Raw genomic sequence first — 252,066 nt, forward strand, 5'->3', positions numbered from 1 at the left:
ACAGTCCTTCGTTCATAGTACACGCGATGACAAAATTATTCACGCCTCCACGATGTTCGGTTTACTTCGTAGATTTGTGCGCTTCCAAGATGGCTGCAGACAGTCTTTGCACGACCAATCTGGGCTCTCATACAGCGTTTGCAGACTGTGTTTTGTATGGAGAACCTTGACCGCCCCTTTTGTTCGAAGCCTCCCCCCTCCCTCACTTCTACGGTGAGCACACTTTGTACAGCAAATCAGCTTCGGCAAAACAGATATGCTTAGAAACCTATTAGGAACCAGGTCGTATATTCTTCCGAATGGCTGATTAACGCGAATTTACGTGATAACATTATTTTGCGCGTTTTAAAACGTTGGAAAATTACCTCGTGGTTCCTTTTAAGTACAGTCCTTCGTTCATAGTACACGCGATGACAAAATTATTCACGCCTCCACGATGTTCGGTTTACTTCGTAGATTTGTGCGCTTCCAAGATGGCTGCAGACAGTCTTTGCACGACCAATCTGGGCTCTCATACAGCGTTTGCAGACTGTGTTTTGTATGGAGAACCTTGACCGCCCCTTTTGTTCGAAGCCTCCCCCCTCCCTCACTTCTACGGTGAGCACACTTTGTACAGCAAATCAGCTTCGGCAAAACAGATATGCTTAGAGACCTACTAGGAACCAGGTCGTATATTCTTCCGAATGGCTGATTAACGCGAATTTACGTGATAACATTATTTTGCGCGTTTTAAAACGTTGGAAAATTACCTCGTGGTTCCTTTTAAGTACAGTCCTTCGTTCATAGTACACGCGATGACAAAATTATTCACGCCTCCACGATGTTCGGTTTACTTCGTAGATTTGTGCGCTTCCAAGATGGCTGCAGACAGTCTTTGCACGACCAATCTGGGCTCTCATACAGCGTTTGCAGACTGTGTTTTGTATGGAGAACCTTGACCGCCCCTTTTGTTCGAAGCCTCCCCCCTCCCTCACTTCTACGGTGAGCACACTTTGTACAGCAAATCAGCTTCGGCAAAACAGATATGCTTAGAGACCTACTAGGAACCAGGTCGTATATTCTTCCGAATGGCTGATTAACGCGAATTGACTTGATAACATTATTTTGCGCGTTCTAAAACGTTGGAAAATTACCTTGTGGTTCCTTTTAAGTACAGTCCTTCGTTCATAGTACACGCGATGACAAAATTATTCACGCCTCCACGATGTTCGGTTTACTTCGTTGATTTGTGCGCTTCCAAGATGGCTGCAGACAGTCTTTGCACGACCAATCTGGGCTCTCATACAGCGTTTGCAGACTGTGTTTTGTATGGAGAACCTTGACCGCCCCTTTTGTTCGAAGCCTCCCCCCTCCCTCACTTCTACGGTGAGCACACTTTGTACAGCAAATCAGCTTCGGCAAAACAGATATGCTTAGAGACCTACTAGGAACCAGGTCGTATATTCTTCCGAATGGCTGATTAACGCGAATTGACTTGATAACATTATTTTGCGCGTTTTAAAACGTTGGAAAATTACCTCGTGGTTCCTTTTAAGTACAGTCCTTCGTTCATAGTACACGCGATGACAAAATTATTCACGCCTCCACGATGTTCGGTTTACTTCGTAGATTTGTGCGCTTCCAAGATGGCTGCAGACAGTCTTTGCACGACCAATCTGGGCTCTCATACAGCGTTTGCAGACTGTGTTTTGTATGGAGAACCTTGACCGCCCCTTTTGTTCGAAGCCTCCCCCCTCCCTCACTTCTACGGTGAGCACACTTTGTACAGCAAATCAGCTTCGGCAAAACAGATATGCTTAGAAACCTATTAGGAACCAGGTCGTATATTCTTCCGAATGGCTGATTAACGCGAATTTACGTGATAACATTATTTTGCGCGTTCTAAAACGTTGGAAAATTACCTTGTGGTTCCTTTTAAGTACAGTCCTTCGTTCATAGTACACGCGATGACAAAATTATCCACGCCTCCACGATGTTCGGTTTACTTCGTTGATTTGTGCGCTTCCAAGATGGCTGCAGACAGTCTTTGCACGACCAGTCTGGGCTCTCATACAGCGTTTGCAGACTGCGTTTTGTACGGAGAACCTTGACCGCCCCTTTTGTTCGAAGCCTCCCCCCTCGTTCACGTCTGCGGGGAGCACACTTTGTACAGCAAATCAGCTTCGGCAAAACAGATATGCTTAGAAACCTATTAGGAACCAGGTCGTATATTCTTCCGAATGGCTGATTAACGCGAATTTACGTGATAACATTATTTTGCGCGTTCTAAAACGTTGGAATATTACCTTGTGGTTCCTTTTAAGTACAGTCCTTCGTTCATAGTACACGCGATGACAAAATTATCCACGCCTCCACGATGTTCGGTTTACTTCGTTGATTTGTGCGCTTCCAAGATGGCTGCAGACAGTCTTTGCACGACCAGTCTGGGCTCTCATACAGCGTTTGCAGACTGCGTTTTGTACGGAGAACCTTGACCGCCCCTTTTGTTCGAAGCCTCCCCCCTCGTTCACGTCTGCGGGGAGCACACTTTGTACAGCAAATCAGCTTCGGCAAAACAGATATGCTTAGAAACCTATTAGGAACCAGGTCGTATATTCTTCCGAATGGCTGATTAACGCGAATTTACGTGATAACATTATTTTGCGCGTTCTAAAACGTTGGAAAATTACCTTGTGGTTCCTTTTAAGTACAGTCCTTCGTTCATAGTACACGCGATGACAAAATTATCCACGCCTCCACGATGTTCGGTTTACTTCGTTGATTTGTGCGCTTCCAAGATGGCTGCAGACAGTCTTTGCACGACCAGTCTGGGCTCTCATACAGCGTTTGCAGACTGCGTTTTGTATGGAGAACCTTGACCGCCCCTTTTGTTCGAAGCCTCCCCCCTCGTTCACGTCTGCGGGGAGCACACTTTGTACAGCAAATCAGCTTCGGCAAAACAGATATGCTTAGAAACCTATTAGGAACCAGGTCGTATATTCTTCCGAATGGCTGATTAACGCGAATTTACGTGATAACATTATTTTGCGCGTTCTAAAACGTTGGAATATTACCTTGTGGTTCCTTTTAAGTACAGTCCTTCGTTCATAGTACACGCGATGACAAAATTATCCACGCCTCCACGATGTTCGGTTTACTTCGTTCATTTGTGCGCTTCCAAGATGGCTGCAGACAGTCTTTGCACGACCAATCTGGGCTCTCATACAGCGTTTGCAGACTGCGTTTTGTACGGAGAACCTTGACCGCCCCTTTTGTTCGAAGCCTCCCCCCTCGTTCACGTCTGCGGGGAGCACACTTTGTACAGCAAATCAGCTTCGGCAAAACAGATATGCTTAGAAACCTATTAGGAACCAGGTCGTATATTCTTCCGAATGGCTGATTAACGCGAATTTACGTGATAACATTATTTTGCGCGTTCTAAAACGTTGGAATATTACCTTGTGGTTCCTTTTAAGTACAGTCCTTCGTTCATAGTACACGCGATGACAAAATTATCCACGCCTCCACGATGTTCGGTTTACTTCGTTCATTTGTGCGCTTCCAAGATGGCTGCAGACAGTCTTTGCACGACCAATCTGGGCTCTCATACAGCGTTTGCAGACTGCGTTTTGTATGGAGAACCTTGACCGCCCCTTTTGTTCGAAGCCTCCCCCCTCGTTCACGTCTGCGGGGAGCACACTTTGTACAGCAAATCAGCTTCGGCAAAACAGATATGCTTAGAAACCTATTAGGAACCAGGTCGTATATTCTTCCGAATGGCTGATTAACGCGAATTTACGTGATAACATTATTTTGCGCGTTCTAAAACGTTGGAAAATTACCTTGTGGTTCCTTTTAAGTACAGTCCTTCGTTCATAGTACACGCGATGACAAAATTATCCACGCCTCCACGATGTTCGGTTTACTTCGTTGATTTGTGCGCTTCCAAGATGGCTGCAGACAGTCTTTGCACGACCAGTCTGGGCTCTCATACAGCGTTTGCAGACTGCGTTTTGTATGGAGAACCTTGACCGCCCCTTTTGTTCGAAGCCTCCCCCCTCGTTCACGTCTGCGGGGAGCACACTTTGTACAGCAAATCAGCTTCGGCAAAACAGATATGCTTAGAAACCTATTAGGAACCAGGTCGTATATTCTTCCGAATGGCTGATTAACGCGAATTTACGTGATAACATTATTTTGCGCGTTCTAAAACGTTGGAATATTACCTTGTGGTTCCTTTTAAGTACAGTCCTTCGTTCATAGTACACGCGATGACAAAATTATCCACGCCTCCACGATGTTCGGTTTACTTCGTTCATTTGTGCGCTTCCAAGATGGCTGCAGACAGTCTTTGCACGACCAATCTGGGCTCTCATACAGCGTTTGCAGACTGCGTTTTGTACGGAGAACCTTGACCGCCCCTTTTGTTCGAAGCCTCCCCCCTCGTTCACGTCTGCGGGGAGCACACTTTGTACAGCAAATCAGCTTCGGCAAAACAGATATGCTTAGAAACCTATTAGGAACCAGGTCGTATATTCTTCCGAATGGCTGATTAACGCGAATTTACGTGATAACATTATTTTGCGCGTTCTAAAACGTTGGAATATTACCTTGTGGTTCCTTTTAAGTACAGTCCTTCGTTCATAGTACACGCGATGACAAAATTATCCACGCCTCCACGATGTTCGGTTTACTTCGTTCATTTGTGCGCTTCCAAGATGGCTGCAGACAGTCTTTGCACGACCAATCTGGGCTCTCATACAGCGTTTGCAGACTGCGTTTTGTACGGAGAACCTTGACCGCCCCTTTTGTTCGAAGCCTCCCCCCTCGTTCACGTCTGCGGGGAGCACACTTTGTACAGCAAATCAGCTTCGGCAAAACAGATATGCTTAGAAACCTATTAGGAACCAGGTCGTATATTCTTCCGAATGGCTGATTAACGCGAATTTACGTGATAACATTATTTTGCGCGTTCTAAAACGTTGGAATATTACCTTGTGGTTCCTTTTAAGTACAGTCCTTCGTTCATAGTACACGCGATGACAAAATTATCCACGCCTCCACGATGTTCGGTTTACTTCGTTCATTTGTGCGCTTCCAAGATGGCTGCAGACAGTCTTTGCACGACCAGTCTGGGCTCTCATACAGCGTTTGCAGACTGCGTTTTGTATGGAGAACCTTGACCGCCCCTTTTGTTCGAAGCCTCCCCCCTCGTTCACGTCTGCGGGGAGCACACTTTGTACAGCAAATCAGCTTCGGCAAAACAGATATGCTTAGAAACCTATTAGGAACCAGGTCGTATATTCTTCCGAATGGCTGATTAACGCGAATTTACGTGATAACATTATTTTGCGCGTTCTAAAACGTTGGAATATTACCTTGTGGTTCCTTTTAAGTACAGTCCTTCGTTCATAGTACACGCGATGACAAAATTATCCACGCCTCCACGATGTTCGGTTTACTTCGTTCATTTGTGCGCTTCCAAGATGGCTGCAGACAGTCTTTGCACGACCAATCTGGGCTCTCATACAGCGTTTGCAGACTGCGTTTTGTATGGAGAACCTTGACCGCCCCTTTTGTTCGAAGCCTCCCCCCTCGTTCACGTCTGCGGGGAGCACACTTTGTACAGCAAATCAGCTTCGGCAAAACAGATATGCTTAGAAACCTATTAGGAACCAGGTCGTATATTCTTCCGAATGGCTGATTAACGCGAATTTACGTGATAACATTATTTTGCGCGTTCTAAAACGTTGGAATATTACCTTGTGGTTCCTTTTAAGTACAGTCCTTCGTTCATAGTACACGCGATGACAAAATTATTCACGCCTCCATGATGTTCGGTTTACTTCGTAGATTTGTGCGCTTCCAAGATGGCTGCAGACAGTCTTTGCACGACCAGTCTGGGCTCTCATACAGCGTTTGCAGACTGCGTTTTGTACGGAGAACCTTGACCGCCCCTTTTGTTCGAAGCCTCCCCCCTCGTTCACGTCTGCGGGGAGCACACTTTGTACAGCAAATCAGCTTCGGCAAAACAGATATGCTTAGAAACCTATTAGGAACCAGGTCGTATATTCTTCCGAATGGCTGATTAACGCGAATTTACGTGATAACATTATTTTGCGCGTTCTAAAACGTTGGAATATTACCTTGTGGTTCCTTTTAAGTACAGTCCTTCGTTCATAGTACACGCGATGACAAAATTATCCACGCCTCCACGATGTTCGGTTTACTTCGTTCATTTGTGCGCTTCCAAGATGGCTGCAGACAGTCTTTGCACGACCAATCTGGGCTCTCATACAGCGTTTGCAGACTGCGTTTTGTACGGAGAACCTTGACCGCCCCTTTTGTTCGAAGCCTCCCCCCTCGTTCACGTCTGCGGGGAGCACACTTTGTACAGCAAATCAGCTTCGGCAAAACAGATATGCTTAGAAACCTATTAGGAACCAGGTCGTATATTCTTCCGAATGGCTGATTAACGCGAATTTACGTGATAACATTATTTTGCGCGTTCTAAAACGTTGGAATATTACCTTGTGGTTCCTTTTAAGTACAGTCCTTCGTTCATAGTACACGCGATGACAAAATTATTCACGCCTCCATGATGTTCGGTTTACTTCGTAGATTTGTGCGCTTCCAAGATGGCTGCAGACAGTCTTTGCACGACCAGTCTGGGCTCTCATACAGCGTTTGCAGACTGCGTTTTGTACGGAGAACCTTGACCGCCCCTTTTGTTCGAAGCCTCCCCCCTCGTTCACGTCTGCGGGGAGCACACTTTGTACAGCAAATCAGCTTCGGCAAAACAGATATGCTTAGAAACCTATTAGGAACCAGGTCGTATATTCTTCCGAATGGCTGATTAACGCGAATTTACGCGATAACATTATTTTGCGCGTTCTAAAACGTTGGAATATTACCTTGTGGTTCCTTTTAAGTACAGTCCTTCGTTCATAGTACACGCGATGACAAAATTATTCACGCCTCCATGATGTTCGGTTTACTTCGTAGATTTGTGCGCTTCCAAGATGGCTGCAGACAGTCTTTGCACGACCAGTCTGGGCTCTCATACAGCGTTTGCAGACTGCGTTTTGTACGGAGAACCTTGACCGCCCCTTTTGTTCGAAGCCTCCCCCCTCGTTCACGTCTGCGGGGAGCACACTTTGTACAGCAAATCAGCTTCGGCAAAACAGATATGCTTAGAAACCTATTAGGAACCAGGTCGTATATTCTTCCGAATGGCTGATTAACGCGAATTTACGTGATAACATTATTTTGCGCGTTCTAAAACGTTGGAATATTACCTTGTGGTTCCTTTTAAGTACAGTCCTTCGTTCATAGTACACGCGATGACAAAATTATTCACGCCTCCATGATGTTCGGTTTACTTCGTAGATTTGTGCGCTTCCAAGATGGCTGCAGACAGTCTTTGCACGACCAATCTGGGCTCTCATACAGCGTTTGCAGACTGCGTTTTGTATGGAGAACCTTGACCGCCCCTTTTATTCGAAGCCTCCCCCCTCGTTCACGTCTGCGGGGAGCACACTTTGTACAGCAAATCAGCTTGGGCAAAACAGATATGCTTAGAAACCTATTAGGAACCAGGTCGTATATTCTTCCGAATGGCTGATTAACGCGAATTTACGCGATAACATTATTTTGCGCGTTCTAAAACGTTGGAATATTACCTTGTGGTTCCTTTTAAGTACAGTCCTTCGTTCATAGTACACGCGATGACAAAATTATTCACGCCTCCATGATGTTCGGTTTACTTCGTAGATTTGTGCGCTTCCAAGATGGCTGCAGACAGTCTTTGCACGACCAATCTGGGCTCTCATACAGCGTTTGCAGACTGCGTTTTGTATGGAGAACCTTGACCGCCCCTTTTGTTCGAAGCCTCCCCCCTCGTTCACGTCTGCGGGGAGCACACTTTGTACAGCAAATCAGCTTGGGCAAAACAGATATGCTTAGAAACCTATTAGGAACCAGGTCGTATATTCTTCCGAATGGCTGATTAACGCGAATTGACTGGATAACATTATTTTGCGCGTTCTAAAACGTTGGAATATTACCTTGTGGTTCCTTTTAAGTACAGTCCTTCGTTCATAGTACACGCGATGACAAAATTATTCACGCCTCCATGATGTTCGGTTTACTTCGTAGATTTGTGCGCTTCCAAGATGGCTGCAGACAGTCTTTGCACGACCAATCTGGGCTCTCATACAGCGTTTGCAGACTGCGTTTTGTATGGAGAACCTTGACCGCCCCTTTTATTCGAAGCCTCCCCCCTCGTTCACGTCTGCGGGGAGCACACTTTGTACAGCAAATCAGCTTGGGCAAAACAGATATGCTTAGAAACCTATTAGGAACCAGGTCGTATATTCTTCCGAATGGCTGATTAACGCGAATTTACGTGATAACATTATTTTGCGCGTTCTAAAACGTTGGAATATTACCTTGTGGTTCCTTTTAAGTACAGTCCTTCGTTCATAGTACACGCGATGACAAAATTATTCACGCCTCCATGATGTTCGGTTTACTTCGTAGATTTGTGCGCTTCCAAGATGGCTGCAGACAGTCTTTGCACGACCAATCTGGGCTCTCATACAGCGTTTGCAGACTGCGTTTTGTATGGAGAACCTTGACCGCCCCTTTTATTCGAAGCCTCCCCCCTCGTTCACGTCTGCGGGGAGCACACTTTGTACAGCAAATCAGCTTGGGCAAAACAGATATGCTTAGAAACCTATTAGGAACCAGGTCGTATATTCTTCCGAATGGCTGATTAACGCGAATTTACGTGATAACATTATTTTGCGCGTTCTAAAACGTTGGAATATTACCTTGTGGTTCCTTTTAAGTACAGTCCTTCGTTCATAGTACACGCGATGACAAAATTATTCACGCCTCCATGATGTTCGGTTTACTTCGTAGATTTGTGCGCTTCCAAGATGGCTGCAGACAGTCTTTGCACGACCAATCTGGGCTCTCATACAGCGTTTGCAGACTGCGTTTTGTATGGAGAACCTTGACCGCCCCTTTTATTCGAAGCCTCCCCCCTCGTTCACGTCTGCGGGGAGCACACTTTGTACAGCAAATCAGCTTGGGCAAAACAGATATGCTTAGAAACCTATTAGGAACCAGGTCGTATATTCTTCCGAATGGCTGATTAACGCGAATTGACTGGATAACATTATTTTGCGCGTTCTAAAACGTTGTTGGAATATTACCTCGTGGTTCCTTTTAAGTACAGTCCTTCGTTCATAGTACACGCGATGACAAAATTATTCACGCCTCCATGATGTTCGGTTTACTTCGTAGATTTGTGCGCTTCCAAGATGGCTGCAGACAGTCTTTGCACGACCAATCTGGGCTCTCATACAGCGTTTGCAGACTGCGTTTTGTATGGAGAACCTTGACCGCCCCTTTTATTCGAAGCCTCCCCCCTCGTTCACGTCTGCGGTGAGCACACTTTGTACAGCAAATCAGCTTGGGCAAAACAGATATGCTTAGAAACCTATTAGGAACCAGGTCGTATATTCTTCCGAATGGCTGATTAACGCGAATTGACTGGATAACATTATTTTGCGCGTTCTAAAACGTTGGAATATTACCTCGTGGTTCCTTTTAAGTACAGTCCTTCGTTCATAGTACACGCGATGACAAAATTATTCACGCCTCCATGATGTTCGGTTTACTTCGTAGATTTGTGCGCTTCCAAGATGGCTGCAGACAGTCTTTGCACGACCAATCTGGGCTCTCATACAGCGTTTGCAGACTGCGTTTTGTATGGAGAACCTTGACCGCCCCTTTTATTCGTAGCCTCCCCCCTCGTTCACGTCTGCGGGGAGCACACTTTGTACAGCAAATCAGCTTCGGCAAAACAGATATGCTTAGAAACCTATTAGGAACCAGGTCGTATATTCTTCCGAATGGCTGATTAACGCGAATTTACGTGATAACATTATTTTGCGCGTTCTAAAACGTTAGAAAATTACCTCGTGGTTCTTTTTAAGTACAGTCCTTCGTTCATAGTACACGCGATGACGAAATTATCCACGCCTCCATGATGTTCGGTTTACTTCGTTGATTTGTGCGCTTCCAAGATGGCTGCAGACAGTCTTTGCACGACCAATCAGGGCTCTCATACAGCGTTTGCAGACTGCGTTTTGTATGGAGAACCTTGACCGCCCCTTTTGTTCGTAGCCTCCCCCCTCCCTCACGTCTACGGTGAGCACACTTTGTACAGCAAATCAGCTTCGGCAAAACAGATATGCTTAGACACCTATTAGGAACCAGGTCGTATATTCTTCCGAAGGGCTGATTAACGCGAATTGACTTGATAACATTATTTTGCGCGTTCTAAAACGTTGGAAAATTACCTCGTGGTTCTTTTTAAGTACAGTCCTTCGTTCATAGTACACGCGATGACGAAATTATCCACGCCTCCATGATGTTCGGTTTACTTCGTTGATTTGTGCGCTTCCAAGATGGCTGCAGACAGTCTTTGCACGACCAATCTGGGCTCTCATACAGCGTTTGCAGACTGCGTTTTGTATGGAGAACCTTGACCGCCCCTTTTGTTCGTAGCCTCCCCCCTCCCTCACGTCTACGGTGAGCACACTTTGTACAGCAAATCAGCTTCGGCAAAACAGGTATGCTTAGAAACCTATTAGGAACCAGGTCGTATATTCTTCCGAAGGGCTGATTAACGCGAATTGACTTGATAACATTATTTTGCGCGTTCTAAAACGTTGGAAAATTACCTCGTGGTTCTTTTTAAGTACAGTCCTTCGTTCATAGTACACGCGATGACGAAATTATCCACGCCTCCATGATGTTCGGTTTACTTCGTTGATTTGTGCGCTTCCAAGATGGCTGCAGACAGTCTTTGCACGACCAATCAGGGCTCTCATACAGCGTTTGCAGACTGCGTTTTGTATGGAGAACCTTGACCGCCCCTTTTGTTCGTAGCCTCCCCCCTCCCTCACGTCTACGGTGAGCACACTTTGTACAGCAAATCAGCTTCGGCAAAACAGATATGCTTAGACACCTATTAGGAACCAGGTCGTATATTCTTCCGAAGGGCTGATTAACGCGAATTGACTTGATAACATTATTTTGCGCGTTCTAAAACGTTGGAAAATTACCTCGTGGTTCTTTTTAAGTACAGTCCTTCGTTCATAGTACACGCGATGACGAAATTATCCACGCCTCCATGATGTTCGGTTTACTTCGTTGATTTGTGCGCTTCCAAGATGGCTGCAGACAGTCTTTGCACGACCAATCTGGGCTCTCATACAGCGTTTGCAGACTGCGTTTTGTACGGAGAACCTTGACCGCCCCTTTTGTTCGTAGCCTCCCCCCTCCCTCACGTCTACGGTGAGCACACTTTGTACAGCAAATCAGCTTCGGCAAAACAGGTATGCTTAGAAACCTATTAGGAACCAGGTCGTATATTCTTCCGAATGGCTGATTAACGCGAATTTACGTGATAACATTATTTTGCGCGTTCTAAAACGTTAGAAAATTACCTCGTGGTTCCTTTTAAGTACAGTCCTTCGTTCATAGTACACGCGATGACAAAATTATTCACGCCTCCATGATGTTCGGTTTACTTCGTTGATTTGTGCGCTTCCAAGATGGCTGCAGACAGTCTTTGCACGACCAATCAGGGCTCTCATACAGCGTTTGCAGACTGCGTTTTGTATGGAGAACCTTGACCGCCCCTTTTGTTCGTAGCCTCCCCCCTCCCTCACGTCTACGGTGAGCACACTTTGTACAGCAAATCAGCTTCGGCAAAACAGATATGCTTAGACACCTATTAGGAACCAGGTCGTATATTCTTCCGAAGGGCTGATTAACGCGAATTGACTTGATAACATTATTTTGCGCGTTCTAAAACGTTGGAAAATTACCTCGTGGTTCTTTTTAAGTACAGTCCTTCGTTCATAGTACACGCGATGACGAAATTATCCACGCCTCCATGATGTTCGGTTTACTTCGTTGATTTGTGCGCTTCCAAGATGGCTGCAGACAGTCTTTGCACGACCAATCTGGGCTCTCATACAGCGTTTGCAGACTGCGTTTTGTATGGAGAACCTTGACCGCCCCTTTTGTTCGTAGCCTCCCCCCTCCCTCACGTCTACGGTGAGCACACTTTGTACAGCAAATCAGCTTCGGCAAAACAGGTATGCTTAGAAACCTATTAGGAACCAGGTCGTATATTCTTCCGAAGGGCTGATTAACGCGAATTGACTTGATAACATTATTTTGCGCGTTCTAAAACGTTGGAAAATTACCTCGTGGTTCTTTTTAAGTACAGTCCTTCGTTCATAGTACACGCGATGACGAAATTATCCACGCCTCCATGATGTTCGGTTTACTTCGTTGATTTGTGCGCTTCCAAGATGGCTGCAGACAGTCTTTGCACGACCAATCTGGGCTCTCATACAGCGTTTGCAGACTGCGTTTTGTATGGAGAACCTTGACCGCCCCTTTTGTTCGTAGCCTCCCCCCTCCCTCACGTCTACGGTGAGCACACTTTGTACAGCAAATCAGCTTCGGCAAAACAGATATGCTTAGACACCTATTAGGAACCAGGTCGTATATTCTTCCGAAGGGCTGATTAACGCGAATTGACTTGATAACATTATTTTGCGCGTTCTAAAACGTTGGAAAATTACCTCGTGGTTCTTTTTAAGTACAGTCCTTCGTTCATAGTACACGCGATGACGAAATTATCCACGCCTCCATGATGTTCGGTTTACTTCGTTGATTTGTGCGCTTCCAAGATGGCTGCAGACAGTCTTTGCACGACCAATCTGGGCTCTCATACAGCGTTTGCAGACTGCGTTTTGTACGGAGAACCTTGACCGCCCCTTTTGTTCGTAGCCTCCCCCCTCCCTCACGTCTACGGTGAGCACACTTTGTACAGCAAATCAGCTTCGGCAAAACAGGTATGCTTAGAAACCTATTAGGAACCAGGTCGTATATTCTTCCGAATGGCTGATTAACGCGAATTTACGTGATAACATTATTTTGCGCGTTCTAAAACGTTAGAAAATTACCTCGTGGTTCCTTTTAAGTACAGTCCTTCGTTCATAGTACACGCGATGACAAAATTATTCACGCCTCCATGATGTTCGGTTTACTTCGTTGATTTGTGCGCTTCCAAGATGGCTGCAGACAGTCTTTGCACGACCAATCAGGGCTCTCATACAGCGTTTGCAGACTGCGTTTTGTATGGAGAACCTTGACCGCCCCTTTTGTTCGTAGCCTCCCCCCTCCCTCACGTCTACGGTGAGCACACTTTGTACAGCAAATCAGCTTCGGCAAAACAGATATGCTTAGACACCTATTAGGAACCAGGTCGTATATTCTTCCGAAGGGCTGATTAACGCGAATTGACTTGATAACATTATTTTGCGCGTTCTAAAACGTTGGAAAATTACCTCGTGGTTCTTTTTAAGTACAGTCCTTCGTTCATAGTACACGCGATGACGAAATTATCCACGCCTCCATGATGTTCGGTTTACTTCGTTGATTTGTGCGCTTCCAAGATGGCTGCAGACAGTCTTTGCACGACCAATCTGGGCTCTCATACAGCGTTTGCAGACTGCGTTTTGTATGGAGAACCTTGACCGCCCCTTTTGTTCGTAGCCTCCCCCCTCCCTCACGTCTACGGTGAGCACACTTTGTACAGCAAATCAGCTTCGGCAAAACAGATATGCTTAGACACCTATTAGGAACCAGGTCGTATATTCTTCCGAAGGGCTGATTAACGCGAATTGACTTGATAACATTATTTTGCGCGTTCTAAAACGTTAGAAAATTACCTCGTGGTTCCTTTTAAGTACAGTCCTTCGTTCATAGTACACGCGATGACAAAATTATTCACGCCTCCATGATGTTCGGTTTACTTCGTAGATTTGTGCGCTTCCAAGATGGCTGCAGACAGTCTTTGCACGACCAATCTGGGCTCTCATACAGCGTTTGCAGACTGTGTTTTGTATGGAGAACCTTGACCGCCCCTTTTGTTCGAAGCCTCCCCCCCTCCCTCACGTCTACGGTGAGCACACTTTGTACAGCAAATCAGCTTCGGCAAAACAGATATGCTTAGAAACCTATTAGGAACCAGGTCGTATATTCTTCCGAATGGCTGATTAACGCGAATTGACTTGATAACATTATTTTGCGCGTTCTAAAACGTTGGAAAATTACCTTGTGGTTCTTTTTAAGTACAGTCCTTCGTTCATAGTACACGCGATGACAAAATTATTCACGCCTCCATGATGTTCGGTTTACTTCGTAGATTTGTGCGCTTCCAAGATGGCTGCAGACAGTCTTTGCACGACCAATCTGGGCTCTCATACAGCGTTTGCAGACTGCGTTTTGTACGGAGAACCTTGACCGCCCCTTTTGTTCGAAGCCTCCCCCCCTCCCTCACGTCTACGGTGAGCACACTTTGTACAGCAAATCAGCTTCGGCAAAACAGATATGCTTAGACACCTATTAGGAACCAGGTCGTATATTCTTCCGAATGGCTGATTAACGCGAATTGACTTGATAACATTATTTTGCGCGTTCTAAAACGTTGGAAAATTACCTTGTGGTTCTTTTTAAGTACAGTCCTTCGTTCATAGTACACGCGATGACAAAATTATTCACGCCTCCATGATGTTCGGTTTACTTCGTAGATTTGTGCGCTTCCAAGATGGCTGCAGACAGTCTTTGCACGACCAATCTGGGCTCTCATACAGCGTTTGCAGACTGTGTTTTGTATGGAGAACCTTGACCGCCCCTTTTGTTCGTAGCCTCCCCCCTCCCTCACGTCTACGGTGAGCACACTTTGTACAGCAAATCAGCTTCGGCAAAACAGATATGCTTAGACACCTATTAGGAACCAGGTCGTATATTCTTCCGAATGGCTGATTAACGCGAATTGACTTGATAACATTATTTTGCGCGTTCTAAAACGTTGGAAAATTACCTTGTGGTTCTTTTTAAGTACAGTCCTTCGTTCATAGTACACGCGATGACAAAATTATTCACGCCTCCATGATGTTCGGTTTACTTCGTAGATTTGTGCGCTTCCAAGATGGCTGCAGACAGTCTTTGCACGACCAATCTGGGCTCTCATACAGCGTTTGCAGACTGCGTTTTGTACGGAGAACCTTGACCGCCCCTTTTGTTCGAAGCCTCCCCCCCTCCCTCACGTCTACGGTGAGCACACTTTGTACAGCAAATCAGCTTCGGCAAAACAGATATGCTTAGACACCTATTAGGAACCAGGTCGTATATTCTTCCGAATGGCTGATTAACGCGAATTGACTTGATAACATTATTTTGCGCGTTCTAAAACGTTGGAAAATTACCTTGTGGTTCTTTTTAAGTACAGTCCTTCGTTCATAGTACACGCGATGACAAAATTATTCACGCCTCCATGATGTTCGGTTTACTTCGTAGATTTGTGCGCTTCCAAGATGGCTGCAGACAGTCTTTGCACGACCAATCTGGGCTCTCATACAGCGTTTGCAGACTGTGTTTTGTATGGAGAACCTTGACCGCCCCTTTTGTTCGTAGCCTCCCCCCTCCCTCACGTCTACGGTGAGCACACTTTGTACAGCAAATCAGCTTCGGCAAAACAGATATGCTTAGACACCTATTAGGAACCAGGTCGTATATTCTTCCGAATGGCTGATTAACGCGAATTGACTTGATAACATTATTTTGCGCGTTCTAAAACGTTGGAAAATTACCTTGTGGTTCTTTTTAAGTACAGTCCTTCGTTCATAGTACACGCGATGACAAAATTATTCACGCCTCCATGATGTTCGGTTTACTTCGTAGATTTGTGCGCTTCCAAGATGGCTGCAGACAGTCTTTGCACGACCAATCTGGGCTCTCATACAGCGTTTGCAGACTGTGTTTTGTATGGAGAACCTTGACCGCCCCTTTTGTTCGTAGCCTCCCCCCTCCCTCACGTCTACGGTGAGCACACTTTGTACAGCAAATCAGCTTCGGCAAAACAGATATGCTTAGACACCTATTAGGAACCAGGTCGTATATTCTTCCGAATGGCTGATTAACGCGAATTGACTTGATAACATTATTTTGCGCGTTCTAAAACGTTGGAAAATTACCTTGTGGTTCTTTTTAAGTACAGTCCTTCGTTCATAGTACACGCGATGACAAAATTATTCACGCCTCCATGATGTTCGGTTTACTTCGTAGATTTGTGCGCTTCCAAGATGGCTGCAGACAGTCTTTGCACGACCAATCTGGGCTCTCATACAGCGTTTGCAGACTGCGTTTTGTACGGAGAACCTTGACCGCCCCTTTTGTTCGAAGCCTCCCCCCCTCCCTCACGTCTACGGTGAGCACACTTTGTACAGCAAATCAGCTTCGGCAAAACAGATATGCTTAGACACCTATTAGGAACCAGGTCGTATATTCTTCCGAATGGCTGATTAACGCGAATTGACTTGATAACATTATTTTGCGCGTTCTAAAACGTTGGAAAATTACCTTGTGGTTCTTTTTAAGTACAGTCCTTCGTTCATAGTACACGCGATGACAAAATTATTCACGCCTCCATGATGTTCGGTTTACTTCGTAGATTTGTGCGCTTCCAAGATGGCTGCAGACAGTCTTTGCACGACCAATCTGGGCTCTCATACAGCGTTTGCAGACTGCGTTTTGTATGGAGAACCTTGACCGCCCCTTTTGTTCGAAGCCTCCCCCCCTCCCTCACGTCTACGGTGAGCACACTTTGTACAGCAAATCAGCTTCGGCAAAACAGATATGCTTAGACACCTATTAGGAACCAGGTCGTATATTCTTCCGAAGGGCTGATTAACGCGAATTGACTTGATAACATTATTTTGCGCGTTCTAAAACGTTAGAAAATTACCTCGTGGTTCCTTTTAAGTACAGTCCTTCGTTCATAGTACACGCGATGACAAAATTATTCACGCCTCCATGATGTTCGGTTTACTTCGTAGATTTGTGCGCTTCCAAGATGGCTGCAGACAGTCTTTGCACGACCAATCTGGGCTCTCATACAGCGTTTGCAGACTGCGTTTTGTATGGAGAACCTTGACCGCCCCTTTTGTTCGAAGCCTCCCCCCTCCCTCACGTCTACGGTGAGCACACTTTGTACAGCAAATCAGCTTCGGCAAAACAGATATGCTTAGAAACCTATTAGGAACCAGGTCGTATATTCTTCCGAATGGCTGATTAACGCGAATTCACTTGATAACATTATTTTGCGCGTTCTAAAACGTTGGAAAATTACCTTGTGGTTCCTTTTAAGTGCAGTCCTTCGTTCATAGTACACGCGATGACAAAATTATTCACGCCTCCATGATGTTCGGTTTACTTCGTAGATTTGTGCGCTTCCAAGATGGCTGCAGACAGTCTTTGCACGACCAATCTGGGCTCTCATACAGCGTTTGCAGACTGCGTTTTGTATGGAGAACCTTGACCGCCCCTTTTGTTCGAAGCCTCCCCCCTCCCTCGCGTCTACGGTGAGCACACTTTGTACAGCAAATCAGCTTCGGCAAAACAGATATGCTTAGAAACCTATTAGGAACCAGGTCGTATATTCTTCCGAATGGCTGATTAACGCGAATTCACTTGATAAGGATTCGAAGTCGGTTGCGTTTTTGAGCCTCGCTCTTCTGGATCAACATTTTAATATTATAAGACGGCCTAAAACATTCGAACTTCATTCGAACGTTGCCTCCTCCTGTCCACGGTGAGGTCTGCCGCACTGGGGCTTGCCCTGGTGCCCGTGAATCGACCATGGCCATGTCTACTGGGCCCACGCCACCTTCGCCACATTCCAGTCATCGCGCCTCCACTGACCAGTACAGTCTGCCTTCGTCCGTCTGTGGCAGCTCAATCGCTGAATCACAACAGGACACACCCATGAATAGCGCAGAGGACATCACTCCAGGTCAGCAATGCGCTACAACCTCTTCGCGGCGAGTCATTGTGCCATCCAGTGACATAGAACTCTCCGATTTTGACGACTTGGATTGGACTGATGTCACCAGGAAAAAGCGAAAAAAGAGCAGCCCTAATTCCAGCCCAAGCGCTGAAACAGTCCGCAGTACTGCAGTAGTACCTGAAGGACTTACTGTTATATTTACGCCAGTCGAACAGGACCAAGTTATTACGTCGCTGAGCAGCCTGAGACTCTCCAATACTCTGGCGAAGACGTTCCCGGAATGCATCCTGGAGATCAGGTACAACAGCCGCCTCAATCTCGTTGCCGTGGACGTGAGAAACGGACAGACAACACGAGGATTGCTACGCTGCACAGAGCTCTGCGGAATCAAAGTCAGAGCATACGAGCCTCTCCCCAGACACTGCGCCACAGGTGTAATCAAAGATGTGGACACTACGTTGACTGACGAGGAGATCACCAACAACTTAAGATCTCCTGAAAACAGAGTTGCACGTTTGCGACGGCTAGGTAAAAGTTCGGCAATTAAGATCTCTTTCTGCGGATCTTCGCTGCCAAGCTTCGTCTACCTTGGTCTTGTTCGGCATCCAGTTACTCCATTCCAAGAGAAACCTGTCCAGTGCCGCAAGTGCTGCCGCTACGGACACCGTGAGGCCTCCTGCAAGCATAGTCCCGTGTGCAAGCGCTGCGGTAACACGCACGAGGACAGGGACTCCTGCACTGCTCAAGAGAAGTGCGTAAACTGCGGAGCCGCTCACTCTGCTACATCAACATCCTGTTCTAAATGGCAGCAAGAAAAAAAGACGAGGAATTATGCCAAGGAACATGCAGTCGATTATTATAGTGCCAAAGCTGCAGTTCAAGCATCCGACTGGCCCGAGTTGCCCAGAAAAAGTGAAGGGTCTTCTTCAACAACGCAAGACACCTTGACTAGCAAAACTGAAAACCAGCGGCCTGAGAGACCGACCTATGCTACACTAATCAAGCTTCCCAGAAAGGACAAACCAAAGGCACCTCTGACTAAAGAAGGGCCCAGTTCAAACGGAGCAAATCCACTCGAGGATCCGAAAACTACAGGGAGCGCGCCCACCGATCCAAGACAGCGCAGAACAACAAAACGGAGGACTCTGTCCGTTTCAACAGACACAGCTCCAAGCAAGGGGTGGGTCTTGAACCTTCAAGCAGCAGCAAACTTCGCCTGCAGGTTCTTGGAATCTGTTGATGCAGAATGGGCCCGTAGCATTCTTACACTTCTTCAACTGGCCCTTCCCCTTATTCGATCCTTGTAAATGGCGACCTGTAGTACCCCTGCATCCACCACACCACGGTCTTCTTCAGACCTCACGGTATGGCAGTGGAATTGCCGAAGTTTCCGAAAAAAACGCTGCAGTCTCATCCAGTATATCCAATCGCACACTCCCCCACCCGACATCATCTTTCTACAAGAGCCTCGTACCCTTCCCAATCTTCCTGGATATGTCACATATGTGGCACATAATGATCCTGATAAAGACCACCTTGTGGCAACCCTAGTCAAGCGCGTTCATACCGCCGTCGACTTAACCTTCGACAGCCAGGCCGTTCCACATGTATTGCTTGAACTCCTTCCTGCAAATCCACGCACGCGTAACACCCAATCCCTCCGTCTACTCAATGTCTACAGCCTCCCTCAAGATCGTCATGCACGGTTTGACAAGTTGTTTGAAGCCGCGCGCTGCAAGGGTTGCTCCACATTCATTGGAGGCGATTTTAACGCTCCACATCCAACTTGGGGTTACCCTCGCGACACACCTAAAGGCCGAAAGCTCCATACTCTGATTCACCAACAGAATCTCACTTTACTTACTGATTCATCGACACCCACACGTCTTGGAACCAGCGTTGCACGAGACACGTGCCCAGACCTTACCATGTACCGTGGCACTAAACCCTGCACCTGGCAGAACCTTGAGGAACAACTCGGCAGTGACCATTCGATTCTTGAAACCCGTATCCACACTAAAGACTTCTCAGGGGAAGCACGCCACATTCGTATCACAGACTGGCCTGCCTTTCGCGCATCGTCCTCCTCTTATACCTCCTCCGACACACTCATCGATTGGGTGCAAGCACTGCAAACCCGGCTAAACCGACACACGCGCACCCTTACTACCACTCCAGATGCACCAGATATAGACTCCCACCTACTCCATCTGTGGGAAGCACGTCGTAGCCTAACCAAACGGTGGCGACGTCAACGCCGCAACAAGAAGCTAAAACTACGTATTGCCCAACTCACTGTTGATGCTGCAGACTATGCTGCCAACCTTACTGGTGAAAACTGGCACGCGCTATGTGACAATCTCAATGGCACGCTCGATACCGCACGAACGTGGTCCCTACTCCGTCACCTCATACAGCCCGGTCAAGCCAAATCGGACAGGGCCAAGGGCATTCATAAACTTCTACGCGCCACTAACCTAACAGACGCCCAATGCCTCACTCAGCTACGACAACGCTACCTTCCCCCTCCTGACGCTCCACGTTACGCGGACTACATGGGTCCCCCCAACACACTCCCTTATCTTAACGCACCGATCGCAGCAATTGAGATTCGCGCTGCACTGACCGACATACGCCGCAACACATCCCCTGGTCCTGACCAGGTCCGCTACTCTCTTCTCTACAACCTCTCTGATTCGGACACCACGCAGCTTACTACCTACTTGAACGAGGTGTGGGAGTCGGGTACCCTTCCCAAGGAGTGGAAAGAAGCAACAGTGGTTTTGATTCCCAAGCCTGGCAAACCCCTCTCCTTGGAGAATTTGCGCCCGATTTCTCTTACCTCGTGTCTGGGCAAACTGCTTGAGAAGGTTGTACAGCTTCGCCTCCACAAATTTCTTGCGGACACATCAGCTCTTCCTGACACCCTTTATGGCTACCGTAGTGGCATTTCTACCCAGGACGTACTGCTCCGTCTCCAACATGATGTTTTAGACTCGCCGAGCACTGCCCAATATCGCGCCGTCCTTGCCGCAGATCTTAAAGGGGCTTTCGACAACCTCTCCCACGACCTTGTCCTTGAACAGTTGGCAGCCACAGGCTGCGGAGTGAAAGTGTACAATTACGTCCGCAATTTCCTCCGTGACCGATCTGCCAGCCTCGTCCTTGGTCATCTTCGCTCTCCTTCCGCGCCAGTGGCAAACCGTGGCACACCGCAAGGCTCTGTACTTTCTCCGCTCCTGTTTAACCTTGCCATGCGAGGTCTTCCTCCCCTTCTGGATCAGATCTCGGATGTCAGACATGCAATTTATGCAGATGACATTACTGTCTGGGTAACGAAAGGCTCCCTCGGACACATAGAGACTCAGCTACAAGAAGCCGCTACTACCATCGAGCACTACGCCCGGCGTGGAGGCCTCACCTGTTCCCCCACGAAGTCAGAATTACTAATCGTGACCAAACACGCTCGCGGACAGACCGACCTCCCCATTACCATCACATTAGACGACAAACCCGTCCCGCGTAAATCGGCCATACGGGTGCTTGGCTTTGTGTTACAATCCAACGCCAAAGCAACTCAAACCCTCCATCAACTCACCACCCAGTGCAACCAAATTATGCACATGCTTTGTCGCGTCTCAAATCGTCGACATGGCCTTAAAGAGGCGGATGCCCTACGCCTTGTCCAGGCCTTGATACACACTCGCTTAACCTACCACCTTCCTTACCACAACCTCACCCAGACCGAACACACTCGTATGTCTGTATTGCTGCGGAAGGCGCAGAAACTTGCTCTCGGCCTCCCTGTTCGCACAGCCACCGTTTGCCTCGAGAGGCTTGGGGTGACCAACACTCTGGAGGAGCTCATGGAAGCTCATCGGGCTGCCCAGTTGACGCGCTTGCGCTGCACGGCGCAGGGGCGGGCACTCCTTGCCACCCTTGGTTTTCCACCCTGTCCCGCTACCCTCGCAGCTGAGGGTCTCTCCCCCGCTGCGCGTGCCAGACTCACTGTGGCTCCCATCCCCCGTCATATGAATCCTACCCGCCACTCGGCTCGGCGCGACCATCGCTCGCGCTACCTCCGACGCGCGTATCCGGTGGGTTGCGATACCGTTCGTGCCCTCTTCACGGACGCCAGCCCACAGGGTGTGCGTGGGGGTATTACAGTTGTCGTGGACTCTGATCTCAGGACAGTCCACGCGGCAACTGAGCGTGGTCTTACCGACGTCTCCATCCTGGAAGAACGAGCGGTCGCCAGGGCAATACTTTCTACCTCCTTTCTCTCCTCCTCCATGCCCATTCACATTCTCACTGATTCGCAGACGGCCTGTCGGCACTTCCTATATAACACCTTACATCCTACCACTGCATCTTTACTCGACCCGTTCCTATCCTCCACCTCTCACAATTTCCGGCTGATATGGGTGCCTGGGCACGCAGCCGTCCCCGGTAATGAGCGCGCTCATGCGCTCGCCCGAGACCTCTCACACCGGGCGCCAGGGGAAGACTTTGTCAGCATCCAACCAGCCCTTTACTCCTACAGCGCTCACCTTGCAGAGCTACGCCTCGCTCGGCAGCATTATCCGCCTCCTCACCCTTCCCTTACTCGCAGAGACGCCGTCATATGGCGACAACTACAAACTAACACTTTCCCGACCCCCCTCTTCTACTCCTACCTCCACCCGTCACTCAGCCCGCCTCAGTGCCCGCACTGCGGCGACCGTCCCAACCTTTTTCACATGGTCTGGCAGTGCCAGCTCATTCCCGCCGTCCCACCCAATTCCAATCCCACCCCCACCTCCTGGGAGGAGCGGCTGACCGATGACACGGCCACTGGCCAGCAATCGCTGGTGGACCGCGCCAAGGCGGTCGCCGCCACATATGGGGCCCCGGACTAGGGGCTCCACCCGAGAGTTTGTCACACGTCGCTACAATAAAAGTTTATTCACTCACTCACTCACTTGATAACATTATTTTGCGCGTTCTAAAACGTTGGAAAATTACCTTGTGGTTCCTTTTAAGTGCAGTCCTTCGTTCATAGTACACGCGATGACAAAATTATTCACGCCTCCACGATGTTCGGTTTACTTCGTAGATTTGTGCGCTTCCAAGATGGCTGCAGACAGTCTTTGCACGACCAATCTGGGCTCTCATACAGCGTTTGCAGACTGCGTTTTGTATGGAGAACCTTGACCGCCCCTTTTGTTCGAAGCCTTCCCCCTCCCTCACGTCTGCGGTGAGCACACTTTGTACAGCAAATCAGCTTCGGCAAAACAGATATGCTTAGAAACCTATTAGGAACCAGGTCGTATATTCTTCCGAATGGCTGATTAACGCGAATTCACTTGATAACATTATTTTGCGCGTTCTAAAACGTTGGAAAATTACCTTGTGGTTCCTTTTAAGTGCAGTCCTTCGTTCATAGTACACGCGATGACAAAATTATTCACGCCTCCATGATGTTCGGTTTACTTCGTAGATTTGTGCGCTTCCAAGATGGCTGCAGACAGTCTTTGCACGACCAATCTGGGCTCTCATACAGCGTTTGCAGACTGCGTTTTGTATGGAGAACCTTGACCGCCCCTTTTGTTCGAAGCCTTCCCCCTCCCTCACGTCTGCGGTGAGCACACTTTGTACAGCAAATCAGCTTCGGCAAAACAGATATGCTTAGAAACCTATTAGGAACCAGGTCGTATATTCTTCCGAATGGCTGATTAACGCGAATTCACTTGATAACATTATTTTGCGCGTTCTAAAACGTTGGAAAATTACCTTGTGGTTCCTTTTAAGTGCAGTCCTTCGTTCATAGTACACGCGATGACAAAATTATTCACGCCTCCACGATGTTCGGTTTACTTCGTAGATTTGTGCGCTTCCAAGATGGCTGCAGACAGTCTTTGCACGACCAATCTGGGCTCTCATACAGCGTTTGCAGACTGCGTTTTGTATGGAGAACCTTGACCGCCCCTTTTGTTCGAAGCCTTCCCCCTCCCTCACGTCTGCGGTGAGCACACTTTGTACAGCAAATCAGCTTCGGCAAAACAGATATGCTTAGAAACCTATTAGGAACCAGGTCGTATATTCTTCCGAATGGCTGATTAACGCGAATTCACTTGATAACATTATTTTGCGCGTTCTAAAACGTTGGAAAATTACCTTGTGGTTCCTTTTAAGTGCAGTCCTTCGTTCATAGTACACGCGATGACAAAATTATTCACGCCTCCACGATGTTCGGTTTACTTCGTAGATTTGTGCGCTTCCAAGATGGCTGCAGACAGTCTTTGCACGACCAATCTGGGCTCTCATACAGCGTTTGCAGACTGCGTTTTGTATGGAGAACCTTGACCGCCCCTTTTGTTCGAAGCCTTCCCCCTCCCTCACGTCTGCGGTGAGCACACTTTGTACAGCAAATCAGCTTCGGCAAAACAGATATGCTTAGAAACCTATTAGGAACCAGGTCGTATATTCTTCCGAATGGCTGATTAACGCGAATTCACTTGATAACATTATTTTGCGCGTTCTAAAACGTTGGAAAATTACCTTGTGGTTCCTTTTAAGTGCAGTCCTTCGTTCATAGTACACGCGATGACAAAATTATTCACGCCTCCATGATGTTCGGTTTACTTCGTAGATTTGTGCGCTTCCAAGATGGCTGCAGACAGTCTTTGCACGACCAATCTGGGCTCTCATACAGCGTTTGCAGACTGCGTTTTGTATGGAGAACCTTGACCGCCCCTTTTGTTCGAAGCCTTCCCCCTCCCTCACGTCTGCGGTGAGCACACTTTGTACAGCAAATCAGCTTCGGCAAAACAGATATGCTTAGAAACCTATTAGGAACCAGGTCGTATATTCTTCCGAATGGCTGATTAACGCGAATTCACTTGATAACATTATTTTGCGCGTTCTAAAACGTTGGAAAATTACCTTGTGGTTCCTTTTAAGTGCAGTCCTTCGTTCATAGTACACGCGATGACAAAATTATTCACGCCTCCATGATGTTCGGTTTACTTCGTAGATTTGTGCGCTTCCAAGATGGCTGCAGACAGTCTTTGCACGACCAATCTGGGCTCTCATACAGCGTTTGCAGACTGCGTTTTGTATGGAGAACCTTGACCGCCCCTTTTGTTCGTAGCCTCACCCCCTCCCTCACGTCTACGGTGAGCACACTTTGTACAGCAAATCAGCTTCGGCAAAACAGATATGCTTAGAAACCTATTAGGAACCAGGTCGTATATTCTTCCGAATGGCTGATTAACGCCAATTGACTTGATAACATTATTTTGCGCGTTCTAAAACGTTGGAAAATTACCTTGTGGTTCCTTTTAAGTACAGTCCTTCGTTCATAGTACACGCGATGACAAAATTATTCACGCCTCCACGATGTTCGGTTTACTTCGTAGATTTGTGCGCTTCCAAGATGGCTGCAGACAGTCTTTGCACGACCAATCTGGGCTCTCATACAGCGTTTGCAGACTGCGTTTTGTATGGAGAACCTTGACCGCCCCTTTTGTTCGTAGCCTCACCCCCTCCCTCACGTCTACGGTGAGCACACTTTGTACAGCAAATCAGCTTCGGCAAAACAGATATGCTTAGAAACCTATTAGGAACCAGGTCGTATATTCTTCCGAAGGGCTGATTAACGCCAATTGACTTGATAACATTATTTTGCGCGTTCTAAAACGTTGGAATATTACCTCGTGGTTCTTTTTAAGTACAGTCCTTCGTTCATAGTACACGCGATGACAAAATTATTCACGCCTCCACGATGTTCGGTTTACTTCGTAGATTTGTGCGCTTCCAAGATGGCTGCAGACAGTCTTTGCACGACCAATCTGGGCTCTCATACAGCGTTTGCAGACTGCGTTTTGTATGGAGAACCTTGACCGCCCCTTTTGTTCGAAGCCTCCCCCCTCCCTCACGTCTGCGGTGAGCACACTTTGTACAGCAAATCAGCTTCGGCAAAACAGATATGCTTAGAAACCTATTAGGAACCAGGTCGTATATTCTTCCGAATGGCTGATTAACGCGAATTGACTTGATAACATTATTTTGCGCGTTCTAAAACGTTGGAAAATTACCTTGTGGTTCCTTTTAAGTACAGTCCTTCGTTCATAGTACACGCGATGACAAAATTATTCACGCCTCCACGATGTTCGGTTTACTTCGTAGATTTGTGCGCTTCCAAGATGGCTGCAGACAGTCTTTGCACGACCAATCTGGGCTCTCATACAGCGTTTGCAGACTGCGTTTTGTATGGAGAACCTTGACCGCCCCTTTTGTTCGAAGCCTCCCCCCTCCCTCACGTCTGCGGTGAGCACACTTTGTACAGCAAATCAGCTTCGGCAAAACAGATATGCTTAGAAACCTATTAGGAACCAGGTCGTATATTCTTCCGAATGGCTGATTAACGCCAATTGACTTGATAACATTATTTTGCGCGTTCTAAAACGTTGGAATATTACCTCGTGGTTCTTTTTAAGTACAGTCCTTCGTTCATAGTACACGCGATGACAAAATTATTCACGCCTCCACGATGTTCGGTTTACTTCGTTGATTTGTGCGCTTCCAAGATGGCTGCAGACAGACTTTGCACGACCAATCTGGGCTCTCATACAGCGTTTGCAGACTGCGTTTTGTATGGAGAACCTTGACCGCCCCTTTTGTTCGAAGCCTCCCCCCTCCCTCACGTCTGCGGTGAGCACACTTTGTACAGCAAATCAGCTTCGGCAAAACAGATATGCTTAGAAACCTATTAGGAACCAGGTCGTATATTCTTCCGAAGGGCTGATTAACGCCAATTGACTTGATAACATTATTTTGCGCGTTCTAAAACGTTGGAATATTACCTCGTGGTTCTTTTTAAGTACAGTCCTTCGTTCATAGTACACGCGATGACAAAATTATTCACGCCTCCACGATGTTCGGTTTACTTCGTTGATTTGTGCGCTTCCAAGATGGCTGCAGACAGACTTTGCACGACCAATCTGGGCTCTCATACAGCGTTTGCAGACTGCGTTTTGTATGGAGAACCTTGACCGCCCCTTTTGTTCGAAGCCTCCCCCCCTCCCTCACGTCTGCGGTGAGCACACTTTGTACAGCAAATCAGCTTCGGCAAAACAGATATGCTTAGAAACCTATTAGGAACCAGGTCGTATATTCTTCCGAATGGCTGATTAACGCGAATTGACTTGATAACATTATTTTGCGCGTTCTAAAACGTTGGAAAATTACCTTGTGGTTCCTTTTAAGTACAGTCCTTCGTTCATAGTACACGCGATGACAAAATTATTCACGCCTCCACGATGTTCGGTTTACTTCGTAGATTTGTGCGCTTCCAAGATGGCTGCAGACAGTCTTTGCACGACCAATCTGGGCTCTCATACAGCGTTTGCAGACTGCGTTTTGTATGGAGAACCTTGACCGCCCCTTTTGTTCGAAGCCTCCCCCCTCCCTCACGTCTGCGGTGAGCACACTTTGTACAGCAAATCAGCTTCGGCAAAACAGATATGCTTAGAAACCTATTAGGAACCAGGTCGTATATTCTTCCGAATGGCTGATTAACGCCAATTGACTTGATAACATTATTTTGCGCGTTCTAAAACGTTGGAATATTACCTCGTGGTTCTTTTTAAGTACAGTCCTTCGTTCATAGTACACGCGATGACAAAATTATTCACGCCTCCACGATGTTCGGTTTACTTCGTTGATTTGTGCGCTTCCAAGATGGCTGCAGACAGACTTTGCACGACCAATCTGGGCTCTCATACAGCGTTTGCAGACTGCGTTTTGTATGGAGAACCTTGACCGCCCCTTTTGTTCGAAGCCTCCCCCCCTCCCTCACGTCTACGGTGAGCACACTTTGTACAGCAAATCAGCTTCGGCAAAACAGATATGCTTAGAAACCTATTAGGAACCAGGTCGTATATTCTTCCGAAGGGCTGATTAACGCGAATTTACTTGATAACATTATTTTGCGCGTTCTAAAACGTTGGAATATTACCTCGTGGTTCTTTTTAAGTACAGTCCTTCGTTCATAGTACACGCGATGACAAAATTATTCACGCCTCCACGATGTTCGGTTTACTTCGTTGATTTGTGCGCTTCCAAGATGGCTGCAGACAGACTTTGCACGACCAATCTGGGCTCTCATACAGCGTTTGCAGACTGCGTTTTGTATGGAGAACCTTGACCGCCCCTTTTGTTCGAAGCCTCACCCCCTCCCTCACGTCTACGGTGAGCACACTTTGTACAGCAAATCAGCTTCGGCAAAACAGATATGCTTAGAAACCTATTAGGAACCAGGTCGTATATTCTTCCGAAGGGCTGATTAACGCGAATTTACTTGATAACATTATTTTGCGCGTTCTAAAACGTTGGAATATTACCTCGTGGTTCTTTTTAAGTACAGTCCTTCGTTCATAGTACACGCGATGACAAAATTATTCACGCCTCCACGATGTTCGGTTTACTTCGTAGATTTGTGCGCTTCCAAGATGGCTGCAGACAGACTTTGCACGACCAATCTGGGCTCTCATACAGCGTTTGCAGACTGCGTTTTGTATGGAGAACCTTGACCGCCCCTTTTGTTCGAAGCCTCACCCCCTCCCTCACGTCTACGGTGAGCACACTTTGTACAGCAAATCAGCTTCGGCAAAACAGATATGCTTAAAAACCTATTAGGAACCAGGTCGTATATTCTTCCGAAGGGCTGATTAACGCGAATTTACTTGATAACATTATTTTGCGCGTTCTAAAACGTTGGAATATTACCTCGTGGTTCTTTTTAAGTACAGTCCTTCGTTCATAGTACACGCGATGACAAAATTATTCACGCCTCCACGATGTTCGGTTTACTTCGTTGATTTGTGCGCTTCCAAGATGGCTGCAGACAGACTTTGCACGACCAATCTGGGCTCTCATACAGCGTTTGCAGACTGCGTTTTGTATGGAGAACCTTGACCGCCCCTTTTGTTCGAAGCCTCCCCCCCTCCCTCACGTCTACGGTGAGCACACTTTGTACAGCAAATCAGCTTCGGCAAAACAGATATGCTTAGAAACCTATTAGGAACCAGGTCGTATATTCTTCCGAAGGGCTGATTAACGCGAATTTACTTGATAACATTATTTTGCGCGTTCTAAAACGTTGGAATATTACCTCGTGGTTCTTTTTAAGTACAGTCCTTCGTTCATAGTACACGCGATGACAAAATTATTCACGCCTCCACGATGTTCGGTTTACTTCGTTGATTTGTGCGCTTCCAAGATGGCTGCAGACAGACTTTGCACGACCAATCTGGGCTCTCATACAGCGTTTGCAGACTGCGTTTTGTATGGAGAACCTTGACCGCCCCTTTTGTTCGAAGCCTCACCCCTCCCTCACGTCTACGGTGAGCACACTTTGTACAGCAAATCAGCTTCGGCAAAACAGATATGCTTAGAAACCTATTAGGAACCAGGTCGTATATTCTTCCGAAGGGCTGATTAACGCGAATTTACTTGATAACATTATTTTGCGCGTTCTAAAACGTTGGAATATTACCTCGTGGTTCTTTTTAAGTACAGTCCTTCGTTCATAGTACACGCGATGACAAAATTATTCACGCCTCCACGATGTTCGGTTTACTTCGTTGATTTGTGCGCTTCCAAGATGGCTGCAGACAGACTTTGCACGACCAATCTGGGCTCTCATACAGCGTTTGCAGACTGCGTTTTGTATGGAGAACCTTGACCGCCCCTTTTGTTCGAAGCCTCCCCCCCTCCCTCACGTCTACGGTGAGCACACTTTGTACAGCAAATCAGCTTCGGCAAAACAGATATGCTTAGAAACCTATTAGGAACCAGGTCGTATATTCTTCCGAAGGGCTGATTAACGCGAATTTACTTGATAACATTATTTTGCGCGTTCTAAAACGTTGGAATATTACCTCGTGGTTCTTTTTAAGTACAGTCCTTCGTTCATAGTACACGCGATGACAAAATTATTCACGCCTCCACGATGTTCGGTTTACTTCGTTGATTTGTGCGCTTCCAAGATGGCTGCAGACAGTCTTTGCACGACCAATCTGGGCTCTCATACAGCGTTTGCAGACTGCGTTTTGTATGGAGAACCTTGACCGCCCCTTTTGTTCGAAGCCTCACCCCTCCCTCACGTCTACGGTGAGCACACTTTGTACAGCAAATCAGCTTCGGCAAAACAGATATGCTTAGAAACCTATTAGGAACCAGGTCGTATATTCTTCCGAAGGGCTGATTAACGCGAATTTACTTGATAACATTATTTTGCGCGTTCTAAAACGTTGGAATATTACCTCGTGGTTCTTTTTAAGTACAGTCCTTCGTTCATAGTACACGCGATGACAAAATTATTCACGCCTCCACGATGTTCGGTTTACTTCGTTGATTTGTGCGCTTCCAAGATGGCTGCAGACAGTCTTTGCACGACCAATCTGGGCTCTCATACAGCGTTTGCAGACTGCGTTTTGTATGGAGAACCTTAACCGCCCCTTTTGTTCGAAGCCTCCCCCCCTCCCTCACGTCTACGGTGAGCACACTTTGTACAGCAAATCAGCTTCGGCAAAACAGATATGCTTAGAAACCTATTAGGAACCAGGTCGTATATTCTTCCGAATGGCTGATTAACGCGAATTGACTTGATAACATTATTTTGCGCGTTCTAAAACGTTGGAAAATTACCTTCTGGTTCCTTTTAAGTACAGTCCTTCGTTCATAGTACACGCGATGACAAAATTATTCACGCCTCCACGATGTTCGGTTTACTTCGTAGATTTGTGCGCTTCCAAGATGGCTGCAGACAGTCTTTGCACGACCAATCTGGGCTCTCATACAGCGTTTGCAGACTGCGTTTTGTATGGAGAACCTAGACCGCCCCTTCTGTTCGTAGCCTCCCCCCCTCCCTCACGTCTACGGTGAGCACACTTTGTACAGCAAATCAGCTTCGGCAAAAGAGATATGCTTAGAAACCTATTAGGAACCAGGTCGTATATTCTTCCGAATGGCTGATTAACGCGAATTTACTTGATAACATTATTTTGCGCGTTCTAAAACGTTGGAAAATTACCTTCTGGTTCCTTTTAAGTACAGTCCTTCGTTCATAGTACACGCGATGACGAAATTATTCACGCCTCCACGATGTTCGGTTTACTTCGTAGATTTGTGCGCTTCCAAGATGGCTGCAGACAGTCTTTGCACGACCAATCTGGGCTCTCATACAGCGTTTGCAGACTGCGTTTTGTATGGAGAACCTTGACCGCCCCTTTTGTTCGTAGCCTCCCCCCCTCCCTCACGTCTACGGTGAGCACACTTTGTACAGCAAATCAGCTTCGGCAAAACAGATATGCTTAGAAACCTATTAGGAACCAGGTCGTATATTCTTCCGAAGGGCTGATTAACGCGAATTTACTTGATAACATTTTTTTGCGCGTTCTAAAACGTTGGAAAATTACCTTCTGGTTGCTTTTAAGTACAGTCCTTCGATCATAGTACACGCGATGACAAAATTATTCACGCCTCCATGATGTTCGGTTTACTTCGTTGATTTGTGCGCTTCCAAGATGGCTGCAGACAGTCTTTGCACGACCAATCTGGGCTCTCATACAGCGTTTGCAGACTGTGTTTTGTATGGAGAACCTTGACCGCCCCTTTTGTTCGTAGCCTCCCCCCCTCCCTCGCGTCTACGGTGAGCACACTTTGTACAGCAAATCAGCTTCGGCAAAACAGATATGCTTAGAAACCTATTAGGAACCAGGTCGTATATTCTTCCGAATGGCTGATTAACGCGAATTTACTTGATAACATTATTTTGCGCTTTCTAAAACGTTGGAAAATTACCTCGTGGTTCCTTTTAAGTACAGTCCTTCGTTCATAGTACACGCGATGACAAAATTATTCACGCCTCCATGATGTTCGGTTTACTTCGTTGATTTGTGCGCTTCCAAGATGGCTGCAGACAGTCTTTGCACGACCAATCTGGGCTCTCATACAGCGTTTGCAGACTGCGTTTTTTATGGAGAACCTTGACCGCCCCTTTTGTTCGAAGCCTCCCCCCCTCCCTCACGTCTACGGTGAGCACACTTTGTACAGCAAATCAGCTTCGGCAAAACGGATATGCTTAGAAACCTACTAGGAACCAGGTCGTATGTTCTTGCGAATGGCTGATTAACGCGAATTTACTTGATAACATTATTTTGCGCGCAAACCGTCCAATACAAAACTTGTAGGGCGCATTGAGAAACATCTCGTCGTGTCATTTTTATAAAAAATAAAAATCTAAAAAAAAAAGAAAGACGTGTACAAATCTCTGTAATGTGAAATTAGAGCGCAGCTTTTGAGGAGAAGGAGGGGAGGGTACGGAGGAAAAGGTATGCCCCCTCCTCCTCTCCGCCTCTTCCCTCCTCCCCTCCGCTTTCCCTTGCTTCCCTCCTGTCCCTCTCCTCCTGCTGCTGAAATTGTTCATTTGTGACGTGACACGAAGTCGTGACGTAATTTTAGCCGCCATATTTAGCGGGGAAACTGAATTGGTGTTGTGGTCACGTGGCGTCAATATCCCCCCTAAACTTAGCGGGGAAATTTGTTCGCTAAATGTAGCAGCAAAATTTCCGCGCTAACTTTAGCGGGATTATTTTCCCGCTTACTTTAGCGAGGAAACGTCCCATGATGCAACGGGCGCGGTTACGCCAACGCCGTTCAACCCGGAAACGGGCGCCTAAGAGCTACGCTCTAAAAAAGGGGAAGGAGAGAAAGGGGGAGGGGGAAGAGAGCGAAAGCAGCTTTGTGTAATACAACTTCAAAGAGCATCCACCGCCGTCGATTCACGCCCTGTTTACCGAAGCTCCAGTCTCGGAGCCCGACACGCGATTAGGGACACATGCCCTAATACGGAACACCGGAGTTAATCGGGCTACGACCCTAATTAATATAAACGGCGAAGAGGACACTGTCGCGCCGCTCACTTGGAGCCTCGGCGCTCGCAACGACCAAGTTTGGGGTCGCGGGAGATAGGCGTCCGCGCGGCACGAACATCGACAAACTTTCCCGCAGCGACATCGGGTACAGAGTTTGCGTAGGAGGGGAAGACCGCGCCTTTCGTTGATGTATGGTATTTCGAACGGGCGTTAAGTCGACGCTGTGTACAGCTTAAATGAGCTTAACTAGGTCGCGTGTTCGGGCCGCTTGTGTGTTGAACGCTGCGAATGTGCGTGTCGCGTTTGTCGCTTTAACGCCCCGCTGCGAACATTCTGGCGCGATGCCAGTGATAAATATTGGACTTCCGGGGTTATTTTGCTCGTCTTTAGGCGTGAATTAGGAGTTTTTTGTTCGTCAAGTTTGGTCGGCGAACGAGCTGTACGGGAACAAACTAGACACATCAGGGATAGGGCGCTGCGCGTCCGCCCCAGTAACCTAACAAAACGAGCAGAAGCCCAACATTAACACGCGATACTTGTGTCCAATGTGTGCAGGCGTTGCGTTCTAGTCCGATGTCGTCAAAATTCCGCTGCACAGGCCTTCATATATGCGAGGTCGGTTATAACGAACTCGGTTATAACGAAATAGCGGCTACAGCGAAGCGATCACGATTTCCCATTCCTTTTTGCACTTCGTTATAACCGAAGTCGGTTACGACGAAATAGCGGCTACAGCGAAGCGATCACGATTTCCTATTCACTTTTGCAGTTCGTTATAACCAAAGTCGGTTATAACGAAATAGCGGCTACAGCGAAGCGATCGCGATTTCCTATTCTCTTTTGCAGTTCGTTATAACCGAAGTCGGTTATTACTTTTAACGAAATAGCGGTTACAGCGAAGCGATCATGATTTCTCATTCCCTTTTGTACTTCGTTATAACCGAAGTCGGTTATAACGAAATAGCGGATATAGCGAAGTGATTTCCGATTCCCCTTTACTTTTGCGGGTCATTAAAACTGAAGTCGGTTATAACGGAATAGCGGCTACAGCGAAGCGATCGCAATTTCCCATTCCCTTTTGCTCTTCGTTACAACCGAAGTCTGTTACAACTTAAAACGAAATAGCGTTACAACGAAGCGATCACGATTTCCCATTCACTTTTGCACTTCGTTATAACCGAAGTTGGTTGTAACAAAATAGCGGCTACAGCGAAGCGATCACGATTTCCCATTCCCATTTTCACTTCGTTACAACCGAAGTCGGTTATAAATTATTACAAGATAGCGGCTACGGCGAAGCGATCACGATTTACCATTCCCTTTTGCAGTTCGTTATAATTGAAGTCGGTTATAACTTTTAACGAAATAGCGGCTACAGCGAAGCGATCACGATTTCTTATTCCCTTTTGCACTTCGTCATAACCGAAGTCGGTTATAACGAAATAGCAGATATAGCGAAGTGATTTTCGATTCCCGCTGACTTTTGCAGGTCGTTATAACCGAAGTCGGTTATAACGAAATAGCGGCTACAGCCGAAGCGATCACAATTTCCCATTTCCTTTTGTACTTCGTTACAACCGAAGTCGGTTATAACGGTTTTACCAAGTCGGTTATACATACTCTAACTTCACTAACCGTAAAAAGACATGTCTTCTTAAACTCAAACGTAAACACACACTGATTTAATAGGCGAGATGGTTAAACAAAGAAAGCTCGCAACGAGAAGTTAGCTTCCTAATAGCTGGATAATCACACAAATTAATCTGGACGCTTGTATACATTCGGATTCGGAGAACTAGAGAACAGCTTGTAAGTATAAGAGGTGACTTGTGCCTATTCCATGAACAAACTCCAAGACCAGCTTAGTTTTAATGCGAAAACATTAACTGTCCCAAGAAGCGAAGCCGGCGTTGTCTGTAGCAGCGAGAAACGGCCCCTAAATTCCCATTGCCTGAACGAAACGGCACCTAAATTCCAATTGGCTGCGACGCGTCATGCGGCTCCATAGCAACGGTGTCATTGTTGCTAAGGGGCCAGCCAAAGTGCTGGCGGAGCGGTGGGAGGAGGGGACGCGGGCATGCGCTGGCCTGACGTTAGGCCTAATGTTACGCTTGGAGGTCTAACGCCGTCAACCGGTACCCGTTGCTAGGGCGATGATGATGATGATGTGAGGACACTTTATTTCAGCACGCGCCGCGCCGAGCTTCGCACTCCCGCCGCTGGCTCACCCAGCGGCGCAGCAGGCACCAGCGAGCGAGGGCGGTCCGCGCGGCGCACCGCCGCACTCCCTGCCGGCGCTGCGGCCGCTTCTGGTCCACTCGGTGCCGAAGAACATGGCGGCGCCTGAAGCATCTGTTCTATATCGTCGGCGGCCGCAACGTCCGCAGTAGCGAAAGGTGGCTGGCCACGCCAGTACACCGCAGACGAACTAAGGGAGCGGAGGAACGCAGCAAGACGAGCGAAGAGGAAGCCATGGAAATCTACCATCGTTGTCAGAGTCAGATCTTTACGGCGTTGCACCCACTGGTGTTGCCTTGAGTGCCCCTTTGTGGGGTTGCGCTGGTGTCGTGCTCTGAGGGATCCTTTCTCCCTCTCAGTCTTTCCTGGGTTGTTTCTTGGTGTGGCCCAGTTTTTTCAAAGTACAGTTCCCAATTGGCTGTTAGGTGAAATTCCCACTTGATCCAAGGATTCAATTCGATTATATCGAAGTGGCTTTAAAATGGTTGTGCCCATTGAGGCGGTACCGATGGAGGCAATTTTTATTTTTTGATCTTTTTACAAACCGCACCTTATCAGATCTGTCCCCTGGTGGCCGATACGGGCAACGCACGTATGCCCTAGTTCCCTCCATTTTACGATTCTTTCGCTCCGATAAGAAACCGAAACCTAGAAACGCGTACAAATTGAGTTTTTTTGTTTGTTTTTTTGTTTTTAACGCCGTAATTTCATAACCTACTAAAACTAGTTTAATTGGTAGCTTTTGATGACACTTATCATGTTTTCCCTTTGAACCGTATGTTTCTTTTCACTCCTTAAAATGTTAATCGTTATATTTTAGATAATTATTCGGCTAATTAGCACGCTTTTTCTAATCTTTGACGTCCGCGTGGCTGGCATTTTGTACTCAAAAAGAATGCCTTTTTTTTTTTCTTAATCTTTTTAAGGATGTTTGAAAGCCTTTGCTGAAACACCCGGTAAATGCAAATCAAAAGTGAGCTACATCTCAATGTTTTGCCGCCGTGTAGTTTTTAGCCGCGTCTAGAACAGGACCGAGACACTTACCGCCGCATTCAAATCACATCCATTAGAATGGTCACGGCGTTCGATTGAAACCAACTTCCAGCCGCAGTAATACAGTTTATGCACACCACCGCCAAACTTGTTTCCAAGTAGAGCTTGAAATTCAGATGTGCACGGTCAAAGTTGTTCCTTAAGCATATAAATGAAGCAGTGAAGTTAGAACGGTAAACGCACCAACCGGAGACGCCTTCCATGCATCGTAACCATAGCCCGCTGCTGAGGGAAGTTTCTAATCTCACCTGAGACAGCCCGATATCGATCACTCTCTTGCGCACATTGGGGAAGTGCTTTTTCCTAGTCCCATGTAAACTTTTTCTTCTTTGCGTCTCTAGCTCTCTTTCTTTTTTTTTTTCTTTTTTTTTCGCTTCTGCTTTGTGTTTTGCTATCTTCGAACCCACACGCATGCGGATTTTCCGGGCCCATTTATGTTGCGTTTTCTGCGCTACCTGCTTTATGTTAAAGAATGTCCGTACTAGTTTCTCAAGGAACTTCGCGATGGAAAGCGTTAACGTTGGTTAGCCTATGGGCTCGCTTCTTATGCCTCTGTGGTGCCTGGCTGTGGTTTACAAACCAGAAGGGTGTTTCTAACTGGTGTTACTTTATTTATGCATATTTCTGAAAAATGGGCTGATATAAGCCTATAAATTGCCGGACTGCGGAGTGTCGAGTGCCCGTAGCGGTAGTCAGCTTCGTCTTCTGCTTTATCTTGCCTCATCTCAAAGTTTTGAGCTGCATGAGGTATCCAAAGTAAATTATTAAAGTTATATGAGCTTCAAATGCGTGTTATGCGCTTTACTTTACCATGAACAAGCGCGAGTGGATAGCTTTTGTATCTGTACAGGCTTGAAGTGCATCTCAGCTTGTTAACGTAGCAGCTTGGGCGAGTTGGTTGCACATGATTACACACACCACAGCGCACTATAGCAAACAACACTCACACCTTACACACGAAAAATAAAGCAAAATTCAAACAAACCGCGCTGACTGACAACTCTTTTTATATAACTTTTTCTGCTTCAACCTCTAGCACCACCGAATTTCCCAAATCACGCGCACCGATCCCCTAGATGCCTAAAAATGTTTTCTCTTTTTCTGTCAGGTGTAAAGATGGTGTACTTATACAGTTGTTATAGTTCCTTTATTACCTGGAAAGAAAAAACGTATCTACAGAAGAAAGGTGTTTGCATTGGGTCATGCATTGCCCCAGTGCTAAGTGATCTCTATCTCGTCCACCAAGACAGACTCTTGAACAATTGGCTTGACTCCACCAGAGTTGCTAGAGTATTTCGGTACGTCGATGATTATTTGATCATTCTTGACGCCGAAAACAGTATTGTTCCAACCACTATTGCCGGTGTTCTATCTACTTTTAAAAACTGCCTAAAACCACTGAAAATTACTTACGAGCTTCCGGAAGAAAGATCAATCCGATTCCTCGATCTCAGGCTCAATTTACAACACACTCATATATGCTGGAAATATGAGCCAAGGAGTAAAAAAACAATTCTTCCGTACAATTCGGCACATTCTAAGCTAGTAAAAAGAGGAATCGTCAAATTAGGTCTAAGTAACTCTCTTCAAAAATCTTGCGAGCATTCTATTTCAATAAGCTTCGGTACCCAAATTTCCTGATTAACATCCGCCGGATATCCCACGTCATTATTAACATCGATTGCTGAAAGCATCTTGAAAACAAAAAATACGAGATCATATATCACACCAAGAGCCAGAAAAAGATCTACGAGACCTGTCGTGCTTCCATACTTCCACAGGTTCTCCCATGGCATCAAGAAAATCGACAAGTTTAACATCAACGTCGTCTTCTTTGCTCCCAATAAGCTTGGCAACTTGTGTAAACAAGTCAACTCACCTGATTTCCACCGAACAGTATGCTGCACCAAAAACCATCAGAACCGGTTAGTTGAGTGTGCCGATGAAGTGGTGTACTCATTTCCCCTTTCGTGCGGGAAAGTGTATATTGGTCAGACCGGACGATGCCTTAATGATAGGCTCCGGGAACACAACAACAACAGCTCCAGAGCCAACTCAGGGCATCAAGCATACACTGCCGGGATTGTGGGTGCGACGTTCACTTGCCATCCTGTACAATTTTAGGCAGGAACAGACACCAATTAACTCGAGAAGTTATCGAAGCAGAACATATCGCCAGGAACTATAACAACTGTATAAGTACACCATCTTTACACCTGACAGAAAAAGAGAAAACATTTTTAGGCATCTAGGGGATCGGTGCGCGTGATTTGGGAAATTCGGTGGTGCTAGAGGTTGAAGAAGACAAAGTTATATAAAAAGAGTTGTCAGTCAGCGCGGTTTGTTTGAATTTTGCTTTATTTTTCGTGTGTAAGGTGTGAGTGTTGTTTGCTATAGTGCGTTGTGGTGTGTGTAATAAGCATCTCAGCTGTTGAGGCACTATAGGAAAAACAATCTATTGCTGTTAACGCTTGCAGCGCCTTCTTTGTACTAACAGGGTTAAGATGCAGAAAGGCATCTAACGCCAAATATTTAAAGATACAACAAAAGATTCAGCAAAAAAAAAAAACGCGAACAAATAAAATTTGAGCAAATTTCAATTGACCAATTGTCTAAATAATTTGTTTACAAAGTCAGCCGTCACTGGCAACCATAAATCAGGACTGTATTCTTTTCAAAACTAATAAAAAGAAAAAGAAATAGCTGAAATCTTAACCGTTAACTCAGAATCGTTTTTCTTTTTTCTTTTAATGTTTGCGATTAAGAATACGCATGAGAACAACACGACCATATATTACACTGTTGTATCTGCAAACCATTTTTCGGAATCTCCCTGACAAAGTTCCTCGCAAGATCTTTTCTCTGTTTCATCTCGACTCCTACAAGCATTGGAACAACATGACCATATATTACAGTGTTGTATCTGCGAACCTGTTTTCGAAATCCCCCCCGACAAAGTTTCTCGCAAGCTCATTACTCCATTTGGTCTCGACTCACGCAACGCTCGCAACGTAAATCACGCCTAGATGCTATAGAACAATAAGCGTCAACTACAATGGTGATTGTCTGGTCTCGCCCGAGGCGCCTGCTCGCTGGTGTACCACCGCCAGCCGGCGTTGCTTCACTGCTTCATTTCCATGCGTAAAGAGAGCAACTTTGATCGAGCACATCTGAATTCCAAGCTCTGCCCGAAAACAACAAGTTTGGCGGTGGTGTGCGCAAACTATATTACTGCGGCTGGAATTTAGTTTCAATCGAACGCCGTGATAATTCTAATGGATGGGATTTGAATGCGGCGGTAAGTGTCTCGGTCCTGTTCTAGGCGTGGTTAAAAACTCTACGGCGGCAAAACATTGAGATGTACCTCACTTTTGATTTTAATATACCGGGTGTTTTAGCAAAGGCTTTCAAACATCCCTAAAAAGATTTAGAAAAAAAAAGGCATTCTTTTTTAGTAGAAAATGCCAGCAGCGCGGGCGTCAAAGATTGGAAAAAGCGTGCTAATTAGCCGAATAATTTTCTAAAATTTAACGATTACTATTTTAAGGAGTAAAAAAATGGTTCAAAGGAAAAAGATGCTATTCGTAATTAAAAGCTACTAAAGGAACTCACTTTAGCAAGTCAAAAGGCGAAAAACAACACTTTACGGCGTTAAAAAAAAAAAAAAAACACGAAAAACAACACTTGGTTTGTACGCGTTTCTAGGTTTCGGTTTCTTATCGGAGCGAATCTTTGCGCTGGCCGTCCTGCTTTCCAGTGTCCGAGCCGCACAGCTAACGCCTAACATGCGCTTCGATAAGAAACCGTTAACATGCGCCTCGATAGGAAACCGAAACCTAGGAATACGTCAAAATTGAGCGGTTTTTTTTTTTCTGCAACGCCGCAAAGATCTGACTCTGTCTGATATATTTCTAAAAAGCGTCGCCTTAGTGGTTTTTGATGAGGCTTAGCAAGTTTTTAACTGAAACCATGTTTATTTTCAATATTTAGAAAAAGTTAATAAGTAAATGTTAGTAAAATGCTGAAAAAATTAGCTCTTCTCCTTGCAATTTTTGACGTTCGTTGTTGCTGGCAAGTTATTTATTCCCAGAAGGATTTTAGTTTTTCCACAGCCACCCTACTTTTAGGGATTTTCGAAAGCCTCCGCTGAAACACCCGGTGGATAAAAGTCACCGACGTGCATTGGAGCAGTCCTTACTTCGTAATGCACGTTAACTCACCGAAAATTACCATGAAAAATTCCGAGTACACCTAAGCACTTCTTCTGAGTTGTGAATGCGAAAGCATTACGTTCTGTCTCCTAGCGCGTTGCTCCGCTGGTCGTTCCGCACACCGTGTATTCGGAGGCTTGACAACGATAATTGGTTTCATTGCCTGCCTCTTCGCTCGTTTTGCTGCGTTCTTCCGCTCTCTTAGTTCGTCTGCGGTGTACTGGCGTGGACGGCCACCTTTCGCTACTGCGGAGGTTGCGGCCGTCGACGATATAGATGCTTCAGGCGCCGCCATGTTCCTCGGCAGTGAGTGGAGCGGAAGCGCCCGCAGCGCCGGCAGGGAGTGCGGCGGTCCGCCGCGCAGACCGCCCTGGCTCGCTGGTGCCTGCTGCGCTGCTGGGCGAGGCAGGGGCGGGAGTGCGAAGCTCGGCGCGGCGCGTGCTGAAATCACGTGTCCTCTCACATCATCATCATCGCCCTAGCTGCGGATACCAGTTGATGACGTTGGACCTCCAAGCATAACGTTAGGCCTAGCTTTAGGCCTAACTTCAGGCCAGCGCACACCCGCGTCCCCTCCTCCAGCTGCTCCGGCAAGAGTTCGGCTGGCTCCTTAGCAAGGATGACGCCGTTGCTATGGAGCCCCCCCCTTCACGTCAAAGAGCTGCGCGTACCGGCTGACAGTGTCAGACCCAGAGCGTAACGATAGGCCTAACGTTAGGCCTACCGTCAGGCCAGCGCATACCCGCGTCCCCTCCTCCCGCTACTGCGCCAGGAGTTCGGCTGGCTTCTTTGCATGATGCGTCGCAGCCAATGGGAATTTAGGTGCCGTTTCGCTCAGCCATTGGGAATTTAGTTACCGTTTTTCGCTGCTACAGACAACGCCGGCTTCGCTCCATGGAGAAGTTAAGGCTTTCGCATTAAAACTAAGCTGTTCTTGGTGTTCGTCACCGAAATAGGCACATGTCGCCTCTTATTCTTACTGGCTGTTCCGTAGTTCTCGAAATGTATACAAACAACAAGAATAATTTTTTGTCATCATCCCGCTATTAAGAGGCTAACCTCTCGTTGCGAGCTTTCTTTGCTTAACAATCTCGCTTAGTTTCGAGTTTGAGTAGCCATGTCTTTATACGGTTAGTGAAGTTGGAGTATGCACATTGTTGCATGAGAAGGAGTCAGTGTAAACATCAAGGAAAAGGGAAAGAGCAAGAAAGAAAGAAAGATGAATAGCGAGATACTATGTAATGAGCCTCTGCATTGGGAGTTAGAAGAACACAATTATTTCCTAACCGCCGCCAAAACCAAAGAAGTAGAACGCCCCACCTCCACGTGAATTATGTGTGTTTCGTCAGCAATCAGACTTAGGGGCGACGGTGTTGCGTCATCTAGACGAGGGACAATGGCAGCTACTCCCAGGAGTTTAATCAAACGTGATAGCGCAACCTCCGCTTGCCGCAGTACCTCGAAAGTGAATCCATACAAAGCGACAACAACAAAAAAAGAATTCCCAACTGATTTAAATGTGACAATTCTTTTTGTAGGGATTTTAGTTTGCGTTGATAAGCATGGTGGAAGGTCTTTCTGGCCCAACAGGTTCCCCAGAAATGTAATTTTATATCAAGTTTTTTTTTTTACACAAAATAGGCTTAGTACTAGGTTCCCATAGAGAAAAAACGTTTAACGCAGCATTCGCTGTATATACACCAATTAAATTGCTCCGCTATATTTAGCGGGAAAATCAAGCATAAAAAAAATTTACGTCATTCTGTGTGTACTTTACCTCTATTATAAAGGTCAAAGAGTCGAATTTATTTGTTCCAAAGCGCTTGTTTAGTTCTTGTTTTGAGCATGCGCCCATTTTTTCGCACAACATACGGTGTACTGAGTGACATGCGTCCAACGTCTTGAGAACAACTCAGATGGGAAACTGCCATAGAGCCTGCTCTGCAAAAGTGGCATTGATCCGTACTTGACAATCAGTCAGTCAGTCAGTCAGCAACTTTATTGAACCTTATTAAATGGGCTTATGCCCAAAACGAGGGTTCGTTAGGGAGGGGAATAGGGGAGGGATCTTCTTTCCGACAATCGGGTCTTTAACCGATGCTCTATTTCTAGTGTCCTTAGAATCACTGCCAACTGTGTTTCGTAGTCCTCTGAGGCCAGGAGCACACACCAGAGAAGATCTTCGTCTTGATCGTCCAGTCTGCTTTGGAGCGTGGCTGGTATCGGGTTGCTCGGGCACGTCCAATACGTGTGCGCCCAGCCACCGTCAACACTACCACATTCCTCGCACTTGTCGCTGAAGAGATCCGGCCAGATTCTGCTCAGCATGCGGGGAGTTAGGGTGTTATGTAGCTGAAGTCTTCTCCACGTCGATTCTTGGGTTCGCGAGAGTCGCTTATGAGGGGCGCCCATGAACTTGCGCTGCATTCGGATACTTCTTAGAATATCGTTGTACGCTCGAGGGCCTCTGTCGTATGGCGCGGCCCCGTAGCAGTGGTCTCCGTCCGTTGTGGCTCGGCAGCTCGTCGCCCGGATTTGTTGTGCACGGGTTACGAGTGCGTGGGCCTCTTCGTTTCCCGAGTGTCCAGAGTGTCCGGGCACCCAGGTTAACGAGAATCTGGATCCTGTCTGCGGTGTCTTCTTCTCAAGGATCATGCGGGCTGCCTTGCCAACCTTTCCATCACCAAAGTTCGAGATGGCCGTTCTCGAGTCTGAGGTGATTGTGGCTTGTTTGGTTCTGGATGCCGCCATGGTTAAGGCCAAGGCGACGGCTACTTCTTCTGCCTCGTCAATATTCTCCGCACAGACAGAGGCCGTAGTCTTGTCGTTGGTGCTGCAGACTGCTATCACGTACTTGTTCCATGTTCCTGGGCACGGGCCTGCGTCTGCGTGGTAAACATGTTCCCGGTCGCCGTGGAGCTTGTCCAGTGCTTTGGCTCTGGCTTCTCTCCTGTCCTTATTTCTCTCGGTGTCCATGTTTTTCGGTAGGGGCGGAACTCGTACCGAATCTTTCCATTCGTGGGATATTGCATTTCTGCTTGTGAGGACGTGTTGTTCACATTCCTTGATTCTCTGGAGAGTCCTGCGTCCCGTTTCCGTTCTAGAGAGCCGTAGTACTTGCGACTGCTTCTGTGCAGCTCTCATTTCCTCGAAGCTGTTGTATATTCCTAGTTGTTCCATCGCTTCTGTAGACGTGGATACTGGTATGCTCAGTGCTATCTTGAAAGCTTTCCTCACAATTAAGTTGAGTTGCTTGATCGAAGCCTCGGTCAGATCCATGTACGGCGCCGCGTACATTATCCTGCTGAGGACGAAGGCTTGGACTAGTCGGCATGTTCCATTCTCCTTCAATCCGTAGCTCTTTCGTGATACTCTTCTCACGAGTCTCGCTACGTTGTCGGCGTCTCTCTTGATGTCAGCGATGAGACTGCTCTGCTCCCTCTTGATGGTTACCGTCATGCCGAGAATTCGAACTTTTTCGGCTCTCGGTACGTCGATTTTTTGCAGCTTGAGGTAGAATTCCATCTCTTCTCTTAGAGCTCTCTGCGACGGTGGTCTGACTAGGAGCGCCGATTTTTCAGTTGCAAGCTCCAGACCCATCTTTGCAGCTTCTTCTTTGACAATTTCTACGCCGGCTTTCATCACTTTCCCCATGTATGGTGAGTGGTGCGCTGTCCAAATCGTGATGTCGTCAGCGTAGATTGCGTGCTGCAGCCCCGCGACTTGCTCAAGTTTCCGCGACATTGGCAGCATGGCAATGTTGAAGAGGAGCGGAGATATTACTGCTCCTTGAGGAGTTCCGCTGCCAACATTTACTGGGAAGGTTTCGGACGTGTCTCCTTCTAGCTGAATGTTTGCCGTCCTATCTGATAGGAACGAGCGAACATAGTTGTACGTTCGCTTCCCTAGTCCTAGCTCCGAGATTTGCCTGAGTATAGCCGCGTGTGATATGCGATCAAAGGCTTTCTTCAGATCAAGTGCTGCTAGGGCGGTCCATTTCTTATTGTCTTCTTCCTCTCTGAGCTGTATAAACACGTCCTGCGTCGACAGGTGTCTTCGAAATCCGAACATCTGGTGCGTAAACAGGTTGTTCTCCTCCATGTACTCTTGAACACGTACTTGAATAATGCGTTCAAGTAGCTTGCCCACGCAAGATGTGAGGGAAATCGGGCGCAAGTTCTCCAACATGAGTGGCTTGCCCGGTTTCGGTATAAAGCAGACCGTGGCGTGTCGGAAACTGCTTGGAAGGTTTCCGCTAGTCCATAGCTCGTTAAAGTATTCCGTGATTCGCTCCACGGAATTGTCGTCAACGTTTCGTAGCATGCGGTTCGTAATCTTGTCTTGGCCTGGTGCGGAAGTTGTTTTGACTCCAGCCATGGCCTTTCTGACTTCGCTTTCGGTGATGGGCGCGTCCAGCTTGTCGTTTATGGCCCTTTCGCATTCCGTTGGAATCTCAGTAGTAGATGGCGGAGATTCTAAGTATTGCGTCCTGAGTTTGTTATAGATTTCGTCATCCTTGAGGTCTCTGACGAGTTTCGCTAGGAGTTTGCGCTTCTCGAGTTTGGTATCTTCCGGCGCCAACATGCGCCTGAATAGGGTCCATGGACTCTTGGTGTGAAGCCTTCCCTGCAGTTCGTCACATATTTGCTGCCACTGTTCTTGATTTAATTTCTGAGCGTGTTCTTCAATCTCCTTACTGAGCTTGGCCGCTTTTTTCCTTAATTTACGGTACCGCTTTCCGGTGTTCCTCCATCGTCTGTATATGGAGCGGTAAGCTTCTAGCATATGCTGGAGTTTACTATCCATAGTCCGGGCTTGGGTAGGATTTTCTACTTCGGTCGTAACAGACTCGTGATCTTCGACTAGCTGTGCGCACCATTCTTCGATCGTGTGCAACGGCCTGTCTTTCCGTTTCTGCCTGAACTTGTCCCAGTCCGTGCATTTCTGCGTTGGGAATTTTGCGCTCTTGTATCCGGGCAGGGGGACCCTCGTCTCGATGACGTAGTGATCGCTGCCGAGATTTTCACGCGTGTTCAGCCACGTGTAGTCTTCGATGTTGATACCAAATGTGAGGTCCGGGTTCGTGTCTTTCTGAGCACTGTTTCCGATCCTGGTGTAGTCCGCAACTTCGTTGAGGAGAAAAGTTTCGTGCAACTCGGCTTGGTTGGCGATTTCCCTCCCCTTGGGTGTGTCTCTGCCGTAGCCCCATATGGTGTTGTGCGCATTGAAATCGCCCAGCACCAGTGTCGGATTTTCACCCGCTACGCGGCTCGTCTCCGCAAAGACCTTGGCGCATGCGCTTGTGGTGTCTTTGGGGTTCGAGTAAACGTTACAGATGAATAAGCTTTTGTGCTTCTTTTTCTTCGGTATAATTTCCGTGACTATTGCTTTCACCGATTCATCCAGGTCAACTTCGTGTTGCTTGACTGGGAGATGTCGTCTGACGAAAGTATGAATCGTTTTTCCGGTTGGCTGAACTTCTGCATCGAATCTTGCGTACCCTGGCAGGTTACATTTGTCTCCAGATTCTTGTACCGCTATAATGTCCGGAGGGGTTTCCGTATCCATGATCAACATCTTGAGCGAGTTGATCCGGGCGCAAAGTCCTCCGCTATTCCACTGCCACACGACGATGTTATTACTGTTGTCCATTGGCGCGCTGTTCGAGCCGCTCGAGCCGTTCGAATACGTTCTGGAATGCCTTGTCGTGGTTGTCCATTCTCTGTTTCATTTCGTTGAGCATAGCCTCAAGCCTAGCTAGTCCCGCCAGGATGGCGTTCTGGTTGGGCTCTTCTTTTCTTCTAACCTTCCCGGGCCTGCTGGTCTTGGTTTCGTCACTTGTCTGTACAGAATTGACGGTGCTCTCTGAGTCTGTGCGCTTACGCGGACGTACACTGGGCAGAGACGGAGGCGGTGCCATTTCCACTTCTTGGACTGTCGTCTGTTCATTAGGCGGTTCCGTAACCAGTGGGTTTGAGCCGTGCCTCTCCTTCTGTAGCTCCCGTAGGAGTTGCTGGTTGAGTCTTCTGAGCTCTTCCTGTTTTCGCAGGCTCTCCTCGTGCTTGCGTACGAGGTCTTCGTATTTCTTTTCGAGCTCCTTAATTCTAGGATTGGAGTCTTGCTTCTTCTTGCTTGCACCTTTCTTCTTGCGGAGGGTTTGAGCGTAGCTCAGCTCCTCTTCCGAGTCTTCTCCCGCTGTAGTGACGTTACTCAGTTCTGGAAAATTCTTCTTTCCCATGTCTATTTTCACCGTCTCCCGATCTTGTTCTGGAGTGCTCTTTTTCGGAGACCTCGGCTCGGGCAAAGGCTTGTATCTGTCCTTACATTCCTTTCCTCCGGTGTAGTGGCTGCCGCCGCAGATGACGCATCTGGGTTTGCACGTATACTCCGTGCGCATGCCTGGAATTTTCCTGGGGAAGTCGTGCTCCTCGCCGCAGTTGGGACAAATTTGGCTGAGTCCGTACGGGCAGGAGTCTGCTCGGTGTCCCATCTCTCGGCACGATGTGCACGCTTGCTTTTTCTCTTGGTATAGGTGGTACCTATTGGCACAGCAGTAGAATACTATAAATCCAGGAAGTTCCGTGGTGTCGAGGGTGACGAGAATCGAGGTGGTCCGGCCCATCCTCTTCGCGTCGGATATAGGTATCTTGGGGTTCTCCAGTTTGAGTTGCTCGTAGATCTCCTGGTCCGTGAACGGGATAGAAATTGGGAGGCATTTGGAGACCACTATTCTTACAGACTCCTTTCGGTTGGCCGTGTACGCTTGGGTTTCTACTTCTGCTCCCTGGTACTTGAGTGTGGTGATACCCAGGTACTTCTGCGCCCTTTGCTTGTCGTTTGTCCTGATGGTGATCGTGTTGTTCATGGTGTTCTTCGTCACGAGGTCCGTACCGATCATGTCTCGAGGCGATACTCCGGTCGCGGTGGCGATCGCGGCCGTGATTTCACCGATGACGATAGTCTTCAGGTCCAGTCCTTTCGTACGAATGATGATTCCGTATGCTCTGTCCTCGTCCTTTATGGTGGTCCGGAACTTCCTCGACAATTTGACTCGAAGCTTCTTTCCACCCACAGTCCTCCATTGCGACTTCTCTCTCGCCGCGTCTGTTTCCGGTGAGCTGGCTTGCTTCTCCTTTTCTTCATCGCGCGTGATGTAGTTCATGAGTGTGGCTAAGTTCCGCTGCTCCCTCGTTGCGACCGCCATGGCGCCTCGTGAGGGACGGAGCGTTAGGCCTAGCGCTAGGCCTAGCCGCCCGACTTGAAATTTCGTCCGAAATAGGCCTTTCTTGCGGAAGTTTCGTGTAAAACGACGATTCCGTGGCTTCGCTATGTCGTCCGCTGATCGAAAAGAGTTAAGACTCACCCCCAAGGGCCCAAGTTCCGCGGCGAAACGCCGAAAATCCAGGAGCGCAAGGGAGACGCGTCCGCACTGCTCGACGTCTCGAGAAAGTCCCGTACTTGACAACCGAACTAATGACGATCGCAACGCCGCCATTTCTCCGCAGCGGACGCTCGGTGAACTGCACGGCTGCTTGTACTGGTTTGGGAGTATCGCGTTCGATAGCGTCCACTATGACTGTTCTATTTCGGCTGTAATCGGCCATTTTCTGCACCGAAACATATAGGGTTGAAGAAGTTTTAGGGATGATAACCTTATCTCCCAAGTGGACGCGCCGCGAATTAGCACCGGTTAGGACGCAACCAGGTCGGGACGCGCCACCTGAATTCACCGGTAAGACATGGCTGTATAGAAAGAATATTAATCGTTCCACGGAACCCTGTAAACTAGAATTTTATGTAAACATCACGCTCCTGTCATTTTTTGCTAACTTTCAGTAATATTTGCTACAAAAAAAAAAGCTTCTTTTCCGTTTGTTTTTGCGCAAAACATGCTTTCTAAGAGCGCATGGTGACCACAGTAAATAAAAAAAAAAGTTTAAGCCGCCATCTTGGCACCTCGAGCCTGTGGGTTTCCGTACCCTGGGAACATTCAGTGACTCTAGCAGTGGCCACATAAAGCAACGTCCATGTTTCAAGTCATCTCTATAGGGTGGCGCTAGTATCGTATTTATCTAAGTCTCGGTGGACGCCAGCGGCGCAGGTCTCAAGGAAGACTCTCCCAAATAAATGTTCAGATAACGTTGCCGCCGTCTAACACTAACTCGAAAAAAAAAAAAAATCTCGACAGATTTTATTACGCTCGCGAGTCTTTGCATCCTCGCCTTCAGTCGCTTAGTGGCGCCGTCTCGAAAGCCGATCGGAAGACGGAAGAAGAAACCTCTTGATGCGCATGCCTCCACTGTTTCGAGCAAGCAAGGACAAAAGGTAACGCGTGCACGAGCAACACCACCCAGGAGACGAGGCCTGGGCAATACGTCACCGTTAGTGGACTGTTTCAGTATCGCTAACGACGCGCGGGCGGCGATACTGACGCAAGTTTGGCGGCTCTACCTGGACGCACTAAGAACGACGTTTGGGAGGGTATTGGCACAGGCCTTGTCTTCCATGTGCTATTGGCACGAGGCAGCACGAAACGAGAAGTACAAGAAACGGGACAGGTCACGTCACGGCGTATGCGAACAAAAAAAAAAAAATGATGGACACGGAAGAAAGAGATTCAAAGAAGCGAATTTGCATAATTGACGGCGAAGGACGTCGGCAGACGAGCTTAACGAATCTCAAGGACCACGTCTTCTGAACAACCCGCGAGTAAACCCCCCCCCCCCCCCCCCCCCCCCCCCCCCCGTTCCCGCGGGTTGTTCAGGAGCTCTTGATTTCCAGTAGGATTGAGCGCTTCGGATACTTTTGTTAGCTGGGTTTTGCAATGCGTATTAGAAGGGACGTTTTTATGTTTTTACGAGGTGGGTTTTTCTTTTTATGAGGGAGTAGAACCAACTCACCAATATTTATGAAATAAACATTTGGTGGGTTCGATCTGCTCACAATCTCCTCAAAGCAAACTGAAAAAAAAAAAAAAAAAAAAAAAAAAAAAACAGGCACAAGAATGGAGAATAACAGCTAACGGCCCGGGTTGAAGAGTTAAAAAATAAAAATATAACGACACCCAGGCTTTTATAATGTGTTGTATGGTCTCGCTGCAGATCGATTATTCGTTTAGGGCAGTGGAGTGGGTAAACAGTTTTTTTTATACGTGTAATTGCCTGAGAATACCCAGCATTACGTAGCGGCATTATACAGTAGGGTGGTATTGACGTGCAATGTTTGAAAAACGTGTAGAACCTTAGGAGAAGACATGTTACGTTTGAAACGAGTGACGAGAACTTACTATACGTTGCCATGCTGAAAAAAACATTTGATGCAAGGCAATATATTCGGCTAACGCACCCGATACTGCAATCTGATGGCGGCAATCAATTGCTTTCAAAGGATCCTTGTCGCGGCGCTCGTTGCCTTTGTGTTTTTTCTATCACCGGTTAGACAAACACGCACACAAAAAATGACTACATGCTTGGTCACTGTGCCAAATCTGTTTAAATGGAGTAGCTCTAAAGGGTGGGTGGTGCATAGGGTAAGATAATCCTTAGTCTATCTGTGCCTGGGAACTATAGTGCTCTTAGTGCAGGTGGTGCCTAGGGCAAGGTTTTGCTTGGAAACATACTACGTCACACCGTTGTCTTTTTGTTAAGCTGTGCGCGTTTCCCTTCGTCACCACCTGTACACGAAGCCTTTGCTCCGAAGTTTCTGGGTCACCGAGAGAGGGCAGGCCCGCTTTCCTGCTCATTCTACTCCTCTTCGCTCCGTGCGCTCTTTCTGCACCACCTGTTTCTGCTTCTCTCTTTCTTGCCCTTTTCTGCCCTCTTCGCTCCGCGTGATTTCTCACACCACCTGCTTCTGCTCCTCCTGTTCCTGCGTGCTGGGTTCGGAGCTTTCTTGAGGCGCACTCGGCTTTTACGCCGGTGACCGGGGTTCAATTCCTAACACCGGTTGCAGTTTTTCTTTTTCTTTTTTTCAAGATTGTTTAATCGTTACGGACTGACCGACGTACACATTTCTTCCTTACGAAGATCCTGAGGTTGGCTGGCCCCATAAGGCTACCGCTTTAAAACTCCGGATGACGAGACATTCACTGTACGTGATTGGTGTAGCCGGTCATAGCAAACGCATGAAAACGACGAGTACCGTGACGGTGCATTTTTTTTAGCATCTTGATTGGCTCCATAAGATTGCAGCATTGACTACGGTCGGACTTAGGTATACCGATTTTCTTTGGGACTGCAGTATCGCCCGTGTGTTGAAGTCTGTCCATCTTCGATTGCGTTCGGCGCACTTTACACCGCACTTTTAATTTTTATGCCAAAAATTGTAGGAGTCCAAGGCAAAATAAAGGCATGTTCCAGGGTATTTGTATAATAAAATATACATATAAGCACATTTTAAAGCATTGATTTTTGTGGGCTTTATGCTTGTGTGAGCACTTCTAATGACATCTTAACGCGTCGTCTGCGGAAAGTTTCGAAAAGTTTGATCCATTTAAACACATTTCCAGCAGTGGGAAACAAAAGAAAGGCTTCAAAACAACAGGAGTAAGGAGCCACCGCCTGTGTCGTCAAAAAGTGAGAGAACTCTTTGAAATTCGAATCGATATCTGCTAAATCCTGGATTTGTACGGCGCTAGTTCGTCATTTTGGACTTTGACATTGATTCAAAGCGTGAAAGTGCTGACGCGTCATTAAATAAAGATTGATAGAAATTGTATTTTGTTTCGGAAAGATAAGAAGTATACTGGTTTTTTTGCGTTTTGTTTTGTGCTGGCGTGGGGTGCCGCAACGTCACTTTGTATGCTTCACATAGTTGCGTCGTGATCTCAGAGTTATACTTTGAAGATTGCAGCCCTACTTTTTTTACTGTCTCGTTTGGATCCTTGAGGATGCGTTCAAAATATTGTCGAGACAAATGTGGTGCCGTAAAATACTTGGGCTGCCCGTTGGTCATGTCACTTTGGTCTGTCACTTTGTTTAGATTGTTTGTGACGGCAGTCGGTCGTCTTTGTGCCCTCCATACGTCGAAGTTCGTCCAAAAGCATCGCTTGATATTCCTTACCCGATTTTGCTGACCTCGATTCCATTTGTCTTCTTCGATATCCCACAAGTCGAGGTGGGGGGGGGGGGGGGGGATTGGAGCGACAATTTATGGGGGAGCAACTTTTAACAGCCCATAGAACGCTCAATAGAGCAGAATGTTGTAGTGTTTTATTTCGAGTCACAAATGAATGTGATATCTCTCTTTCAAGGTGAGGTTAGTTCAGGCTTGTACGTAGCGATTTACAAGTACCTAACCGATTGTTGTAATCAATTACAGTTTATTGTAACTTTATAACGATTCAATTACTTTCTGTGGGGTAACGCTCGCTGTAATTCAATTGCTTTTTTGTAACCAATTACAAGTTGTCAATTGCGTTTCCGAAAGAGATGAAATTTTTGAGTTGAGTTTCTTTACGTAAAAAATCGCTCTTACTGCCCGCGCGTCACTTGTCCATGTTGCACCAACGTTGGACACTTTTGTTTACCCTTAAACAACTAAAAAAAGATACGAAGATACAACAAGGATTAGAACGTCAACGCGCTCAGCAAAATTTTGACCGTCGAGCTGTCGAGAGTTCCTCGTTTCGTGTGTACGGGTTGTTGCTATCTGGGTTTGCTGAGCCGGCGCTGCCTGGTGCTGCTCTTCAGCGCAGATATCTTCACCAGGAAATGTGGGAAGATGACTGACGGCAGCTTTGAACAACTGCTGTTGAAGCTTAACAAGGTGTGAATGTTAAAAATAAACAAAATGTTACCAATTATGTCGTTGATGCCTGACGCTTAAGTGCAGAAAAGAAAAAAAAATTGAGTTGAAGCAACAGACTCAGAAGGGAACAGACTCAAAGTCGAAGGAACAGACTTAGACGGACACGTTCCCTTTTATGTCTGTACCCGACAGCGAGTTCTTCTTTTTTTTTCCTTTTCTGCAGCGCAGTTTTAGGTGTTAAACGACATGATTAGCTACCACCAGTTCGCCTGGGCACTTAGTCTTTAAAAAAATGTAACCACTTTGAACGCATACGTATGCATTTTTGATTTCCTCATAAAACGTTAGAAAACGGAACGTGAAAAGTAACCAATTACTTTCTAGTAATGGGTCAATTACTTTTTTATGTTGCAGTAATTGATTACTCTAATCAATTAGATTTTCTAATAAAGTAACTGTAATTTTAATCTTTTTTTTTTTGCAGTAACGCGTAAAAACCTGGACCACTTTTAGTCTGACGTAATTGCGAAGCAAAGAAAGAAATGTTTACCATATGAACTGTGGTTCACTGTCCACGTCATTTTTACAGGCACCTGTGATCGAATCAAGTATAGTGCTGTTTTAGAAAATCTATACTGCTGAACGTTTTTATTTTTTACTCCCGTGATGCGAACTTATACGCTACTTTTATCACTTATTTTGGTTCAACTTGCTCACGTTTTGAATAAAATTGGACAAACCCAAATTTTAATTGATGGGGGAGTTGAGGTAATGATTAACTAAATCAAATGTCGAAAATAAACATCAAACTCTTGGAAGATTGATTTTTTTTTCTTTTTTCAAAAACTGAGTTGAATTTCCGCTTAAAAATAACGTTTCGAAAGCGCTGGAAGCACTTGAACAATCAAAGGATTCCGAAATTGAGCCACAGTATTAACATAGGCAGGAATCTACGTCGCGGTGAATTACCTTCAATCAGATAATCTGAATTAATGAGTAGCTTTAGTGATTGTAAACCTAAATAGGTAATCCTCATGCAAAACAAAACTAAAAATTAACGGCCTTCAACTCTATTAAAAAAAATAGAAAACGCACGGATCGATTAGCTGAACACGTAGTAAATTAAGGTATGTTTAGAGTATATTGGGATTTCGTCACGTTTAGCGTATACAAAACGAAGCAAAAATACAACTCTGTAATAAGGTATTTTCAACTGCATTTAGACCGAAGGCCTTGGTGGACCTTCAAAGTCTGCATCGCGAGCTGAAACGCCATTTAACCAAATCCCTTCATGATGAGTGTTTTTTGTTTTTTTTAATGCCCTTGATACAGGGCTTTCAAAAGATAGACAGAGACGCTTTGACTTTACGTTTGCTTAGTGTCATGGGAAATTAAAGAAAGACGAAAACTAGCGCTTTCCAAGTCAGGCCCACTTTCGGGATTGAGGAGACAGTATTGCGATGTGCACGTGGGCAAAATAAAGGTGTATCTGTGCGCTGTGTCATCTTGTGGTGCAAGTTCCATCAGCATTTTTTTGTCTCAAATGCAGGCGAACCTCGCATTTGTGCTTCGGAGCACGGCACCCCCCTAAAGGGCGCAGGGCGTCATTTCAAACACTTCCTTTGCCCGTTAGAGACAGAACACAAAACAAACTACAACAGAAGTGCCTTAACCTACTTGGAAGTTGGTCTCGTATTGTTTTCAGATGACGCTACCGCGGCTAGGTCACGTAAACACAGCAATCGGAACTCTCCGATTGCTTTGCAACTTCAGAATTAGTCGGAACACTAGAAAACCGGCACAAAGTAGAAACGGCCGTCAGTCCCTTTCCGATTGCTGCTGTCTCCCGAAACAACATTAAGGGTCTCAGCAGCGTCGAGACACTTGAGCACTATGGCAATTTTAAAAATGGCAATTTGCAATGAAAAAGGAGCAGAGAAAACGCGCAAACAAGGGTAGGGTGTAAAAGTCGATTTTTACTCCGGCCTACAGTAGAAGATCCCAGTGTCCTACTTTTGCAACTGCGTGAGGAGCGAGATGTGCGCGTCGAAAGGGTTATTTGTGCAATTAGGGCTGGTCGGAAGTGACGGAGACGAGTATATAAGAATGTGGAAACGAAATTACAACAATGGACGCAGAAAAAAAACACTCCTTAATGGCTTTCCTAGAAATGACGCGGAAGGAGATAGAATATTGAGAAAAAAAAATACGACCGCAGCTGAAGAATTGTTTACGGAGTCCTGCCGGATGGCGGTGTTTTGTGCGCAAGAAGCGACTGCCCGTGTCTCGGAGTCTGGCAGATTCAAACGTGCACCCCCCCCCCCCTCTCCCGCCGTGCCGCCATCTCCGAGGCGCATATGTGGACAAGTCGCACGAGAGAGTCGCGCGAAATGCCCCGTGCCGCAGAGCACGCGAGCTCGGCGGCAGAGCGATGAGCGAAGATCGTGGAGTCACGGCTGCTGGCGGCGTTTCTCGACGTTGCTCTCCGACTGGAGCGCCTCAACGTTGAAGCGAGCAAACGAGCAAGCCAGCGGCTAAGAAAGGACGCGCGTGCGCACTGTGCGGTTCTTAGCAGCAGACGGCGATCTGTGTGACGTCACTCCCGTGACCAAGTTTTAGAGCGCAGCTCTTAGGGGCCCGTTTCCGGCTTGAGCGGCGTCGGCGTAACCGCGAGGTCACGTGACCCCCTGAGGTCACGTAACCCCCTCAGGTCACGTGACCCCCTGACGTCACACGACACCCCGAGGCCACGTGACCCCCCCCCTGAAGTCACGTGCCCCCTGAGGTCACGTGCCCCCTGAGTTCACGTGACCCCACCCAGAGGTCACGTGACCCTTCCTCAGGTCACGTGAGCCCCCTGACGTCACACGACCCCCGAGGTCATGTTACCCCTCTGAGGTCATGTGACCCCTCTGAGGTCACGTGACCCGCTGAGGTCACGTGTGTCACGTAACCTCCTCAGGTGACGTGACACCCCCTGACGCCAGACGACCTCCCCCTGAGGTCACGTGACCTCAAGGAGTCACCTATCCCTCAGTACCCTTCCATCCTTCTCCTCAAGAGCTGCGCTCTAATCCGGCGTTACAGGGAATTGTAAACGGCTTTCATTTTTTGTTGAAATCGACCTCCCAATGTTGCAACAAAATGGTGAGTTGGGCCAGTTGGTTCATAATGGGAAAAGACAAGCGCCGAAAGACTAGGACAAGGTAAGAAGACGACGACACAAGGCGCAATGCAATGTTGCACCTCCTTCCAGGCTCGGAGAAAGACGTAGTTCTACATCAAAACACGTTACCTTGCGTCTTCACCTCGCTAACGTCCCTCGTGTCTTTCTTCGACGATGTTGACGAAATACGTTTATTGCTTTTTATAATGAAAGCTCAGGCGATTTCTCCATGGCATGGCCTAAGAAAAAAAAAATTCTAAACGTTTTACTAAGGCCAGTTTTTTCCAGGTAGGAAACGACGAATCTCAGCAGCTGCAGTCTTCTTTCGGAATCCCCTGCTGCTTTAATCCATTCATTAAGGTTTTTCGGCTTGCAGTTCCACAGGTGGTGATCGATATTTGGTGGGGTCTTTTTTCTACAAAAGGTACACTCTGGTGGTTTCGGTATGAATTCCGGGTCTTGTCTCAACTTCGTTTGTCTCTCCAATTTCTTGAGGAGGTGCGGGGTTATCGTACTTCCTGTCTTTACCCTTCTCAAGAAAACTGTTTGGTATATTTTTGAGTTCAGAAGGTATGGGGTCCTGTTCTTTGGGATGCCTATTTCGTTGTTGCTGCTGTAGTTGTTTCTTTCGCTTATTCATGGTAGCTATAGGATCGTATTCTTTACTCAAATTTTTTAACACAGTAGGGTATGAGTGATCTTGCTGAGATTGGACGGGTCTGTCGGAAAGGAGGGAACGACTGTACTCATTCGTGACTTTGTTGGCAATCTCATTTCCCTATAGTATCGTTGCACTCTTCTTCTTTCGTGTTGTTCTTGCCGCCTTTAGGGTTTTCCGTATTGTCGGGCTTACCGCATGGTGTACCTTACGTACTGTAATAACCTCTTGTGAATCAGTACAAATGGTTATGCTTTTCTTTTTTATTTCATTGCTGCTTCTGTGCTCTACCGCAGTCAATACTGCTTGCGCATCGGCTTTTTTCCGGGGTTCCTGCGGCTGTTGGGTGTGCCCATGCGCCTATGTTTAGGAGGTGAAAGGCTATCGGTCTGTTATTGTTGCTGACCACCGCTTCCGTATAGTAGTATATCGCAACCTCGGGGTCATTGCGAATCTTTCTTGTCTTTCTTTGGGTCGAGTTACTGTTTCGGTCTCATCCACCTCGTAGATGTAATAAATCACAATAATTTGGTCGTAAATACAAGGAAGAGTGTGAACCAGCCTTTATATGCCAACACTTACACGCGCACAAAATCACGCGGACGATCGGGCGTTTGGAATAGGGTATGTTTTGTTGACGCCTATGGGTTCCTTTCACTATAGCATATTCTACTACGCATGATGGTGGTTATGGAGAATTTGTTTTTGCCAAAATGAACGCTATCAAACTAAAAATAAACCTTCTAGAGACAGCAGATTTATCTCATGCCTCCTACCCCGATTATAATTAACTTATTTTTATATTATTTAGACGTAATTTTATTCAATACATTAACTCTTTTATTGATGAGCTAATTTCTCGGTTTTGATTTACAGCTAACGCAGGCCGCACAAGAATTTAATAGTATACAGGTATAAAGAAACGTTTCCAGTATCTATCACAGCAACACATTGACGAGCCAGATGATTTAAGGAGGAGGAAGCTCACTTAATTAACCAAAAGTTAGCCAATAGACACATTTCAATGTCGAACTGGGCAGCACTGGTAGCCCCTATTTTTCAATTTCTAGGCTAGGTGTCGCAAGCTACCACCCCTTAAAAAGGGTACAGCCGTTCGCATCCATCTATCCATTCATTGGGCGTAGCTTTCTGTGTGAAGCGTGTAATTGGATCCAGATCTCGCAGAGCGCTGACGTAGCACTCGTGTCTAGTACACTCGGATTCGTGTCCGATGCATCCTCAAAGTGTATGACCAGAAAAATATGGCGGCCTCGGAGCTGCTGTGGAGGGCGCGCGCTACCGAAGAGAGTTTTTTTTTTTAGACTACACAATGGACCTTTTCCGAGAAGCGTTCTGCGCACGCGCGAGCGCCCGTTGCCAAGCGGTGGAAGTCGGCACAAAAAATCGAGGAAATTCGGAATGAGGCTGTAGATCGGCGAGTAGAACACGTAATTGCAGCATATATATAATTGTGTTACACAAAAAAAAGAAAGTGGACGGAAAGAAAAACACGACGTTTGGGTGGACGCTACGGATTTCCCTCTTTAAAGTCGCGTTGGGCACGCGACGCAGCTCAGACAGCGAAGCAACTGGTAGCGTAGCTCCCAGTATCGATTGGTAGCGCAGGTATGTGGAAAAGGTCCATTCACGGTCCCCTCTCGGTCACCGAGTTGGTCTGCATACATAACATACTTTTTTTAAGGTTGTCACAGTCACACCGAGCTAGAACGTCATGGGCCGTGTTATATAATTTACTCGATCTTACTCCAGGGTAAGGGTTTTGTAGCTTGGCTTTCCAAAACCTACCCGCTTTCAGAGTTTTCCAAGCTGTGTTGTCACATGACGCGACCCGCCGGAGTAACTCGGATTCATTTGGGTAAGATTTTGAACACAGCCACAGTCACACCGAGCTAGAACACCAGTATTCCAGGTTAGCGGAAAACAAATGTCGCAAGGACAAGGACAGAGTAGAAGGCGGTAGACACACACAGCGCTGACTTACAACTGAGCTTTATTGGCACTGACAACATGTATAAATACACAATTTGCCCGGCCCAAAAGCCAAGAAAAGAAACAACACAAGAGGAGGACTACACGTGTTCCTAGAGTCATCTGCAGGCGCCGTTGTTCTCCGATCTGAGTAGAAAAATAGAAGTAGACCAACTAGCCCAATCGTCAACACTACTGAACAGTATTCCAAGCGCTGCGGGCGACGCAGCTGGAGTGAGGGTTTGTGGTGACTCGTGACATGGAAGCTTAGCAGGACGCCACAACGCAGCTGGACGGAGGAGCGAAATCAACTTGGCAGCTGGCCAAATCTGCGGCAGCCGCCAATTTATAAATACTTTGTAGAATTTTTTTTTCTTCTTTTTTTACGTTGGAGGTTGAGGCGACTACAGCAAGAAGGCGAGACAAGCTTAAAAAAATCAGATTAAAAACTTCGCCAACTCTTCGGAATGCATTGAAGCTTTGGCAGTCTGATGCTTGTGTTGCGAGGCAGCTAGCTACCTTATAAACAAAAATATATTTCGCCACCAAAAAACAAAAATATTTTTTACCATCGACTTTTATAAAAGATTTCGCCTAACTTCATTTCCTCTTTTAGTATGATGGAGATGGCGTGTAAGATAGAGCGAGAAAGCGAGAAAGAAACGTAGAAAAAGAGAAAAAGAAAAGGACGCGGATCAAACTTTGGGGAGAAAAAGGATATCGGGTTTCGGAGGATGCAACCCGAAGCTGTTTCAGCCCACCGAAATATGGTAGCCCAATCTTGTTGTTTTGTTTATTTTGTTATTTGGACAGGGACATTTTTAGAAACGACGCCGTCCAGCTCTGGGACTAATCCGACAAATAGGTTTTTTTCCGAGCCAACCGCCTGTCCGGCGGTCTGATCCCCATCTCGAAATGCACCGAAAGAACGCGATTTTGATGGCAGGAGGCTGGTGCAGCCACCTTAGCCGCTGCCGCAATTTTGCAATCCGGGATAGCGGTCGAGACAATACCACTAAGTCTCGGATCTCGGCCCCGTTTCAAACTTTATCTTCCGTATTCGTCGTTGACAATGTATCTCCCCTTTTCTTTTGCTTCGTGGCTTTACCGCCACGCGTATGTGTTTCCTCGAGTATGTGATGGTCTGGGGCTGTGCAGCCCAAATGTGCTCTACATATTTGCGTTATTGTTTTGGTTTTCTGTTCGTTGTGCGTGTGCGTGCCTGTGCGACCGTATTCTGCGTGTGCTCGAGTATGTGCGTGAATCATGCGTGTAGGTGTGTGTGCGTTTTTGTGGCCACATTTGTTCGTATGAGTGCGCATGAGTCTGGGAAACTCCACGCGTTTGTTCGTTCATCCGTGCGTGTAATGTGCACAAGTGTTCGTACGTGTGTTGTGCACCAAGGACGAACGCATCGCGTATACGCGCGGTACGCGTTGTTTGCTTGCATTTATTTGCATGTGTTTGTGCTTACTGACTTGTATTTCTGAGTCAACGCTCGCCGATTTTATGGCTTCGCAAATTAATTGTTTCTTCAGTACGATCTGTGCATTGCTTTCTTTAACTCTTATATATAAACATTTGATAATGCGATTTGAGCGAATGTGGTTTTATTTGTAAGTACCATTCAAGAATTAGTGGTATCGTCCACCACCGAAGCTTTCAGCTTGCTTCTATAAGATTGCGCTCTCGATAAATAAGAACAGTACATATTACGTTATAAAATGACGTCCGCATTCATAATTTCACAACTTATCTAGTAGCTACTGACTGCTGTGAGGGTCGAACAAAACGACTAAACAATTTATCAAAAAGCGATTAAGACAAAATATATTCGTATTAATTTCAAAAACCGTAGTACAAAAAGGTGTACGCGAGGAATGTTACTAATTTGTCCCTTCATGTGTTGAATTAAGATATATGTATTTATTTAGCACTATGTTATTTAATTAGCTTTTATTAGCACGATCAATCAATCAATCAATCAATTTTATTTACATCATCAGATAGTGATGCGGGCTGCAGAGGCAAAAAGTCAAAACAATTTTGACTTGACAAGGCCTCTGCAGCCTTTCAATTGGCATACGGTAACAAAAAACAGCAGCCAGGGAAAAACAAGCAACAGTGACAGGGGATAAAAAAAAAAAAAACGTTATTTAGTCAAGACGCACATGTTTGAAACGCTGAAAGCATCGCTTCTTTCTTCAACAACCATATCTTGTGAAAACGTCTTTGCATAAGTACTACGCAAAGATTATTTTTTTATGTCATAACTTGCATAAAACCGCATTCATGCAGTGAAATTTCCTTGGGCGTGTTCAGTAGCGGATCCCTCAGTTCCTAATGGCGCAATTCAAGTCGAAGTTCTCGGAGCGCCTACAGAAAGGCAAAAAAGCGCTGCACTTTAGCTGCGTCTACGCAGTTTCCGCTCTTCATCTGTGGCGGACGGTCTCCGAATAAAATGAAAGCAGACGACGCCGAGTACGCTCGCTTTTATTTGACGCCGGTATTGAAGAGATCTCGACAAGGTCGTTAGAGAAAAAACGAGTGACTTTTCATCCACAAAAAGCGTGCAAACCACAAACCCACGCAGCAGCCGACGCAGCTTTTTCCACCATTTTTACATTCTCTTTCAGCACCGGAACTTCGTCAGCGATCCGGAAATACGTCACACTGCGCTCCTTTCAGCCCTCGGGGAAATTCCGAGGGCTCGTTGCACGAGAGCGCGACGCCTTTACTCCGGAATAACGTGCACCGGAAGTGGCAGTGTGCAAGAAGTGGAAGGAGCGCGAGCTCCTTGACTACCGGAACCGCTTCTGCAATCGGTTCGGGGCCGACGCTACCATCCGGTTGAGCCAGTAAAACCGCCTCGGACATGGCGCTCATTATTTGCGCGAGCTCGCCTTGACCGGTTAAGCGAATCAGGCAGAAACAAAAGGCCCACAACGCACGCACTCCACGTAATTGATTTAACCGGATACGCTAACACGCACAAAAAAAAAAAAAAGAACGAGCACCATGACGATGCATTTTTCCCGCTGCTTCATCGGCTCCACTGGATCATCGCGTGCCGTCGTCCTTCACGAAGCCGTCGGCTTTCGCCTGCTTCTTTAGGAGCGAGCGACGATGACTTGCTACTTGGTAGTCCCGTGCGATTTGAACGAGACGGCTGCTATCGCATTAGTCATCGAGACTATCGCCAGACGGGCTCAGCTTCTCCCTTGCTGAGCCATTCACTCGCGGGTGAGAAAAGGGTCGTAGCTATACTTGGCTTCACCTTAAGTACAGACGGAGCCCCTGATGGAACCAATCAGGCAACGTAAAAAGGGCACCATCATGGTGTTCCTCATCTTTTTGTAGGTATTATATCACCCCTGAATCGATCATAAGCAGGAAAGAACGAGTGTTTTTTGGCGAGGCCTGATTTGTCCCATGAGCTCGTAGCATCGTCTGCGTCTGAACTGAAGCGGAAATCCAGCATGGTTGCGAATCGTTTCGCTTTCTTTCATCTGTTTTGGCGAATACTTTCCATGAGGAGCATAAGCTAACTGAACTTTCATCAGAGTGGTGTGACCAGTTCCGATTCTCCGAGATGGTAAGCTTTGGAGTCGGTGAGTCAGCGTTCGGCGCTGCCTCGGCGCTCTCATTCGTGCGTCTCCTCATTGTTCGAAAAGCGAGAATAGAATAAAATTGAATAGGATAGAAGAGAAATTGTTCGCGCGAAATAGTATATATATGCAAATGGTGCTGGCTTACAAAAGAGCAACCTCTTTAACGCTTATCATTCGGGCCAAAAATCCCCAGTCAATGGATTGAGAACGCTTAAACTGCGTCTCATCTTCGTCGGAAAAGAACAACTGCTCGTGCTCAGAACGTGCTTCACGCCCCAGTAGAAGAAATATGGCAGCCCGCGTAAGGCGATTATACGGACAATCTATAATGAATATTTGTATTTGTTCCAGCTTACCAGTAGAAAATCCGTTTTATCGGCCGAATCCTACGAGAAAATCAAAACAAAAAGCCGTCACAAGGAACCGTCACATGACCACGTCGTGTGACCTTGAGTCAGCTGACGTCATTATTTTCCTCGGAGGAATTGACGTCACGAGATTACGTCGTGTGACCGGGTCCCATTATGTCATGTAACCTTGGAGCACATTAAGCGCTCCAAGGTCTTTGTCAGCGTCAAAACCCTATTGAAAATTCCATCAAGGTACGTAATTTGGGACACTGACTGCCAGTCAGCAGCCTTGGTGGAACGTGATGGACCATCAGACGTCATTTGATGGTCCATCAGATGACGTCTGACTGCCACTGCCAAGGGATTTTCATCAACAAGGGCAACATTTATAAAAGAGTAAAGCTATACGCACCTATAAATATCGCCAAATGCCTCGATAAAACAATATCTTCGGGAAAAAGAAGAAAAAAAACCAGGACGACCGCGGATCGAACCCGCGACCACTTGCATATAAATCGGACACCCTAACCCCTACGCTACGCCCTTCCTTAAGAAACTCGATTTCACCATTCGTTTTATACGAGATGCTTCGGTTGCAATGCAGTTAAGACTTCTGCATGTTATGCAAAGCACTCGTACATCAATCGCCGTACTTCAGTTCTACTCACCCGCCATGTAGAGCACACTCGCGCCGTAGAACGATCCTTTTGTTCGCGCGTCACCGGCCCAGTAGACCTGGTACACCTTGTCGTCTTCAACTACACCGCTAAAGTCCCTTACATCGTCGGAACTCACAACAGGCTGGGTCTTGTCGAGTAGAAATTCTACTAAAAAATAAGACATTGTAGAGCCCAGGCAGGATGGACAGGTTGGAGCAAGCGGGCAAACAAAACGAGTCGAGAGCGATCGTTCATGAAAGCTCGGCGAAGCCTCTATGGGCGAAGCGAAGTAGCGAAGTCGGGGAAGTCGCGAAGTTGCGTTTTCGGCGTTTCGGCGGGCTTCTGATCAAGGTTTTCGGTCGGCTGCGTGTCATATCTCTAACATCAGCGGTTTTATGGGCTCACGTTCCGAAATCGTTTTCTTGTGCATAGAATATTTTTCGTATTCATAGATTTGACGAAATAGTGGTGTCCGAACGAACTTTACGTCCTTTGACCGTACGTCTCTCTGCACGTCAAAGCTTTTTGACGTACAGTCAGAGCCAATCGATGTACAATCAGAATCACCACCAAGACATCTTGATGGCATTTCGCGGCGGCCGACTGCCACCAGGAAACCATCAGAAAGCCGACAAGTGGAGTCTGACTGGAGTTTCACTGTCGGTCAGAGTAACTTGTTGGCCAATCAGACATGTTTGACGTACAGTCAGGCACAGTCAGTGGTCCACTAGAAAACATTGACTGCCAAACAGGGTTACATTCATGGATTTTTCCTTCGGGAAGGCTCGTGTAAAAAACATTTCCTTAAAGAGCCATTGAAAAGAAAAGAAAAAAACTTTTGTTTTAACAGATTGGCTGGGACACGCTTGTCGAAAAAATAATTTTACACAAAAAAAGAAAAAAAATGTTTTTAGAGCAATATTGACGGCGCGATACGCGATTTAGTCGGTGGTGACCTCCTTTCCACTTGTTCTCTCTCTCGGCACTTCGGGCGCGTGGAAGAAAGGTGTATCGGCTTCGCCTTCAAGTTGAGGTCGAAAGAGCCAATGACCATCTCGTTTGAGGTCGAAGGAGCGAATGACCATTCCGTGACGTCATAGAGTTTGCTCGCAGAATTTCAAATAAATCTCTCCCCATCAATATTGGTCAACATTTTTATTTGTTCCGTAAATTTTTTTTTGACGATACGTGTGTCCATTTTACACTGTTTAAAACAAATATTTTTTTTTCTTTCCAGGGGCCTTTTATGTCGCAGTCAAGCTGCTAGTTCATCACGTGAAAGATCGTCTGTCTCAGGCGTTGCTTGGGCTCTGTCAAAGTTGTCAGAAAAAACTCTGCAGGCACGTTACAAGCTTCTACGTGCTTTGAACATTTTTAAGGCCGCCGAGAATTCTGTCATAATGTTTGGAAGCAGACCCTGTGTCTTTTGTATTATGTGTGCGCAGTTTGACTGCAACTTTAGCGGTGTTAGTGAGTTTTTGCTTAGGTGCTAGCAGCAGCAGGCCGCGTATATGATGTTTCAAAGCCCTTTCCGAAGTACCCGAACTACACATTTTGGCGCTCGTGCTCATTAGAAAGTCCAGCTCATTAGTACAAGTTCGCTTTCAACTGGGCTGTTTCAGATAGGCATCGCGTGTCAATGTCGGCTTCGTCTCATTTTATTTGAATTCGTCGCTTTTCCTCAGCTCGTTTAGCAAGCGTTTGCGTCGGATGTAAAGTGTGCGTTATTCGAAACTATGAAACCCCTTAATTATCATGCTCGCAAAACACTCTAAGAACGAGATAAACAAAAAAGGGGGCGACGAAGAAGAGGTCTCACGATGTTACGTTATTTTATTAAGTATCTACACTACTTTACACAACCCGAACAAACCATTGCCTGTTTTTTTGTTTTTTTTTTCCGTTTGTTTAGTATAACGGGTTGTCTCGAAAATTAGTATAGTATCAGAAAGTGCTCAGTTGGTGTATTAACCTAAGTGATACTTTTTCATGCCCGCCACTACTCTTTCTGACTAAAGTGGGAAAAGCGTGTTTACAGTAACTTTGTTGCGCGGTGTTTACACTTCAACTTGCTCAAAAACATTGATGCGCTTGAGAACGACGGTTCTTGCAGTTTTGCTTATCGAAACGTGTACCGAGAAAGGCCCCCAACAGCGACAAATGAGACGAAGCACACGATGAACAAGGAGCACGCACGGGGGCATATTGTGTGTGCACCTTATCCACTCTGTCCTATGTCTATTTCGTGCTATTTTCTCCCCTTGTTTTAAAACCTGTTCCACCGAGCTGCATCTAAACACTGCTAAACTTTAGCCCGAAAAATTTTGGCGTAGTTAACATTCTCGGACGTGACGAAACCGGGTGGGTGCCGTAACTCAAATGTGATTATTTCCCGCCCGGTCTGACGCCCTAAGTGACGAACGTATTGCCTGTTACATACCTAAGCTATAATTCTTTACTTTTACTCGAAATCAGGGGAACTCATTTTTGGAGTCAGTACCGCGATACCGGTTCATTTGTGTTTGAAACTGACCACTTAATTATCTCAGCCTATAAAAACTTAAACGAAACAAAAGAGAAATGCAATAATCTTGAAACGTAATAAAGGTACGCATAATTGGAATGGATCGCCGTCTTTGAAAGGTGACGTTCATGAAGATTGACGAGCTTGAGAGGGTTTAACACTGCTAGGGGTAGTTGGCATTGTTTCTCCTGCAAAACATGATCAGCCGAGTTGAGGGAAGAATGCTACTGGATAAACTAGGGTTAAAAATGGTGAGCTTGCTCGAAGTCATAGAAAGTTAAAATTGCGTTGTTACGTAAATTAAAAAAAAAAACACAAAAAACTAAAAGCTTTATTTTATCTTGCGCAAAATTAAAATGACAGAATCGAATGCATGAATACATCTAGGATTTATTTTGAAATCTTGGGAATCGGGGGATTAGTGCAACCTGCTACCCGTTCGCTTAATACAGGAGGATTATGGGATTAATGCTTATTGTTCACCATACCGGTATGAGGTATGGTGGCGAAACCAGGTAACGCCTTAGCTACATTTCTTGAAAGATAACTGGGGCGTTACTTTGTTAAGTAAAAAACAACTGCGTACAAGCAGCGCATTACTTCTAAGACATCACGTACAAGTATGGGTAACCAAACGTAAAGAATCGAGCGGGTATGAACCAGCAGAGAGAGGGAGACAGAGGATGACCGTAAGGCAGAGAGGTTAGCCTGAGTGCATGGCTCTAGCAGACTACTGTACACTGGGGCAAGGGAATTGGGAGCAAAAATAAGCAAGATTAAATTAGACGAGGAAGGGTGTGAACGACGATGAGGCAATCAGAGTGGCATTATCTCACACGTTAGAGGGTCAGTGCCAGCCCTGTATCTCGGAAAATGTGTAATCAATGCGGCTATTGCTTTTACGGACCGTTAAAGTGAGTCCTTGCCGCCAAGCAATTTTGTATCCGTAAATTGGCTTTCATCCGGGCTTGACAGTTTTCTCTCAAGCGCCCGACTCTTGGTGGTGTGAAGAGAGCATACAGTCAGGAGGTGTTCTATGGTTTCCGGTGTCGCACTCTGGTGGTTTTCTTAATTCAAGGAAAACTTTTTCTCGTGAAAGCCATTTCAAGACGTAATTTCTGGATTGGGATTGCTGTTCGACGAGAGAGACAGGCAACACAATAAAATACAATACAATTTATTTTCTTTTTTGGAAGAGATGACGACGAAAGAGATGAAAGAGACCAACGACACTACAAACGAGACCAACAAGCCATAGCCGGAAAATCAAGCTGGCGGAAACATCATCGACGAATCAAAGAAAGCATGGCCAACATAAAAAAAAGAAAACTAATAGACGTCGAGGAAGAAGTGAGCAGTCATCAGTATCCCGTCTGTCATGTTCTACAGTCATGCCTAGTATAGGAACCATCATGCTAGCCCTAACATCAGCTGTCCGCAATATCCTATAACGTCCTTCCTCAATCAATGCCACTACTCCCATTGAAATAATCGAGACATTTTCTCCACTACTTCAGGAACGTCTGGTTTGAGGGTACCATTTAATGTATACAGTTCTTCTTGCTGTACCTTTCTTATATCGCAATTAACAAAATTGTTTGAGACGCCACTATTTTATGACGTAATGCACCAGGCCTACAAAATCATCTTTCAAATTTCCGCCAATTCACGCGAAAGAGTTTTTTTTCCCGTTATTGTCATTTGCAAGTCTACCTGTTCATTGAATTCACTTCTCACTACAAAAAGTCTTAATCTGAAAGAAACTCTTCGTCCAACCGTGTTATGGTTGCTATCCGAAAATAGATCAGATATATTTCGCGCCAAATATTTCCACATCAATTTAATGAATACATTTGAGTTATAATCAAAGAGAACAAATATCAGTTTTTTTCTCGTTGTGGCATGTATACTACCGAAAACAACTTTAGATAAAAAAACGATTGGAACAAATTGTTAAATGTTGTTTACCGCCATATGCAATAACCGGTGATTTTAATGCCCATCACCCTAGTTGGGGAAGTTTTAGCACAATTTGTCGAGGAAGACTTTTAGCAGACCTTGCATAAAAGCCCAACATACAAATGTGGAGCCAGATACATGAGTCGTTTGGATATGAACTTCGTCTCATTGTTCTTCTTTTACCAAATTAATTGGTATTCGGACGTGGAAACACCAGGAGGTGAACACACTAACATATGTTGAGATTAATTTGTTCTCTACAACTTCGAGGAGTCACGCGGTCAAATGTACAAACCCAAAGACATTTGAAAGCTGGATTGAAAATGCACCAAAAACTACAAATGACATGGCCGCTTTATTCTAATTCTCTCTCTGATTGTCAACGGGGCTGAACCAATATGTTCAACATTCCTCACTACTGTGCTACAAACGAATTTGAGCATGAACGATTGCGAGCTGTTGGGCGACAGGCGGAGCGCCGTTACCGGAGAACTAAGGATGTTAGGGACCTACGCAATGCACGTAAAGCTCAATGGCTCATTCGACGACATTTTATGAAGCTTGAAAGGAAACGCTGGAGATCATTGACATCCTCATTAGATCCTAGAAAACCATTATGCATGATTTTGAGCATCTTTAGGGTGCTTAAAACTCTTCCTCAGCAGCGCATTCCGTTCAGACCACTTAGCTTATCACTGCAGTGCGATGAGATATCTGTGGCAGATTGCCTTTGCAACTTAGTAGCGAACGCTACTGTTACGCAAGCCATAATTTCAATTGAACAAAACAATTATGCTTCTTTGAGTGCTGATTACTGCTTTGATATGTCTCTATCTAACAATGTTTGAATGCCCCCCCCCCCCCCACCTAACCCCTTGTGTAATGCCCGTCAGGGCCTTTAAGCATTATTGAATGATGTTTACGATGATGACAATCTCTGCAAACAACCGCATGGATTTGCCACTTACTCCGTATGAACTTGATGCAGCATTGGCCTTACCCCTTAACCAATACATTTTCTCCAGGACCGGATGGGGTCACTACTTGACTCTAGTACACCTTGGCACCAAGGCTCGGACGAGACTGCTCTTGTTTTACAACTACACCTAGAAAACTAGGTGAGACTCTTCCTCGTTAAAAAACAAGTAGTATTATTCGCCCGATAAAACCAGGAAAGTGAAACTTGAGCTTACCATCATACAGACCAAATGCCTTTGCTAGCTTCATCGGTATAGTGATGGAGCGCATAATCCTTGTCCGTATGGAGTGGTACCTCGAAAGACGGGAATGTTATCACAACGGCACGCACAAGACGGAATCTACGGCTCCAGCGCTTATTGATGTTCATTGATCTCGGCGCGACACCGAGTGCAGGATGCGATACTCACGTCTCATCCTTTTCCAGGTGGTCGGCGTTTTCATCACTACCTTCGTGTCGGGGTCTTCGTTCACTGTCCCGGATCAACTCCTTCGAAACGACAACGACTTTTCGGCGTGCCCTGTGCGGCTCTGTGGACTGTACTGGCGCCGAACGGTGTTTTCATCGACATCAACAAAATGGCCATCTATCAGTTGGCAACGCCGTTCTTCATTCTGCGACAGGATCTCGGACGCCCACCACTTGGGGCGACACCGACTACAGAATACGGCACTCAAGTTTCATCGTTTCCCAGGTATGTCCTTCCTGGCCCTGTTCTTACCGTGACAATACTCTTTTTGTTTTCGCGGTGTCGTGCCCTTCATACGTGCCTGACCGCGTGGTATTTTTAAAACCTCTGATATCTGCATATCTAAAGAAACTGATGTTGTCATCGCGGGATGTAGAAACAAACCCGGGACTTGATGAAATTGATGTCCCCGCTGAATCCGTTGCTATAAATCAACTGATGCAGGTTTTGAATATCCTGTCAGAGGGTCAACAACAATTTCTAAACGAAATCGGGCAGTTACAAGAGAGGCACAACCAGACCCACGTTGCTCTTGAATCATTGAAATCTGAGATCGCTGATATAAAGGGAGAATTCGCTGGCCTCGTTAAGATGAAAATTCATGTTGTTATAATATCGGACACAATCCTTTTTAACGCAGCATCACTGCAGCGTCTTGCTGAAAAATGTGACACTCTAGAAAATCAGTCGTGAAGAATTAATATATTGATCTACGACATTCCAGACAATCCTAAAAAAAACATGACGGGAATACAAATAAAGTAATAGGTTTCTTTCACAGCAAGCTTGGTGTTTCCAAAATGCCACCCGGCATAGAGCGCGCGCACAGGCCTGGAATGCACCGTGGCGAAAGAGCTCCTGCGAGACCTACCATTGTCAGGTTTAACTCCTTTAAAAGTAAATAATTCCTACTATCAAAGGGACCGGCTTTAAAGCGAACTACCTTCCGAATTGGCAAGGACTTCTCTGCGAGCGTGTGTACGCACGGCAATTAAGACGGGCACTGTTGGTATTTGCAGAGGGCCAGAATCGCGGTTTTCGGTTACGGTAGGATAAGCTTTTCATCGGAAGTAATCGGTATGTTTACGACAAACACACAAGCCCCGTGAAAGTTGTTTTAGCGTAGCAACCACGGCCCCCCTAAAAAACGCACTATCACGCGAAATTGAACGATTCGTACTTGATTAAGCGTAGATACAGAGCGGGACATAGAGGAAGGGTAGTGTTTGTGTTGGTTAAAAACACACTAAACGTTTTTAAAACCGAAGTACTTCTAGGTTGTGAAGCACTAGGGGTTATAATAACGACGCTCTCTGCCTAAATAATAGTCATTGCTTAAGGTGAGGTGGCATAAGCCACCTCAGCTTCTTGGCTTATCCGTTTTTCAGAAATGCCTCCAATCACTTGTGTAGCTGTATCCTAAAGATGTATTCATATTGACCGGTGACTTTTTTGATCCCCAAAATGTGTAGCCCGTTGTACTTGCTCGTGTGTAGTTTCAGTTGTCGCATTGTCTTCCCGCTCAGGCGCGTTATTTTATTGACATGTGCGACGCGTACTCACTCCTCCAAATAATTAAAGAAACAACTTACAGATCTGCAACACTTGATTTCTTTCTTACTACAAACCCCATGTGTGTCTCCGCTGTTGAACTTCTAGAGCCACGCAGTGACCATTTGTCTACGAAAGTTCAATTAAACATATAGACTTCAGAGCCCTGTAATTAAGACAGTGTTCAGCTATCCGTGCGCTGCCCAACAAGCCATACTTCTTTACCTATCAAGTGTCATGCTGACCTTTTTTAAAGGCTTTGAAAATAGAACTGTGGACAAAACTTAAAATTTTATTAAGGCTGCGTTAATCGATGCATTGCATACATTAATTCCTAGAGTTCATATAATGTCAAGTACTAAGTGCCCTTGGTTTATTTCCCGTCTCAAACAGCTCCTGAGTAAAAAGCAAAGGCTTTACAATCGCGCAAGAATTAATAATGCTCCATCTGCCTAATCAAACTATCGGGAATGCGCTTCGACGTGTAAGTACGAAATTAAGAAGTCCAAGCGCAAGTTTTTTTTAATATAGATCTGTTTAACCTACTGAAAAGAAATTCCAAGAAATTATGGTCGGCTACAAAACCTAACATAAACATAAAATATCACCCCACATTGCCGACCCTGATGGAATTGAACTCTCTGAAAGTGGTGGCTGCAAAGTACCTAATTATTTTTGCGATGCATTTATTTAGAAATATTTTTCCTTGCCAGCTCACTTGCCTCACAATACTACCACTGTAAATATAAACCGTACTTCAATTGCGCCAGTTGGAATTGAGAAACATTGATAATCGCCCTAACAACTCTGCTCCAGGTAGAAGCAAGACATCAACAAAACTACTCAAATTTCCCAAAACTGTCACTAGCATACTTTTTGTAGGTTACTTAAACCGCCTATTGACACTGGTGACGAATCCTTAGATTGGAAACACGCAAGAGTTGCTCCGATACACAAGTGTGGCGACAAAAAATGTCTCATTAATGACAGGCCCCTTTCCCTGACCAGTGTTGCAAACAATTTGATGGCGGAAGTTGTTTAATCTAAAATTGTAAACTATATGGTTTATAACGGCTCACTTTTTGAAAACCAGCACGGTTTCCGTCGGTCTCTACATTGTGATACTCGGTGTTTTGAGTTTGCTACCGACATCCACTAAAACATTCATCTTCGTACAGAAACGCATGCCATCTTCATTGATTTTTAGAAGGTGTTTCATATGGTTTCTTACCAACGATTAATACTAAAGCTACGCTCCCTCCAAATCAACAAAACCCTAGTCAGTTGAATAGGTAATTTTTTTAAATAGAACAGAATACGCCACTTTAAACTATAGCTGATCGTCCTGAATAGCAGGGAAATCAGGAGTACCACAGGGAACCGTGTTGGGTCCTTTTTTATTTCTCATTTATGTTAATGATCCCTCGGCCCTCATCAAGCTAACATTTCGGCTGTATGCTGACGATTGTGTCTCGGACAAAAAGGTGACAAATCACTCAGTGTGAAAAACTCCAAGCAAAACTAATCCATATTGAATCCTTACTTGAAAGGTGTCAAATGCAAATCAAAGTAAGAAAAACCAAACATATGTGATTTACCAGAAAAAAAACACAATAGGCTTCTGCTATCACCTTCCCGGTAAAATCACAGTCAAAGTACCCACTTACAAGTATCTTTGGCTCCATCTAACAAGGAATCTCTCATGGGAATGCAACACAATTTACATTATCAGCAAGGCTAACCAGACACTCGATCTTCTGCGACGTAACCCTTTTCTGGCTTCGAATGAACCCCTGGCATACACCTCACTTGTTCGACTCCAGCTAGGGTACGCCTCATCCTCTTGGAATCCCCGTCAGATATTCTTAGAAGAGATGGTAGATGCTGTTCAAAACCGTGCCATACGAAATATTCGCCGGAACGATAACTCTACAACTAGTATCAGTGCACTTACAACTCAACTTGGCCTCCCCTTCTAAAAACACGCAGAACCGTATCCGCCCTAACCATACTACAGGAGCTTTACTACCACTTCTTTTTCTCGAAAAACTTCTGCTGCACTCCCGCATCGCACATCTCAGGTCGCCTAGATAATTTTTGCAAACTGCTTTCACTTATGCCTAAGACGAATACCTTTAAATTTCCGTTCTTCCAGCTTGCTATGAACGATTGAAACAAACTACCCGATTCAATGATAATATCTTATGTTTCAAAGCTTCGGAAAGTGCTTGCCACCTTGTACGGTTTTAGCCCATATTTTTATTGTTATTTTTTTGTATTGTCTTGCTTCTATTTGCCCAACGTGCCCTACCTATAAAAGCGTTATATGCCCCCCTTATGTAAAGCTCCACGTGGGTACATTCTGTAGAAGCGGATTGAGCAGCTTGAAGGTTTTAGAGACGTGTTAATACCTGCACTCCTAAATATTAAAGCAAAAAATTGAATGCTTCAGGGAGAGACAATTATAGGTGTCTCATCCAAACGAACACGTAGAATAGCCTAAGTCATTCTCAAAGTGAATTTACTTCAGGAGTTCAAAACCAACATCGGGAGCTCACGTAACTGCGCCCGGCACAATGTTTTGACGGCACTCGCACACAAATTGAGATCGTCAAAAATCCTCGATTAAAACGGCGACCGCAAAAGCTTTTCCCGCAACTGCAAAAGCGGGTCGGCGCACTTGAGACGTCGCCCAACGCGATCTGTCTCTTTTCCCTTCCGCCGTTGGAAATGAGTTGATTCGTTTTTCCGAGTACTTAGGTCTGCTTCAAACTTCCCCCGGAGGTTTGAAAACTCGTACCCCAGATTATTTACAATAGCCAAATACCATCTTTGCTGATCCCCATATTAATGACGCGTGTTCGTTCTTCGAAAACATATTATTTTAACCTTGTGGGTTCGATATCAAAGGTAGAAAAACGCCTGCTGGTGGCGAAACAACTTAAGCACCTACTCGCCGTTCTCTTGTATTTAACTGTGACTTTTTGTTGTGCTTTGGCTGCGAGCGCGCCCAGTCCAACTTCCGCTAAACTGCATAGAAAACGTTAAAAAAATGGTTATACACGAGATACAGGTACAGTGCTAATCACACTTGTCTATAACGCGCGAGCGAGCGGCTTTCTCCGGGGAGCGCTAGACTGGTGGCATTCGCGGAAGCTAAGCAAGTCACGTGGCGCAACGTGGAATGGCCCGCTCGAGGGGTGTCCTGCCCACTCTGTCAGCTTGATAAGCGATAAAAGTAAAGTGCTTTGTGATATATTTTTGTTTTTTGATGACGACATTGGTGATACGCCTTCAATCTTTAGTGTGTTTACTGTTCGAGCAATGATGTTTGTAAAGAGCGTGCGAGCAGCCCTCCGCATTCGCCGCCCGCTAATAGAGAGGGCAGGACACCCCTCGAGCGGGCCGTTCCATGTTGCGCCACGTGACTTGCTTAGTTTCCGCGAATGCCACCAGTCTAGCGCTCCCCGGAGAAAGCCGCACGCTCGCGTGTTATAGACAAGTGTGATTAGCACTGTACAACCTCCAGATTGCTTAACTATATCTCGCGCGAACACTGACCGGTTGGTAGATCAGCGCCTTATCGCGGTGGGAAACAGCAGGTCAGCGAGACTACGTGTGTGTGGAAGCAGCTACACTCCTAGCCTCGCTGACTTGCTCTTTCACGCCGTGATAAGGCGCTCATTTACTAACCGGTCGGTGTTCACGCGATATCGTTAAAATAATCTGGAGGTTATGCATATTGTAGCTGAATTTCTACATTATCACCGCACATATAAAGACAATTATTATGACGATGCGCAAGTTTTTGGTTTCACTCTTGAAAGAAAGCCTGTATTCTCAGCAATTTCATCACAAGTTGAACAGGACTCGACTCATCGCCATCACCAATGACGTTCTGCGAGAAGCTTGATGTCATCTACAAGCATTACAAGTCAATGGCGAGTGACGGCCTCCTTAACCCATGATGCAAGTTTTAAAAACCTCTAGCACGGCAAGCTTCCTCGAGGATGGCATACCAAGGCTCGTGCTACGTCATAATCAATTTCTTAGATTGTTCTATGATTATGTGTAGATATAGGTAGAGTATGCATCTACATTCTGCGCTCATTTATAATTACCTATTCACTCTTCAACGAGGCATGTAGTTGGGGTAGTTGGTGTATACTTGTTTGGTGGAAACAGCGCTAAAAGACCTAGGACCAGGGCAAGGAAACACAGACAGGGGGCTGACTTACAACTTGAAGTTTATTTCTGCGCGAAAACAGAAATAAACACACAAAGGGGAAAGGAAGAGAAAGAAAAAAGCAAACCAATAACATCTGGCATCAGCCACGCTTGCATACTGTCACACGAACCTGCCACACTTTTTAATGAAATCTACTTTCTCTCCAACAAGGGCAACAAAAGGAGCGCTCGCACACAAGTCCGATCCATCAGTCGCATTGCAGTATACTTCCTCTATATGTTTCGCAATCTTTGTTTTTTGTCGAGACAAAATCTCAAGGTCATGGAAAGACGGCGGGCAGCCACTCCTATTATAATTGACTGCTAGGTTCCCTGAGGGCGAAGACGCAAAGAAATGCTATGTTTTTTGTTCTTATATTTACACATCTGCCCATCTGACCAATAAACACTCCGCCACATGTCCGAGGAAGTTTGTACACAACCCGCGCTCAAGATTCTGTCTCAACACAGAAACAAGACTGCGAGAGAGATAGACGAAGCATATTTTATATCGACTCATGGATCGGACTCGCGCGTGAGTGCTCCTTCTGTCGCCCTTGTAGGTGACGAAGTAGATTTCATTAAAATGTATGACCGGTTCGTGTGACTTCATACAGGCGGGGTGATGCCGGATGCTATCGGTTTGCTTATTTTATTCTCTTCCCTTCAACCTTTCCGTGTTCATTTCTGTTATTGCGCAGCAACGAACTTTCAGTTGTAAGCCAGCGCCCTGGCTGTGTGTTTTCTCGTTCTGGTCCTACGTCTTGTACCGTTGTTCCCACCAAACAAGTTATTCACAAAGCGCGAAGTAAGAGTGCGTGAGTGAGGAAATCAGTGTCAGCATGACTGAATATAAGAGGCCCGCTACTATGAAAATATTATGGTAAGAAAGTTGGATAACATTCCAGTATGAGAGAGACAAAAAGAGAAAGCGAAAGAGAGAGAGGAAGAAAAAATGAAGTAAAGCGATAAAGCTAGCAGCCTTCTAAGAGCACCATTTTTATTTTAAATATCCCACCCCTTTTTTTAACGTGTTTTGTTTTGCCATATTTCTATCTCAAAAAAGGTGCCTAATTCATTCTACAGAAACATGCACAATCACAGGGTAACTTCATACTGATTTTTTTTAAAGCTAATGTGTGTGTGTTATTTTTCTTTAATGCTCTCAAGTCAAGTGATCTAAAACTTCGATGACATTTTACTTACAAATTGAAAGTCTGTGATATTGGATGGTAAGACAGATTGTGCGCCATGAAATAAATAAAGAATTAATATAATGCATTCATTGGTTTATTGTTCTACTTTTTGTGCTTATTAAGAGTTAATTTTTAATATTGGGACACCAAAAGCTCGTGAGAGACTATGCGAAAGAAACCCAGAAAGTACAAAATTTGGCCACGTTTAGCCGACATTCATTTCAATGTTAGGCAACGTCCTCTTACCCGACTGGACATATGCTGCCATGACCACGTTATGAAATCGGAACTCACAGCATACTAGAGGCTGAGGAGGAAAGACAAATATATTTACAAAAATAGTTAGAAAAGAAAAAGAAAAGAAAGAGAAAAAGACAGAAGGCAAGGTGAGCGGAAGTGTCGGAGGAACATTGTTGCAGGTGCTCTCGCTCTAGGTATTGTTCTGGAGATCGTGAACTTGATAAATTGCTAGCCTCACGATGAAAAATGGGACGCGGTGGCGTAATGCCGAGGTTTATTTGCGGTATCTGCCATCTATCCAGTTGTTTTATTTATAAGCAACGTTGGTTAGTTTTTGTGTTACATGAATGACTAGGCTCATAGACAAAAACATTAATGAAAACGAAACAGGAAAATGCTTTGTTTCAAAACCTTCGAAGATCTTCGTTTCTCTCTTCGGGTTTCTTTCGTTTATGTATGCGTTATTTTTTAAGAGAAGATAAATTATAGGGTAGCGGGTGAAAAATGATTTTCATATGGCAAGCTGCGAAGGATGTCGCAAACGATTTTTTAAATATATATGTACATAGATGTTTTTGGTCACGGAGGCTGATATTTTTCCAAACATTTTTTTTGTTTTTTCTGCAGGGACTTTGACATGTTTAACATTGTGAGAAAGAACGTTTATATTGCTACAAAGTTGGCTCGTTATTTAAGTACTTGACGAAAGAACGACAATCATTATGAGAACATAAACAAGAGAAGGAGCGTCTGAAAACAAAATTAAATTGAATATGAAGGGCCCTTTGCCACATTCAACTCCTTTGACTATAATATATAAGAATTATTTTTTTAAACATTGGCTTCATTCGTATACGCTAAAACGCTTTGATTTTAAGTTCAGTTGCAAACAAGTCGCAAGTAGCGATATGACTGAAGATGCCAACAAAGAAATGGTAATTGCTGAACTCAGTGAAGAAAGCGTAGTCCTATATTGAACACGGCAAAGCTCCCGTGTATTACATGCCTCTAGTTTTTATAATAATCACTATTGTCTCAAATTTGCAGACAAAAATTTTTCAGCTTGTTCCTTTCAACACAAGTTTTACTGAAATATTCTAAGAATACAGTAGATATAACGTTACTTCAAAATTTTTGAATATAATGCAATTAAATGCAAAGGTGCAAGCGAGCTGGACAAGAACGACGAAAATAATCCCTGGAGAAGGGGAACAAGGGGGACAAAGGACAAACATAAATCTCCAAACACAGCTAGGTGACTGGTGAGCGACCGAAAAAATCCGCCTGGTCCGGGTATTGAACCCGGGACCTCTCCATTACAAGTGGAGCGCTCTACCAACTGAGCTAACCAGGGGTTAGACGTCAGCTAACCAGGAGTTAGACGTCAGCTCAGTTGGTAGAGCGCTCCACTTGTAATGGAGAGGTCCCGGGTTCAATACCCGGACCAGGCGGATTTTTTCGGTCGCTCACCAGTCACCTAGCTGTGTTTGGAGATTTATGTTTGTCCTTTGTCCCTCTTGTTCCCCTTCTCCAGGGATTATTTTCGTCATTCTTGTCCAGCTCACTTGCACCTTTGCATTTAATTGCATTATAATCATAACATTGAATTGCAAGCTTTACCCTTGTTGGTGTACGACTGGTGGCAGCTGATAAAACCCGTTTGCTCTACTGACGTCTAACCCCTGGTTAGCTCAGTTGGTAGAGCGCTCCACTTGTAATGGAGAGGTCCCGGGTTCAATACGCGGACCAGGCGGATTTTTTCGGTCGCTCACCAGTCACCTAGCTGTGTTTGGAGATTTATGTTTGTCCTTTGTCCCCCTTGTTCCCCTTCTCCTGGGATTATTTTCGTCATTCAAAATTTTTGTTGGTTGTTATTTTTGTTATATTGTTGGTACCTCTCAAATTGCTGACTACTTTTAAAACTCAGACTAATCACTCCGCATGTACGCATAATATAATCTGTCTGACCCTCCATGTTTCTAAGGAGTATGCAGGTCAGTAGTGTTAACATAGCAAACCAATACATTTTCTATGAAATAAAATTTTATATTTTTAGTAGTGAAACCAATTAAGAAACGTATTGTTTTCATGTGCATTCTCCATCGTTACCACCAAAACACTTTGTGATAGGGCACCTCGTTTTAACCGTTAAGTTGCTTTCACTTGACTTCTGCTGTTATGAAGTTTGTCCTTATCGGCCCCATCATTGTAACAATTAAAAAAAAAAAAACACGCGTGTTTTTGAATAGATACCAATACATGAAAAGATAAAACATCAAGGACGTGGACGGAAACATAACTTTTCTAAAGAAGTTCTTTTTTGGTCCCCGTCCTCGATGTTTTCTCATTTCATGTATTCGCAACATTGTTATCGCATGAACCTTGAGCGACAACCAGTTTTCGTTACTTAAACAATGAGACGATGTTCCAGTAGAAAAAGTTGACAAGCTAAAATAATTGGGCGTGCATACTTCACAAAATTTATCCTGGAGCGCGCATGTAGATTTCATGGCGGTTAAAACCAACCGCGTGTTGCATTTAAAAAAAAAAAAGCATTATAGAGACTGTCTTTCCAGTGTAAAGAGCCACCCTGTGGTGTTTTTTTCTTCCTAATGTGAGGCCCATTCTAGAATACGCCCGAGTGGTCTAGGACCCTAAATGACGCTATTAAGAACAAAAACTGAAGCAAATACAAAGTAAAACAGCAAAGTTCGTTACCAAACATAACAAATTACAAGCAAAGCGTTAGTGCCCTTAAACTTCAGTTAGGCTGGGAACCATTAAACTCTTGAAGACATTGTCTTCGCCTAATGTTTTCGCACATAATATACCATGGTCAAACTGGACAGGATAAATCTAAATTCATCGAACCATCGCACTATATATCACACAGACTAGACCATTCTAAAAAAAACTTGAACTTTCAGCAAGGGCTAATGTATTCAAATTTAAATGTTTTTTCCAATACTGCATTAGACAATGAAAAAAACATGCCGGATGAAAATATTTTGATTTTATCTGCCCTTCTTATATAAACTATAACGTGATAGTTCAACAGAACAAAAGTAATTTTCTATCTTTAAAAGTGCGTTTTCAGGATGCTTGGTCTGCAACACTGTGTATGGGTCTGCTCTTTTTTTCAAAAACCCTGTAAATGCCATCATCGATAACATCAGGACCGAATACAAGTGCTTCTTAATTTTTTTTTCAATTGCGCAACAGAGCGATATGCACCCTGATACTTTCGCCGTTTCCGAAATTCACTTTTCTTGGTGACTCTATTTTGATATCAATGTGGATACCATTTGTTGAAGTGTTATGTTTTTAACGCGAAAGCGTTAAAGAGCTTTTGTCGCAGAAAAGCCGGCGTCGGTGGCGGGCGCTAAAATCCAGGATTGGTCGATAACTTCATGACGTCACAGCCACATGACCTGGCGCGGGAATTTCACACAACCCACAACGCTCACGCGAAACGTGACGTCACGCGGGGGAGGAAAGTGAATAAAGGACATCACATGTAATTGTAATTGAAGGTCGCCGCATATGTCAAATGATTTCACTTCATAAATGAATTCATTCGCCTTAAAGATACATTTGAAAAATTTTAGGCGGGATTTAAACCCATGACCTTTCGGTCGCGAGCCAGACAGGCCACTGACTAGTCCACGCAAAGCACGGTTGCGCGGCTTCTGAACGAGCGGGAGTTTATATTTTATATATTTCGCTATCGCGTTCCAATTTTGGAGGCGCAGCTTAAGCGCCCTCCCGTAATTTTGTAGCACAAGTTTGATGTGCGAACTTACTTTCTTCAGTGTGATTTTGATTAAGTGTATTTCTCGAGCCCGGGGGGGGGGGGGGGGGGGGGGGGGGGGGGGCTACAATAATGCCTCTTGCGGGGTATCATGTAAGAAATAAATAAATATAACAAAGCACTTCGCCACTTTTGTTTTGTCCCCGTGTGTGAGTGCGTGTTGTTTTTAGTATGCAATTTTGGATACAAGGATGCGTCAGAAGGGTACCCACTGGGAAATTTGCGTGAAGAGAATCAATGAATTTAGGACATTTTGAAAGGCGGCGCGCGAGGTGCACGGCAAATTATGCGTAGCTCGCACGGACGTCATTAGGTCAGACATAATAGATGAAAGGACGCGTGAGAGTGTTGCTTCCACTGCGTTAATGAGACACTTCTGGCCACTAGAAAGAAGGGGGAAGTGACGTCACGTATAAATCATGTATAGGGACGTCTTTACCCTCCGCGCCATCTATCCCCAGCATCTTCCACGTGACACTCAGAGCGAAAGATAGAGATGAATTTAGGGTAGGGCAGTGTAATTCATAATGCCTAGGTATTGAACGTCATCAACTAAGGGCCAGCACGCTGCGTCCGCGTTCGGTAGGAACCTGTGTTTTCACTGACTAAAGAGGAGTTGGAACCGAACGCTGCCCCACTCAAGTTTAGTCTTTGCCCCACGCTGGCCTTCAGTGTGTGACGAAAAACATTTAGCGCTTGAGCCTTTTTATCTTGGAAGTGTTGCGCAGTAGCTCGTCTGCCTTCGCGTGATTGTGAGCGTTTTCCTCCGTCGTTTTTCAGGCGGCCTCCGCCATCTGGTGTCGGTGGTTCTGTATAGTCACTTCTCAGCGTTTCTTTGGTGGAGCAGAGGGCACTGAACGCGTCGCGAAATGTCTATTCAGCGGTGACAGACTGTTCACTTTTTGTCGCGCATTATGCCAGACATGTAGGTTTTTTTTTTCTTTTGTAAAGATATTGCGAAAACCTAAGCCGTCTAGAGAAAGGAGGTCGCTCTCTGGCACGTGGACTAAAAAGATAGGTATCATTTCGCAACGACGCGGAGGTCTCCTCATTTTGTTGGAGTCGATCCTCTGGGGTTATGTGTGCCACTCTTATACAGCCGTTCGTTATCGACGGTGGTATAATCTGCTTAGAATCGACTGTGTCCGCCGTCGTGCCTTTCTCGCTTCTCTTTATACCGGTCTCCGTGTCTCCCTTGCTCTCGTTGTGACTCCTAATTGCATTATTCTCATTTTCGTCACTACAGCAACCCAACATGAAAGAAAACAAAAATGATGTCTTCGTTGCCAGTTTGATGTCATAATTTTGACGGCGATTTTATTGTTTTTTATCACAGGGTGGTCGGCTGGTAGGTTTTGTTGCCTTCGAGTATGATCTAGAGTTGTCTCTCGTCTCTTTCCACTATATTTTTTTTCTCTTTTTCTTTTTTTATTTCTCGTCTAAAAACACTAGACTTGTTTTTTTACTCTTTCTGAGCATCTCTTTTTCCGCACTCCCTTTATATATCTCTAAACTTAGCTTCATTTTCTCTAGTCTTCCTTTCCGAATTTGTTACTGTGTTTCAATCTTCAATTTTTTTTTCTGCATGTATTTCGCCCTTCTTACTCTTGGAGTTTAACCGTCGATGTTATTTAGTGTTGTTGTTGAAGTTTCATCCTGAAGACAAACCATCTTTTATTAACAATCCATTACTTTTGGAGCAACGTTTCTTGGGTAGGTAAATTGTGTCGCATTGTAAGCGGGCCAACATTTTGTTGGAGGGTGTGATTGTGCATACCTGCCTAAGGAAAAACTCGCCTTTCGTTTTCGTGTTCAGACTTTTTTTTTTACGTTAGCATGAAGGTTTTCTTACCAACACAACGGCGGCATAACAGAATAACGAAAAAGTTCGAAGCTTTCTGTGTAACATTTGGGTTTACTTCAGGCGTATTTTTTTCAGAATATTTTAAACATAGCTCTATAAACGGTGTTTCAACTTCCTTCATCAACTTATCACTCAATCGCAGGGCACTTAACAAAGTAGTGTAAGGATTTTACATAGCTGTTTATATACTGGCACTCTGGTGTTTGTGAAGTTTATAAAATGTGCATTAAACTAAAATAATCATACTTTTTTCCCTCCAAGTTACGTCTTTGATAAGTCAATCAGCCATGCTTCGGCGTCCATGATACGTACCTGGGACGTCATCAATGTGTGAGTGTTACGTCATAGTGAGGTCAGACGTGATCTGGACGTCGCTGTAACGTGTTAATTTGGATAACGGAATGGTAGCCCTAATTAGCACTAATCTGATTTTTTTTATCCGAATATTTGTAGCTCGATGCGCTTTTTTCTGTTTTATCACAAACCAGTTGTACTGAACCAATTCCCCATTGACAAAACTTCACTTTATTTTGTTAGTTCTAAGACGAAAGCATCTCCTGCAAAAGTGAGTCTTAATTTAGATGGGATCCTGTTCTCGAGAAAAAGTAGTTTGTTAGGAAAAGCTAATTTGATCCCAGTCTTTTTTCATTCAAGTTAATCGCCCATGCAAAGAAAGCCTTCACAGCCATTCCATTAATAAAAGCTTGAACGTCTTTATACGAACATTCGGTATTTAAAATATTACAAATTACATTTTGCAGTTGATATAAAATTAGTTGAAAATTCGAAATGTGGACTCGATAGGACTGAGAAACCAGTGCCCTCAGAGAAGAAAATAGAAAGGTTGACGTTATCGTTGTCCAGTGGGCTTCTCCACATAAAGAGTCATTATGCGGCAGAGTACGCTTTAGAAAGCGACTACGTCTGTGGATTTAAAATGCAGGGTGACTTGCAATGAAATTAGGCGGGGACATAAAGACTCCATTTTTTATGGGGAAGTCCCAAATGTGTATGAATGGCTGAGAGAGAGGACTGTATAAAGAAGGTTTTTTTTATTTTATTCTGGGTCTGTACATCCCTTGTCGTACCTTTGAAGATGCCGAGAACCATGCTAAAGTGCAGAAGAGACTTTTCTGATAATTCTGACGAGCAAAAAGGGTGTCATATTGCATTTGGATATTTCTTCAAATATTGTATAATGTTCGGTGGTGACATTCGCGCCTGAGACGTTCTTACGTTTCGGCACAAAGCAGGGACTCCAAATGAGTGTAGGCAGCTTCCTAATACAATCTTCAGTGCCTTCATCGATTAGGCCCTTATCGGAAATGAAGACGATATAGTTATTGCGAACGTCCACTTTATATCTAGTGTGCGAGCCTCCGTAGGGGCATTTAGTTAGGAGTGTACGGTCATATTAATCTAGTTTAGGTTCTTTTTATCCTTCAATTTTTTTTTTTTTTTTGGGGGGGGAGGGGGGAGTTTACTAACTGTTGTGCGCGATTATAACTTCAAAGTGAAAGATACAGTTCTTCGACAACCGGCAGACCCAGCGTAGTGAACAACTACACATATGTCCCTACATTTTTCTCACTTATTTACGAAAATAAAACACGCGCTTATACCTAGTCTTTAAAGCGACTAACTGTGAACGATCGTAATTTTTAGGCCTAGAAAATGAACTACAACAAGTTTTGACGTACCCTTCAAGAAGCAGAAACACTTTATGACGTCACCCTAGTTTTTGGGGGTTTTTTTTTCGCACGTCTCAATTTTTTGTTTGGGATACCCAATGGGCGCCTTCTTTTTTTCCATGTCGTTCATTTTATGAAATCAATTAAGTGATATGCCATTCTCGACTGGGTGTTCTTCTTAGAACCGCCTTTTATCCTCCGTTCTCTCCATCCTTCCTTTAGCTTTTGACTACAAAAGAGCCTTGGGACGTGAAAGAAATGTTTCGTCCACTGGAATGTGTCCTGCGTCCCAAGATGTCTCTTTCGAAATAAGGCTGGGATAATCCGTAAAGAACACAAGCAAATAACAACAAATCAACAAGGAAAGAGGCACGGTGTAACAGCTGCTGCAAAAAGGAGAAACTTATACTCTATCAATGTGTAAAGAAACAGAAAGGAAGGAAAAGCTCCTCTTCAGTTTAGATGGGCAAACAAAAATGAGCAACATTAAGTACGAGAAACACGTTCTACGAAGGGAAATGGAAACACAGAGGCAAATGTTCCGGTGTTTGAGCGGCATTTTACACGTAGGCTTCCGTCAATCCGCGTTCTATTTTCCGGTCCTTTAATATGTTTTGAAACGCAAGCGTAGCTCAGTTATGGCGATCACGGCGGTGGCTGACGCGCAAGACATGACTTCTTGAAAGACATGCGGCTATTCCCGGAGTTACAGTGCCCACGAAGTATGGTGGCAAGTGACAAAGTCCAGCAGTTACGCGTGAGGCTGGTAAAACACAATTTTGACTACCACGTCCCAATATGACTGTAAGCGGAGTAACCGTCGCAATAGCGACAAGGGCTTTTTCTAAGCAGCTTATCTTTGGAGTTTTTCTTGTCGAGACAATAAGTTTAATACGGTAAGTGCGCACGGGGCCACCTTATGTGTAAACATCTGTGTTTTTTATGTTTTTATTTTGCCGCTTTGTGTCTATTATCGTGTCGTGAGGCTATATAGATATCACGCGTGAGTGAACAGAACTATATCTCTTTCGTCACGGTGGGTAATCCTTTCTTCGTGGTCTTGGTTCAGACCTTCTTCTAGTAAGACTCATGATACGCGTTTACCACTCGGGCTAAGGCGATAAGAGTGAGAATTGCTGCGGAGCGTACTATCTTGGGCAATTATTGTTGGAGCGTATATAAAGGTTATAACTTTTATTCTATATCGCTTCTTGTAACAACTTTGATTTCCGTATTTGAGCTGACGTTGATACTCCTGTTTGCGAAGTAACTGAGCTATTTCGAAGTAAAACCGCGCACATGAACAACTGTTTTGGCTCTCTTGTCAAAGAACAAGCACTACGAAATACCTAAGACAGACAAGCATGCAAATTGAATTTATATATAAATCTCAGTCTGATAAAACGCCACCTTGACAAGTTAACTCTTTATCACGTTTGGAATTAAAGACGTGTTAACGCACTGGTGTTTTTAGTTTGCTTATGAACGCTTCCAAAACCTCCTGTTTTATTCTATCAGTCCCCCTTTTTGGCGAATGTTTTTTTATTGCAAGAATGAGTTTTGATTTTTGGTTTCACCTTTGGCTTAGTTTTCATTGCCTTTGGTTTTACTTTTGGCTTTGTCGTCATATGTGCCATTGTATATTGAAGAGGCCACCTGCATAGGTGGCGAAGTGTCTGTACCTTTTTGTTATTAATTTGTTATGTTAAGTCGGAGTAAACCTTCTTAACGATGAATTCACCCGGCTTTCGGAACATTTTTGCATGATAGGGTGTAGGAATGCCTACATGACATTGCATGGCTGTAGCAAATTACAAGTGTTCAACTGCGAAAGCACAAAAGGAGGAAGGCGGGTTTCTATATGACCTTTGTCGCATCACCTATCATAGAGTTGTAAAGTTCGCTTTACGTGTTTGGGCATTTAACAGCAAAACCACACAATGAAGCCACGGGTCAGTGTTCCGTTTTCATAGTCCGTCTGTTACCCCAAAATCCTATCAAGGTTATGGGAACTCGCACAGTACCCCCTTCCACCACTCTTTTGTGCCTATAATTTTTGGTTTGGGCTGAGAACCGAAATCGGCAAGTATCTTGCCCCCCCTCCCTTCCCCCTCCCTTTCTCCCCCCCCCCCCCCCCCCGCCCCCCGGACACTTAGGTCAAAATGAGCTTAAAATGAATTGTTGTCAGAGTAGGAGTCCAAGAAAGCGACATCATTCACACATCGCGTATTTGTGCCCCAACGTAACAACATCTCAGGCATAAATTTTGATTGGTGACTCTCATACCAATCACCGCGCGATTGCACGAATCAACTCGCTCATTACACCAAGTCGAAAGGAGACTAATCAAGATCAGTCTCCTTACATTAAGAATATTTATATACTTCTCGAAAGCCTTCGACCGCCCTAATCACAAAGCCTTATTACTAGAACTATAGCAATATGGCATGAGGAGAATAGCTCAAAAGATATACGAGAGCTACCAGCAGTTTCGTTTTCAAAGTGTCGTCAATAGAAGAACACCACTTTGAGTCTCGAAAATTAAATACGGGCGTACCGCTAGAGAGAATATTAGGACCTTTTTTGTTTGACCTCATATATGAATGACATTTCTAATAGTCACTGTAAAGGAAGTATGTTAAACATGATTCAAAAACCCCGAGACTGCAGGTAACCACAAACACACTCAAAAGTCTGGGGATTTTTTTAGTCATGTTTAATATACACCAGCTCGTTTGCGCCCTAATATTTATTTCAAGTTTTCAAGTATGTTAATTTATGCAGACGATGCCATCATATTGTTTTCGGGGACAAACATTATTGAAATTACTGCAGCGGGTAATCTGTTTTTGGAACAACTTGATGAATGAACGTTCTTGAATTCGTTAGTAATAAACAGCAATAAAACAAAGGTTATAGTTTTCAGGTCAAAGGGAGTGTTGTTCTGCGATAGTCAGGCTCACCTCTTAGGCTCATGTGCTATATAAATCGTACAGAAGATCAATGTTCTTAACGTAATGTTTTATGGGCACATGTGATGTGATGATCAAGTCAAAATAATTGCTAAAAAGCTATCTAAAGTGGTAGGCTTAATTTAAATGTATAGAAGACCATTACCTTCCTCTATACTGCCATTTCTTTAGAACTCTTTCTCCATGCTTATTTTAATTACTGCTTTTTGGTGCTGTTATGTATCCCGGGCGAAGCTCAAGCCACGACACCGAGGAGCGTCCAGATGTGCTTTTAATGGCGCCTGGAATTGCAATGCCCGAGCGCCCGTCCCGTGCCCAGGTCCGTGCTCTTGAAAAGCGCGGGATAAGCGCGTGTGCCCGGTGACGCCATCTCTTGGCCGCCAGCGGATACATGACACTTCCCCCTCACTTGGCTGAGAAACCGAATCTTTCTGGCGGCCGTCGCACGCGAGTGCTGGTGCGTATGATCGGCTGGGTGGAACATGAAGGTCCTGTAGGTTGTGTAGGAGTAGTAGCCGGCCCTTGAGGGGTGATTGACACCTCGCAAGGCTCCGTGGCCAAGTCCCACACAGGTGAAGGTGTAGTAGTCGTTCTGCGCGGTGGCATGGAACTTCTAGGTCGTATATGTTCCATATGTCGCCGTGTCTGCCCCTGATCGGTGTCGATCATCCACGACCGAGGGCCCAGGCGTCTAGTGATGGTACCCGCCATCCATGTGCGTCCACTTGGAAACTTGCGAATCCACACTGCTTGTCCCACCAAAAATTCTTCCGGGACTGTCGAACTCGTGGGTTCATAGTTGGGTCCGTGGAGGAGTCTCTCGAGCGGAGACGGCAACTCGCGGTCAAGTAGCATCCACGCGGGAGTTTTTCCCGTCGCTGTGTGTACGGTAGTGTGCTGCTTGTATAAAAAGCGTGCCAACGTACAGTCCAACGTTCCTTTTCCGCCCTTCGCCAACGCCTTCTTTAACTGATGGACCATTCGTTCAGCTTGGCCGTTAGTTGCAGGGTGATAAGGGGCGCTAGTGACCGCTGCGATGCCGTTGGAGGAGTAAAAGCTCTTAATTTCTTCCGATACAAAGGCGGTCCCGTTGTCGGACATTACTTTCCGTGGTATGCCAAAGGTTGCAAACACGCTGCGCAGTTCTGAAATAACCGTAGACGACGCCATATTCCGAACTGCGCGAACTTCTAGCCATTTGGAATACGCGTCAACAATTATAAGGTAGACTTGTCCCTCAATCGGCCCGGCAGAATCTAGATGGATGGTGTCCCATGGTGCCGTAGGTCTTTCCCAGGTTAGGTTTTCGGCCTTTGATACTGCTCTCTGGTTCACTTGGCACGTTTCACATTGAGCTACACAGAGTTCAATCTCTTTGTCGATCCCAGGCCACCACAAGTAGCTCCGAGCGTATGCTTTCATGGCAACGATGCCCCGGTGCCCCGCATGTAGAAGTGCTATGGCCTCAGATCTCATTGACGCGGGAATTACCACGCGCGATCCCCAGATGAGACAACCACGATGAATTGACAATTCTACTGCCTTGAGCTTGTATGCGACGAAGCGATCACCGTCCAGCTTTCTCACTTCGCCATGTTTGACCGCTTGGAACACCTTAGCAAGTATGGGATCCTTTGCTGTGTTGTCCGCCAGTTCTGTTGCAGTCATGGGAGGTTTCGTGAGCGCTTCCAACATCAAGACATCGCCTGGAGGATGTTGCTCGTCATCAGTTTCCGGCAATGGCAGTCTGCTTAAAGCATCGGCGTTTTGATTCCGTTTTCCTGCCCTGTAGATCATATTATAATCGTAAGCGGTCAGCTTAACACACCAGCGTGTCATCCGTGGCGAAAGCACAGTTGGTACTGGAGATTTTTGGCCCATGATCCCCAACAGCGGTTGATGGTCTGTTGTAATCGTCACGTGACGTCCCGCGACGTAGCGATGAAAACGATCCATGGCGAAAACAATTGCCAGCCCCTCACGATCCAACTGTGAGTAATTCTTTTCGGCTTTGCCGAGCGTTCTCGAGGTGAAAACGATTGGAGCTTCGTTGCCATCGGCATCGAGTTGAGCTAATACCGCTCCCACGCCGTAGGGTGATGCGTCACATGACACAATCAGGCTTTTGTTCTCGTCGTAATGCGCGAGAACAGTTCGCTGTGCGATGGCATGCTTTAACTGGCGAAAAGCTTGCCGATGCTTTTCTTGCCATGTCCAAGGGACGTCCTTGTCCAGCAGTGCATAGAGGTCCTTTGCAATTGTTGCCCGGTTTGCTAAAAACCGGTCGTAAAAGGCTAAAAGTCCCAGAAACGATTGTAGCGTTGTTCGGCATGTTGGCTCGGGCATTTCCTTGATGGCTTTCAGTTTTTCATCTGTCGGGTGTATTCCAGCAGCATCAATGGTGTGGCCGAGGTATTCTACTCGTTCAACTGCAAAACGACACTTACATCTCTTGAGCCGAAGTCCAGCCTGAGCGAGTCGCGTCAGTACTGTGTCCAGTCGAGTCAGGTGTTCGGCTGCAGTCGCACCGCTGATGATCACGTCATCGAGGTATACCCCGATCCCCGGAATTCCAGCAAGTACTGTTTCCATGAATCGCTGGAAAATCGCTGGTGCCGCAGCGATCCCAAACGGCATCTTCTTGACTCTGTATAGGCCTTTTATAGTGTTAATGGTTAACAGATCAGCTGTATCTCTTGTCAACCGTAGCTGCTGATACGCTTGCGTGAGGTCTAGAGTAGAAAATACCAATCCTCCTTGCAAATTGGCTAGGATTTCTGAAATTGTTGGCATAGGATACACGGTTGTTTTCGCTTCCTTGTTTACTGTACTTCGATAGTCACCGCATAGTCGAATGGTTCCGTCTTTCTTCCGGACCACCACTACAGGTGTAGCCCACTCGGAATACTGTGTTGGTTCTAAAATACCTTGGCTCTCGAGAATTTTCAATTCGGCCTCTACCGCCGGACGTAGTGCGAACGGCACGGGTCGTGATTTGAGGAAATGAGGAGTAGCGCCCTCTTTTAGTTCCAGGTTTACTGGTGGACCACTATGCCCCCTGATGTTGGCGTCAAAAACATCCTCATGAGCCTTCAAAATATTCGCAACGCTGTCCTTGGTGGCTAGATGATGAATTCCACTGACCCGAATCTTGAGGTCTTGAAACCAGTTTCTTCCCAGAAGACTGCAGCCTGTTCCGCGGGTGACGACCAATGGCAAGATGTAGTCTTTAGATTTATGTCTGACATGCACGTTCGCCGTTCCAAGGACTTGTAAACCCTCGCCTGACCAAGTATGAAGGGTCAGCCCGTCCTGGTTCAACGTTGGAGGGTTCTTGGGCCACAACCGACGATACGTGGCTTCGCTAATGATTGAGCAAGCAGCTCCCGAGTCGACCTCCAATTCCAGCTCGCGGTTGTTGATCTTCAGGGTGACCATGAACTTTGGCAGCGTGCTGGATGCCCGTACTGCACTCAGCTCGTGCAGGTTCCATGACTTGTCCGAAAGATCATCATCAGAATGCAGAGTTTCCTCGTGTTGTTCCACGTGGTGTGTCGTCTGCGATTGGTGACGCACCCTTGACTTCTTGAAACAAGCCTTTTCGACATGCCCCTTCTTGTGGCAGAAGTTACATCGTGTATTTCGGGACTGGCACGAGAAGGCCGAATGCTGTTCTAGGCATCGGAAACATGTCAGTGGTTCTGACTGTCTTTTCTCCTTCTGTTCCAGGTGCGCAGGAGGTAATTGTGCTTTTTTAACTGCGTAAATTTCCGATTTTTGAGCTTTCATGTCCCTTTGATGTTGTGCCGCACCCGTTCTGTCCTCACAGCCATGTCGTATGCTTTTTTAAACGTTAGGTTGGTTTCCGCAAAGAGACGTTGCTGTAGGTGCTCATCCATTATGCCACACACGAACCGATCCCTGAGCATTACGTCCAGAGGCAGCATGGTAGGGTTGGGTACTGGTGGACTCACGGTGACCGGAGTTCCAGGGGCGTCCGCGCTGGCGGGGTCGGCGGTCGTTCCAGTAGCGGCCGAAACCACGCCGGTGGAGCTGGGCGATGGCGCAGCCGTCTGTGTCGCCAGTATCCCGAAATTGCAGTCAGCGGCTAACTTCTTTAGAGCTGCCGCGTAGGTTGCAATGGACTCCCCGGGCTGCTGGTCTCTCCGCTGGAACTTCGTTCTGCTGAAGAGCTCTGACGGCCGGGGGTCGAAGTGCTTCTGCAGCATCTCCATGAGTTCGTCGAAAGGGACGCTTCCTGGTGTCCTCGGTGCAACGAGTGCTCGCACTACTTCGTATGTCTGTGCTCCGCAAAGCGTAAGCAGTAGAGCCCTCTTCTTTGAAGGCTCAGCTATCTCGTTTGCCTCGCAGTAGAAACCAAAACGATCGGCCCAGGATGTCCAAGCTGTCAGGTTGAATTCTTCCAGCTTGCCTTGGGTGGTCTTTGTTCCCGCTGTAGTTCTTGTATGTTGACCGACTCGTCGCCAAAATGTTATGTATCCCGGGCGAAGCTCAAGCCACGACACCGAGGAGCGTCCAGATGTGCTTTTAATGGCGCCTGGAATTGCAATGCCCGAGCGCCCGTCCCGTGCCCAGGTCCGTGCTCTTGAAAAGCGCGGGATAAGCGCGTGTGCCCGGTGACGCCATCTCTTGGCCGCCAGCGGATACATGACAGGTGCGGGGAAAGAACTTTTACAAATATTCATAGCCTCCATGAATTACAAAAAAGGGTAATTTGTATTCTGAGCAGTGAAAAGAAAGGCAGCCACACGGCACCGCTATTCGATGGTGGAACAGTACAATGGTGGGAATTCGCTCTTCCTTGGGCCCTGCACAGATCAAGCGTGGGCGGCAAGTATATTATATTACCGCCCATGAAACTGTTTAACCTCGGCTTCGATGTAGCATGGGGCACGAAATTATTATCACTAAAAATAAAACAGCTCTCCCCCCCCCCCCCCAAAAAAAAAATAACGCAAATTAATTATACACCGAAGAAAGAAGAACTTTCTGATGCCGTATTTCTGGGCGTTAAAAATGTAATTAATAAGACCGGTGGTTTGAAAAGGTTATCTTTAAGCGACTGTCCTGAAGCAATCTCAATATAAATACTTACTATACAGGTTCTATTTTTTTTAGCTTAACAGATTTGTTTAAAATGGCTGTGAAAGACGTACTCATGCGATTTGTGTGTGTGAGTTATTCTGCCAGAGGAACATACTATATGGGACTAACTGCAACGATCAGTCTGCTAATTAAGTAAAATCTGTTAGTTATCTTTTAATTAGTAAAAATAGACATGTGGCTACAATTATAAACTTGCCGTGTGTCATTGAAAACCACTAAATCAGTAATTTTTAGGAGGACTGGGCGCGTGAGCAGCGGAGTAGTGCGCTAAGGTTATTTATCGTTCAGAAGGAGCAAGGTTACGGGTGTGATAAAGGGCACTCTTTTTTCTTTTTTTTTTCGCCTCTCTTAGCATAGCCCCAGCCTTGCACGTACTACACAAGTGGTACCTTTAGCGCAGTGCTACGCTTCCCACGTACTCAATGTTTTTCTAAAAATTGTTGATTAGAAATTTGATGAGCATCATCGAAAACCATTAGCTTTTCGATTATGCTCATGAAGTTTCTAATTCGAACCATATGTCTATTCTCACAAATTAAAGAGTTAATGAATAAACTTTACTTAATTATTCTACTTATCTTGACAATTAATTCGCCGCCTGTGTTTTTTCCGCTTGGCTGTATAACTCACCTTCACGAACCGCATTGTGTAGCTTTCACGACTATTCTTTTTTAACAAATCAGTTAAGCTTAAAAAGAACGACACTGTATGATGTAAAGAGTATTAGTCGATGTCTACTTTACCATTAGTCATAGCCGAATTACCGACATCACCTTTTTATTTTCTTTAACACTAAACTCCCTTCCGGCGTCGCCATCAAATTTCCAATCATTTTGAAATTTATAAAACAAAATTACTTTTTTTTTCGGGAGTTTTTGATATTCTTCAGTGCATTTCAAGCAGTGTTGTAGGCGCTACCGGAAAAAAGTACCGAATTACACTAATTGTAACTTGCAAATACACGTAACACGTTACCATCCTACGTTACTTCAAAATAAAGGGAACGCGTTACCGTTACCGATAAATAAGTAAATGACGTTACTTTTGCGTTCCTTTTTTATTTATGAATTAACACATTTCACTGTTTTGACGTTACAGGTACGCATAAGGGTCATATTTTAAGAAACATTATGTCCAATGCAGAAACTGAACATAATTACTTTAGCTTTTTTACGCTTTCAGCTAAATACTCACAAAAAACGCAAAAAAGGCAAAAAAAAAAAAAAAAACTTACAATTTTACATGGCTTGCTGATAGAAACACGAAACAAATTGAAGTGTAACTTTTTTACGTCTTGGGACGAAATTGTAACGAGCAACGTAACTTCGTTACCCACTACTCGAAATAAGTAACGAAAGTAATTTACCCGTTACTGTTCAAAAAAAAAGGTAACAAGTATGTTACACGTTACCGAAAAAAAAAGGAACGCTGTTACCTCTAACGCGTTACCGACAACACTGATTTCAAGGCAGCGGACTTTGTAAATATTTTTTTAATCTTTAATACAATACTCATAACCGGCGTGCAGCGTTTCTAAGATGGAAATCTTACTAAGAAAAACAATCGCGTAAGTTTTTTTGTTTGTTTTTGTTTGGTTTTGGCGCGCATCCGAGAGAATATCGTCAATCCATTTATGTCGGAGACGCAACGGCCTGGAACCTAGAGACGCAGGAGAAATATCTCTACCTCAAAATTATGTCCGCATTCGGAATGCGGTTTAGACACGAGAGGATGAGTCTTTTCGTTTAATTGCGACGTATCCGTTTATGAAAAAAAAAAAAAAGAAAGAAGAGATTTCTTTGTACCGGATGTGTATGCACGTTCTCAACTTATCCATGCTATGAATACAGCCGATATCGGAACAAACAAATGGCGATAATTTTTTTTAGAACAATATTCCGCGATGCTTTTTAATCTTCTTATTACTATAACCGCTGACAAGACTCAAACGGCAGGGCGTCTTCCTTGAAAGGGCCGGCCTTCAGATGCAGCACGTTGCCAGCCGACGTGTTTTGGCTGCTTTGCGCGCAAGGCTCGAGGTTCAGACGCCAAAGAGTCATTCAAGTTAAGAAGCTCGAGCGACAGAAAGTCCTCCTTGCCCTTCTCATCCTAGATTACTGTACGGGGCCGCGATTTGAGCGGCGAACTTGAGTCAACGCCAAACAGATATTAGAAGACCCTAGTGCTGAATCTTCCACGTCATCCTAAAAAGTCGAAAGCGGGGCATTATCCACACGCATAATTCTGGATAATAACAGAACTAAATTTGTTCACGACATCAAATGACTGGGTGTTTATTTTTCACAGGACCTGACGTGAGAGTACTATATAAATCATAAACTGACTAAATTAAATAGAATAAATGAAAGAATGAATAAACACAGACATAACCTACCAAATAACACTAAAGTACTAATATATAAATCCTTTTATTTACCTAACACAACTTCCAGTCTCGTGATATGTAGGGCCAAACAGAACAGGCACAGACTGTTAACCGCACAAAAAGAGGCTGTGTGCATTATTGAAAATGTGTCATGGGCCACCCCTATTCAAAATAATTTTAGTGACCTTAATATAATTCGTGCATCTTCTTTGTGCCAGTTTCGTATAGCCTGCTTTCTTCAAACAGCTAGTTAGAGCAAAAAAAATATAATTTTCTTGAAACTGTTTAATTTGAGTGCACACATTTCTTCTTACAATACCCGTTATAACAATACCTGGAAAATACCCAGGTCCCGAACAACTTGCGGAAATCAATTATGCATATCTTGGCCATACTTTTAAATAAGCTGTTACATATTACTATCGTTGCGGAGATGTCCGCAAAAAAGTTCTTGGTCTCCAATTTCATTTCTCTTGAACCTTTCTAATCTTGTGAGAGCCTGTTTTGTGTATGTTTTTCTTAATCTTGTGAGTGCTTGTTTTTATTTGTATTGTTTGCTTTCTGTTTTTTTCTTAATTATTTGTGTTACAGTGTAGTTCATTGCGTGTTTCTGCAGTGTAGCTTGTACTAACAATTGCTGGGGGCGAAAGCCTCTTCAAGGTGCTTCGTGCAACTTCTATTTTCACTCCTTTGGAGTGAAAATAAAGATAATTATTATTATCATTATTATTATTATTATTATTATTAGAGCCTTTTTGGTGGCTTGTGAGGTTTTTGGAACTAGAATTTGCGTCTTCCGTGAATTAATTACAATAATATTTGTCCCATCAACAAGGGTAGTTCTTTTCTTTTCTTTTAGAGCGCAGTTCTTAGGCGCCAGTTTCCGTGTTTTGCGGCGTCGGCGTAACCGCACTAAATTTAGAGAGAAAATTGACGTCACGTGACCTCAACACCAACTCAGTTCTCCGCTAAATTTAGCGGAAATAGCGTTGATGTCACGTGCAATCAATTTTCCTGCTAAATCTAGCGGAGAAACTGAATTTGTTCTTGGGTGCCGTAACACCAAGTCACCTGACGTCATTTTCGCCGCTAAATTTAGCAGGGAAACTGAATTGGTGGTGAGGTCACGTGGTGTCAATTTTTCAGCTAAATTTAGCGAGGAAACTGTGGAATGAGGGGAGGGTATGGAAGAGGAAGAGGAGGAGGAAGTACGGAGAAGGAAGAGGGGAGGGTACGCAGGAGGAGAAGGGGAGGGCACGGAGGAGGAGGAGAAAAGGAGGAAGAAAGGAGGATGAGGGAAAGGAGTAGGGTAGGAGGAGAGTGTACGGGGGAGGAGGAGGGGCATACCCTCCCCTCAGTACCGTCCCCTCCTCCTCGTCAAAGGCTGCGCTCTCATTTCGCGTTACAGAGAGTTGTAAACGTCTTTCTTTTTTTTTTTATGAGCTCTCTTAGTTGTTTTTCAACACTCTTACATAGGTTAAACTCACGTTGTCCTATAAGTAAATTACAGCAACTAGTTTAACATGACGCTTCTATTTGGAGACATTTAGTTTGCCGAGTATTTCGGAGGACCGCATCTTCCGTAACCTTTGGGGAGAGCAAGTCGTGTGCTTCTTGCGCAGGAGGTTGCAGTGACGTCATAACAAAGCCAAGTTCTGATTGGTTTTGATTGGAAGGATAGTGGCTAAACCTCAGTGCCAGATGCTTTGAGGTCTACGTACTATCTTTTTTTTTCTGTATCATCCAATAAGAGCTCGGTGTTCTCACATCATCGCAACCCCTGTGCCAGAAGCCGACAAACTTGCGTTCCGCATACGTCTTCTTTTGGCATATTGGTACCGAAATCAGACACCCGATCGCTTCGAGTAATTAGGTTACTCCCATCGACTCGCTAAAGTCAAAATCATTTTGAAAGATACGCCACAAATTGATTGCGAGCATTCTCGTTAACTCCTAATGCAATTCCGCGTCTCCCCTTCCTCCCAATTCGGAAGAGCAGGCCTCAGTCCTTATCAGCGGCCCAGCAACCGTCCACTACCCCCCGAGGGCAGTCTATGGGACGGCGATTGGGGAACTAAGCGAAGGGAATGCGCCGAACCCCGCGCGTCCGTGGCGACGACGAGGCTGCGTTGGCAGACCGCCTTGCCTTGCGCAGAGGGGGCCGAAGAGCTCGGAGGATTGCTCCCGAGACGCTTTCCCTAGAATGGGCGCTTGATGGGACGCTGGGCTCCAGCCGACGCTCGGGATGCGACTCACATTAGGACGTGGTCGCTACCACTTCCGTCTAGCCTGGCCTCCTTCTTATCCGTTTTCTTAGTATCATTCTTCGTCAAGATTGTATTTTTTGTAGAACTGCTTGCATTAATTAGGGGATTTTTAGGGCTGATCGTTACTCTGTGTAGTTCTCTAGTGGCAGTGTATTCAGTCCAGAACGTTTGGTCTTTTTTTATTGGAATTTAATGTTGAAATATATTTACTTATAGCAATCTACGTGTTGTTATACTCTCAGGGGTGGAAGCGGGCTAGAGCCTTTTGTATCAGGGCTGGGAGCAGCAAAAGTCCCACTTTGGAGCAGTTTTGGAGCAGTAAAAGGCTCGCTTTAGAGCAGCTCGGGAGCAGAAAAAATAAGTTTTGTAGCCGTAGAAGTAGGTTTTGGAGCAGGTCACGGAGGTCAAACAGGTGTCTAAAAGAGATTTGTTGTTTCTAAATGTGAAAATGTAGCAAAAATATATGCATGCACATCCCAGAATAATTTTCAAGCAACATACATACACACCTTTCTATTTCTATTGCATTGAAATACGGAATATTGGCAATTTATGCAAAGGAAAGGCTTTGAGAACCATTCCGGCAGCAGGCAGAGTCATGATAGACTTTATATGGGAGGCCCCGACAATAAAAGCCTAACTTGAGCCACGCCAGTACAAAACCGTCTACTTAATAGACCAATTGTAAACATGTATCCAGAAAACTAAACCACTGCAAGGTGTCAGATAAACTACCATCGCTGAGTACAGCTTTTGTTTAATAAAGAATACACATGTTCAATCACTACTTAAAAAGCCCTATATCAAGTTTAGTAACAAAATACAAGGCTACTGACATTTGACAAACATTCAGATGCAAAATAAAATGTGTATTTATATCTTTAGACTACCACAGTCACTCGTACTTATGCAGCTTTAAGCATCGACTAGAAGAGCAACGCAACCTTATGTACTCCATAAAATGCTGTGCATAGCGTGTCTCCATAAAAAAAAATTAAGGTACCACAACATGTTTCAGAATAAAGCAGTCCTTGCTGACCTGTTTTCATTAAATACAAATGTTCTTAATCCCTGTTCATAAAATACAGTAATCCCTACACCCAAGTTAACATACTAAGCTATATCTAATTACTTTGGATGGAAAAATATATTGTCTTAAAAATATCACAGCCACTTATACATATGCAGCATAAACACTGACTAGAAGAGCCGACAGGCTCCATGTTAAAAAAAAAAGGGTTGTGACTAAGCTGAATCTGTGTAATTTAGAAACAACTGAAGCTCACCTTTTTTTTTTTTTTCACAGTTTGAAGAGCAGAGTCAATTTCTTTTATGCGCTCGAGTACTTTGGGCAGTTTAGAGTTCACATCTCTTAGCAGGAGGTGTCCACTCCCCACCTTGTCCATGTCCTTAACTGCCTCACCCTTGCTTATGAGTTCTTGTGCACTCAGTAGAAGTGCTTTAAGAGAAGACAGTTTGAACGAGACTGAAAATGAGATGTAGCTGATCAGGCGCTGATCCCTGCGGGGCAGGCTGCCTTCTTACGTGAAAAGAAGCCCACCAACTTCTCTCTACCCTACCCAACCCCCAACCCCCCCCCCCCCCCCCAAACCAGAAACTTATACGAGTAGAGTGGCTATAGCAAGTTAAGGTGCGTTCTTGACAGGAATCGGCAGCGCGGGAGTGTTGTACGGCATTTCTGATGTAACCCCCACTCCTCCACGCCAAAGGAAAAAAGCAAAAAAGTGTGTAGCACTGCCAATTAACCAACTCGCTTAAGATCGCGGGTATTGTTTTCGCCAGTGGTTTGACGGCGGTAGACAACACACGACAGCGTGCACATTCGCGCACACAATGATGGTTTTGGTTTCGTTTTGACAAGACAAATTGAGCTCGAGAACGAATGTGCCTGTGCTCGCGATTCTTCGCGGCTAAGCGTCCAAATATGGTACGCTACCAAATAACAGGTAAAGCTGGTAAAGACCACTTACTTCTGCTCATGTTAATGGCCAAGGTAGCCCACCGGTGCCGAGGCACCAACTCCCACGATCACGGCAAATCGGGACCACGGGCAACTGCATGCGCGCTCCAACCGCGCCAACCAACTATGCCCGAAACCAAACCGATGTGTTCGTATATAAACTCTTTGTAGTAAAAAACGACATCGCACTCTCGATGAACTAAAATCGACGAATCGCCCTGAGGTTAGACATGGTTCGGAGCCCCAGTCGAGTTGGTACGAGTCACCCGCAGTGACACCTAAGCAAAAGTACCCACATCATGGTGGCCCGTGGCCAACCGTTTTCCACTAAATTTAAAAAAAAAAACACTAAAAAAAAAAAAAAAGTTGAAATTGGCGTTTTGGAGCAGGCTGGCGCAGGGAAGTGAATTGGCGCAGGGTGGCGCAATTGGCGCAGCGCTTCCACCCCTGTGTTCTGCGAATTCTTATCGTATTGTGCGCTATTCATTTCTTCCTATTGTGGGACTCTGCATACAAACCGGATCTGCTTTCGTAGGCCAGCACAATTTGTAAATGCTATTTCACCTGAATGAATTTTTTTAGCTCTATTATATTCTATTTTAGTGTCCAGCAGCCACGGTAATTTCTTTTCTGGCGCTTTTTCCTTTTCCCCTCTCGACCCTGTAATTTTGTCTATTTTTGCGCGTTGTTGTCCCTTTTTCTGCCTTTTTACCTCTTGTCGCTCGCTCATTATTTTCTCATTTACAGTCTTAATGTGTTTTCTACCTTCGGTGTTCTTTTTTACGTTATTCTTTTAAAGCATTATTCGCCCCACACACATTTTTGAACGCTGATCTTTTTTCTCGTCACCCGTGCCACTCCCTTATTGGCATTTAATCCCTCGTACTGTTGCTTCTACTTCACTTCCACCCCTTTCCCTATTTTTGTGCATTCGTACTCTTTTTTACATCGCGCTTAAGCTTTTATTCTTCTGAAACTGCCTTTCCCTGTTTCTCTTCCTAGCATCCCGTAATACTTTCTCTGCATTATAAACAACTTATCCCGTTTTTTCTTATACTTATTCCGTCTTATTTATGCCAGAATCGATTTTACTTTATATTTTTATTTCCATGCGGTAAAAATTGAGGGATAGGCAGAGATGAGAATGAGCTGGACATTGAAACACCGAGCTCCGATTGAAATGGTTGGTGGGTTGACGCCAAGTTAGCTGTTTTTGTCCTGACTCACTGTTCGAACGCGGACGCCGGACGGCAAAGTTGGGCGTTTTAGAGCGCTTGAAGGTTGAGCAGTGACAAAGAAATTAGCTTTACCTCTACGCACTAATCATTGCAACTACAACACGGCACTCTGCCGTCCCTACCTCTCTCTCTGTTTGTTTCCTTCTCTCTCTCAGCTTCTTCCGGTATTGCAGGTGGCCTTTCTTGTATGAAGTTTAATGACGTTATTTTTTTTTTCTATATGGAACCGCTGGTTTTTTTTTCTCATTAACGGCAGGGTGTTTGTGTTTCGTATAGCTTGGTTTTATTTCAATTAAAACAAGTTTGAACTCTTCTTGTTTTATATTTGGGTCTTTTCCTTTTTTATAATTTATTCTTGCCGCTTAATTTCTGTTCTTTGTGTACGAACGCAAATATAATATTTTCTATTTAGTTCTTTAATATTTGTTTTTCTTGTTATAGCAATACTTACTTTCGAGATTTGTTTTTTCTTTGCTCATTTTGTTTTATTTTGTAGAATCTTATATAGATTTAGTTTTAAACGTTTTGATCCCCAAACGCCTTGGCCCGTGGAGAATCTCCACCCGGGGGCACTTCCGTCGTTGGAAACGAACAAAATTAGGTTGTTAGGAAACTCTTTTTACAAATCTTAAATTTTGGAATTACAAATAAAGTTGTAGTAAAAATAAAGACCTGATGCACATTAATTTTTTTTTTTAAATAAGTTTTTGTTTTCTCACGTTTTTGAGCGTCTACCGTTTTGAAGTTAACGAGAATACAGTAATGGCTCAGGCGGTCTATTATAAGTTTGCCATGTGTTAAATCTACTGAGACTGGGCGAAAATACGTAAAGCAACCAAAGTAAAAAAAATATAAAAAGGAACCGCAGAAAACGTCAGAAAAAGACGTCTCAACTGCTAACCAATTTATTGAGTATCTTCTTCTCATGTACAATATTGTCAAAGTTGCGAAACTACCGCTCAAACAAAAGATTTGCAGTTCCGATCACGGATACACCACACATCCAATGACCTCTCGTACCTCTTAGAACTTACACTTATGTATCGAGGGAAACAAGTGGAAACCAAAAACTGGACTGTTCTCTCCCTCTATTCTAACTAACATACACAATTATGAAACGAAAGTTGCACTCAGAAGACACACAGGGACTTCGGCCTACTGGCACCCCGAACGTCCTTGCAGGACCGCCGAAACTGGCGCCCACTACCAAAAATAACCAGGGCCAGTGTTCCCCTTCCACTTTATTTATTACCACTATGATGACTCAGACTCCTCGGCCGAACTTTCATTACCTCATTAGAGTACTTTAGGAGAAACAAAGTACCGAAAGGGGGCAAAAAACCCGGGTGCGGCATCTTAGGTTGGCTTCGCCTCATTTTACGTCATGCTGAGGCAGAGCACGCTTTACAGGTAACACAGTGTTCGAGCATTCGACAAACTGTCTGAGGCAGTGTTGCCAGACGAAGAAAAAAAAAGTCAGCAGATTAATCTCCAAAAAGTCTGTAGATTTGCACAAAAATCAGTAGATACTACGAATTTTGTGTTTTGGCATGCTTTGCCATTACCATTAAACCATTTTTCGAAGAAATACTATAGAGCAAAAAATAACATGGTAATAAACACAGATAAAATACGAAAAAACAAGAACAGTTCTCGAGCAATTCTTTATAAAAAAAAAACAAAGTAAAATGGCACCGTGAATATATATATTATCAGCATTGACTAGTGTTGCGATTCCGAGGATTATTCGTTGAAATCGAGACTGAGCCACTTTTGGGATCAACAGATGAGGGTGACAGTGGGACATCCACCTGTCGGTATTAGTGAATCGAAACCAAAACAAGACGTTCCAGCAAGTGCGCGCGTGTATGTTCATTTTATGTCCTCTGCAAGCTGCCATCTTTCCTTACTGGGCTGTGGAAGGTTTTTGACGCAACGCTGTCGGCGCGGAGCACTGTCGAGGCTACACGTCGTCTGCTGCCGGCTTATATCTTTTTCGCCTGACTCAAAGTTTGCGTTCGCATGTGGAGAAACTTGATTCGTTAGCTTTTTAAGCCACCGAGGAATAACATTATATTATTTTCTTGCCAAAGCCTGGCAAATAAAAGTTAACAACCGAAATTTGGATGTCGATCCCATGCATACTGCCGGGCGAATGAATGAAAATGGCGGCACTCCCCGCTCAGCGGAAAGCAGCCGAGAGTTCATGCGCATGCGCTCACACCTCTCGCTTTGCGCCGCAGGCTGATTGGCTCACTCGGGAGGGAGACGTTACGGCGGCGAGATCATAGACTGGCCAAACTCTCCCCCTATATGGCTCTGGCCCGGATGTCATCGTCGAACCCAACGTTGGTCGAACCTGCTCTGTATGAATAGATATGAATATACGGTTAAATCGGTCGAACAGGTTGGGTTTCTGGGCCGTCCAGCCAGTGCTTCGTTTTTAATTGTGGGAGAATATGAGTTTCCTTTGATGGGCGACCCTGGGAACTGAGAGGGCCTAATAATAAATTTTTAATATGCTTACTAAAAAAGTCAGTTGATTTTCTTCTTTTTCAGTGAATCAGTAGACCCGGAACGAAATCAGTAGATCTACTGATAAATCAGTAGACCTGGCAACACTGGTCTGAGGTCAAATCTATCCAACACAAGTCGACACAGACGAGTAATAGAATAAACCAGGCCGTCACTCTCCCTTAGTAGACTATTCTGTTCCCCCGCCATGTTCTTGGCTGGTGAAGCGTCACGGAGAAACTTTGAGAGCGAACTTGGGAATAAATCACGTGACTGTTTTCAAAATTACTTTACTTCTTGCAGTCTCCCCTACACTCTTATTTTTTTTTTCTTTTCTCTCGCGCTTTATTTGTATAGAGCGAAGGCTACAAGCTTGAGCAAGACTACGAGCCCGGGCTAGTAGCCTTCGCAGAAGTGCATCTTAACGCCAGCAGAACGTACACGGCCAAACACGTCCATAAAGATAAAATTCACGAGTAAAGTTATGATCAGAAGATAACAGAACCTAACAAAGAGGCGATGTCATTACTAACGCTTAAAACAGGTATGGCGCTATGGTATCGATTCTTATCTCTCTTCTATCTTAGCCCCGTTAGATTCGTACATCAGAATCGTTGGGGAGGATTCGAGACTTTTACAGCAGAAAAATTGAACGAGTCTCGACTTGGCGTGCTGTCTTAAACACGAACAGCGCGCGCAGCGTCAATAATGATTATGTAAATGACAGCCGGAAAGATTAAACGGTCCTCGCCGACGATCACTCCATTTTGTTAGAATCATTGTGCCTACTTTTTTACCTTCGGGCGACGAGGAACTGTTTTTATGAACTTTCGTTGACGGCCTGCCTCGTTTTTTAACTTTTTTCTGAAGCTTTCGATTTATTTCCGAGAGACTCACTTTTAGGGAGCCGGTGGTAATTTGCTTTCCGGTCTCGGGCTAGGTGGGCTCAAATTGTTTTCCCCCGACTTCGGTTCCGCTTCTTCTAACGTCGATGAATGGCTTGACGCTAACGAGAACTGACGTGAACGCACCGGCTGCGCGACGACCAATCAGAGGTTACAACAGGCGTGAAGTTTCGACCGTGCTCCGAATCACGATGCGCCGTCATCGTGAATGAACTGGCGGACTAGTTGGTCTCGGATAACGAACAAACATAGAGCGAAAAATACAGGGACTAGTGGAAGGAAAATACGGGGGCAGTATTTCATTTCAGGTCAAGTCCAGACGCAGCGGACGCTACAAGCTGAGTGGTTCAATTGGACAGCGTCAAAAGAGCACCTTTACGGCCTTGGCCATGTTTCTGTACGTGTTCCATCGTCGCTGGACAAATCCGAAAAAAAAATAACTATGCTCCGTTTACGCCTAAACTGACAAGGCGTCCGCCCTTAATGCCTATCCACTTTTCTTCGAACTCTGCGCGTGAGGCACAAGCCTGAACGTGATCAGGTGGCGAAAGGGAGGTGTATGACCGGTTCAACGAACACGTAACTAGCACCGTATTGTCAGATCAGGGGTGAACGGAATGTAGCTCCACGCTGCTTCATTGGTACCATTACCTCGTAGGGTCGGCTCCTCTCGACTTAAGCTGCCACGAAGAATAGTTGCCAGACAGCGCTCGTCCTGGCAACTCCTTCCACTAAACTTTTTCTTTCGCTCTTTTGTTTTTTTCCTTGGCCATATTTAGTTAATGTTTCACGTAGGTTTATACGGATCCTGCGAGTCACAGGCGTGACTGCCTCGTGCTAAAGTCGCGAAACCCTCAGAGCCGGACGTGGGGTCGTTCGCACTGTCCCCACGCAAGAGTGGGTTGCCTAGGCAACGCACTCGGCCACGACAGCGATCAAACACCATTGATCGGCTGGCATTATGAGCTGCATGCGGCGACCTCCGTAAGAAATGTGGCGGGGTGGTTCTCCGCCGTGCAAGCTCGTTTCAGGGTAGCTTCATGCGCCCGTCCCATTCCTAAAACAACCAGGCGGCGTGCGAGAGCAACAACGCTGCAATCCGAAGGGCACGAACTGTGGTCGCAGTACATCCGACCGCAAACAAACGCTACGACTCAAGGAAGCCAATCAATCGGGCTAAAATTACATCGACAGGACGCTCGTTGTCCTTGTCAATGAGGCACAGGAAAAGCGGCCTGTCCCTGCACTTCGTTGTTGTTGTTTTTGCTTCTGCGGTTCAGCCCGTGATAGAAAAAGCAAGAAGGACACAAGCGCCGGGACGCCGCACTTGCCCATTGCACGGGCATTACTTGTAAAGGCAGCCACCCCAACGAGTCCATCAATACTCCAGTATCGCGTTTGCATCGAGTTAAGTCTTGCGAAGAGTAATGAATGAATGCCGAGGGTAATGCGCTTTCCCTAACGCTTCCGCCTCTACCATATATCGATTTCATCTTGTATTCATGAGTGGCATGTAAGCTTTCTTGTAGCAAAGAGGAATAATTGATTTCGAAAAATCAATTTCCGCGCTGGAAAACTGCCCTCATTTTGTTTTTTTCCTCCGAACTACGAAACTTAAATACGTGCGCGTTGGTTAATCTCTGAGAAAATAATACGTGCCACTGCATCTAGACAGAAAACACGCGACGGGAACCCGCGTATTTAAATTTCCGGATTATTTTAAGCTCGCATATATTAAATTAATTTTTTTTCTTTACTTTTTTGGGGTGAAAAAAGGAGCGCATTTGATTTGTGCGACACACTCGAGTTAAACACATTTTATCTCGCTCGTTTGGTATTTCTCCCGAGATAAAACGCAAAAAAAAAAAAAAAGAGGTCGTAGGCCAGCTGTACGCTAGCGAGAATTTTAAGCTCTTTACTCCGCGCTTCGGGCCCTCTGACTCGTCGGAGTGGGCATAAGCCTCTACGTTTGGCAAACATCGTGTTGAACGTGTGTGTGTCTTTTTGGTTTTTGTCTTTAATAACTCTTTATTTGTCGCGAAAATAGGTATATGGTGCCTCTTTGCGCGACGCCGGTTTAGAGCGCAGCTCTTAGGCGCCCGTTTCCGGCTTTAGCGACGTCGGAGTCGCCGTCGGCGTAACCGTGCGGTGCATTATGGGACGCGTGACGTCACTGGTGACGTCACTGATGACGTTATCAGTGACATCATCAGCGCGACGCGTTCGGCATCGTTACTAATGACGTCATCAGTGACGTCACTGTGACGTCATTGTCATCGTCACTGATGACGTCATCAGTGACGATGACGTCATCGTTATCGTCACGTGACCTCACAAGGACCACGTGACCCCGGTGACGTCACGTAACGAGGTTCACGTGAGGTCAGTGACCCTCGTGAGGTGGCGGCGACGCCGCTCGGAGGGGTATACCTTCCCCTCAGCACCCTTCCCTCCTCCTCCTCAAGAGCTGCGCTCTAATTTTTTTAAATATTAGTTATCGTCTAATTATGTTTATGTTTTATTACTTTTGGTTTCGCAGAAAAAACAACATGCATGCACCACTAGGCGCATTAAGTGACATAATCCACATCGTTTAGAACAAAAGAAAAATGCTGTCTGGAATTCCAGGCATTGACCTGACCGCACTCTTACACATAAAGAAAGCTTTAAAATTGGGAAGGCGAAAATTTGGTAATCTAGTTTATAAAGACAAATAAAGAAGAAACATAATTGATTATTCACGAATAAATCCGCTGCGCAAATACATTTTTTATGAGGCCGTGCTGATGCAAGTGTGAGCGAAGATGTAAAAAAAAAAGAAACTTAATTTTCTTTTTTATTCTCTACAAAGTAAAAAGGGTGCAAACAGAAAACTCAAGCAGTAGCAGCACAAGCAAAAGCATAGGGGCCTATGAAGCCTCGATTCAGGAGGGGCTCGGAAGATGTAAGACCAAATGAAAAGGCAAGTAGTCAGCAGAAACGTTCTTTCTGTCCAACCTTAATATCGAGAAGCGGCGTGGAGAGGCTTTCATCGCAGCCGGCGATGTGTAAGCTCTCGAATGGGAGCGTCGCTTTTGGAACTACGGACGGATTAAGCGGGCCGGGCCTCGTGCACCGACGGGCACTTAATCTCGGATTGGAGGGGGTGGCACGTTCAGAATCCGACTCCTTTTCGCGAAAGTCTTCGCACTTTTTGGTCGTTTCTTTCACATAGTTTAGAAATGATAATTAAAAATTTATTGTGCAACGATTTGTGCGCGATCAACTCTCGGTAAATTAAAAGCGTTAGATCACCGGAGTCATTCGCAGCCTCGGAAGAAGGTGACGAATGTTGTCACGGACTCAAAACACTATAGCACAGTCTAATATTGTTACGGAAAGAAAATGATGCAGTAACTTTAAGCACAAAAACATGCGTAAGAAAAAAAACTTGCGCCTAAAAAAAACGAAGGAACGGTTGGGGAAGAAACGGCGACTGACTCGAAACAGCGTGCTACCGGTTCTTTCATACGCGCGGCACGTTAAGGAATGTTCCGAACCGGAACACAATACGAGAACCGGGAATGGGCCGGAGATTTCTCAAAGTTGAAAAAAAAAAAAAAAAAAGAGATGAGGAAAAAGGAAGGAATCGGCCCGACGGGGTTCGAACCCTATTCCTCCCCGTGGCAGCTACGCGAGTTGTTGCAAATTGGCCAGGCACGCGTCACTCTTCGTTTCGTCATTGGTCCTTCGAAAACCGTGTGGGCTAGTTACACTTTTTTACTGGCTGCAGAGCGAAAGTCTCGCTACTCACTCCGCATTTTTTAAATTGTCGGCCACCAGCAACTTCCCGTTGGCTGCTCCGTTCCAGACCAAGTCCGCTGACGGTACGAGTCGAGAAACCCAACCTAGCAGCACAAAGAGCGCATCGTCACCACGGTCCTTATCAATTGGGGTATTCTATCACAGATTAGGCCAAGTACTAAAGTATAAAAGCGCACGGTGCATTGGCTGCGTGTTCTTTGGGTGATAGGGAAGGCAATTGAGCGGCACCTTCGGCGCCGCTCGATTGCCTCCATCGAATAGAAAGTAGCCTTGTCTGCGGCCGTGCCTTAACTCAAGCCGAGAAGAGAAATCGCCCGTTGTACACGCCAACAATAAACCAGGCGTCTGCTACATTTCCTCAGGCTCAAAGAGAACGAGCATTTACGTGAAAAGGCGGCTGGTCACGTGGCCTCTGCTGCCCTCTCGTCTGTTTGTTCACTTAAAGGGGCCATGGAACGATTTTTTTTTTACCGTCTCTAAATACTACTTAAAATTCCTCCCTACCGTTAATAACTGAATAACCTTTACTTACTTTTTTTTTTCTAGGCTATGGCAGCCAGGAAAATATTCGAGAAATATGAGCATCGTTCACCCCCTCAACTCGGAGCCAGAACAAGTGGCCACTTGCCTTGGTGCCTATCCTATGCCGCCAGCATTAATCAGAGCCACTCGCTGGGGTTGGCAAAGTAGAAAACGCGTGCTGAGCTCCAGGCATTGTTAGAGTTCGGCTTTTCTCATCACCGCAGTGGTTGGACACGAGCCACTACTTGAGTGTCCACCGAGGCATCGATATTTACGAGCCAAAGTCGAGCACTCACGCAGTTCTCAAATTAAATCCATGTGCTGCGCTCGATTCTCGTCAGGATGGGTGCTTTTGGTACCACAATGGCGTAGTCGAGCTTTACGAAGGTGAGACTGAGAGAAATAATCCACTTTAATCCTCGCAATTTAACCGCGACAAAGAAGCTTCTGAATCAGTGGCGGTTTATGCGAGTATACTTGGGCCAGACTAACACCATACGTCTCTGCTAAGTCACAAACATTCTAACCCGATATCGTTTCATGACCCTCTTAAAGGCAGGTCTTTAGCGCGGAAGAAAACAACAATAAAATCAATCGGAATGCCGTACGAATTTTAAGAGATTAAGCGCGCGTATTATCGCCCAAAGTGATAGACTTGTATGCTGCGATAAATGGCAGTTTAGAGTTGATTGGAATTAAAGAAAATGAGACAGAAAAAGGCGACGGTCAGGCTACATTTGAAGAGGTCATTTTGCAGTCATCCCAGCATGGGCATGTTTACATTTTTTCTGCCTATTTAAGCGGGGTTATTCGGGCGGACAGAGTGCGGAACGACGCTTGTATGAAGTCTTTGCTCCTCGTAGGACACTTGTTCGGGTCGGTGATTAAAAATACCTGATGTTTGGCGCGTGTAACATGCTGCGGCGCTATATACAATATCTTCGCAGTGTGCCGTTATCAGAGATAACCTCACGGCTGCTCTCAAAGCAGGTTTGTGTCGTTGCACCCTTTGTTTGCATATTAAACTCAAATACGTTTTTATTTAAACAAAATTAAAACAAACTTTAGCCTTTATTCATTATCTGGTTAATTGAAATTTAGGGAACAAAGTCCGGTTTCTTGGTGAGACGTTAGAAATGGTCTCTTTTCATTGACACATCACATTTTTCGTAAAAGACAGAACACGTAGCGCAGAATATTTTTAGAATTCCGAAAATATCTTACCAGCCAATAATTTTTTTTTTGTAGGGCCTCCATTTATTATCATGTCGTACTCAACAATCGCCATCCGGTTATGAACTTCTTTCTAAAAGTGCGTTTGCACTTTTTCAATTCTGTTAGTGAAATTACAGGTAATAGTTAATCGGGAAGTTATTATTTATAGTTTAGTTAGATACATAGCCCGAGAACTTCCGGAAAACGCCCGTGGCAAACGCAAAAAAGAACCCCTCCCCCCCCCCCCCCCCCCAAAAAAAAAAAAAAAAAAAAAAAAACGGAGAGCGTAGACATTCGAGCAGAATACTTTTTTTCCCTCTCTGAGGTGGGTCACGGTTTTTGTATCTATTATTTTATTTCTCCAGCGATCTTCTAATCAATTATTTTGAGAATGAAAGTTGTCCCCTCGAGTCTTTTTATTCAAACCTTTTCTACACTCCTCCCTTTTTTTTAAGTGTAGCGACACTAAGGGTCTGAATAAAGGGAAAACGACTGCGTTCGGACCTGCGCAAATCTTTAAAAAAAGAAGGAGGTGGGGAGGCACACATAAAATTGTAGCTCAGGAATTCTTGGAAGCAGCGAAGCGCTATAATGACTGGAGGTCTCAGAGCCACAACGGGGGGTTTCAGAAAATTTAAAAATAAAATAAGAAAAGTGTCCCACACCTTCTTCATTTTAATGACGTAACTTCTGGACCTGGTCGTCACCATAAAGCAGACAGAGTGAGAATCGATCATCCACTTCTAGTCGATGACAGCGTAAGGAACGCAGAGCGGAGCCTATTGCGTTCAAATTCTTTGGTTGCGCAGCAATAGCAAGATGTCTCGCGACGTCTTGCACTTCTGAAGATTCCAATGACAATAGAATAACAACATATTGACCAACAGGCTCTTTACAAACAAGTACGCGTTTGCCCACACTGGGCACCGCGCATGCGTAGAAACAAGATTCAGGGGAAGCGCGTGACCATGTTTTCACAGCGATGCCACCGCATCTGTGTGACGTCTGCCCTCTGCTGGTCTATGCATTTTAGAGGGGACGGGAGGAATATTTCCGAAAGGGCTGCATTTTTCAAAGAGCAAAAAGAAAAAAAAAACTTTTAGACTTTTCATTCTGGTAAAGAAGCAAGACCAGCGGAGCTGTACAATGGAAAGTAAGGGGCCGGCCGCAAGTCGGCAAGGCAGAGTGGAAAGGCTGCCGCCATCTATGAGCGACGGCGTCAACCAGATATGTGGCTTGCCGCCTTTGCTCATAGATGGCGGTAGGTGTCCGGAGTTCGGTGTCTTCATTTCTTTCCGGGGGACACAATCCTGGGGAAACTAGCCTTGAACAGCTCCGCTGTAACAAAATGGACAGTGATCTTTATTTTTAATCTCGTGAAAATGCAGTGCTCGAGGAACTATCGTTTAAATCTGTTTGAAAGGCATTTGAACGGTCGCTTCGGCGGGTCGATTGTCCCGCTAAATTTAGCCGGAAACTAAATTGGTGCACTAGGTCGCGTCAATGTTTGCCGCTAAATTTGTCGGGGAAAGTAAATTAATATCCGGGTTTCATGGCGTCCGTTCTCGTGAAATCAAACATTTTTCTACTATATGTCGCGGTTAAAGCACGCACGGACGGATGAACGACCGGCAGAAGAAGGGACAAAACTTTGGAATTTGGGGGCCTCCGGTAAAAAGACATTTCACGCTTTAAAATACTGGTAAAACACGAGTTGTGCAGGGCGTGATCGTAAGCTCGAAGAGACTCGACACCAACACAGTGTTTCCGAGGGAGCCCGCGTTTGCCGACACCAGGTGTGCGCACTGCGCGTGCGCACGAACCGAATAGGGGAGCGCCAGCACATGCGCAGCTGCGTGACATCGGAAAGTTGATTTGGTCTGACCGACAGACACGCAGGACGTGCTGGGTTCCGAGCGTATCATTGCTGCCGCTGATTTCTATTGCAGTAGGCTGGATCGCGGGTCGGGAGCCCGTCGGTCGCACCACGTGGCCGGCCATTGGTCGACACCATTCAATGCGCGCGAGTCTAGGGGGAAATAAACACGCGAAAGTGGAAATATTGAAGCTCGTACGCGAAGCTCGAATACGAGTATGTCATGATGCGCTGCGAACGTTATATACGATGTCTCGAGATTAAATCGGTATTTGTCGAGCACTCGAACGCCGATTAGAAACAATCTGCCGGATCACGACCGGCTGTGCCGGCGTCACTCGCATCAATCGATACATGAATGACACGTTCAAGAGATCAACGGCATGATCCGAGTTTTAGTTAGTCACTCAAGCCCTCACTGCAGTTCAAAGCAAAAGTTTGGAAAAGAAGTGTTCTGTACAAGCGCTCGAAACGATGCGCGTGTCTCCAGTAAAGCCCTTCTAACTTAATGTCTGCTGAGTTCTGATGACATCAAGATCACAAACGACTCCACGATGATTTTCGGCGACCCCCGTCTTATTGAACCGCAGGACAGATTAAGCCCAACAAAGTCGCAATTCCTCAACCCCCAACCATGATAGATCTATTTCAAAACGATTCGTATTCCAACACTTGTGATATTTGCACCCAGAATTTCAACTGTCATTCACAGAAAACGCGATAAAAGTTTCATCGCCGAGAACAACTTACTTGTTAAAAATGACGGTTTTTCCCCGTTTCTTTCATTGAGTCCCATGCATTAGCTTGTGACAAGTGATGGCTGGTGATGTGCTGCTCGACCCCAGCGACGCAAGCCTCAGGCCCAGCCTACTGCAATAAAGATAAGTGATTACCGCCCCGCAATCAGTGCAATCCCGGCGCTAAACAAAAAAAATTAATAATAATTGCGAAATCAGAAGCGTGAACATAATCCACCGTCTTTCCAGGTGCTTGTGACTACAGCGTGTTTGGTCTTTGAGGATGGAAATAATTGACGAGGAAGGAAGGGAACAAAGACACGGGTATGCTTTAGACAAACACTATACCAATTTGCTATTCCATAATATCTAAGAATATCTAAAACAAATTGGGGTGCTTGTGTTGTTTATACACCTGGAAGTTAACCTTCATCAACGGGTGACTTGTCTCCCAGCTGTAGAGGAGAAGTTTAGCCAGTGCAGTACAACCGCTAGCCTGGGTGGCAGGAGTGGGCATTAAAGCCAAGCGATGGTTTTAATGCCATCGCTTGGCTACTCTTAAAGCCCATTAAAGTCATTAACCTACCATTAAAGCCAAGCGATGGCTTTAATGCCATCGCCTGGCCGCTACCCTGGGATCTGCAGCGCGAGCTTTTGCTCCACGTGCTCCGAGCTGGTGTGCGCTAACCCACTCGGCCACCGACCCCCCCCCCCCCCCCCCCCACCACCCCCCCTTAAAAAAAAATATACAAGCGGTTATTTAAAAACGCAATGCAACGAAAAAAATAAAAATAAAATAGAGACACGTATATTATAAAAAAATACATTATCAAGAAAACATTTTGGAGCAATATTTACGCCCCCAGACGCAATATAGGTGCAGAATGTGGAGGTCGCACCCCGCTAAGCCCCGCCCCGTGCTGACAAGATGCTCATTGGCTGGAGATATGATTGACGCGTGAAAGATGGGTTGTAAACTGGTATCTCCGTGCCGTACGAGTATTTTATTCGACGTTCTTGTTTTTGAAAGAAACAATTTAGATAGAGCCATTATCGTTTTTCGAAAATATCCCCAGATTGTCTTTCCGCGTTCGTTTCAAACGAAAACAAACATGGTTGTGGGTGTCTGCGGAGTGCAGAACAAGAGTGGCTCAGTGCGCTCGTCAATTTTTATGATGAGTGCGGGTCGTCTTGAGTTCACAGATGTGCTTAAAGATAGATCTCATCAACCGACCTAGTATGCAGCAAAACAACTGTCTCAAGTACGTTACTTCGGAAGCGCTGTGCGGATGCTTGTATTCGTAGCGGGACTCGCCTCAGCCTGATGTTCCTAGTTTGATCGATCTGGCTTGATTTCTTCCTTTGCGTGTGTTGATGCTGAATGAAGATGTTGGTTCCCGTAAAAGCGGCCCCGCTCCTCTGTGAATCGTGAAACCGTGGTGATTGCGACCATGGTTTCAATACCGGGAAGATACCTACACGGGTAAGAATTTGCGAGCCATTTGGTTGGAAGCAATCGGGCGTTTGGCTCGCTTCAAATGAGTCCAGGTATGTTTCCCTTATTTCGCTTCGAAAGGCAATCAAGTTTAGCGGTGCACCTGGCCTGCCGAAGCGAATACTTTCAGGTCACGTTTTAATTGTGCGTCATGACGCTCTCCCATGTCCTCCTTGGGTAAGCGCCAAAAACCTTCGGAAACAACGAACCAGACGAGCGGGCTAAATTCATTTCAGTTTTGAGAACATTACTCAAATCTTCTCTTTATTTTGCAATAAGAAGTACCTAAATTGGGTCGCTACATTGCCATTAGCTCCGAATCATTCGCATGTATTTTTCTCGGTACCACAAACATCCTGTGCATTACGCTCGGATAAACGTTGCACTCATATTCAAGCCTTTTACACTGGTCCAAAAATGACAAACACTCACTGCCTGAATTCGTAATTCTTCACTTCACGTCAAACAGCGTAATTTGAAGTCACTAGGGGCTTCTTTATACTTTCTATATTATGCTCGTAATCGAGCGTACTTAAGACGCAGCAGCAATAGCACTTCGACCAATACGTTAAAACACTTTTGAGTCACAATAAAAAAAAACTTAATAAAACAACCCCGTCAATCCCTAATTCCATTGGAGGAAACAGACCAGCTACAAAGAAAACCATGCGAAAGATTTCGTGCAAAAGCAATAGATAGATATATAGTTAGATGGGGTTTATTTGCGTGCCTGCAAACAGCCAAGTGGCCTGAGCAGCAGTGCTCTGTCCTGTACACAGCTACATGAAAGTGTGAGATAAAGCAATAGAGCAGAGTTGGCAGACACGTTACGCGCACGCACTAAAACCACGATTAAGCCTCCCTAATGCACATAGTGTACTTACAGTTTGTCATATCCAAAATTAATCACCGTTTAATTCAGCTTTGTTATAAAAGAGATCTTCAGGTTTTACATGAAAACACTCGAAGACCATCCGTCGACCGCGATAACCTTCCTTTAGGGCTAGTGCTACATCGGCAAGCAAGGAGCACCGACGGCAATAACATCGACTCTTACACTTTTATGGTCATTGTCACGACCGAAGACAACTCCACGAGAAACAGCCAGCCACGGAGCACACACAGACCACGAAGAAGACGGCGAAGTATTTTGGACAGAGAAAGTCGGGCTAGCCGAACGATCGCTGTCGAGCGGCGGATCCCGTGACGAGCGGGCGAAGGCTGTGCGGCCGTGCTTTCATCAACGTCGTGTTGCCCTGTAAGGTTTGGTAGCACATCACGTTGCCCGTTTGTCGTACTATCGCCACCTAATATTAGTCTTGGCAGTGTTTGTGATCCTCGGTCACCTACGTTGCGAGCCTTCGCAGCATAACAATCCCCTCTTTTTTATTTCTGCGGTTGGCAGCCAGGGCGGCGACACCCTAGCTGGACCTTGCTAATACGCCCACCCGTAGGGAAGAGATAAGAAGCGACAATTTCTGGGTGGACGACAATTCGAGGGTGGGTGTTCGTTCCGGATGTTTGAGTACTGCCTCTATTCTTGAGGTATTGCGAGATATAACGTAGTCCTATATCGCTTCCGCAAAAAAAAGTGGGCGAGCGACGTCATTTTGCGGCAGACGTTTTGTTGAATGCCGCCTTACCGTCTCTTTGTAAGAGCACGTCATCCCAACGTCAAGAAGTGTGTAATTTACGTCTTCCAGCTTCTGACTGGAACGTAGGACGTCTACGGCGGGTCTTCTACCAAACGCAAGAAATGCCTGCAGGGGCACGTACCGCGGTTGCCGCTCGCCTCCGAAGAAGGAAGTCCGACCATCCGTGAAGAACTTGTCTCGCCTAATTCGCGACGACATCATTTGCATATTCGTTCTCGTACTCGACTTTCATTAAGCTTGGATACTTGCTCCGTGACTCAGCTTTTGTTGTTTTTGTTGTTGTTATTTTTGTAGCTAGAATCTCGAGGTTATTTCCCTATGCGCGTTTTCCCGTGTGCGGAACATATAACTCTGTTTTCGATGAGTGCTTGAAAGAGTCGAAAAGTGCCGTGTGCAGGCACGTGCGTGCTTTGCTATGTACTATGTGCATGAACTTGTGTTTACGCAACGACATATATCTTTGTCGTCGTGAAAAAGATGTCGCGGGATCTCGGTCTTTGGGGAAATCAGTGACGCTTCTGACGAGTCTTTTAGATGTCTGGTCATATTCATCTTTTTGTACGTGTTTGACGGGAGCTTCGCGGTGGAATGTTAATGTATGAACTATGTCTAAGTTAATAGGCTGTCGTAAAGCCAGTTTGTAGTTAATTAAGTTTGGAATAAGGCTCGATGAGGGCTGGTTATGCAGGCAGAACGCGCGTGATAAAAGTAATTCATTTCCCTCGAAGGGAAAAAATAACAAGTTTATAGTCGCATTCGCGCTGGTGGGAAAATGAAGACACTGATAATTATGATAATTTCCATGGTGATGTAATAAAAATTTCGATTTCCGATGGGTATTCCTCTAAGAGCACTTTATTATCGGTAATTGGCTTTCAGAGCGCAGCTCTTAGGCGCCCGTTTCCGGCTTAAACTGCGTTGGCGTCGCCGTCGCCGTCGGCATAACTGTAAGGTCAATTGACGCCGGCGAGGTCACAAAACCCCCGTGAGTCACGTGACCCCGTGAGGTCACGTGACCCCTGTGAAGTCACGTGACTCCCGTGAGGTCACGTGACCTCACCCCCGTGACCCCGTTGAGGTCACGTGACTCCCGTGAGGTCACGAGGGTCACGCGACGGCACGAGGGTCACGCGACGTCACGAGGGTCACGTGACCTCACCGACGGCCCTCTGAGGCAGGAGTAGAAGGCAGGATGAGGAGGTGAGGAGGAGGGAGGATGGGTATACGCTCCCCTCAGTACCCTTCCCTCCTCCTCCTCAAGAGCTGCGCTCTAATTCAGCGTTACAGGAAGTTGCAAACGGCTTTCACTTTTATGATAATTTCAATGGTGATGTAGTAAAAATTTCGATTTCCGATGAATATTCCTCTAAGAGCACTTTATTGTCGGTAATTTGCTTTTTAGCAGCAACATGAAATAATTAATGCAAGCGTGAATCAATGACGGATTGTATGAATGAATGACTGATCAAGAAAGAAGTAAACAAACAATTATCAAATAAACGTATGAATTAGGAATATTGCGGGATTAAATCTACGTAAACTGTTATTTAAATATAATCAGTAAATAAATGACCTTACAGTAGTATGTTTTTTAAAAATAAAGCACGTACTTTATAGAAAAAAACCATGGCGCAAGGGTAACAATTTTTTTTTTTTCGATTTGGTCGGTTTGCATTAATCGTATTTGACGATTTTGAATGAGAATGCATATTCCGCATGGCTGAATCAAATTAGAAATTTGAGTCTATTTCGTTTGTAGCTGTTGTCTAAGCACTGCACTTGCAACCTACTATAAGTTTTAGCATAACTGCATTCTCAGATATAAGTTTAAAACAGCAAATGATGCAGACAAACAAAGGGAGAGGAAGAAACGTAAGAACGCCGAGCTCTGAGTGGAATGATTAAGGGTAGACCTAAAGATTGCAGCCTTTGCCTCTATGCACTCTTCAAACATTTTCACCAATCCCCTGTTAAAAAAAAAAAAAAAAAAAAAGTAAAGAATCTGGACAAAAAACGAGTCATAGGGAAAATCTTGTGAAGTGCAGTTGAGCCTATGAATATTTACCAAGTTGAATTAACCTGAGACGGGGAAAGAAGAGAAACATCGAAACTACGCTTTGATGTTTCTCTTCTACTCCAGCCTCAGGTTATTTCAACATGTTTCTCTTTAGAAGGTGCCTGCTGATATCATGTGTCCTCGTTCTGCTGTTCTTTGTGGTCGAACATTTTGTGTCTGCTTCGCTTGGCCGTACGTAGGTTCTTTGTTGTCAAACCTTTTAAGTTTGTGTCGCTTCGTCGTAGGTCTATTTAGGGACGTGACGGTGAAATAAAGTTTTAGCTGTGTTTGGAGTTTTCTGTCTGTCCTACGTCCCTTCTTTTCCCCGGCTCTAAGGTTACCATGTCAACATGGTGAGTGGTAGTAATTCCTTACCTGCACAAGGTTTCACGAAACCTCGAACATGTAGCGCAACGGTATGGAGTACCAGTAGATATTTAAATACCCCCCCTACACACACAAAAAAGCTTATATTTGTTTGAATGTTAATTACTATCCAGGCAGATTTGTAAAAAAAAAACGAGTCCTGTCAGCCTTCGCCTGCTGCGTAGCGTATACCTTTCGCGTGGAAGGACTTATGTACGACAAACAGGGTGCTGCATTAATGACATACGTCGTGAACATTACCGCAACTTTCCCTTGCATCCCCAAGTTTGTTCCTCCAAGCCGACCCTGGTTAACACAACTATATATAAAGACAAAATTACGAGTATAGCATGCAGATTGCATTCAGGCTGTTTTCAATGGGCGCGTTAAGTCCGCCTTTCACTAAACGGACAGGAGTGCCACCGGAGACTGACACTCGAGCGCGCTCCTAGTGCACCGAGAATTTCTCGGAGCGCGAGTGACTTCTTCGCGCTCCGTGACGTCACGTAAATAAACAACATGTCTGCGCTGCTGTTGAGACCGTGGAGACGAAAGGCGTAGCCGGACCGCTGCCTTTTTTCAGTTGATTAGTGCTTAATCCAGCAAGTAAAAACGATTTGATTTGAAAACCAAGACATCAATTAGCGTCCCGAAAAAGGTTTGCTCGTGCATCTCGCCTGAAAGAGAAATTTATCTATCGAACGGTAGCGTGCCGATAGCACAGCAACAGAAAAGTTGTCGAGATGAGACATTCGGACCGCTCTGTCTCTTTTATAATGCTTAGCCCAGCGAATAAAGATACTTCGATTTGAAAGCGGATACATCAGTGAGCTTTCAAGACAAGGTTTGTTCGTGCGTCTTGCCTGAAAACAAATTGATCTATCGAACGAGCGTGCCGATAGCTCGGCGACAGAAATGTGGTGGTGAAAAGACAGTCAGACCGCTGTCCTGCTTGGAATGTTTAGCCCAGCCGCAGCGAATAAAGATACTTAGATTGGAAAGCCGAAACACCAGTTAGCGTTGCGGGAAAAGTTTGTTCATGCATAGCGCCTAAAAGCGAATTGATGTGCTATCGAACGACGGTGTGCCGGTATCGGCGTGACTTCCGTCTTGCTGCGAGACGGAACCGACGGAACCTCTCACAAATTTGTGGGTTTTCCGCGTCAACAAACGGGTTCAAGAATGTTGCCTTTAATTTAAATCGGAACAGCGTGCATGGTCAAAAACATTAATTGGCCAAGGTAAACCTTCCCCATATGTGCACGAAGCGAGTCTTGAAACCTTTCAAGAATATTAAAACGTTAGTACAAACTTCAAAACGTGGCCGTCTCTTTTGCTTTAGACTCTGCCGCTCCACACGGGGCTAATATTTTATCTTCGAAATATTTTCGGCTTCTGCCATCCGTATCCACGGTGGGAAGGAGCTCGTGTGGCCCGTCAATAGCTTCTAGCCGTGTTCCAAAACTTACTCGATCTTACTCTAGGGTAAAGGTGGTTATCGAAAACCTACCTGCGTCCAGCGTTTCTCTATTTTTGTTGTCACGTGATATAACACGCCAGGGTAACTCGGATCCATTCGAGTAGGTTTGGAACGCAGCCTCGGTGTGTCGCGCTCCTGAACGCTATGCGTCGTTTAGTTGCTGCGTTCGGAGTACGGAACTCGGAGCGTCAGAGTGGGAGTAAAGGAGCGCTTCCCTTTTGCACCGTGGCGATGGACGAAAATGAGCCCGTCGGAGTGTGCTGCTCACGCGCAATTTCGTTCCCTATTCCTTCCTTTTTTTTCGGGGGGGAGGGGGGTTTGAATTCCCCCCCTCCCTTCCCCTTGGCTACGTGCCGGGGTTCTTGTACAGTGCTTTTTTTAATTCTGAATAAATATATTCCTGTGTCTTGCTGAAAAATAAATATCGACGTTTCTCATTCGATCCGAACTTTGCGCAAAATGAGGTGTGTATCATCGTCGATTAAAAACTAAAGAAAATAAAGATCGAGGTCCACCTAAGCATTCCTTAGGAATTGTGAATGCGAAGGCACGCAAGCCGCTCGTGCGCTCCCTTTTTCGTCTGCTGCGTACTTTTCATCGCCGGTCAGCGCGTCTGATCCCCTGGGCACTGTGACCCTGAACGCTCCGGGATTAACGGCTCTGCGTGTGATGGACACGCAGCGCCATGCGGTGAGCGGTCGTGGAAACGGACGGGCGCAGCGGCCAATGGGAGTCCCGTCGAGGCGCGCCAGCCAATGGAACCGAAGGAAACTAGGTGCCGTTTTCGAGCTTCAAACTGATGACGTCCGCTCGCTCCATGAGACGGTTAATGCTTTCACATTCAAAAGAAAATTATTGGTGAATGTTTAGGGAATGCGTTAGGATGGCCCTCAGAAAACGCCACACAGGTCTTTCTTTGGGAAACTCAAACGTTGACCCCTCCACTTTTCTGTTTTTGCTTTCTTATTTGCTTCCTCTAATATTGCTGCCTCTTTCTGGCTTCGTTACGGAGTGAGCGTTAGCGTTTCCTGAAAGAGGGACGTGTGTTGCTTTTTCCAAGGGTCATACTAACGCATTTCCTAAAGACCAACTTTTTGCGGGCGTAGAGGGCTCGGCGAGCCCACTTCGCCCCAGCCTGTGTCGCACGCAGACCCGCGTCGGCTGGCCGCTTCTTGCGCCGCATTTCGGCCAGCTGAGCTATAGGCGCAGCTTCCGCTCCTCTGCCTCGCTCGCCAACCTTGCACGCTTGGCAGCGGCATCCGCTGTCCGACGCTGTTTTCGCTGTTCACCGGTTTCCCGCGCGCTCATTGGCTTCCGCCCCGTGACGTCACCTCCCTCTCGCCTTTGTCCTTCGCTACTCTTCCCCTCTCTATGCAATTTGCTACCCTTTCCACTCGTTTGTCTGAGATGGACGGCGTCAGCTAGCTTTTCCTTGTCGTGTGGGTTCTAATGCTAAGTCATTAATAACACTTTCCGTACAATGCTCCGAGCGTATTTTTACGTAGCGTATTGAATAAATTGTGTGATAATGAACTGCAAATATGTCAGCGTGCGTCTGTTTAAAAAGAAACAACACACTCTTATAAAGAAACGCAATGAAATTATCTAGATTTACAACCGCTGTGATCCACTTCCTCAACTTAATTGAAACAAGGGCTTAACACGTAACCTACAAAGGCATTACAATTGTATCTTCTGCCTCGAAACGGATTGCATCTGCCGTTTAGAATTTGACTGATTTTTCTGCGAACGCGTTGAATTTTTTTCCCCGGGCATCACGAAAAGAGTATTAGAACAAAAAGACCTATGTGTAAAAGAAATATACATAGAAATATCTAAGATAAAAATTACCCCCTCCCCTTTTTCCAAAAACACAACCACACACAGAAAATAACGAAACAAAAGGGGAAAGTTCATGGAAAGACATTAGACTTCGAGATTGAATTTCGAGATTTTGTATATATGAAATCTTATTAAATTTTTTCTTTATCTTCAGAAGCATGTGGTGCCTTCTGTTAGCACTATTTCCGATTTCATATTTTTCTAGACTTGCTGCGAAACGACTTTTTCTCGAGATTCTTTTGTCTCGCCGGATTTTTGACTTGGAAGAAAAAAGAAAGAAAAAGGAGACGAGGATATTTTCTTAAATGACACTGTGCTGGATTCCTCCTTCCACTGGAATTTCAGTGTTTGAAGAGAGAACTCGTAATATTGCTGCCCGCCGACCGGCCAGTGTTGTCGAAATCCTATATGCAAGCAGTTCTAGTGTCTCAAACCTTTGAAGAACAGCTGCCTTCTTTCCTATCTTGAACTTCTCCTGACACTGACCGTTGGGAAATTTCGGACGATTGATGTGTCGGGCACAGCTGCGAGAGCGCTTTGGTAAAAGAAAATATGGTCCCGCCATTGTGTTGCTACTTGAAACGTTCTTTTTTTTCTCTAAACGTAGCGGGGAATCTGAATGTGCGTAGAGGTCACGTGTCGTCATTTTTCCGCTAAATATAGCGGGAAAACTGATTATATGTATAGATCACGTTAGGTAGGGTTCAGCTCAGGCTGTTTTGACTGAGATAATAAACGTGAGCCGAATACCGCCAAATTTGTGCCACGCAATCTGACGACCAAAAACGAGAAAAGATAAAAGAAAGCGGATCTGCCAAGTCCTCAGGGCCGCTTTGACTGCTCTCGAGGATTTCTGAACACGCGCAATCTCTGGAGTCAAAAACCGCGTCTATCGAAATCAAACGGGCAGTCTTCCCAGCGACAACCTCCGTTGTCTCCGCGGTTGAAGAAACTTCGCGCGGACAGAAGTGCCGTCAAATTGTTCGAACTAATGGCGAAGACTGTTTTGAACCGTCTGGCGAGTGAGGACTTCCAGAAACGGTTCCGACAATAGACGACTCCTTTTCGGAACCGTTGCACATGGTGCGCAACTGAAAGAGACGAGTAGATGAGAGCGTGCGGTAACGTCGGAGCGTCGAGCTCTGATCGGAGAAATAGCGGCTAGATGCAAAGTCTAGCTGCCATTTGTTTCCTCCCACTGTCTTCCTCCAATCAGAGCCAGCAAGAGCATCCTTCTCGCGCCATGCGTTTGGACGCCAGGCCGTGCGCTTTCACCTTACCACACGCCCCCTTTCCTCCTCTCCTTAGTTGTTCATCCTGTTACCACCAAAAAAAAAAAATAGCATGAGATAAATTACAGCCAAGAAACTTGAGGCTATATCTACCCTGTCTATAGACCGAATTCGCAATCGCTCTGATACTTCGCATACGCCTTTTCAACGCTCATTACCCGAGCAAAAAAAAAAACGCCTAGTCGCTGATCTGTGTACGCGTGCCAAGTATCTGCCATTGCGCAGAAGAAAGCTACCGCGCGCGCTCGAAGCACGTTGTACAGCCCAGTGAACAAAGATGGCAGCGTGCAGAGGACGAGTTTTAGAATGCTCCCTACTTCTCGAGCAAAAAGCGGGGCGAGCAGAAAATAAACCAAGTTAGCCACGAAACGGAACAACATTCAAATGGTGTCGACGCGGTGTCTTTTCTCATCTCAAAACGCTATCAAGCTGGAAGGTCTGGGCGCTGCGAGTTATCTTCTCCGCACGACCCGTTCCTCGCTCACGCGTAAACAGATCTTCACGCTGGCGGGTTTGGGGCGGCGTTCTTTTCCCGCGGCCCTCCCTCCGATTGGTCCCGGAGGTGTGATCCTCGGGCCTGGCGTCGTAATCAAGCGATCAGGTGAAACTGAATGGGCCAAAAAAAAAAAAAAAAAATACATCATCGCACAGAACAAATCAACAACGGAAGAAACAAACGCTATCGGACGCGTAATTCACGCGAAAACGATCGCTTTGGGAGCCTCTGCAAATGGTGGAGGAAGCGCCAGACGATGCCAAGTAGAAACCCTCTATTTGTGGTCGCAGGAGAGAGAATACCACGAAAACAACGACGTTTCTTATTAGCATAATAGTCTCGTCACGTGGCTTGATTTTTTTTGCGGTGAGCTTGCCGTTAGGACTTTAACGTCGCAATGTGCGCCCGAGATAATAATGAAAATGATGAAGAACTGAATGTTAGGGTTCAAACGAGCTGGTGGAAAGTAAGCATGACAGATATTCTGAGAATGCGGGTAAAAACTACACATACACTAAAATGTATCAAAACCTTTTAGACCATTTAGTGTATGTGTCGTTTTGACCCGAAGTATGTTTCTTTTTGTCGTGTTTAGAAACAACATTATGTGCAATTTTGTAGCATGCTGTGAAATTTAATAAATTAGGACCGACGTTACGTTTGCCAGTTGTTTTCCGGTTTCCCTCAAAATTTCCGATGCAAGAACACATTTAAAAAACAATTATACCTTCACGGAGGAGAACGTTGTTGGCATCGTTTATTAATCAAACGATTTCTAATAGCAAAATCAGATGGTGGAAGAATAATATTTTATCTTACATCCAGAGACACGTCCTATTAAGTATATACATATGTATATATGTTGGGCATAAGATTAGCTTTCGTATACGTCCACATTCTAATTTGCAACCACCAATCACTTCTCGCTTGCTTCGCTAAAAACAACCTGAAGAGAACGCGGTCTTGCAACAGCGGCAGCGCCAGCGAAGACTCCCACCCACCGAGAGATAGAGGCGTAAAGGATGTTAGGCCTAACAGCCTCATTTGAATAATGCCGAATCAGGGCAAGAAGCATCGTCCTGCGAGGCATTATCCGAGACATCAAGTGCACGTGCCGCGTAAGCTTTTGTTGGCCCCTAACTTAACAAGCGCCAGGGCCCCGTAGCTCTCGGGGTATAAGATATGCAACGGCTTCCCCGCTGCAGTGGCCTTATGCAAATGCGTGCTAACGCTGCGTTTTCCCTTGTAACTTGTTCGGGTTGTCGTGGAAGGCGGCCGCAGCAATATTTACAGGATGGAGAGTGTGTATTTGTGCAGCGTGTGCCAGCGCTTTGCTAGTTGGTTGCTATACGTGTCACCTTTCGAGCCTTCCCCCGTGGGAATTCATTGTGCCTTGGCAAGTTTTCTATGCTGGTCGGGCAATTCCGAGTCTTTATGGTTTATTAGATAATCATGAGTTTAGTTATGCCGGCCGTACGAATCGGCGAACTGCGCCTCGCCAGCTGCAATAGCAAGTAGGAAACGTCTATTCGGCAGCGCCAGTGTTAAAGCCCACGGTTATATACACTTTCTCTTTGTAAGTTGGCCAAAGGTGAACGGTACATCTCGTGTTCCGACAGCTTCGATATGCGCCACGCATGTGAGCGCAACGCACACTTCGTGGGACGTGACGCTGCGCCTAACGCTTGTTCAAAGTAAAATCGCTCTCAGGCGATACGTAGGCGCCTGCCGAACTCCGTTGTTCCGAATGGTCCGCTGGGGGCTTCCGCCGTCATACTATAAGCCCGCGGCTGCCCCGCCTACCCAGCAATTCTTGCTTCAGAGAATACACTCTAAAAAAAGTCTGTGCGTCTACTTCCACGCACAACAGTCGGAGAGCCAATCTGCGCAACTTACGCAGGTAGCTCAGCGAATGACATTGCCGAAGCATATGTCTAGACCAAAAAACGCAGTCTGAGTTGTGACATTAATTATTGCAAGCGTGACGTTTTGCATTGCTTAATGTCACAACTCAGACTGCGTTTTTTGGTCTAAACATATGTTTCCGTAATAAGGTAGAAAGTTGGGCTAGTTGGTTTTGGTTTTACATAATGACAAATACACAGCGCTGTGTATTTGTCACTATGTATATGTTTGCGCATCGTTATTCGCTGAGCTGCCTTCGTAAGTGACGCTGATTGTCTCTCCGAGTGTTGTGCTTGAAAGTAGACTCACATACATTTTTTCAGAGTGTATAGCGACGCCACCGAAGCTTGCAGCAAAAAGCACAAAACGAAATTTGCCGAGTGTGCCTCAGGAGTTGTATATGAGATCCCTCTGTCATGCGGCGCTGTGTACATTGGCCAGACGGGCAGATGTGTGAATGACCGCGCCCGCGAGCATGCGGCTGCCACGCGAGCGAGCCCGTCTGGCCATCTCGCCATTCATTGTAATAGATGCCCGTGTACGCCAGTGCTACATGACATTAAGATTTTGACTCGTTATTTCGACCGAACAAGCAGAGAGGTGCACGAGGCGTATGCAATTAGGGATAAGGGCGTTGAGTGTGTAAGTGAAGCGTCACTCGCCCTGTCAAAGAGTGAGTTTCAATATTTGAAAAAGCGTTGTGAGGGACACGCTGATGACTGACAGGGTTCTGGGGCATATAAATGCATGTACTTTTCGAAATAAACCACAGTTGCGAGTGCGCCTTGTGTCGGTTTCACTACTTTGTCCTTGTCTTTTTCGGCGCTTTTAATTATTTAAAGAACCGAAGCCTACGTTTGAACAATGCAGCCGGCACTTTGAAGTATATCCAATGTTTCTTGCTTCTGTGGCTACAGAGCGCCGAACCAAACAGCATTGCGCGGGTTGCCTATAACAGTTTTTTTTAAACGACTAATGCATATCCGCTTATAGGATAAGTGTAATGCGCCTTTTTTACGATTAATCGATATTAATTTTATAAAATCACCGACAGAAATGTAAAAATCAGTCTTAAGTTAAATTATGCATTGGTATGCACAGCGATCCTAATTAGAATGCTCAATTTTTTCTTTGTCACAGGTGTGTATCCGTTTTGCGACCGTGCCGCTTTTCCTGCCATTGAATAGCAAACAATAAAACACATTCTAGTACGTTTTCAGGCAATGCAAAACGCGATTTCGTCTGCCTCTTGCACAGGTTTTGCGATGATGTCCGAACGCCGAGCTCTTATTGGCTGATTCAATAAAAATAATGGGTAGAGCTCGAGGCATGTAGCATCGAGGTCTACCCTCTGTTCTTCCAGTCGAGGCCAATCAGAGCTCCGCATCGTTCTGGCGTCATCGCGACCCCCACGCTAGAAGCATACGACTAGCTCTCCGCAAAGGTTTCAACACGCCTCGTTACAGTGAAATAAAGTACGAAGTAATATCATTCCACAGGGTTCACCACAAGATAGAAACAGTGTAATACATTCCGATGTAATTTAATTTTTTATCGTCGTGAAATGCAAATGGGTGTCTTAGACAATGTGCGCAGTACACGGTTACGCATTAAAGATAACTTATTTACCTAAGTAAACCAAGTTCATTTTTATTTGTTTTTGATATAATCTGAATACGCGAGGTTAAAAAAAAATTAATAAAAGAAAAGAAATGAAGTGTCACGAATCCCTCATTATTTGCTCGTGCTAAACCTTCCAGTGGACTGGTGAGGTTATTAAAGGAGATAATAATATGAGTACTTGGAATGCAAATCAAACCTCGTTGACGGAATAACGATATATATATATATATATATAGTGATATAACTGAGAAGAAAAAACCCTTAGTGAAAACAGCAACAACGAACGATTTAATCTTCGACGTTTCGGCCGGAGTCCCGCCTTCGTCAGGAAAATCGTCCGTTGTTGCTGTTTTCACTAAGGTTTTTTTTTCTCAGTTATATACCCACGCCTTCGGCCTCCCGCCACCATGCCCGTTGTATATATACATATATATATATATGTGTGTGTGAGTTGTACTTGACGTCATTCAAAGAGCACTCCGATGACACCAAAGAAGAGGGGAAGAAGGAGCTCCCCTCTTACCAGGATCCTCTTTTGTGCCTCCCGCACTTGCATCAGACGTCGCTATTCTCTTCCTAGAAGATTATAGAAGATTATTAACCCATCACTCAAAATTTTTACAAAAGCAGCTTCCCTCTCCTCCTCTTTCATGGTGGTCAAAAGTATGCGATGTGACGTCGGTGCAACGCATGTTTCTCGCATTATGTACGACTACGATCCGATAGATCATATGAAGCAGCGGCAAAAGTGCAACGTCATGGCGCTCCTTATCTTTTCGCGTTTCGTCTCAGGGATTAAAGGCCATGAAGTAAAGGCCATGGCATTAAAGGCCATTTTATTTTAGTACTGAAATTTCACCTCTCTGGGTGTATTAAAAAGTGTCTAAGGCAAGCACTGTTAGCTCCATATTCTTAATTTTAGTTCAGTACTTTTTAACAGCTATGTAGGTAGCAGGGATAAAAAAAATCGATGCTTTATATTGGCAGGTTAAGGAAATAATGGTACCTATGTTCTAAAAAAACAAAAAAAAAACATTGTGTAAAAATAATTGAGTTTAAAGTAAAAAGATGGGTGAACAACAAATTGCTATTGGCACCAACACCCTGGGAGTCATTTGATAAATAGCCGCCAGCTTCGTAGTCATTGTCAGAGTCGTGCCTTTGCTTTTCGGCCTGTCGCTTGGCTTGCCGGGCCTCTTTTGTGACCTTTTGTGTGGTTCAGACGGCAGAGTACATTCGAGTGGCGTCAACTTCCCTCAGCCACTTGATGGTGTTCCACCCAGGGTTCAATCCACAGGACTTCACAATAATGACTCGTGCGATGCTACCACCATTCATTGAAAGAACTGCATCCAATGTTGCCATTTTGTCGTTCAAAAACACAGACGCTTGAATGTACACACGTGGAAAAATGTTCACAAACTCTCGGGACTTTCTTGGTTAAAAAAAAAAAAAAAGCTTTACAATAGTTGCAAGATCATTTTTAAGATGTAGCTCATTCCGAAGATGCTTTTAAATCTGCCGTTAATTGTTTGTTTTTTTGTGTTTGAAAATTTATCGATACACAAGGAGCGTACGCCAAAAGCGGGGTAGCCACCCGCTACTTGCCTTAAAATAAAGTTCCTTTAAGCCTGAAATATAATTTTCTAAGAAAATGTGACAGTGGAAAATGCACAAAGAAAGAAGCGCATGATAGTGGTGCAAACAGTGTGCTTGATGGTTTAGCTGATGATAGCAACCGCACAAAGGCAGCTAGAGCCGTGACAATGCAGTTCTGGCTCTTGGTTGTTGGCTCCGTCGCGTCGCAGCGTCGACTGCCGTCGAAATTGACGTGAAACGAAATTTTAAAATGTTTCGCTGCGCTCGCATCGTGGTATACCAATTGAAAAGCAAAACTCGCGTTCGCCGTCGAGCCATGCTGTCACGGCGATGCACTACAAAAACTTTCCTCTTAAAAAGAAGCGCAAGAACGATCATACACAGCAAGGCTCGCCCATTAGCCTGTCACAAAACCATTTAAAATGTTCGAAAACTCTCGCGCAAAGAAACATGAGTGATCTTATTAGCAGCCATGTCTCATTGAAAGTACTTCAATCATATACAATCCGCTTAAGGGTGAAAAGAACGCTCTGTAGTTAAGCGTAATTAAATATTTAATAAACTCCACTTTCGCAACTTTTGAGACGCATGTGTTTGTTGTTTTATTGCGTTCTTTCAATTCAGATTCTTCGTCATCATCATGTGCATCTACTTGTTTTTCTTTTGGCTTTCGTTATAAACTAAACGTTAAACGAATAAAAACTCCAAACACGAAGTGTGTTGATGATGAACGCAGCAAACTTATGCTAACTCAAAAGGAAAAAATAACCTTGGAAAATGAAATAAAAGCGTCTGCAAGCGGCGAGAATGCTGGCAGACTAATTAAAGGCTTTCAAGTGGGGATTTTCTAAAACTCATAAACAAGCAAGCCCCTATAATGAGCCGTCCCGGCTCCATATGAGGCTGGAAAAGTCACAATATCAACAAAGTGTAATGAACAACAAGATAGCGGCATTCACTTATAAATGCGGAAAACAAAACACCTTGGAATAACAGTCGTGGGCACCCGCAGTCTCACAGCGAGATAAACTCCGAAAAATAATAAGATAGGAAAACAAAAACGGCCGCTATTGTCGGGGACAGGTTCAGAGTTCAGGGCGAGAGAAAGGAAGGCTGGAGAGGAGGAAGCAGATCGATTGCTGGAGGAAAAAAACATCTCCCTCACTCCAGCATTCCCCTTGCTTCCTCCTCCCCTTCCTTCGCTTCCCTCGCCCTGAACTCTTAACATGTTACCGACTATAGTTTGGTTGTTTTAGACAGAAAGTTTGGAAAACCCGTTGCTCGTGTGTTTTGCTTGCAAGTTTACTTTCTTATTTTTGTATTGTTTAGAGGCGAACTAAATGTACACTTGACAGTAAATAGGGGTTCCCATTGTTTTAATTCGTGTTTATTAAAGCGACGAATATTTCTTGATTTCGTTTGGCTAATTATAGAAAAATAAACATTTAGCGTTTTTGTATTTATGTATTACTTTAAATCGTGGGTTTGGAATAGTTGGTTCAAACTGAATAAAAGGTTAAAAGTAAAAATAAAACGGGGGCAAGGAAGAAAAGCTCACGGCAGGACAGGCGCTTTTTTCTCAACTGGTTTTTAATGATAGCATCGTCACCTATACATACAGAAATTACTGCCAAACCCACATCACACCGAATAACCCACTCAAGAACTGCCATCCGGAAACGCCATTTCACCTCGAAGCAGATAGACAGACGGAGCGCTGACGCAATTGCCTTCTTTCGTTTTTATGTAGAACGCCTTTATAAACTTTCTTTCGGTTTTATATCTTGCCTTTCTTACAAACTTCGTGGAATTCAGGTCATTTTTGCACCCACGTTGCATAGAACGGTCAGCAAGATGCCCCTCCCCCACGTTGTTGCGCACACGCAGATTATGGTTACGTGCTCTATAATTGAAGCAGCGCCCAATCTCCCCAATGTCTACGCCTCTCTTGTCGTGTCTGCATATTCATTGTCGCCGGTTTGTTCGCGCTTTTAACCTCTCGTGTATTACATTTATTTACATTTATTTAACGTACATTTTTACGCGATGTCGGGAGCCTCCCCCTAGCTACCGAAATATGGCCTGGCGGGGAAAGGGGGCACCGCGCGGAGTTCGCCACTAAGCGCACGAAAGACGCAAGGCACGGCCCTTTCTGAGCCGACCACATCCGAGCGACGCGGCGCCACGAGGAAGTGACGTAGATACGCCAGCACCGGCTGCCATGGATTGGCAGATGTCTCTCAACGTGAGCGTCTTCCGTGGACAAATTGTAACGGTTACAAGTAATTTTATTACTTCAAAAAGTAATCAGATTACTCTTGTGATTACTGCCTAATAAAGTAATCAACTGATTACAAAATTACTCCAAAAAGTAATCGATTACAAGTAATTTGATTACTTGTAATACGTACGGTACAAGTCTGTCCAAATCTACTCGAATGAATCCGAGTTACTAGGGCGGATCATGTCACGTGACAACACAAATAGAGTAATGCTGGACGCGGGTAGGTTTTCAAACGCAAAGATACAAAACGTTTACCCTAAAGTGAGACCGAGTAAATTTTGGAACACGGCCTGAGAGACCGCATTTTGGGACGCCGTAAACACACCAGTCGGAGACGCATTCCAGGTACCATGGTACATAACAAAGGCGATATGCTGAACAACGCTGAAACCGCGGACTCTGAACATTAGAGTTCCATCGCGTATCTTTTTCTGGTGCCTCGTCGTAAGACGTTTCGGCGGTGAGATTGAAACGAGCAGAATTATAGCATTACTTTCTGTGTAAAAAATGGCACGACGGCATAGCCAATGCGGGGCGGAATTTCGTCTGCTTCTTTTGCTGGGCTTGGGGTGACGTCACAGAGACGCCGAGTTCTGATTGGCTCTGATTGAAGGATAGGGGTTAGTCCTCAAGGCGGCCTACATTAAGGCCTACCCACCATCCTTCAGTCAGAGCCAATCAGAACTTGGCTTCGTTCTGACGTCACCGCAGCTCCTGGGCAAGAAGCAGACGACGTGCTCTCTGCATAGCTGAGAAACGAGAAGGTGGCCGCAGCAAATGGATTGCACGGTTTCTTTTACCGAAAAGGAATTAATATTCTCTGAACGTGGCCTAGCTCTTGCGTATGGTTCTACATACAATAAAAGGGGGGAAAAGAAGACGGGGTTAGGGGATGTTAGTAGTCAATCCGAAGCTTATTTTTGTTCATTACTTTTGAGGAGTTAGTTCGGTATCTCAAATAAAAACTGCAATTACTGGTTAGAGATTATTCGAATCCTAAGTACTTTCATGATTATAAAAATATTAAGAAAACTATAAGTCCGGCGTGTTAGAGATTATATCCATGAAATTTGAGCACCAAGTGAACTACGAAGGAACCAGAAGCTGATATGAATTAGCCAAAAAAAAAAAAAAACGATCCCTCCTAAAATTTCGCGAATATTTTGTTGAAATATTGCTATAAAAGTCTTAGAATGGAGGCGGCTAGAGAGAAACAAATTTAGTTTGAATTCGGAAGCTCCCCAAAATATCCTTTCTTTTCTTTTATTCGTACGTATAATCCGTCTTTCACTGAAGAATACAAGCGACAAAGAGCGATAGCGTACGAGAAAAAACAAAAATAAAGAGAAGGAAGGAAGAGAGGCACATCGCTGTTGCTATCTTCATTGTCGTTTTTATGTTGTTGTTTTTTTGCGTGTGCGTTCCTCGCGCTGCATTCATCAATCCACTATCGTCACTAGCGGCGTTAGTAAAGAAACCGCAGGCGGAGAGAACGCCGTTATTTACAACCTGGCTCATGCCCCGAAGGCGGCATACAAGAAAGGCGCAGTTTATGTATGCGTGGTTTTCTTTTTCTTTTAAATTTTTTACCGGCATGCGCGCCCGCCAAAGCAACAGCTGAAAAGGGCCGCGCAACGATATTGGCAAGGAATGTTTCTGATTTTACTCCAGCTTCCTGTCACTAGTTGGACTCAAGAATACTCGAACGCAACGCCGCTGACCAAGAAGCGTCTTCGTCGCGGTCGACTTCCAAGGATAAAAGCGGACCTTTCCTTTCAGTCTCTTCATCGTAAAACTTTATGACGCAGCTGCGAGGGACAAGGCCGGCAATACGATTCCCAGGAGTGCGTCATCAAGCTTTGTGTCCCCCGCTGTGTCGATATTCGAATGCAGTTCATACCGAGGAAACGGGCACTGCGTAGGCATTCGATTCCGGCTCGTGAAAAATCAATGCCTCGACATGAATTCGGGTAGCGGCTCGTGCCCCATCGCTGGGATCACGCGAATATTCGAACTTTAAGTGTGGTGGCTATTCGCGCTGAAAAACTCGCGGGGGGTGCTACTCTTTTCCCCACTATAGGTTGTGCACGTGCTACCCACGCTCTTACGTTTTACTTTTACATGGAGCATAGAAACTTGGCATTGCACGTGCTTGCACCAGCAGGGGAAATTGAAGTATCCTTATTCTGGGTAGTGGACAGATTCCACCAGGAGGCGATACTCAAATTTCTCGCCGCGAATAAAAGATGGTAGGTGTGCCGAGCAGAAAATCGAATGCATGCCATTTGTTCCCGACGCCGCGCAATGGCTTCGGTACCTGGAGCCCCTTCGTGTTTCAAAAGTAGCGCAATGTTCGTCGATGCAAGAGGTGCGTGCAACGTGAAGCCCTTGGGAAGATCATGGCGGCACGGCGCAGCGCTCAGCTAGATTTCGGACGCCATGTTCTTGCCAGAAGTGGCGCGCGGCACGTGTATCGAGCATTTCCGGAACAATGAATGGCGCTACTTTCCTGGTGAATTGGGGGTGCATCCATCGCGCGGGGCGCTATGGTACCACGCGCAGGATCCCGGTGTCTTTTTGCATGTGAGGTGGATTAGCACTGCGGTTCCGTAGCTTTGAAAAATCGCCCTCATAATGCAGAATTGTGATAATTTGATTCAAGGACGTAACTAACAATTCTGGTCAATATACTAAAGTTTGAAAAGTTAAATGGAAGTGAATATGAAATAAAACATTAAAACTAACTTTCGGGGTGGTTTATATCGCATTTGTTTTTTGTGTAATTTTTCCTATATGGAGTTCACAAACTACATGCCGAGGTTTAAGTTCTTTGTCCTCCGGTCAAAGCGCGATTATTTAAAAAAAAAAAAAGATTAGGTTTTTTTGGGAAGATAAATTAATAACGCTTTAAATCCTTGAAAACGCCGATTTTCAGTGAGACGCGAAGCCGCTGGTGTCCTTCTTGATCTTTATTTATAAACGGGAGGGCCGCACCAAGTGTAGCGGGCAAGCGCTGTTAAATACTGAGCGAGAAATTATACAGACTTAACGCGATGCGACATAACTTAAAAACAAAAAAAATGGCACGATAACGAATGGGATTACACTCGAGGAGCGTCGGCGTAGAAGTGCCTCTCGCATGAGCGCACTTGAGTGCGAGACGCTCCCGAGCCCCGCGCACTCGCGCGCAACGCTTCAGCTCACAACAAATACGGAGACGCTTCACGCCACGCCCCTTGAAGCAGAAATGCAGCGGTACCGATGTACCTCGGGTTTTCTAGTAGGGTCCCTGCGGGAGCCAGAGTTGCGCGTCTGTTTTCTACATGCCGCCGCGCCGATATTCTCCGGGATCGATCACATCAAGAGCAAAGAATCCTGCGCCGTGCACGAAAGTCGATTCTCCGACGTTGCACGCGCCCCGTCGTATGTTCCCCTGCGTTTGCCTCCATCTCCTCCTCCTTTTTCTGTTTCCCATGAGCGGCGTCGCCACTACTCGCCGGATCCAGTCACGTGACCAGCCGCAATCGACGGAGCACCGCTGTTACACGCGCGAGGAGTGGCTTTCCCGCAGTACTTAGGATTTCGAGAACTCTACCGGTACCCATACACGATGCTGGTAACCTGGCAACAGTGCCACTTTTGTCGCCATGACGCTGCGTCACCTGTTACAGCCCAAGAACGCGGAGCGCACCGTACACCTACCACCATACCTTGACAATGCATGAAACACAGTGCGTGCGTTGTGCTCTGCCAACCCCAATCGTGGCTCTGTTAGAAAACGTTGCCAGCACATAATAGGCACCAGATCACGTAGTCGCTGGTTCTGGCGGCGAGTTCAGGAGGTAAACGGTGTTAGTCTTTCTAGAATTTTTTTTTCTGTGAGTGCCATTGCGGGAGAAAAAACACAAAACAAAAAGCGTGTGTTAATACTGTATTACTGTAGTTAATGCTGTATGTATTACTGTATAAAAACTATTAGTAGAAAGAGCAATAAGTGTTGTATCGTCCTTTTGAGCAAAAACTTGCCCGTTGCCAACGACGCAGCGCGTGTAGTTTTTAAAAACAAATTAAAAGTATTCGATGTTGTTGTTGTTGCTTGTTTGTTTTTGTTTTTTTTACCAAGACCAGTTTTGTAGGTGATAAAATGGAAACGTTATACTTTAGTTAAATGAAGTAAGGTCTCTATATACTAAAGGGTGGCGCAGACCACTGTCTGAAATGGGGAAGAGCAATTCCTTCTCGCCCATGCCCTTGCCCTCTAAAAAATATCTTTCCCCTCGCTTCGATTGACACATGACCGTTACCTTCCCGTGATCGCGGGCGATTCGGTCGTCTGCTCTGAACCGGCGCCATTCTCGTACGAGGTATATCAGTGGCTCCTTTGCTAACAACCGGACCGTAAATTGCTTGCTTTTTTTCTTATGTACCACGACCCTGTGGCAAAGCGATACCATCTTGCTGCGCTGTGGATTGTACGAAAAGCGTTGCAATAGGAAACAAGATTTCGCCGTCCCGACGGGAAAAGAAAATCTTCAGCGCGACGAAGACAATAACCCAGCGGATCGGTGGGAAAAGATTCTATAGCTTCCAGGATTATTCAATTTTCTTTGATATGTGTGTCGTGCTCGTATATTACTCACCCGTTTTGTACTTTCGCATGAATGAAGTAGTATTTTTTTCCTGTACTTCTGCTGTCGTGCCTATGTTGGGAGTCGAGGGCCTTGTCAAGCTGTGTTTCACAGCTTTTTCCCTCGACCTCCCTCATCAATGTAGATGGAAATAAACAAATTATTATTACTATGAATAAAATAGCGCAAAACAAAAAGGAAGGAAGGACCAGGTAGACAGGAATGGCGCTAACTGACAACTGACAGTTAGTACAGTCCTTCCTTCCTTGTTGTTTTGCGCTATTTTATTCTTGATGGACAACCAACTAGCCCGCCAGCTCATATCATTAATATTATTATGAGTGTATCTGATGGGCAGTTAAATGCACGACGCGCGTAAATAGTACACGTCGCATCTTCGTCCGCGTGCACATGCAACGTTGCACGTAGCATTCGTTGATTATAAAATGAGTGCAATGTAAACCAAGCTTCTTGTTAGGAAAAAAAATTAACCGCATCTCCACGTAGTGAAAGATGTTGATCGGGGCGAAGCTCTGGTGGTGCTTGTCTGCGTAGACGCTGAGCCGCAGCATGCCGAGCCTTTCGTTCGTTTTCATCCATGTCAGAAAGAGAATGTGTGGTATGGAACGTGGTTATATACGCATTTGAGCATTTGACCGCAGCGCCCTCCCGTCTATAAACGTTGAGCCAATGCATGGAACGTTTAACGAGATAATATACGCATTTGACCGCAGCGCCCTCTCCTGTATAGTCTTTGAGCGGCTACATGCAACGTTTCATCCATGACATCCCCAGCTCTTGAGTTACTACTACCACATCTCAGAGCCCCCTACTCGTCCCGCAGTTGTGGCCGAGTGGTTAAGGCGATGGACTAGAAATCCATTGGGTTCTCCCCGCATAGGTTCGAATCCTGTCGACTGCGCAAACATTCTTTTTAGAGCGCAGCTCTTAGGGGCCCGTTTCCGGCTTGAGCGGCGTCGGCGTCGCCGTCGGCGTCGCCGTCGCCGTTGGCGTCGCCGTCGGCGTAACCGCGCGGTGCATCATGGGAAATGTCCCATAATGCACCGCGCGAGCCCCCCACCGGGGTCACGTGACCTCGTGGGGGGGGCACGTGACCCCCCCCGAGGTCACGTGACCCCGGTGCATCATGGGAAATGTCCCATAATGCACCGCGCGAGCCCCCACCGGGGTCACGTGACCTCGTGGGGGGGCCCGTGACCCCCCCCCCCCCCCCCCGAGGTCACGTGACCCCCTCCTCGAGGTCACGTGACCCCCACCGATGTCGCGTGACCCCCCGATGACGTCATCGTCACTAATGACGTCACCGGCATCCACATCGTCATCGTCATCATCACTGATGACGTCATCATCACTGATGACGTCACCGGCATCCACATCGTCATCGTCATCATCACTGATGACGTCACCGGCATCCACATCGTCATCGTCATCATCACTGATGACGTCACCGGCATCCGCATCGTCATCGTCATCATCACTGGTGAAGTCATCAGTGACGTCACTAATGACGTCATCGGTACCCGCATCGTCATCGTCACTAATGACGTCATCAGTGACGTCAGTGATGACATCATCGGCATTGGGGGTCACGTGACCCCCCCCCCTGGTTAGTTTAACCCCCCCCCCAGTGCCCTTCCCTCCTCCTCCTCAAGAGCTGCGCTCTAATTCGGCGTTACAGGGAGTTGTAAGCGGCTTTCACTTTTTCATCATTTATTTATTTATCTTTTTGCCCTACACGAGCAAGTGAGCACGTCCTCACGTGCTCGTGAGCTCACAAGCATGAGCGCGAGCACCAGCGAGATCGATGTGAGCACGGCAGAGCCGTATATGTAGAGAGTTTGGCCATTCGTTGGGAAGTATAGGAGACAAATGAAGCGGCGCCATTGGCCGAAAGCGGGCTGGGCGTGTTCCAGGGCGTCTTCAGAAATTCGAATGTGACCAACCAGAAGCCGGAAATAATACCCTGGCGGTGGTCGCGAGAAACAAACCTGATAACTGCAATGGAGTAACTCTCGATGGCTGAAAATATGGTACACGTGATGTTTCAATCCCACTCATCTAAAGTGATGGTGGAAGAGTGCGACTAGCGGAAAGATCGACATAATCCTTACGCCAAACGCCGAGCGCCGGGAATCTGCCGTCAGAGCGGTCACACTCTGTCCGCGCAAAACAGAGGTTGAGCGGCGCATTCGTTTCTTACATCTTTCTGCATGATCATGATAAAACAACACGTGCACCCTATTTTCAACCACAAAGAGTTACTACACTTCACTCTTGCGCACTTATTAAAACCATTTACGAACAGAGACCTTCGATGATCGATCGGCTCATAACTGTTTCTCGCTACCACCGCTAGGGGATTCTTTTCGGCTTCTGGTTGGTCAAGAGAGCATGCCAAGCCCTCTTTCCGAGTCTGCCGCACGCCCTGGCTCTGCCCGCGCCTCCCATTGACCAAACTCTCTACATATACGGCTCTGGAGCACGGAAGCCGAACGGACAAGGCTAGATCCTAAGCAGCTTCGCCCCTAAAGCTACCGGTAATGCTAAAATTACCAAAAAGTCCTAAATTTGCGCAAGTTGTGCTCCTTTTTTTTTTTTTTTTTTGCCTATCTCGCGTAATGCTGTGTTATAAAACTGTATGAGGGCGCGTCCATTGATGTGTTTGCGTGTTATGCGGGCGCACTTTCTGGCTGGCCGCAATAACACCAGTCTCATCAAGCCAGTTTCATTAAGCCGCCACTTCTGCAATGCCTCGAGGGAAGTTTAGCCTTCCTGCACGAGCCAGAACCCCGCTGGAGCTTTGCGTGTGCAGAGCGCGAGACGACACACGAGCCGTCTCGTGAACTACCGCCTGCCGCCTGTGAACTAAAGCTATGGCGGCGTCAGGCATGCCTGGAACGCAAAGTGAGATTCGGTCTATTGCGAGTGAGCGTTGGCTGGACTGTGATTTAGCACGAGTGGACTATGAATTTTGTAAACAGTAGAAACGTCTGGCCCAATGCGCGCAAGCGGGTGCCGCTTGCGCGTGAACATAGGTTTGGCAGAGACGTGGCGTCGGCTAGTTGCCTTGCTTGCAATCGTCTATTGGGCAGGAGATAGAACTATAGGGGGCGCTTTATTGAGCTTGTTGTCTGCCACGGCCCCGTGTTTCCTAACACAGCATAATAAAACAATTTAACCTCGCCTAGCACGCCCTGGGCGCGACCGCTTCACTCTGACCAGTGCTTTGGTCACACGAAGTGCGGCCTTCGAATCGTCATCTATTATTTCTTTGATCAAAAACTAACAAGAAACTTTGGTTTGTTGTCCCCACAGCTGAAGCGTACCGCTAGAGGCGTGACTGTTCCATCTTCTCCCCAATAGGGAGTATTCGCTGGCGGCCATATTTGTAAGCGCGGCTGCTGAGCGCGTGCTGACGAGCTTCCGCAGTTCTTTTGCAACGTGCATTCTGAACCAAGACGATTGCCGGTCTTAGCAGCCTATTAATGTGAGCTCGTTCTGAGCATACGCTCTAAGCATCGCCCTCAAATATGGCCTCCAATGAATACCCCCTATACTGCCTCTCATTAGTTACGTGCAGCAGGGGCAAACGCTTAGGCCAGAGCCTCGCTTTCAGATCTGCTTTTTTTTTTCTTTCACGGTCACACGCGAAAGGAATGTAAATCTGAAAGCAATGCGTCCGCGCCTTTGCTGCACACAAATCCTGAGATAGAGTATTAGCGGCGAGATGTTTTGGTGGCGCCCTCCTATGGTTCCCCTTTGTGACGTCATTACCTTGCAAACAACAAGTTCGATGGTGTTTGTAAATAGCATGGTGGAAGCTTGAAATCATTGCACTCTCAAAGGAACACTGCCAACACCGTCAAAATTGAAGTTCTTTCATTCCTCTTATTTCCGTCGATGATAAATCCCCTTTCCTACGTCATAGTCAGCGTTCGGCCAATCGTGGAAGGCCGACCACAGCGACGCTTTCGGTCGCGCACGGGGCTAATAGGGAGTATTCACTAGACGCAATGTTTGTGGGTGATGTTTAGAGCGCATGCTCAGAACGAGCTCACATTAATAGGCTGCTAAGACCGGCTCTCTTGGTGGTGCGGAATGCACGTTGCAAAAGAACTATGGATGCTCGCCGTCAGCACGCGCTCAGCATTCACGCACACAGCTATGGCCGCCAGTGAATACTTCCTATAGAAAGATTTTAGTTGAAGGTACGCTAAGGATTGCGGGCGTTGCATGCGCGAGTTCAATCCACGCTCTAAACAACAGCACGTGCTCCTGCTAGCAACGCAGTCCTTGCCTACGATACACTAAAACTGTATATTTACACGCAGAAAAAGTCGCCTTCTATTATGTGACTGCTGTCAGCGCTAGCTGGAATAAACGGGTAAACGCAGTATATTTTTGCTGTGCGTGTCGATGTCCCAAAATATTTGCGAGTACGTTCGCTTTTTGTTTAATCGTCTGCGTTCAGCGGAATCCCCAGAAAGCTTGTCTTCAAACCGAGCGACTGTAGCTCTGCTCGCGTTATTACATTTGCCAAAGGAGACGCTTTCCCATGCTTTAGAACTCCAATAAAGGTGCACAAACGCTAGTTTTTTCACCTGAAAAAAAATGTCTTCATGTTAAATAAAAATAATCTAGTTCTCTATTTGGAATAGCAAACAAGTACGGCCCGGCCTGTGGTCCTTGCACAAAATTGGCGGCGGAAAGGGGGGGGGGGGGGGGGGGGGGTGCGGAAGGAGGGCGAGGGGGATCGCCCTCGATAGAAAGGATGAAAATGCGGGGAGAGGGTGAAATGCGCTTCCTTTCAGTGTGTATACCAGGGAAGACCCAAGACAAAAACAAAACTTTCAGCCTTTTCATTTTGGTGAAGAAGGAAGACCAGCGGAGCTGTACAATGGAAAGTAATGGCCGGCCCCAAGTCGGCAAGCCAGAGGGGAAAGGCTGCCACCATCTATGAGCGACGGCGCAACCAGATACGTGACTTGTCGCCGTCGCTCATAGGTGGCGGTAGGTGTCCAGAGTTCGGTGTCTTCATTTCTTTGCGGGGGACACGATCCTGGGGAAACTAGCCCTGAACACCTTCGCTCTAAAATGGAATTGTTTGTTACAAAATTCTGCGTTTGATTTTACAGGTTCATATTTCACTCCTCTTTAAAGCACTCTCCGCCCAGTGAAATACATTTTCGAGACGTTCCTTCGATTGCTAAAAAGTAGTCTTTAAACTTCTCGATCTTGATGCCTTTCAGCGCTTCTTCCGCGTTTTTATCACCCCTTTCACATCTGCCAACGGTTTCCTTTTAAAAACTCTCTTTCATCCTAAGAAACAAAACAAAAGTCACACGGGGCGACGTCGGGTGTATCAGGAAGGGTGGGGCACGGGGATCAAGTTGTTTTTGGTCAAAACTGCCGAAACAGCGTGGTGGGGTCAGGCGCGTTGTCGTGGTGGACGTACCAGTCTCGCCCCAGCTCGGGTTGTCATTCTGCAAACATCGCCCTGAGTGTTCTGCGGTTTTCGACCAAACACGGCACAGCCTCCGTGCCTCGTCCTACCTACTCAGCCGAACTCGCCCCGTGTGGCATCTTTTTTTTTTCTCCGGATGAGAAACTTTCTTAAAATGAAACAGTTTGCCAATGTGGAAGGGGGAACAAAATTGGCAGAAGCACCGAAAGGCGTCAAAATCGACGAGTCAAAAGTTTATTTTTAGCACGAGAAGAAACGTCTTGACACGGTGCATTGCATCAAACGGAGAGCACTGCAAAGTTGACTAAAACCTGAACGTGTAAAAATGAATACCCAATTTCCTACAAATAAATTCCCTCTTCTTTCGGGTGAATGGAGGTTAATGTATGTACCGTTTGTAACGGGCGGTAACTTGCGCCACCTAACCTAAGTCTGCAAATACATAGATGTGATTCCTCCCGCCCTTCTAGGCCATTTTCCCCTTTAACTATCATCACGCAGTATGGGATATTACCAAGATGACCTTTAAGGGATCGGGCAAAAAAACTAAAGACATCACCACCCGCCTCTTCCTTCTGGCGAGGAAGTCGTCAATTTTCCTCAGGTCAAACCTTGTCGGCGTTACCCCAACACCGGACCCACTGGAAGACAGAATTGAGACTTCGGGCCGGAGAGCGGGAGGGAGTGCCCATTTTCCTGTCCCGCCCGGTACCAGCTGTGCTAGTTAGTTGAGCATCATCCATTTTTCTCTTGATAATGTCCATCAATCTTCTAATCACCTCCTTGTTACTGTAATCTTTTTTTCTTCCGGCCTTCCGTCGTCGCCAGCAAAACCCAGGACCCCGGCCAAATCTGTTACCTCTTCAGGGAGGGCAGGGCGAAGCCCCGTGCACTTGAAAGCCAAGTGCTCCAATGTCTCGCTCTCATTACGGCAGGTGGCACATAATATGTCTGTCTCCTGAAATTTATCCCTATACGTCCTCGTCCTCAAAACTCCCGTTTTCGCCTCAAACAGTACTTAACTTCTCAGCAAATCGTCAGACAATTTTCCTTTCTTGTGTCCTCTTGTCATGACCTGCACATTGCTAGAACCGATTTCTCCTGCATTCTTGCCTCCCACTTTTTTTCTCCTTCTTTCACTCCCTTTTCCACAGAAGTAGTCCGCTCATCCCCATCAACAGCGTGTATGTATTCAAATAGAATGTTTAGGGCTCGGTTTGTCCTTTTTTTGTTTAAACTTTTCATGTATAAATACTTGAATACCTTCCGTGCCCACCGCGTATCATCCATTTCGGTCAATCTTTGTTTGAATTTTAACTTACTAAGTGCCTCCCTGCTCCCAAAAGACGGCCAGCCCAGTAGAGACAAAAAAGCAATTAATCTATTACGATTAATTGGTTTTTGGCGATGCTGTCGAACTAGGCATGACGTAATTTAAGCTAAATTTAGCCTCGCGCGCGGCGTATACTGAGGCGTAGCTCGGCCGTACATTTGTCGATCCGAGCGGGAGTGGTCGCGTTTGAGAGAGCTTACTCTGCCATTGTAGGTATAATCTATCCAAATCACACCGGTGCTCATCGAGAGTTATAAGGCTTACAAGTGTGTAACTGGTTCCAGAAATTTGACGGTTGCTCGGCTGTGGCGCCCCCGCATTCGACACGTAGGGTCCAGCAATGGCGTGAAGTGTCTAGGGTCCAAGATGGAGGGATACCGATCCTTGCGCACCCGCTTTGACCACGGTGGAACGCGTCCGCTTTCATAAGGAGCAATTGTGGAGTGAGCACGATTGCATGATTAGACCGTAAGACCCCCACATTTAAGCTGTAATATTAGTTAAGCATGTACGCTTTATAATGCACGAAGAAATGTAACGTGCGTGTTTGGCTACGTCATTTTTGCACCCCAGTGCCCATACACCTTCTGCAGTAGGCACGATACATTTCTTGTACCTCATTGCAGTTCCGCCCCCCCCCCCCCCCCCCCTTACAACCAACCCGTTTTTTTTTTTTGTAATATGGGCGATGCCATGGTGTTCTATTTATTTCTTGTTAAGCTAATTGGATGTGTTTTTTACAGTGGTCCCCCAAGAAACGTTTTAGACTGTTTCTTTTTCTTCATCCAGATCGTAGAAAATTCTGCAATGATTGCAGATCTTATTAACTAACGGTTCTCACCAATCCAACAACAGCTTAACCGTGTACTGTACATTCTCCATAGACAAGACTCGGAGGGCTGAGCGTAATACTTTCGCAACGTCTAGAACCTCACGCCGCTAAACGCCTTGAGCAACGCGGGATTAGCGTCTATCCAGCATCCGTTGGCAGCACCCGTTTCGCAATATGCGTTCCTTACGCCTCTTTTACTCTTTTCTTCGCGGGATGACATATTCCTAGGCCTAACGTGGCGGAACTAGGCCTAATGTGGCGCAGGAGAGAAAGTACTATGCCCACAGAGTGCCTACCTATAGCTCTCTCTCCTGCGGTCAGACTTGTACGTAACGCCTTACTTTTATCTACGTTCTTTTTGTTTGTTTTTCCGTAGCAAAGTAATGACTTCGTTACTTCTTGAGTTAATGAACGAGTGACGTATTTTGGTGACTTTTTGACGATGTAACAACTAGCGGTATTTCATCACATCTGGAGAGAAACTTCTTACCCTATTTGGTTTACACTCCAGCTTCCACCTGCGATTTTCACGAAAACAGAAAAATCGCCAGCGAGAAAACAATAAAAAAAAAAGATGCAAACCAATGTGTATACATACACATATGCAAAAGAAGCTGCGCGGGACTTTTTTCTGGAGTTTCTCATGGGAGCTCGGTAATACCTTTGAGGAGTGGCGGATCAGGACTGACGTTGGCGTTTTGGACAGGTTGGCTGTTTCGAAAGACGAGACTAGGGCAACTTTTTTCAGTGGCTTCTTTAGATGAAGTGAAGTTCTTTTACCTCCGTATTTTACGTCGCGGTGGTTCTTACTTTGCTGCCATTTGATACGGATAATTGCTATTCTGGGCACCCTGTCGTACCCCTTTTGTTCTACGTTCGCTCGGCGTGCGTGTCTCATCGACGGCTGTGCGCTTCTTCGGGTGTTTGTTCCCCTTCTATCGGGGTCTGTTTAGCGTTCTTGAGTGCATCCGTGTTATTTTCATTTCTCTCTCGCCGTTGTCGCAGCATTTATTTCAGAGTTTCGCTGCATCAAATGCGAACTTCTTTAGACCGTTTCCGCGTGACGGTTGCCACATTGAAATATGTCGTAGTTGGGTTTGGCGTGAAAAACTAAAATTAATATTTTAGGCCTAACAACAATAAAAAAAGTGCACGCAGAACGCCGGCGTCTGACTTCCGCATTTCAGCGCGTCAGAGAAGTGAAGTGCAGGCAAAGGCCTTTACGTCTACCCAATAATCAAACCAATCAGAGATCGGCCTTCTGACGTCTCTTCCTTGCTTTCTCGGCGCGTTCTAGCGTCTTCCAATCGGCAAGTAAAGTGATTAGCCATTTTCGCCCCAACTCAGCGACGTCAAACTTAAACATGGCGGCCGCTATGAAAAAAAAAAACAGTCTAATGGCGTGAAAGTTTGTCCGCTCCTTGCGCCTATCGTACATTTGCTTACCGCCCAACGCAACCACGTTTTTTTTTGTTTTTTTTTCCCCGAACTTAATGAATGTCGTCGCGCGCTCGGCGGCCTCCTCATCGCGTGTCCTCAATGTTCCTTTTGATCGGCGTGCTCCTTGCGTTCCGTCGCGCCGAAAACGCATTTTAGAACGCTTGCACGCCGTATAACCGCTCACAACTTAAAAAAACGTAGTGACCACAATCGCAAACTGCCCTCCATTTGAATACCAAAACGTAGGAGAATTTCAATAAACATGCGCTCCACTCCTAAAGTGTAGGTTTGGGCGTGTATGCATGAGGGGGCCGTGTACGACAGAGGAGGATCAATACCTGTGCATCGAGAAAATTGGGGACAAGGGGAGAGTTCGAATGACCAATAGGTAGACCTAAAGCAAGCTGCCTCGGTGTCCACCGCACTCGTTCAACGCGTTAGAACGCGCAACGCAGTCTATGGTACTTAGAGGGCGCCTCCGACTGGTGTGCTTAGCGTCCTATATCCCGTTATACGTCAAAAGTGGTTCCGAAGTGGCAACAAATGACTTCACAGAAGCCGGGGTAACCTGCTGTCGGATTTCGCGATCCTGGCGGTTGGTCGTATTGAAATTCTGGCGAAAAGCAAGAGCAAACGCGAGTGTCGCTGTCGTCGCAGCGTCCCGATTTCTGGCTGCCGAAACTTGCGTGGGCTGCCACGCTGGAGAGCGACCCGCAGCAGTACACGCGTCTGCGACATCCTCCAGTGCTGTTTGGGACGCCGCCAGGATCGCGACCGTCGACACCATGACACATTTATGACGTCACTAGGCGGAAATCGAGTGACCTTATTTTCGGACGCGATAAACCATAGCTTCCTCTATACTCGCAAATTCTGGGAGTTCGACGACGAAGCCATAGAGCGCCCGGTCGCAGATTGGGAGCGCGAGGATGTGGTACCACAAAAGCATCAAAGAGCCATTTCTCGGGGAACCTGGACGTCAGCGCACAGCTTTTGCAGTGGCGAGGACCCGAAACACACTTACTTGCTCGGGAGAGGTGTGTTTCGGCGTCTGTCCGCAGCGGGGCGCCAGTAACTTGGCTCTCCTCTAATCCGCTGTCTGCCGCTCCATCTTTTCCATTTCGGCGGCCGCTTCTCGTGGCCACCTGCCAGGCTTTGTGAGTATACAAAGTGTTTCAGAGAACGCAGGCCAAATCGCTCCTGTTAAAACTACTCATCGCAACGAAAAAGGCTTGTGCCGTTTTTGGTCCTGGGCCACGGGTCCATTTAGGAAAGTTATTAAAGTCCGGGATAATTAGGTTGTTAATTATGCTAAAGTTGAGGCTTGGGCGAGTTGGTACATACTTCGGAAATTAAAAACAGCGCGGAAAGACGAGGACCAGACAAAGAAGTGACACGGACGTAGCGCTGTTTGCGTAATTATGTTTGCGTAATTAACTTTTTTAATATTGTGTTTAAGAGCATAGTTTAAATTAGAAAAGTGCTCAGCATCATCGAAAAACACTAAATCAACAAATTGCACAACGATAGAAAGCACGCGAAGCATTTTACGACTTTCTGAAAAACCACACAAATTCGACCGGTTTTTAAGTTTCTGTTTGCTGTCGGAGCGCATCTCGGCCCCGGCGGCACCGCGCCCCGTGGAGACATAGTGCAATATATATATATATATATTGTGGGTCACCTGTATATATCGCCCGATCAGGCCGAGTTCCACTCGCTCGGAGGAAGTCACACGGGGAACGCTATCATGGAGAAATACTTTATCGATACTCAGTTGTGTAAGTCGGGTGCTGCGGAGGGCCAAGGTTGCCTTGTGGTCCGGGTCTTCCCTGGGCTCGCTGAGCACCGCCTCTTCCGTTCGTCACTGCCCTTGGAACTGTGTCCCTGTGCTCGCCCTGCCACGAGTCTCCTTTCTCTTCTTCGCTCACGGCGCCGTCCCTCTGCATGCATCGCGGCTCATTGTCCCCCACAATATATATATCCGCTTTTGCCTAAAGTTCAGTTTTCCCTTTTTCATATACTTAAATGACAGTCCAGAAGGGCTTTTATTATACTTGCGAGCCTTCAGAAAGGGCACTCTTCTTTTTTTTTAAATACAAGGGAGAACAAGGGTCGTGAGCATACCTTTGTATGTATGTTACATGTCGGGGAATGGAAGTAAGACAAATGGGGAAAAAAGACGCGAGTCATCCAACCTTTTAAGTATAGCTTGCTTTCTGGGGTACGAAAGTTTAGTTGGAGAAGTTTTTCAGAAGGAAACAAAAAAGAGGAGAGAGCTTAAGTCGTTGACAGCGTGTGCTGCGAGAGTTGCTTCTTGCAGCTGCAGCGTCTGGCGCAAATTAAGTTTGTTTCTGTGGGGAGGACGCGGGAAACGCGATTGAGATTATAAGAGAAGGGCTTCCGCCAGAAAATTTGTCACCCCGGCTTAGCTCCTCGCTTGCACCGTAAGGAAGAAAAATATTGCCGTCCCAAAAAGATATTGGAGTCATGAGTGAGCGATCCTCCAGAAAGACCTGGTGAACAGAACAGCGCACAAAAGGACGAGGACAGAGTAAAGGAACATGCACGGAACAGCGCTTGTGTGTTGTGCATGTTCCTTTTTTTTCTCGGTCCTCGACGTTTTGTGCGTTCTTCAGTTCACCATGTCAACATACCAACTCGCCCAACTTACAACTCTTCTCCAGACAAACGTGGCGAAAAAAAAACAAAATTACCCCGGATTCGAACACTTTTTTTTTTTGGCGCTTCGGAATCCGAAACCGAGCTTTAAAGCAAAAAAACAAACAAACGAATTATCTCTTTTTTTCCTTTTTTTTATTTTTTTTGCACACGTTATGGCATATAATGGCGTTACCTAACGTCAAGGTATAGACAAGTTTTAAGATAATAATTATTGCAGAAATATGTATGAGGCATCGACTCAAACTAATTTGTCAAGCATCACGGTCAGAAAGTCGGTTTACCGGTTATTAAATTAGTCAGCACAGAACCAGCGCGAACATGGGATAATCGGGAAATTATTATTCGTTTCTCGTATTTTTTACAAAATTTGTTTTCTTACATAGAGGCTGCCCTTTTGAAAAACAACTCGCAATTACCCAAATTATTAACGCGAACACACGGAGGGAAAGCTCACTGAAAATTTAAGATGTGCAGGGTACGGCACATTATGTTTGCGATTCCTTGATTGGCGTTCTCATGGAGCAATTTCATTGGCAGCAAAGCTCTAATTAGGAACTAAAGGGAACAACGAAAGGTTGGTATCTATTGTAGCTTGGGATCTCGTGATATTTGCTCACTCACCCAATAATCGAGTCCATGTGAATATTGGCACAGTTACACGTTCTACAAGCCACTTGAGATTTGAATGATGAGCGTGCAAGCCTCGCAATAGTATATCACTTGATCCTCGAATTCCGGTGCAAATAAGGTACCCAAGATCAAGTTGTTCTTTCTTTCTTTTTGACAAGCTTCTTCAAGAGTTGTTCTGTTCGTATTTTTTTTTTTTTACTGTTCCTACGTCCCAGGGTTACTATGAAAGTTAGTGTATTTATTTTATTACGCGATGGTTTTAGGGAGAAAGGTTATAAGCGCGGCGTTTATCTAAATGGCGGCAATCATAGTCGCATAGTCAGTCTCCTATACAGTGGGAAAGCCTGTCTCAAAACTAGAAGTGAGAGAATGGCAGAACATGACAGAAAGAAGGTGTGGGGTCGGTGGCACCCTCACGATTCCGCGCGCACTTTCCGAAACTTTAATCTTATCTCCCCCCCTGCCCCACCCCTTTCCACCCCCCCCCCCCCTCAAAAAAAAAAAAAAAAAAAAAAACAAAGAAAAACATTTAGTCTGTTATTTTTTTTTTTTTACGTAGACCTTCGGCGCGTCTTCCTACTTACTCCTGGTTCCGCGAGGAGAGCAAGGTATGCCGTAAAGAAGCTTATAAAGGAAGCTGGGTGTTCTTTTGTTTTTTTCTTACTTCTTACGCAAAAGAAGCAAAAACAGAGGCAGTGCTACGTACGGTCGCTAGGATTTCTCAGTAGCGCTACCTGCAAATTAGCTCCCCCCCCCCTCTCCCCCCCGTTCCCCCCTCCACGCCTCCCACTTTTCCCGCGACCTGGTGGCCTATTGTCCTGACTCGAAAGGCGCAGGTCTTCCCTTTATAAAGGAGGCTATAATAATAATCTGGCAGGATGAAAACGGAAGGGACACTCTCGTGACCTCGACATGACATTGACAATGCCACTAAAATGAAGTCGCAAAAGGTTCAACGCGGCGACACGATTTGCTACGGAAAGGCTTAGAGGACACTAAGGATTGCCTTCCTTGTTCCTACGCGGTCATCATGACATGCAAAAAAAATTTAATGTTTAAGACAATATAGTATTGGCATGTAAACCACACTGCTTTTATATCGGAGTTACTGCAATAATAATAAAAAACTACGATGTTTGTGAGAGAAAATAAGACCCAATGTCCCATAACCACGTAACCTTAGGTCACAATGGAATGTGCCTACGTAACGTGAAGTCAGCGTGACACGCCAGTTTTTTTCCCCTAATAAAAAACTGCCCATCGCACGAAGCTAAATGTTTATAAGAATGCGAAGGTCGCTGTAGTGATAAAATGTAAAAGTTTAAAAACATCACGTTACCCAAATACTAAAAACAAACAGAAAATAAAAAATTTATCTGTGAGCCGACATTAGCCTAGGCCTAATAATTGTTAAAACAGAAAATGGCATTGTGGCACTTATTTCAGTAGAACGAAATACTTGTCAGCAATAAAGAAAACGACATTGCAATTCTTTTTAACAATGTTTTTTTTTTCACTGAAATGAGTGTTTTGAAAATGCCGCATTCTAGTACCACCGTTGGAGTGAGACTCTCCCCGAGTTTCAGCTTAACGTGTTGCAAAGGTTAGTAATGAGGGAAAAAAAATCCATGTTTCGTTTTCTCTCACTGTCCAGGTAGTTCGACATCCTCACAGGCAAGTCCAGTAGGAAAGCGTCTAAGTATGACCTGATATTACTAGAAGCTTAAAACCTTCGCGCTCAAATTTATGTCCCGAGACCCCGCTAACGTCTCCAGCGCCGCTGTCTCCGAGGGGTCATCCGAATAAAAATGGAGGTCCCTTCTCTACGTCTACCTACCACAGCATCACCAGAGAAATGGATTAAAGCGCGTTTTCAATCAATCCTGTGTTGCTCGAAGAAAAGTGAGAGAACGGAATGCAGAAAGACGACAACAGTTAGAAAGGATCGAGCTTAAAGACGCCATTGATTTCGTTGCATATATCAGTTTGTGTACGATGCACTTCCAAGTTTTCAGCTTTCTTTGTTCAACAAAATATAATCGACCAGCAACGAAAAAGGAAGCGACGAATCCAAGTGTAAACGTAGCTGCAGACGACGACAGGTGGCTGTTTTTAATGCCCGTCTACGTACGTTCTTGCACAGTTCTATATTTTGTTTGCGTGCATACTATCGTTCTTCGTAAAATAAAATTTTATGAAGTCATTTTTTCTCGCGCATACCAATGCCGTACAGTGATGTGTAAAAGCGAAAACAAATAAATAACCAGCCTGAGCTTCTTCCCATTTCCTGTTGAAACGCGGCTGCGCACGGTTGATAGAATCTCCGTCATGTTCCTATATTACACTCGGGGATCGGCCGTTTATTTTTTTTTTTCTTCTTCTGACACTTTTTATGACAGCTGTGTATAGTGTTTTTCTTACAAGAAGCGGGACGCTCACCGTCATGCTTCAGCGTCTTTGTTGCGCTCTGTGTTAACGCAGAACGCAACAAACGCGTACTTTTACCCGCAGTCGCCGTAGTATTTCTTCTAAATATTTGAATTAGCTTGGCCGTTTTCTCACTCAAAACAGCAGTTAACACTTCTCAAACGAATGAAATTTTGCGACCTTTTTGTGCTCGACGAGTTTTCTGAATGGCGGCAGACGTTTGTGTAGAACGCGTTGTGTAAAACCAGCAGAAAATTGAAATGACCAACTTAGTTCTAGCGTTTCGTCTTTCCCATTTCTTTTTTAACTTCCCTCGTCTGACCCGTGGAAGGGGTATTCACTGCAAGCCGTATTTGAGTGCGTTGTTGACAGCGCATGCTCCAAACGAGCCCTCATTTATAGTCTGCTAAGAACAGCAATATGTTGGTGTGAAAAGTGCGTTTTAAAAGTGCTGCGGTCGCTCGCCCTCAGCTCGCGTTTAGCAGTCATGAACGCTGCTATGGTCACCAGTGAACACCCCTATACATATATTACCTATTTTTGAGGGTTGGTCTTATTATTGTTAGTCTACCTCAGCATACCCCCTCCCCCAAAGCGGTGTGAAGAGAGATGCGCGCGATAATAAGATAAACGGCTCTGCATCTCAAATGTCATAGTAAAAAATATATATATATATATATATCTAGAAAGAGGACAACACATATTTGGCCGCCCGTTCGAAAACGAAACAGAGCTTCTTGAGGGTGCTGCAGTTTGGGTTTACGGACATGTAGAGTTGCAGAAGGCAGTCTTGTGGTTACGGGGTGAACCTGGGATACACTCCTGTACCACATGTGTCTGGATCCTTAGTAGTTTAATTTCGAGTTTGCCTGATGGTGCACAAAACGTCTTTGTTGTGAGACTTTTATTGTAATCGAGAAGTACTACGAACTCGAATCATTATAGACTGAAAAAAAAAAAGATTATCGCGCTTAAAATAATAACTAAACATTGCAAAAAAAAAAAACAGATGGAGTAGTCTAGGCGTAGTTGTTATTTACGCTCGTCTTGGGACGAAAGTGGGCAATGTCTTCATTTATTATTTGTGGATTATTTCTATTCTCTGAGTAGGTACAGTATAGGTGTCGAAGTAAAGCTACACAAATTTCATAACAAGAGCCCAGAGAAGCGCTGATACTTGTACTTTACTCCAAAGTACGTTTTGGGCGATTTTACGTAATCCGCAACATACTCTAAAGCAAATAAATATATTTATATTTATCACCACAATTTATATCATACGAGAGTACCTTCTGTCGCAGAAACGTACGCAAAAAAAAATATATATTTTTTTTATAAACAAAAAATCATTAGGGCGAAGTAAACCTCCATAGTCTATCTTGCCTTTTTATTTGTCAATGCATGAATATAAAAAAAAACAGTCGATAATTAAATAAACCCAAAGTGTCCTGCCCGAATATTGAATATTTGAAGCTTGAATGCACGTCGTATTTTCCCATTATTTGGTCATAACCAATTCTCGCGGACTATATTCCTTGCGAGCGAATGTCAATATTTCATACAGTTGTACGGCGGAAACTGTTCAGCGTTAATAACTTAATTTGTTGCTCCGTATCGAGATTTTTGTTTTATATTTATTTTGAAGGGGCCTTGTTGAATGCTAGTTTGGGCCCAAGCCATAACGCATGTCGCGGTAGCAATTAATTTAGGGAGCGGGCTGCTTTTTTCCCCCACTGTTTCTTTTTCTCCCGCTTTCCTTACCACCCTAATTAAAAGCGAGAAACTTTTGCGGGAGAGCGACGTTGGAACGCGAACTTTGTACAACGAGGAATACAAGGTAAGGAGAAACACACAGAAAACAAAACAAAAAGGTCGAGAAACATTAAAAAAATTAAAAAAAAATAAAGAGGAAAGAGAGAAAATTATACGCGCACTGGTGCTCAGAAACCTAGAAGAAAGTTCCGTTGATTGAAATTGCGCTCCATGAATTTTAGACTTTGTTGCACATTACTAGAAAGGCAACTCGATTTTTTAATTACATATAAGTCGACGTCACCCGCCCCTTTCCTTTTTCCTTCCCTGCCCTTTCCGCAAACTTTACGACCTTTGATTAAACGTTCTGAGTTTGAAAACGCAATTATTTGTCGCGCTTAAAGTGTTCTCGTAATTTCAGGGGGAAAACATTTATATGCCGTACTTTCCGTATGTAAATCCTGCCTGTTGGGGCACTTGATATTACAAACTTTAGGAAAAGCGAAGTCATCAAAACGAATACCGTAAACACACGCGAAGATTACGCTAAAGCAAGGCTACCGTTCCTACTATTTACAACTCGAGATTTGTGCCATTAAACTTCTCTGACTTCAAAATATATCTGTGTAGTTCCCTGCAGTTGACTGGTTGAAAGACACAATCTCTTCTTTCGAAGCCCCAACGGTGTAGCTGGATTTTCGCTCATACTTTTTTGTCGGCGAGACATTAATGAAACATCGTGTCATTTAGCGGGTATAGATTACGGGCAATATTGCTGGTCGTATATAACAATCCTAATTTTAAGAAATTGAAATTTTAAATAAATCTCTTATCTTTTTAAATAAAAATAATTTTTTAAACATTTTTGTTTTTGTTTTTAGGTTTACCATAGTAACAACATGCGATGGTGCATTTTTGCAGTCGCGTTTTTCCTAGGGTGCCTCAATGTCCTTCTGTTAAGGGTGATGCCACCCTTTGTAGTACCCGATGCCGACAGCACGCGCTTTCGGGTAATATACAAAGAAATCGACGAAAACAAAATGTCGCCATAGCACAGTCAGCGCCACAAACGCGTGCAGGGACACGCTCTTTCACGCGCTTCTGAACAAAATATAAAAATAAAAGTGTGGGACAAAATGGCCAGATGTCTCCACCCTAAGCAAAGCGCACATGAAGGCACCCTAGTTTTTTCTATTGTGCACACCCAACATTTCATACTGCTGCTGCTGCCCAGTAGGAGGACGGTTGCGGATTTAAGATAGCCTTAGCCCTACGCAACTATGCTAACTCAATGTTAGAATATATCTACTAGCCTCTACCAGTTATAAACACACTCGAATTACCCGCAAAAGCGCAAGGTCAAAGTACCTCAGACGAAACAAGCGTACGGCAAGCAAAAACAAGCGCAGGCACACAAAACGGACACGGCACATGTGGGGTACCTTTTGTCAGTTATGGGTTGATCTAATGCTCTAATTATTGTGAAGATAAAAATGGCGTCTTTTTGTGGTTCGTGTCCTCCAGCACGCGATCGTTTCTTCCCGTCTTGCTTTGGCTGCGCATGCATGTTTGAGGTCCACGACACGCCGAAGCGTTATCGGAAGTGTAGAAGCTCGCGCTGAATTCGGGGGAAGTGAAGGACCTTCTAATTTTGCTATTGATTATGTTTTCTTAATATCACAACTCATGCTAGTTTTACTAGACGTTTATGACACGCACGTGTTTCTGTCATGTGAAACATGACAAGACGCGTAGTCAGTATTTGCACATATCCGGTATTAACGGAGTGCCATGACCACGGCCCGTGGGAGAGAATTTCCTTCCATTTACATACTGGATATTTGAACCCCGGGTGCGATTTATAAGGAACACCTGAAATATCGCGTACACACACAAAGCCACGGGCACGGATGTGCAGACACACGCTCATACAAACTCACACACAGACGCGCGCGCGCGCTTCCACCTACTTACGTTCACACACATACATAGAGACACACGCATACACGCGCGCACAATCACGCACACACATACGCGCGCGCACGTACACATATGTATGCACGCACACGCACACACATGCCCACATGACGGGATTCTATTCAATGACAACGGTGTGTATAATTGCCAGGTATCACCCGGGTCTGTCCCCTTATCACAAATCCGCAGCAGGTCTCCGCGAAACAGCGTCCCCTCCGTCGGCACCTAACTAGAAAAAAAGACGGAAGAAACAAATTTAAACCAGGGATGGATGCGCAGCTGGAACGTCCGGTCTGCTATGTTTTCCCCTTTATTTTTTTTTTTTTTTTGACTTTTTACTGGAACTTACGCTAGCCGCAGGAGCTACGCAAAACTTCAGCACACGCTAACCAATCTTTTTCCGCAGTAGGAAATTTCCATAGCTACTTAGTTCAAGCCGCTGAAAAACTAAAATAAGAGAAGGGAAGGTTCTACATCTAAAAGACTAATTAAAAAAAATAATATATATATATATATATATATATAAAATGTGTGCATATATATATAAATCAGAAGAGCGAGTTGTCGGGAAGTGAAGACGGATTAGTGGGGGATTTTTGTTTTGGGCTTCGCGGATCTCAGTCTACCGTGTGACAGTGATGGATTCGGGGGTCGGCTAAGAAGCTCGCACCTGTGCGCTCGGTTCTATCGAAGCTGAAAGCCAGCCCGCCTTCTGCCCTCAAGCCTCCTCTGATAAGGGCAAGACTGGAAGGGGGGGGGAGGCACTAAGAGTGTGTTTTTTCTAGTATATTTCTTGCTAAAATGTTGAGATATCTTAATAATAGTGCGCTGCTTTATCTTTAATTATTTTGCTTCTTACCTGCTGAATGTCACAGCCTTATTGTTGTACGCGCGTGTAATTTCATTCCAATAGTTTTTCTTGGGGAACGAAAGGCATTACAGAGGAGAGTAGGCACCCTAACTGAAACATAAAAATAAAAAGGTGAAAAAATGCGTATGAAATGTTTTTTTTAACTTATTAGTAATTGCAATTCTGAAATCAACAGTGTTACTAATCGAAACTAGGACAGCGGGGAGGCGATTCCGATCAATGCAGGTTTGAGGTACGAAAAGGGATTAAAAGTAAATGTGCCGCAATGGGGAATTCTATCATATAGTCGATGATTGTTGCGTGATGTTACGCAAGATGGTTTTGAAAACAGTGCTTGGCGAAGTGTTGGGTCGGAGTGACAAATCTCGTGAAACAGACATTGGCGAAATGTTTTTCCACGAAGGGGGAGGTTATCTAGGGATAGGGATGCTCTCGTAGAGGCAATACTTAGGGCTGGTCAATCGATTGGTTAATCAACCGATTAATCGATTAATGCCTTAATATTGATGAATTGTTTAACCGGTTAATCGGTAACATTTTGACGAACCAAAAGAAAGTAGAAATGAAACGCCTTCATCACGCAGGCGTGGACGGACGTGGACGAGTACACCGGTACGAAACTTTAGGTAAAATGTGAACCGAACTCTGAAGGCGAGATTTGTAACTCTAGACAAGTGCAGAAGGTTACGCGTGTCCCGGACGATTCAATTCCCTGCGAGCGCCCATCTTGTTCATCGTGGACAATTGTTAACAATCAAAGGAGGTCGCTGTTGCCGGATAATCCCTACCGATCTCTTTGCCTCATGCAGCTGAACTAATTGTCTCTGAGTAGAGTGTCATAACTGTTCTCAACTACACAGCGAGGTTGATTCGTAATCGAAATTCCACAGTGTACCCTTCACCACATATTCAGCAAAGGCAAAAGAAAACAAAATGCTTAACAATAATATGCGTGGAATAGAACGAGACCGATTCATCGATGAATTAATCGATTAGAAAGTGGCGATTAATCAGGTTAAAACTTAATCGACGCCCAGCCCTAGTCGCTGTGCGGTGAGAGTTAGAAAGTATACAACGGGCTAATAAATTTAGGATGGATTCGGCAACATATGCAAGTGTGATACCGGAATCCCAGATTGAGGCTGTTTGTTTAAGTTTAGTACAAAATAATGTTTTATAAATAAGAAGTTTTAATTAAACGGGAGCAAGAAACAAATTCCTTTTGGTATAGCCCAATATTTTATTAGTGTTGTTAGCGACGAAGTCGACACGGGTTTTTCAGAAACTTTCATTAGTTATATGGACACCGGGGTATTTATAGGAGGGGAGGGTGAGGGGATACATATATTGATTAGTTAGGAAAGTTGAACGTTATTTTGACGAAAAACTCTCATGGATTTACATTTAGAGATGCTATTTATTCCAGTCGCCTAACCATTTTATAACATTGTGATTGCTGGCCTGAAGAGGATAGATGTCCAAATAATTATTAATTTTTTTGTAAATAACTGAGTCGTCAACATAAAGGCTAATAGAAGAGGAGACACATATAGGCATGCCACGAATATAAATAAGAAAGAGAAAGAAACCTAATACTGAACCTTGTGGGACACAGGGGTTAACTCGTGAATACGTAAAATTATTTCAGTTGGTGTGAACAAATAGGGGACGGTTAGTTAAAAAGGAATTTATCAAGGCGACAACGTATGGTCGTATGTTAAGGCTACAAAGTTCATAAAGAAGGACGTGAGGAGCCTTATCAAAAGCTTTTGAGAATTCGAGAAGTATGCAGTGTCATCCGCTTGAACATAATCAAAGATTATGTCCAAGCGGATGACACTTCTGTAATCGATTTTTTGGAATGTTCATTTAGCCAGTTCCAGCTTGCCTGCGATTGTGAGTCCGTGGAGGAACTGTGGCAGCGTTTTAAAGGAGTTATAAATCATTGTGTAAACAGGTTTATTCCGACTCGCTTTAAAAAAACAAAACAACAAAACCCGTGGATCAATCGTAAGATTATTCACATGAAGCGTAAAATAAATAGATTACGGAAAAGAAAAGATAGTAAAGACCAGATATCTCAGGTCCGTCGTAATTTGAAAATCGCATTAAATGAATCCAGGCAACAGTTCTTTAATCGGAGACTTGGCGAAAACGCCAGAAAAATTTTGGCGTTTTTTTTTAGTGAGAAGAAAGAAAGCATCGATCATGTTCAAACCGCAACCAAGATGGTTACAGAACGGAAGGAAATAGCAGACTGCTTCAATTAATTTTTTCAGTCTGTTTTTTCGAAAGACAATGGTAATAGCTATGACGGTGAACAATTTAATTCATTCCCGTGCTGCATGGAAGATTTTTCAATAACTCGGGTGGGCGTATTTCAGCAGTTGATAGAGTTGGATGTAAAGAAGGCCATTGGGCCTGATTAAATACCGATTGCATTTTTGCAACGATATGCCGAGTGGGTGTCATTTTATCTAGAAGCTATCTTTCAGAAATCTTTGCAAACTCACTCACTACCACAAGATTGGCGTAGTGCAATCGTAATACCTATTTTTAAAGGCGGAGTCCGAGCAATCGTGAATAATTATCGCCCCGTGTCTCTTACTTCTGTGTCATGTAAGCTTCTGGAGCACAATATAGCAAAACATATTATTATTTTTCTAGAAGAGAACCAGTTGCTTTACCCGCATCAACACGGGTTTCGAAGCAATCCACTGTTAATCAGCTAATCGAAACTATTCACGATTTTTCGTTAGCAATAAACGACCAGAGGCAGTTAGATGTTATTTGTATAGACTTCGCAAAAGATTTTGATAAGGTTTCTCATAATAAACTACTCTTCAAACTTCGACAAATCGGTATTAGCTCTACAATATTAGAATGGATTGAGGATTATTTGATCAATCGCAGGCAGGTGGTGCGTGTTGACGATTGTATGTCTTGTTCGTTGGAGGTGTTTTCTGGTGTCCCCCAAGGATCTGTGTTGGGACCCTTATTATTTTTGTTGTACATCAACGATATTGCTAGCATTGTAGAGCCAGGCGTAGAAATGAAGCTTTTTGCCGACGATTGTTTACTTTATTCGGTAGTCACAAATGTGAATGAGCAAATTAAAATCAATCGTAGCCTTCAGGCTTTGAACATGTGGTGTGAAAAGTGGGACATGGAAATTAACTATACTAGATCCACATTTACTCATATAACTAAAAAAAAGAGTGCACTTTGTTTTAGGTATAACATTGGAAATAACTTCTTGAACAATGTAAATAGTTTTAAATATTTAGGAGTGACCATAACCCATGATCTAAACTGGCGAAAACATGTGGAAAACGTGTGCTCTAAGGCTTCAAAGAAATTGTACTTCTTAAGGAAAAAATTGCACAACGCAACAAAGAACGTTAAGTTAATTGCCTACAAAACATTCGTGAGGTCAGTTCTAGAATATGCATCGGCTGTCTGGAGTCCACATCAGAAAGTCTTGAAGTCCAAATTAGAAAGAATTCAAAGATTAGATGCCCGCTCTGTTTGTACTAAATATAAATGGACAGATTCGGTTACATCAATGTTAGACTCATGCGACTTAGAGCTACTCGAGACAAGGAGACAAAAACATCGACTGATATTGTTTTTTCAACTCATCCATGGACAAATTAAGATTAATAAGGACAGCTATGTAAAACTACCATGTAAACGAAGTGACCGATTAAATCACAACTTAGCCATTGAGCCGTTGAATGCCCGTGTTGATGTTTTTCGATACTCATTTTTTCCTGATGTGATTGAATCCTGGAATACATTGCCTAGTTATATTGTTGACAGGGAAAATGTTCGTGAATTTGAGAGCCTACTTGACGTGTACTATTGTTGTGAAAGATGTTAGGTAATGTGTTTTGTTGTTTTTCCCTCTCTGTAATGACCCTGGCAAGGGTTAACAGTATTTATAAATAATAATAATAATAATAATAAAATCTGGAACCCCAGTTAAGGGGTGTGTGAAAATTATGATTAAACGTGAGAAGTTTAGTTTCACATTAGTAAAACTTTCGAAAACCATGTTTCGATGTTTTAAAGAAAGACGCTTATCCTAAAGGTAACCACGTTGACAATAACTTACGTGCTAAAGGATTTTGCATGGAATGCTAAGAGATTGGACGAAAGTTGGAAGGAGCACTCAGTGTTCACGCGACTGTGAAAATAATTTATGTAAGATGATACCAGTATTCAGTTTAGTGTTTTAAAACAAAACTCAGCATTTATATTCTTCATTTTCGCTGCAGAAGACATTTTTTAGGTTCTCAATAATGCGAGCAATTCCTTCACGTGTATACGAAGGCGATATATTGGCAAAAAATCACGTGCTGAAGATTCAGGACGAGAGATGACCGGCATAAAAAAAAATTTGGCAAACACGTCACTGAAAAAAAAAAAAAAACATACAGTGTGCTCAACTGTTAAATATAACGGGGGAGCGGTGACTGAAACTGATATCAGAGCTATCTAGCGATTAAATCAATGAAACGGCAGAGAATAAGGCGGCTCTGCTTGCGATTGTCACCACTCCCCGATTCAATTATCGCATGACCTTCTCGTTTCTTTATCTTTCAAGCTTTAAACTTTTACTTGTTTGTTTCGTTGTTTTTGCCACTCTGTTCAGTCACATCTACGCATTTACCATGCCGGGCTACCATATCTTGGTGATCTTGCAGTTTCTCTAATAAAGGCCACCTTCTTTAAACAACAACAAAAACAATCAAAAAGCGATTTTTTTTATCGCCGAGTCACGCATCGGTGATTGTTTCGGAGCTGGGAGTGTAACTCCCGAAAACAACAGCTGCATACGCTGCCAGAGTGATCCGGTAGATGACGCATGCAGTCTCTCCAGCCACCGCTCCCGCGTTATATTTAACAGTTGAGTACACTGTACATAGCTGGACACTTCCTCTCAGTCGGCGTCCGTAAGTATTAAGGTGGGGCTAGAAGTGGGATTAATGACATTCCAAATTAAACGTGGATTGTTTAACAGTACGGGTAAAAACGTAATGATGAAAAAAAAAGACATTTGCATCCTAAGCCATTTTTTTTTTATAAACTTGAGCTGCGAGACGAAACGCTGTCCAACGCTTTTTGTCGCCCGAGAGTTTAACGGCACAAAATACGGGTGTCTTGTTTCTTAGCATTTTTTTTTTTCGTTTTAATATGGCGATTCGGTAGGTGACGATGATATGCGAAAAGGCACGTGAGGATTCATGGGTTATGCAACTTTTTTTTTTAATAGACTCACTCTATTTCCTACCGAGCACTCCCACAAAACAATACATGTAAAATCTAGAAAAAGACAAAGTTCGCAATTTTTCGCAGCAAATGAGCTCTAGCGTAATTATAAATTCGCTTCATTTGTTTGTCTCAAAGTATCACGTAGATTTAATAATAAACGCTATAAAGAATGATGATTGAGACCAGACAAGTAAGTTAATAAAGAGGTGAGCTCGCGAGATGTAGCCAAAACGAAATCTAACTCAGAAGCGGTAGAGGCAGGAATACGCGTCGGTTATGTCACCATTTGGAAGAAATTAAAATCGAGACACAAATATACGAACTCGGTACAATCTGGAGAAAAGAAAATAAGGTCAGTAGGTGCATCTTGCAAATCTATGGAAGGATAATTAAAATCGCCCAAAAGTATGACTCGTACACTGGAAATCAAAACAATTACTGCGTTAATCCCATCGCGAAGTATCGAAACAAAAGTGTCAATTCTAGGGGGAGGGCGATAACACGCGCCTGAAAAAGGGAGCGGAGGAGCGGCTTGCATGCTTTTGCATTCACAACACATAAGGAATGCTTAGGTGTACCTCGAGCTCTTTTTTTATCTATTTGTACCCACATGACAGGGAAAATCTGACGGCGTGTGTCTGTAGACAAAACAGAAGAAAGGGAAGCGCGGCGCGGAGGGAGGAGAGTAGGGAAATACAAAGGCGAGAGGGATGCACGACGTCACAGGGCGGAAGCCAATGAGCGCGCGGATGCTGGGGCGAGTCTGAACTTACGGAGCGCGTATGCCTCGGTTTGTGCTGCAAAATGGAGTGTGAACCAAGCACTGGTCCAAGAAGGCGGCAAAAGAAGACGGATCGTGAACGAAGGAGGCGGGCTGCCGAAACCGGGGAACGGCGAAAGCAGCGTTAAGCAGCGGATGCCGCTGCTAAGCGTGCAAGGCGGGCTGACGAGACAGAAGAGCGGAAACAGCGACTAGCTCGGCTGGCCGAAATGCGGTCGGCCCAGTTAGACCCCGAGCGTCTGGGAACCCGAAAGGGGACCGCGATACTCCGCTACTACAGCTAAACCCTAACCGGCATGATCGGCCTCGGGAGAAAGAGAGAGAGAGAGGGTGTGCTCCTCTTCCACCCGTTGAGGCGCGAAGTAGACATTCTAGACGGTAACAAAAAAAAAAAAGTCCATCGATGGATCGGTAGCGAATCCGATAGCGTGACTGTTTTGCTAACGCCACACGCGTGCCTTTTAGGGAAGCGCAAACACTGACCCCGTAACAAAGCCAAAAAGAGGAAGCGAAAATTAGACAAAGGAAAAGTGAAAGCCAAAACAGAAAAGAGTGAAAGAGTCAACGTTAGCGTTTCCCAAAGGGAAACGCTAACGCTGATCTTTTTGGGCGTTTCTCAAGGGTCATGCTAACACATTCTTTAAGGATCCGCCAATGGATTTTCCTTTTATTTCATAAATGTAAGTATATTGAAAGAGTAGAATTTGGTATGTTTCTAGATTCCGGCATTGAAGAAGACGTAGAAAAAAAAAAAGCAGCTCCACTTCAGCATCGCGATCTCGATAAAACGACCCCTATGAAATAGGAGCAGTTTTCGCCGTGCGTGCCTCGACGGCGGGCCATGGATGTTGGAAATGAATGTTAGCATTGGAATCTCGCCAAGTGCCAGCTCGTATAATTGGACGCGTACGTCGCTGCGCGCATTTCTTATCTCCTCAATGAGACGGCGATTGGGTTGGACGGACAACGCTCGTTTTAGTCGTCGCTTTCGAAAAGAAGAATGAAGACTAGAACAAAAAAAAAAACAAGGAAAGATAAGTACTACACTAAAAGACAGTGCAAAATAGGGTCTCTGCGGGCCCCTACCACTGTTTACCGAAGATGCGGGTACTCGCTGATGCTCCCGAGAGGGAAGGCGTTAGGTTCTTCCGTTTCTTTTCTTTCTCTTTATATATTTATTCATTTTCATGCGTCTCTGGGTAAACGCGGACATGGTAGTGACGCTACTTATCTCGTTCTAGACAGCTTCCGACTTGAGTTTGTTGGCATTTTTAATCAACCTTCTGGGTTCCTTTTTTGTTCTCTTTTTTTTTTAATTCTTGGTCGATTTGTGCTTAATTCGTTCTTTCCTTCTCTTTCTTTCAACACAGAGGGGATTTTTTTTAGTAGGTCAAGAATTTTTATAAAAGGGAACCTGAGTTAAGCTATGGTCACACCTCTAAAAAATTAAAAACGTTTGCAAATCTCTGTAACGCAAAATTAGAGCGCAGCTCTTGAGGGGGAGGAGGGAGGGTACGAAGGGGAAGTTAATTTACTTATTTATTTATTTATTTTAATTACCTCTAAAGGCCCACAGGGGGCATTACATAGAGGGGGTACATTGAATGTCATAATAGTCGTACAATGTTGCAATTGTATGAAAATATAAAAGGAAACGTAATCACGCAAAGAGAACTCAATAACGCGTTACATGGTGCATGGTCACGCACACCGGCATGTAATAATTTCTAAATGATTAAAAAGTAATACAGGGGAAGTTTACAAGTGCTACTAAAAAGAGGGTACAGGGAAAACCTCATAGAAAAGACTTACTCCGGGATGGTGAAACTAACAAATGGAAATATAAAGGTACCAAACGTACACGTGCAACTTAGAAAAGAAAAGCAAAATAGATGTCATGATAAAGAGCCACGTAAAAATGAGACAAACGTGCCATAGTTTGTTGTCTTTGCGATTTTGCTTGCCAACCCATTCCAGTTGTCTATGCCCTGCAGAAGCGGGGAAAAATTGTACAAGTTAGTTTTTGCGAAGGGAATATGAACTATGTTGGGGTGATCATGACGAGGAAAGATACGGAGGGGGGGGGGGGGGGGGGTGAGATGACGTTATTTTCGCGAAATTCATTTGAAGAGTGAAAAAGCTTATGGAAATAAGCTCTTTGTTTCTAATAAGCTTATGAAAAGAACCATCCTCCTACTCCGCACCTTTTTCTACTTATCCTCTCCTCCTCCTCCCCTCCTCATTTGCTTCTCCTCCTCCTGCCATCCTCCTCCTCTCCCATTCTCCTCCCCTACTCCTACTACTCCTCATCTTCTCTCCCTTCTTTCATCCTCCTCCTCTCCGCTCCTCCTTTTTTCCCTCCTCCTCCTTCCATCCTACTCCTGTCCCCTCCTGCTCTGCCTCTCTTCTATTCCTCCTCCATTCTTCCTCTTCCTCTCCCGTACCCTTCCTCCCCTCCTCCTTTCCTACTCCTCCGTACCTTTTTCTCCTCCTCCTCCGCACGTGACCAAATTTCCCCGCTAAATCTAGCGGAGAAACTGAATTCGTTTATACGTGACGTGACACAAGTCATGTTGCATCCTTTTCCCGGCTAAATTTTGCGCAGAATTTAATTGGTGCTGAGGTCCCGTGACGTAAATTTTTCCGCTAAATTTATAGGGGAATTGATTTGGTGTTGAGGTCACGTGATGTCAATTTTCCCGCTAAATTTGGCGGGGAATTTAGTTGCGGTTGAGGTAACGTGACGTCAATTTTCCCGCTAAATCTTGAGGAGAAACTAGATTTGTTCAAAGGTGGCGTGATAGCAAGTCATGTTGCGTCCTTTTTCCCGCAAAATTTACCGGGGAAACTTAATTGGTATTGAGGTCACGTGAAGTCAATTTTCCCGCTAAATATAGCGCGGTTACGCCGACGCCGCGAAACCCGGAAAAGGACGCCTAAGAGCTGCGCTCTAAAAACAAACTACAGTCTTGATTAACTGTGTGAGACGCGCTTCTTTCTTTTCGGACGATCATGTTACATCAGGGATGCAAAAATGGCTGTCAGACTTGGTAAAAGAAAAAAAACATTTTCTCTTCCGGACAAAAGCCTAACTAAAGAAGAAATATGCAATTTTTGGTGACTGCAGAGAGACGCACCGTCCACGTCGGCTAAAATACACTCCTGGTACCCCACACTATATTCCTCTACCGCCTGTATTGCCAGGAAAAGGGCGGACGCATAGCACACAGTGTGGACACGCCAATGCACACGCGCTCTCAAACAGACACACGTCGATTGAGCAGTGGGAGGCTGACCCGCGCAACAATGACTCTGCCTGGGGCTGATAGAGGAAGCCAGGGCAGCGTTGGAGGCCGGTGGAACCCCGGAATTGGGATAAACAGCTTCTTTCCTCCCTCAATTTCTTTCTGATATAAAGATATTTGCAATCGATCAATCAATCAATTAGCATAACGAGCATGCTTTGAACATAGTTGAGGCGTGCCCGCAGATGGGCATAATGTCAGCAGTGAACAGTGGGTCTTGTGTGCGATGTGCAAGCATTGCGGCCGCGGCTTTAGGAAAACCACTGCGTCGTGTCCTTTTCATTTTCTGTCTGTCCTATGAATGTGCCGAAATAGAATCAAAGGCGCTCTGGACGCACATGGCGCTGCGTGCAACCCGGTGCGACATTTTCTGCTCCAAAGGCACTCTCACTGTTCCTTCCGTCACGTGTTCATGCACGCTTACCTGTCTGTGGGCTTTACGAACACGGTGATAACATCAGCGAGAATGAAGAACCACGTGGGATATGTTACGGCCCATTTTCGCTGCGTTTGCGTGGTTTCTAAAGAGAAAATGGTCTACATATGTGGAAAACTGAACCGTACACAAAAAAGTGCAAAATGGCCACAAAAAAAAAAAAAAAAAAAAAAAGCCGAAAGGTTAAAAGTTTGGCGGGGCCGGTAATAGGACTCTGCGTCTCCCCACCATGATGTAATATGACGTCAAGTCCTCGCGCGACCCCGCTACGTTACGTGATCTGACGGTAGGCCACGGAGTCACGTCGTGTCATGGCGTTAATTCGTGGTGACTCTTCAGTCACGTTACGTAGCACAGTGTAACGGAACCGGACGTCACGCGACTTGGTCACGTGACGTGAAATCACGTTACATCCTGATTTGACTGTCAACGCTAGAAGGTTCTATAGCGTTGTTTACACCGTGACGACGGATCGCGTTTTGTACCGAGCACGCCATGGACGAACACGAAATCGCAGTTAACTTCCGCTTGGCAAATCCTGCATTAATAGCTGAACACCATAGTCAAAGGCCGCTCGTTAGAAAGGTTTTTTTTTTTTCGTCTTTCGATTTGGCGTTTGATTTGTACGCGGGAGAGCCATTTTACGACAGTCTATGTGATTTTTGAGACCTTGTAAGTGCTCCTTTTGCCCTTCAATTCACTGCTGCGCAATCTTCCCATGTCCTGTTTCGCTAATTCCAGTTCGCTTTAGAGGCATCCTGCTGACCTACTCCATAAAGAGTGTAAACGGAAGCCCGTGACTGCAGAACTCTATAACTAGTTTTGAAACATAATATTACAAACCTTTTTAAGGTCTGTAATACAGACAACACGTAGCATTAGACTTTAGTTACATGTGATTGCCGTTCAGAGCCAAAGACTTCAAGAAAATACGCAAAAATTTATTATAATATCCAGAGGTGTACCAGAACACTGAACGCATCTGTAAATGCACCTGAAAGGTAGCAAAAAGAAAACGTAAAGTTTCAATGCGCCTTTTATTTAGGATTATATCCTTAGAGAACACTCAAGCTCCTGTCGGTGTTCATTGTTCCTGTTGGGCAGATTGGCCGGTTAGATATACATTTTTGTTTTCTTTTTTCTTCTCTTTTAGCGGATGCTACTTGGTGATTGCAGCGGTCTCTTGGGGTTCGACGAGCATCTTGTGGAATGTTTTCTGCTCAAAGTCGTTCGGCTTGTTTTTGCCTTTCGGCACGGATAGGCTTTGTAAAGAGGGGATTGACGCAGGAATTTCGCTTCGGACAAAAGCCCGTTTTCTTAAGCGGCTTTCCTGTTGCGAAATATGAGAGCACGAATACGTCTCAACGCACTCTCAAACGCGCGTGACGGTCGTTGTTCTCGACAACCGTATGCATTTATTTTTGCATTTATGAAACTGTTTGCCTAGCTGTATTCCTCTACAAGGTACTTATTCTAAAGCGCGCGACAAGTTACATCAAGCCACTAAGATGATTTTGAACTCGCGTGCGGCGTTACATACCTTTTTTTTTTGTTTCATCCAGTTACTTTATTTCATCGAATAAATGGGAAATACGCAACACCCTGCGCTCACTGCATGATTCTTCAGAATTGAAAGGAGGCTAAGCACGCAGGGGAGCTGGTGAAATGTTGACATAACTTAGACTGAAAGCGAAGAGAAAATATCAGACATGTACAAATTACTCAAAAGAGATAGTTAAGTTACTGAGTAGTGACGCCAAAAGTAATTGGAGTAGAGTAGAAATGACGCATTTGTAATAGTAATTGAGTAAACTACTAACTACTGTAAAAAGTAGTAAGTTACTTTCAAGTTACTTTCGAAGTTACTTTTTGTATTTTTGTGGTAGCCTGACACGCCTCACAAGAAAATCGTTTTCAACAAAGAGGAGGCTTTCCCTGGCATAGAAGGTCGGAAGGACGCGAAGGATTAAGTGAACAAGCATCGTCGCTTGTACAGTTGTAGCTTGAAGCGGGAAGGTGCTCCCATGAACGGATTATCCGTGTCTGCGTTTGTGGGCGGGGGTGTCCGGCTTTGGGCAAGGGAGTATGCGCTGACGACTAAGCGACCATGGTAACAGGCGCCAAGCTGCGAGGTCGTTCCAGTGGCGCCTACCCGTGGAACCCCAAACCGCTTGAGTCAGAACTCACTAAAGGCAGGCAACATGAAAACAACAACCCTCGGAGTGTCCCCGATTTTCACGGTTGCAGTTGGAGGCGCGGCGTTTACGTGCATTACCGGATTAGGTCAATACCCGACCAAGGCTTGTTAAGCATCTGTTCCTGCGTTCGTGCGCGCCAGTGTTATATTTTGGCTGCTTGTCGCCACCTTGGCCCAAGGACGCCTGTGGGAACGGAATGTGAGGGGGCCCTTTGCTCGTCACTTCATCTGCCGGCGTCTTATTTATATCTGCGCTCAAACTTTTTGTAGTGTGCAAAATTAGCACTAGATATTGAAAGTAGTTAGTAATTTGAGTAGAAGTTACCTGAAAATTGTAGTTAAGTTAAACTACTAATTATTCAATTAAAGTTGTAATTGAAAGTTACCAAGTTACTCGGAAAAGTAGTTAAACTACAGTAGTTTGAGTAGTTGAACTATGTCCAAGTCTGGGAAATATAGACACACAAAAGTAAGGTAAAACACACAACGTATTTTGTTGCCCCTTTATTTTATGTTTTTTTTTCCCACCTTGTCTCAGCTTGAGTTATGCTTTCAGAGGTGCATCAATTCCTTCCTCCCACGATTTCATTGCGAAGTCTCGATTAATAACGATATCAAGGATTGTATTTAGAAAGTACTCGCTTCAATACACTTCTCCGTTTCTGTCAATCATTGGTTGGCAGTACGCAAACCTGCTCTCAGAACATAAACTGTGACGCAAGCCTCTTTCCATCTGTATCAGTTGTGGACTTAGCAGACACTTAAGCTTTTTTAAATGTGAGGTAGTTTTTAAGGGCACACAGTTAGTCTCATACGTCTCCCCGAAAAACATTTACGAGAAAATGGCTGGTGTGTTTAAACTAATTTGTGTTTGCCTGCTTCGTTTAATAGTATATCTTCGCCAACCTGTATTATCAAGTTTCCTATTTATGGCAGTTTTCACGCGTCGTTTGTTTTTGCTATTTTACTTTTATTTTCATCACGCGTAACCAATTTCTTATAAAGGCCCGTTCACATTCTTGCGACCGACTTCGACCGAGAGAGACCAGACCGGTTTTTAAGCCTTTTGCGACTTCGTAGGACCGGATGCGATGCAGCGGAGCTGGTCCTAACAAGTCGCAAGAGGCTGAAAAACTGGTCTGGTCTCTCTCGGTCTAACTCGGTCGCAAGAGTGTGAACGGCGCTTAATGTGCACACTGTTCTTAAAATTTAGTTTCCTTTAATCGCTCTAACCGGCGGCAACGAAACGTCCCCGGGTCGGTTTTCTGGTAAATGTGGGTGTCTCTCTCTGACGTTAAATTGCTTCAAAAGTTATTTTGAGGTCACGTGATTGGCTTCGTGGGGAACAAAAACTGCAGGTATCTATTGTAACGGGTAATTGGCTGACGTAAGTTTGTTGTCGCTTCAACTATTCGTGTCTGATTTTGCTCGTCGAAAGAGAGTGAACAGGCTAGAAAAGCGACTGAAAGGGATCGCATTCGAGAGCGGCGTGTGAAGTTATTTCTGGTGAAAGTCGTGATGAGCGAGAATTAAAAGAAAATGACTGGCAAGACTCACGCCCGCAGCGTGGAATCGTCTGGAACGCTAGGTACTCTTTCCCACGAATCCGGTCACGTGTCCTTCAAATCCCTTTTCCCGACTATTTTAACCGCCGCGCAATGTACCCGCATTCGTCTGCAAACCGGCCCTGCTGCGTTTGGGCTTTCATAAACGGCAAAGCTCTCTAAAGCGCTGTCCGCGAGACGACTGTTCTACACCCGCTCGCTTCGTGTTTACGGTCGTGCCGCGTGACTTTCTTAGCCTCCTTTCACGTGTCCGTTTTCCCCGTCACCTTTTCTCCCGAATCCTCCCGCCAACGTTCCCGGTAAACGTTGCGTCAGTCTCCGCGTATCTGCGCCCGAGCCGCCCGAGGCCCCTCCGACCGCAAACGAGGATTCACGAGTGCCCTACTCCGTTTCACCTCGCGATGGACCAGAGAGGACTCCGTACCAGCCGCCCAAGCTAATTCAATGTTGTCTGAGAGTCACGTGACCTTCGGGAGTGGCGCAGTCACGTGATATGTTCGCGGCACTGGATTGGCCAGGATGGCTCGTAGCGTTCACTGTGGTCCATCGGAAGGCGAAACGAAGTGTGGCTGCCCGCTGGCCGAGCTTCGGTCCCTCCGTGCCTGGGAACAAAAGAAATATGAATCGTAGATTAGACTTAGTCTCCTTCGGGACCAAGTAGCCAGAGCGAGTAGAGACGGACATGAGAGATAGCAGACGGTACGTGGACGCTACGGTTTTTAAACCTCAAGACTGCCCCGCTTAATATTGCTTATTCTAAGATTCGGTAATATTTTTGGGGTCCAGCGTCAGACTCGTTTTGATTGGTGCATAACGCTGTCTTAGTGTCGGTTTACGTTTGAGTTCTAGAAAACGTCAGACTATGGCGGATACCGTCATCAGGAAAGCCGTGCACGTTTGTTTGAAACTTGGAAGGAATAAGCGTTCGAGATATTGTCGCAGATGATACGTACTCGCTTGCCTCGAAGGACTTGTCCTTCGTGTTCCAAATAAGTTGTCACACGTCATGTGTTCCTGGATGTTGAGATATCATTGGACCTAGGCGGGGGAATGTATTACTAGCGGAACTTATACAACTTAATAATAAAAAAACCTCATTCGCACATATAAGCCTACATAAACGCGAGAGAGACGCCCATAAAGTATAAACCCTTTCCAGAAAAGTATGCCATTTTGTTTTTGAAATGCTTCATAGTCGGTGACAGGTAAATCGTTCAGCGGAAGCTCCTCCCACCTCTTTCGCTTTAGCAAAGGAAACACTTGAGAGGGGGTTGAGTTCCTCTCCAGCGTTCTCTCCTCTAAACTGAACAGGGGTGGGAGTAGCTTCCCCTGAACTCTTAACGTGTCATCAACAATACTTTTAATTAAAGTTACATATACTATGGGCCGGTTGCACCAACGTCGCTTACCTTAACCCAAAGCGGCGCTTTCCTAAGCCGGCTTAGCGCCCTAAACCGAGCTTAGGTAAGCACGGGTTTAAATTCCGGTTGCACCAAGGTTAAGCCGGCTTTACAGACGCGCCCCTAGCTAAACGCTGGATTTGCGTACGGAATCTAGGTACAAACAGAGCAAACTAGGGAACGCTCAGAGCGACGAATACGATTGGCGGAGAGGAATCACGTAATGTAAACAAAAAAAAAAAAAAAAAAAAAGAAACGAAAAACTGCCGTAGTAGTCGTCGTCGGCGTCTGCTTTTGGCTGTATTTCTTCGGTGAGTAACAAATTAAAGGTCTCCAAATTCAATCATTTTTTCGTTTAACTTGCAATAACAGAAGAAAGCTTCAAATAAACACGAATGCTCTTTACATCTGTGATTGTGTGTTTAATATCGGTTGATAACAGGACATTTTGACAGTGGTAGTAGTTTTCGTGCTCACATTTTGAGGCGAAGGAGCCATCGGGGGCCCCAAAACTCACCGAACGCGAGAAGGACACTACTCACTACATCGCTGAAGACAAAACATCATGGATATAAGTAGGCAGGTAAGATGACTACTAAAACCAAGTCAAGCCTGAGACCGATGAAGTTCAAAACAGTGACGAACTCGCCACGGCAGCTGCGAAAATGCCCGGAAATCGTCGAATAGAAGTCGTCGAGAGGTCAGGTCACGAGACCTTGCATCGACGGTACTCGTTGCTATCAGCAAGGTGACAGAACTGCACTGTACCGTCGTTGAACATCCGCTGCAGCCTCAAACGGACTTCAGTTTCACACTGTCGAGTTCAGAAAAAAAAAAAAAAAAAAAAACTCCCACTAGTACATCACATCGCGCCGATAAGAACGGTCGTCTCTTCGCATCACCGGCCCCAGCCTGCCCCGATACAGCAATGACCGAATCTAACATAGTAGTCGTTACGATTTGTCGTCGCCACGAATGAAAGATATAAAGCAAAATATTCCTAAAAAATCGCAATCACCAAAAAAGTTACGGAGGACACAACAAGGCGCAACTTTCAACTGAATTTTATTGAAAACGTGTTCCGGTATATAGTCTCAACCATCGTGACAATGACAATAAACGACAAAAGTAAAGGGAAAACACCATCACAGAGCACAACTCGGAAACAACAGTATCTCGTTCTCGGGAAACGAATAAAAGATATAAAGCAAAGTATATAAGAAAAAATGCGATCACCAAAAAAGTTACAGTTATGGAACGATACAGTTTTCTGAAGCCAAGATTCTACTCGCGAGATAAGGAAAATTCACTGACGAAAGAAATTGAATTTTCGCTGTTTTATTACTTAAAAGCGCCGCAATCTAATGCAAACGGCAGAGGTGTCGACAATCAGCTGATCGCCGAGATCATGTACTGCCACTATTCAACGCGCTGATCAGATTGAAGGATACGCGCTGCAAGTGTAAATAAACAAGGTGGTAAATAACAATACGTTACAGCTATGCGAAAATTAGTAAGTACATACGAATAAGCTCGTTGACAGAAGAACCAACGGGAATACAGACGTGAGCCCCACAGCTCCGTACGTTTCTCGGTTAGGGCTAACACGCCCTGAAAATGGAGAGCCAACTTGAAAACAGGGGTCGATAAACATTTCACGCGACAATATTTTGCATCCTTGTCACAATCGAAAGTCATTTTGTCGAGACTTTCACGCTGATGTAGCCTAAAACACTTTGCACAACCAATTTCGTCCACCGCGTCGACCGTGACAAACCAGCCGCCATGTTTTTAATCCAGGATTAAGAAACAACCAGAAGCAAAGCGCCCAATGTTGGGCGCTTAAGTTAAGCGTAGTTTAGTGCTAGGTTTAGCGATAAGCGAGTTTGGTGCAACCGAACGAAACCGAAAATAAGCTTAAGTTCCCGGCTAAACTCCGCTTTGCGCTAAGCGACGTTGGTGCAACCGGCCCTATGAACTTCTGTGATATGCTACTTTTTTTTTTTAAATTAAGGGGTTTATCGTCCTGGGGCACAAATGTTTCTCTTCCATATTTTCGGGAGTTTAGCGACTGTCTTTAGCCGATATTTTTGGCAGACATCGTGAAAACACACAAACACCATAATCACTACAGTTTTTGCACTCACTTGAATTTTAATTATCTTCCCGGCAACCTTATTACATCTACTAATTTCGCCTCATTACTAGATAACGAGCTTTAGAGCCCTCTTTAGGGTTGGGGTTTTTTTCAGTCATGTTATCATTTTACGTTGCCTCCAGTGGTGAGCATATCATTGTAAATGCTCATTTCATCATTTCACACTAAACCAAGGATTTTTTTCATTCGAGTATATTGTCTCGCTTTCTACGTTGTTTGCTTATTTATTCTGCTCTTGCTTTAGACTGTGCGTCTTGGTTGCTCATTTTTTTAAAAGCAAGTCACTGTCGTGGTGTGTCCAGTTACAAATCACATTTGCTTTTGTCTGTCTTTTGTGCAGTGACAGTGTGCATTTCTACATGATTTTAAAGCGTGTTAACTGTTTTTATTATTTTGTTCGGTACCTGCGTACTTTTTTTGCCCACCTGCTTGAACCAATCATGGTCTGCAGTTTGTAATAAATACAATAAGCTTCGCAAAGTAACACTTTTTAAACTTCAGGGACATGGGTCGCGAGATCAGAAGTGGTAATGTGTCGATTTTACGGAATGTTTTCAGTCACTTTCTTTTTAAAAACCGTCGGTGAATAAAGACAACGTAGCTCCTCCGCAATGCCTTATGAACGCTCCATCATTGTTTTCTAACAACCGAAGCCGTTTGCGCAGCATTACTTCCCTCATTGAGTTTAGTATAGAGCTTTAAAAACATTTGGCGATAGATAATTTGATTTTGCCTGCATCGTATAGTTTGCCTTTAAGCAAATCTTATTGTATTCTGAACATCGGTGTCGGCGTGCAGCTCTACGTACTGACCTCAACAAAATTATTGCTACGCATGAAGCGCGAAAATAACAAGATTCACATAAACTGGCGTAATGGTGTAACTAACAAATGATGGAGCACAACTGCGCATGCGCGACTCGGAAGTAGGCTCTCTCGCAGAACTTCCGCGCGAAAAGTACATATGTTCTGGAAATGCCTTTGACATACGAATGTATGCCCAAGGCGCATCTACAGTGGCCGAAAAACAAACTCACCAACAACTACACTCGTAACCACATGCGCATGCCTGACTGGCAGGATTTTCGCCTTGTTTCTCACACGTAGAGTAAGGAACACAAGCTCATGAAGTTACATCTCAGTGATTCGTTCGTCTGTGGGTGTGTGTGTCAGCACTCAGGCCATATAAGCTTGCATGTGTGTGGGTTCACGCAAGCACATATAAGTGTTTGAATATGTATGCTACGTGCGCATGTCAGCCTGTGTTATCGTTTTTGTCCCTTTAGTTTTAGTGTCTACGTGTTTGTACCTGATATACTTGTGTCAGTATTGAGCAAATGCTTCGGTCGCCGACTGATCGTACTTGTACGTTCCTGGTAGCAGCGTAAGCCTGCTTGCGCATGTATGTTTGTGGCAAGACTGGCTGTACTTGTGTATATTATGTTGTGTATCACGACACTGTTTCCACTCACACGAGTTGGTGTCCGTCCGTTGATACAGCAACTTAGTTACCACTACACGATTGACCGCTCCACCAAGAAATCGGAGCTGACCGCTCTTCGGATAAGAGGGACGCTTCGTCGAATTCGCGTCCCTTTAGGCCGGCGTCCCAACAGCGATGTTTGGTCGGCGCCGGCGGGCATCCAATTGTCGCTGTTGCGTGAAAGCGCGAGCTGCCCTGCCCGAGTGAGTGCTTCCTCGTCTCGATCGGATGAGCCGGTCAGCCGAGCTTTGGATCGCTGTTGTGACCGCGTTTCTAGGCTTCGCGTCCGTAAAAAAAGTCCGAGAGGGTCGGATGTCGTTCGATGGAGGGCAAGATCGTAGGAACCCTTGGGGCGCGCGAAGCTTTCATAAGACCCGGTTATAACACTTATTATTTCAAATACCCTCGAGGTCAGTACATTAAAGGGGGGAGAGAGCTGTAAAATCTTAATTATATAAGGAGCACATGTTAGTAATAGCGCGTTTAAACAAAACAATGTCAGAGATGTTAGCAATCGAGGCGGGAAGTGGTTTGATTCTGTAGATGTTTGTGGCATGAGAAAATATTGAAATAATGAAGTTTTAGAAATTGGAATACCAAACTTATGGCTATGATCAGTGCGAGTAAATATATAGAATGGTAGATTAGTTAGTGTACGACGAGGGGTAAGATTTTAATGAATTATTTTATAAAAAAGACCTAAACGAGAAATTTTTGTGTGGTGAAATAGTAACCTAAGACCTTAAGTATTTTTTTGTGATAGTGCGATGACATTTTGTCAATATGAAACGAGCCGAGCGCTTTTGAATGGATTCCATAAGAGCAACTAGTGATGAGTGGGCGGGGTCCCACACAGCAGCTGCGTATTCTAATTTTGGCCGTATTAGGGTTTTGTAGATGGTTAATTTTAATAAAGACGGAGAAAGAAATAATTTTTTTTTAGTGTCCTAACATATGGTTAGCTCTGTTAAATAATGATTTCTTTTGAATCTTCCAAGAAAGGTTGCATATTATATGAAAATCAAGATATTTGTGTACACACACTGAAGCGAGAGGATTATTGTTAAGATGACGAGTATGACTCACTGGTTGAGCTCGTGACACTCTCATTGATTTACATTTGTCAGTGTTTAGTTTCATTTGCCACCGGCTACACCACAGTGATATGCAATTTAGTTCGGATTGTAGCAAAATAGTGTTAAAAATTTCGGTTGTTTCCCGGTATATTACGGAATCGTCGGCAAATAGGCAAATAAAAGAAGACAATCCTCTGCACCAAGTCCTTACACTCTCAAGAAAAAAGGGTGTAAATGGGTGTATCGTTACACACTTTGTCCCATATAATACACCCCAAAATTTCAATTCGACGTAGAGCGCCCTACAGTCGAACAGACGGCTCGAAGTTTTACAAGGGGCTTGATAGGCGTGTGGTACAACATTTTAAATAGCTAAAGTATGTATCAAAGGCCACATAAAGAAAACACTGAATTTTTACAGTAGGGCCAAGAAAACCCCGATTATTTTTATTTTTGTGGTCAGTAAAACGTACATTAGCTATTTTAATGAGTTCTACCACACGGCTATCAAGCCCCTCGTAAAATTTGGGGCCGTCTGTTCGGCTGTAGGGCGCTGTACGTCGAATTGCACTTTCGGGGTGTATTATATGGGACAAAGGGTCTAACGATACACCCTTTTACACCCTTTTTTCTTGAGAGTAATATAAATTAGAAAGAGTAGCGGGCCAAGCACTGAACCCTGTGGGACAACCGTGGTGACTGAAAAGTGCACGAATTCGTATTATTAGCAGTAATGAATTATAGGCGGTCAGTTAAAAAGTCATAAATCTAATTTAATATATAGAAGTAAACGTAAAGTGTTTGTAGTTTATAAAGGTGTTTGGTGGGGAAACTTTGTCAAAGGCTTTTGAGAAATCCAAAAGAAAAGAACCGGTTTTATAGTAATTATCAAGAGAATGATGGAGATCATGCATGAAGGATAGTAGTTGAGTCTTTCATGAAAAAGGTTTTCCATTGCAAAGCCACGTTGTGAACTTGTATAAGAGTCATTAGTTTCAAGATAATTTACCGACTGCGAGTAAATGACATGTTCACGTATGTTTCATGGCACACTTGCAAAAGAAATTGGTCGATAATTGCGGGGGTTTTGTTTTTTTCGCCAAATTTGTGTGAAGGAACCACCTTCCCAACCACCCAATCGCTTGGAACTAGGCCATGGATAAGAGACTGCATATAAAGTTTTGAGAAAATTATTGAACAATATATATTAAAATGTCTGAGAACTTGCTGTTAATCCCACCTATTCCGGGGCAGGACGAAAGCTTCATATTTTTAATAATGCCAGCAACACCAATCCCGTCAAATGCCACTGTGTCCATAGGCAAAAAACAGAAAAACACAATCTCGGTACTTGGTTAACATCAGAGGTTGTAAATGAAAAACTAAAAACATCATTTAATACACTTGCACTTTCAGTTACTGGTATACATCTATACCGTCAGATGACTGAAGAACAGTGTTGGACTGACACTTGGGATTAACGACATCCCAAAATTGTTTAAGATTTGTTGCTAACATAATATTTAGTGTATGATTATAAAAATGTGACATAGTTTCCGTAAGAGCTGATGCATATTTTTGATCCGCAGTTTGGTACACTGCCCATCATGCATCAGTGGATGATCGTTTGAAAGCGTGGTAGAGTATTTTTTTTTTTTAAATTTCGGATACGCCTGAGACTAGCGTTAAATCAAGGCGAGTTTGTGTTGCATCAGATCTTTCATGATGGTATGCACTTTTCAAATAGTAAGGAAAGAACATTTTTAAACAGCGTCCAATCAGATTCAACGGAGTGCTCTGAAAACTCCGGTAAGTACAGACATGTACAAGTTAATTGACTTAAAGTCCGCTCTGGTGTAGTCACGGATGTATTTTATGTGAAATTTAGGTGTTACAAATAGAATATTTAAGAAAAAGTGAAAAACTGAATGGGCACTAAGACATGGTAGGTACGTCAGTGACGATATGACGCCCGGATGCGTTGTTACTACGAGATCGAGAACATTCGATTTAAGGTTTGTAACCCTGCTGGGCTCTGAGACAAGTTCAGGAAAGTTGAAATCAGAACAGAGTTTAATGAACTCGTTAGCTTTAGATGAGAATGTGGTTGGAAGAGGACATACGTTAGACTAGATAATGTTGTGGTAATTGCAATCACCCTTTATTATAATTGGTACGCCTAGATAAAATGGATGGTAAATTGATTCATGCAATTACGTAACAGATTCACAAATGAACAGCTGCTAGTGGAAGGTCCATACAATACACCCATTATCGTTTCTTTGTGTCTAAAAGAAACGAAACCCAAGCAATCTCACTGGCTACAATGACAGGGCATAACTTTGTTGAATGTCTCACGTGTACACAAGTTTCCATTGGGCCGTTTGGCGGGGCAACGCAACTTTCGCCACGGATGCCAAATAAAACGAGATGCCATGCTTTTTCACGGCGCCGTGTGGTCCAGAAACACACTCCGATCTATCTTACGTCCGGTTTTCGACATACCTCTTCTGATTTTCCGTTGAGAACAACTTAGAAGACGCACTGCTCATTTTTGTTCATTGAAGCATACAAAAGAAGCAGGACAACCGGAAGTTATTTTGGCCACAGGAAGTCCCGCCATTACTTGCTTATATTTACCTTGGAATACCATGTCTTGAAATTCTAGAGAGCGGCTTTATAATAAACGGTTTAAAGTAGTCCTAGATATGCAACAACGGGACATTCACAATAGCAAGAGCTAAAAAATGTCTTAGTACTTCTCAGTGGCGTCGGCAGGGGGTGGTATGGGGTGCCCCCTCCCTGAAAGTATTACTTACTTTTTTTTTCGTAAAGGAAGGCAAATATTGAATGACCACCGAATCATTCTAGCCAGCCGGGGCACTACTACACGCGAAACGAAAATAAATCCCCCCCCCCCCACCAAAAAAAAAAAAAAATTAATCCTGGCTACGAACATGGTACTTGTAATTGGTCAAAAGTTGCACACGTTTCTAGCTCCAACACATGTTCACTAAATTTGAAGAAAGTATTTTAAGGCATATATTTTTTTCTTTGCTAACACTTACACTCAACGTAAAATAACTCTAATGACTCAGAAGTTAAAAAGATATTTTATTCTTGCTATATTACCAAAAACAACCAAAGAGTGCTGCCCTTACTAAAAGTAGAATGCTTGACTTGATCGTGTAATCATCCCCATCTAATCCAAAGCCAAATAAGCCAGCCCGTCGCGCATGTGCATAGCCATCGAACAGTAGTCTGACTTTCTCGAATAGAGACTTTTCGTTATAAGCTGGACCGCTGATTCCAATTAAGTATTCTTAATCTTAAATTTAGATTGAACGGGAAGGTTGTCAAATGTCCGCGACATTTCAAGATCCCTCCTCGAGGTCATTCTTCAGGAATATTAATATTTTTATTTTTCGGTTAATATCGGTTACCGGTAAATAATTCACGGTTACGGTTAGGGTAACGGTTCTTATAAATTTCAAATAACGATTTCGTTCCGGTTCCGGTTAATGAAAAAAGTTTTTTCCTAAAGTGTTTTCAGTCTCGGTTACAGTTACGGTTAGTGTCTCTGGTTGAGGGCCTCAGCTTCCTAGAGGTCGGCACATTGGCGAGACACGACTTATTTGATAGAATTTATTTTTTATCGCCGTAACTCCATAGAAACCCGAATAGACTGCCGCACGTAAGTTTCTATACTAAATTCAAGGCCTATCGGGCTGGAGATGAACTATAGGGGACGCTTCTTCCAGCTTGTCGTCCCCACAGCCCGGTGTTTACTAACGCAGCGGCGTAACAAAGAAATCAGAGAGTTTTACGGGAATCGTTTTTGCACTTTCGATACGGTACGAACTGCGCATGCGCGAGTCTTCTGCTGTAGCGCATGCGCACTGCGTACCGGAGGGCCCACCGTACCTTACCGGACGCGCAAAAGCGGTTCCCTAAAACTCCCTGTTGAACCTCGCCATGGACGGTCTGGGCACGAGCGCTTCGCTCTTGAAAACGCTTTGGTCGCACGAGGAGCGACCTTCGCATCGTCATGTTCGATTCCTCGGATCAAAAACAAGCCAGAAAATTCGCTTTGTTGTCCCCACAGCTGAAGCGTACCGCTAGAGGCGTGCCTGTTCCATCTCCTCCCCAATAGTTCATTTCAATTCAGCGTATACGAGAGGATACTTCTCCGAGGTTGTCAGCTCATATTCTATGTTTACATGTATGTGATCGCAGCGCATTGAATCTAAAAGAGATTGGGCGCACGGAGTCCGTCCTGCCACCTGTTCCTTGTCTACCCATCTGCTACCAATTAAAATAACCAAATCTCGATTCGATGGGCATCAGTCGCATCCCTGTAAACGCAGCCAGAATCATTGACAGGATGAAGAGGGCAACGAGCTTCTTCGGTTGTCCCGCCTCCAGCGCGAGTTTGCCAGCTTCGATGGCGCTTCGGAGTCTCGTGAGCTTCGAGCGTGCACGCACAGCCGAAGCACGACGGAAAGCAACGAACGTGAGCTGGAGGCCAGGTCTTCAAAAGACGCTTCCTGCCCTTCTCGTCTCTTCGGTGACTAGAACTGAGAAAATGACTGAAAGTAGAACTTGGGGGCTTACGAAAGCGCAGGGTTTTCAAAACGTCTATATTTTGTACGTGCAAAAAAAAAAAATAAATATTTGAGTTTTTTTGTTTTTGTGCGTGTGAGTTGACTAGAAGCGAACTTCGGCTCCAAAGTGACGCGTGCTTTCAAGAAACTCGTCATTATTGAATCAATCCATCACGCTCTCTGCCAGCCTTTTCAAGACCGATACTTGTTCCCTATGTCTTTCTCCGCTCACTTATAAATTCCCCCTTCCCTACAAAAAAAAAACAAAAAAAAAACAGAGTATTTGAGCAAAAAAATGTATCGATGTTCTTTTTTTTATCGAGTTGATTTAATCTTTTTCTCGTCCATATCAGCTCCCCGCACATGCTCGTTCCTGGAAATCGATGGCTACCGAGAGAAGTTTCAGATCTAGTGAAAACTTTGATCGGAGAGTTTTCCAACTTTCATCCACGTTATATCGTTCTTAGATCCTTCACTTCCACAGAGTTGTGCTCTATTTTTTTTCTGCTTTTTTGTCCTGTGTTTTTTTTAATCTAAAGCCTTAAGCTGAGTTTATTAAATTTTTAAATTGGAAATCAAAGAACGAGGCACTGCTTTTGTTTCTGTATATGTTAAAAAAAAATAAGGAAAGAATAGGCTCGTTTAAGTATGTCCTTAACGCGCAGTGTATCTGTCAAGAACTGAATTAGGAAAGACAAAGGCTCACAACCAACAACGCCTGAGCCAATACGCAAACGATAAAAGCTACGCTGTAGTTTGAAAGCTCAATTTCATCGATTCACCTTCTGCGTATACCGCATTCTCACCCTTCGCGTTTTTTTTTTTTTTTTTTTTTTGGGGGGGGGGGGGTTGATATATTTTGCTGTCATCTGCATTTTGTTTTTGTAATTTTTTAAGAGCAGAGAAGGAGGAGGAGGGGGGGGGGACAGAGACAGGTCAAATGTGCTGCACGGGAGATTGAATAAGAAATAATCGACAGGGAGTGTTCTACTATGCGAAGTAGACACCTCCGCTTGAGGCGACGGCTAGATTGAATTCCAGGCAAAGCCTAGCCTCAACAAAAAATATTCAAATGTAAGGCAGTGGCAACCGCATTTTTTTTTTTATTTACATACTCTTTCCACTTAAGTAAAAAGCGGCTTGCACAAAAATAAGCTTTACCTCACCCCGCTACAAAAATAATAAAGTTGAAGCTTTTTTTGTTTTCTTTTTACGTGGTCAATTAGTATTTTTTTATTCCTTGTTTTCCCGAGATAAAAATGAAACCATTCTCCTCTGGAAATTGACAAATTTCTTACTCGGCCCTTCACAACTTGCCTTTTGTCAACTCGCTGTTTGTTAGTGTTCCTGTGTGAGGAACGGTGAAAAGAATCTTCGGTTAATATCTCAGTCTCCACACTGTCAGATGCGTCTTTATTCTTCGTCAAGGTGATAGCTCAGACAGGGTACATCCACCCGGAAAAGGGGGGGGGGGGGGGGGGGGGATCGGTGGCCGAGTGGGCTAGCGCACACCAGCTGGGAGCACGTGGAGCGAAAGCGCGCGCTGCAGAACCCAGGGATCCTATGTTCCAACCCCACTCCTGCCCGTTGCGATCTTGATGAGCATCGCACCGGCGTGCGATCGTGTATCACTACTGCGTGATGCACGTTATAGAGCCCAGGCTAGTGGTTGTACTGAACTGGCTGAATTTTTCATCTACTGCTGGGAGACTCGGCGCCCGTTGAGGCAGACCAAGTTCTAGGCTGTATAAACATACAAACAACCTTTTTTTTCACCCGGAAAGATACGAACAATTACGTCCTTTTCCTGATGTATGCACATATACATATTGTTACGTTTTTAATATACAAGATGACATCCATGGTCAAATTAGGGCAGATTAGAAGAATGTCAAGCGCTGTATGTACGCGCTTCGTCATTGTCCTCGGTGGGTTCTGGCACGCGCCTCAGCAGCACCGCTACAATATATATATATATATATAAATATATATATATACTACTTAGTCGAGCCGTCCCGTCCTCAATTCCCGCCGTCTTCCTCTTCGTTTTTTTTATTCTCGTAGCACTCTCCCTCTCACATTGAAAAAAAAAAAAAAGAACAGAGTTCGAAATATTTTTTAACGATATCCGGTTAATGTTCTCTTCATTGTAGCCCGTCTGCTAAAGATGTCCACATTCTTTACGGAAGTTGGACTTGGCGCGCTCGTCGGATGTATAGGGGGCATTCACTGGACGCCATATTTGAGGGCGATGATTAGAGCGGATGCTCAGAACGAGCTCACATTAATAGCTTGCTAAGACCGGCAATCTTGATGGTGCGGAATGCTCGTGGCAAAAGAACTGTGGAAGCTCCTCGTCAGCACGTGCTCAGCAGTCGCACACACAGATATGGCCGCCAGTGAATACTCCCTATCGCTTGACATGCGATACATGCTCAGGAAAGCAACGGTGTGTGCCAGGAGGTCGTCTGTCAGTGAGGTCCAAGATCCGTTCCAAGATTCGATAAGGCCCTCGGTATCGGTGAAGAAGCTTAGCAGCTCTCCCGACAGAATGCATGGTCCATCTCGCCAGAGCTTTGTCTCGAATTTGAAACTCGGGCACATTGTGGTTAGTGGCTTCTGACATATTGCCAGTCTCTTCCTGACTTCGCCGAATTGCGTCCCATGTCTGTCTACCAATCTACTAATTTAATCAAGCGAAGCGCGCTGAGTGTCCGTGCAACGTTGTGTCCCGTTCACCTAAAGTCTTGCCACATGCCCATCGTTGGTTTGGCACGTAAAAGTCCCTAATTTTTTCATTCCAAGCCTTGTCTCAATAGGCAGTGCCACGTCACGACCGTATAAGAGTCTTAACGGTACTTCTTTTGTAGTTTCTTTCTGTGATGTGTTCAGTGCAAACATTACGTGCGGAATGAAGTAATCCCAATTAGTATGTGTAGAGCTTATATAGGCGTATAAGATATCAGAAGTGTACGGTTGTTTCTCTCAACTTGACCGTTCGTTTGAGAATGATACACGGATGCCCGAAAATGTCGTATGCCATGCCGATTTAGACAGTTTCTAAAATGGTGAGACATGAACAGTGTGCCAAGGTCTGAGATTAGTGAGCGTGGCGTGCCATGTTTTAAAACAATGTTGACTTCAATACACCCCTCTAAGAAATCTGCGGTAGCGTCTGGCATTACTCGTCTATCCATTCGGTTAAGTAGTCCACCGCGACTATAATGTTACGATTTCCGTTCCGGAATTTTGGAAAAGGTCCGCGAAAATCAATTCCAATTAGTACAAACGGATGGTCTGGAGGTGAGACTGGGCAACTGGGTACGTCTCGCTTAGTAGTAGAATTATTCCGGAACTCGCAGTGTTCGAATGTCTGAACGTGTCGAACCACGTCTTCACGTATAGGCAGCGCCACTAAAACGTGCCGCGACCTCAGTGTAAGTCTTTTCTCGTCCAAGGTGACGTGCACTTGGAGCGTCATGGCATGCTTGAAGTATTTCCACCCGCATGCTCACGGGTACAACTGGGAGCCAGACGGTGCCTGCTGGTTCTCGTTTCTTTATGTGGCACAGGATGTTGTCGACAATCATGTAAGCTCGCCACGGGCCCGGTAATTGTCGTCGTGTGTCATTGAATCTCTCGGTGGGATTTTGTTGGAGGATCGAGTGTATATTAGCTAGCTTAGTGTCGTTTACCTGTGCCGTGTACAAGTTTTAAACAGCAGAAATTCCCACAGTTTGGCGCGAAAGAAAGTCCGCACCTTGGTGAGATGATGCACTGCAATGACGAATTTAGAAGTTGTATTCCTGCAGGTGGAGTGCCAACCTTTCAAGCTTTGGCGTCAAGTCCTGCTTGGATTGCAACCATTTCAATGCCACATTGTTCGTTACTATTGTGAAATGACGACTATAGAGATACGAACGAAACTTGCTGACAGCCCATACCACGGCGAGACATTTCAGTTCGGAGGAATTGCGTCTGCTCTCACAATTGTTTAAATGTCGAATAGCGAAGGCTAAAACTCTTTCGATGCCGCATGAATCCTTCTGAAGCAAGACTGCCCCAGACCATCCCCGCTAGCATTGGTGTGCAGGATTGTCTCATTGGTATTGTTAAAGTGTGCTAGAATGGAAGGGTTTAGCAAGACATGCTTGATGTCTGCAAATGCCTTAATTTGAGCCTCCCCCCAGGTCCAAGTGGTTGATTTCCGTAGAAGGATGGTTAGGGGACGTGTGCGTCTCGCGAAATCTTTTATAAAACGCTTAAAATAGGACGCGATTCCTATAAAGCTTAGCTCTTTGATCTTTGTCGGAGCTTGATATTTTGCAATGAATCGCCCTTTCTCAGGATCGGGGAGGATGCCTTCCGAAGTGATGAAGTGCTTAATAGGTGACTTGTCTAAAGCCGATAAAACACTCCTTAGCCTTCAGTGTAAGTCTAGCACCAGATAGAGTCTGCAGTACAAAACTAAGTCGGCGTTGTTGCTCATCGAATAGAGGGGCATGAATGATGATATCGTCGAGGTAGACCAGGGCAATTGTTCATTTGAGATGATCGAGCACCTTATCCATTAACCACTGAAATGTGGCAGGAGCATTGGTGAGTCCGAGTGGTAACCGATTGAATTGAAATAGGCCGTCAGGTGTTATGAAAGCGGTTCTCTCCGCATCCTCGGATTTTATGGGGACTCGCCAGTATGCGGAAATCGAATCAAGGGTAGTCAAAAGTTTTGCGTTCGCAAGACCATCTAAGGCGTCTTCTAACCCGGGTAGTTGGTAGACATCTTGTTTAGTGACGCTGTTGAGTTTCCTGTAGTCGATACAAAACAGATGGATCCGTCTTTTTTTGAAAACTAGAACTACTGTTGATGACCACGGGCTATCAGATGGCGATATGGCGTCTTGCTCGAACATTTTGTGCACTTGTTCGTTGATGATCTGTCGTTCTGATGGGGCAAATCGGCAAGAATGCTTGTGAATGGGGTGAGACACTCCAGTATCAATTGAAGGCTCAAGCAGAGGAGTACAACCGAAGTCATTGGAGGTTGTTGTAATAACGTGTCGAAATTTTTGAAGTAACGTTCGGAGGAACCGAGCCTGTTCCTCCATCAGTTGAGGACTGAAATTCAATTCGTTTTATGTAATTTTGCTGGTTTTTTTTTAAATGCTCATGAGGATTCTTAGAACAAGGGTCGTGCCATTTAGGAATTTAAATCGTTTTCACCTACACGCTCTAATGTTCTCAATGGCAAAGTGCTACTAAATCCTTGTAATGTTTGTATTTAAAAAAAATCATATTGGGCGTGTTTACGTTCTAATATTTGATTAATATGGCCTCGAATAAACCAAGCGGATTCCCCTTAAAGCCCCACGAAGAGATGGGAGGAGTACATAAATAAGGAGGGGGAGGAGTACATAAAAATACAAAAGTAAATAAGATAAATATGACTGCAAAACTAAATTAACATAGACACTCAAAGACGATGACCAAGATAAATACGTAAAATACAAATGAGTAAAGAGGAGAAAATCATCGCCAGCGACATTTACCTTTAAAGACCTATCATGCGTGAAGTGCATTATAGGGAATTCGTGAGGGAATTGGTGTGTCCCGTGATGGATATTTTCCCGCTAAATTTAGTGGACAAATGTAATGGCTGTGTGGAAACTCAATTGGTGTTTACAGTTTGCGACAGGTTAAGGGTTAAGTGGAAACCCCTCCCCCCCCCCCCCCCCCCCCCTTTACAATTTAACAGAGCGAACTCTGGAGAAGAGTTCGCCTCGTCTCCAACGTACGCTTCGCTAACGTGGAAAGAGGTGGGAGGATCTTCCACTTTACCGTTAACCTGTCAGCGACTGTAGGTCACAAGACGTGAATTCTACCACTAAATGTAAAGAGTAACTGAGTTGATGTATTAGTGACGTGACATCAATTTCCCACTAAATTTAGCGGAGAAACTGAATTGACGTTTTAATCATAAGACGGGAATTTCCACGCTACATTTAGCGGGGAAACTCGGTTGACGTATAGGTCACATGCCGCCGATTGCACCCAAGGTGTATTGGTCAAGTGGCGTCGCCTGAGGTCACATGACGCAAATGTTCTGCCAAATTTTGCGAAGAAATCGGTTTGATGTATACGTCACGTGACGTAAGTTTTTCCGCTAAATTTAGCGGAGAAACTGAACTGATCTCTATGTCCCGTGACGTCAGGCCACGTGACATCAATTTCCCCGTTGAATGTAGTTGAGAAACTGAATCGTGCATAAGTCTCGTGATACCGATTTCCCCCTTAAATTTAGCGGGAAACGTTCGGACGAACCGACGGACGGACAAAACTTAATAATAAAACACAGCGTTATGCTTAAACAAAAAAAAAAGTTAAATGTTATTGTGAGTGCACGTGAGTTCCTGAAATTTGTTTAGATCATCTTGAGTCAGTATATGTTCTGGCAGCTACTCCAGTTGATTATTGTTCCCGGTATGAAGGGTTGTGCATAAAGAGATGGGTGGCACGACGTGATGCGCATAAATTTATCTAAGTGATCCCGGCGTGGAAGAATAATGCGAGGTAAGAAATCTTCGGGAAGCGAGCATTGACGATTAAGTCTGCGGAACAGAGTGAGATGTTCATAAACTTCTTATCTTCGACCACAAATACTTCCCGCATGGAAACTGAGTTTTTCTCTTTACGAACCCAAGCCCTTTGTAGATTCGTCCTTACCTCTCTTAGTAGCTCAGCACATTGTTGGTGGTTTTGATTTGAAGTGAGCCAAAAACCGTCAACACTTTATTTCCAGAGCTCGGTGCTGTTTATAAAGAAGAACGGAAATTTAGAATGAGCATCCTTCGCCCGAATAATACTCGTATCCAAGCAAAATATTTTCGAGCACCACGTGCATTCGCTCGGAACTTTCGGTGAATCTCGCGCAACATTAAAGAGCAATAACATCTGAGACGTCGAGGGTACTAGCGCTACAATAGAGCTGATGAAACCGGCCTCGTTTTTAATGCATATGGGGTTTGAAAGAACGAACGAAAGACAATCTCGTTACGAGTAAGATCACTCGTCGGGATGGCGCTGAGTATCCAGCGGAGTTTGCGCGGACGGTTCCGTCTTCCGAAAACAGGTTCCTTCGCACTCGCAGCGCTCGGTTCTAAGCAGAATTCTAAAAACAAGACACTCTTGAGCTAACTGGTGCGGCGCTTAAGTCGGTCTGCTGCGTGTACGCTTCGTGTCTTTGTTTACCCCCGACCTCGAGTAATGATGGCGCCAGCTTCATTTTTTCGTCAGGGAGCGTTCTTTATGCAGCCCCTTGATTGGCATGCCCCTACCTGCGTCTCGCATTTTAGAAATGCTTCTTAGAAAACTCGTTCGCCGTATATATTTGTAATCTCTCCTATCCTGGAGGTTTTTCTTTTAACTGGGGAGAGTTTAGTATTAGTTTGGGGCATTCTCCACTAAAACAAAGCTAAAAAATTTAACGTTGAAATTAAAAAAAAAATTGAAAGAGGTTTACAACCCCTTGTAATGCCGAATTAGAGCGCAGCTCTTGAGGAGGAGGAGGGGAGGGTACGGAGGGTACGGTATGCCCCTCCCCCTCATGAGTACGGTCTCCTGCTCCCTCCTCATCTACTCCTCCCCTTCTTCTTCCTCCTCCTCCTTCCTCCGCCTCCTCCTCCCCATCTTGCTCCTCCTCATCCTGCTCCATCCTCCTTCCTCCCGCGCGGTGCATCATTGGAAACGTACCATAATGCACCGCGCCGTTACGCCGACGGCGACGCCAACGCCGCTCAAGCCGGAAACGGGCGCCTAAGAGCTGCGCTCTAAAAGCACGTCCAATTGGTTGCGACCAATTAGCGGCCGTTCCGACAATACGGGTCTCAACGAGAAATATTCCTAAAGCACGTGTTGAGATTTTGTCGGCGTACTGAGGCGTCCCGATTTTCTCGGGCGATGATAATAATGATAATGGTACTGATGCCGCGTCCGCGTCATCGTTCCGTCCAATTATCTTTCCGGCAGACACTTCTTATAGCGGTGACGGCGCGCATTTCAATGATTCCTTCCTTCGTTCGACGGCATTTGCAATCGATGAACGGGAGACGGTAGTCCTTCGAATGGCACTCCTCGGAGCTTGGTCTTTTGTTGGCGTCTTTTGAAGAGAACACTGTCCGCAGGCGACGCGTGAAAGAGCGTATTTGGTGAGTATATTGTGAAGCACCGAACGCCTTCGTTTCCCGCATTTGCGGCCATTTCGCTCGTGGAAAGAAATCGAATTTTCGAGAGCCTTCCGCGAGATTCTAGTTCTTTTCTAGAGGAAGACCGAATAGGAGATGCGGTCTCTCGTAGGTGCGTTCTTAAAAAAAAAAAAAAAAATAGTGTTGACGGCACGAACAGTTTTGACTTCGGTTTTTCGAAATCTTATACAACCTATATTTATCTTCTCGAGAACACCATGACAGTATTAAAAAAATAAGGCACGTTTTTGGCACGTGCGTTGTTTTAGTGGGCGTTTGATGCTCCTGTCCGTTTCAGGTGCTCGTAGAGTTACCGATACGTTAAGCAACGTATGACGTGGCGTGCACCGTGCATGTCATTATCACTCCTCAGCCAATCAAGTTGCAGCATCAGCAGAACGTCGAAGAACCAATCACAAAGTAAGAAGCTTGAACATAATACACCATCCGTTTCTCGAGCTGACAGAGACTATCTTTGTGTTCCTGGCTGATTCCTAGAAGAAGAATCTAGCTGCACTGTTCCAACCCCCTTCTTTTTTTCTATTTTAATGACGAGGTGTTTTTTTTTTTTTTTTTTGCGTGGTAAATTGTTTTAGGTTAGACTGCTTTCTGAGTTTTAGATTAAAGTTTTCAAAGAATCTCTCAGACGGTTTCAGTATCCTTCGTTCTCTCTCTCTCTCCCCTTCTTTCACCATTTTTTATATAAACGTGGGTTTTCTTTTTGGTTCTCATGATTTGTACAATAAATCAGGTTGGCGACTTTAAAAAAAAACGAAAGTGGTTTATTTTATGAGTTTCTAGAGCATCAAATTATTTTACGCGGACCGACGAGCCGGAAATTAAGGAACATAAATTAAGGATGCCCAGCGCCGTCGGTGACTCAGTTCATATCAACACCAAGGACATAAAGAAAATATTTTCTGAGTTTGTTTTATTGCTGGCACTCAATGGACAGCAAGCAGTAATCACGTTGTGAAACATTTTTTTATTATTATTAATATTATTGTTCGTTCGAAAATGGCCGCAGCCAAAAAAAGTAGCTGGAACTGCTCGAGAGTCCCCACGGAGAAACGTACGTTTTTGTATATATATATATTTTTTATACTAGTTTAAGTTTTCTGGCTCGAAAAAGGCGATGCCACCTTCGCACGTCCGATTGACTTTGGTACCGGTCTTGTGATTTTCAATTACGTTCGCCGACGCCATTTTCTTTCTTTCTTTTTATTCCTTTTGGCTTAACCCTCTCTCTCTCTCAGCTTTGCCCGCGTGGTTGCGGGGAATTCTTCGGTTTGCCTTTAGTCGTTTATTGATACCGACCTTTTTACGGTGCTCCGCTTTAATTTTCTATCGTTCTTTCAGAGAGGGAGCACAGGGTATACGAGGCCAGTGCTCGGCCGCGATATCGAGCCGCATTGGTGACACTTTAAGCGTGAAATGAATCCGGGGTTGTCTGAAAACCCAGTCTCTTGACTCGTCTCCAACTTCTTCATTGACGTCTTTTCCATTGGTTTTTACTATTTTTCTCACTCGTTTTCAAAATGAACAAGAGGGGAAAAAATGTTGGCTGTACCACGCAATCCAAGGTGCCCTGTGAACCTTGCCAAACCGGGTCAAGCTTCCCATTTACTAGAAGAAGAGGCCTGCACATGACGGCACTTGTTCCTCGGCCCGTCCCAAGCGTTCAAGACGCTGAAGCTGGACAGGAGTGGCCGCAAAGCGTAGAAGCGTCCTTCTTGGCGTCACCGCGAGCGAGCGTCGCGCTTGGTCGGAGACGCTGCAAAACACCCTAGCAGCAAAATTCACGCAAGCTAGGCGGTACCAGAGTCATATATAGGCCTGTTGCTCTCGGCCAGGGGGTGCTGCAGCGTTCACGAGACGCGACCACGAAAGAGGCGCCTCCGCTAGCGTCCGCGAAATGCGACCATTTAATGCTGACGTGAACTGGCGTCCCAGCGTCTCATCATGCACCTTTTACAGGCGTAAACTAGCGTCTGGGAGCGTCGTTCCTTAGCGTCTGCTAATGGTTCATGCGCACTGACAGAGCGTTTGAAAGGATGCAACGCTACGCACAGCGGAAACGCGACCTAGAAATATCTGTTGCTGCTCGCCAGGGACGCTGTTCAGAACTTGAGGGCTGCGTGTCTATAGAGAGAGTTTGGGGGCCATTCGTTGGGAAGTATGGGAGACAAATGAGGAGGCGCCATTGACCGAAAGCGGGATGGGCGTGTTCCGGGGCGTCTTCACAAATTCCAATGTGGCCTACCAGAAGCCGGAAATAATACACTGGCGGTGGTCGCGAAAAACGAAATTAATAAATGAAATTAAAAATAAATAACAATAATGATTACAATAAAATTATTGTAAAATCAAAAATTCGGACGCATTCGAATGGCAATGAAGCTGCTGGATTTGCTGCGAGTCAGTTGTCTAAAACGAGTTTTCTAATGAAAGAATAAAAGATTGTACCATGTTATGAACCTTATTAAGAAGCAACTAAGTTTTCTTTTTTTGTTTTTGTTTTTGCTCTCACTGGACTGTAAACGACTGTCACGTAAGCTCTTCAAATTCGATGTTAGTACTCGTCCAACATAAACGTGAGCTCGTGCAAGTTCTTTTATAGGCTAGTGTTCCTTAAAGGTGAGTGATCGGCGTTTACCCATTTTGTCTGGTCGTTATTTTATACACGTTTTTGCTTGTGGGAACGCAAACAAGTATTTTCGTGTACCTTGTTGTCCCTAGCGTCGATTTTCTTTCGTAACTCAGTTTGGTAGAAATAAAGATTGATTTCTTATCGTCTTTCATTCAATTTGTATATATATTTTTTATACTTTTCCCTGCTTTATTTCGAGACATACGAATATTTCAGGTAATACATTCGCAGCGGTTTACCATCACAAACAATAAGGCGCTGGAGAATACAGTCCCAACGGAAGATTCTTTATCAAACCTTAAAAAAACGTTTAACGTTTTTCATCTCTTTGATCGCTCATTCATCGCTTAAGTTTGAAGAAGGCGTTAACATGAGGTAATTTTGATGTAGTTCGGCTTCATCATTATTTTAAACAACCATACCAGCCCATAAACAACGTCTAGTAATTGGCAATATAACCTCCTTTAGGTGTGCTCCGACCTACACTACTCATTGAAAGCGATATCCGAGTCCATATATAAATTAATTATCTTTACAAATGACTACCCTTCGCGACGACGATTGTGGACTAAGCGCTCAGACGCCTCTAAGCAATTAAGCACGGTCAATTGGGCAGGACTCGTATCACTAATGACGCGGCACGTTGTAACGCCTCCCCTCCCTCCTCCCCACCTTTTTCCCCGGTGATACAGAGTTAGGCAACATCCATTGTTAACCGCGAAAACACATTATGCTGAGTTAGCTGCGCGATGCTTTTGATCTGCGTATCTCGGCCGCAATTAAATAAGAGCCTCTTTGAAGGTCTCGAAGAATCCCGTATACAATACTATAGTGAACTTTGGCGAAGACAGCGTGCATGGTATTTACAACAAAACAAAAAAAAAATCTGAATTCTCGTTACAAGCTGTATGGCCATGAAGTTGACAAGGTACCTTGGAGTGTTGCTGACACCTAACCAGACTTGGGACATCAAAAGCATCATCACAAAACCTAACCGATCATTACCTTACACTAAACTTCGTTTAACGTTCGCGTCACAAGACACCAAGCTTAGTGAACAAAAGGTAAGGGCGCAAACGAGCTGGTGGTGGTTAAGCATTTCGACAAAAACCCCGAGACTGGGACAGAAAGGGACGGACAAACACAAAGTCTCAAAAAACTTTGTGTTTGTCCGTCCCTTTTTGTCCCAGTCTCGGGGTTTTTGTCGAAATGTTTAAACACTAAGCTTATTGCGTATAAGATCATTGCCGAATTTCAGTTTGAATACACGTCATTTGTGTGAAACTCTCATAAATTGTTCTTAATATCTTCGCTCGAATCTGTGCTGAGAAAAGCTGTGCGCTTTGCACTCCGAGATTTCAAACGAGAAAGCATGGTCACAGCAATTGAAGTAAAACAAAACATTTTCATTTTACAGCACCGAAGAAACCGCGATGGCTAATTCGTATTGCACAGATTACACTATCATTACACAGAATCGACGAAAAATCAATTTTGAAACCTCCTCAACATCGTATATCCGCGTCTAAATAACAGTTGTAAACTTGCAATAGTGACCCCGCGAACAAAGCTTTTCAAATACTCGCTATTACAAACTGTCTATTGCACTATGGAACAAGCTCTCTGATGTCATCGTTACATAACCTAAAACATCATTTCAGTGAGGCGCTGAGGGCGCACGACCTACCTGGATGCTCCAGTGTGTGATGTGATTTGCCTCGTAGAAATGTGTTCTTTTTATCCCCCTTCCCCTCTCCACCCCCCCCCCCTTCCATCCTTATGTAAAGCCGAGAAATGTACGATTTGAGGGTAATAAAAATGAAAATGAATGAATGAATGAATAGGATTTCGAGGCTGAGTTAACTCGCCGTTAAGCGATAGGTTCAGAATTTAATGTCGTCAAAAAAAAAAAAAAAATTAAAGCCGTTTACAACTCCCTGTAACGGCGAACTAGATCGCAGCTCTTGAGGAGGAGGAGGGAAGGGTACTGAGGGGACGGTATTGGGGAGGAGGACAGACCGTGACGCCCCTAGCGGTTAACTTTACAACTACACGGATGGGGACAACAAATACAATGACGCAGCGTTCGGCCGACATAACCGAACGCGGCGTCAGCGTTCGGCTAGAGTTCTTGTTCTCCGGTGAGGGGGAGGAGGGGCTCTTTTGTTTCCACCACGGCCCGCATGAACAATGCAGCATGCACGGTCCCAGCTCAGCACAAAAGCCGAAGTGGGTCAAGCTCGCATTCTCTGAGGATAGATCCGGCACTTAACGTCGCTTCGTCGATTGTTAGTATTTTTTACATTAAACTGTGCCCCGCGCTCTCTTGTAGAAGATGACATGGACATGCCCGTAAGGCCTGTTTGCGTGTTGCACAGGCCTTGTGTTGAGTAAACACCAAGCGTGGGGAAAACAAACGGGTCAGAGCGCCCCCTATAGTTCGATCTCCTGCCCAATACCCCTCCTCCCTCCTCTTCTGCATGGCCAAAGGTCATGCGAGTGGAAGGGGTCACGTGACCTCAGGGGGCTCACGTGACCTCAGGTGGGGGTCACGTGACCTCAGGGGGTCACGTGACCTCAGAGGGCTCACATGACCCCAGGTGGGAGTCACGTGACCTCGGGGGCTGGTCACGACCTCAAGGGGAGGGGCCACGTGACCTCAGGGAGGTCACGTGCCTTCGGGGGGGGGGGGTCATGTGACCTCAGTGATGGTCACGCGACCTCAAGGGGGTCACGTGACCCTCTCGAGGTCACGGGACCCTGGTCACGTGGCCCTCGCGCGGTGCATAATGGGACATTTCTCATAATGCACCGCGCGGCTACGCCGAAGCCAACGCCGCTCAAGCCGGAAACGGGCGCCTAAGAGCTGCGCTCTAAAAGAACGTATGTCGGCATCTAATAATCCATGGTACGCCGAGACGCAAAAAATCATCGAGGGCTACCTGGACAGAGCCAGCTGGATGATTCGGGACATCCGCAGTGCGAGTGATAGGCTTTGGACACTTCTCCCGGGAGATGAATTCAAGAACTACCTTGGGTACCACCGGTGGAACAGCATCAGAAGAGCCCCGTTACCGGGGCGTCGTCCTGTATTTTCTGTTCTTTCTACATTTTCATGTTTCTCTTCTTCCCCTGTCTCCGGTTAGTTCGATATGGTAAATAGCTCGGTGATTCATAAGCTAGCCTTTAGCCGGCCATCCAATTCGCCCGTAAGAAAACCCCGCGAGCCGGCTAAAAGGCTTGCGCGTGAATCATTGGGGCGTGTTTACCGAAGCCCCGTGTGCCACCACTCCCGTATCTCTCCCCACAAGCTAGGTAACGCAACGCTGATAAAAAGGCGGAAATCACAGTGCCGAATTTTTCTTCTCGACCTCCTCCGCAAGCTTTTCCGAATACGCCGCCGGAGATCTTTAACAGCCGCGGCAATGCTCCGTTTCTTTTTACGATTAAACGCAGCGGAAGGTTCGTTAATCCAGCCATTCCAGGCTCCGCGAACGTATCACGTGACCATTCGTCACCGTGCGTTGTGTCGCCCATTCTGTTTCTGTTTTTGTTTTTTTTAAGCCAAGCGGGGAATCACTACTTTCTTTCTAATTTCTGAAATCACCTTTACCCTGATCCCCCTCTTGATCCAGTGAGTATATTACACTGGGAGGATGATACTTCGTTTTTCAGTTGTTCCTGCACACGTCGCATTTTTCTCAGATCCATTGGTAATCTCAGCCACGCGATTGGTTGGAATTCATTCGTTGTTCGCCGTGATTGGCTGCATCCTTGCATTGCTCGATATGATTGGCTGTATCCTTGCATTACTCAGAGTGATTGGCTGCCTCCGCGTTCTGGAAAAAAACGAAGTCAATTACTTTTTTTGGGGTGTATGGCATTGGCTCCTACGATTATACAAATCTCGCATATGCTTTGTTTGTGTAGCATTCTCGCGTAAATCTCGAATAACCTGCGTTTCTCACTCTACGCCGAAGCTGTCTTATTTTAATGAACACAAACTAGCCAACAGGCTATGGTGGGGCTATGTTCTTTTGCAGTAACGTGTATATCAAACCGAAGACATTATTGATTAATTGATTGGAATATTTCAATTGAACGCAGGTGGCAGGGAACAATATGTCGATCGATGAAGCTTTATAAATACGCGTTACTTTAAAAAAAAAAAAAGGATGGACCCATAGTCGACTGGTACGATCCTCATTACACTCTAAAAACAAGCCCGTGCGTCTACTTCCCTCACAACACTCGGAGAGCCAATCACCGGATCTTACGGAAACCGCTCAGCGAGTGATGATGCCGGAACATATATTTAGTCCAAAAAACCGAAGTCTGAGTTGTGACAGTAAGCAATGCAAAAATCGTAACGTTGCATTCCTTTATGTGACAACTCAAGACTGCGTTTTTTGGTCTAAACATATGTTCCGGCATCGTCACTCGCTGAGCTGTCTCCGTAAGCTGCGGTGATTGGCTCTTTGAGTGTTGTGCGGGAAAGTAGACTCACGGGCTTTTTTTAAGAGTGTATAAGTCGTCAAATTACTTGTAATGTATAACTTTTTGGAGTAATCTAATAAACATTCGGTTACTATTCTTACAAAATAATGGCGAGGGTAATAAAAAACGAAATGCCTCGTAAGACAACTGTGACACTGGATTGACTTCGATGGTTCTTATACCGTCCTCTGCGCTTCATCGTAAGGTGACAAGTAATATACAAAGCATCGGCTGAATGCGACGCTCTTATACACACACGTACAGTCACCCAATTTTTTAATAATATCGCGAGCGTCGACCGCCGGGACGGCCAGCGCTGTGCCGCGGAGAAATGCGGCGTCACGGGAGAGATTAGGCGCCTGCGCACAGAGCTCTCTCCGGTGCGAGCGTCGTCTGCTAGGCTATTCTGTTGACCGCACGGAGCCGGTTCCTTATCTGATGGCATAGCTGACCGCCTTTAAGCAAAGATCTGAACAGCGCTTGCTTGCGTGATACCGTGATACTGCTCAGGCGTGAAAGAAACCGCGCGTCATCCCATTTAATTTTTTTTTTATTCTTTTATTTTTTTTGCGTTTACTTTGTGAGCACCAAAGAAAGAAAAATACGATGACGCGACGAGCTAAATGACACGATGCATTAATCTATATACCGCAGCCAATGCTACGAGCCATCAAAACCAATCCAGCACTGTCACCCTGCTACGTGACATCGTGCTTCCACGTGCAGTTGTGCCCTACAGAAGGCCACGTGAGACACTTTTAGCGATGGACTGGCCAATATGGCTCGTAGCGTCGGCTGCGGTACAACACAAAGTGAAACGAAGTAAACAATCGGCGCAACGCGCTCCTTTGGCTACCGAGCAGGGGCTGTGTGCGATCAGCGGAATAGCCTAGCAGACGACGCTCCTCGGAAAAGGCTTTGTGCGCACGCGCTTAATCTTTCCCGTGACGCCGCATTTCTCCGCGGCACAGCGCTGCCCGTCCCGGCGGTCAACGCTCGCGTGATATCATTAAAAAATTGGGCGACTGTACACTAATTTCTCGGTAATCTCAAGGCGCGATCACAAAACGCCCGGGGCGGGGGGGGGGGGGGGGGGGGGGGGGCAACACCATTTGTTCTAGGCTTTTTCTCTTTAGAACAGTTACTGCTGCAGGCGCCGGCACGTGCGGCACGTGGAACACCATTCCCTGCATTCTCCTTGATGCTTGGGTAATTTAGCAGTAGGTCTATACGGTAGATTAGTTATGAATAGGCACCATTTTAACGTTGCACCATTTCCAAGATCAGTAGACACTCAGGTAGATGATAACGGTTTCTCGAAGATTTGCCGCTGTGCGACCCGCGTCGGCCATCTCTACGCCCGCACCGCCCTCTCTTTGTCGTCGTTCCAAGCGCTTGCGGGCCTAGTTTCCCTTCCTTCCGCTATCCAGGGGTAGCGCTCCTGTCGCGCGTGTCTAGTTTCCTCTGGCTCCTCGGGGCCGGAGGAAACGTCCCCTGCCGCTGGCAATTTGTCCCCGAAAGGTTTATTTTTTTATCCACTTGTTAGGAATTTTTTTAAGTCTTCGCTGAAACACCCGGTGTAGGAAGTATTCACTGGTGTCCATAGTTTTGTGCTCGACTGCTGATCGCGTGCTGATGGCTAGCTTTCACGGCTCTTTTGCAACGTGCATTCCGCACCATCAAGATTGCCCGTCTTAGCTACCTATTAATGTTGCCTCGTTCTGAGCATGCGCTCTAGACAGCACCCACGAATATGGCGTCCAGTGAATACTTCTTATAAAGGATATTCACTGGACGCCGTATTTGGGGGCGATGTTTAGAGCGCATACTCAGAACGAGCTCGCATTAATAGGGAGTATTCACTGGCATAGCTGTGCGCGCGACTGCTGAGCTCGTGCTGACGGCGAGCTTCCACAGTTCTTTGTCAGCGTGCATTCCACATCATCAAGATTGCCGGTCTTAGCAGCCTATTAATGTGACCTCGCTCTGAGCATGCGCTTTAAAGAGCACCCACAAATATGGCGTCCAGTGAATACTCCCTATAGGCTGCTAAGACCAGCAGTCTTCACGGTGCGGAATGTACGTTGCAAAAGATCTGTAGAAGCCCGCCGTCAGCACGCGCTCAGCAGTGTAGTAAATAGCTACAGTGTTCTAGAGGGGGTTGTAGTGGCAAGAGCGGCGGCCGCTTTGTGAAGATTTTGCGCGTAGACGACACCATGGCGCTGCTGTTCTGTGCCCTAGGAGCGCGCCTCCGTCAGCCCCATCATCAGCGCTGTTCGGCGCTTACTACTGTGGCTTGACTGGAGCTTTTTGCGGTGCGAAACAACTGCGTATGTTGTTCTGTATACTCTGTTTCACCTTATGATGTACCGCAGGAAAGGCTACAAGCGCGAGCTCTTTGCTCTGGGGCACATCTCGGCGGCACACGCTCTCGTGAATTAAGAGCAGCTGCCAGCGCTATGAGCTCGCGCTTGTAGCCTTCGCTGCGGTACAACATAAGGTGAAACGAAGTATAGTAAATTGTAGTTATGCCTTCGGACTAATGCCTCTAGAGTGTGTGCTATCCTCTACTTGAAATATTCCCGTGTTTTGCGGGAGATTATTTAATTAATATCAACTCCCCCCCCCACCCCCCCCCCCCCCCCAGTACTGACACATCGTTCAGCAACGCTATCACTGGGGTTGCAGGCTTAATAGCTGCGAAAGAAGTTCTACGGTGCTACTAGGTGCTACATTTCGGAGAAGCGTACCGCGTCACCCTGGTCGTCTTCTTCGTTCATCGCACACGTGCTATTAATTCTCCTAGGGCACAGAACTCCAGCGCCACTCGCGGTATCTACATCGACCGTCTTCACGCGCTTCATTGTAAGCGGGCGCCGCTCTTGCCACTGCACCCTCTAGAACACTGTAACATAGCTGTTAGCGGCGAGATGTTTTGGTGGCGCCCTCCCATGGTTTCCTCCTCCTGACGTCATTACCTTACGAACAACAAGTTCGACGGTGTTTATAATTAGCATGGTGGAAGCTTGAGATCATTGCTCTCTGAAACCAACACTGCCCACACTCTCCGAATTGAAGTTCTTACATTACTCTTGCTTCCGTCAATGAGTAAACCTTTGCTGACGTCATAGTCACCATTCGGCCAATCGTGGAAGGCCGACCACAGCGACGCTTTTGATCGCGCTCGTCGACAATAGCCTCCAGTGAATACTCCCTATACAGGGCCTTTTAGCCACGTTAGGGCTAGTCAAAGTTGCATTTTAGACAAAATTAGTGCGAAATAAAAGGGTCTTCATTTCTCACCGGCACGTAACTGGACCAAGGCTCCCTCCGAGCCAGCTCCTTCCTAGTGGCGCCGCATCCGAGGCGTAGCGACGCAGAAGAGAAACCGTCGCCGGGCTTCATCAGAAACGCGATGTTCTTCTGCGCCTTTGCTTAATCCCCCACCCACTTCAAACAAAAAAAAAAAGAAACGCCAAAATGTAACTGACCGCACTGCGTCACAAAACCGGACACGTCATCTGCTGCGAGGTTGAGGACTTCGTAACTAATGTTGGAATGAATCCCGGGAGGCGTCGACGGAGAACACTCTTCGACACGAAAGACAGAACGGAGGCCGGTCCTGGCGCGTGAGGTCGCCCGTGCAACATCCGACATCCGAGGTACTGTTCTTCTCCCCTTGGGTGCCCTTTTGAGTGACATGCCCAAGCGTTCTAGTGCTTCGAGATTGCCCCGCCACTGCTTCTGGTTGGTGGTAACGTAGAGTTCCGGCTTGAGAGTGCCCAATGAGGTCTCGTTGTTTGCGAAGGTCTTGTGCTGCTTTGTAGATGTTTTGAATTCTTAAAAGTGTCAGGTATAACCACTTAGTTCGCACGAGTGAAGCTAAAGAAATTCGAAGCTTCTACACTTAGTAGTATTTGGTGACGCTCAGCTGCGAGCGAAAGCTGCCCCTTGTTTTTTCAGTGAAAAAAACATAAAAACTTCATTATGACGTGAGTAGCGGCAGAAGGTTCATATGCTCCACCACATGCGAAACGAGCATTCAATGAAAAATAGGTTTATATTCTTTCCGCAACTTGTTTTTAACGCACCGTACCTCGGCAAGACGAAGGGCTAAAACGCCGGACTCAAACATCGCGAGGTAAATTGACAGTATTGCTATTATTTGTATTTTAAGCTTGATAAGAATCAAAGGTACCATGTCAGCAGTCGGTGATGAAATCCACAACCTTCAGCACAAACACAGTCAACTTTCTTTCAGGCCAGATTACTTTTTCGCTCTACGATCATTTATAATACATTTATAATCCTTTTTCAAATTAGCAAAATGCATTCAAAGCTCACGTGTATGGCTCATCAAGCCTTTGAGCTTCATTTGCACATTGTTTTACTTCTCAAGTGTAATGTTGAGTTGTATTACCACGACAGGGTTACAGTTGTTGGTTGTGTCTAGGGAAGGCACAATTGAAACATGAATAGCTTTGAAATGGGCTCAACAGGTTTACTTTTGAGCGCCCACTCTTGCTTTTCGCTTTCTGTTCCTTGGCTTCTTTTGTGACAGATCAAAAGCAAAAGTTTTATTATTCAGTTACGGTCACTTTTCGGAATTCTTCTCCTCCTAAATCAACAAGAAGTGCCGTTGTTGTTCCCTTATATAATAAAACATTTTCTATTAACCTTTCGTATATGGTATTTCTCAAAACCTCCGACGTACAAAATAGCGAATTCATTTTACAGTTAGTGCGAAATATAGCCAAAATTAATTAAATTGTATGACGCTGGGGAGTGCATAAGCAGGTGAAGTATCCAACAATGTCGCAATTCCTTCGCCGTACGTGATTTACTGCGTATTGACCTTTTTGTCCACGTGAAAACTGCATGTTCTGCTTTGCTGCTTGTGAGCTTGTTGCTACAAATATTTCTAGTAGAATGCTGGCTATTTCAAACGTAGAATGCTGGCTATTTCGCCAGCATTCTACGTTTGTGGTGTTCATCAGCATTCTAACAATGCAACACCTTGTCACGACTGCCGGTGAAAAAGAAAGAACAGACTACCCTGCCATTTTGGGAAAAAATACATTTGGAGAAAAGAAAGTAAATACAAAAATAAATTTGCACGGAAAGGAAAAAAAAAGAAAAGGTAAATTCAGAGTTCTCGGCACACAAGAAAAATATGGTGAAAATCGTCTCCTCATCTCAGAGTCGCCTGTAGCAGAGCCGTCTATGTAGAAAATTTGGCCCTTCATTGGGAAGTATAGGAGACAAATGAGGGGCGCCATTGGCCGAAAGCGGGCTGGGTGTGTTCCAGGGCGTCTTCACAAATTTGAATCTGGCCAACCAGAAGCCGGAAATAATACCCTGGTGGCGGTCGCGAAAAACAAACTTAATAAGTGTGTTGGAGTAACTCTCGGTGACTGAAAATATGGTGCACGTGATGTTTCAATCACGGGCATTCAAAATCATGGTGGAAGAGTGTGGCTAGTGAAACGACCGTCATAATCCGTACGCCAGGCGCCGAGGGCCGGGAGTCTGCCGTCTGAGCGGTCACACCGTGTCCGAGCAAAAGAGAGTTCGAGTGGCCAAATTCGTTTCCTACATCTTTCTGCATGATCATGATCGAAACATCACGTGCACCCTATTTTCAACCATGAAGGGTTACTACATTTAACTCTTACGCGTTTATTAAAACGATTAAAACTGTATTTCGCTACCACCGCTAGGGGATTCTTTTAGGCTTATGGTTGGCCAAGAGAGCACGCCAAGCCCCCCTTCTGCGTCTGGTGCACGCCTTAGCTCTGCCCGCGCCTCCCATTGACCAAACTCTCTGTATACACGGCTCGGGCCTGTAGTTCCTCCGATCTAGTTGAGGGTGCCTCGGGCTGTGTCATACGTGGCGACCGGGTTTGTCGGGAGCCAGCACCTTGGTACCACGACGTGGACGGGCCAGGGTCAAAGTAGCCGCCGTAGCCGTCCGTAGCGGCTCGCTGGTCAGCTCCGAATCCCTTCTCGTTCTTCCGTGCCCGCGTTCCTCACACCTCTTCTTACCGTCATCACCACATGACAGACACATAGGGTGTTAGCCCTGGGACGAGATAATTTTCACCCTTAAAAGTGTAAAACTTCTCATTGTCGACCTGTTGAAACCGCTTCAGTAATGCAGTTTATCGAGGCTATCTGTTGGAGCTGGTTATATAACTCTCCCGGGTTTAATCTGATTGCGGGAGGCTATAGGTTGAGCTAACTTTTAGGATAAATTAAGCTTGGTGAGGCCAACGTAATGCAACAGGGCTGGAGTTTTGCCAGATTGTTGCTAGGCCAAATCACTCGCGATCTTTTTATTAGAGTTTGGTTAAGTTCTACTTCCGTGAAATAAACCTGTTGCAACGAGTTACACAGAGAACAGGACAAAAATGGGCAACGACCAGTATATTTGTCGTAGTTGGTCAATTCTTGTTAACTTTACTGCACTATTTTATCTACGCTGACATTATTTTGCTTTCTAATTATTCACGACAATAAGTTCATTTGTTTTTTTTATTGCCTTTTACAGTTACCTTTAAGGCTCCAGCCAAATGACGACGTCGACCGAAAGAATAATCGGAGCCTCAAATCAGACAGCCGAATTAATACATCGGATCTATGAGACACCGAATAACAAGGTTTGCACCAATAACAATACATGTAATCTGAAAATCAGCAGGGATCAAAAACAAAAAAAGGAATTGTCAGCAACTCCATATTGATGAAACCGAGATTGGAAACATATAAAATAAAAAAAAATGGATAGTCACGGAAACCGGTGGGGGTGGTTGTTCGTTTCTTTTTAACTTGTTCCCAGTTTCGAGTTCATCCCTATAGAGATTGTTCACCAGCTTGCCTTTTCCTGTCCCCAATGCGCTTATATAAGCAGCAAAGTGAGCGAGGTGAGAAACGAAATAGGCACCGCAAAGTTTATTTTGCTGGTATATAAAAAATGACGCTGTTCCGCGTATTATTTTTGTTGTTCCTTTAACAATTGTAAGGGAGATACCTGGGTGATACGGGGAAAAAAAAGGACAGAGGAATAAAGAAAGAGGAAATGAGGAAGAGAGAAAGAGGAAGCGACGTGCGGAAGAAATTCCTTTGATCCCAAAGTCGAAGAGAGAAAGAGTTAAACAGTCAAGTAAACCGAGCTAAATAAATACAAATAAGATGAGAAAGGATCTATTTCTGCCAACGCAGTCACAATTTTAACCCTTCTCTTTTCATTGCCGAGTTTTTTCTTAATTTTGTTTAAGGCTTTAGGCATTGGTTTGCGTATTACCACGTTCCTTTAGGTGCCTGGTATTTTCTGGTTTTATTTGAGGGAGAATGGCAAGACTGAGGGGGTTGCGAAGCTCAGAATTACGATAAGGCTGACGCCTTGCGGAACTGAAACCCGTCAGGGGTGTTTTTTTTTTTTTTTTTTTTGGAGAAGAGAAACGCAAGGTTATGGAAAGGTTAGTGGGCGAAGGTGTACAGACGCGCGGCAAGGAGTGTGAAGAGGTGGCAACTCGTACGGAAGAAGTTTTTAAAATGAAGGGGCGCAAGGCGTTGAGTATGAAGCGCCGCAAAACAAGCCAGGTTATCGTGTGTTTCCGCGCGACGGGGTATTTAGCGCAACCAGAAAAACGGCAAGGCGCAAGATGGCGCAGGCAATTTCAGCAGCTGGGAGTCTCTTACTCCCGTTTTTGTTCCTGTTTTCGGTGACTGGAAAACCAACAGTGGTAGCGCTTTTTTATATTTTTGTTCGCTTTTATACGTTTATTCTTCTCTGTGTATATGGGAGTTTATTTTCTGAGGTATATTGCAAGGAGCCGAGCGTGTCGGATTCCAAAAGTTGTAATCTTCCCGCCGTTTTGAAGCACGTTTACCGAGAATGGCTTGCGGCTCAATCTGACCTGACTTCCAACCAACCAAAATGTTAGTTTTCTCAGTCTTGCAAAAGTGAAGACTTTTTTTCTTTTGCTTTTTTGGGGGGGAGGGTAATTAGTTTAATTACTTTAAGGTTTGAAATACCGGGAGCTCTAGACCTTCTAAATCGCGCAATGCGGAGAGAATTAATCCATTAATCCATTTCGTTCATATCCAAGCATAATATTTAAAGAAAGTCAAAATTACCATTTTTGTCTTTGCAGAGTATGCGATAAAGGACGGTATAATTTTGAGCTCCAAATCAACAATGAAGTGGAGTTGATAACAACTCTACGACACCTACACTCACAAATGATTACATGGGCCGCAGAGGCAAAGAGGTTCGTTGATAGTTTGAGGCAATAGTGAACTCCCTCGATTGTTCGCAACAGCCTCTGCTGCGATAAACGGACACTCGCACGGCGTTCAGGTGGCTGGGACACGTGCAGTTTACTCCACTTGCCTGGAGTTACAAACCTCGCCCTTAGACTTTACTCAAGCTCAAATGTTTGCGTAAGTTGTCCTTTATAGTGGTCGATGTCTGCGTGGTAAAGCGTTAACTGTTTACTCTTCTCGTTAATAAAATTTAACCGATTAACAGGTTAAACAAGCTAATCGCCATTAAATCATTAATCGATGAATTGGTTGGTTAATCAATTAAGTGCCACCCTATTTCCTATTCGTATGCTGTACAAACCCTGATAAAAATATATATAAGAAAAGAACTAGACCCTCTACTTTGACCTGCACCAGATTGATTACAGTGCAAACACCGTCGCTGAGAACATAGTCATCGAAGAGCAGGTGTCCCATCTTTACAGTGCGGCCGGTTGACGGACCCTTCACGCGAAGTCGCACATGTGGTCAAAATTTCCTTACTGAAGAAGACACTTTTGCGGTCCTTTTAGTTTAAGCGATTCCAATTAGCACCTCGAGATCCAGATTAAACGCATCACGATCACAACCTCTCTGAATAAACGGCACAGTCTTTCCTGTTACTGTGACTTTGTCTGGACTTTCAACCTAGTCACTTGGTTCTGGTCTCTTATATTATGCTTAGGCTGTCGCGCGTGTCGAGTCGTTACAGTGTAGTTTTTATGGGGTGTTCCGCAGCTCAGCCGCAGGCGTGCTGCGATCCTTCTCTACTTTTAGTTAATAAAATAGGGAGAAAAAAATAACAGTGCGCAAAAGCCCTGGGATGCGTCGAAGCGACGTACTGATATCATTGCGAAAGTTTCTTGAGATAGAGATGGGACTCCATTCGTGCGCACCGAGCTCCAAAACTCGCTGATTCGTGAGATATGGTCACCCTCCACCTCGCCTTCAGATCCCCGTGCAACTCGATATTTTTCACTTATACTTTTCGTTTCCTGCTTTTTGCCCCCCCCCCCCCCCCCCCTCCCCCCGCCCTTCCCCCTCTATCGTTTCACGTTCTGAGTTTGGCGGGAAGATGACAGGAAACAGCGCTCATACTCCTCATCCTTTCGTCCAGTTCCGACTCTTCTATTTTCCCCCTTGCGCTGTCAGCTGTCGAAGCTAATCGAACAAAACCGGCTTTTTCGTTCTCTCTGATTGTTTTCTTCTTAACGCCACTTTCTCGGCCAGCGCATTCTTTGTCTCAGCTCTATAATGGCTTGGGAAAGTCCGATTCGGTTTTACGAGTTTACTGGCCCGCGTTTTGCTGAGCCGGCACGCTGGGTTCGCGATTATGGGTATCGAACCCTTGGTCCCTTTTCGCGACTGCCGCGAACGCTGGGTTCGAGTATAACAAAGGCGAGGAACTATTGCTGCCGTCTAGTTACTTTTCAACTTGACCCTCGATTAATTTCTTCTAAGCAACTCCGCTTGTTTTCGCTGTTGTTTGGTGTTTTGCACGCGTTTTGGAAGTTTTCCTTGTTGGGAAGCGCTTCTCTCATTTGCGAAGGTTGGCTAGGCCGCGTTCATTATTTAGCATTGCTTCGGCAGATTATCTCTCTCCTATATTCTTCATTCATATGTTTCTCATTTTTATTACTCTGTCTAATTGAGAGTGTGCTGTTCTTGATTAATCTTCTCTCATCAGTTGCTAGTTAGCAGCTCACAACTACTATGCCCGGAACGCGTCTTTGAGCACGAGCGAACGCTCGTGCTTTTCCACATAGTCTGCCCAAAAATCGGGCAGAGTATGTGGAACAGTAGGGACGACAGGCGCTACGCGTCGGAGTATGTCAGAAGAAACATAAGACCAGGCTTGTGGAGTGCACCGAAGACGTGGTATGCAAGATTCATTTGTCATGTGGCAGAGTATACGCAGGCTAATCGTGTCGTGGAATAAATGACAGGCTCAGGGAACATGCACTATCAGTAAGATCGTTACCCTCGCGAAATCTGGCAGTACACCGTAACAGATGTGTGTGCGTCCCGAAGTTTGACATCATTAGGGAGTTCTAGCGAGTCGTTTTTCAAGCACACGGTTCCGAAATCACGAACGGTACAGTTGGTCCGTTCCGTTAAACTGTACGTCAAAGTTGACATACTTTAGCGAATCGTGAAAGTGGCGCGACAGTGTAAACGGTGATGATGATCGTGCTTAACGGTGGCGCCATCTTCTAGTAAACATGTGAAACATCCTGCAACGTGTAAATCCGTGGCGACGATGGCGGACTCTGTGGTGGAGGCTCGTGTTTCCGGCGTACGACTCATGTAAACAAGACGGCCGACGTAATATTTGCCGGTCGGAATCTCAAGAACTGCGAAGCTAGATAGAGTAAAAAGTGTCTGAACGACCGTAAAGGTATGTGGTGTGTCTCCGTCGTGTTTAACTTGAACGATCGTTCACGTTGTGTGCCGCCGAACCAAATCGTTTCGTCTGCTCGCGGTCGGCACAGCAGCTAGTCTGCCCGCAGATCGCAAAAAATTTACTAGCATGCGCAGTTTACAGCATTCACGATCGCTTACCGTTGTGAGCAGTCCTCGAAATGATTATGTTCAACCTCTCAAATGAAGCAGACTAACAGGACGGCCCAATTCGCCTCCCGCTGTCCTAAGCCTAACGCTCGGCTGGGTCGGCGAAGGGGGTCGCCGAACCGACCGCCATCCTGCTTTTTTACCCGAGTCGTGAACGGTGCTGGCTGCGTTGCGGTGACGACTCCAGCGGCCGGAATGGGAGAAACGAACGAGAAGAGCCGCCCAACTCCCCGAACGACTCGCGCGCGCATGCGCAGTGGCGTCGCGGATGCGTTCGAGGGCGAACCGTTCGTGTGGAAACTACCTGCTAAAACTCCCTATTATCTTAGCCAGAAACTAAAACAAAACGACATTAGAGATATCCGAAGCGTTCTTCATATCGGAGAGCGTTGAAGGCACGTGTGTCAGTGCTTCATATATAGACCTGTTCGGCTTTGAGGTGTCGTTTTTAAACTCTTTCGAAAAGCAAATAGCAGCTAGATAAGGATTTGTCTTATGATGTCGAATTTCTGTCATCACACGTTTTGATCTCATGGTGTGTATACGTATATGCGTTATTCCATGAGTAAACTTCAGTTGCAAGTCGCGCTTAATGATGTTGGCTCTTTCACTTGTCCGTTTTTTTGTTTTTTTTTTTAACCGCTTTTATCCTTTGAATTATGAATCACTAACTGCATACTCTTCTACGAGCGAACGCGAGTGTCGCTGTCGTCGCGGCGTCCCAACTTGTGACTGCAGAAGCTTCCTCGGACTGTCACATTGGAGAGCTACCTGCAGCAGAACAGGCGTCTTCCAAATCAACCACCACTGCTAGAACACCGCCAGGATCGGAACCGTCGACAGCATGACACTTGTATGACGTCATCGAGCGGATATTAAAGACCAGTTTTTTGGACGCGGTAAACACACCAATCGGAGACGCATCAACCACTCACGTAACAGGAGCCGGTTTCTCAAACTGTCGGATGTCGCGATCCTGGCGGTTGGTTTTAGGACGGCTGGAAAAAAGAAAAAGGCGAGCAGACGGGAGCGTCGCTGTCGTCGAGACGTCCCAGCTTGCGTCTACTTTGCTTTAGGTTGAATGTCTGGCTGCAGAGTGACATGCGGCAAAACAGGCATTTGCCGCATCTCTGCCACCGCCAGGATCACGACGCGCATGACACATTAATGACCTCATGAGGCGACAATCGAGGGACGTGAAACTTTTAGGACGCGGGAAAGTCGGAAACACGCTCCAGGCACTATATTTACCACGCAGTTTGTCCCAGAATAAGCGTCTTTCTTGCTGCGCAGAAGAAAAAAAAAAGGCAGTGGAAGAGATTGTTTTTGATAAGTTACAACGAGGCTCCCACAGATTCACCTTACTATGACGTGCCGAAGTATTTAATAATTAAAAAAAACTATCGACGGAGTTTTTATTTTAAAAATATATTCGTGAAGAAGAGAAGGTCCATCGAAGATCTCATGCAAGCAGTTGGACCGATCTCACCAGCAAGTTTAGCTACGCCGCAGCTGCAGAGGTGCATAGAGACAACTTTATTATTTCTGCATGTGCCACAACCTCGCTGGAGCTCTGCGCGTGCAAAGCATAAAGTGGGTTTCACATGCAGCGATTTTGGCCCTAGAGCGGCGCGATTTCTGCTGTCGCGGCACTTTTGCCAGCCGCAGCGGCTGAGCGGCACCTGAGCGAAAAATTTCCAACTTGGTGGTACCGACCAAGTTGGAAATTTTTCGTTGCGGCAGAGCGGCAGCTTCCGCGCTGGCCACTCACAACGCAGCGGGTAATCACGTGACAGGAGGAGAAACATTGCGGGAAAGCTTCCGCATATCACGCCGGCGTTTTCACGTTCTTGAAGCAGACGACAAGCAGAGAAAGTACGCAAGCGACTGGTTTGCGGTTTCTTTTTTCCGTAGTCGCGTCGAAACTGTTCAAGAGATTATAGAGGAGGGGGATTGCTGTCCCCTTCCTCGGAATTTGTTTTCTCAATTAATTATGCGGCTCTTTTTTACTTTCCTCGCCCGAGTACCAATTGTCGCGAGCGCAAGAGACGCTAATCGGAAGTGAATTGTGCGAGCACTAGTGAGAAAAACAAAAGAAAAAGAAGAACTGAGAAACATTGACGTGTCTTCTCTCACACAGATCGTCACACCAAGTAAGACAAAATGTATTGCACCCAGTTCAATGAACTCCTTATCAGCGACGTGTCGAAGCGTCGGGTTTTCGGGAACGCACAACTCAAAGAATTTAGGAACATCCGCTTGCTGCAACGAGGAGGAATTTTCACGATTGTCCTCCCAATTTAAAAAATACCCTTTTTCTTTCTAATGTCAGGCCTATTTTAGAATACGCTTGCGTGCTTTGGGACCCTAAAGAACGCTATCTAGAACAGAAAATAGAACAAATCCAGAGCAAAGCTGCTAGGTTCGTTACAAAAAATTACAATTTCAAACAAAGTGTTACTGCCCTAAAATGTCAATTAGACTGGGAACCTCTGAACTCTAGAAGACGCCGCCTCCGTTTAAAATTTTTACATAGAATCTATCATGATCAAACAGGACTGGATAAAACTAAATTCATTGAACTGCCACACTTCGTGTCACGTAGATTAGATCATTCCAAAAAAATTAGAGAATTTTCAGCTAGGACTAATATATTCAAATTCTCATTTTTCCCCAATACCGTTAAACAATGGAACGAAATGCCAGAGGAAACTATTTCAATTCCATCGTCTGATAATTTTTTTGATAAACTGTCACGTGATAGCTGGGAGTAAGGAAAGTGAATTTTCTCTTTGAGAATGTGCATTCAGAACGCTCGGTCTGTAACACTGTGCTATCTGTCTTCATATCTTTATTCGTACGGAAAATTACACTGTTGGCTAAAGTTTTATACCATTGTGGATCCAGTTGTTCAGGTGTTATAATTTTGCAACACAATTGTTGTTGCTTTTAGTCATTTTTTTTTTGCGAACTTGTTTTTTTTTCCTGTGTGTTTCTGCATGTCAGAACTGTAATTCTTGTGCAAATGTATCCTCACCCCCCCCCCCCCCCCCCCCCCTGCAATAATGCCTCTTGGCGCTGCGGGGTAACATGTAATAAATAAATAAATAAAACGCTCATGTGAAATGAAACCTCGCGATCCGTGCCGCCGCGCCGCTAGCGGCAGCGATTTCGGCCGCGGAATCGCTGCATGTGAAACCCGCTTAAAGCGTGTTTCACATGCAGCGATTTTGGCCCTAAAGGGCCGCCCACACTAGCGAGAAAACGCGCGTGGCACGCCGATCGCGGCAAGTAACAAAATGTCGCCGAAGCACAGTCAGCGCCACGAGCGCGTGCAGAGACACGCCCTTTATCTTCCCGCTTAACCGATTTATCGGCGCGCCGGGCGCGTTTTCTCGCTAGTGTGGGCGGCCCTTTAAGCGGCGCGATTTCTGCCGTCGCGGCGCTCGTGCCGCAGAATTGCTGGTGCTGGCCAGAGCGCCGCGACGGCAGAAATCGCGCCGCTCTAGGGCCAAAACCGCTGCATGTGAACTAGGCTTAAGACGTCATGGGCGCTGCCGCCTGTCTCCTGTGAACTGAAGCTATGGCGGCTTCACGCACGCGCGGAAGAGCTGGTGAGATCGGTCTATTATCAATACCACCAAGAAGACAAGGCCTGCGCGTTTCCTCCTTCAAACGTCATCATTAGTAGATCCCCTCAGCGCCCCTTAGGTGGCCCGCAGAGCCAGTAATCGAGCTGCGCTTAGAGTATCGGCACTCTGCTCCCCGACTTTGTTGTGGGCGCCGCCATTTTGGTGCTGGTGCAGAGCAGACGCAACTGCCGATCGCCACGATTCAAAAGTGCGACTTCGTCAGCATTAGATTCGGTGTTAGGAAGGTCATGTAATATTGCTTTGCTTTGTCGCGAACAGTTTAAACATTTGTGGAGGACGGAAAAGCGTTCCCTATGATTTCACATAAAGCTGCAGCTAACTGGCAACCATGATTTTAAGCCGTTATATGGCCAAGTTTCGTTACTCTGAAGCGTAGCTCATTTATTGGCACGAGTGGCCCGGAAGAGCAACATCGTCTGATACATCGTCTGATACATCGTCTGCTTCATCGCCTGCTTCAGTGGTCATGTTCAGAACGAGATCACTAATAGGCCGCTAAGACCGGCAATCTTGATGGTGTCGCATGCACGTTGCAAATGAACTGGAAACTCAAAGAACCAATCTTCGCTATCTACGAAATCAGCGCAGCGAATGATGAGGCGGAGCATCTGTTTAGACCTCAAAATGAAGTCAGCGCTGTGGCATTAGGCAATGCAAGCATGACGCTTTCGATAGCTTAATGCAACCCCCAGCGCAGACTTCATTTCTAATTCTAAACGGATGTGCCGTCTCATCATTCGCTGAGCTGATTTTCTAGATTGCAGAGATTGGCTCTTTAAGTGTCTTGCGGGTAAATAGACGTCCAGGCATTTCTTAGAGTGTAGGAACGAGCAACTTTGGGTTAAGTTAAGAAACGTTGATGCAACCGGCCACTAAACCAAGCGCGGTTGAGGATCGCTGTCCAAGTGCGTCGGCGCACTGCAGATCAAACCATCTGGAGAAATGCGCGAGCGCGAGCTCCGTTCGAAGCACCGAGCTCACGCTACAGAACCTGCACGGTCCCTGGGTTCAATCGCCCATCTGCATCATACCGAGGTGCGTTCGTGTACTACTGCTCCGTGATGCACGTTAAAGACTTCGAGCTAGCATTTCTCTTTCCTAAATTTACAATCTACAACATGTAACAATTTCGCTGTACGAAACTACGGCTATCTAAAAATTTAACGACTAAAATTGAATGCGTCATGACATTGCATTTTTAATGTGTGTTTTCGTGTTCGCGTTTTTCTTGTGTGATTATGCGACTCTTACTTAAGATGAGAGAAAAAATAGTTGTTTGACTTATGGAGAAATATTATCTAACTAAGAAAGCAGTAGTGTCATTTCAATGTATTTTGTCTTTTAAATGCAATAGCACTTTACGCCTAAATGAATTTACGTCTCAACTGTTGGTCTGAGCGCACTAAAATTTATAAAAGCGATCTCAATGATTTTAACGGCTCTACTGAGCATCTGCGCTTGTTCACTGGAAGAATGCTTCAAGGGGCCCTGCAATCATATTTAACCGTCTACCTTTTCTGCGGTTTCCACGTCTCTTGGGGTTCGGGCAAGCCAGCGGGCACGGGGAGAGTAACTAAATATCAGTGCGTCATATATTAACCGAACGACGCGGAAACCTCCTCTAACTACGGGGCGACCCGCCGTGCCGAAAGCGCGCGAAATGTGGCGTCTTTGATCCTGGGCTTACTACTGGTCAGAGCCGCTAAATGCTTCTTTTTAGTCGAAATACAAAATATAAGTGGCGCGAATATTTTCAATTATTTATGAAAATAGTTTTTGTTCAGTATTTCAGATCACAAAAGAAAGAAATGCAGTTTATAAAGTACGGAAACAAGAAATGACCCGTCGACATGCCCACAACCGAGCGGTGGAAAAGGCGGCGCATACTAGAAAAGAGTAGTGGGATCAGGCACCGACTAGAGCACTATATAGCTCCTTCGGAGCAGAGTAGCGCAATCGAGAACGCCATCTCTCGGCGACTAGCGGCGAACACCCGGGGGTTCCAACTCCAATCAGAAATGCATGGGGAACGTGAGAAAATCATGGTTTCTTCAATACTGGGGGGATGTACTATCGGGGAAAAATGAAATGCGAACAGAGGAGCGCGTGGCTCGCAGTACATGGTGCGCCGCCTGGAAGTGAGCCTAGGAGCGAGGGTCCGTGGCCTACTCCGACGTGTTCACGCCCCTCCCTCTGCGTTCCCCAAGCTTCAGCAGTGCGCCTCTTAGTGCGCTGAAAGCTATCACCGCTATCTTTGCTGGCTCAGCGCGTGCGGTGCAAAGAAGCCCGCCGCACTCGCCGAGCAGGCAAAGATAGCGGTGACAGCTTTCAGCGCACCGAGAGGCGCACTGCCGAAGCTGGGGGAGTGCCAATCGAGGGGCGTGAACACATCGAAGTAGGCCACGCACCCTCGCCCCTCGGTTCACTTCCAGGCGGCGCAGCCTGTACCGCGAGCCACGCGCTCCGCTGTTCGCATTTCATTTTTCCACGATAGTACAGAACGTCAATAGTTTTGACATAATGAAGGAACATTTTAGAATAATTTGCGCTAAGTTTCGAGCCATGTAAGGACGTAACTTTTTTTTAAAGATTGCCTGAACGGCATCATGCAGGAGACGACGCGGCAACGTCACAGCGACTTCGCACCGTCCACGTGACCCGCTCCGGCCGACCCAGAAAGTTCCTCTCCGCTGAGCACAAAAATCGTCTGCTTCAAACGCCATTGCCTTGGAAATTGCCTTCTCGCAATTTTCACACGCTTCCAACATTATTAAAACTTTGATAAAGTGTTTAGCGCTTCACCAACTTCACGATAGACTAGTTTTGAAAAGTGTGAACTCGGCGTTTATTTTTTAGTCAGCCGTGTTGTGTCGATCTCCATGTATTCTCCCATAGAGCGGGCCGCCTCTTGGAACCCTGAGTACCACGTGACTCGCGCCGAGGTGGTCTGTTGGCCATGTTGTCGGCGAAACACGAGGTTCGAAGGATTGCGCTACTCTGCTCCGTGGGAGCTATATATTGCTCTAGCACCGACGAGCGGCGAGCGTAGAAAGGTCCTGGATAGACGCGGTGGCGGTGCAGTCGAGGATTCGACCGGTTCCGAGCGTTCCGAAGGCCCTCGGCGAGCAGCTTTGGCTTGCGGTTTGGCCCTTTGGCGTTATGGCAGCGCGAAGTGGCTTCCGTTATGAACTGATCTTTACCCCTTGTTTGCTATCGTTTGTAGCCAATGAATTGTCATGCCGAATTAATGTTTAATCGCGCAGCAAATGCAATGCAAGCGGCTCTTGCTGCCCGCTTCATACAGCCTATCCAGAACATGCATTAGTGGCGCCCTCTCGAGCCGTTGACACGCAGTGCGGCAGCCGTGAGCGCTCCCTGGGTTCACTACCCCTTCTCTAGTTCGCGGCCACTCAAGCCACCAAGGACGTCATGAAGGAGGTTATTCTTTGCGTGTTTTTGTACTTTTATTTTGCTATAACTTTTAAAATAAAGCAAAATTCGAGAAAAGAAAAGTTTCTTTAAGTTACTACGTTCAGTGCGCTCAGGTGCGGTGAAAATTAAAAACCAGTCAAAGAGTCCTTGCAGGGCCACTCCCCTTTCAGAGCAGCGTGCTCGCGCGTGTAGGTGCTGTTTCGCTCGCACGATAAAACCAAATACTTTACTGGTAGTGTATTTGGTGAAATAAAGCTTTACTTCTGCATATATGAAATGCCCTCAGTTTTCACGTGACTACACGCTTGTTTATCATTATTGTTTTTGTTTCCTATTGCGATTCAGCTCCACGTGCTCTTTTGTGTGCGACATGCAGTAAAGAGCAAGGTAACCCAGGAGCAATCTATTTCGCGGATTGCACAAAAGTCTATGCTACTTTTCAACTGTGCCACAATCAAGACAGAATATTCTAAACTTCACACGTGGTCGCTTGCGTGCGTAAACATTGTTGTTTGTCAAGAACAACTGCGATTGTATGAAACCACTGGGAGAACTCTCGCTGTCAGCTCGCGACCCTTGGCATGCTGTGATTACTCATAATCGGCGCCGAGATGATTGGTAGCTGTCAGTAGGTGGAGTTCTTTTATCAACCCAGAGTTAGAATTTTTCCTACTGTCTGTTGTAAGCAATCAGGATACAGCTTAAGACAAATCTGAGGGTAATAAAGTACTATGGAACATTAAAACATTACATCGTGAGTAGCATATGTGTACAAGCTTTAGCATTTGATGCACCCTTAACTTTCGATACGCTCAATGCTATTGTAAAACGGAGTGCTGTTTTAGCATGTGATTTGCATTCTTCCATTAAATTTTATACAACGTCACAATTCACACCTTGCTTTCTTTTTGTTAAATTTTGCACACCACTGCTTGAGCGCACAAGTCAACAAAATAAGACAGGTACATTGCCTAAAATGTGTGGAAAAGCTGTCCACAGACCCGGAATCTTTGCCTCGCATTTCTTATCAATTAGTGCTGTGCGTGAATTTTTAACTTTGGCATCACTTTAGCCACCGTAGGACTCCTGCACCAGTCCTACTTTGAGTTTACCAAACTCAATATCTACAACTGAGTGTCATATTTTGTGCTTTCTAGTCTCATGTTGTTTTGGTTAAAATAAACACCACTGTAACCTAAATAAGACACCTGACAAAAATAAAGTAGTTTATTTCCTTTCATTCTTAAAGTATTCAATATCTGAAGCTAGAAATTTGGGAACCCAGGTCTATCAGGTCATGACGTTTCTACGGAAATCCATAAAGACTCAAACACATGCACAACAAAACGGCCGGCCCGTCACACTAATTCGGCCACATTCAAATATGCGGAACGGGGCCTCCAACCTTCTTGAGGTGCTAATTGCGCACCGGCAAAAACAAAACTTTTCCCGCGTCCTTTTTTTTTTTTTTTGCTTTTGTTTTTGAGATTGTAATTTGCCATTAACTCGTGACAATTTGCGCGTTTGGTTCTGACCACACTTGCTGGAGCATGCTGGAGATCTGAGCTGATGGGCATGGAAACACGCACACGATGCACATCGTCAACTTTTCTCTTCTAACCCTGCAGTTTTTGAGCGGGACGGCATTTGGTCTCCGGCCTGGCTTCGTGGGAGCCAACCTATCTGGAACAAGGGATCCTACCGACCTGGATGACATCACTCCTTTCATCGACGTTTCCGACGAAAACGTACAGGGCTAAATTCCAGGAAGTAGACACTCTGTGCGACGTATGCAACCGCGAAAGGGAAACTAGAGAACATGTAATTTTAAGGTGCACGGGGCTTCCTCCCCCCCTCTTTTGGGGGGATGACTACGGATTTGGAGGGGGCACTGGGTCTTCCGGACATGGATGGACGAATAGATAGGGAAAGAATTGCGGTAACTAAGAGGAGATTGGAAGATTGCTGGAAGAGATCTAGGGAAGGATAAAAAAATACAGATAAAAATAAGCAATAAATTCAATTTAAAAGAAAGAGGGGGCCAGTCTGTTATAACGAAATGCATACGAATTTAAAAAAAAAGAAGGGACTACGAAGTGTTCAATTTCCTGGGAAAGGGCCGATTCGCTCCGGTCTACCGCGCTCGGTCCAAGAACTGCGGACTTGAAGTAGCCATCAAGATGGTGAGTCGCAGATGGCCGTGGCAGAACCCTCACTATAATAATTAAAAAGCGCAACAGGACAACGGACACAGAAGAAGACACAGACACAGCGCTGTGTCTGTGTCTTCTTCTGTGTCCGTTGTCCTGTTGCGCTTTTTAATTATTATGAATCACCAACTCGCCCAACTTTCTACCCTCGTTACCCTCGCTACTTTGTCATATTTCCTTGATGTGACAAGCTTTATTTGACAAATAACAAATGAATCGAAAGATCCATTCAAACTTAAAGGGATACTACAACAAAGCTTCGGCGCTCATTTTTTCGTCTATATGTGTTCAAAGGAGCAGTATCACATCGAACATACCAATATCTTGTTAAAAAAGTCTCGAAAAGGGATTTTAAAACAAATTAAACGATTTGCAAAGAGCACCTGGTGGATGTCGCTAACGCCTCGCTTGTAATGCCCCTCTAGGAACCTTGACAGCTGGTGACGGTGAGTGTCTCGCCTCCGGCCACGACGAGAGAAGAGGGGAAGAAGGAACTCCCCTCTTCCCAAGAACGCCTTTTGTGTGTCGAAGAAGTCGCTATTGTCCCCCTACAAGATTATAGAAGATTAACCCGTCACTTAAAATTCGTACAAAAGCAGCCGCTTCGGTGGCTGGAACGACTAGGCCATCCTCTCGACGTCAGCCTCGCCGTAGCTTTGCTCGTCTCGAGACGACCTACGTCACGATTGCGTTGGATGTCACGTGGTCTCCGCTGGGCCTTCTCCGAGTGCTTGCCAGAGTGGGCCGTTTACAACAAAAAATACAGCCACCAGGCTAAAAATACAAACGTGCGATTGTCATTTACGGATATTGTGGATCATATTCAACCTATTTTTGAACACGACGAAAATATTTCAAATTTTGTTGAAGTATCCCTTTAAACATGTGTACATGATTGGACTCTGCTCTTTTTGGGTTACCTGTGCCTCTTTCATAACTAGCTCTTGATGAAGGAACTACTAGTTAAGGCACGGGTAACTCAAACAGAGTATAGTTACATTAATTATGTAAGAAAACCGAGCGTAATTATTGTGAGCTTTGAATCTGTGCCCCATCGGAAGTTCTGGAAATCCCGAATGACGCATTCAAAAGATCCTTTTGCGAGCTCTAAATCTACGAGTGCTACACATACGGCTTCATTGTTTTCGTACATACCTTTTTTTACTTAATTGTTCTGTGGTGTTCACTGCTCTGCCATTGCCTTGTTTGTTCGTGCCTTCTAGTTATTGGTACACATTGTTTATAAGAGGGGTCTTTTGGGATCATGGAGTTCATGTAGTAATCTAGAGGCAAAGGTCTAACTCATTTCGACCGCCTTGGGACGACAGAGCATAGATGCGTAACATTGGCAGTCCCAATGGGCTCATGTTGCTGGCGACGCTTTAATGTACGCAAAGAAGCGGCAAAACACCACTTGTGAGGCTTATATCTAGATTTTTTCTAGATTTATTTTGCAGGAAAACACCGGCATCACGCATCATTTCCAAAGTTGACAAGCACTCGAGCAACTTCAACTCGTCGCAGCAAGACGAATGTGCCTCATCTTCACGGACTTTTCTTTCTCTACTTCTCTGTTGCTCTCTTTCTCATTCTTTCTCTCAGAACCACCAATGTCAGCACTTACAGTTTGCAGCATTCTGCTCTGATCTTTACTTCCTGTTTGGGATCGAACGCTATATGACCATGGACTCGCATTCGAAGGTGCTAAGAGTTACCTAACACTTTCTGTTAAATCGTCAGCGTCGTGCTTTTTGAGATACGCCGCTCTTTGCGACAGGTGGACAAATCGGCCCTGAAGCGCATGGGCGTGAGCAGCACCCGTGTGCAGCAAGAAGTCGCCGTTCACTCGAGACTCAAGCACCCCTCCGTTGTCGAGGTATGGGGGCTTTCCGTAGTGCCGAAAGTCCATTTCGCTATCTTTGCTTTAAAAACTTTACTTGCTAGAACCCGCTAGTGACGTGGAGTGCTAAAGACAGCTTTTGACACCCTTTTTCATGAATAGCAGACGAACTTGCGCTCTGCATAGTCATCGGCAGGATGAGATTGGCAGAGCGTCTCTTTCAAGCGCTCGTTGACTTCCGCTGTGCTTTAACTGCACATGCATGCTCGAGGCTCCCAGGACAACAAAGCATAGAAAGCTCATGCTGGATGCCGCACATTACCGAAGGACCTCCCCGCTATTCTGATCCTGTCGGCGGCCATAAGACACTTAGCTTTTTGCGTTATTTTTCTCGGCCCTCTCCTGCGTTAATAGAAACATGCAGTTGCGACGTAACCCCCTCCGACTTTCTCTGCGGTCCCGTTGCAACCTCTTTGCGTGCAGCTCTTCAACTACTTCGAGGACCGCGAGTATGTCTACCTGGTGATCGAGTACTGCGAGGGCGGCGAGCTCCAGGGCTACCTCCGGGCGAGGGGCGGCCCCCTCACCGAACCCGAGGCCAGCCGGCTCCTGGGAGAAATCGTCTCCGGCATCCTCTACCTCCACCATCACTGCATCCTGCACCGAGATCTGAGCCTGTCTAACCTGCTGCTGACGCGGGACCTTCACGTGGTGAGCTCGCGCGCTTTCAGAAGTTCCCCGGCGGCTCCATGCGGTTTTTGCGGGCGTTTAGGACATGCCGGTACAATGTTCGATGCCGTACGGCTCTTCGCGCTTTAATGTCCATAAGCTTTGACTTCGACGGAGAAGAGAGGAAGGTGTCCCACCAAGTTTAGTGGACGGCTTTCACGTAACGCCATCAGCACGACAGTAGTCAGGCGACATAGCGTGACACTGGCGTCGCACCACGACGCGCTTTCCCGATGGTCACGGGACATCACATAATACCATGACATAACCTGACATTGTGCCACCAAGTGACGCCCCTATGTCACGTGACACATGACGTGGCAGGATTTATAAGCGCTATGCATTTAGAGCACCTTTGGGATGTAACACAGAGGCAGCTTTTCTGGCGATAGTTGTGGCTCTTCTCACCGTTGGAAATGACGTCTGTATTCGCTGTAGTAGTTGCTGATGTTGTAGTTGGCGCAATAGTCTGATGGGTCCGTCACAATATTATCGACTTCTCGAAAAACAATCACCTGCACCTGTTTCGAATTGAACCTGGGTTTGTCGCTTGCGAAGCAAGCATTTTACCACAGGGCTACGCCACATCATTGGCAATCCGCTTTATCATACGGTTTTTGTAGAACGAATGTGAGTACGAGTCTCAACCAGTGCCCATCGGATGCTCACAGTTGCTGTGACGTCACAAAGGAAAATTCTTCCTGGCTCTTGAAGTGACCATGGAACCATTTTAGACATAATTTTACTGACTGCATATTGTTTACGGAATTAAAGGAAAATTAACATGTGAGATTAGGAAGGTTAAATCCTAATTTTTTGGCACGAAATTTCGGCAAATTATAGCGGACTATATCTTACACTGTCTACCTTAAACGCTTGCAACAAAGCTGAGTGTATGGGTGGGTGGATTAATTAATGAGTTGTGGCAAAACTTTCTGTAATGGCGTTAGCTTGCGTCACCTAGCAAAGTAACCACGACATCCACAGTGTCGGAGCCTTTTTTCCCATTTTTGGGGGACGTCAGTTGAATTTAGCTTCCGTATTGGATATGAGTAGTGTGTCACTGAAACTGTACTCTCAAACTCTGAAATTGTCGATGAATACCGTCCTTGGAATCGACAGAGTGTAATCTCCGGTTGCATAATAAGCCACAGAATCACCGAGAGCACAAAATTTTTCTCCACGAGGAATTTCATGAGGAGTTTATATTACTTTGTTTACAGCGTTTTGTGTTTGCAGCCGAAATGTGAACCTACCATTCCGCACTGACTAATCGCCACTCCTTTGCAGCCGGTTCTGGCGCAAAACTGATACAGCCTTCTTCGGGGGAGTTCTCATCTTGCCGCGTGGGTGTCCTGGCCGACGAAAGAAGGCCCATACTTTCACTATACCGAAGCATTTTAAGCTGCACTTTACTCAGCTGCGACATAACTATAGCCATGTTGTTGATTGCGCAAGTGTCGCAGACCAACGAGTTCTACGAAGCAATTTGTATTCATAAACACCCCTGTAGATGACGTTCCGACGTATTTGTGCCGAAACGTCGACGTAACGCGACGCTTGACCGATGCGGCTCCTTCACTCGTCTTAAAGAACTTCTGTTTCTTGTAGAAAGGCATACTTTACGTCACGGCCCCGTGATTTCACATGTTGATGGTCAAGCCGAGGAGCAAAGCAGACATGTGTTTTCATCTTTTTTTTTTTTGGTGCAAAACTGGAGGCAATAAAACGAAAACAGATTCCTGCTCCGGGTTGCATGAACATTAAAGATTAATTGGGGTCTTCATTTGGAAAATCTGAAAAATCCTTTCATGGTCTCTTTAACTAATTCCGAATTTAGTCGGAGTCAATTGTTGAAATTAAAAGCTATGGCTAGGTGGCGCAAGCCGCCGCCCAATGCGAAGCGCAACTTTGTCTGCTTCTTGCACAGGGGTTGCGAGGATGTCAGAGCACCGAGCTCTTATTTGCTGATCGAACAAAATAGATGAGTGTGTAGACCTGAAGGCATCTAGCATCGAGGTCTACCCACTATCCTTTCAATGAAAGCCAAACGGAGCTCGGCGTCATTCGAACGTCATCACAACTCCAGCAAAGAAGCAGACGTTGCTCTCCACATTGTAAAAGTTTGGCCGTATCCATCTGTCCAATGCCACCTAGGAGAAGTGCCTACACATTACGCCATCGTTAGGGAATCCCCAAGCAGTCCCAAGCGGCATTCGTGCCGAAGCTCGACAAGTGTACTGCGCAAAGCGGCAGACGTGGGAGTCTTGTAGTGTTGTACGGAACGGCGTTCCAAGGAACGGCGTTCCTGGAACGCGTTCCTTTTAGGAGGAACGAAGAAACGCCGCCGTTCCGTTTTGCATCACTGGAACTGGAACGGGAACGCGTTACATTTTTACTGAAACGGAAAGAGTAACGGCGTTCCTTTTTTTCGTCCAGTGGGGTCATTTTTATTTTATTTCTAAGAGGGAAAGTATGGAAGTACAAAAACAATATCTTAACGAAGTGCAGGATCTCGTTAACTTTTTGGCTACTAATCTTATAAATTATTTTGTGTGGTCCTCGCTTGCTAACAGTTAAGAATGCAGGAGAGCTGGTGGGCATTGATTCTTTTTGAGTGCCCGAAACTGCGGCACAAAACGCAATACTTTTACTAGTAGGAAACCACAAAGAAGGAGGGTTGTTTTCAACTCAGTTACTTTCTTTGGTTCTACGAATCCTTATACACCCAGAAATCGTATTCCGACTAAAGCAATTTCTGAACTTCAATAACGAGACCTACAATTACAAGATCACAGACTGCCAGATATCGGACTTACCCTTGTATCCCGAACATTGGTCACTTAAAAGATAAACAAAAAATTACCTTTATTCCTTCTCTTGTCCCCCACCTTCAAACTGAACAGCAAATCCAACCTTCACAACGAAGTATTTGTAGCTTCCGAGACTGACTTTCCAAAAGCCCTACCCTCTCCTTTACTTGCTCGTCTTGCGAACAGCAACATCGAGAAGGAACTGTTGTTAAGTTCTAACAGGGGAGTCTGTTAAATTGAAACGTGTGAGGTTGTTGTAAAACGCTCGTGCAATCTTGGGTAAAAGTACATTTCGCTCGTCTGAATTGTGCACTACAAGCATGGACAAGGTTAATAGCTGAGATTTTTAACATGAATTTATCAACAAATGAAACCCTGCTTCCGCGTGTTTTCTTCTCCGGGTGCCCTTCCATTACGGCATAAAAACTCGTATGTTGACTATTAAAGGGATAGATAAAAAAAATAAGAAAACTCTGCTTGATCTAACTAAATATGGTAATTAGAAAAAATACAAATGTAACGTATATGTAGCGATACGTTCCATTTTTTTAAACTGTAACGGGAACGAGTTCCTCTCTCACAGATGGAACTTGTAACGGGAACGCGTTCCAAAAATCAGAAGGAACGAGGAACGAGCTTTCGTTCCTTTTTTTGAGGAACGTGTACAACACTGGAGTCTTGGTATCGCCGCCTATTAGCGTTGCGCTTTTTGCGAGACGCCAAAAGACGCCGACGCGGTTTGCCGTTCGTCGCAGTAAGGTGCATGCTCATGATAACAAAGCCAACCGTAGATTAACACTGGACTCCTCGTTTTTTTGTTTTTTTCATAGAATTGTTTGCCTTTCGTTTTTCTTTCTTCCCGCGAGTGCCGCGACTGTAGGGCATTGACTGACGTCGCCAATGACGTTGCGGAGACTGAGCGTTTCACCGCATTGGTTATCTTTCATTTTGTTTATGCCGTTATGCCCGGAGTGCTGTTCATTTGATGAAGTTCTTGTGGCTGCGACACAGACGAACACGACTCGCATAATTGTAAATGTGCCTGTGATACCGGTACAGCTCCGAAAGAAGTGCTTCTAAGGAAATCCTTAATTCGTTTTGTATCTGTGCGCAATATCTAGTCTAAGCTCGTTATAACAGAATTTTGACCAAGATTTCGGTCTGTTGTAAAAGGAGTGTGCTTTATGCAGATATAAAGTTGAGTCAATGGTACATAGAGGAAAACCAGCCAAACTTCACAAATCGGTATGTTATGTCCAAATGTCTGTTGTAACCAGGTCTGTTGTAATAAGCTTAGACTCTACTTCTGTCCCTCCTTGTGGAGGCTGGTTTGGGGCAGATTTTACTGGCACATTTCGCGCTGCTGGCGCATCTGTGACACATTGTTTAAGCGAAGCTGATAGAAAACATGGGAGAGAAGCCACAAGAGCTTGCCTAATAAGTGCCAATGATTAATGTTGTTTTCGACGTGCAGAAAATTGCAGATTTTGGGCTGACCACACAACTCAAGGGTCTCTGGGAACATCACACCACGATGTGTGGCACGCCAAACTTCATGTCTCCGTAAGTTTTTCCCGAGGCTGCACCGTGCTTTCTTAGAATGTCTCCGAGACAACTTAATCCGTTATATTGCGCTACTAATACAAAGTACAATGTGAGGGGCTTATTTGTAATCACTTTTGATTGACACATTTTCAGGACGATAGCTTCCACCTTGTGTAAATGCGCATGGGCAACTTTTGGTTTAAAATAATTTTTTTTTGTTGGATAGTTTGCACGTATTGACTGGTATGCACAGAAAAAAATTATCATACGCAGTACACCTTGACAAGTGCCCACTTTATTGGCTTAAAACAAGCTTGTATGATATATAAATTATCATGACAATATTCTGTCCGTTTTGTCATAATGAACAAACTAGAAAAAACAAATTCCTGCCTATTTGAACGATGGCCCACCTCTATATTTTAGATAATTGTCTACTTTTCAAAAAACATAGAAAAAAAGCTCACTCTTAGTAATTGTAGTGCCCTGGTCAATGATGACCTCAACGGAGGAGGGGTTAGATAGCTGCGGCGGAAGAAAAGCAAACATTGCTGACTGAAAAGGACAGTTGTTTATGCTCCATTGCTCCTCAATCTGAAAACAAGTTTGGCAGGTCACGAAATAAAAAAATAGCATTTTAAGAATTTTTTTATTTGCACACCGAAACTTAGTTTACTTCTCATTTTTACCTGATTTGCTCTCGCTTTTAAGTAGGGTATCCCAAGATATTACGGTGGTCGGCACCTGTATATAGTCCGCACGGCGTAACTCAACTCTTAAACAGGTACAGGGTGCAGCTGGACGGGCTAACACATTTAGCACGCCTTGCACAATTTGAATTCCAAACGTACATACCTAACAATGTACAAGTGCACATGGTTTCGCAAGAAGATTGATGTCTATCTTTTTTTAGAGTTCTAGTCAGAGGCGGTTAAATATTAGAAATGGAGCAGAAACGGTGGCCATGCATTCCCTATGCCCTATACGCCTCGCAAGTGGGCTTATTTTCGTCTTCTGCGCATGAGAAAGGAAGTAGCGGTGACGTCAGAACGCCGAGCCCTGATTGGCTGATCGCGGCCCCCTATCTGAGCGTCGTCTGCTCCTTTGCAACGTCGTCTGCTCGCAACGTCGTCTGCGCCTGTCTTACCTTTCCTGCGACTTTCGGAAGTCGATCGAGCTCGACTTGGCCTTTCAGAGAGAGCAGACGAAATAACTCGAGCGGTACGTTGTGTTTGTCTAACAACTAGCAGACGCGCATCAAAGAGGGAAGTCAAAGGACTCACTGGCGAGGTGTCCCGAGGCGCCGAGGTTTGTTTGCTAAGAACCGAGAGGGTGAGCGTGTTAGTTTCCGGAAGTTCCCTCCCAAATACTTTTTCCCTCCTTTCGTGTGCGGCGAGACCCCTCATTCTTTAACGGCGTCGGCGGGCTGGCGCAGTTAACGTCGTCTGCTTTCCGTCTGTTAGTCAAAGCGTAGGCTGCTTTACCTTTCCTGCGTCTGTCGGAGATTCACCGCTTTTTCACCGGCGAGAGTCACCGTTGCCTCGGGAAGCAAGAAGATAACAAGAGGAAGAAATTGACCTCTTAATCTAAAACTGAGGTTAGCGATCAAAGTATAATGCAGGAAGGGTTCACAAGGGTCGCGGGGGCATATTCCATTCACCACGCCAGCCGGTCGTGGGCAGACGGTCGCCGAGTGCCTGCTAGGCCTAACTGCCGTGCTCGCTTGGTCGCGTTCGGTGGATTCGTCGCCGTTGGAGTTTTTCCCGGCTGTTAGTGGATCCAGCGTTCTTGTTCGTCGTGGTCTGTTTCAAGTACGTTTTACTTTTTTCTTGCTGCTTGAAGTCGGGACGCGTGAGAAGCGTTCGTAGAAAAATAAACGTCCGTGGGTCGTCGCGACCGTGACGCTGTCGGCCATGCTGATTTGATCGTAAGAAGTGCGTAAGACACCTTCGGAGCTGTCATAGGATTTCGTCGTAACCTGCGCAAAGCTTACGAAAATTTCGTTTCGTGAATATGAATTTGTTCTTAAGTTTTGTCTTACACACATTTCTGGCGTAAGATAGTTTCGTGAATCTGGCCTCTGCACTTCCGAAAGTCGCTGGAAAGGTAAGACAGAGGCAAACGACGTTGCGAGCAGACGACGTTGCAAAGGAGCAGACGACGCTCAAATAGGGGGTCGCGATAAGCCAATCAGGGCTCGGCGTTCTGACGTCACCGCTACCCCCTGCGCAAGGAGCAGACGAACTTGCCCTCCGCATACCGAAGTTCGTCGTCTGCAGACTGGTTTGCGAGTTTGCTCCCAGGTGGTCACTGTTCATACATTTTGTTGAAAGTATTAATTATTGCGATTACCTTGCTCATTGCCGGCCGCTGCCATTAGGTTTTAGCAGTTTTGCATTCAAAAAGCCACCTGGAAGCGAGCTCATGAACCAATATGCAGACGACAAGCAAGCTGATATAGGGCATAGGAAGTACACGGCCTCCGATTTTGCTTTATTCTTCATATTCACTACCCCCGTGTTGAGCTTCCAAAGAAATAGACATAAAACTTGTTACGAAACTATGTTTGCGTGCCCAGTTTCAGGTATGCATGTTTGGAATTTGAAATTTCCAAGGCGTGGGAAGGACAGCCGTCTTTGGTTCGTCGCCTCTCCCTGCGATTGCAAGTTTCGCAGGTCACAAAATCAAACACCGTCTTTTTTCCAACTTTTTTTGGTTTCACTCCGAAAGTAGCCCACTTCTAATTTTCATTCGATTTGCTTTTGATTTTTGTGCGCCATCTCTTGGGATGTTACGGTAGGTCCCCCGAATTTGACTTATTTTGGTCGGTTTTTCCTGTCGCAGCGAGGTAGCCTCTCGGGACCCCCACGGACTGGAGGCGGATGTCTGGAGCCTCGGAGTGATGCTGCACACATTCCTGCTGGGGCGGCTTCCGACACAGGGCTGCTCCTTCGAAGTGCCGGCCAGACTCTCGAACCAGGCGAGGCTACTCCTGGTTCAGCTGTTGCAGATGAATCCGAGGCAGAGGATACCCCTGCGCCGTAGGTGTCGCCGGTTTTGACCATGTTTACACCACACTAGATAGGGGGCGCAAGCTGCCACCCGGTTTCAAAGTGTCTGGCCGCACGCATCCGTTTGTCTTAGAACTTCCTTTAGTGTACTACGCCAATTGAATAGACTTTTTTCTAAATTAGCTGAGGACGAAGAACCGTGCTGCGAGTGTAGTTAGTTACATGTGCTGATGTCTGCAGCGATAGCTTTCTTGTAGGCAAAATCTAAAATATAAATGTCACCCTGCTCGTGCACTTGTCGATGCTCGATTTTAGTAATTTGCTTCGGATCTTAGATAAGGTGAGCGTGGGCAGCACGTGTCTCCATGTTCCCAGAATTTGACAAAATGTCTATTCCTCCTGAGTGTAGTAATTGACTTCCTTTTGGATAAATAGGGGAAAAAATGGTGGTTATATTTTGAAAATATTTTATATCAAGGACTTTTCTCATAGCAAATTGTCTTCAGGAGCTCGCCGATTTTTATACCGGAAGGTTGAAATAGTTTCGAGATACGATTCAACTTTTATTCCTGATTTAGGCGAAAGTATGGAATGAAAATGAAGTCTTGCCTTAAAGGGGCCTTGCAACAACTTTTTGACTGGTTTTTAATTTGCACCGAACCTGAACGCACTGAACGTAGTGAGTTAATGAAAGTTGTCTTTTCTCGAATTTCGCTTTATTTTAAAAGTTATAGACAAACTAAAATTACAAAAACGAGCAAAAAATAACCTCCTTCATGACGTCGTTGGTCATGGCTTGAGTGGCCTTAAACTAGAGAAGGGGTAGTAAGCTGAGCGAGCGCTCACGGCTGCCGCACTCCGTGTCGACGGCTCGAGAGGGCGCCACTAAAGCACGTGTCGGACAGGCTGTATGAAGCGGGTAATTAGGGCGGCTCGCATTGCATTTGCTGCACGATTAAAGACTAATTTGGCACGACACTTTATTGGCCGCAAACCACAGCAAACACGGGGTAAAGATCAGTTCAGAACGGGAGCCACTTCGGGCTGCCATACTGCTAAACGGCCAAATCGCAAGCCAAACCTGCTCGCCGAAGGCCTTCGGAACCGGTCAGATCCTCGAGCCCGTGTACGACTGCTGACGTCTGCAGCGCCGCCGCATACATCCGGGACCTTTCTACACTCGCCGCACGTCAGTGCCTGATCTCACTACCCCCTTTAGTATGCGCCCCCTTTTCCACCGCTTGGTGGCAGGTATGTTGACAGGTCATTTCTTGTTTCCCTACTTTATAAGCTGCGTTTGTTTCTTTTCTGATCTAAAATGCTAAACAACAACTACTTTCATAAATAATTGAAATGGTTTGCGCCGTTTATATTTTGTATTGCGACTAAAAAAAAGCTTTTAGCAGCTCTGACTAGTAGTAAGGCCAGGACCAAAGACTTAACATTCGCACGCTTTCGGCACCGCGGGTTGCCCCCGTTGGTGGAGGAGGTTTCCATGTCCTCCGATTAAAACATGACGCACTGATATTTAGTTACTCTCTCCGTGCCCGCTGGCTTGCCCGAACCCCAAGAGACGTCGAAACCGCAAAAAAGTTAGACGCTTAAATATGATTGCAGGGCCCCTTTCAGGTTGCCTGTGCAAATGGCTCCATGCTGAAAGCAACTCCGTCTCGTGTCTAAGTTTGGTAAAGCTCCATGCTTCGCTGAATTTGCTGAATAGCCCTCGTGCCTGCCAACCTGTCAAAAATGTAATGGAGGAAAAATATGATAACAAGACACTTCAGGAGATGTGCTGTGAGCTCATTGCATGACTATGCGTGTTCGAATAGCATCTTTGACTCTTGGAGCAGTAGCAAAACGACACATGTTACATGCACTCTTGTTAAAGGGGTACCTGGCGATCTCTGGAGCTCTCCCAATTAAATACATATATATTCTGAATCCCCGGCCTTTACTCTTTCTGGCGTGCTATTTAGTATAAAAAAATTCGGAATAGGTATTGTGAAATTGCCAACGTAAAGTGATGCCGAAACCAACACTCAAATATGGCCACACTTTTCAGTGCCGTGGCATCACTAATGGGCCGGCTTGCAAGTGGAGCAGGCACTCTAGAGAACAGAATGCTGCACATTTGTTTCATGCTGCTGTTTGGGTGCAGGAGCAAGCTTCCAAAGCATTTTTTTGACACCATCAAACACCTTGTAATCAGTCAGGAAGAAACTCGACTGCCCAAGAAGTATAAACTCGTGCCTGCCACTGGCGTTGCTTTTTCACTGTTGCCGGTAGAGACTTTCAGCTTGAAAAAAAAAAAAAAAAAAAAACGGGAAGAGTTGAACTTGTAAATTTAATAACTTAATGAAAAGAAATTATTTTTGCCTAATATTTTGGCTCCTAGTTCAACAATGTTTGTTGGTCCGTTTGGCTGATTTGGAGGCGTGCTCCTTTCTTTCGTGGTTGTTCTTGGTGCACTCTCCTTTCGCCGTTTTAAGACAGGCTCTCGTCGGCGTTCTACTCAGGCATTCCCGAACAGGCCTTCATGTGCCAGGCGGGATGCCCTCCGAGGCCTTCGAGCCTCGGACCTCCCAAGGCTTTCCTCAGCACCACGGGCTTGCGACCGGCTAGCCTCTGGGCACGAAACATGCGGGTGAGTGCGATGCAACCGCCCGTTACCGCGACGAATGCCGCTACACTCCGTTCGACCCTAAAGCCGCGACCACACTCCTAAGGCACCGTACGAAATGCAGTATAGACCTGTGTAGCTTCATCCGCTTAATAACCTTGCAAGAGTTCAGTCTACGGCACTCTGAGCTAACCCCACGAGACCCCAGTTGAAGTGGCAAAAGTCCCACTCGGGGCGCCATAGGCACGATAATTTCTCGGGACCGAGATTGCAACGGATGGCGCTCGTAAAATCAGTGAGACGTGCATTCACGGCAAACTTTGTGCACTGATCTTCTCGTCGGGCTGGTGGTTTGTGCTGATGCTACATCTTGAAAACCCGCACGCACGTCGTTCTAAAGGAGATTCTCAAACTTTCCAACCACAAAGAACTAGGGTGCCTTTATGTGCGCTTTGATTAGGGTGGAAACATCTGGCCATTTTGTCTCACACTTTTATTTTTATTTTTTGTTCAGAAGCGTGTGAAAGAACGTGTCCCTGCACGCGCTCGTGGCGCTGACTGTGCTACGGCGACATTTTGTTTTCGTTGATTTCTTTGTATTTTACCCGTGAGCGCGTGCTGTCGGCATCGGGCTCTACAAAGAGTGGCATCACCCTAAACAGAAGGACATTGAGGCACCCTACAAACAACCTTTATCCGCTGGAATGGTAGCTGAAGAGCCCGTCCCTGTCGCGACATTGATCAGTGAAGCGGTGCAGAAGCCTGCAGACCTTGTATATAGCAATGCACATACTAGGGAGTGTTTTAGCTTGTATGCATTCAGGGTCGGTGGCTCGGGTCTGTTGAAATAAGGCTTAAGAGAGGTTCACACACTTGTTCACACATTTCCGCCTGCTTACCACAGAGCTCCCTTACTCCGAGAGGGCGTGCTGGCACCATCGATAAGGTAACTCGGGAATTGCATTTCACTACAGTGAACGTTTTGCGGTGTTTGCGAGATCAAATGTACTACCATCTATCTATGAGAAATGGTCCATTATGACATCATTTGAACTTGTTCAAACCAAAAAGAAAAAAGATGCACGCGAAAATTAGGACGTAAACGGAAATGCGTCAGTGTGTCCTCTAGTCGTAAGAGATCCCGAGAGGTTTTAAGCCACTCTGTCGTAAGCCAAGTGTGTGAACCAGCCCTTAGTCCGAAAAGCACTTTGTTTAGGGACAGTGTAGAAAATCTTGGAGCTCGAGGAGTCCACGACGGTCCACTGGGGAATCTCTTGTGTAAACCCATTTCGGGAATCCACAGGCTAGCTCGTAGTGTTGCAGGCCGTACAGGTTTGGCCCTTCCCGCCATGCCGTTGCAGCTGAGCATCCTCGAAGACGGCCAAGTCAGTGTGGAGTTCCGCGCGCGCAACCACAAGGTGACCTGGGTGCTGCGCGTCTCCTCAGACGGCACCCGGGTGGTCTTCTACAAGCCACCGCTCGGCTGGCACCTCTCCACTTAGGGGGTGGCCCCGGCCCCACCCCAGGGCGCTCCGGTGCACTCCTGGGACGCCCTGCCCCAGGCGCTCTGGGCGAAGTACCCGTGCGCGGCAAGGTTTGTGTCGTTGGTGCGGCAGAAGACGCCCAAGATCATCCTGTACGCTGAGTACGCGCTCTGCACTCTCCTGGGCAGCGGCGACCTCGAAGCTAGCTTCTACTCTGGTACGTCTTAGCGTGCTCAAGGGCTGGCACAATGATTTTTGTACTTTCGGCGAATACCGCTTGGACTTACTCCTCGGCGTTTGTAACCCAAAAGACCCACATTAGTTTCTCTTACCACGCAGTAGCAGTCGCGGAGAAAAATGAGCTGCGTTCACCCCTTCAGCAAGCAGCCATACCAAGCAGTCTTGTGATCTGGAGCCGATTATAAACCACCAACTTTCATCATAGATATTGGCATCACGTGACAGCGTGAGATGACGTGACTATGTCACATGACGTGACTACGTTACATGACACCATAATAATTTTCGTGCCAAACTTAGCGAAAATATGGATGTCACGCGACCTGACGTCATGTAATGTTAGGCCACGTGACATTAATTTTTTCGCTATATTTAATGGGGAAATCAATGTTTAAATTTCCCACCGAAATTCCCATCAAGTGTAACCACACTTTCACTGCATTTAACAGAACACCTAATGAACTGTCCAAACAGGACAGGACGGATACCGTGCACGGCATGAAAAAAAGCATGAGAAAGTGTGCAAGTTGCAGCGTGCAGAGACAATTTCCGTGAGGACGTCAGCAGTGCACGGCAGAACGTGTGAATGGCTGTCCAGATTCATGTGACAAGCTCGCTTTGAGCCTCTGTCCAAGGACGCAAGCAAAAAAACTTTCCCCCCTCCCCCCCCCCCCCCCCCCCCCGAAAAAAAAAATAAAAAAAAAAAAAACGTGCCAGTGCGGATCGGAATTGGTACAGCCGATGCCGCGACTGCAGAAAACGCTTGTTGTTTGTATTAAGCCAGGCGATCGTTTCTGCACGTGGCGCAGGGGCCAGGGTGGTTTGCAGCGGGAACCATGTCCAGCTGATGGACGTCGGCGGGCCGCAGCGCCACCTGACGCTTCCTGTCGATCCCGAGATGCTTCCTCCATCGCAGTGCTCACTATGGCAGATCACTTACGAGGTGAGCCTCTTCACCACCGTACATTACTTCCGCGTCTCGCCGGGACTCGAGCGACCAGGCCTCCGACCAAGCATCGTCTTTCTTGTCCGTACGCAGTAGAGCTCGCTATGCTCCATTTCACCTTACAATGGACCGCGGCAGAAACTATACACCCGGAGTTTTCAAGCTTTCGTATCTGGCCTTATCGGGCTTGACTGAAAGCCGAGTGACCCATCTCGGTTTTGGCGCTGGTTTAAAAGAAATAGAAGTGCAGAATCCTGGAGACCTAAACAATGATGTACACATACTAGGAAGCGTTTGATACATAGTTATGCATCGATAGATGGCTCCGAACTGCTGAAATAATGACTGAGCTGGAAGAACGCTTAGCGGCAGGGACGGTCCATGAAATTTGGGGGCTCTGGGAACCTGTGATGAGGTACTCTAGGTAACCCAGTTTGAGGATCTATGCCCTAAGACATGCTAGCCAATTCAGTGCTGCGAACAAATCACGTGACTATGCGCCCTGCGCGTTGCTGCACCCTTCCCGGAGGTCACGTGACACGCACGGCATTGGATTGACCTCCGATGACTTGTATCATCACCTACGGTTCATTGTAAGGTGAAACAAAGTATGGTCCATCTTTGCACGTTTTGCAGCTTCGATTTTAGTGAAGATCCAATTACTCACTCTTTCGTTTTAATTCTGTTAGTATATTAGCTTTTTTAACTAGGTTTAAATGCATAAATTAAAATATAGTTTAAATCGTTTAAACAGCAACTATGGTCATTATTATTGAATTTGGGATTACAACTGTTTTCAGCTGAGCAGTGTCCCTAAATTAGTATCGATAGTTTCTTTGTATTGTTTTTTTTAATATTGTGTTTAGTTTTATAAATATCGCAGCTCAAAGTTTGGTTCGGGCATCTGTGACAAGACCTAAACTATCTGCTCGAGGGACTGCTGTGGTGTGACGTCATAAGGGTGCTGCGTTACGCGGTACAACGAATTAACCACAGCTCCACTGCGACGTGACATCACAAGGGTGCTGCGCCATTGTCCCTTGACTAAAAGCGAACCCGCTTTACCGCCCGCTAAAGAGCAACTGGTCTCATGTTGAAAATCGGTTTTAGTGAAGTATATGCGGTCTCACTTCGACATAACATTTCGGCTGTGATTATATTTCGTGCTAGTGAAATATGATCACGGCCGTGGGGAGACGGCTGTGATCATCTCAAGTTGCCCATTAAGGCCCTGGTCTCCCGATGATTATCTTTAATATGTACATCATAGTTCAGTTGTCCCCGTCTTTAAGCCTCCGTCATGAAGCAATTAGTACTGCGGAATTTGAGAAATCCCCAAATTGCAACTGGCTTACAGCACTTGTAAATACAGTTCAATGCGATGGCACATTGTTGCATAGAGGCACCTTGTTGAACTTTACAGCCCGTTTGCGAGAAAAGTATCTTTCAGAAGCTAGCATTTAATTTCTAAAGCCACCCCATGAGTCTTCATTCCTATGTGCTTGTAAAAGTTAACCCGCTTGATTCGAGAAGGCAGCCGTCTTGGGGTCGAGGAGTCAGTGTTCAAATTTCTAGTTTCATGCCTGAAAAACATTTCAAATTGCAGTATCATCGCCGCTGCCAAGCACTTGAAGCGGCTCTGGAGGCAACAGACGAGGGCTGGAACATCTTCCCCGCCATCTTTGGGAGGTGCGTGATTGTACTGACAGGACGAGTATGGCAGAGTGTCTCTTTCGAGTGCCCGGCCTCCAACATGTGCTCATGGCCCTCTGCCACACATTGGCTGCTCGCGCACACTCGACGCTCATGAGACGCTGAAGTGTTATCGAAGTTAGGATGCTGGCGCTGAAGGCGGGACAGCCGAAAGATCTCCCTGCCATTCACAATTCGGTGACTACAGCTGCTAGTGTTTCCTCACTTCTTTTTCCCGCAATACACACCGACGCAATAGTTATGAAGACGGCCGAACATGATGACAAACTCTGCAAATTCCGCTTTGAACGACGTAGCTCGCCGCACGCTTCACAACCAGTCAAGCAGCCGAGGGTGTTCTGTTGCCACGGTAAAGTAAAACGGCTGGAGTTCAAGCAAATTGAAAGCAAACAAAGCGGTATTTGCCAGCTACAAACGTCCATCCGAGTGAAATTATTTTAATGCCGTAGATAAGAACACAGTACTAATGCTAATGCCATCTCTGCGGTGACACTGGCTCAGGTTTTTCGATTTGCGATGTATGGAAAACATGTTCTTTGTTATTTCGAAAAAAAACTGTCAGGAAAAATGCACATCTAGTATATCTACGGTTCTCGAAAATCTCGGAATCTTAATGTTCAACCGAGTGGACACTACAGCCTGAGGACTGGTTTTATAGTTTTGCAGTTGAGTCATCAACAAATCGTCAATCAACGAAATCTTGTGCAGAACACTTTCAGTCTGATATGCTTAACCAAGTAGTAGTAAGCTCAAGCATAGCAGCTTGCCAAGGCCCGCTTCAGACAGAGCAATTTTTCCATCAGTACCAGGATTGCTGTTTCTTTAGTTGGTCCCTAGAATCCCCTCGTTGCGACTCAGATTGCTGGGATCAGGTCAGGCCTTAAACGAACGAACAGCTCGGAGACCGAAACGATAAGAGCCAATTGGGAACACAGTATTCTTTATCTGACCCCCTGGGGTGGCGAGTGGTGACAGAACACTTGGTTCTGGTTCGCAGTGGATCGTTTTCATGATGTGAAGGTTTTAGGGAAATAAGATGGTATTTTTGGTGCCACCTCAAGATAAAAAAACAAAAACATGTTATTAACAGGTAACTTTATCTCCAGATAATGGAAGAAAGTTGCATCACCGACACCTATAGCAAAATGTAGCAATTTGAGCTGAGATTTGAGGACCGCGTTGCTGGAGTTGTTGCATCAGGACGATGGGAAAAACTGATCCTGATGCAGCCCACATTGGTGCAGCTCTGTTTCAGTGCACTCTATTCACTCTATTCCACTCTGTTTCAGTGCATCATTGGTAGTGGCAGTGCTCATAAGCGTGGCGGCTCTTTTTCAGGCGACCGCAGGACTGGCGACAGCAGTCCAACGTCAAGTCTCCCGGGTCCTGCTGTTTTTTTAAAGACTTCGGCAATCGCAACTTTTCGCCGATGGGAACCTGCCTCACCGGAACGTGCTCCTCGGCCCGTGCACGAAGCAAGGCATCTCTCGCTCACACCGCCTTTGCTTATTGACGTTGTACGTAATTGCCCAATAAAGGACGATGCGAGGATATGGCTGGTTCTGTGCTTTTTCAGCCGTTGTATAGTGGCTGAAATTGTCATTTATTTAAGTGCACTTTTATTGCTGCCTGTTATCTATGGGGAAGGGGGCATAGCTACCTGTTGAAATGACAAACAAGCGTATTAGGCTATTTTTAATGAGCCTCGTAACTGGCACTCTGATACAGCATGTCTTAATTGAAAGAGCCGATGACAGACTCACCTCGAGCGAGCACATCATTGACTCTCTTCCACTTTCCTACCTTCACATTGCTAAGAAGAAATAGCTATTGTAATTATCTACATAATTGTAATTATAAACATAATTGTAATTATATACATAACGCTCTGGAGAAAAATATTTTTCGCTGAACTTTGCATTAATAGGGCTAAGCTCGAGCCTGCTCTGGAAGCTGGCTTCTCCTAAAAACAACCGTGGGAAAATATTTTTCTGTGAACTTTGCCTTAATAGGGCTAAGCTCGATCGAGCCTGCTCTGGAAGCTGGCTTCTCCTAAAAACCACCGTGGGAATTTTTTTTTCCCTGAACTTTGCATTAATATGGCTAAGCTCGATCGAGCCTGCTCTGGAAGCTGGCTTCTCCTAAAAACCACCGTGGGAAAATTTTTTTCCCTGAACTTTGCATTAATATGGCTAAGCTCGATCGAGCCTGCTCTGGAAGCTGGCTTCTCCTAAAAACCACCGTGGGAAAATTTTTTTCGCTGAACTTTGCATTAATATGGCTAAGCTCGATCGAGCCTGCTCTGGAAGCTGGCTTCTCCTAAAAACCACCGTGGGAAAATTTTTTTCGCTGAACTTTGCATTAATATGGCTAAGCTCGATCGAGCCTGCTCTGGAAGCTGGCTTCTCCTAAAAACCACCGTGGGAAAATTTTTTTCCTAGAACTTTGCATTAATATGGCTAAGCTCGATCGAGCCTGCTCTGGAAGCTGGCTTCTCCTAAAAACCACCGTGGGAAAATTTTTTTTCCTGAACTTTGCATTAATATGGCTAAGCTCGATCGAGCCTGCTCTGGAAGCTGGCTTCTCCTAAAAACCACCGTGGGAAAATTTTTTTCGCTGAACTTTGCATTAATATGGCTAAGCTCGATCGAGCCTGCTCTGGAAGCTGGCTTCTCCTAAAAACCACCGTGGGAAAGTTTTTTTCGCTGAACTTTGCATTAATATGGCTAAGCTCGATCGAGCCTGCTCTGGAAGCTGGCTTCTCCTAAAAACCACCGTGGGAAAGTTTTTTTCGCTGAACTTTGCATTAATATGGCTAAGCTCGATCGAGCCTGCTCTGGAAGCTGGCTTCTCCTAAAAACCACCGTGGGAAAGTTTTTTCCTTGAACTTTGCATTAATATGGCTAAGCTCGATCGAGCCTGCTCTGGAAGCTGGCTTCTCCTAAAAACCACCGTGGGAAAATTTTTTTTCCTGAACTTTGCATTAATATGGCTAAGCTCGATCGAGCCTGCTCTGGAAGCTGGCTTCTCCTAAATACCACCGTGGGAAAATTTTTTTCGCTGAACTTTGCATTAATATGGCTAAGCTCGATCGAGCCTGCTCTGGAAGCTGGCTTCTCCTAAAAACCACCGTGGGAAAGTTTTTTTCGCTGAACTTTGCATTAATATGGCTAAGCTCGATCGAGCCTGCTCTGGAAGCTGGCTTCTCCTAAAAACCACCGTGGGAAAATTTTTTTCGCTGAACTTTGCATTAATATGGCTAAGCTCGATCGAGCCTGCTCTGGAAGCTGGCTTCTCCTAAAAACCACCGTGGGAAAATTTTTTTCCCTGAACTTTGCATTAATATGGCTAAGCTCGATCGAGCCTGCTCTGGAAGCTGGCTTCTCCTAAAAACCACCGTGGGAAAATTTTTTTCCTTGAACTTTGCATTAATATGGCTAAGCTCGATCGAGCCTGCTCTGGAAGCTGGCTTCTCCTAAAAACCACCGTGGGAAAATTTTTTTCGCTGAACTTTGCATTAATATGGCTAAGCTCGATCGAGCCTGCTCTGGAAGCTGGCTTCTCCTAAAAACCACCGTGGGAAAGTTTTTTTCGCTGAACTTTGCATTAATATGGCTAAGCTCGATCGAGCCTGCTCTGGAAGCTGGCTTCTCCTAAAAACCACCGTGGGAAAATTTTTTTCCTTGAACTTTGCATTAATATGGCTAAGCTCGATCGAGCCTGCTCTGGAAGCTGGCTTCTCCTAAAAACCACCGTGGGAACATTTTTTTCGCTGAACTTTGCATTAATATGGCTAAGCTCGATCGAGCCTGCTCTGGAAGCTGGCTTCTCCTAAAAACCACCGTGGGAAAATTTTTTTCCCTGAACTTTGCATTAATATGGCTAAGCTCGATCGAGCCTGCTCTGGAAGCTGGCTTCTCCTAAAAACCACCGTGGGAAAATTTTTTTCCCTGAACTTTGCATTAATATGGCTAAGCTCGATCGAGCCTGCTCTGGAAGCTGGCTTCTCCTAAAAACCACCGTGGGAAAATTTTTTTCGCTGAACTTTGCATTAATATGGCTAAGCTCGATCGAGCCTGCTCTGGAAGCTGGCTTCTCCTAAAAACCACCGTGGGAAAATTTTTTTCGCTGAACTTTGCATTAATATGGCTAAGCTCGATCGAGCCTGCTCTGGAAGCTGGCTTCTCCTAAAAACCACCGTGGGAAAATTTTTTTCCTAGAACTTTGCATTAATATGGCTAAGCTCGATCGAGCCTGCTCTGGAAGCTGGCTTCTCCTAAAAACCACCGTGGGAAAATTTTTTTTCCTGAACTTTGCATTAATATGGCTAAGCTCGATCGAGCCTGCTCTGGAAGCTGGCTTCTCCTAAAAACCACCGTGGGAAAATTTTTTTCGCTGAACTTTGCATTAATATGGCTAAGCTCGATCGAGCCTGCTCTGGAAGCTGGCTTCTCCTAAAAACCACCGTGGGAAAGTTTTTTTCGCTGAACTTTGCATTAATATGGCTAAGCTCGATCGAGCCTGCTCTGGAAGCTGGCTTCTCCTAAAAACCACCGTGGGAAAGTTTTTTTCGCTGAACTTTGCATTAATATGGCTAAGCTCGATCGAGCCTGCTCTGGAAGCTGGCTTCTCCTAAAAACCACCGTGGGAAAGTTTTTTCCTTGAACTTTGCATTAATATGGCTAAGCTCGATCGAGCCTGCTCTGGAAGCTGGCTTCTCCTAAAAACCACCGTGGGAAAATTTTTTTTCCTGAACTTTGCATTAATATGGCTAAGCTCGATCGAGCCTGCTCTGGAAGCTGGCTTCTCCTAAATACCACCGTGGGAAAATTTTTTTCGCTGAACTTTGCATTAATATGGCTAAGCTCGATCGAGCCTGCTCTGGAAGCTGGCTTCTCCTAAAAACCACCGTGGGAAAGTTTTTTTCGCTGAACTTTGCATTAATATGGCTAAGCTCGATCGAGCCTGCTCTGGAAGCTGGCTTCTCCTAAAAACCACCGTGGGAAAATTTTTTTCGCTGAACTTTGCATTAATATGGCTAAGCTCGATCGAGCCTGCTCTGGAAGCTGGCTTCTCCTAAAAACCACCGTGGGAAAATTTTTTTCCCTGAACTTTGCATTAATATGGCTAAGCTCGATCGAGCCTGCTCTGGAAGCTGGCTTCTCCTAAAAACCACCGTGGGAAAATTTTTTTCCTTGAACTTTGCATTAATATGGCTAAGCTCGATCGAGCCTGCTCTGGAAGCTGGCTTCTCCTAAAAACCACCGTGGGAAAATTTTTTTCGCTGAACTTTGCATTAATATGGCTAAGCTCGATCGAGCCTGCTCTGGAAGCTGGCTTCTCCTAAAAACCACCGTGGGAAAGTTTTTTTCGCTGAACTTTGCATTAATATGGCTAAGCTCGATCGAGCCTGCTCTGGAAGCTGGCTTCTCCTAAAAACCACCGTGGGAAAATTTTTTTCCTTGAACTTTGCATTAATATGGCTAAGCTCGATCGAGCCTGCTCTGGAAGCTGGCTTCTCCTAAAAACCACCGTGGGAACATTTTTTTCGCTGAACTTTGCATTAATATGGCTAAGCTCGATCGAGCCTGCTCTGGAAGCTGGCTTCTCCTAAAAACCACCGTGGGAAAATTTTTTTCCCTGAACTTTGCATTAATATGGCTAAGCTCGATCGAGCCTGCTCTGGAAGCTGGCTTCTCCTAAAAACCACCGTGGGAAAATTTTTTTCCTTGAACTTTGCATTAATATGGCTAAGCTCGATCGAGCCTGCTCTGGAAGCTGGCTTCTCCTAAAAACCACCGTGGGAAAATTTTTTTCGCTGAACTTTGCATTAATATGGCTAAGCTCGATCGAGCCTGCTCTGGAAGCTGGCTTCTCCTAAAAACCACCGTGGGAAAATTTTTTTCCCTGAACTTTGCATTAATATGGCTAAGCTCGATCGAGCCTGCTCTGGAAGCTGGCTTCTCCTAAAAACCACCGTGGGAAAATTTTTTTCCTTGAACTTTGCATTAATATGGCTAAGCTCGATCGAGCCTGCTCTGGAAGCTGGCTTCTCCTAAAAACCACCGTGGGAAAATTTTTTTCCTTGAACTTTGCATTAATATGGCTAAGCTCGATCGAGCCTGCTCTGGAAGCTGGCTTCTCCTAAAAACCACCGTGGGAAAATTTTTTTCCCTGAACTTTGCATTAATATGGCTAAGCTCGATCGAGCCTGCTCTGGAAGCTGGCTTCTCCTAAAAACCACCGTGGGAAAATTTTTTTCCTTGAACTTTGCATTAATATGGCTAAGCTCGATCGAGCCTGCTCTGGAAGCTGGCTTCTCCTAAAAACCACCGTGGGAAAATTTTTTTCGCTGAACTTTGCATTAATATGGCTAAGCTCGATCGAGCCTGCTCTGGAAGCTGGCTTCTCCTAAAAACCACCGTGGGAAAATTTTTTTCCCTGAACTTTGCATTAATATGGCTAAGCTCGATCGAGCCTGCTCTGGAAGCTGGCTTCTCCTAAAAACCACCGTGGGAAAATTTTTTTCCTTGAACTTTGCATTAATATGGCTAAGCTCGATCGAGCCTGCTCTGGAAGCTGGCTTCTCCTAAAAACCACCGTGGGAAAATTTTTTTCGCTGAACTTTGCATTAATATGGCTAAGCTCGATCGAGCCTGCTCTGGAAGCTGGCTTCTCCTAAAAACCACCGTGGGAAAATTTTTTTCCTTGAACTTTGCATTAATATGGCTAAGCTCGATCGAGCCTGCTCTGGAAGCTGGCTTCTCCTAAAAACCACCGTGGGAAAATTTTTTTTCCTGAACTTTGCATTAATATGGCTAAGCTCGATCGAGCCTGCTCTGGAAGCTGGCTTCTCCTAAAAACCACCGTGGGAAAATTTTTTTCCTTGAACTTTGCATTAATATGGCTAAGCTCGATCGAGCCTGCTCTGGAAGCTGGCTTCTCCTAAAAACCACCGTGGGAAAATTTTTTTTCCTGAACTTTGCATTAATATGGCTAAGCTCGATCGAGCCTGCTCTGGAAGCTGGCTTCTCCTAAAAACCACCGTGGGAAAATTTTTTTCGCTGAACTTTGCATTAATATGGCTAAGCTCGATCGAGCCTGCTCTGGAAGCTGGCTTCTCCTAAAAACCACCGTGGGAAAATTTTTTTTCCTGAACTTTGCATTAATATGGCTAAGCTCGATCGAGCCTGCTCTGGAAGCTGGCTTCTCCTAAAAACCACCGTGGGAAAATTTTTTTTCCTGAACTTTGCATTAATATGGCTAAGCTCGATCGAGCCTGCTCTGGAAGCTGGCTTCTCCTAAAAACCACCGTGGGAAAATTTTTTTCCTTGAACTTTGCATTAATATGGCTAAGCTCGATCGAGCCTGCTCTGGAAGCTGGCTTCTCCTAAAAACCACCGTGGGAAAATTTTTTTCGCTGAACTTTGCATTAATATGGCTAAGCTCGATCGAGCCTGCTCTGGAAGCTGGCTTCTCCTAAAAACCACCGTGGGAAAATTTTTTTTCGCTGAACTTTGCATTAATATGGCTAAGCTCGATCGAGCCTGCTCTGGAAGCTGGCTTCTCCTAAAAACCACCGTGGGAAAATTTTTTTTCCTGAACTTTGCATTAATATGGCTAAGCTCGATCGAGCCTGCTCTGGAAGCTGGCTTCTCCTAAAAACCACCGTGGGAAAATTTTTTTCGCTGAACTTTGCATTAATATGGCTAAGCTCGATCGAGCCTGCTCTGGAAGCTGGCTTCTCCTAAAAACCACCGTGGGAAAATTTTTTTTCCTGAACTTTGCATTAATATGGCTAAGCTCGATCGAGCCTGCTCTGGAAGCTGGCTTCTCCTAAAAACCACCGTGGGAAAATTTTTTTTCCTGAACTTTGCATTAATATGGCTAAGCTCGATCGAGCCTGCTCTGGAAGCTGGCTTCTCCTAAAAACCACCGTGGGAAAATTTTTTTCCTTGAACTTTGCATTAATATGGCTAAGCTCGATCGAGCCTGCTCTGGAAGCTGGCTTCTCCTAAAAACCACCGTGGGAAAATTTTTTTCGCTGAACTTTGCATTAATATGGCTAAGCTCGATCGAGCCTGCTCTGGAAGCTGGCTTCTCCTAAAAACCACCGTGGGAAAATTTTTTTTCGCTGAACTTTGCATTAATATGGCTAAGCTCGATCGAGCCTGCTCTGGAAGCTGGCTTCTCCGAAAAACCACCGTGGGAAAATTTTTTTTCCTGAACTTTGCATTAATATGGCTAAGCTCGATCGAGCCTGCTCTGGAAGCTGGCTTCTCCTAAAAACCACCGTGGGAAAATTTTTTTCGCTGAACTTTGCATTAATATGGCTAAGCTCGATCGAGCCTGCTCTGGAAGCTGGCTTCTCCTAAAAACCACCGTGGGAAAATTTTTTTCGCTGAACTTTGCATTAATATGGCTAAGCTCGATCGAGCCTGCTCTGGAAGCTGGCTTCTCCTAAAAACCACCGTGGGAAAATTTTTTTCCCTGAACTTTGCATTAATATGGCTAAGCTCGATCGAGCCTGCTCTGGAAGCTGGCTTCTCCTAAAAACCACCGTGGGAAAATTTTTTTTCGCTGAACTTTGCATTAATATGGCTAAGCTCGATCGAGCCTGCTCTGGAAGCTGGCTTCTCCTAAAAACCACCGTGGGAAAATTTTTTTTCCTGAACTTTGCATTAATATGGCTAAGCTCGATCGAGCCTGCTCTGGAAGCTGGCTTCTCCTAAAAACCACCGTGGGAAAATTTTTTTCGCTGAACTTTGCATTAATATGGCTAAGCTCGATCGAGCCTGCTCTGGAAGCTGGCTTCTCCTAAAAACCACCGTGGGAAAATTTTTTTTCCTGAACTTTGCATTAATATGGCTAAGCTCGATCGAGCCTGCTCTGGAAGCTGGCTTCTCCTAAAAACCACCGTGGGAAAATTTTTTTCCTTGAACTTTGCATTAATATGGCTAAGCTCGATCGAGCCTGCTCTGGAAGCTGGCTTCTCCTAAAAACCACCGTGGGAAAATTTTTTTCGCTGAACTTTGCATTAATATGGCTAAGCTCGATCGAGCCTGCTCTGGAAGCTGGCTTCTCCTAAAAACCACCGTGGGAAAATTTTTTTTCCTGAACTTTGCATTAATATGGCTAAGCTCGATCGAGCCTGCTCTGGAAGCTGGCTTCTCCTAAAAACCACCGTGGGAAAATTTTTTTTCCTGAACTTTGCATTAATATGGCTAAGCTCGATCGAGCCTGCTCTGGAAGCTGGCTTCTCCTAAAAACCACCGTGGGAAAATGTTTTTCCTTGAACTTTGCATTAATATGGCTAAGCTCGATCGAGCCTGCTCTGGAAGCTGGCTTCTCCTAAAAACCACCGTGGGAAAATTTTTTTCGCTGAACTTTGCATTAATATGGCTAAGCTCGATCGAGCCTGCTCTGGAAGCTGGCTTCTCCTAAAAACCACCGTGGGAAAATTTTTTTTCGCTGAACTTTGCATTAATATGGCTAAGCTCGATCGAGCCTGCTCTGGAAGCTGGCTTCTCCTAAAAACCACCGTGGGAAAATTTTTTTTCCTGAACTTTGCATTAATATGGCTAAGCTCGATCGAGCCTGCTCCGGAAGCTGGCTTCTCCTAAAAACCACCGTGGGAAAATTTTTTTCGCTGAACTTTGCATTAATATGGCTAAGCTCGATCGAGCCTGCTCTGGAAGCTGGCTTCTCCTAAAAACCACCGTGGGAAAATTTTTTTCGCTGAACTTTGCATTAATATGGCTAAGCTCGATCGAGCCTGCTCTGGAAGCTGGCTTCTCCTAAAAACCACCGTGGGAAAATTTTTTTCCCTGAACTTTGCATTAATATGGCTAAGCTCGATCGAGCCTGCTCTGGAAGCTGGCTTCTCCTAAAAACCACCGTGGGAAAATTTTTTTCGCTGAACTTTGCATTAATATGGCTAAGCTCGATCGAGCCTGCTCTGGAAGCTGGCTTCTCCTAAAAACCACCGTGGGAAAATTTTTTTCGCTGAACTTTGCATTAATATGGCTAAGCTCGATCGAGCCTGCTCTGGAAGCTGGCTTCTCCTAAAAACCACCGTGGGAAAATTTTTTTCCCTGAACTTTGCATTAATATGGCTAAGCTCGATCGAGCCTGCTCTGGAAGCTGGCTTCTCCTAAAAACCACCGTGGGAAAATTTTTTTCCTTGAACTTTGCATTAATATGGCTAAGCTCGATCGAGCCTGCTCTGGAAGCTGGCTTCTCCTAAAAACCACCGTGGGAAAATTTTTTTTCCTGAACTTTGCATTAATATGGCTAAGCTCGATCGAGCCTGCTCTGGAAGCTGGCTTCTCCTAAAAACCACCGTGGGAAAATTTTTTTCGCTGAACTTTGCATTAATATGGCTAAGCTCGATCGAGCCTGCTCTGGAAGCTGGCTTCTCCTAAAAACCACCGTGGGAAAATATTTTTCGCTGAACTTTGCCTTAATAGGGCTAAGCTCGATCGAGCCTGCTCTGGAAGCTGGCTTCTCCTAAAAACACCCGTGGAAAAATTTTTTTCGCTGAACTTTGCATTATTAGGGCTAAGCTCCAGCCCATTAATCTACACAAGGTAAAGAGCGGACACTTCCATAGGCCCCAGCGGCCCATTTAGCTGGCAGGGAGCGCACTCGGCGGCCGTTGTAATCCCAAACTGAATAAATAAAATCACAATAAAAAAAAACAAAAAAACTTACCGGATGGATAGATATCTAGTTTGGTGTAGTGCGTTGGGCGGTAGCTTGCGCCATCTGGTTTGCCGCGACTTATGATTTTCCTATTATTCCCGCATGCCGAATTTCAGCTATTATTACTTCACACGTATGTGTGAATGCTAATGCGGACAACTAATGGACCATTTTATATACGGTTAAGACTGACTTTAAAGCCAGGAGACCCATTAGGTTTGTGCTGTCCAGAAGAACACCACCAGGGAGTAATCAACAGAGTTTATTTTCGCAAAAAAAAGAAATATGATGGGCAGTTTGTGCCTCGTATATAATACAAAAACTACAGAACACAAGCACCGTGTATCAAGGATTCCACAAAGAGTACATCCTACAAAAAACGACAAGCATATTATGGCATGCATAAAAGTCTTATCAAACAACTGAAATTACAACTGCAATTGGATTGAAAGCCGGTTTTGTATTCTCAAGCAAGTTCCATGGAAGGAGCACACACACATATAACATATGCAGCTTCAGCAACAAACACAAAAAAAAAAATGGCCATGCAGTATCAAAGCTCGTTGATCCAATGCATTTTGTATGGTAATAAAAAGTTCAGCAGAAGAATTCTGAGATGCACGATGACCACAACGTGAACAGAAAAACAAAAACAGACAAGTAAATGCCTAAATGAGATTGCCACTAGTATAGACCTATTTAGTCTGTGACATAGTCATTAAATAACCCTAACACAGCGTGCAATGCACAATTAAACATACCTTGCTCCTGCTGATTTAAGTAACAATAGTGATCAAAATAACAAGAACTGAATGTCAACCGACGGACTAATACAAGTTTTATGTTCATGTCACGTTTAACATCTCACATTTAACATGTAAGGTTTAACATAACCATTGCCATAAAAAGCACATATGAAATGGCTGACAAAAGACTGCTACAAGCAGACCGGTGTACCTGCGACCCACTCATCACAAATGATTCCAGCAAAGGCTTGGCATGCAATCTGCACTGCCTAATTAAGTACATCCTACAGGGTGTCTACCAGATGACTTTTTCCAAAGTCCATGATTTTTCAAGGTTTTCCTTGACTATTTTGATAAAATTCCTTGGCTGTTTCCTCCTTCGAAGGATACCATTTTGGGCAATGTTATTCAGCACAGCTGTGGCGACACCCGATCGCCGGGCTTCGTTCCGCACCACCGCGTCACTTTCCCTGATTTAGTCAACCTTTTGACATTTTCCCTGATAATTCCTTGACTTTTCCAGGTGATCTAAAATTCCCTGACGATTTCAGGCTTGCCCAGGTTGGTAGACACTCTGATCTCAATCTCCTTCACGCTTCACATATGTGTAAAGCAGAAACAATGTCCAAAAGAAAAGGAAGTTGCGTCCAAGATGAAAGACCTCAGAGAGTATTAAAAAAGATCAAAATGGGAACTTACACATTCCACATGGTCATAATAGAAAAACACAGACACGACCATCTAAAAAAGCAGTCACTACAGTAGACCAGTAGAGTGCAACCTACTTGCTGCAAATAATCCCAACAAATGCCTAGTGTGCAGTCTGCACGACCCAATAACATCCCAATAATATTAATTTTACTCTTGCAGGTATCTTATGAAACGCAACATAAGGGCTGAAACACATCTCCAGAATGAAGTCCTACCCACTGAACTCTTCAAGCTGTTCACCAGAGATGCGAGAATGAAAGCAAACTTTATCCAAGTTTCTATTTACGAAACGGACATGTCAGCACAATTGAATCCTGCAAAACATTTTTCATCATAATGGAATCCTGCAAAATATCTCAAATTTCGCGGTCCACGGAATTTGAGATGAAGAGCTAACTTTTTCAACCATAAAGGGAATCATTTTCCCTTGCCCTTGGATCTTAATTTAACATGGCTTGACAGTAGGTGAAATAACTCGTCAGTCACGTGAGGGCGAATGATGTCGAGAGCTTCCGAAGCTGATCGAGGCATATTCTTCTCTTGCTTGCGCAGCCTTGCGATGGTCCTCCGGTTCTTTGAAACCTTGGCTTGGAGACGCCTTATGATGTCCTTCGTTCTCGACGCAAAACTGCGCAGAGGAGGCGTAGAAGTACCTGAAACGGATAAAAAAAATGAAATCAAAGCAGGTAAGCAGTTCTGCTTATAACCATCACAGCCAACATTACCTAACAACGACATAATCTGCAAGTAGATAATATGCCCTTAAACTACAGACAATCAGAAATCAGGGGAAACTGGGCGTTTGAAGCTATGTTGGCTAAATTTACAAATTGCCACCCTATGCCTTGACACCACAGTACATAAGGTGTATTACAGGTTTTGCATGAAAAGCCCATCACCGGAGAAGTAGACAAACTAAAATCCACCTTGACACACACAAATTTTATTTATATGAGTAGTACCATATGGGCACACAGGTGAACAAAAGAAATGGGACACTTACAAGCTTCAACTGGTTCACAAGAGGATGTGGAGGAGCTCCAGCGGCGAACTGCACGATGGCCTCGATGGGGTCTGCGCTGCACGGTGAGTCAGCCGCTTCCATGGAGTCCGGAAGAGTTTGTCTATTAGAGGCAGGCTGTTGTTTCCAACACAAGTCCTTCCTCACCATGAGCAGCGGTTGAGGTTCTTGGGGCCGGAAGCTGGAGGCTGCACTGCACGATGGGGCTGTAGCCTCCATGGGGTCTGCGCCGCACGGCGGGGCTGTCACTTCCATGGGGTCTGGAAGAGTTTGTTATTAGACGCAGGCTGTTGTTTTCAACACAAGTCCTTCCTCACCATGGACAGCGGTTGAGGGTTTTTTGGGCCGGAAGCTGGAGGCTGCACTGGACGATGGGGCTGTAGCCTCCATGGGGTCTGCGCCGCACATTGAGGCAGCCGCTTCCATGGAGTCTGGAAGAGTTTGTCTATTAGACTCAGGCTGTTGTTTCCAACACAAGTCCTTCCTCACCATGAGCAGCGATTGAGGGGCCTTTGGGCCGGAAGCTGGAGGCTGCACTGCACGATGGGGCTGTAGCCTCCACGCGGTCTGCGCCGCACGGCGGGGCTGTCACTTCCATGGAGCCTGGAAGAGCTTGTCTATTAGATGCAGACTGTTGTTTCCAACACAAGTCCTTCCTCGCCAAGGGCAGCGGTTGAGGGTTCTTTGGGCCGGAAGCTGGAGGCTGCACTGCACGATGGGGCTGTAGCCTCCATGGGGTCTGTGCCGCACGGTGAGGCTGCCGCTTCCATGGAGTCTGGAAGAGCTTGTCTATTAGATGCAGACTGTTGTTTCCAACACAAGTCCTTCCTCGCCAAGGGCAGCGGTTGAGGGTTCTTAGGGCCGGAAGCTGGAGGCTGCACTGCACGATGGGGCTGTAGCCTCCATGCGGTTTGCGCCGCACGGCGGGGCTGTCACTTCCATGGAGTCTGGAAGAGCGTGTCTATTAGATGCAGACTGTTGTTTCCAACACAAGTCCTTTCTCGCCAAGGGCAGCGGTTGAGGGTTCTTTGGGCCGGAAGCTGGAGGCTGCACTGCACGATGGGGCTGTAGCCTCCATGGGGTCTGCGCCGCACGGCGGGGCTGTCACTTCCATGGAGTCTGGAAGAGCTTGTCTGTTAGATGCAGACTGTTGTTTCCAACAGAAGTCCTTCCTTGCCAAGGGCAGCGGTTGAGGGTTCTTTGGGCCGGAAGCTGGAGGCTGCACTGCACGATGGGGCGCGCTGTAGCCTCCATGGGGTCTGCGCCGCACGGTGAGGCTGCCGCTTCCATGGAGTCTGGAAGAGTTTGTCTATTAGACGCAGGCTGTTGTTTCCAACGCAATTCCTTCCTCACCATGGGCAGCGGTTGAGGGTTCTTTGGGCCGGAAGCTGGAGGCTGCACTGCATGATAGGGCTGTAGCCTCCATGGCGTCTGCGCCGCACGGTGAGGTTGCCGCTTCCATGGAGTCTGGAAGAGTTTGTCTATTAGCCGCAGGCTGTTGTTTCCAACACAAGTCCTTCATCACCATGAGCAGCGGTTGAGGGGCCCTTGGGCCGGAAGCTGGAGGTTGCACAGCACGATGGGGCTGTAGCCTCCATGGGGTCTGTGCCGCACGGTGAGGTTGCCGCTTCCATGGAGTCTGGAAGAGTTTGTCTATTAGCCGCAGGCTGTTGATTCCAACACAAGTCCTTCATCACCATGAGCAACGGTTGAGGGGCCTTTGGGCCGGAAGCTGGAGGTTGCACAGCACGATGGGGCTGTAGCCTCCATGGGGTCTGCGCCGCACAGTGAGGCAGCCTCTTCCATGGAGTCTGGAAGAGTTTGTCTATTAGACGCAGGCTGTTGTTTTCAACACAAGTCCTTCCTCACCATGGGCAGTGGTTGAGGGGCCTTTGGGCCGAAAGCTGGAGGCTGCACTGCATGATCGCACAGCGGGGCTGTCACTTCCTTGGGGTCTGGAAGAGATTGTCTATTAGACGCAGGCTGCAGTTTCCAACACAAGTCCTTCCTCACCATGGGCAGCGGTTGAGGGTTCTTTGGGCCGGAAGCTGGAGGCTGCACTGCAAGATGGGGCTGTAGCCTCCATGGGGTCTGTGCCGCACGGCGGGGCTGTCGCTCCCATGGAGTCTGGAAGAGTTTGTCTATCAGACGCAGGCTGTTGTTTCCAACGCAAGCCCTTCCTCACTATGGGCAGCGGTTGAGGGTTCTTTAAGCCGGAAGCTGGAGGCAGCACTGCACGATGGGGCTGTAGCCTCCATGGGGTCTGCGCCGCACGGTGAGGCAGCCGCTTTCGTAGAGTCTGAAAGAGTTTGTCTATTAGACGCAGGCTGTTGTTTCCAACACAAGTCCTTCCTCACCATGAGCAGCGGTTGAGGGGCCTTCGGGCCGGAAGCTGGAGGCTGCACTGCACGATGGGGCTGTAGCCTCTATGGGGTCTGCGCCGCATGGTGAGGCTGCCGCTTCCATGGAGTCGGAAGAGTTTGTCTATTAGACGCAGGCTGTTGTTTCTAACACATTTCCTTCCTCACCATGGGCAGCGGTTAAGGGTTCTTTGGACCGGAAGCTGGAGGCTGCACTGCACGACGGGGCTGTAGCCTCCATGGGGTCTGCGCCGCACGGTGAGGCTGCCGCTTCCATGGAGTCTGGAAGAGTGTCTATTTGACGCAGGCTGTTGTTTCCAACACAAGTCCTTCTTCACCATGGGCAGCGGTTGAGGGTTCTTTGGACTGGAAGCTGAAGGCTGCACTGCACGATGGGGCTGTAGCCTCGATGGGGTCTGCGCCGCACGGTGAGGCAGCTGCCGCTTCCATGGAGTCTGGAAGAGTTTGTCTATTAGACGCAGGCTGTTGTTTCCAACACAAGTCCTTCCTCACCATGAGCAGTGGTTGAGGGTTCTTTGGACCGGAAGCTGGAGGCTGCACTGCACGATGGGGCTGTAGCCTCCATGGGGTCTGCGCCGCACGGTGAGGCTGCCGCTTCCATGAAGTCTGGAAGAGCTTGTCTATTAGACGCAGGCTGTTGTTTCCAACACAAGCCTTTCCTCACCATGGGCAGCGGTTGAGGGTTCCTTGCGCCGGAAGCTGGAGGCTGCACTGCATGATGGGGCTGTAGCCTCCATGGGGTCTGCGCCGCACGGTGAGGCTGCCGCTTCCATGGAGTCTAGAAGAGCTTGTCTGTTAGACGCAGGCTGTTGTTTCCAATACAAGTCCTTCCTCACCATGGCCAGCGGTTGAGGGTTCCTTGGGCCGGAAGCTGGAGGCTGTAGCCTCCATCGGGTCTGAGCCGCACGGTGAGGCTGCCGCTTCCATGGAGTCTGGAAGAATTTGTCTATTAGACGCAGGCTTTTGTTTCCAACACAAGCCTTTCCTCACCATGGGCAGCGGTTGAGGGTTCCTTGGGCCGGAAGCTGGAGGCTGCACTGCATGATGGGGCTGCAGCCTCCATGGGGTCTGCGCCGCATGGCGGGGCTGTTGCTTCCATGGAGTCTGGAAGGGTTTCGTCTATTAGAAGTTAGGTTGTGAAGCTGTAGAAGCAGCATTGTTTAAATAAAGTTAACATAAGTAATGTACTTCTCGTATATGGATAGTTAAAAAATCTTTACCTCTAGCTCTTTTAGGATCTGAATATGTCGATGGGCGAACTGAAGGCACAGCGTTTTCATTAGCTTTGTCCGCCCAGGGTTCTTGAAGTTTCGCGCTGTGAAGTGACTGCTGCAGACGAAACACTTCGCCTGTAGCTCACTGTACGATATTTGCCGAAGGTAGTCTTTTTTTGGCATACTTCAGCCACGCCTTTGACCTGCAAGATGCAGTGAAGTTCAGTATTTTTCATTCTGTTTCTTTGTTCAAAATAAAATATTTGACCACAATGGTTTGCATATTGTGGTTTTACATGGAGGTAATAAGCAAACTAATAGTGCTTCAGAAGGTTGTAGGTGTTTATTGACTGCACACATATACACTTTTTAACAGACTGGTTAAAATGTGCGCAATGCTATAAAAAGAAGTGTAACTTTTTTTTAGGAGTTCAGTAGTTTTTTTACCAGTGCTGACAATGGGCATCAGCTAGTTTTCGTGCCTTGCTCATTTAATAATTGACATTTATAGAAACATTAAAAATATTGCAGTCTCAAAAGAAAAAAAAAAAAAGAAAACGAGTTGTGCTTCCCTTGCATGTCATGTTAATTCACTGCGTAGCAACAAAGTTGTAATTCAGTTTGTCTTGTGGACCTGGAAAGCAAGTCCACCACAGTCCGGTTATCATGGAATGGAATGTTTTAAAATTAAATTCAGTACTAATAGAAGTAAAGCACATTCAGGATTTGAAATGAGTTTTGATTAAACATTCAGCTTTCTCTCCGGTTCTCATTAGAACCATGCATCCAGTACGTTGTTAAAACAAAGGACAACCTTCCGTCTCGTGGAACCCGGAAGAACTTTGTTTCTGGCCTCTTGCGCGTTCTTCCATTGTTTCCGCACCAGGCTACGCCACAGTAGCTGTCGTAGCCAAACACCCTGGCGGCATCCGCTGGGAAACGAAAATAGCACAAGTCACTTTGAGATTACGCGAATTCAGTGCCTTCATTTCATAGCAATTTAGAAACCAAAATTTTTGAAGCGACAATAAAGAGTGGTGATGAAGAAAAGCGTTCACGGTATTGTCACACCCCATTTCTTTGTATTCACCTCGTGAGCGCGCTCTGCTTAGGATGGCCTTGCCCCAGTGGCGTCACAAGAGGGGGTGGACCGCCCCGGTGCAGCACTCGGGGGGGGGGGGGGGGGGGGGGGAGGAGTCGCGGTGGGCCACGCGAGAGCGGGAAAGGGGGGGGGGGGGGGGTCGCAGCGGGCTATTGCCCCGGTAGCCGCTGACCCTCGTGCCCTCGTGACGCCACTGCCTCGCCCTAAGCAAAGCGCGCATGCAGGCTACCTGTACCCTACTTCATTTGTGGCGCCAGGTACAACGCTGTCAAAGCTGCTGGCGCGACAGTCACGCGCTCGCGCCACCAGCATTGACAGCGATGCAAATGAGGTATAAAATTGATACAACCTAATGTCCTATCGGAGGTACTCTGTTTATGTTGTAATGATGCTCTCGTAACTGGAGTGCCTAGACTGGCGCTCTGGCTGCACCACCGCACGCGCGCACATGCAACTGCCGATGCTTCATCCAGAGCAATTAGCTCGCGCTTTAGCCCGTGCGTCCAACTATAGCCAAATGCAAGCAAAATACGGTGTCAGTAAAACGACTCACCTTCTTAACAACGGAAGTATGACGAGAAGCCCGCGCGAGCCATTCATGCGGAGCCCAACGGACCTTTCGCGTGACGTGACCGGAAAGCCACGGTACGAAAGGTCCGTGACAATAGAGAGTTTTAGCTTACCGCGTACCGGGCGACCGCCGGGGTTACCGCGACCGCGACCATCGAGCCGGTACCGGACCGAGAGCGTAGCGGGTAAAGAACGTTTTAGCATACCGTAACCGCGCCTGACCGCGCCTATGGAAGTTTCTTCTTTCTCCAACGGCTGGAAAAAGTCATGATGATGATAGTGAATACCGGCGTGGTTCGTTTTTCAAGCGGTACATTTATTTGGACAAGTGCCGCATAAAAAGCCACTTTTAAAAAATATTTTCCTCATTACGAGTAGTTATAGTGGTACTTCCTTGGTATACGACCAAGTAACTTAATTTGTCAGCTAAGCTGTTGGATACTGGTCGCAGGGACGGGGATTTGAACCCAGTGCTCTGAGTTCTGCAGCGCGAGCTTTCGCTACACGTGCTCCGAGCTGTGGTGCGTTAGCCCACTCGGCCACCGTTCTCCCACGAATGCAAGCAAACAGCATCATCCTGTACGCTGCTTGTTTGCATTCGCAGCTCCATTGCCATCAGCACCAGTCTCTAATGTCGGCTAGGTGGCTCAGGTTGCCGCCCGAAACAAGGGGCATAGCAGTTACCATCCATCTATTCAACCGGCCTGTCCGGCGGCCATGGAAGCCCGGATTTTTGCTATGGACCTCGGGTAGGCGAAAGCCTTTATAGGCCAACCAGAGCCGCTTCACTTGCCCTTTCCCATGTTATGTGGTGCGACGATTGTTTCTAGACGCCTCCCCCGCCATTCCAAAACAGTAAGTGATTAGTCTACGCCGGCCGTCGGAGCCGATGCCCGGCAGTCGCCATTGACGGTAAACGCGGTAAACCGAGTAGCGTGGCATAATTGGCGCATGCGCAGTTCTGCAATGACGGTCGCGGTAACCCCCCGGTCGCCCGGTAGGCGGTAAGCTAATACTCTCTAATGACACTTTCTTCGGCAAAGAGCAGTTCCGTCTACGCTGAGAGCCAGTCCCGCGCTTGGTTATACAAAAAGGTCCGAAGATCGGCACTTCCTCCCCGTGACGCGGAGCGATTGCTGACGCTAAATGATGGCAGGGCATGTAGCTGCATTCAGGGACGAATGCTGTGAACCGTGTGGCTATCGGCAGTCCGTGGCAATGCGGTTCAACCGGGTGACTGTCCTCACTAGCCGCCCATTCATGTGTGTTTTGGGGAGAAATTTGCAAGTGTGCCCGACACCTGTGTCTTCACAATCCGACAAGTTTGATGATATGATTAAAACGTTGAAACGAAAGAGTGAACAATGTAGAAATGCAAATGGAAAAGTTACGAACATTGTCCCACCCTTGAAGATGTCAACTAAAAGAATAAAATAAGTTGCTTTCGGGACTTTGCTCTTCTGTGGCAGCGTGACGAGTAAATAAGAAAAGTTCCAAGCACGAAATATGTTCAACACTACGTAACTAATAAAATCATTTCTAAAACCTGCGTAAAAACGGCTGACATGTCAGAAAAAGAAAAAGAATAAATCTGCAATAAGCTGCCATCACTTCACTCTGTCCCTACAGCCTTGCCCTATTATGACACAGCACTCAACTTAAGCCTAAAGTGTTCAGAAAAGTCGTTTGAAAAAACAAAGGCACACATCACACAACCGTAGATCACGGCGGCGGCGCAGCGATGGCGTCCGGAGGTCTCCGATTCCTCCAGTTCACCGCACTTGGCAACGAAGTTGAACCGTCCCACCGACGTTCAGTGGCGCCGAAGCAACGTCCGAGCAATGCCAAACCAACAAAATTACAGTGAGAGCGCGGGCAAGCTGGAGCGTATTTACCATTTTGTCGAATGACCCAAGACTGGGGCAAGCAACCTGGGAAACGTCGAACTCTGATTTCTTGCCCCAGTATTGGGAAATTCAACAAAATGCCAAAACAACGTTGCACAACCATGTGTAAGCGTCCCACCAACGCAGAGTCACCAACGCAATGTCCGCGGGACGCCGCAGCAATGTCATTCTAACGTTGCGCAACGACATTGGAATCGTCCACCAATGTCGAGAAGCACTGGACCCATGTTGTCCAGCGTTGCAACGTCCCACGATGCCGGGTGGCACCAATGTGGCGTGTCGATACCCAATCGATGTCGTTCCAACGTTGCAACGTCCCACAACGCTGATGCCGAGCGGCACCAATGGGGCGTGTGCCAAATCGATGTCGTTTCGACGTTGCTCGAGCCGTCCAACACGTAAGCCGGCACACCACCGTCGTCGTAGTGGAGGGGGGCGGTTTCTGCACCACGGTGTTGTCCGTGTCGTCGTCCTCCTCATCGCTGTCCTCCATGTCGCACACATTGTTGACGGACAGGTCGGAACAGGACAGGTGGGAGGGGGACAGGGCGCCCTCATCCAGGAACCCGCGGCTTCCCTGGGAGGGGAAGCCATAGGACACAACTCCGTCCTCCGAGAGGTCGTCTGCGGGCGACTGGTCGTTGCTCAGGCAGTGCGAAGGTTCGGGTGGCGCTCGTAACGGTGCGGGCAGGCACCTTGGGCTGGCTCTTCTTCGTCGTCCTCGCTGATCTGCAGCAGCTGCTCGTAGCCCTGAAAGAAAGGCGCCGCATTTTGAGTCATAGAAAAAGGGTCCGGTCGTTCGCACCATACTTTACGGGTTAATTGTACCGTAAAATATGTAAAAGGTCCACGTCAAAATAAGCCCTCCCCCCCTTCTGTTGGCATTCAGTTAATTGAACAATGTTTCATTGACGGATCGTTTTGCCCATGCTTCGTCGACGGTTTCATCTACACAAGTTAAACTGATTTTCGGAATACCCAAACTCTACTTTTTTCCGACGTGCAAAATAGCTATTAAAAAAAGGCGAAATAAAGGTAATGCCAAAAACAATCTTAGAATTTTCCGGCACTCCCAGTCGGGAGGGCATTGCATAACTTGCAAGTCGCACAGGCAGTGTAGAAAACAGTTTTTGTTTTCCATTTCGCTGGAGTGAGCTTTTTAGCATTCATTTCACATCATCAAACTTCTTGTAACCCGTTCGGCCCAAGCTCTGCTGCCCCCCTATTGAACCATAACACAACATCTGACGTCGTGTCTCCAGTGTTGCCATTAGAGCCTTTCAGCCTCTCGGACAAAATCTGAAACTTTAATAACTAATGGCGAATCCCACTGGTCGTTTTGGTGCACGCCGGGACAAACTTTTCTGCCTATTTCACTTGGCCGTCGGGAGCGAAACGGGCGTGCTCAACTCGTCGTTTCAGATAAACTCCCACTCCAGATCCAGATCCCGAGAAAAGTCGCATTGTCGATTTTGGCGGATTCGACCGGAAGCCACCCTGGCCAACTCTCAGCATGCACACATGAGCTCCTTCCTCCCAAAGCTCGGAAGAATTCGTAATAGCCGCTCGCGGAGTGCCGCCCACTTTTCTGCTGCTGCTGCTGCTTGATGACAGTTCATCGCCGAATTGCTCGAGCAACCCCTTTAGCAGCAGCGGCTTGAGTAGCAGCGACAACGAGGATTGCTTGTATGTCCCCCAAGAATTCGACTACATTTCAGACCTCCGCAGAGGAGGCCGAAAATCGAGACGTCTTTGGATACTGTTCACAAGTATTTACAACTTTCAAAGATGGTGCTACCGAAGTGTGAGAATCGCACTCCCTAGCTCTCGGATGATGGGCTTCAACATAGAGATGCCTGTTTACACCTTCCTGAAGCAAAGATAGGACGTAAAGCTTTCATATCACTTGGATTTCACAAAATTATCATTACTTCCGCATCACCGACCGAACCTTGTTCAGCTGTTCTACGACAATCATTTAGATGACAGCCGTTTTGATAGCAATGGGAGCAGCCCCTATAGGCCGTGAAAGTTGTGATAAAGAATCAAGTGCGCTATGCTGATGCACGTATCGCTTATGGACAATCATCTTTCACATCATCATTAACTTTGTTCGTGTGATGAACACGTGTTGTTAGCGCCGCCATTGCTAAAACATGTGCTTTGAGATCTGGGACTGGGGGAGGGAAT

General features: G+C 45.6%; 1 protein-coding gene, 1 long non-coding RNA gene and 1 pseudogene across 3 annotated transcripts; 1 reads left to right on the forward strand and 2 right to left on the reverse strand.

Moving 5' to 3' along the window:
• Positions 1 to 45,662: 45,662 nt before the first annotated feature.
• LOC121835578 lies at positions 45,663 to 47,794 on the reverse strand. The gene has a single exon (XM_042290006.1). It carries the CDS (start codon positions 47,551 to 47,553, stop codon positions 45,988 to 45,990), a length of 1,566 nt encoding a protein of 521 aa, XP_042145940.1. The 5' UTR covers positions 47,554 to 47,794; the 3' UTR covers positions 45,663 to 45,987.
• A 20,456-nt stretch (positions 47,795 to 68,250) lies between these two features.
• On the forward strand, positions 68,251 to 231,066 carry LOC115309517 (annotated as a pseudogene).
• A 14,525-nt stretch (positions 231,067 to 245,591) lies between these two features.
• Positions 245,592 to 247,412, reverse strand: LOC115325349. 2 transcript variants are annotated; one of them, XR_006077624.1, is made up of 3 exons: positions 247,112 to 247,412; positions 246,074 to 246,500; positions 245,592 to 245,689 (listed from the first exon to the last, which is right to left on the reverse strand). It is a non-coding gene; the product is annotated as an uncharacterized LOC115325349 (long non-coding RNA). The 2 variants fall into 2 exon arrangements; XR_006077623.1 differs by lacking the exon at positions 245,592 to 245,689 and adding an exon at positions 245,898 to 246,015.
• Positions 247,413 to 252,066: the final 4,654 nt, after the last annotated feature.

Source organism: Ixodes scapularis, unplaced genomic scaffold (genome assembly GCF_016920785.2).
Source record: "Ixodes scapularis isolate PalLabHiFi unplaced genomic scaffold, ASM1692078v2 PGA_scaffold13__105_contigs__length_92229423, whole genome shotgun sequence".
NCBI classification, from domain to species: domain Eukaryota; kingdom Metazoa; phylum Arthropoda; class Arachnida; order Ixodida; family Ixodidae; genus Ixodes; species Ixodes scapularis.

What these genes read in the sequence shown, in the direction of transcription:
- LOC121835578 (XM_042290006.1), bottom strand. Translation starts at nt 47,553, where the DNA reads ATGGCGGTCGCAACGAGGGAGCAGCGGAACTTAGCCACACTCATGAAC.